Source organism: Neolamprologus brichardi, chromosome 14, assembly GCF_056152115.1.
Source record: "Neolamprologus brichardi isolate AB-2024 chromosome 14, ASM5615211v1, whole genome shotgun sequence".
NCBI classification, from domain to species: domain Eukaryota; kingdom Metazoa; phylum Chordata; class Actinopteri; order Cichliformes; family Cichlidae; genus Neolamprologus; species Neolamprologus brichardi.
Window position 1 is genome coordinate 13,273,467 of NC_142117.1, and position 288,358 is coordinate 13,561,824.

The 288,358-nt window shown below is 41.2% G+C and overlaps 9 protein-coding genes across 16 annotated transcripts; 4 read left to right on the forward strand and 5 right to left on the reverse strand.

The window, feature by feature from the left end:
* Window positions 1-21,741: 21,741 nt before the first annotated feature.
* Window positions 21,742-28,215, reverse strand: grk7b (G protein-coupled receptor kinase 7b). Its single transcript, XM_006799915.2, has 4 exons — window positions 27,616-28,215; window positions 26,707-27,144; window positions 23,795-24,066; window positions 21,742-22,192 (listed from the first exon to the last, which is right to left on the reverse strand). The coding sequence occupies exons 1-4, from the start codon at window positions 28,213-28,215 to the stop codon at window positions 21,865-21,867; spliced, it is 1,638 nt and encodes a 545-aa protein (XP_006799978.2). The 3' UTR covers window positions 21,742-21,864.
* A 1,162-nt stretch (window positions 28,216-29,377) lies between these two features.
* On the reverse strand, window positions 29,378-30,688 carry rnf7 (ring finger protein 7). The gene is made up of 3 exons (XM_006799914.3): window positions 30,415-30,688; window positions 30,266-30,313; window positions 29,378-29,881 (listed from the first exon to the last, which is right to left on the reverse strand). The coding sequence occupies exons 1-3, from the start codon at window positions 30,578-30,580 to the stop codon at window positions 29,763-29,765; spliced, it is 333 nt and encodes a 110-aa protein (XP_006799977.1). The 5' UTR covers window positions 30,581-30,688; the 3' UTR covers window positions 29,378-29,762.
* Window positions 30,689-33,723: 3,035 nt separating this feature from the next.
* Window positions 33,724-48,773, forward strand: LOC102788543 (transmembrane protein 255B). Its single transcript, XM_087850857.1, has 10 exons — window positions 33,724-33,848; window positions 35,003-35,105; window positions 35,941-36,080; window positions 37,771-37,833; window positions 39,989-40,078; window positions 40,603-40,683; window positions 40,829-40,914; window positions 41,592-41,751; window positions 45,372-45,482; window positions 48,346-48,773. Exons 1-10 carry the CDS (start codon window positions 33,777-33,779, stop codon window positions 48,493-48,495), a joined length of 1,056 nt encoding a protein of 351 aa, XP_087706983.1. The 5' UTR covers window positions 33,724-33,776; the 3' UTR covers window positions 48,496-48,773.
* Window positions 48,774-50,376: 1,603 nt separating this feature from the next.
* rasa2 (RAS p21 protein activator 2) lies at window positions 50,377-82,932 on the reverse strand. Its single transcript, XM_006799912.3, has 24 exons — window positions 82,555-82,932; window positions 79,603-79,726; window positions 72,613-72,716; window positions 72,419-72,513; window positions 70,512-70,588; window positions 68,329-68,412; window positions 66,117-66,189; window positions 65,947-66,017; window positions 65,276-65,377; window positions 61,307-61,460; window positions 61,041-61,189; window positions 60,623-60,737; window positions 59,934-60,008; window positions 59,645-59,768; window positions 59,059-59,165; window positions 58,868-58,951; window positions 58,653-58,730; window positions 58,498-58,571; window positions 58,114-58,220; window positions 57,348-57,430; window positions 56,827-57,035; window positions 56,111-56,214; window positions 54,602-54,779; window positions 50,377-53,862 (listed from the first exon to the last, which is right to left on the reverse strand). Exons 1-24 carry the CDS (start codon window positions 82,610-82,612, stop codon window positions 53,832-53,834), a joined length of 2,460 nt encoding a protein of 819 aa, XP_006799975.2. The 5' UTR covers window positions 82,613-82,932; the 3' UTR covers window positions 50,377-53,831.
* A 1,887-nt stretch (window positions 82,933-84,819) lies between these two features.
* zbtb38 (zinc finger and BTB domain containing 38) lies at window positions 84,820-96,976 on the reverse strand. Of its 2 annotated transcripts, XM_006799903.2 has the most exons (3): window positions 96,227-96,976; window positions 95,421-95,686; window positions 84,820-89,165 (listed from the first exon to the last, which is right to left on the reverse strand). In XM_006799903.2, exon 3 carries the CDS (start codon window positions 89,163-89,165, stop codon window positions 85,506-85,508), a length of 3,660 nt encoding a protein of 1,219 aa, XP_006799966.2. In that variant the 5' UTR covers window positions 95,421-95,686; window positions 96,227-96,976; the 3' UTR covers window positions 84,820-85,505. The 2 variants fall into 2 exon arrangements, with proteins under 2 accessions (XP_006799966.2, XP_006799967.2); XM_006799904.3 differs by lacking the exons at window positions 95,421-95,686; window positions 96,227-96,976 and adding an exon at window positions 91,826-95,400.
* A 10-nt stretch (window positions 96,977-96,986) lies between these two features.
* Window positions 96,987-98,132, reverse strand: fbxo36a (F-box protein 36a). 2 transcript variants are annotated; one of them, XM_006799906.3, is made up of 4 exons: window positions 98,026-98,132; window positions 97,613-97,721; window positions 97,280-97,452; window positions 96,987-97,143 (listed from the first exon to the last, which is right to left on the reverse strand). In XM_006799906.3, the coding sequence occupies exons 1-4, from the start codon at window positions 98,119-98,121 to the stop codon at window positions 96,997-96,999; spliced, it is 525 nt and encodes a 174-aa protein (XP_006799969.1). In that variant the 5' UTR covers window positions 98,122-98,132; the 3' UTR covers window positions 96,987-96,996. The 2 variants fall into 2 exon arrangements, with proteins under 2 accessions (XP_006799969.1, XP_006799968.1); XM_006799905.3 differs by having other exon boundaries at window positions 97,268-97,452.
* A 40-nt stretch (window positions 98,133-98,172) lies between these two features.
* trip12 (thyroid hormone receptor interactor 12) lies at window positions 98,173-126,544 on the forward strand. Of its 6 annotated transcripts, none has more exons than XM_087850859.1 (42): window positions 98,173-98,674; window positions 101,740-101,886; window positions 102,300-102,425; window positions 102,615-103,399; window positions 108,519-108,624; window positions 110,676-110,812; window positions 111,227-111,310; window positions 111,395-111,490; window positions 111,582-111,733; window positions 111,947-111,982; window positions 112,110-112,205; window positions 112,298-112,390; window positions 112,487-112,648; window positions 112,797-112,865; window positions 112,990-113,155; window positions 113,674-113,791; window positions 114,032-114,188; window positions 114,429-114,582; window positions 115,300-115,528; window positions 115,691-115,809; window positions 116,247-116,454; window positions 116,787-116,887; window positions 118,698-118,872; window positions 118,994-119,135; window positions 119,327-119,518; window positions 119,710-119,861; window positions 119,960-120,117; window positions 120,275-120,348; window positions 120,457-120,656; window positions 121,288-121,415; window positions 121,676-121,827; window positions 122,018-122,160; window positions 122,271-122,427; window positions 122,547-122,645; window positions 122,731-122,845; window positions 123,134-123,288; window positions 123,401-123,565; window positions 123,782-123,946; window positions 124,040-124,153; window positions 124,393-124,487; window positions 124,762-124,865; window positions 124,995-126,544. In XM_087850859.1, exons 2-42 carry the CDS (start codon window positions 101,789-101,791, stop codon window positions 125,189-125,191), a joined length of 6,174 nt encoding a protein of 2,057 aa, XP_087706985.1. In that variant the 5' UTR covers window positions 98,173-98,674; window positions 101,740-101,788; the 3' UTR covers window positions 125,192-126,544. The 6 variants fall into 6 exon arrangements, with proteins under 6 accessions (XP_087706985.1, XP_087706988.1, XP_087706984.1 ...); XM_087850862.1 differs by having other exon boundaries at window positions 98,173-98,653; window positions 114,513-114,582; XM_087850858.1 differs by having other exon boundaries at window positions 98,174-98,653.
* A 3,173-nt stretch (window positions 126,545-129,717) lies between these two features.
* On the forward strand, window positions 129,718-206,400 carry dner (delta/notch-like EGF repeat containing). The gene is made up of 13 exons (XM_087850864.1): window positions 129,718-130,333; window positions 167,529-167,873; window positions 167,972-168,069; window positions 174,100-174,263; window positions 177,167-177,315; window positions 178,132-178,285; window positions 183,971-184,084; window positions 193,563-193,796; window positions 198,038-198,160; window positions 198,255-198,368; window positions 198,538-198,669; window positions 204,102-204,348; window positions 205,060-206,400. Exons 1-13 carry the CDS (start codon window positions 129,989-129,991, stop codon window positions 205,169-205,171), a joined length of 2,331 nt encoding a protein of 776 aa, XP_087706990.1. The 5' UTR covers window positions 129,718-129,988; the 3' UTR covers window positions 205,172-206,400.
* Window positions 206,401-209,960: 3,560 nt separating this feature from the next.
* pid1 (phosphotyrosine interaction domain containing 1) lies at window positions 209,961-240,947 on the forward strand. The gene is made up of 3 exons (XM_006799902.3): window positions 209,961-210,119; window positions 223,112-223,258; window positions 238,385-240,947. The coding sequence occupies exons 1-3, from the start codon at window positions 210,090-210,092 to the stop codon at window positions 238,883-238,885; spliced, it is 678 nt and encodes a 225-aa protein (XP_006799965.1). The 5' UTR covers window positions 209,961-210,089; the 3' UTR covers window positions 238,886-240,947.
* The last annotated feature ends 47,411 nt before the right edge of the window (window positions 240,948-288,358 follow it).

Genomic DNA, 288,358 nt, shown 5'->3' on the forward strand with positions numbered 1-288,358 from the left:
AGTGCTTTTTTTGAAGATGTTTTTTAAAAGTACCGCTTTTACAGCAGTGTCTGCAGTTTTGTTCTGCGATGATTGAAGAAAGCTGGCTCCAGTCACATCTGGGAAAACAGTAGTGGGAGTCCACAACACGACCTACATTTTTATCTCTTTTTCAGTGGTTGCCCTGAAGACGGGGACCAGATCTGCAACCAATCACAGTCAGTTGCTGTCTTCAGTGCAACTTTGGTGCGATGAGACAGTGACAAAAGCTGGATAAGACGGAGTCAGACTGCTGTCTGCTATCAGTTTGGGATTGAATGGGGTTAAGCTGGCAATTACATGCAACCTGTTTGTGATAAAGTGGCAATCACCTGTGATAGTTTTGAAAAAAAAAAACACACAAGTCTGTTGCCACTTGTTGCACGTCTGTTACCGTATATAACATTACAGTCAGAGTCCAAACAGAACCTCAGAGATTCCTCCACAAATCGTGACGTAGTTTCTAGGGGGCAACAATTACCTGCAAAAGGACATATACACTCAGCAGTCTCACGTTTATATAGGAATATAATGAGGATACAACCAGCTTAGACAAAGCCCTATTAGAAAGGGACAGGTTGCAGATGAGTTGCACTCATACGCACAGACTGATTGCAGTGTGTTGGCAAACTGCCTGCATTTAGAAATTAGACAGATGGTAATTATCTGCAAACCTTCGCCAAGGCAGATTGGCGAAGGTTTGCAGATAATCGCTGCTGGTGAAAGACGATTGTTTCGCCTTCGATCAGGCAACCGGTGCAGTCGCCTGGTTATCAAAAGCAGTCACAGCAACTACTTGCAATCATTTTGCGAATGCAGAAAATTGAAATGCAATGCCTGTGCAACCAACCAAATGTTTCCTAGTCGCAAGGAGGATCCCGTCCTATTTTTACTCCAGTGACTGAGCCATAAATAAAATCGTCTAGCAGTGTAGACGTGCCTGGATTAAATTCACTACTGATGAGTCACATTCATAACCTCCTCAGACAAGCCTGTGTGCGCTTGTGGTAAACGGTGTTTTTTACAGTCAGTGTACAGCGTAAATATCTAAATGTCTGGATTTGCTACCTTGTGTCAAACCTTGTTTTGGCAATGAAAGGGCCACGGGCTCTGCAAAATAACACTACTGATCAACATGCATACGAGAGAATTTGTGAATAATAATTTAACAATAAGCAAGTTCTATATGTCATTCAGTCATTCACCCTGCATGACCCTGCTGTCTCTGATCACTCACCATTGTCTAAATACAGTGAAGTATTGGTTAATGGTATGTCGCTTATTGAGCCCTCAGTATTCAGTGAGCATCCGGATGGACACCATAGTCTTAAGCCAGCAGCAAGTTTTAAAAGTACTATGAATGAAATCCTAACAAAGCAGAGAGCTTGAACGCTAACAGATCCATCTTAGAGTCACCTTAGCAACTCCATCCGCTGATAAGGCCACAGAGATAATGACAGGGTCATTTTGGTTGGCTCTCACGACCTGTTTTGTTGCGTACATACATTTAAAATTTGATGCTCATCAACAATGAAAATCAAGGAAGGCAGCAACTAAAACCATCAGATACGAGCTTTCTCCATTGCAGTGCGTTTCTTCTGATAAAGCGGGATCAGCAGGGTGAAGCAGGGAGCGTGACTCCAGGAGTCGGCGTAGTGTGGAAACGGCTGAATTCTCACTGAAAAAGTGAAAGAGACGTGATTTGATGGGAGATAAAATGAGGGCGGTGCGCTGTAAGGTCAAGATTATGAAATCCTGCCTGTGTTTGGGGCTTTTGTATCCATTGCAGGATCACTGTATGCAGTAAAGGTCATTATATTAAACACTGAATACCTGTTCAAATGGAAATATATATTTTAATACATTATACTCCATTTGTTTTTGCACTAGTGTGAGGGGATAGCCGCCGTATGATGATTGGCAGCCCTGCGCAGAGGTAATAAAGCAGCTCATTCTTCTGTCTGTCAGGACATAGAGCGCGCATTCACCGGCAGCCAACGGACACAGCTTACTCTGGTTTGCTGAAGAGGACGTATAAAAATCCTGTTTCTTTTGTAATGAGCCCAAAAGCCTATTTGATATTTTAATCCTGTCTCACCTTACCCCCGTCTCTCAAAATTCAAGCCTCAAGAAATCTGGAAAAACAACACATTAAGTTTACATTTGGCCATGTCCTTTCCATTTTGACCTGTTCCAGTCAGAAAGTTTGTATTTTTGTGGAATGGCTAAAAAGTCCACATCAAATGGTTATAATTACTCTTGCGTGGTTCAAAGGGAACTACTGACAGTCACAGTTGGATGATAAACTAGATTTCCAACCAGATAACTACAGAAAATCTTCATTCATGCATTTATTTTCTCTGGACTGTTAATGTTTGTATATTAAAAACTCACAAACTGGCTCAGGATCGTACCTTTTCACCCCGTGACCCCACACCCACATCTAAAGCGGAGGCTTGCTGTGAGATTAGGAGACTTGATCCGGTGAGGACGATGTGAGATAAAGTGCCTCTATGCCAAACTGTAGACTAGAAAACCGATCTCAGAGATAATAAAGATTTCAAACGCTGAAGTTTCGACCTGGTAATTCTGACTCATAACAGCCGCCTCACTGGAGCGGGCATGAAAGAAAAACCTTGAATGGATCTGACGTGTGGGGGAGTGAGAGATACGATTAGCAAAAAATAGCAGGAAGAAAAGCAGACAAGGCTTTTAGTGTTTCCACTGCAACTCGTCTGTAATCTTATGTTGTCTTTTTGATAGAGACAAATCTCTCTAAACAAATAGATACATGACTGTCTGAACAGCTTTTTAGCTACTAAAGTTTTATTTTTTGCCCATGTGATCACTTGATAGTTACAAAGGCCTTGTCATCCATAAAGAATGAACAAACATTTGATATAAGGCTTCTTTTTTTGCTGTTTTTTTTTATGTATGCTTAAATAAATCTCCTGCTGTTGGTGTTGGCTGTGCGATTGTATTATATTTATTTATATTATATTTAGGTTCACAGTAAGTCACTGCTTAGTAAATGTTAGGATGCTAAAACACTAAGTAGCATGCTAAGTACACACATTCATAACTTAAGCAGAAGTGCTGATACTTGTGTTAAAAGCACCTTGGTAAAAGTTGAAGTATTAATTCTTTACTTAATTAAAAGTAAAATGAAAAAAACATACAGACTCTGAAATGAATTTTAAAAAGTATGAAAGCAAAAAAAGGCTCTTTGAGATATCTTGTCAGATGTACAGTGACAAAGACGGAAATGCAATAGTCAATGGCATTAAAAGATTTGAATGGAATACAATCTTTAGTTAAATTATAATTATAATGAAAGTCTTCAGCTTGTTCATCGGTTTGCTAGAACATCTGCAGAGAAAAACAAAGCATTATTAGCTGTTGCCTACATTGTAGATAGGTAGAAAAAGGTGATTACTCAGGGGTTAAAATGGGACATTTGAACTTCATTTATGGGGGAACTCTAAGATTGGTTGTAGTGGTGCAGCGTGGGTGGAAAAAATCGGTCAGGAATAGTAACAAGATATAAGCAGCAACCCTTAGACATTATAAAACTAGCATCCAGTGTGTGACTCTAATCAGCATCATTAGCTAAAATTTAAAAGCTAACACTGACCATGAACGCCACAGCTTCTCTGCACCGGTGCATCGTAGTTGCAGTACTACAAACAAACCTGCACTAAAGTTCTTACTATTCATACAACCTTTGAATTCCACTAAATTATTATACTTGAATTTGTTTTTCAAGACTTTCCACAGTATGAAATCTTTCTGACATCTTTCTCAATTTCTGAGAGTGAATTTATCACACATTAACGTTTCTTTTGTCCTCAAGGTAAATACAGAAACTGTACCTTTAACACGCACCTTTACTGACAAACTGCACAGAAATAGTTTGTATGACTGCTCATATTAGCTTGGGTCATAAGGGAGGTTAGCCTCATAGCTAAATATATATTTTAAACCCAGCTAAGGCTACTGTTAGCCTGCTATACTCGGGTGGTCTTGTAGAAATAATATTTGGACGACTTGAGCAGTAGCTGTAGCCACAATCCAGAGGTTAGGAAGTGGATTAGTCACCTGAAAGTTGCCATTTTAAGACCAGAAACTTAGCAATTTGTTTCCGCTTTGATACCATAAAACACCAGATTTATTCCATGCAGAGTTTATATGTGTCTGAGTGTGTAGTGTTTCATTAGCGGTCGGACAGTTTGTGAGCCATTAAACATCATCCCGTTCAGTGGAAGTGTCTTTGAACACAGCAACAGAGCTCAGCAGTGACCGTGAATTTCCCATTCATTTTATCCACTGATGGTTCAGAGCATGTTATATGCGTGTGTTCTGAACCTTCAGTATAAAAAGAGTTTTAAGCTTTGAACCAGCTGCAGGATGAGTCCTGATCACAAAAAATATTTGACTTGGTTTAACAAAAATAAAAGAAACTGGAAAAAAGGGTTTATGATTGAGGATTGACGTGGAGGTTATGTTTTTGGTAGCGTTTGTGTGCATGTCCTTCTGCTTGTAAACACGATAGCTCAAAATGTCTCAAATGAATTCTGTGGAAACTTTGTAGAGTGGAGAGTGGGGTCGTTAAAAATCTGTTAAAATTGGGCTTACGTCCAGGTCTTCAAGGTGAACTCTGTAATTTATTAGTCAAAAATCGACAAAAAAGACTATGATTAATGGGTAAATGGGTCTTGTGAATTGTCAACATATAGAATTTATAGTATAATAAAGTATAAAACAATACAAGGTTGGTATCATACTGACTTGGAGTTCCAACAGGAGCAGCTGCCATCATTTCACCAGGTTGTAGCTCGTAGTAGGTCTACTTTCTATGGGTTTAACTCGATTACGACTCATTATCAAAATCCCTATGGAGAATATGAGAGTTTTACTTCATCATTGAGCTCTTTAAGAGGGGAAGGGCAGTGGGCGATATTGGCTAATCAGATGTTAGGAATCGTTCCAGTATTTCTTCTGATATTTTTCCTTTGGGTAGAGAAATTTATTTTTTGTCATGGTCATCGGCCAGTTGACCCAGTTTTATGGAGACTTTCTAGATCCCAGTGTTGTGTTATGTTTATGTTATTTCTTATATTCATTATCTTTGTGTATTTACTCTCAGTCTCTCGTATTAAATTAATTCATGTCTTTGTCTTCCTGATTTAATGATCACTTCCTGTTTTCTGAGTTTGCAGTCCCGATGCTTTGCTTTTAGTTTTACGTCGTTGGTCTCGTCGCTGTGATTTGGTTCACCTGTGTCTTTTTCTCTGTCTCCAGCTGTCTCTCCTCCCCTAATCACCCTTTTGTGTGCATATAGTTGCTGTCTTCCTCTTTGCCTTTGTCACAGTGTCTGTTCACCTTCCCCTTGTGTTGCATAGCTTCAGTGCTCCTGGTTGCTAGCGCTTTTCCTTAGTCTAGGTTTCTGTTAGTTGATGTTTTTTAGTTACCCTTGTTAGTTTTTGTTTAATCTGGGTTCCCCTCTTCACTAAATATGACATTCTTTTGATTGGGTGGGCAAGATGCACATCCAGGTGGCCTGAGTCTCCTCCATCCATGGTTACCACTATGCCAGGCTAAGTGTGAATAACCAAACAAATGGTACCAATGAGAGTTTTGTGAAGGTTGTGATAAGCAGGCACCCGATCGGTCTGTTGACTATGTGCACAGGGAGTCTGGTTGTGATTGATGAATGTGGCTTCTCGTGAAATACGGCAGAACTTATTGGCTCATTAATGTCAGATCTGCAGTCAGTTTCCCGTGCTACAATACTGGGATTTAAAGAGTTATCAGAGTGGTTCCAGATCAGTTCCATTTTCCAGCTTTTTGATCCAACTGAAACAAATAGGATCATAAATAGGGAATAGGCAATAAATAATTTATAGATACATTTGTGCCAGTTAAACAACATCTCCTACAAGCATGCATGTAAATGTGCATATATACTCTGTCCTCTTCATCGTGTTTGTTTTGTACAAATACGCCAGTGTACCTATTTGATTTTAGGAGAGCTGCCACTGTGCAGGTCATTCATCAAGCAGAGCTTAGCCTGTAAACATTCAACAATGTACTTTACTGATCCCTGATCTTACAAAGCTCCAGCCAGCATAGAAAACTGTCTATTTTCCACAACCGGCTACACGATGGGCTGAAATATTGATTGCACTCACGTCTCCTCATAAATCCCGTTAAAAGAACGCTTCATCTATCACAGCTGCTGGATGGAGAACCTTGTGTGTTCAGGAGAAAAAAAACATGAATATTGCATGTGAATCTCAGCCATAAATTCTGAATGCAACATATTTCACACTGCCGATGAGATACTGAGGCCATAACAGGCTTAGTTAGTTAGTGCATATAAGGTAATGAAACTTCTCAGCTTGGCTCAGGCGTTCACTCCCGTTCGGATCAGCACCTCGTGTCTTCCCAGGTTAAGCAGGTGTGAGTTATGGTGCGCGTTCACCATCAGGAGAGTTTAGCTTCCTCAGGTGTTATTGTTCTGGCCTGCTGATTTACAGCACATGCCTCAACTGTTTCCCCTGAACTAAGAGAGTCCCGACCCAGGGCTTTTAAGCCAATCATGTAGTGGAGCGATCCAGGTCAGGCTGGGCAATGTGGTCCAGAGGGAGTCTAATAAAGCATGTCAGGGAGCGGAGAGGCCCCAGTCCATAGGGGGGACTCAATCTGTCATGGCCCGTCAGCACAGCCTTAAAGCACAGCGATGGCTGTGTTGCTAACAGTAATGAAGTTTCCTGAGTTTATTACTGGGCAGGCCAGAAGTGCTACTGCCTGGATAATACTGGATGAAGTCTGTCTCATGAAGGTGGCTGTAGGTGGCTGACTGTGCACTGCAGGTCACATGAATGGACTGGTACTAACATTGTGCTTTCCTGCTCCATTTGAGTACTCAAAGTACTTTCTTACTACAACCCTCATTCACACAACCATCCTTCTGGTTGAAGTTCTTGCAACCTATGTAACACACGCAGCCCGACGGATGCATCGGAGTTTAGTATCTTTCCTAATGATACTTGGACATGTAGACTACAGAAGCACCAACTTTCCAATGTTTGTATTTATCAACCACTTTGCATGCAATCATAATCCTCCCCTCGCCCCCAACCGGTCACAGCAGATGGCTGCCTCTCCCTGGGCCATGATTTGCCAGAGATTTCCTTCTTGAAGGAAAAAAGAGACTTCTTCCCACCGTCGCCAAGTGCTCCCTCATAGGGGGGCGTTTAATTGTTGTGGTTTTCTCTATATAGTTGCAGGGTATTTACCTTAAAATATAAAGCACTCTATCTTCTGAGCCACAGCCCCACACCAGGCCGAATGGAGATACAACGCATAACAACATATTCAATTTTTGTGTGATTTTAGCAATTTCTTTTCTTTTTTTGTATATCTAATGTTGTAAATTATGGTTTTTGAAACTTTTTAAACAGGTTGGAGTTAGCTGACCCATTTAAAAAGTTTCAAAAACTTTATAAATGGGCATTTGGGTTTAGTCCAAATGCCCTCCAGTCCAAGGACAGTATTAAAAGTGAAGGCAGTGAAGGGTACAAACAGTATGAACACAATCAGTTACAGACATCAGGTAGTTTGCACAAGAGTTTTCCTGTTTGAAAAGTACAGAGAGACTTCAGGAAACCAAATCCTCAAACGTAATTCTTCATTTTTTTAATTGTATAAACACAGAGTGACCGTCTGCTGTCCAGAAAAATTTAAAATGAATTTCAGAGACTTAGTGAGATGTTAGTTCATTTAAAGCTTTAATCATAGTTACAGGTAGCGGTGGGGAATAACACATAATTGGTCTTTTCTGCGTTTAATGGATCCGTGTGCTACACTGTATGATTTACACACAAGTGCTGAGGAAATGCAAAGCAGAGACTCAGACAGCTTTTTCCAGGACACTGCATCACATGTAAGCCTCCACAAATGGACAGGTAGTGTTTTTACTCCAGCTGCTCTCATATGCCAAAACAAACCAAGACTCTACACTGCAGGTTTAGAGGAACAGAAACAAGAGGCCAGCTAGTTCAGTTTAAGTGTTTCTGTTGAAAACTCCTTTTTAAAACTCTTTATAACATCTCAGACTATCTGCTAAAATCTGCCAGTGTGTGTGTTTTACCCTCTCCTCCCTGGTCACAGTAAACTTATTGTTCAGTTACATGTAGCCTGCACTGTGCACGCCACGCTTGACTTGTTTGCACTGTGTCAGGTGAACGGAAACGCTTTTTTTTTTTTTAGCACGTCTGATAAGACACTTGTGCAAACAGCAGACCACCTGTGAACTGTGACTGGATTTCATGTTAACAGCTCTAAACACCATCTCTCTCCCACACATGGAAGAGATTATCTCTTCATTAAGTAAAATTTAGTATTATTTGCGTGAATATCCATGATTCTGCATGCTACCGCTGGTATCACCTGACTTTCTTTTTATGCTGTATTTGGGAATAAAGCTAGCAGTGGACATCCCAGTAAATTCACCCCGAGATCAAACCCTGCAATGCTCAGATAAACTGCAACAAAACAGAAAGAGCTTCATCTCAGACTCTACAGGCCTACAGGATAAAGTTCATGACATAATAATTAGAAAACAATTGAACAAATATGACTTGTTCAGAAAGGTTTTCATTACAAAGCTCTTCTCTCTAAAAAGAACATGACAGGATGACTTAGACTCGCATTGCTGGATATGAACACAAGACCAAAGTGGAGATGTTTTGACCACAATGCATGGCAACACATATTGAAAACACCATACCAGCACAAACAGCTCATGAAAAGCCCGTCGGTGAGGGGGTGGTGATTTGGACCTGTTTTAGGCTCCTTGCAGTCATTGAATCAACCATGAACCAAACAGCACAATGACTCCGAATGACTGGAAAAGAATCAATTTGTTGCAACGGCCCAGTCAGACCTCACCCTGATCCTTAAGAGAGCTGTGCACAAATGAACGCCCACAAACCTAAGCACGTTGTGTAAAGATTGCAGCAATTTCTGTTGTTTTCTTTTTTTTTTAATCTGATATCATTGTGTTTACATATTATATTTGGCAAATTAAAAGAATTTCACATGCCAGTTTTTTTTTCCTGCATTTTTTTGCTCTTACTAAACTTTGGTATAGTTTTGTATTTGCTTAAAGTGGGGGAGAAAGTTGTTTTCCTATTTTAGCACAGCTGATAGCGAGCAAGCACAGACTTTTGCTCTTTGCACCTCTCCTACCACTACACTGCTGTCCACTATGTTTTCAGCATACTGAGGAATGCTAGCTCGGGTCACTCGATGTGAGATCTTCCCCTCTGGCTATAAAGCCCACTTTATACTGCTGCACATCTGTGACCCCGCTCGTGGAAATATCACATTTGGCTGTTTGTGACTTGTGTGCTCTTGCTGGCGTGAGGGACACATGCACAGCTCACTTACACCCTTTTACCCGTGGATGCCAGGCCAGGCTTCTCTAATACATGCTAATGCATTCGGGGTGGAACATGTGCTGTATTTCCTAAGGTTTAATCCAAGCTAATGTTTAAAACATTTGACCTTCGTGTGTTGATATCACTGCACAGTCAAATGAGTTAATTCCAGCTTCAGTCACTGCGACTGCTTCAGCGACCTTGCGCAGCATACTTGCGAGGGATTACATCGATGATCTGTGATAAAGTGCTCGACTGTTTTCCACACGCTGCTCTCATGGGCACAAGGGCATTAGAGATGGATAGAGACACAGAGAGCGCAAGAGAGAATGAGGGAGGGAGACGGAAATAGCAAGCGAGTTAAAAGGACACAAAGAGGGACAGAGAGATACTGAGAGTGAGAAACACAGGAAGACAGAAGGCCGGGTTAGAGGGAGGAATGAGCAGAAGCAACGGACTGCGAGCATGAGAGGGAGAGGGAGCGAAAGAGGGGAACAAAGAGCATATTGTCAGTGCTGGGCGCTAATCGTCTCCTCTTAGGCTGCCAGAGACAACAGGTGAGAGCAGTTTGACTCCCTGCAGGCTCCATGAGGCCTTCATGGCTCTCTGTGTGTGTCAGTGTGTGTGTGTGTGTGTGTGCCGTGGCCAGGGGACCACGGGAGAACTCACTCAATGCCAACTCAAACGGCAAATGAGGGCCGCACCATCAAAGTGTTCTTTTCAGACATGCCAGGGCCTCGGCCGTTTGTGTTTGTGTGTACGGGCGAGTATGCACATTGTGCGAACGTCCCCATTTGCATCATGTGCAGTATCTCCTCCCACCAGCCGTAATAATTGTATATGTGTTCAAAGCGACAACGGAAAAGGACATTGCACCGGCTGGAAAAAAAAATATATATATGAAAGAGGAGTGCCTTTGATGTTTACAAGAGTGCGTGGGCTTATTATGTGTTAACAATCTGACAAAGCATGCGACCCAGAGCAGCTGTTTGAAAAAGTCTCACCTTCAGGAGGATGGAAGTGACTGCAGAATATCAAGCAGGAGTGATTAAGCAAGGAGAGCAGCTGTAAGTGATGCGGGTTTAAAAGCAAAATACATTTCTCAGGAAGGGGAGATCTCATGTTAGTGTTGCATTTCAGTGAAGTGACTAGCAGACCTCACCGCGTAGATGCTTCTCGGAGGTGAAAATTTGATGGTGAGGACTAGACCTGGAGTTAAAGCACATGAAGAGGAACAGATCACAGGGGAGGGGGGACACTGATGTAGAAGTCTCAAAAATGTTCATTTTGTTTTCTAAATTCACAAAATTGTTTTCCTTTCTCCTCCAAAAGTCTAGTTTTTAGGTTAGTTTTAGTTTACTATAATAACCTTGGTATGGACTTTGTGACAGTAGGAAGGAAAAACTCGCTTTTAGCAGGAAGAAAAGTCTGGCAGAACCAGGCTCACGCCCACACATGTGGCCCACACATGGGCCAGCACAAGGCCAGTTGCAGACACACTGGTGGTCCTGTGCTGGCCCATGTGTGGATTACCTCTGGCAAACCAGATCTGGGTCACCAAACGGCCGTCATTCTTTGCGGTATGTGGGCCACATGTAAGTTGTGTGCAGCCACGGGCCAGTTGCAGACACACTGCTGGCCCGGTGCTGGCACAGATGTCAGCAAAGTGAAGCCATGTAATAACAACATGTACCGGAACATGTTAGCGCAAAAGAAACATGACAAAACTCTGTTCAGACAGTGAACAGACTGATTCTTATATAGCACTTTTCTACTCTCCCAGATTACTCAAAGTGCTCCATACAACATGACACATTCACACACTTTCTCTAAACTGAGAACTTCCTAACTACATTCGTACACATCAACATAGTTGACATGCAGACGGGAGGAGCCAGGGATCGAACCACCAACCTTTCGATCAGTAGATGACCCACACTACCTCCTGAGCTACAGCCACCGGGTGGTAACCATAAGTAAACCGTTACTAGGTTTTGGATAAAGTGTACACTCACAAACCTGTCAAACCTGCTTTTGAAGCGTTGGCTACTATAGCAGTATAGTATTGTAACATAGCATTTGGGTCTTCTAACTAAAACAGGAAAATAAATAGCACCATTATTGCCAGACGTGGCCCACATCTGGTTGACATACACCCCGCCATGACACCGGTCAGTCAGAAGTGCCAGATTGATGCTGGACCCGGGCCAGACCTGTTTTCTATGAGCCTGGGCCACATGCACCCCAAACTACAATCTGCCCAGATATGGCATGCCATCACATAAACAGTGCCATCTACACCAGGCCTGGCCCATATCTTGATGACAAACCACTTACCATGCCAGGAGTCAGCCAGCAGTGCCGGCTTGACACCAGATCCGGGCCAGACCTGTCTGCTATGTGGGTAGGATTGGGCAATTGGGTAAACATATCCAATTTTGGGGGAAGTGATTGGGGTATTTTTCTACTTCAAACCATTAACTTAGTAAAAAATGAACTTGTAAAGCACAAAAGCTGAAGAGTGTACAGACGTGCATCTCTCCTTTTCACTGTGTTGTACAGATGTTGAAAGATCTGGTAAGACCTGGTATTGTATGCGGACTGCAGACTTACACGAGTCGTTAAAAAAAGTCGCAATAAACCAGAATTTTCCATTAAAATGAATAATTTCTGTGTCCTGAGAATTCACTGGTGTTGCGGCTGGCGTGACCTGTCTAGTTTGGCATGCAACAGGTAAAACTCTGACTTCCAGAAAGCTTCAAAATGATGTAACATTTCTGAATGCTTATTTGGCCCTTTAGCCACAGCACTTTTGATAATGCAGTTATGGAAATATAAGCACAGTGACAAGTTCTGGCAATACACAGGCATCCGAGATGACGTCACTTGTTTCAGTCTCATTTGAAGCCCTTTGTGATAAAATCATTTGACTTCCAAATAGAAGAAAAACAGCCATCAGTACCATTTTAGGTGTTCCTGCCATTGTGTTGGTCACTCTGAGAGTGGAAAAGACCTGCAGTGGAAAACAAAAAGCAGTGTAAGCTCTGTTGTGCAGGGCATGTAGCATTAACTATGCATGCAGGGATAAACAAATGTACCGGAGTCACAGCAGACCATGTCGGGAAACATCTGGGGGGAGTGTGTGCGTGTATTTATGCTGGCATATTTATGTGTGGGTGTGCGTGTGTGTGTGTGTGTGTGTGTGTGTGTGTGGGAGTCGGCAGACCGCAACCTCCTGATCATCACAAGATAAAGCCCGGCCCTTTAATCCATCGAACATGCGACTACAAAACGTCATTCACTGAAGATAAAAATAAGCACGATAAGGTTACAGTGTGGAGTTTTTAGATTTGAGGCGTGTCACCACTGAAAGCACTCTCAGCAGAAGTTGTGGTCGGCGTTAGTGAACCTGCAACTCGAGCTCAGTTTTCTTTTAAATGCCAAAAAGATTGCCGGCAAACAAGAAAGAGCCAAAAGTAGAACCTCCTAAATTAGCCCATCAGTCAAAACAAGTGGTAGAACCTCCGAGGACGCCAGCGTCCAGAGAGTGTTTAAAACTGGATGTTTCATGTGGGAACTAAGATCAATCTTTTTTTTATTTTTATTTTTATCACACACAGTTTTCAGTTTTCAGGATAAATAAATATATAGTTTTTCTGGTACTGTTGGACTGTAGTCCTTTATGTGGAAGACACCGCTACAATATAGTTGTAACATTTTGATCATTCCTGAATCCTGATTTATCTTTTTTTAACTATTTCTTTTGCATGCAAACAGCTTCTTTTTTTTTTTTGTCAGTTTAAGGGGAATTTTTCCAAGAGTTGACTGATTTTAGCTACCCTAACATAACACGGCTTCAATAAATCTGTACTAAAGGCTGCAAACTCCTTTGTGGTTGTCTGGCCTGTAGCATTTAGCCCGGAATGAATGTCACACACACCTTCTGTGGGTCAGCAGTGTATTTTAGTACAGATATCCCCTTTTCTATTTGTAGCTAAAAAAAAAAGTAAGGTGTGGTTTACAACCGCTCCGTCTGTCTCAACAAACTTTAAGCTAAGAAACAAGGCTGGAATAAACTAAACAGTGTGGGCACAATGGCCTTATTCAGGCCTGCAAGTCTTGGTTAATTGATTGATTAGAGCATATAAAATACGTGTGACTCTTCACATGCATTTTAAACTTAATGCATTTTTTCAAAAATATAAACTAGAACACAAACATATTATATTTGCATTTATTACAAATGTTACCAGCCAGTTTATCAGGTACAGCTGTGGTCACAACTGTGCCACTCTGGTCAGCTAAGAGCAGGAAACTGAGATACAGTTTTGCACAGGCCCTTTAGTACCAACATTTAAACACCACAGTCTATCTGAGCATATTGCTGCCCCTTCAATGCCTTTATCACCACAGTGTACCCACCTACCGATGGCTGCTTCCAGCAGGATAAAATGCACCGTGTCACAAAGCTTAAATCATCTCAAATGCTTTCTTGAACTTGACAATGAGTTCAGTGTACTTAAAAGGCCTCCACGGTCACCAGATCTCACTCCAACAGAGCACCTTCAAGATGTGGTGCAACGGGAAATTCTCATTATGGATGTGGATCCGACAAATCTGCAGCAACTGTTTGATGCTGTCATGTCAACGTGGACCAAAAACTCTGAGGAAAGTTTCCAGCACCTTGTTGGATCAGTTGGATCAACAATTAAAGCATCTCTGAAGGCAAAAAGATGTCCAACCAAGTACTACCCTAATAAAATGGCCACTGAACTATTTTTGTGCACCAAGATTGAATGTGAATCTGAATACTTTCTAAAGCAACTGCCTAATGAGAAGGCCTGAGGAAGTTAGGCCTCGTTCTCTGGCCTAACTTCTTGAGGCCAGAGAACAAGTTCTTGATGTAGATAAGCTCAAAGTGGACAATCCCCAGACCTCGCCTGCTCAGCGACATCTCCAGTCAGTACAAAGTGCATTCCTGTAAGAGTCTAAACAGTTCACCAAATATCTGAGTGTACCTCATCTTCTTTCTTTCCTGCTTGTGTGGAGTCACTGTGTGAGAAGTACCTGTGAGGAAATTCCACAGAGTTTGGTCATAATAGTATGGGAGCAGTTTAATTATCTTTTTTTTTTTTTTTTCAGCTCTGTACTTTATATAAACAGACTTCATATTTCAACAGAATCCACACATCGGCCTCTTTCTTTGTTACAGTCGCAGTATCCATTAGCAGCATCAACACACCCCAGATGTCCAAGGACGGCCGCAGAGGAGCGAATTTAGCCACACACACACACATGCCAAGTGATATTGACAGACTGGAAGAGGTAGATTAGAGAGTCTGGGAACACACATACACACACACACACACTTAAAGCAGAAAAAGACTTGGACTGATTCCAGACTGTCTGTCGCGCCAACTGTCAGTCATATTACACTGCTAACAAAGAATGCAAGAAATACCAGCAAATTAAATCAAACTGGATACACTCTTAGAAACTAACACCGCCTCACAGATTACATTTCTGGTTCTCTGTCACCATTACCCAACGCCGTGATGACTTTTGTACCTGCTCCTGAGCACACACACATACACACGAGCAGCATATCTGTCCACACAAACACAGATGCCAGCAGTCCCCCCACAGTCGGTGACCCCTGAGGCAGCACGGTGCACTGCAATTAAAGTACATTAACACATGCACCACAACTGTTTCTTTCCTTCACTGTTTAAGATTTGGAGTTGTAAAGTGTTTCCCTGATACAGTATTCTGTATCATTATATCCCTCTCCCTTCGTTTGATGTGCTGATCTTCAATCACCCTGCACTGGAGGGGTGAAGGAACATCAGAAAGCTTAACGCTCCGGCCAACTCCGGTTTCAGGATGCTATAACTTTTTGAACTTTAAGCTGTTTCCTTGGGATTTTCTACTTGTGGGAGAGAACTTTATTTCTAGTGACAGGTGACCGGAGAGATGTGGCAGACTGCTGATCAAGGAAATGGCTGAACTGTGAAAGTTAAGAAGCAGGATAACAGCTTAAAAATCTACTGAGGCCAACATTAAAAGTAAAGGATTTATGATAGAAACAGCTAAGAGTGCTGTATGAAGTGGTGAAAAAATGCACTGTTTACTAATTTGTTCACTTTAAATAGATGTAGATGCAGGTCCTCTTTGAGAGGACCCAGAAATAATGAAGGACACCTTTTGATTGTCAACAATCCTGAAATTAATAAATTTATGGAGAATATAATGTATTCAGTAGCCTAAACTAGGGGATTCCTGCTGTGTCACTGATGTTGTTTTGTCCTGCCTTCCTCCCCTCACCCCCAGCTGGTCGCAGCAGATTGCTGCCCCTCTCTGAGCCTGGTTCTGCCTGAGATTCCTTCCTGTTAAAAGGGAGTTTTTCATTCCCACTGTCGCCAAGTGCTTGTTGTACACTGAACATGCAAGCATGTTGGATTTACTTAATTCAATAGTGGAATTTTTTTGCACACAATTGTTTTGCTTTGGAAGAAACTTAAACAACTGAGTTAAATCAACACAACTTATTCATATTCACTAAAGCTGTGCATTTTGTGTTGATGAAGTGTGATTGAAACATGTTTAAATGAAGTAAGTTGTCACTTTATTCCAACACTATTCAATAACTTTTACCCAAATACTACTTGGTCATGTAAATACTACATGTTGTCTTCATATTACATAATGTTCAACAAAGTCTAGATAACATGAAAAGTTAATGGATTCACAACAACTTCCACTGTATCCATCCTACTATCTTTATCCGGGTTGCAGAGGAGCTGGGGCATAACCCAGAAGTGATAGGGTAAGAGGCAGGGTACACCCTGGACAGGTCACCAGTCTCTCACAGAGAGACAACAACTATTTGCACTCACATTCACACTTATAGGTTATTTTGAATCACCAATTAACCTAACTCGAATAACTGCATGACTTTTAACTGTGGGAGGAAACCAGATTACCCAGAGAGAACCCACTGCAAACTATCTAGATTGGGGATTTGAACGGCTTAACAAAAGTAGGAAAGCTATGATTACAAGGCTTCATGCAGAATTTTCTTTATGTTTTTGTCCTTGACAGGTTAAACCACAATAAATAGCGATAACGTACATGTGGTGTGTGTGTGTAGTTGTCCGCCTCTTATAAACCCAGTCCAGCAACTAACCACTCTTGCTAGATCCTATCATGTCATTTCAACAAGAACAAATTAAGTTGTTGAATATTATGCAGATCCTACATGATTTAATTACGTTCACCATAGAAACATGAAATAATTTGTTCAAATTACAAGTTATACTTTTCTAAATGCAACAACCGCCCAATTTCCTTTTTATGAATGCAGGGAACTGTCTGATTGTTGAGGTTTGCTCTGTATTATTGTAGATTCTTTACATTATAAAGTGCCTTAAGGCAGCTGTTATTGTCAATTAGCATTATATAAATAAAATGAAATTAATTGTTGGCGTTTATTTAAAAAAAAAACCAAACCCTTTGTTGTCAAATAGGCAGCCAATGGTAAATGGACTACTCTACCTGAGCACTCTTTACAACATGCTCCATTCACACAAGCAGGTTTTTGTTTTTTTTACTATACTTTAGTAGCAGTCTGGGATCAAACCATCAACCTTACAATTAATAGATGACTTGCTCTGCCTCCTGAGCTACAGCCATTAAAGAAAACCATTAAAATCACCTTTGGAAGTCCTCCTGCCTTTATGCCACCACCACTATCATGGCAAAAAGATGGTTGTTGGATAATTTCTGTGCTGTTGCAATGACACGAAGACTCAGTACATCCATCTGTTCCTCCGTCCATCCATCCATCAATCCACCTGGATGGGCTTGCAGAGGTAGTAGTGCAAATCTCTTGATCCTCTAGTTCTTCTGGAGGGGACACACTTGCTCTTGCTGCTTGCTCTAATGTCTACGTATCACCGATATGTCAGAAGGTAAGGATGATTGCTGGATGATTTCTGTGCTGTAGCAATAACACAAAGACTCAGTCCGTCCATCTTTCCATCCATTTATCTGCCGATATAACATTAGGTAAGACTTACATACTATACCGAAGCTTAGGATCCAGACACATCAACAAGTGAGTAAAGTCTTCTACATATGTGCTCCTGTAAGTAATTTTTATCCACTTCTAAGCCTTAAGTGGTCGTTTTTCCAATCACCTGACACTGATATGTTAACCCTTTGAGGTCAGAACCTTAACCCTAGCTCTATGTGTTGGGGAAAAGCAAAAAGAACTTTTGCGGACAATATTTAAATAGCGTTTGATGAGTCAGAATAATTATTTGTTTTGTCCTCTAGTTGACAAGATTTTGGAATAATCACATGGGCTTGACAGGGTTGATGTCTTGGGGTAATTTTCGCTGCTTTCGATATAGCTGTGCAGTCATGGTTCAAGTCATGAGTTTGGAAACCGGTGCCATCATTTGATCTCACTGGCAGCTTTTTTTGTTTGTTGTTGGAGAAAAACATCAGAACATGAGATTAAATCACATAAACAGATGATTCTTGCAGTAAAGGGACCAAACATGGTGCAGAGATAGGATGACGGCTAAGACTGTTTATAAATGTGTGTGTGTGTGTGTGTGTGTGTGTGTGTGCCTGCCTTGTCCATGACGTTGTCCACCCCCCCGGCACTGGAAGGGGTCTGAGGTCTGGGCACCATGGAAACTACCCACTGGGCCTCAGTGGGGAAGAACATCATGCACACACACGCTCTGTTTCTGTTGGACCGCCAAGCACGAATTCACTTATTTGTGGAAATGTTAAGAATTCAAGCAATGAAGCTTAGAAAATTGAACGTGAACCAAAAGAGCAAAGCACTTTCTGGGCTGTAGCAGTGAGGCTCACACTGGCAGCTCAGCAGGATGAGGATCTCGGTCCTGATCTGGTGCTTGATTCTCGGTTCAAATTTTTCTATATTTTTGTTACGCTGAATGGCGTGAAATTTGCCTAGAAGGGAGAAAAAGAAAAGATTTCAACCATTTAAAAACAGACTTTAATCCTAAAAATATAGACCTCACACCAGCTTTGAGTACGAGACAGCGTGCAACAGCTCTCTTCCTCCTTCATTCTCTCCCTCATGGCTGGCTCTCGCTTTCCTCCAGCAGACAATGGCCTCTCTGTCTCTGCTATTTAACCATTTTCTCACCTATCCTGAACACTCACACGCACACACACATAGAAGTGCGTATATAAACATCGCTCGGTGTAATTTTCATGTTTACGCCTTTTGAAGAACACGCACACATACGCACGCAGAGCCAAAAAAGGGGAAAAAGCAGCGATATCAGTGGTGTGATACCATCCCGAGGATGCCAGGGCAGAACTGAAGTGTGGCACATGCCTTTGATGTGAATCCAGAGCATGGGCATGTAACAAACGCAGATACCAAATTACACCCTGTCCTGCTTTGATCTCTAAAACCCCACGCCTGCTTCTACAGAGGTAATAAGATTGTGTGTGTGTGTGTGTGTATGTGTGTGTGGATCAGAGAGAGAGTACGTGAAAGTCTTCTGTGGGATCTGTGCACATCTTCTTCTGCACAATCGGTGCTACAGATGCAGAAAGGTGCGTGCACCAGTGTGTATTTGCATGCCTGAGTGCAAATGTTTTATAGTACATGTCGTGTGTGCGTATGTGTTGCGGAGTTGTTTGTGCTGTTTGTGAATTGGAGGGCAGCATTACAGCGCTGGGCCGTGGGGAACTAAACCCTGGCAGCAGCTTGTACGCGCCTGGTAAAAACATGTTCCTGGCGACCTTCTGCCGAGTTTGCCTTGTCGTCACGTCGTCCACAGTGGACTCCCCACTCTGCCTTCACAGCCACGATGATCAGGTTGCGTCTTGGATTTCCATCTTGAAGCACCCTCTAATCTCGTGACAGTGGAGCGTGAAGGGGGGCCACTTCTCTGCCCTGTAAGGTCGCCTCTCCCCTGCCCGCGCAGGAATTAGCGCAACACATGTTTATGTGTCCCTCATTACCTAAACGTGCTGAGGGGTTTGTTTTTTGTTTTGGAGGGTTACACTGACAGTGACAGATGAAGCAATCCGAATCAAATATTGAAGCAACATGATGTAACTGAAGACACAAGCGCCTCTCTGTTTTTCAGATCGACACCGGGCTGCTTGGATAAATGATGACAGATGAGATCTGCAACCGTGAGATGAGCAACAAGAGGATAATCACAATAACTGCGTAGCTTTCGACCTGTAACTTCACATGTCATCGCTCTTGTGACTCACTTGTTTGCAGAAATCATCAGCGGCAGGAGAACAGGGAAATAACTTTATTTCACTCGAGCTTTTTGGAAATTTGCTTTTATTTTCTTTCATCACAGGTTGTTAAAAAAAGGTTTGCCAGCATCAGTAGCAAAAAAGATGATCCATAAAATCCTTGCAAACCAAAATATGTTGTTGAAAGTATAAGAGCATATCATCTAAACTGCAAGAAAAGCACATTTCTGTGTTCAGAAATGCATTACAAAACATGATTGGCATTGTTTGGCACTAAGGTACGGTGGCCCTGAGAGGTCAAATGCACTGCAACTTAAGAAAACAGAAGCAGATAGAAAAACACAATGGAAATGTTTTCGGGGACAGAATAATGTGACAGATGAGCTGTGATGCATGTCAGTTTTAGTCACATGATTCATGTAATACTGTAGAAACATGTTTGGTATTAGCTATTTACTGTTAGCTTGTCACATCCGCGTCTGGTCCGTCACCTTATTGTCTCCCCAAAAACTGTTCCGTTGTGCTTTGTGAAACTTTTTGTTTTGTTTTTGTTTAGTTATTGTGATGTTTTTTCTATTTGCTGGTGTGTGATACTGCAGTAGTAGTATGTACTGATCCAATACTAAATATATATCAATACCAAGTACCAATACTTCTAACCTATAAACCCAGCTTCTGTAGGGGAGCAGCGTGCCATTATTAATGAGAACAATCAGCATCAATTTGGAAATTCTGAGCACATTTTAATGACCACTAAATCACTGTGATTTTTACTTTCCACAATAATTATTTTACACAACAAAACACAACTTTTAGCTTTTTATGTATTTTAAATCTGAATGTTTTTGGAGACTGTCTTGTGCCTGTCTTTAAAGCAGTTTGGGTCAACTTCGGTTGGTTATTACATTCACAGACATTTTTGGAATTTATTTTTTCATTTTCAAAAACTAAAGTATCGATTCTATAGCGCCAGTATCGGTCGGATACCAATACCAGCGTTGGTATCTAGAATATCGATATCTGGATCGATCTGCCCACCACTTTTCTTAAGTTGCAGTTGTTTAAAAGTTTATAAGTAAAAATAAGTCAAAAATAAGACACCTAGGGGATTCTGGTAGCCTAAAGGCCAAACCTGCCCCCCTGAAATCTGCTGTTTTCCAAGCAGAAGCTACAGTAGAGTCTGCAACGATTGATTAGCAGCAACAGTCCGTTGATTTACTGTAACCTGAGTCTTCAGTCATGAATCAGGAGAAACTATGGATCCTTAAAGGCAACTTGTGTGTGAAAGGTTTTCTCAAACAGCCTACTTTTTGTTGTTGTTGTTGCTGTGCACTGAGCACAGCAACAAGGGGTTTGTGCATAAACAAAGGGTGATTTGAGGGGGCTGTAAAGGGGTTTGGCGTTGGCTCGATGGTGCCAGAAAATCTATGTTAACATGTTCTCAAGTGGAAAAAACTTTGTGCATGTACGACAATTTGTCTCCCTCGGTCGTTAAAATTAGTGAACGAGTCATCCAGTGCTTGTAAATACCAGAGCAGCGCGGGATAATGGGGATGATGATGATGAGTGCCGCGGGAGGTTGAGCGAGCTCCGTGAGCGTCTGGCGGCGCTCAGTGGTGCGCTGAGAGACTTCATCAGCGCGACCCTGAGCAGGAGCTCATCAGAGGGGGAAAGAAGATGGGCTCTTCAGAGGGCTCGCGTGAAACGTGGGCCACCAATAGAAAGGTGGCGCATTAGTGTGATGACACGCAGCCATTATGGAGCTTGTTTACAAACACACGTAAACAGCTGCCTGCCAAAAATTGCCGAGTGATGTAATGGAAACTATGAAGGCGCTGGGATCTGCTGTCTCACCGGGAACAGAGGGCAAAGTATAAAGCCGCAGCTGCAGTACAATGTCAGCATGTTTTCCATCTGGGCATTAATACTGCGAGTTTATTTTACTGCAGCTACTAATGTCCTATTATGTTTGGCTGTGGCTGCATAATGAAATTATTTATGTGGGGAAATGTACTGAGGTTAAGGAAAAAGGGCACGCATAAAAAGGTTTCCGAGGCACATAATTGAAGGCACTTCGATTTAAGGACATCTGTGCATATTCAAGTGTCCAAAATTCCTCCTGTTTGTGTGCTTAGAAAAGGACGCACAGCCTGGTTTTCCACGCAGTCTCTCGGTCGCATTGGATGACCGTGGCGCTGTTCAGCTCGTCAAACACGCCGCTGTCAATCATCTCCTTCTGCCACTGCATGGACACCGCGCCCGTGCTGAACTCCCTGAAGAACTTCTCATCCTTGGTGTCAAACGTGACGTCCTTGATGTCAGAGTTGTCCTTGAACTCGTCCGCGTCTTTGGCGTAGACCACGTTGGGCTTTGGCACCCAGGGGGCCTCCAGCAGGCCCGCCTCCAGGCGGTGGAAGTTGATGCTGTTGAAGAACTCGTGGCTTCGTGGGTCATCACCTCTAAAGGTGATGGATTAAGAGGAAGTGTTACTTTGAGGCATTCAGAGAAAGGCCTTGTCCATTAACACAAAACATGTCAGAAATATGTGTCGAGAAGTTATTGCCACACATTCAGAATCATCTGTCTCGCTTCCCCTTCTGTTGATTTTTTATTTTTACACCCAAACACTACTCCATCCAGCTTCAACCTTTCTGCACTTATCTTGACTCAGAGGTTATAATGAAGGTGAGACATTACTAAGGAGTTTAAATAATTGAAATTATTGAAAACACGTAACTCCAGTGACCTAAAGTTTCACTGTCAATACAATAAACACATGTTCTTCTTGCATTTATGTAATTACAGAGCCGCTATGAAGCTATACCTATAAGCGGCTCTGTAAGTTTGTGCAAATGAAGCGAATTAAAAATAGCCTTCTTTGCTAACAAATAAAACTCAGAGCAGCCGAATGGCTTTAAAAATAGTAAAAGTAGAAAAATAAATGAGTCCAGCTGCAGATCAGCCAGCTGTGTTGGCAGGAAAAGCAAACAAATCTGTTCGTGCTCTGTTGTTAACTTTTCTCATTGGCTCCTTGGGAAACTCAGGACTGACCATGAATGTTTATGCATCCAATATATAAATGTAAACATATGAAATTTGTTTCATAGGCTACAAATTTTTATAATTGGAGAATGTAAAGAATCACACAAAGTACATTTTTGTCACATGGAGCTGCTGGAGAGGACCAAAAGCAGAGCTGATGGTCACAAAGTTCCTCTGAAAGGCTTCGAGGACACACCCTCACTTTGTTGTGATGCTTGGAGAGAACTTAAGACGACAAGTTAAAAATATAAAAATAAACTGAAGCATTCCTCAGAGAAGTTTGAAAGTCGCAAAATAAAAATCACAGCACATTCAAGTCGATGCCTTCGTTTTCTCTCAGGTAATAATTTACTTTTTGAACAAATCTAGCGCCCCCTTGTGTTGGTGTGGTTGTAGTACTTCATCAGTGTTCATGTTGATGCTTTTTTCTATCATTTGTGGTCGAAATCGAGCAATCTCTACTCGAGATTGTCTTAAGTGCTTCTTATGAAGGCCCTTTTGCTTCGTGGAGATGTTTCACCTTTCATTCAAGAGACTTCCTCAGTTCTGTAAACTGACTGGATTTGGGGTTGGATAAGCGGGCGCAGGAAAATCCACAAGCAGGGGTTAAATATGTCAGACAGTTTTTAGAACTGAGGAAGCCTGTTTGATGAGAGGGGACAAAGCAAAAAGAAATCCAGCTGCCTTCGTTTCAAGCGCTTAAAACTAACATGAGCTGAGAACCTACACTGAGATGTTTCTCCTCGGGACTGCGTGTTACAAACATGGGAATGAATTTTGCTTCTATATCACAGGAAAAAAGGAAGTAAAAAACTATTTTGTGTGGCTGAATTTGCGAATGCTGAAATATTTATTTCTGTTTATTAAAGACTTCCTGGTCCCATTTCTTGTAAAAAACCACACCAAGAGCCACGGCATGTTTTCATAAGTAAAAAAAAAAGGAAGTGAGACTTTTTCTGCTGCCGGGCGACTTTGCTCCGTTACATCTAAACCATTCAAACTTTTAGTGTTTTTCTTACTGGCACCCAAAGCGACGCGCCACCCTCTTCTTGAGGAAGCGGCTGATAATATCTTTGGTGGGAGCATCGAAGGATTTGTGTTCAAACTTGCACTCGTCCTCCAGGGTGCGGCGAGTCACCTCATCGTTCTGCACCTTCTCCCTGAAGTCTCTGAAAGGCAAGCGGGCGGCCACCATCTCATAAATGCTGCATCCCAGGGACCACCAGTCCACAGAGTAGCGGTAGTACTCCTGCTTCAGAACTTCAGGGGCCATGTAGCCAGTCGTACCAGCCTGACCACACACAGAGGGCACAAGAAGAGAATTTAGGTTTTCATTGTTTACAGGTTTTTGGGTTATTTTTTTGTGGCATTCAACTAAATTAAGCTCCAAAGAATTGTCAGTCATTTGCTGAGGTGTGTAAATGTAGTATGGGGTGGGAGAAATGGGGGGAAATGGATAATCACGGTAGGAAATTAACAAAAGGCGACAAAACATTGCTGCTTCCTTAGCAATTTATGATGCTCAGTAGGCACCTAAAGGCCCAAAGTGTGCAAGCTGTTCAACAGTGATTCAATATCAAAACATGACGTTGTTTCAATATTAAAAAAGGGTGCAAGAGTGACGTTAGGTCAACGTCAGATTTCAACGTTGATTCAATGGAATCACCTGATATTGACTAAACATTGAAACCACGTCTCCCTGCTATCTGGGTTGATACAAGCCAGGATGGATCCAGGCTTCATGTCCTTTACACCAAAGTCTGTCGCAGCAGAAATCCACACTCATCAGACCAGGAAATGTTTTTTCGTCTGATGCAAATTGTAGCCCCAGTTTCCTGGTCTCAGCTGACAGGAGGGGCACTCTGACATCATCAAGGTATTTTCACCTAGAGAACTGAGAACAGGATGTTTTCTCTTTTCAGACCATGCTCTGCAAACCCTGCAGATGTTTGTGTGAGGGAAATCCCAGCAGATCCAACAGGCTTTGAAACACTCAGACCAGCCTGTTTGGCACCAACAACCACACCACATTCAAATTTATTTACATCACCTTTCTTGCTCATTCTGGTGCTCAGTTTGAACTTCACTAGGTCACATTGACTCTCTCTCTGTATCTAAATACATTAAGTTTGTGCCATGTGATCGGCTAATGAGATATTTGCATCACTGACGGTCTTGTCAGGTGTTACAATTTTGTCAAAGGCTTCTGTGGGTCTGACTACCTTTGCATACAGAGGAGTTGCCCCCTGCTGGCCATCGAACAGAATGCAGGTTTAGGGCACTTCAGTATTTATTATTTTGCTCAACAGCTGATTATGTGGAGCTGACAGACAACAGTCTCTGATAGCCAGAAATACTAAAGACCAAGATTCAAAAGGCACAACTGTAAAAAAGACCTTTTTCTGAAACCATTATCGAGCAGAGAATGAACGTTTTTGAGACCCAACATGATAATCTACTCCAACAAATCATTTATAGTTTGAATAATTATTTCAGTTATCTGCAACAAGAAGAGGCTGGATAAGATATACAGCTTCTGTTTAATATAATATTACAAAAAACAATAAAACCTCAAGATAAAAATGAAGATGCTAGAATGCACCAAAACAAGATAAAGAGAAAATGATGATCCTTTAAAGCGGGGGTGTCAAATGTAAGGCCCAAGGACCGGAATCGGCCTGGCAAACACTACAATCTGGCCCACTGGATGGCTTTGGAAAATTTGAAGGGTATAAATTTGCGATCTTTACTGCAGAAATGTAATTAAATAATCGATAAATAATTAAATGACAGCTGATTTTCAGTATCTGCTCTATAGATTTTAGTTTTTTTAAACTTTTTTTCAAACACAGTAAACAAAGAAAGAAAATGAGATTTTTTTTTTGTAAATTAACTAAAGCTTTGAATTTTAAAATTACAAGACTGTCTGAAAAATTAAACAACCACAAAGTTTTCTGTAATCTTACACATTTCTTACAAATCTAAGCCCAAAGAGAGATTTCATTTCCTACAGCAGCGTTTCTTTTTCAGGTAGAAAAACCAAGACATGTGGTTGAAGGTAAACTTCTTTACTTTTATTGAAACTAAATAAATAAACGAGTAGTTAAACTCTCTGGTCAGCAAATCGAATGCTTCTGATCAGACGACCCCACTCAGACGAGACCGGGTGTTCTCTTTGGTTGCTCCCAAACTGTGGAACAGCGTTCCCCTCACAGTCAAATCTTCTCCCTCCACTCAGTCCTTTAAAACTAGACCTAAAACCTTTTTTTACACACTGGCATTTGAGTCCTCCTGTACCTGCCAACATATATTTCTTGCTTATTACTTTCCCTTTTTTTTTCATTTTACATTTTGTACAACACAAGTTGTACACCTCAGATCAAAATGGGCTGTATGTGACCATGCCTGCTTTAAAAGGCACTTGTGAGACTCATCCAGTGAGTGGAGGCCTGCTGTGAATCCTCTGACTGTGTTCCTGGACAGACACCTGTAAGCCATATCTGGCAAAGCAAAGATTAGCCAGTGAATGCTAACAGGCTCTGGTCAATCTACCTTACATTTCTCAGGCTACGCAGCGTCCACCCGGGGATGAGGTCAGGCACCTTTTAATGAGATTCATTTGGGTTACACAGGGCTGTGCACTTATTCGTTGTTGGCCTTAGCAGGACTGGGAGTCACTATATCTATTCCTGGTAAGCTCCTTGGAATGGCAGGTGAACACACTGTGAGAGAATTCAGCGTTAATGTCAGTGAGGATTTCCTTAGTGAAGCAGAAAAATAATACAAAGCATTGGGTGGCCATGCAGGACAATAAAACAAGAGATTCTCTGGTATGGAGAGTAGAATTTCTTACTCTTGCACAAACCACAGAGATCCTCTGATCCTGCACATATCTGACACTGAAAGTCAAGGCTAATCTAGAGACACTCACCTTCTGGCAGATTATTTTGCCCTTGGACAGCTCCACAGCCAATCCGAGGTCTGACAGGCGACATTGTCCTTTACCATCCAGCAGCACATTTTCAGGCTTCATATCACGGTAGACGATGCCCATGTTGTGCAAGTGCAGGAGGCCACTGGTTATCTGGGCTGTGTAGTAAACCACACGCTCCATCCGTATGCCTCTCTTCCCTAAGTCGTATATGTGGAACCTGAGGTCTCCTCCAGTCATCAGGTCCATTACCAGGCACAGGTGGTGTCTGCTGTTGTAAGCGTAAGCCAGGTTTACGATAAAAAGGCTGTTGACCTTTTCCAGAATCTGCTTCTCCACGAGAGCCATTCTCTCACCGCCTTTCTTCTTCAAACGCCTCTTATCCAGCTTCTTGCAGGCGTACATCTGGCCCGTGTGCTTCACCTGCACAGCGCACACCTGACGGACAAATTCATGACAAATCAATATGAAACATGTTTGAGCTACTTTCTGCTCTAAAGGACAAACTAGCCATGTTGCTATCACAACAGCCTAAAGGTGCTTTATGTTGTAAGATAAAGACAATATCATAGAGAAAACCAACAATCAGATGATTCCCTATGAGTAAGCACTTGGAGACAGTGGGAAGGAAAAACTCCCTCTTAACAGGAAGAAACCTCCAGAACAAGCCTCAGGGAGCGGCGGCCACCATTTAGGATTAAAGTGAGGAAGACAAGACAAAGGATACAATATAATACACAATAATAAATTGTACAACATAACATTATTCTGTAGAGGTGATTTAGGGGAATTATTTAAGTTAGTAGCCTGCCTCACCAATGTCACACAGTCGTGCTATTGGGCTGTAGCAGGAAAATCCGTTGACTGTCCAAACACTTTTATTCTGACGTTAATGTTTTTGGCACTCACCTCACCAAAGCCACCTTTTCCAAGAGTCCTGAACTCATAAAAGTATTTGTCAGTGATCTTCTGCCTCTCGTACTCCTTCCACTGCAGAAACCTGTAGAAGAACTGGCTTTTCAGGTACTCCGAGAAAGGTCTTCCCTTCAGGAACTCTCTAGTGGCTTCTCTCAGCTGGTCCAAAATCACCTCATCAAAGTTACTGTCTGATAAGCCCTTGCATGTTTCAGCATCCTCTTCGGTGAAGTAGGACAGGAATCCCGTAGACTGAGACTGGCAGAACTTGGCGAGGATTGTCTGTTTGGCTTTTTCTCTTTTTTCATCTTCGGCAAAGCTCCACTTGCTCAGCTCATCCAGAAACTCAGCAGCAGCCGCGTACTGGTCGTTAGAGGCCAGGAGAAACTGCTGGAACAGCTTGCTCCCGATAGGCTGTTGCTCGCAGAGTGACTCGTACATCTCTCCCTCTGCTGCCTGGAGAGCAGAGGTCTTCTTCAGCTTGGGAAGCGTCAGAGAGAGTCTCCGTTTTCTCAGCTCGTTGCGATTGATCTGCTGGGCATTCAGGTAGGTGGTGTTGGGAACCAAGTTGTCCAATCCTAGCAGGTCACCCATGCTGGATGGATCCTGTGGCACACCAGCGGGCAGCGGATGAACTTAAAACGCTGACGTTAACCCATCTGCAAGTTCTACGCTTAACTGAGCACCTGCATCCTGAGCATCCCTCACTTCTTGGGCCATGCATGTTTGAGTCCTTAAAAGCACCACCGTCCTTAGGGATTTGTTGGTGGCTAAGGGTTTATTCGTATGTGGCACACGGGGAAAGCAACTTATGTGGTTTGAACTTAAGAGGCTTTAGCCTGGTCTATTCTTAGAAGTTACAAAGTGACTGTGTGCAGTAATTGGGCTGCCAGTATGACACGATGAGGTGGCTGATAAAGACCCTAACAAGTTATTGTAGGGTTGATGAACTCTTCATGAGAGTATAATGCCACTGACAAGGCTATATGTGCATGCAATTTGGTATGCACACTTGGTTTATTATAACTTTATTATAGTCTTCACTAAACGAGTCATAATTGGCTCAGTAGCAGCTCAGGAATTGATTTTTCCCAAGAGCTAACAAAGCGTCTGAAGACTTAAACGCCACCTTGGCTCACTTTAATATCTTTGCTTGTTTCAAAACAACCAACGTGTGTACTAATTCTGAATATAATTTTTTTTAAAACCTCAGATAAATGACTGGATTTTCTGTTTCCTCTTTTACTTTATGGACAGAATAGCATGAAAAAAATGGATGAATACAGTTTATAATTTATACCAAATTCTGACCCTGCCATCTGAATGTTGTAGCAGAATTTGAGACTCATCTGAACAGGGGACTTGTATTTCCCAACATTTTGTCATCACCCAGTTTGAACCGGAGCCTCAGCTTCCTGTTCTTAGCTGACAGAAGGTGGTGGTCTTCTGCCGCTGTAGCCCATCTGCTTCAAGGTTCAGCACCTGCATTCAGAGATGCTCTTCTGCATACTGCATACTTCTGCATACTACATACCAAACTCCTCTGACATCAAGAAATCTTCCCAGAATATTAGCATTTTGTGAAATACTCAGATTACCTTGTTTGCCACCAATAATCATGAGACATTCAAAATCACTTCACCTTTCCTCCTCATTCTGATGCTGTTTGAATTTCTGTAGATCACAGATTACACCTACATGCCTAGATATGATGATAACAAGCATCTAAACCCAATAAAGTGTTCAGTGAGTCATATCATATCATACAGAGTTTATTCAAACTTCTTACTGAAAACCCCCACATATTACAGATCTTCAGTTTTTATTTAAAAAAAAAAAGAAGAGAAAAGGGTCACATATTCAGGGTGTGCCAAACACCACCACAGACACCAATGTAAAGCTAACAAGTGACCAAACAATTCAACATATTTCATCCATCTTCTTCAGGACTCCATGAGTAACCAGTCTGTGCAGCTTTCATTTTGTCCTTCCTCTGGTACCGGGACTACTGAAAACATGCAATCAATAAGCAGGAGGACAACTGCGGTGTCAGCGGCTCCGCACAAGGCTCTGCAGTGATCACTGCCAAGTCTGTCACCGCTTTGGGGTGCACGCAGGTGTAATCCACCTGGATGTGCAGCTTATTTGCCGATTCTCTGAACCACCCAGTCCTGCTGGCAGAGGGGGCAGCGGTTGTTCTGCTTCACCCACAAGGACATGCAGCAGTTATGGAAGGAGTGGTTGCATTCTCCCCAAACAACTGAAACACAAAGGCAGAGCATGAGTGGCACATATTGAGAAACCATTTACAATAAGCTAAAAACAAAACACGACAGTCCTATTCATTAAAGGAATTTACCATGCAAAATAGCACCCCCAAGGATTAGATTAGGTGCCCTTTGATACCTTATATTTATATCAAAATGCTAATAAATGGTCATATAAACTCTCTGCTTTATATCTTAAAAGAAAGAACAAAGTAAAAGGTTATTATCTTGTATTTTGCCTGGCTCAGCGAGTTTCTCTAACAGCTCCAACTAGCTACTGTTAGCTTCTACCTTTTTTTTTTCTTTCTTTTTTTTGTGGATTAACCTGCCGAGTGTCTGTGCTGCTAATAAATATGTCAGTGCTGGCAGGGTCTTACCAACACAGTCCTCCTGTTTATTTTCCGCCTGGCATCGTAGACACGCATCTGAAAATGAAGAACAATGTTAGAGTACCTCCACACGCCGGGCCGTTCGGGTTTTAAAGGTACAAGTAGCTAAGTTAGCTCCGTTAGCTCCTCGGACTCACCCATTACTTGTACTCGGCAAATGGCACAAGTGTCACACTCAACGTCCCAGCTCCACATAGCTACAGCATTCCACTTCTTCAGGGAAAACATCTTGTCCCCACCCGACTTGGAGCCCGACGAAGTATTGTGAGAGAGGACTAAACCTGGCTCGTCGCCGTCATCCATCTCTGCCGCACTGTAAATACACGCAGCTTAGCTAGGCTAAACAAAATGGATGAAACAGCTGGGTAATGCTAGCGCCAATGCTAGCAGGTTTAGCGTGTGTCTTGTCTCCATAGAGACAGAAGAGGGCACTGTTTACCAGGAATTATCCACGTCCCAAAGGAACCGCACACCGACTAGTCTCTGCTTCAGTTTCTCATTTTGCAGGAAAAAGTTTAATCTTTAAAATACTGAATGTCCTCAATACTTTATGGTAACATAACATAATTAAATCTTAAGAAGTATATTTAAAGTACTGTGTAAAAGTCTTGAGGCTCTCCCATTTTTTATATTTCTCTAAGAAAATACATTTGAAAAGACAGCATATAAGACAAAAACAGAATTAGTACAGTTCTAGAGAGTTTAAAAGTCAACCTTTATTTCTCAACACAGTCTGAACTCTCTCAGGTAAACTTTCTTTTAATTTCTTTAGGCAGTCTTCAGGAATAGTTCTGCAGGCTTCTTGAAGGACATTCAAATCTCTTCTTTGGATGTTGGCTGCCTTTGTGTAGTGTTCTCGGTTAAAATGATCCCACATTGCCTCAATAATGTTGAGGTTCGGGCTCTGGGGAGGCCCATCCATGACTGATGGTCTTACAATGAGTGAGTCCAATATGTTTTTTGTCAATTAGATGTTTTCCATGTGGTACTGAATGGTGGATCAAAACATGATGGTACTTTTCCGAGTTCATAATTACACCTATTTTGGTGAGATTATCAACACTACTGGCTGAAATGCAACCCCAAACCACGACAGAGCCTCTTCAACAGTTGTAAACACTCACTGTTATACCTCTCTCCTGACCTCCCTGTTTCACTTCCTTAACAATGGCTTCCTGGCAGCCACACTTCAACTGAGACCATTCCTGATTAGGCTTCAGTGAACAGTAGGATCAGCTGAAGGGCCAGTTGTCAGGTCTTGGTTGAATTTCATTGTTTATACATTTAACTAAAGACAGTCACAGCCAGTGTCCCATGAAATGTTGACAGACCCACAGAAAACCTGGAAAACTATTGCTCAAGACCATTTTGAAAAATATAAACAACCAAGAGTAAAGACTTTTGCACATCACTGAACATAAATCATCTTGTTAGTAATATTTTACAAATGTATTGCCTTGACACTGTTTGGCAAATGTTTACTAAAAAACAGAAAATTGCTGAAATAAACTCTTAATGTACTCTTTCTCTCAAAAAATGTGTTTATATGTATTTGTTGGAGAAAGAGATTTAATAAATAATGGAGTCAAAGAGTTCTGCCAGCAATTCCAAAACATTGAATCATCCTGAGTTTCAGTCAACTCAGACTGGCATAAAAGGGAAAAGGGAAATAAGGGACAAGCAAAAAGCTGTTTGATATTTTTGCTAAACTGTGTTTGTGATTGGGTTTTTTTTGGGTTTTTTTTTTATAGATCTCTGCAATAACCAAGAAGAAACTATAAAAATCTGTAGCCTACATATTCAGGGAGCTTTGAACCTTCCATTTAGACCCATATACTGATCAGTAAAGTGTATACTTGGGTCACAGAGCAACAATTTCAAGGATCATTTTGTGCAGCAAGGTGTGCAGAAACGGTCATTATGACCACTGTCATGAATTACACTAATCATCTCTTCAACACGGCACCTGCCAGTGGTTGGGATAGATTAGTGAGTAAACACTTTGTCTTCAAAGTTGATGTGTTGGAAGAAGGAAAAATGGGCGAGTGTAAGGATTTGAGCAAGTTTGACAAGGGCCAAATTGTGGGAGCTAGACAACTACGTGAGAGCATCCCCAAAACTGCAGCTCTTGTGGGGTGTTCCCGGTCTGCAGTGCTAAGTATCCTTCAAAAGTGGTCCGGACAGTGGTGAACCAGCGACAGGGTCGTCCAACTCAACAGATAACCTACTGCTAAACTGCTGAAAAAGTTAATGCTGGTTTTGATGGAATACAGTCAGAATACACATTTTTTTTGTGTAGTGGGCTGTGTAGCTGCAGACCGGTCAGGATGCCCATACTGACTCCTTTCTACTGCCGAAAGCATGGACAATGAGCCTGTGAGAATCAGAACTGGACCAAGGAGGAGTGGAAGAAGGTGGTCTGGTCTGATGAATCACGTTTTCTTTTACTTTACGTGGATGGCTGGTGCGTGTGTTGCTCACCTGGAGATCACCTGGCACCAGGATGCGTTATGGGAAAAAAGCAAGAGCCAGTGTGATGCTTCAAGCACAGTTTTGCTAGGAAACCTCAGGACCTGCCATCCATGTGGATGATAACTTGACACATACCACCAACATTGTTGCAGACTGCGTACACTGATTCATGGAAACGGTACTCCCTGATTGCTGTGGCCTCTAGAAGCACAACAATGAGTTTGAGGTGTTGACTTGGCTCAGTGCTGTTTTGGCAGCAAAATGGGGGCTGCCACAATATTAGGCAGGCGCTTATAATGCTATAAATGATTGGTGTATATAACTCTGTCAGAAAGATTTTTCTGTGTTCTGAATGCATGTTTTACAGCTGCAAACACCTTTCACAAGCCTCCAACAACTAAACGCAGATAACGTTTACCAAACAAAGATGGACTATGTTTAACATATGACTATACAACCTCTAATACACCAGTGCAAACACGCAAATGAAGAGAAGCAGTGAAATCATATAGTTCCTTTCCCATCCTCTTCTCAACTCAAAATTTAAAAGCAAGCAGACAAATGCTCCTGAATGATTAAATGTTTAAAGAATTTGAGGGGAAGCTGGAGCTTTGTCTGATGTCAACACTAGAAGGTCTTTAAATCACTTAAGATACTGCTTTTACCTCCTTATGTCACCTCATGTGACATCTCCATAAAATACGTTTGTTTCCTATATCCAGCAAACTGCTGGGATTTGTTTAACAACTGCTAATCAAACTCAGGTCGGTGGGGGACTGGAGCCTATCCCAGGTGTTACTAGGTGAGAGGCGGGGTACATTCTGGACAAAGTCTATTATGAGCTAACAAGGAGAGGCAATCAGTCATGCTCACACTTACAAGTATGACTAACTTATAATCAGCAATTAACCTAACATGCATTTCTTTAGACTGTGGCAGGAAGTCGGGGTACTCGGGGAGAACCTGTGCAGACACAGAGGGAAGTATCCAAACTCCACACAGAAGTATCTGAACTGAAGACATCATAATGAGGTCAAGGAAGAGTGTGATATCTGTGAGGTTCAATAGGACCCCAAGTATGAGACTGCTGCTCATCAGAGTGAGCAAAAACTCTGCAATCACAATTAGTGCATATACATACAGAGATTCCTTGATTTGTCAGTCAGATGTCACCTTGTTTGTGATAAATTTTTTGAAAGTTACTTTAGGATTATGAACCTGAAAGGACCCCATCAGCAGACAGGTCAGGCTCTTTATTGCTGCTGGCTCAGCAGCAAATCTACTGTCCTGTCTTGAAGAGGAATCTCCAGTTAAAATCTAGTATTAAAAGCTTATTGGCCTAATTAAAAGACAAACTGTTGTTCATTGAAGTAATCTTTCCTCCAGGGCTATGACTCAAAACGGGTAACTTCTGATTTTAAGTAGAACTTTTTTATATATATATTTTAAGATACAGAGATCAATAAATTTAGAAATACGAATTAATTACCTTGTATTTAAACCATGAATTTTAAACACTGATTCCACACTCTGTGGTTGCATTTAAATGGCTGTATGATTGATATGATTAAAAAAGACCATAAGTCCCCCACATCTTTTAAAAGACCCGCAGTCTTTCTGTGCAAGGTTTTCCAACAGGTACCCTGCGCAATAGTGAGCACGCCACTGTAAACGTGAGAACAAAACTGAACCACACCGATATCAAACTCACTCTGAACTGCTCTTCATTTTAAATCCTGACGCATGCTCGATCATCCATCCAGCGCCAAGCTAGCCAGCGCATGGCTTTAGCTTGCTATTTAAAAGCAGATGATCTAGATTTTAAAGGACTAATAATGTGTGACTTTTTAATACAACAACACATATAATTGTTCTGATCTATAAAAATGACAAAATACCTCCTCACCTCAAAGTTTTGTATGAGCGCAAAATGTACACATAGTTAATAAAACCACGCCCACGCGTGCAAAGAAAATATGTGACATTAATACATTAGACATGCACCAGCTCTCGGGCAGCCACGTGCTTTTATTTGATTTACAACTCGGTGTTGTAAAGTAAAGGGTCCCAGTGTTATTACCTGATTTAACTGTCGAGTGATTTTCCAGCTGAAGTTCACGGTTCCGACCGTGCTTGAACGCATCGGACGCAGGAGCTCTCCTCTCTCACTGAAGTTGAGCTGCTACATTCATGCAGCTGATGCTTGTGCAGCTCAAACGACTGTTCAAGTGAACTGCTGTTTGCATTCATCAGAAGCTGTCGGAGGGAAATCTGTGTTTCAAAGGAGGATTTATGGTCCGGATCCAGGGAACAGCACCGGGTCGGGGCAAACGGAGCCCACAGAGCCAAGCAACAGGTAAGAGAGCGGTGGTGGCATCACAGCTGGATGGGACAGGAGTATTAAACTTGACTGATCATAATAACACAAATCTCTTTGGATCCAGTTTACTTAATTGTATTGTTGCTTTTAATCCAATCAAGTTTTTGATAAGGTGAAGTGTTATTTGTTGCAGCACAGTTTGGGGTTTTCACAGAAGCTCAGTGATAAAGGCTGTCAGTAAAACTGATGTGGTGTTGTAATCATGTCCAAAAAGTCTGAAGGTCACGGGAGGAGATGAATCTCACTGCTCCTGTGCTTTTAATGTCACATAAACAAGGAAAGAGACAGGACGCTACATGAACCCTTTCTGCTGTGTTTGTGTGAGCTTTAACTTTTGTCAGTAAACTTCACTAAAGTTTATCTTTCCTGCTTCCTTATAAGAGCTAAAAGATGCTGAATTTTGCATTGTTACACCATCTAATGTTGTGCTCCAGTGTAACCCTGATATTGTTCTCTAAATTGTGTTTTAAAGTGCACAGCCAACCAAGGAAACCAAGTTTCCTTGGTTGGCTGCCACTGATATTTTGTTTCTTTGCATAACGCTTTCATGGTTTCTTTGTCCAGTGTTCAGAAACGATGGATTCAAGTCCATTTCCATGCCTCATTTTATTGAGCTGTAAATATTTCATGGCATGTGAACTAAACAAGATGGGTGCCTGTGGTTGGGTAATAGTTTTCACAATAAAGTCAAATAAATGAAATCCAGATAAACAAAATAAACTAAGTTGGGCAGCTGTCGGGATTTGAACCGGCACTGTAACGTTTTAATATGACTGAAAATGTGTTTATTTCTTTGTTTGCTGGGTGACAGACATCATGGTGAAGGTCAGGCGAGCTCTACGGCTGGTGCTGGGCATGCTCAGTCTGTCCCTGCTGGTGGTGGTGCTGGGGGTCTACACAACGACTCGAACAGAGAGCCTGAACGTGACTGGCTACGCATCTGGAGTTATTGTAAGCTGTTTTTTAAAAAAAAATCATATTTGATTTTATTTAGTGAGACATCTGGTTGATACTAGAGATGGCACGATACCACTTTTTTATGTCCGATACCGATACCGATATCATAAATTTGGATATCTGCCGATACCGATATGAATCCGATATAGTGTATTTTTTAATCAATAAAACTGTTTTTTAATATCTTGCTTTTGGATAAGTTCATACTCAAGTTAAAAAACAACAACAACACTAAAGCTATTCTGTTATACCTGTATGTAAAAAAAACACACTGCACCCAAAATATTTCATAGTTCAGCAACACTGATCAATCTAATAAGGTTAAACCTACTCCATCCTCCCTATTCTGGCATTTTAAAGAGTACTTAGCAGAAATATTAAGCAACCTAACTAATAGGGTTGCAAACTCCCAGCAAAAGAAAATAGGGAACCACCCCCCACCCTCTTCCTCATGATGCTTAATCAATGTAATCAACTTTAATTTGATGCAGGGTGAAAAAAAATTCACAGAAATAAATTATTTTTCAAGAATAATTAAATAGATTCAACATCTTTCTTCAACAGAATTGCAGACTGCATAGATGGTACTTTCCCAAAGGAAAAAGTACTATAGCTTACTAGGGTATATTAGACTTAACAGTTACTATATACAGTAATGGACTTCTATACATTTTACATCAGATTAAAACTTTGGGTGTAGGGGTCAGATAATTATTTATTAAAAGCTCGACATTTTAAATGAGAATAAGAAAGAAAAGTATATCTTTGTGCCCCCTTTTCCCTGTTCATGCCCTATCGGCCCCCCTGGCTAAACTTTGCTAGATCCGCCCCTGCACAGTTACCAGCTGTCAGCTGCTTAGAAAAGGATCCTGGTGTAGAAAGTAATATTAAATAAATTCTAACAACAGCTGATCAAGTTTAAACGTGCTGCTGTTGTTCAGCCGCTGTTTTCCTCTTTCTGGTGCAAAGTGGGCCAAAAACAAAGAAGAGAGACGGACTCGCGACATAAAAGCCGATCAGCTGATCATTAAGCAGTTTCACGATTGAAGTAGCAGCAGGAGAGAGAGAGAAGAGGCAGTTGCTCCATATATCGGTTGTTAAGCTTAACGCGGGAATGCTTTACAAACATTCAGAGATGAACTTACACACTTGCTTTACTTCTCTCTGAGATAACTTCCTCAGAGATGAAATATTTGCTAGCAGGCTACAAATACACACAGCCGCTCTATCACGTGACCACACTGCTCCAACGTGCTACGGTTATGAGCCGAGTTACGCCGTGTCGCAAGTTTTGTGAGGTGCTTTTTTGATATTTAATGGATCGGATTACATTTTTTATTTCTCTCCGATATCCGATCCAGTAATTTAGGTCAGTATCGACCGATACCGATACGTAATATCGGATCGGTCCATCTCTAGTTGATACGACTAAAAAAATTTAAAAAGTTGTCAGGAGGAACAGGAAAGCATCTCATGGGATTTCCATCATAAAGCTGAAGCTGCAGAAGCCAAAGGTTTTGCCTCACTCTGTGCAGATTTGGTAACCTTCACCTGAGCGTGAAATTAATTATGGACGGCTGTATTGATTTATATTGATTGATTGATCATTTTAAACTCTTAGCATCTGTTTGGTTTGTAACAAACCGTATGCTTATAAATTTGGTCCTTTGGATGATTTCTTCAGCTCACCCTTGGATCCTTCCTGGGACTTCTGGGACTCTGGCTGGAAGAAAACCGCAGGCAGCTGGTATGTTCAGCCCTCCCTGCGTCTCTTTAAAAGAAATAGATTTAGAAATAAATGCAACACGTACATTAAAACAAAAAGCTCTGAAGACGTCTCACTAGTGACAGCACATTATTTTACAGTAACAATGTAACCAATTATAAGACATTGACATTGGGCTGTTTTCAGTAAGTAAAAAGAAAAAAATGTATTTTTTTTAGGAAAGCGGCACCGATCTGCCTTTATCCAATGGGTGTAGAGTGAGCTAATCCTGGTTTTGTCTGCAGTTATTTGAACTCGTGTGTGTGTTTCTCTGATAGAAATTCTAATATAAAAAATCCTAAACTGTGACCGATCAGAAGTTTTGAGCCACCACATCATTCTGGTGACGGCACAGACAATTTTCACATTTTCCCACTCACGCGCTACTTTGCCCCCTTTTTGTAAATCTGGCCCGTGAGGTGGATATTTCCACTCAGCATTGGTCCCAAAATTCATCTCACGCACTACACCATTAAAAAAACTGAGTGTAGCACAAAAGTTGGTTTAAAAAAAGGCAAAAAAATGTGAATATCGTCACATGACCTAGACTTTACTAGTCAAATGAGGAGAAATAATGTGAAATAATGTGAAACAGACAATAGATGTTTTTCTGGATTCTTTCAATTTAAGTATTCATCGCCCACACTTTACGATATTTCAAAGGAAGCTTTCAAAACACTTCTAGGTTATGTGAAATCCAGCAGCTTATCCTGTCAACAAAGAGAAAAAAGGCGTTGATGACTTTTGCTCTGCTTGGATTTGGTCCAGTTTGGATTTTGATTATATCATCTTAGCTGGTGAGATAAGTTTACTGATGAGACCTTAACAGGTCAGATAGGACAGGAAACTCACTACACCAAATTTTTTCATGGTGTAGTGAGTTTAGAGTATGATGAATAGTTGGAATAAGGAGGGCTATACTGCAGAGTTACAGGCTCTGTTTGCTTATACTTGAAAGTGCTATATATTGTTAAATGCACAGTACTGTGCAGAAGTTTTGAGCCACCTCACATTTCTTTGTCGTGTTTTTTGTTATTACCAGCAGACCGCCACAGAAACAGAAACATCATTTGATCCTATTTTGAGTTGAATCGGTGAAAAATGCCAAAGATAAACACAGTTTGACAGGCATAAAATAGACAAGTGGAGGACAAAAGAAGAAATGCCAGGTCTAAAAACAACTATTGACAGTATCTGAAAATCGTGTTTTTAAGAAATACGGAAAAGAAAATCCAGCATGGAGCTGACACGTGACCTGAGAGACCTTAAGCTGATCCGTCCACTGTTCACTGAAGCCTTGGCAGGAATGATCTCAGTGGAAGTTTGAAATTTCTGGTCCAAATCATCTTCAAGAAAAAGTCAGAAGACATACAAAAGTCTATAGCCATCTGTTAAACATGGCGGAGAAAATAGTAAAATCATACTTGGATAGAAAAAGCACACAGTGGAACACCATCAGTCATGGACTGGCCTCCACAGAACCCGCAGCTCAACATCATTGAAGCAGAGTGGGATCATCTTGACAGATAACAGAACAAAAGGCAGAAACATCCAAAGAAGAGCTTAGAATGTCCTTCAACAAGCCTGGAGAACTATTCCTGAAGACTACTGAATGACAAGAAAGCTGCCTGAGAGAGTTCAGCCTGTGTTAAGAATAAAGGTGGTCATACCAAAGACTGACTTCAAAAGCTCATTGGAATTATCCACATGATGTTTTTGCCTCATATGCTGTATTTCCACGTCTGTTTCCAAATGTTTCAGTAAACCGATGCACCTATTTCCCATTTTCCTGGCAAAATATAAAGAAATTAAGTTTGGCTCAAGACTTTTGCACAGTACTGTTTATATAATTAACAGGTTCCACCTTTAAAAAAATGTCTTTCATAATATTTTACGCCTCTCAAAGTTTGTTTTTTCAAAAAACACGGTTTTAAGTGCTTTGTGAGGAAACCTAATAGCTTCACACCTACGATACATGATCCACATGAAAAAACGCTTATCTGTTGGAGAGAAAGGAAAAAAACGTTTACTCAGCTTTTCCCTGCATTCCTGTCAGGCTTCCCTCTAGCCTTTCATCTGGCACAAATCTCACATTAAAGCTCTCTCATTTGTGCTTTCACCTTTGCTTCTCCTCCAGCTGACCGCTGCCATCGTCTTTCTCAGTTTCGGGATCGTCGTCTCTTCTGTGTGCTTGGTGATCGACGGCGTCTGCATTGCCTTAAATATGGTGAGATACCTACACTTGCTTGTAACCTCAGCAGATGGCTGCACAGTTAACCGAAGACTGTGAAGCAAAGCAATAATAAAGGACCATGCTGACCAGCCGTTTGGACTGCCGTGTTTGCCGGCATCATTCTGGTGACGGCACAGACAATTTTCACATTTTCCCACTCACGCGCTACTTTGCCCCCTTTTTGTAAATCTGGCCCATGAGGTGGATATTTCCACTCAGCATTGGTCCCAAAATTCATCTCACGCACTACACCAAAGTCAGTGCTGGGAATAAGTCTACAACTTTATTTTCCCTTCCTGACCATGTGATTTGTTCCTTTCCACTAACCATAATGAACCGAATCCGTCCACGATGACTCTGAACTGAACCTCGTGTTAGTTTCAAATTGGACTGAGTGAATTTTGGAAAAGACAGTTTTATTCAACGTCAAACTTACCACTGTTTGCACCGAATAAAGATCGATTTGAATGGTTCTGGGTGAAATGTTGTGGATTGTTTCTCATGTTAACTTTTGCCAGGACATGCGGCCACTGAAAGCAGGGAGATGTCAGTATTACAGCAGCGGCAACTGCTACATCTATGAGAATTTCTACACTTCTGTGAGTAGAGACACGCTGAAGGAAAACATTATCCTGTGACTAATTCGGATACATAGTCACAACCAGTCCGGATAGATTTGAATGTGCAGGATAAACCTCCAGTTGTGTTGTCTGTATGTTTGTGAGCTTGTGGTTCGCTGCCCAGGTGTCGTGTTGGAGTCTAAAGGAGTCTTGCACCATGACGGTAAGAAGTGGAACCTGTTACTGCTGCGACCTGTATGACTGCGCCAAGTGAGACATTTAATCATTAGTATACAGTAATCTATGTCACATGTGATCACAGATTGAACAAAATGATAGACACGTTCATATACATCCATACGTTTTGGGGCAAAAACACCTTTTTTTGAGGTTTCTCTGCAAACAAACAGTGGACTTTAAATCAAACTATTAAAGTTTAAATTTGCAACTTTAATTCAAGGGGTTTAACCAAAGTACTGCATTAACTCTTTATGCATTATAGTCGATTTTATACAATCCCCATTGTGAAATGCCCAAAAGTAATCACATAGTTGTCAGACGAGCAGGTTTATGGTCAGGTAAAGCCTGTTTCCTTATTACTCCATGACAAAATCAGCAAACATCTGAAGTTGATTCAAATTCTTGAAATTGCATTTGGTTGCTGTTCAGTGGAGAGCTCGACATCCAATGAGTTGTCAGCAGAGATAAGTTAGGTCATCATTAAAAAACTAAATAAACCTACAAGACAGAGAGATGGGAGTGACCAAATCATTGTTAAAATGAATTAATGGATTGAGCAGCTCAGCAACACCATAAGGCTTTAACCCCTTCAGTTAAAGCTGAAAGTCTGAACTTCAGTCACAAATATCCTGATAATCTGTTTGACTTTTATGTGTTATGTTTTACAAATCATTGGAACTAACCTGCTCTGTGGCTTTGTTATGCAGTGGAGGCTACCTCAGCAACTACTATGAATTTGTTGGAGTAGAAAGCTGTGAGGAAGTCTTTACAGTGTACATTTTAATTTGGACCCTCGCCAGCCTCAACCTCGTGGCCTTCTTCACAGGAATACTCACCACAGCAGTGCTGGGCAGCATTAGAGAGTTGGTAAGACATTCACAGCAACCTGTGTGTCATCTACATAGCAGTGAACCTAAATGTTATATTTCCTGAAAATACTGCAGAGAGGAAGGAGAAAAAAAATAAAGAGCAGAGGTCCCGGGACTGAACCCTGTGGCACACCACAATTAATTGTAGTAGATTGTGATCCGTGTGCATGTATTTACACAAACTACCTTGAACAAAAAAGTGCAACAACACAAAATGTGGTGGATTTTAAAGCTGCACTAGTTGATTTATGACCTGTAGAGCAGGTAGCAAACTGACATCAGACATCAAACTCACCTTTTTTGCACTACAGACCGGTTTATGTCCGACATGACCGGCCTTTAAGGTGTCACAGATAAATACAACAAAATAAAGCCAGTACCGGTAGCCAAAACATTAAGATTTATTCATCACACACGGGAAAAGACCCAGGGAAACCAAGTTAATGATAAAAACGATTAAAAAAAAAAAAAAACAACTGTGAAAATTTCACACCCGAGCCTCAGCTCTCGTGGCCTGGTACCAAACAACTCACGGACCAGTCCGTGGCCTGGGGGTTGGGGCCACTGCTGTAGAAAACAGAGGAGCTGCAGCAGAAGAGATAATGACAAAATTTATGCCATCTAACCTGAACCTGTTGTTATACACTGATGACTTCCTGCTTCTACTATTTATTTTATACAGTCTTTTATTTTAGTTTTAATGCAGGTTTATGCTGTCGTTTCATCAGAATTGGCAGCTATTTTCTCACAGATTGTTGTTTCAACTACAGGTGGACACATAATGACATCTACATTCATTGAGGAGACCTTGATTCAAATAAAACGTCTAAAAAAAAAAGTGTTGCCTGCAAGGTGTGGGGAAGGGTGTCTAAATAAAGTTAAGTTGTGTCCACACAGGGAGAAATTTGCCCATTATGTCCTCCTTTGAAGATGGCGGTTGATTGCTAGCAGATATTTCAGGCTAAGGTAACCCTCTAATGTGTTTATTACTCTGTCATATCTCAGCCAATGTTGTCCTGTCGCTTCAGTTGCTCTGCTCAAATTTTTAAAAATGTTTAATTTTTAAATTTTCCATTTGGAAACATAAAACAGCCAGCAACAGTTGCAAGACTTTAGTGTAAATAGCACGATAGCAGGCGGTGGATTTAGAATGACTGCGGAGCCGGGGCGTGTATACTGCAGGGGAGAGATTAATGTTTCGTCTTTACCCCTCACCAGTGCAGAGAGAGCAAAACAGAAAGGAAAAAGGATAGCAGGAGAAGGAAAACACTGGAAAGCAAGAGTGGATCATGGCACCATCTGCTCTCACGTTCCTGCTGCACAGTATGCAGTAGCCTAGTGCAGTTGTTCAAAAGGCCAAAAATGATTCCTTCCCAAATATAAAATAAGATGGTCTTACTTTTACAAATTCCCTAGATACTGGTCATTCAACACTGAGTCAGATTAAACTCAACACTGTGAAAATGGAAAAATAATTCTGACTGCATGAAGTGCAGCATCTTAAAGCCAAGCCAAACAGCCATAAAGTCTGACTCTCATCTCTTTGCGTGCCTTGACTGAAGTGATTACATCCACCCACAGAATACAGCCTTCCCACTCCTGACCTCCCTACCTCACTTTCTGTACACGGATAAAAAGATCCCAATAAAATAAATAAGTGTCAAAAAGTATGTTTCTAATGATGAAAGGTGGTTTGATATTATGGTATTTCTAATATTAAAAAAAGAAAATCACACAAATCATGCAGACTCCATCACATTTTGAATCACGGGCAGCACATTGTAATACTCACATGTGCTCCTCGCTTCAAGATCATTCTCTCCTGTTTAAAAGAGAAAAACTCTCACACTGGCTTTACTCATTCATAAGTAGTTTCCTAATCTTATTGTAGCTGCATTTCTTTTTCTTTGTTGAAGTTTCCACTGGAGCGTGCCAGCTTTGTGGTGACTCATGCTCTTCCCTGTTGTGTGGGCAGTGAGATCAGGCTGACCCCAGATGACAGCCTAACAACCTCTGGATTAAAGCAAAACCTTAGGAAATGTGTCTGAATTGCAGCGCTAACTGTTGAAAACTAGAACCAATCAAAATTTGGGACGTGCGGGATGAGAGGCAAGAAATAAAAGTGCTGAGTCCCACATGAAGGGGACACCTGATTGCTGTGCAGCCAGAAAAAAAGAAAAAAAAAGAAAAAATCAGACCACGTGTTGCATTGACACTGTGGTGTACAAGAGCACTGATTTGTCTGCATAATAAACTCTCCCTTACCTCTCATGGATGTCTTGAATGGTCTCTCATAAAAGTTAAATACAAGGAGAGTGATGCAATAACAATGTTCCTGAGACTGTTTGGCAGGCGGTTCTATCAGCAGAGGCTAACAGAGCTGTCTCTGATCCGCTAAACCTCAGTCCATTGGTAACATTTATCAGAAACATACCTTCACTTTTCCTCCTGCTGCTTCCACTCAAACTGTCACAGACGCAGAGTTCAAAAGACTTTTCCCACCAAACTAAAATCAAAGCTTAGAAAAAAACAATTTTCAGAAGTGTTATGTTGCAGCTTCATCACATCAGTGTTGTTTTCACTTTGAGAGATAAGAACAAGAACAAATCAAAGACAAACGTTTTTCACTTCCTTTAATATATCATGTTCAGTGACAGTTTCCACAGAAGACATTGTTGATGCATAAGATAAGATGCAGTCAGTCTGATGTCAGTTTGCTAATGAATGGGGTCAAGTTGGCAATTATATGCAATCTGTAATAATAATAATACAACAGTTCCCTGAGATAAATCATCAAAAATCACATATCCGCTGCTGTCCTGCTTCCCTGAAACCAGAATACGGCCGCTGAGTCAAGCAACCTTGAGTTGCGCTCACTGATAAAGACTCATTTACACTGTTCAGAAGAGACAATCTGTCTGCATTTATAAATCACACAGCAGTTATTTGCAAACCTTTAGCAATCTGAGGGTGATTGTAGTCGGTGCAAGTCAGACTGCAACTGTCTGGAGAAATGTTGCCTCCTACCAGGCGACCGGTGCAATCACCTTCCAGTCAAAAGTTGCAATCAGACACAGAATGGGAAAAACATTCAATAGAGTCACCAGACAGCCAGAGATAGAGATTTTGTAGAGACCCGACACACTGTTCCCGTGTTGCTTAATGGTTTTTATTGATTTTGCACACAAACACTGTTTCCCTGGTTCGGCACAAGCATCCGCTAGTGTTCCAGCTGTCTCGCACTATCCCGTCTCTGATCTCCAACCTCACTATAAAAAGGGAGAAACCTGATTAGCTAGATCATGTCCACCTGTCGCTCCAATCTCCCTGGCACTGATCCTTGAGCTCACTGTACCACCCCTCCCCTGCAGCTGACCCAGGGACCACACCTCCGCCACAGTCAAGATAAGTGTGCCCAGTGTTGGATGGTTTATCAGTTTAGTGGATTTACTGTAAGTTATCTCAGGATGGTGCACGTGTTCATACTATTCCCAGTATATTTTAATTTATTTCATAAAATATCAATATTTGGTGTCCCAATATCAACTGATTTTTTTCCCCTTCTTTGCACTTACATAATATCATGTGTGTGTGTGTGTTTCCCTTTCTTTGCCTCAGTGGAGCAGCAGCCCTGTGGCTGATCCCTCTGAGAAAACAGCATCTTCCCCAACAGCTCCTCTGCTGATGGACGCCAATATACACACAGCACACCAGCTCCACCCAGTCAATGTGAGGTCAACACCGTCTCTCTCACACACACACACACGCCAACACACACAGATACAATTACAAATATATAGTGGCTGTGTGAAGTCTAAACTGTTTCTCGTGTAAACTTCTCGACTAACCAGCAAACCTCTCTGTTTCCTCCCTATATTAAAAATCCTTTAAAGCTAATTGTGGTTTCAAAGTGTCAGACAAAATGATTTCATGCAGACATTTTCAGTGTTTCTTTATGATGGACTTCGGGGACCATGATGTAACTTATCAGCCACAATACTAAAACACTCATAGGTGAAGTGATTTTCTTGTCATGATAGTACCTGTTAGGGGGTGAGATATACATCGGTCAGCAAAGGAAGAAATTTAGAAGGTGAGGTGATAGAAGCTGGAAAATTGGGAAAATGTAAGGATCTAAGAGACTTTTCCAGGGGGAGTCAGAGGACGTCAAAAATGGCAGGCCTTGTGGAGTATTGTGGATATGATGAGCAAAAGTGGATCCAGAAGGACAGCCGGTGAACCAACGAGGGCATCAGAGGAAGTGTGATGATCTGGGCAAACAGATTCTGCCGGGAAACCATGCTTGTCCTGGCCTTCATGTGGATGTTACACTATATTTCCAAAAGTATTTGCTTATCTGCCTTCAAACGCATATGAACTCGAGTGACGTCTATAACAGCTTCAACTCTTCTGGGAAGACTTTCCACAAGGTTTCAGAGTGTGTTTGTGGGAGTTTTTGACCATTTGAGGTCAGACACTGATGTTGGAGGCCGGATCGCAGTCTAAGCTCTAATTCATCCCAAAGGTGCTCTACTGGGTTGAGGTCAGGACTCTGTGCATGTTCTTCCACACCAAACTCGCTCATCCACGTCTTTATAGACCTTGCTTTGCGCACTGGTGTGCAGTCATATTGGAACAGGAAGGGACCATCCCCAAACTTTTCTCACAAACTTGGGAAAATGAAATTCTCCAAAATGTCTTGGACCATTCTCATGGCAACTGCCAAAGCCAGGCTCATCCATCAGATTGCCAGGCAGAGAAGCACGAATTGTCACTCAGAGAACACATCTCCACTGCTCTGGAGTCCAGTGGTAGCGTTCTTTACACTTCTGCATCTTTGGCTTTGTAATGTGATTGGCGATGTGAGGCTTGGATGCGGCTGCTCGGCCATGGAAACCCATTCCATGAAGCTCTCTACACACTGTTCCTGTGCTAATCTGAACACACGTGAAGTTTGGAGGTTTGCAGAAAGGTGTCAAGTTCGGTGTACTCGGCATCTGCTTGACCACGCTCTTTGATTTTACATGGTCTAACACTTCATAGCTGAGTTGCTGTCATTCCCAGTCACTTCCACTTTGTTATAATACCACTAATTGAGGAAATACCAAGACTGGACTTGTTGCACAGGTGGGATGATGTCATGGTACCTTGTTGGAATTCACTAAGCTCCTGAGAGCGATGCATCCTTTCACAAATGTTTGTAGAAGCATTCTGCATGCCTTGGTGCTGACCACTCACCTAAACACTTCTGCAGACCGTGCCTATCATAGCAATGGTGTTGCTTGCTTTGAGGAAAAAAGGAAAATTCTTTACATCTCAATCCAACCAAACATCTGACAGATGTGTCACAAAAACAAGTTGAAGACTTTAAGGATCGGCTGCTGAGATATCAAAGACCGCTTTTAAACTTTTACCTGAAAAACTATTCTTACAGTCATTCACAGATCTGCATCCTTCACTGAGGCCCAGTGCAGGCAGTAGTGTTTCTTGGACTTGCTTACATATTTTTTTTCCTTGCATGTTGGCATTCGTTCATTGTGGATACAGCAATAAATTCCTGTTCAGTATGAATGTTTTTTAAAGGTCATGCTGTGATTTTCACTACAGATACAAGTTTGTTTTGAATGTAGTGTACCCCGAAAGAGCTCAAAGATCATGACTAAGATGATGTAATAATAGCATCTAGTAACGATTTGATTTCAGCCATAATAATGACGTCACACAGACAACAAGGATTTAGAGATTTTAAATTTGGAATAAGAGGCAGGCGCAGAAAAGACACGAGGGCAGCTGGTTCTGATAGGAACACACTCAGAGGTGAACCTGCAAGTGTTTAGTGACAACCACAGTAATGTCACATCGTTTCCAGCAGCACATTTCAAAAAGAAGTGTGCTTTGATTTGCATGATTTGTGGTTCTGATTGATCCAAATCCAGCTGCAAATCTTGTTTGTTCACATTTAAAACACAGCACTGCGTTCAGTTTTTTTTAGTATCGTGGAGTTTCGGTCTATTAATTGTGCTTGGAGAAGTGTTAGTTAGCTAGTATGAAGGAGATTATAAGTTTAAAATAAATGAGGAAATTCATTATTTTTCTTTTTTTGAGAAGGCCACACACAAGTGTTTAGGTGGAAAACAATCAGGGGAAGCCAAAGCTCTGTTTTAAATCTTCACGGGCCCTTTCTAATCCAGAAACCTAGTGTTTTCCATGAACCGCAGCTCTGTTGACCACCCACATCAGAGCAATTTATTGGCTGCATCTTAATAAAATAAACCCACGTGTTTACAACCAATAATGCTGAATGTTCCATCGGAACAATTAACAAGGCTTCTGCAGGTTTGATCTTAAACAACAGTTCGACTGAAACAACGAGCTGTCTGTGAAGGCCCGTGAAAAAGGGGGCCTCGAGTCGGGGTTTTTAAACTCAAATGCATCAAAAGGGACCGGGTAGGCTCTACAATGCTTCAGCTGGTTTCTTTTTTATAACATAACAGGTTATAAAACTAATAATTTATTTGAAAAGTGTGAGTATTCACTCAGAAGCCATGAAGTCTGTGGTTAATGTCTCTTTTCCCTTGTCCTGCTCTCCCAGGGAGGATCGTCGTTTTGCTCTTCAGCAGAGAAGGCCAACCCGCCTCCCTTCGCCCCACTGGCCGGCGTGCCGCCTTGCAGATCCCACGGCATGTCTGTGTGGGCAGCAGATTCACGGGAAGATGCTTCGTTATTGTTGGGTGCATTTTAAACAGCAAATGCAGCTTAAAGCGGACATGCAGAAGTTTAATGGAAAGCGTCTGCAGCTACTTTACATTATATCCAAAGAAGAAAACAGCTTACTTAAAGCCCTTGAGTGTCAAACGTTTGCAAATGCAGTGCTTTGTCCTATAAATCTTTTCATTGTGGACTTTGTGCGTAAAAGGCTTCTTTTTTTCCCCAGACACCAGGCAGTTAAAACTTTGCGTGACCTAAATGTCTCATAGAAGATATATTGCTGATATTACTCGATGATGAATAAACAGATTGAAACAGATCAGTGTGGTTTATTTAAATTACAACAGACAGTTTTACTCGCCGCAGCTCGGTTTAACAGGAGGACAAAGCGAGAGGGTGGAGTGTTTGTGACAGATTGTAATAATCGTATATTCTATTTAACTGTCTGTGAGGTTTTTATAGCCAATAGCAGCTTCACTATTACACTCAGTGGTCTGATATTTGTGTTAACTGCCTTTTATAACACTGTTCAAATCTCTGAGGAATGTTTCCAGCAGTTGAGTCTGTGCCATGAAGAATTACAGCAGCTCTGAAGTAAAAAAGGGGGATGCGAGAGTTAGGGAGACGTTATTTGGGTGTTTTCACCCTCTCTGTGGTGTAGCTGGAGCAGGAGATGCACACGTAAGAAGTGCAACACATAGAAAGACTGCACACGCACTTCAGGGACCACAAAGCAGCATCCTGTATGATCTGTGTATTTAACCTTAAACTCCTGTCTGAGTGTGCGTCTACCTTTACAGATGGAGCTCTTTGTAAGGTGAGGACATCTCACGCTGTGGTATAAATTCAATCCTCTAAACCCAAATATTTTTCCACCCAGAGACATTCAAAACTTGCCCCCTCCCCACCAGAGGAGCGAAAACATGTCTTTCATGTTTGATGTTTATTATCTTTTACTGGTTATTAGCTCTTACCCTTAGCAACCTTGGCAAAATCACACCAGCTTATCAGGATCTCGCAGATGTGCGCTGAGCACAGGCAGTTAAAGCGTGCCTTACTTGTATGGTAAACAGGTTAAACAGGTATCTGGACTCAGACCAAAGTAATAAAAGTCCTGCTACCAACACTTTTAAAGTGTTTCCTGGCAGCCAAGCTAGTTTCCATCTTTTATGCTAAGCTAAGATCAACATTTCCAACTGTACAAACGTCAAGCTCGGTCATCACAATTTGCCACAAAGCCAGCTTAGCCTCGGTCTAAAAACTAACTTTCTACAGTTAGAGGGCATGAGATGATACCTGCAGCCTATTCAGGTTGCACAGGTAGTCCAAGAAGAAGGTTTTTGCTGCATCTTCCTCAAAGTCTCAAGAGTGTGGAGGACACAAGGGCGCAAGCTGTGGCATAGGGCTTTAGACGGGTATCAACCCAGCAGCAGGACAGGTAAACGCTCCTTTGTGAGAGGAAAAACAGCAGGAGCACGCTGTTAGAAACAGGGTGGCGAGAGGGTCCAACATATTTTAAGGTCGGGATGAGAAATTAATTCAGCAGAATTTGTCTTATTGGTGCAGCCCATCTATGCAATCCCTCCTTGCTAGCCAACAGTATCCTGACGCTGTTATTATGGAGATAATAATCTCGACTGTCAGACTTTAAGTTGGCACAGTGAGCCCTGGGTCGCTCCTGGTGCCCGGCCTAACGAGCCCATAGACCGTTGGTGGTTCCTTCACGTTGAAAACATTGGTGCCATTGGCTGGCCCTCAATTTGCTATAGACCTGAATCCAATTGCAAACCTTTAGCAAGTTATACGCAAAATTACACAACTTGTTTCTTTGTCTGAATCATGGAGGACACTGTACGCAGGTCACATCAGCGCAGTAGGAAAACAGACACCTAACAAACAGAAGAGGCACTGGCAAAGTGTTTTTATTATGAAGAGACACAGAATAGACCATTTATGGAAAAATAAAATGTTTAATGTGTATAAAAATAACAGACATTCAGAAGAAACGAGCTGGAGATGTGACGATAACATCGAACCGCTCACCGTTTACTGGACAAGAAGAGGCAAGAAGAGACTTTAGCTTAAAAAAAAATAAAAAAGAAAGAAAGAAAAATTCTACAAAGCCTTCAGACAATCATCTGCACTCACACTCTGCTTTGACACAGAACAATCTGATTGGCAGGAGAAAAAAATATGATTGTTTCAGATACACCTGCAAAAACAAACTGCAGTGATATCAGATTTTGGTCCTTCTTATGAGCTCGGAAACTCATATCAGATCTGCATGTTGGCTAATACTTTAATTTCCCCTGTGTTCACCTGATAGATCAAAGCACATATGGACATTTCCCTTCCTGTTTGGTAATTATGAAATGAAGCTGGCTGTAGTCCAACAGGAAAGTCACATGTTTCCACATAGAGACCGTTTATGACAACAAACAAATGAAGAAACTTCCCTTATTAAAATCAGATAGATTAAAACAACCCCTCCCTGTTCACGTTTTATGAAAATAAGCACACATACACCACCACACCACCCTCTAGTTTACTGGCCTTATTAAAACTAGCAATGGAGTTAGCATGCAAGCTTATGCGATACAACAAGAATTGATTCTACGCTAGCTTTCCGATTCAGATCCAGATGTCGAAGTTTGTACCAGAGATTTGTTTTTATTCAGCGTCACTCAAATCATAAGCAAAGTCCATCAACCGAATCGGCGTGAAATCACTTTACAGTTTTATTTTGGCTCCGATCAGGCACGTTGTTCACTACTGACGTGCACGTGAACACGCGACATTCACCGCAGTAACACTGTGTTAATCAGCTTCAACGAGAGGGAGTTATGGCCGCGAGGAGCCAATAAGGAGTGCGCACGGGGATAGAAAACACACACAAAACAAAAAAAACAGAAAGCATCCAGCCTTGACGAAGTCGACAGACTGAGAACAAAAGTACCAGCTGAGTAATACATTAAAATCAGTGTTTAAAAGAGAGAAAAAAAAGGTACAAAACATTTTCCTAGAAAAATATATTGTTAAATGTACAAGACATGCAAGTTAGAAATAGATAATGGACCAAAGACACAACTCATGAAAACAATCACAGACAAATAAAAGAAAAGACACAGTTAACCCTGTAATATCAGCATTCAATGTTTAAACTTTAGATGTTCAAAGGGGACCCGTTATGCTCTTTCACTGCTCCATGTTTGTATTTCTTCTCATTTGATCGTCTACCTAAAATAACCTGTTTGAGCGCTTGTCTCTTTAAGGCTTTGTGAAATCCTTCCTTCTGATTGGATGCCCTAGATATCCCCCTATATGGAGCTGAGATGACCATATAAGGGGATATCCACTCTCTGACATCATTACCATGCATGAGTAGAAAAAACACAACAAAACAACCTCTGAAAAAGTGAATGTAGAGCAGTGTGAACTTTTAACTCTGCATACACTTGTTTATATGAGCACCCACAATTAAACCTGTAAGTATATGAGAGAATTTAGAAGCATAACAGGTCCACTTTAAGTAATTTTGTCTCTATTCAACACTTCATCGTTCAAATGGGAAGCAGACTCAAAACCACAGGAAGGAACAAAAAAAGAAGTCAAAAATCAAGACTGAATCAAAGTGATTGTTCACTGGTTCTTTCAGAGGGAAAAAAATGAACAAAACAACAACAACAAAAAAAAACAATCCACCAACTGATAATCAAAATCAGCCTAACTGGGGGGAAATTTTGCTGGTTACCGCTTAAAAAATAAAATTGAGTAGCTGGTTTGTGTCAGTTACAAACAATAAACTGAATTAAATTAAAATGGAGTAAGACCCACAAAGTAAATTTGATAATCTCTATTTTACGCAATCAATCTTGATTATTTGCTATTGCTTTGTTCATCTGATGCAACCCTACTCCTGCAGGACATGCATGCTAGAATATGAGTAACTTTAAGAGTCTGACAGTTTGTAAAAACATCATTTTTTTCCCTTTACTACACAGACGTTTCTCTACTGGTCATTGCAGCAGAGCGCTGTGGCAAACAGCTGTGCCACATTTCAAGCAAATTCCCTACAGACGATGAAACAGAACAGCTGGAGCCGCGATAGTAAAGAAGGAGGACATAACGTGCGCACTGGCGGAGATTGTCTGGACTAAAGCGTGAAAGACAGGGGCGATTTTGTTATTCCAATTGGTTCCTCTCTGCAGGTCGAACATCATTTCTTACATAAGCCACTGTTAATTAGGTTTCAAGGCTCTCAACACGACAGCACAGATCTGACGCACACCGTACCGATACGATTCACAATCACAGGGAAATACAACTCTTCACTACAGTCGTGCTATCAGGATTCAAAACTGAACGCATGCAAACTGCTTGCCTTAAGTCACTAAAAAGTAAAGGATATGTTAGCAAAAACGTACACATAAACCAAACACATATATATTTATATTTATATATATATTCATCTTATTTATCTCCATTTTTAAACCATTTGTATTCAAAATACATTAATTTCTTCAAGTTCATGTTCAAACCTATGAAATCGTCTTTGGTCAAGAAAAATATCTTAAAATCTACAGGCTATAAATGTTATTGTACAGGAATGAAACAAAGGATCATGTAACTGATCAAAATGGGGAAAGCTGATACCAAGTATCCAATCATTTTCTATTTGGAGTGCTCCAAATATTTAAAGTGCTTCTGCATTATTCCCTCAGCATTTGATGTGAAAGAAACATCCATCAAAGTAAGGCAGACTGGTTCAAATGTTCTTTGAAAATATACATTTACATTTGTTCAGGAGGAGGAGAAAAGACTGAAGTTTACAGGGGGGAGGGGCCTCCAGATTGGTGATTAGGAATCAACTGTAAAGACAGATGTTCACAGATGAGAGGAGAGCATCATTACAGCTGTTCGTATAAAACTCGGTGAATAAAAGAAAAAATTAGCAGCCTATTCACACACCATCTAATGATGCCCATTTCACACAGCTGTACGTAAAAAGGGGGACATAAGTTAAGACACGGATAGAATCTGTGACCTTCACTGCAGAGGACGGGGAGGAGATGAGGCAACATACTTCCAAAAAAAGGAAAGAAAAAAAAAAGACAAAAGAAAACACCTAAGGGTTCATTCCTTTCGAGGATGAAGGTGCGATCCTGGTCAAGCTCACAAGCTTGTTCTGGCTCCCCTTCTCGGGCTGTCACTGCTGTAGTGGACTCATGACATGTGGAGGTCAGGTGGTGTATCATTCACCTGGTCGCACCTTTTCTCACTGGCACAGCTTCTGGGGCTTCTAATGGACAACGTAGGCGCTTTGTTGTGATGCAGGCGTGGCTGCTTTTGGACCACATCGCCCCAGCCAAGTTATGAGGTTTTTCCCACTATGGGGTTGTCACTGAAACGGGAAGGAAGACAAAGATAATGAGTAAGTGATCTTTCTGAGAGTCCTGTGCCACAGCTGTAATAAAACATTAAAGTTAGGGCGTTAGTCCCTTTAAGTCAAACTTTCTTTTGTTATTTCTGCAAGCTTCCCAGCTTTACTTTTAGTGTCCAAAACTTTTGAACTGATCCTCAGGTGTAGCTGAGATCCAGGTGTTCATCCTGGATCATCATTATCATTATAGGGCAGGGATAGAGGGGCCATAGTCAGAGTTAGGATTAAGGTTAGGGTTTGCTGTGTGACGTGATGGTGTTTCCATGTCGAAAAACTATGACATCACAACAGTATTAATGGTCCCTTGCAGTATTAAAACCTGGACCAACATCGATGATGATGATGATCCAGGGACAACAACAACATGGGGAAATCAGATGTTGCCCTGTGCACCTGTGATGTCCATTGCAGGGCTTTAGATCACAACTTTAGCGTCTTATTTTGAAAATTTCCCAGTTTTCTTTGCCATCGTGTTCTGCACTTCCTCTACCAATTTAGATCACATAGTCCTACTTTCAGCATCCACACTGCAGAATGTGTTTTAGTATTATTAATAAGATTTCCACATCATTTACCATGCATATCGTACTGTGTATGACTGTGTATGTGACAAATAAAATTTGAATTTGAACCGTCACTGCATTATATACTCATACTGCATAAAAGTGGTGTATCGTAATAATGTAACATTGAGACTTACAGGCTGCCGTACTGCCGTACGTCATTCCTGATATTGTGCTGCCGCTGCAGCTCCTCCATGATGTTTCGGAGCTGTTTCAGTGTGTGAAAGGTCTCTTTGGGTTCCTGAATGGTGAACTTTGAGTATTCCTCCGGCTCTCGCTGGGGGCCCTGATACACTGCCAAACTGGCACAGGCATCTGTGGAGAGGACAAACATTACAAAGTGCAACTTCAAGTGCTCGGAAGTGAGATGGTTAACACGAAGACGGCAGGAAACAAGTTTTTATCTACGTGACGATATAGTGAAGTAACAGCTTCATTAGCAGTATGTGCAAAACAGTTTACCCTCGCTCTTTTACACAGACACCAGAGTGAAAGTAGAAAAACTGAGATGGCAGACTGGGTGTCCGAGGTGTTCAGCCCAATGGGGAAAACCATGTGACACAAACAAAGGAGGCGTGTTTAATAGTTTGTATGAAACGTGGATGCAAACGGTGGCCCTGAGAGGTCAAACTGCAAGAAAACACCAGTACATAGAAAAACTCCTGCAAAAGCACATGAAACACAAGAAAAATAATAATAATAAAATTACAGTGTTTTCCTCCTTTAAGCGCGTCCCAGTGCAGTCCCATGCATGTTTTGGTTTCTGTCACTTCCACAGCTCGTCTGTCCTGTTATTGTCTCCCTAGAAACACTTTGTTGTGTTTTGTGAGATTTTCCTGCTGCTTTCTTATCTTGCAATCTGTTTGTCCTCTCAGAGCCGCCGTAGATTTAGCTTTAAGGTCAGACAAATAAAGCCGGTGCTAAAGTGCCCTAAATTGGCCACCAGATGGCGATAGCTGTGTCTGCAAAAGGACTTCTGTTACTATACAAGTCTGTGGGAAAATGTTTATTGAGATATCCAAACAGATTCCCGATGACTTTATGGGCTCAGTCACTCATTTTGGGTCACACTGAATAATAAATTAAATCTATGTTGTAAAGTTCGGCGATACTGTGTTTGAGGAGGATTATCTGTGGGATGGTTACCAAATGCTCATCAACAGATGATGTCACAGGAGCTACGTGACCATTTATACTGTCTGTGGTTTTGATTTAAGATGTTGGTGCTCTAGTGGTCCTGAATTGGACCAACTTCACCTTTAAATCACCAAACGAAGGCTGAAAAATGAGTTGTCCCGCCACACTGGAAATTAAAAGTTTTGCCCTCAGTCGTTCGTGTGAAACACACCATAGTGAGGAGAATGAATGAATTTAAAACCTGACATCTTCATACGTTGATTGCTTTGATGGCTGATCCCACAAGGTACAGCTGCTGGTGATTAAAAAAAAAAGCTCGCAAATGTCTGAGAGACAAACACCAGCTGATCCGACCTCACTCTGCACAACACTGGGCCTAATGTATACATAAGGCTTGTAGTCTTATACGATTAAACACCCTAAACTGAACATCATATCATGAGTCAGCTGCATTTATATGAACCATACCCTGCTCTCTCTAATGAAGCATTTCTGAAAACAATACTGACCCTCCATGCTCTGAAGCTTTGTATCGTTTGCTGAGAGGAGTGAGAAAATTCTCTCTGCTTCTCGGTCACAGTCTATATCCAGCTGCAGGTTGGCCAGCATGGTGCTGAAACAGGAGAGAACAAAAGTGTAGAGAAATCAGGAAAAAGCAGCAAAAAAGGAAACTCACAAACTAAGAAAAAAAACTTAAATACATGCATCTCTCCACTCACACACATCACTTACACTACAGACGTTAGCATGAAAGTGCACCATCTGACTCATCTTTGTAAACTTGCTAAACATCTACAGAGGTGGTGAAGAAGATCGACAACATCAGAGCAGCTAAATGACGGTCCTCAAAGTCAGTAGCTGATAAATGAAATCAAACACTTCTCAATTAAAGCTCAGTTTAGTCCCTACAAAGCCTCTTCCTTATTGAAAACTTCAAACTTAACCTGCTTTGATGCCACGCTGAAAAATCAGCACACCTGAAAAATCCTGCTTTAGAAGTTTTCTATTTTCCATTTGAAATGTCCTCATAACATGAGATAATGATTAAAAGGTTAAGGTTTGCTTGTGAGCACCTACACAGTCAGTCAAACTTAAGACCAGCAGGCAGTTTTATTAAGCGTTTATTGTGATCTGCAACACACGCCCCACAGATGGCAGCGAGGATACTAAACCATTCCCCCCGCTCCGCCCCTCGCTGTGGTGTTGATGTGGAGGAAAAACTCACGTTGTGCAGGGCTTGCAGCCTGGAGCGTTGCTACTCAGGCTTTGGCAGCACTGCCAGGCCCCGCTGGTGTAGTTTGACGGGTGGAAAGTGGCCAGGCGTCCCTCGTTGCAACGACTGACCTGGCTCAGGACCTCCAGCCACTCGCTGGCTTCCACGCAGTTTCCAGCCTGGACGTAAAGAGGCTTCTCAGAGTGGACCACCTGAAACATCTGACGCAAGACAAACAAAGTAGTTAAACTAGGATGTGACCGTTTCATTCCCATAAAGGTCATTCTGAGCGCAAGAAACAAAGCGCCCCTCTTCGCCAAGACAGAAAGGACTGAGGCATGCGATGCCAGCAACAACAATATTGTCATTTCTGTACTTCATTTGAAAGTTAACGTGCCCATGAGACCAACAATGCGCCGTTTTTACTGTTAATAATAACAGGAGGAAGTGACACTGGCACTGACGTTTCCATTTTAAACGGGTAATACATGAGAAGTGATGACGGGGCCATGTGAGAGGGGGAACTGGCTTACATTTTTGCGGTTAAAGGCACTTTCATCCACTTTCTCCACCGCCCGGATATTTTTGACATTAATGGTGCGGTCGGCATCTTTCCCTGGGGAGAACAAGTCATTCTGTTAGGTTTACGCACAAACAGCCTCCAGTCTCCACAACATTACCGTTTAGGTTAAATAATGAGCAGAAGAAAATAAAACATTCAAACTTCTCCCTTGAAAGTAAAAGCTGCAGTTTTTGAACATATTTTTTGGGAAATTCCTTGAAGACAGTTTTATATTCCTATCAACTGGCTCCAATGATTGATGATCAATCTTATTATCACACCCTCTCTTTCTGACAATTTACTGAGCACTCGAAACTTTCCTTAAGTATCACAGAAAGGCAGTATTTAATCTGCAAAGCCCTCAAAAGATGCATTTCATTAATCAGCTGATGCAAAGTCAACACACAAGTAATCAACACAGGAAACTACAAAAACAAATCAGGTCATTGTATATGCTTATTGTCCAGTACTTTAAAAGGCATAAACAGAAAAAAAGTGCTTGTATGAATGGGTGAATGAGGCAAGTATAAAGTGCTTTGAATACTCAGTAGAAATGCACTATATAAAAGAACCAGTCCATTTAATCTCTTAATTTTATAAGTAATATATAAGCAATTACTTTAGCTCCATCTAGTGCTAGTATCGGGAACTTAGCATTGCGTGTAACCCGTGCATACGTGTTTGTCTCATTCGTTTTCATCATATTCGAGTATGAGATTACAGTAAACTGGTCTCACCTTTATGTTTGTGGTAGGAGAGCTCCCTGTTGGTCAGTCTGAGCCATCTCTTCTTAAACGTTTTCATTCCAGGGGGTTTTCTCCCCTGAGCACGTTTCTGTACTTCCCTATAAAAGGACAGGCTAAAGGTTCAAATCTGAGCTGAACTACTTGAGGCAAAAAAACATAAGTACAATTTATTACTTCAGAGTAATCTTTATGCTCAAATAATGTAATTTGATTCTTCTAACAGGACATAGTGAACGCCCTCAAACGGTTATTGTGTCAGAAAATTCACTTGTTGTTTTATGCCTAGTGCAGAACTGATGCCAAAGCTCCCCTCAAGGCTTCTTTATTACCAAGTGAGAGTTCTCAATTCTGCCCAGACTTGAACTGAACACTCACCCCTCCTTGAGAACGACAGCGTCTTCCAGCCCACTGGACTCTTTACTGACGTTGGAGGAGATTTCATCCAGAAACTGGAAACAAAATGATAACAGCCATTAGAAATGATGAATCCTTTTATAGACCTTTGAGTATGTGAGGGGGGAAAAAAATACCTTTTTAACTTTTTCGATACACTTCTCTTCCTGGAATGATTTGAAGAAGTCATACATATAGGTTTCTTTAAAACTGGACTAGAAAGAGAAAAAACAAAGTGGGTTTAATTAGCATAACAGGAAGAAAATGCATTTGGAAAGTGCCTCTGTTTGCCAATTACTATAAAGTGGACAACACGTAGCTCACACTAGAATTTCAGCAATATAAATCTTACCAGCTTTTTTGACAAGCTACCCCAGCTCCCGAGAGTCTGAATGGTTTTTGAGATGAGTGTGAGCGTCCGGGAAATCTCAGGATCCTGCAGTTACAGAAAATGTACAACGGCACCGAGGTTTAACCGACTGAGAACGTAAACTGCATACGCTCACTGGTCATTAGCGCTGAGAGTGGGTGACGTGTACTTACAGGATGATGGGAACGCAGTTGAAAGGAGTGAGGAGAGAGAACAGCAACAGCAAAAAAGCGCAGAAACACAAAGCTGCTGACGGCTGAGTACTGAACATGTGGGTCGCCTGTGGAGAGGAGAAAGAAACAACTGAGAAACCAGCAAATTCAATTCAATCGGCAAAAAAATGGCATATAAAATAGAGATATTCTATATGAGAAAAGCTCAAAACTGTCAAAATAGACCAAAACCTCAGAGGAATGTATCGAGCACCTTGCTGAATCTATGCCATGAAGAATTAAGTTAGCTCATAAGGCAAAGCAAAGGTCCAACCCAGTAAAATCAAGGTGTAAGCAATGAAAAGACTGGTGAGTGTATATATAAATATATAAATATGCCAAATATCATTTGGTTTAATATACTGCTGTGGACTACTAAGGCATTTAGCCAGCAGCAACATCGCAATCTGCTAAAAGCCCTGCATAATTTTACAGCAGTTTCTGGAGTAAAATGACATTTACGTCACAATTTACACACCTGCTGTGGGTGTGCATATAACCTTTTGTCACAGCAGTTTTGCTTTTTAACACTGGCTCTATGTTTTACCTGGAAAGCGTTTGCAGGCCAAATGCCTCAGAGACCTGAAGACGTCACACATTAGTGGTGGGCAGTTAGAACTTGACTGGGTGATGGAGGAGAAGACTTTCTGGACGTAAACTTGCAGGTTTTCCTGCACAGGTAAAGTAAAAAACACACAACAACTTAGCATCACTTTAAAATGTTTTAAACAGAAGCTAAAAAGTGGATAAACACTTTTTTCGCAGTTTTACGACAAGCAAAGCTTCAATTAATCCTGTTACAAGACTGATAAATCTAGTGAGATGGGTGCACTTACCTTGTTGACCTCTACATTGTCACCTTCTTTTAGTTTAATAGGGTCTATCTCACAGGTTTTGTTGGATTCACAAATCTGTTAAAGATACGAGGGGAAAAAACAAAAATCAAGCAAGCAAACAAAAAACAATTAGCTCAAACCAAATCTTTAAATTACAAGTGAACAAGAACTGAGATTTCCTGCTGTGTGGAGCTGCACATTTATTCAGATTTTCTTGAAATTGGAGGGACACCAGCTGGACACGGTGAGTGAGAGGAGGGACTGAAGGCATTTTCAACCCCAGCTGTGTCTTTTTGCTTTATGTTGAAGAACTCAAATTAACTAGCAATTGTAAGTCACAGATAAAAGAAAAGACCAAGTACACAATAATGCACACTCTCTAGATACAGTTGCAAGAAACTGTGGTAATTACAGTGGCCTTCAACCTGTACATCTAGACCAGTGTCAACAAGCCAGACAGGATTAAAAAAAATTACAGTTTTAAAACCGTTTAAAGGAAAATACCCTGCGCCTATCCAAACCCTCCAATTACATCTGCACATCTGCAGACTGAGGCTGAAGGGCAGATGTTTAAGTGGATTTTTCCATTCTAACCCCAGTGATTCATGACTATTCTGGCATCGACACAGGATGCGTGTGTGGGCGTGTGTGTGTGTGTGTGTGTGTATGCACCTCCTTTTTACTCATACCTCATCTATTACAGGCTTCAAGGTGACAGATAGGTAATTCTTTCCCACAATCTTCATCATGTCATCGATGCAGCGCGTTGCCAGCGAGTTGCCACGGAATATAGTGTTAGCCTCCCTGTATGGACACAGATATTCCACAGACACCAATTAGACTTTATTTTATGACTAGAATTTTTAGGAAGTTTCAGAATCAAACCGTCTGAGTCAAGACGAGTAATTAAAACCACATTCACTCTTGAAGCTCTATTGTATTTTAGAGCTGCTTCCTGTTTTATTGCATTAGTCATAGCCAGAAAGTTGAACTGTTTATTAGGGAAAACACAGCGTGACTGCAGTGCAGTAACATCTGTTTGCATGTTTCTATCCGGTATATCTACTTGGCTTGGTGTAAAAAGGTATGTGCCAGAGGAGTACTCACTGAGTGTTGTCCAGCTCCAGTGCTGCCACAGCAGAGACAAAAGGCACGAAGCGATTGTTGTGGAGCAGCAGTCGGACCATCGGCAGAACGACCTCGTATCGCTCTCTGCAAATGTCCCCCAGGATGTGTGCTGCTGATGCTGAGATGGGCTGAAGAAGGGTGAGAAAAAAAGTGAAAAGAGAAAAGACAACAATATCAATCTCTGCATCGTCTCAGTGTGGAATTTTCTCATCAGGATTTGCTTCGACTTAAAGCGTCTGTCTCACCTTCACATCTGGGGATTTGAGCAGCAGGGTGCAGAGTGGCGTGTAGCAGGCAGATGGCAGCACTGTGTCTTCTATGTAGGTCAGCTTCAAACGCAAGGATCCTAAATCATCAGACTTGGATTTGTTGCCGTTCCCTTTTGGCTGAAGGAGATACCTTATGGGTCACAATAAGAGAAACAACACATTACTGTGCTGTGACTAATGAGTCATCCTCTGAACACATGGAACCTGCGACTTATCACATAACCGAAACAGAAACCAGATAACTGAGTACATGTGTGTCAGTCACAGACAGCCTGGACACTTTCCATAAAATATTAACTCTACAACACAACCCACCTAAGATTACACATAATTTAAAAAAAAAAAAAAGCTGATCCTGCTTGTTTGATACCAACTGTTTAACACATTACAGACCAACTGTACCAGAAAAAAGCAGCAAAACGAACACTGAAGCTTCCAAAAACACTTTACAGGACAGAAGAAAGCATCTTCATTTGTCAAAATGTGCTTTTATCCAATGTCTTATCTAAATATATGATGAGTTGTGCATATATACTCACGCAGAATACAGTTGTTGGAAAAGGTTAGAGTCAAACACAGAGTTTAAACCTGCAATATTTTTTTCACCCCTCCACAGCCAATTGAGGAAAGTGGAAACAGATTTTGAACAAAACAGCTGACATGTTATTATCTTCGATGCAGATAAAGATCGAGAGCTGCTTATTTGAGCACGCAGCAGTTTGCATCTGGTGTGCATCCATCCAGTTAACTTAAGACTTCCTAGCTCTTTGTTTGAATGCACAAACTTCTAGTAGAGATGCCAGATTGTTGTACATGTACTACAAAATTGTGGGAGCTCCACACCATCTGAGCATGGTACGAAAATATAACTAGCAGGACAGCAGGAATAAATAACAGACATGAGGAGTATATAGACAAAACAGGAGGAAGGGGCACAATACAAAGTCACACATTAGAGGACAGGGTTGAGAAATTGATGAGGGTTACATAGGCCATGACTGATATTGGTGGGTGCGTGGGTGGCAGGGATAGGGTGCGGTGTGGTGGAGGTGGGAGTGCTTGTTTATAGTGGGGGTGGTCCAGGCAAAGAAGCAGTTTATGACCACTAATAATTAATAATTAACACCTAACACACTCTCCCATTTTCATAAATTAGTAACAGCCACTTTAAAGAGCAGATGAAGTAACAACAGAGATGCATGAGATCCTCAAAGTGGGAAAATATTAGAAAGACAAAAACAAAAAAACGCAACACTGAATCAACCAGGAACTGCAATCAGCCGATTCCCAGTGTACTCAGCTCGCACCAGTGACCCTCTGACAGCCTCACGTCTGATTACAAGCCACTATATCTCATAAATACATAACATGTGCACAGTGGCATATTCACAGCCACAAGCTTACACGGTGTTAGCACAGATGGTCTCAGCTCTGAGTTCGGCAACAAAGTTCTCCAAAGTAAACTGCGGGGGGACCACCACAAAAACGATCCTAACAACAAACCTAATCAGACACTTAAATCAACCTAACTTAAGTGAACAAGGACAAGTTTAAGAAGGTAACAAAAGAAAAGTGGTTGAACCTATCCAGAGGTCAGAGCCAGCCAAGAGCCGGCAGCTTCAGTATGAGCAGAACGATTAAAGCAGTTAGGAGAAACATTATGGAGACGGGAGAAAAAGAGAAGAGAGTTGATCTCCGGTTATCTAGTGAAGTTATAAATATATTGGAAAGTTATGGAAGTACCTGACATTTATTTTGTTCTATAAATCTACTAGACCCTGCTTTTGTCTAGAAAGATTATACATGTCAGGTACAGAAACTTATTTTCATTTCTTTGCAGTAGCACAAAACTTTATACTCAGTTGTTTCAGCAAAAGAAGATCCTGTAACTGCAGAAACTGTAAAGGTTTTACAATTTCTTTTACTATTTAAGAAAAAAACAAAATCAGTGGATAAAAGCTGATTAGCTTGTATGTGCTGGTTTTAGAAAGAAAATCGAAAGTGGCAAATGCCGGTATCAGAAAAAGGGAAATTTGAAATAAGCCAAAAAAGTTCAATGGGTGCATCTTTAGAAAATATATATACTATAAACATGAAATAGAGTAAGTATCAGGAATAGTGCAGTAAATATGCAGCATCACAAAGGATTTAAGTCCACTTTACAAAGGTTTTAAGCAATGAGCATAAAATCTTGAAATGGAAAACAAAACCATGATAAATAGATTGCAAAGCAAGACGATAAACTGGAGGATATTTTACAGCAACAACTGAGAAAAACCAAAAAAAGAGGTTTCTAAATGCTGCTAAGTACAGATATACCCACCTGTTTATCACACTATATAAACTAAACAGCCGTCTTTGCTACACTGCCAATTCTTTCCTGCTGGTCTAACAGCTTTCACTTAAAATAAGAGCAATTCAATCATTAGGCTTGTTTAACAGCATATAGGGGTGTAAACCAAAGCACACAAATATTTCAGCTTTATCTCGACATAGGCATTTAAAATGTTAAGAAAATGCTTCTGTCTTTATTACAGGTATGTGCCTAAACGAGGGATGATTTAACTTTGAACCCCTTTTTCAAAACAAGGGGAAAGAAAATCTTAATTTGTGAGGCTGTTCAACCGCTAATCGACGGTTTTGGACATTTAAATTAAGAAAGAAAAGATCAAAATGACCAAAAATCTGGACTTGGGAGGAAAAGTCTTTTTATAATATCCATTTAGACGAGGGGTGGGGGAACTCCAGGCCTCAAAGGCTGGTGTCCTGCAGGTTTTAGAGGAGTCCTTGATCCAAAACAGCTTTTAAATTACTTCCTCAACATGTGTTGAAGTTCTCCAGAGGCCTGGTAATGAACTAATTCAGGTTCATTCATTTGATTCAGGTGTGTTGACCCAGGGCGATATCTAAAACCTGCAGGACACGGCCCTTAAGGCTTGGAGTTCCCCCACCCTTGATTCAGAACATATTAGTCAGCCTAGTGATCAATAAATCTTCCTCCCATAGTGCCTGCACATCTCTCCATAAGCCAACAGGTGGGGTAAAACAACATTATACATGTCGAGTTGGCCTGCAGTCACTGCAGGTTTGCCCGTAATCCCCTTGATCTGTAATCACTGCACACAGACAGAGACACTTTAACAGATCACCTGTACCCAACACTTTTTATGAATGCAACATGGACGACTTCCAGCATAAACACAGGACATGAGGCACTGCCACCATGCATAAGCCACCCACGCACTCGACTCAAAGCCCTCATCTACTGACAAACTGCTATCTGGCGTAATCCCACATCTCCTACTCTGACGCAAAGCAAGGAAAACACCCACACAGTGGAAAAACTGCTGAACTATGAGAAATCTAGGAAGAGTTTTAAGATCACCTTGTAAAAGCAAGAAAATGCAACAGACATGCAAGACTGGGTTCCTGAACAGTGAAATACCAAAGGCAGCGGCTCCACCTTCCAGTGTTTAAATAAATAAAACAAACAAAAAAAAAAAAAACCCTGTTTGGTAAAGAGGAAGGTAATCAGGCCATGACAGATTAATGATCACGTTTTTGTTTTTTGTTTTTTTTCCCCCTAGTAAATTTTTAAAGGCACAGACGCACCAGACTGTGCTGGATTTAGTCAAGCACATATAGGTAAAACTGACCCTTCTGAATCTATTTTGGAAAATCTTTTAGGAGTTATGTAAACAGGAGGTAATAGGGGTGTAAACCAAAGCTCATGAACATTTCAGTTTTATCTCAGTATTGCCATTTAAAATGGGAAGAAAATGCTCTGACTTTATTACAGGCATGTGCCTGAAGGGGGGGGGGTGATTCCACTTTAAACCCATTTTCAAAACAAGGGGACAGAAAATCTAAATTTGTCAGCCTAATGCTCAATAAGTATGCATAAATATGTTTAAAGATAGCGAGATACTTCCGTCTGCTCCTTACCAGGCTTTGTGAATGTGGTCGCTTTGTAGGATCTTGACAGGGACCCGTGTTTCCCCCAGAAAAACATCCTGAGCCAGATTCTCATTGTTCCACAAATCAACTCTGCAAAAAAGGGGAAAGGATGTGGACTGAAAGAATGTTTTTCATCTGCAAATATACAACTGTTACTACAAACTACATGTACAAGTAGCAAGGCAAAATAAATGTTGCTCTTTGTGTCTGTGTGTTCAGCACAAAACAACCACCCACTTCAAATATGGCAAAAAGGGCTTAAAAGAAAAATCGCTACCAAGCGGTGCTTACCTGCTTGGTGCATAAAAACCAATACAATGTGTGCAATGACACCACCTCAAATCCAAACCGCAACACCATGCACGAGTGTTTACCTTCAGCTCTGACTAGTCTTACCCAGTGAGCTATGAATCCACTGTGATGGAAGCCCCACATTTCCTTAACCAGAAATCAAAGGCTCTCCATCAGTAGTCAGAATACACCAAATAAAAATAGTTTTTTGTTTGGGTTTTTTTTAAACCTGAAGTCGTTAAGAAATTCTTCTTCTTTTGTCAAGACTATAAAGGGGAAGCATGTACATGTATGTGTGTGTGTCTGTTAGACAGCGAGAGAGTGTAAAGCGCACACAAAAGGGGGGGGAAAAAACCTTCAAAACGCACTTGATCTCAAGTTTTTCGATGTCCTCCTCCTCCACGTTGAATTGAGTCCTCCTAGAGTAGGACCGTGTGACCTGCAGATGAACATGTCACGGTTAATATATACAATTATCAGCTGTAACCAACAGACCATTTGAAACCTATGATGTGGTAACATGTGTTACAAGATTTACCTCAAAGAAGAAGGTCTCTTCAAAATGAGGGTTGCTGGTTTTCTTCTTTACCTTTGTTTTCTTCTGATCAGACCTTAGGGGAGACATTACAGAAACTGAATGCCATTTTCTCCGATAATTTAAGGATTCAGCTATGGATATATTGAGAAGAAAAGGGGAAGAGAAGCATGTGACTCCTATCGCACTGTCAGGGAGTGACTTAAGATGACTAAAATGTAATCTTGCCATCTGTAACAAGGTTCACGACGGTGGCAAGCTGTAAGTGGATGCTCATAGTTGAGCTCATAGTCTTCGTATTCTTGGAAAGTTTAGTCAGCTCACTCATGACATTCATTAAAAAAATAAAATAAAATAAACATTTGTTTAAACCAGAGTCTAGTTCAGAGTCTTTGATTTTGATATTGTATTCGTTTCAAGAGAGGTGTGGTTTGTTTCAGAGAGTTTTAATTTGTTTCAGTCTTTCTAATCTTACAATAGCACAAAATCTCTGTCTCATGTTTGCTCTTTGTCTGCGAGCTCCTCCTACACGATCAGGTGTTGAGCAACTAAACCTGGCACGCAGGTACAGCTCACGCTGCTCGAGGTTCCTAACTATATCAGAAATCATGTCATCATGCCTAGCAACTAAAAAGACCTGCTTTTAGCATCTATAACATGCATCCTGTTACTTTCATTCATGACAAAAACAACTCAATAAAACAACTTTAAATTCACAAAAGTTGAATTATAGATGCCTAATAACAACCTTGAAAGCATCTATCTAAAAACACCCCATTTCCAGCATGTAAAACAACATCTACCACCCCATCTTGGTGGTTCGATTCCTGTCTGCTCCAGTCAACATGCCAAATATCCTTGAGCGAAATGCTAACCCTAAGTTGCTCTCCGATGCATCTACAGGAGCATGAATGTGTGTGAATGTTAGATAGAAAGCACTTACTTAGAAAAAGCATAGAAAAAGGTGTTTGTATGAATGGGTGAATGAGGAAAGCTGTTTAAAGAGCCTGGAGTGCTCAGGTAGTAGAAAAGCACTACATAAGAACCAGTCTATTTACCATCTACTGGGAAAAAAAATCTCAATGAGATTAAATATACCAGTTTGCCAACAGCACAAATACACCATACAATGCTGTAGCATGGGCATGTGCTAGTCTTTATAATGGAACGGTCAATGGATTGGTTCCTTTAAAGTGCTTTTCTATTCTACTTAAGCACTTTATGCTTTACGATTAGCAGATGATCCGCTTTAGCTTCAGAGCCAAACTGACCCCAATAATATGGAGGGTACTTGCTAGGAGCAAGATTTAAGAAAGTCCAAACAGATATTACTTGTAAACGCTGAAAATGCCCCACAGAAGGTTATTAGAATTACCTAAAATTAAATGAAACGATTTTGTGAACTTTCAATAACAAAAGAATATTTAGAGGAAAGATCCTTAGTCTTAGTATTTTTTAGTTTGGCTCAAAAAAAAATAAATAAAATTTACAATTTCCCAAGGAGGCTTTGATGGATGTGTTGTTGTTTTTGTTGTTTTAGTTCTAATACCTGCACCGATTTTCCTAAATCTTACTAAATATTTCCTCCATACAAGGATAGTTTAAAAACAAACAAACAAACAAACAAACAAACAAACAAACAAACAAACAAAAAACAGACTAATACAGTGAAACCAATAAAAACGTTCAAACAATAAAAACTAAACTGAAAAGAAATCCACTCTGGAAATGAACTGAAACAAAAAAAAAAAACAAAAAACATAATAACTCCCACATCTCAAATATGTGTGACAAAGCCTCTTCAGGCAGGCTGAGAAAGACTAAAACTAACAACATTTGTTGTCTGTTTGTACTTTATTTTAAGTCAGCTGTGCAAGTTCACGATGTTCTTACAGTTAGTTAAAAAGAAAAACTACTTCAAACTTTTTCCACAATTAGCTTTAACCATAACAACCTTGGTTTAGACCGGGTGTGCTCCTAAAGATGAGAATATATGTAGGGACCTTACGCTTCAAGTCACACTGCACAATATTTCTGCACATATTCCTCAGTAGTTTTAAAGGCAGTGTGGAAAACCCGTGCACTGTTTATTTCAGGAAATTGGTCATTACTTATGTGATTACACAAAGCTAAAAAAAAGGAACAAACAAGCTACTTCTATATTCTGTAACACACTAAGAACTTATTTTGTTATCTGCGCGAAATTCAGAGTTACCTGGCAGGTCCGACAAGTGACACGGTAGCATAGGGGTCACAGTTCTGCCCACTGATCAAAGGCAGCTCCTTGCACTCAATTATCCTGAATAAAAACACAAGAAAAGAGAAATAAAATAAAATAAAGGCAACTATATTATACCGTTATAGCATTCTTGTTACATCTTGTGATTCCACCTTTCTAAACACTGAGGAGCTGCTCACCTTGGACCAAAACCGTCAATATTTCACACAGTAACACTTTGACAGGCCCTAAAGTGACCCAGACCTTGGGAGAGATTAGCTTTTAATGCCGTGCCGCGGGTGCGTGAATGGTAAATAATTTCTTGTTGGTTCAACAGACGCCTCAGTGGAAATGCTTTTAGTGTTAAACCTTGTATGGTTTGCACTACCGGAACAATAAGAAAAACACCCCGTCTTCAAAACAGAAACCATAAATGCTTTTGCACATTAAGCTTAAAGACATAATCATTAAAAATGTCATTGCATCACCTCATTTATTGTTCACGAACCTGCTTAGTTATGTTAGATCTCAATGACTTTGCACCAAAAGAGGAATCAGGCTCAACTTCAAGCATACACTACAAACCAAGTTTATATAGTATTGTATTGGAAAAAACAAAAACAACATGGAGCGTGAACTATATTTAAATGTAGCACTGGATTCTAAACTAGATTACAGTAGATCATTAGAAACTCTGACCTCATGTTTGACTGGCGTCACACAAGGATCTTTTTAAAAAAAACAAAACAGGTGTTTCAGGTGACAACAGGCACTGTGAGCAGTCTAAACAGGATGTGGCTGCTAAGCACAAGTCAGCAGAGAATAAGAATGAATTCAGCCTGCTATGCTAAGCGGGGCCGGAGGGAGAAGCCAAGCAGCTGAATGCAAAGATGTTTGTGTATCATCTTCAAGGTTGTCATAACAATATTCCCTAAAGCCTCACTCTTACATCATTTTTAACTCGACGCGATGCAACTTTGCTCCGATTATCTTCTTGCAACGGGACGATGAGCCTCACGCCCTTCGTGGACTTGTCTGGTTGACCCGATGGAGAAAAACAAGAGCAATTACGCACAGGTGACAGTGAGCAGGCCGACGGTTTAAGCAAACAATCCGATTCGAACACTGAATGACAGCAGCAGAAAACCACAGCGGTTGCAGAGTGAGAAGCGCACGCTTCCTGCTCAGATGCCATCACTTCCTTCTCATTACCCTGCTCTCCAAGCATGAATGGTGGGGGTGCAAAACAACATACGTAAACAGCAAGAGGTCTGGCATACACATGCACATACGTGTGTGTAAATTTACATGCTCAGCCTAATCTGTCAATGGGCGCTTTCTTTTTTTTCCCCCTCTCTCTCTCTCAACATCCTCCCACGTCATTATCTGCCCTTATATCGGTTTGTGCTTGTGAAAACTGTGTGATGTGAAATGTACAGCTCGGAAGTAAAGGTGAATGATAAAGGAATATTGTGACACACTTAAAACCACACAAAAAACAAGCTACCGAGACCCAAGATTAGCAAGCAATACTGAAACTTTTATCAATGATGACTTTTTTTAAACACCTTTAAACATATTTCTTTCTCAAACAAGTTGTTGCTCAGAATGAGAAGTGTGGACAGTCAGTTTAGGATTGTATGCTGTGCGCTATTACTCAAACTTTTACCGTGCATGTGAATATACATACGGGTGGCTGTAGCTCAGGTGGCAGAGCAGGTCAGCCACTAACCAGAAGGTCGGTGGTTCGATCCTAGGCTGCTCCAGTCTGCATGCCAAATATCCTTGGGCAAGATACTAACCCCATGTTGCTCTCCGATGCATCCATCGGAGTGTGAATGTGTATGAATGGTAGACTACTTAGCACTTAGGTCAGAAAAAAGTGCTTGTGTGAATGGGTATGATTGGGTGAATGAATTAGTTGTATAAAGCGCTTTGAGTGCTCAGACAGAGTAGAAAAGCGCTATATAAGAACAAGTCCATTTACCATTTACATACACGTAACACCTTTTATGTTGGAGACTTGTTTGGCTGGGCTTAATGTGAAGGTTTGATCTTTAGCCAGTGAAAATACTCACTTGACTCAAGCTTTGGAGTTCTGTCATGATTTCCCTGCAAAGTTTCAAACTAACTGTACTCACAGCACACTTGACAGGAAACAAGTGACTCGTAGAACTCACCGGACTGATATGTGTTGGCCTGTTGATCCGTTCTCTGTGATCACTTCACTCAATCGCATCTCCAGGTGAACCTTGCCCTGTTGACCATGAGGAGAGGAGACGTTCTAAGAAGTTACACATTACTCAGGCCATGAGTCTACAGTCTTTAGTGAAGGCACAAGTCAAAAGTTATGTAGGCCGTAAACAAGATAAAAATGTGGCTTGCAGTACTGATATGCAATACTTTTGCACACCATGTTTATTTGTTACCAAGTTGCACATTTCTCTAGCTGTCATATTTCAAAATGGGTTCTGCTTATTCTCCAAGACCTGCAGTCCTGCTCCACCTCATACTCTGTCTTGATTTAGGTTAATGGGAGAACCAGGAGAGTGACAAGAGCCACAACAGCTGTGAATTTTAAAAATGTAAAGGAGAAAAAAAATAAAGATAAAGATCTTTAGGGGGGTCGGATGTGGTGAAGGCTGCCGGTCTTGCCTTCGGAAGTGTCAGAGAGAACGAGAGAGAGAGATACAGAGTGAGAGAGTGAGCAACAGAGGGTGAGCTAAACAAAACGCCCCCACACTTGCACTCCGTCTCTGCAATTCAGCACTTGGCTGAGATGGCAAGTACTCCTTTCTCATGCAGCACAGGCCTTTAAGCCAATATACGTCCAAATGAACCAGCATCCTCACCAAATTAACGCTCACGTTCCAGCCGTGACCCCTATTAACTGAGCTGGTTACCTAAAATTAATACTGCTCGCAGGGTGTTCACACAGCCCCCCGTTTGGCTGCAAATCAAACCAGAGAGGTACTGAAACAACACCTCCATCGCTCACTGATGTAACTTTGCTGTTGAAAGTGTCTACTTGTGAGTGAATCAGTGTAGCGGCACATACCCAGAATAGTCTTGGCGTGGGCTAATGGCAGCTAGAGTCAACATGTTAGCTGCAGCAGCACAGAAGTGGTAGTGTGCTATAGTTTCACCCAATACAAGCACGCCACAAAAACTATCTGATCAAAGATAGTGATGTACAGTTGAAACAGAGCAGCCCACATATATGCCCTATATGTGACAGAAACTAGAACTGCACTCATGACAAAAAAAATGATAAAAATAAAATGCTGGAAAACAAAAAATGTAAGACGATGGACCGAAAACACCTGATAAGTCGATAAAGTATTTTAGTCCAGGATCATTTTTAGCAACAGCTTTCTCCTCGTGTGCATGCATTCTTAATTATACATCATATAAATGTGCAGGAGAAAAGACTTGAAATTACTCTTTTCAAATTGTGCTTACATTTCAAATACAAATTTTAAGACTTTTGGTCTAAATCATAAAGATGGCTAGAACAAAACAAGTGGGGGGAATAGTATCAGTTATGGAAGCAATTATATTTTTCTGGTGGTGTTGGTTAAAAAGCTATTTGCTGTCTATTATACAGGTTAAATGTGCAGTTAGACAAATGTTTTTACTTCTGTGTCACAAACATTGTCTTTTTTCAGCCACCATCGTGCGATGACATTAAGAGTCTGCCACTAATAAAATTGACACTTGCGTATTGCTTTTCTATTTCCATGCAAAAAGACTCGGACAGTGTGTTCTTTGAGCAGGGGATGGTGACATCCGTAGGACTGTTAGTGAGAAGAGTTGAGTTTGTAAGGTTATTAAGCCTTATTTTGACATGGAAATGATCTTATCTGCATGCAAATTTCTGACTACGTGCGAGCAGATTTCCTGCTTGCTAGGTTGGGGTACTGTGAGCTGTAAAAGACTATCATCATTAACTGTGCTGTGCTGATGACCAAGCGAGTGGAACTTTATGCAGTACGAGTAACCTTGCAGTAAAAAAACAGGGCGAGATGTACAGCAGGGTCAAATTTTTACAAGACATTTGTGAGTCATCAGCTTTCCTAGAAATTACCTGGACTTCTGAATTAGGATCTACTGTTTGAAGGCTAAACCAGTGCTCCTTCCCACTGTATTTACATAGGTCATCCTTCCGGATGGACACCTTGCCTAAAAGAGAAAGCAACACAAACCCACACACACGTTAGAAATCAACACATTCATCGAGATGAGAAAATATACTTGCTTGCCCTCTTAAATGTTACTTACCAACAGGTAGGTCCCTTTGGAAAACACTCTTGGCATAAACATAGAAGGATAAACACTGAAATGGGCGTGGGATCTCAAAGTAGAAGTCCTCTCCGTAGAAAGGGCTGTAAAAGGGAGAGGTCTAAATTAGCTAACAAGGTTATCTCTTTTGGTAGAAAAGGGAACAAGCGAGAATGAGTATAGTCAGTGGTCAAAGGTTCTACTGTGAGGTAAACTGACCTGCAATGCACCATTTCAATATTTATTTGACAGGAATTACAAAACGCAGAAGTATTTTGTAACAAATAAATAAAATTAAGTACTGTTTCTATGCAAGTAGCAGCTTGATGATCATTTAATCAAATGCACTTGATTAAATGATCATCAGCAAGTGTGAGCACCTCTATGTAAGAAGGAGAGACATCAGCAACTGTCTTCAAAGCAACTGTTACTTCTCTTCCACAATCTGGGAAGGGTTACAAGACCATCATTCTGCCATTTAAAAGATCATTTCTCAATGTGGAAACCATAAAAGGCAGTTGCCAGTCTTCCTAGGAGTGGACATTTGGGCAAATTCACCTTAAGAACAGACTGTGCGATGCTCAGAGACTGCAAAAAAACCCAAAGAGCTACATGTCAGACTCTACAGTTCTTAGGCAGCAGGACAAATGCTACAGTTTGTGACAGTACAATTTGGAAAAAGAATGAACAAGTATAGCTTATTTGGAAAGATTTTCCGGGGAAAGACTCCTCTTTCTAAAAAGAAGATGGTGGCAAGGCAAAACTACATTGGCACGCAAGGTGAAAACACAGCATATCAGCGTTAACACCTCACAACAACTGTCAAGCATGGTGGAGGAGGGCTAATGATTGCAGCTTGTTTTACAGCTACAGGTCACTGGGTCAACCATGAACTCCTCTGTATACTAAAGTATTCCAGAGTCAAATGTGAGACCATCAGACAGCGAGAGCTTGGTTGATTCGGATTCAGACTTCTTGATTAATCCCAGATGAAATAATGTCGTGAAACTGGGTTGTGCAACAGGACAATGATCCAAGCACAGCAGCAGATGCACAGTAAAAAGGCTGAAAAAGAAAAGAATCGAGGTGTTGCAATGGCCCAGTCAGAGTCCAGACCTCAACCCGGATGAAACAGAGAGCTGTGCATAAACGAATGCCCACAAACCTCAATGAACTGAAGCAACAGCGTAAAGAGAGGGTGCGATCGTTTTCTGTAAGACAGATAAAGTCATACAGAAAATGATGACTTCAAGTTACTGCTAAAAGTGGTTCTAGAAGCTACTGAATCATAGAGTGTACTTAGTGTTTTTCCCACACACACTGTTTCTGCATTTTAGCTTAGGTTTTGTTAGGTATTTGTTTGTGTAACATGTCATGTTTTCTAGTTGACTTTAGGTTGCATTTACCCAATTTGAAGACCTGCCAAGCACCAGATTATTTTTATTATGCCCTGATATGCAAAATCTAAGAATTTAAAGAGGATGCATTTTCTTTTTTCTATGGCTGAAACTGTTTGTGTTTCACTTTTCAGTCTAAAAATCTCTCACTTATGCAATTCTTGCCATTATGGGTGTCAACTCAAAATAACTAAAGATAAACTTTGATATCACTGTGAATGCAGAAATGTTACACATTAAAACAAGACCAAACATTCAAAACCTGACAGTTGCTATAGGACCAAAGCTGACTTGCACAGCTGCACTGGTATATGTGACAACAGGCTGATCTATTGAGTTCTGGGTATTGTTAATGTTTACTACGTCACACATCAGTGGCAATGCATTAGTAAACCCAGAGGGTATACTTTGATCGACAAAGAGTTAGCGGCATGAATGGACATAAGAATAACGAGTCAGTACTTTGGAACAATTTCAAATCTGCTAACTGCTGTAGTAGCTTGTATTTTACTTATGATTTATTGACAAACAGCAGTCAACTACAGTTGACGACTTTCCCTTTTTTCCATTTCCTGTTTGTTAAGTTGGTTTTAAAGCTTTTATTGCACATTATCATTGCATCAGCATCATTTTATAAATCTCTCATCTGCTCGGTGGCTGTGGGGAGGGGGACGCTGAAATAGAACAGAGGATGAGATAAAGAAAAATAAATACTGTCACCATGAATGACAGACAAAAAAGCGGTAGAGACTTTTATGCTGAGCTTTTATTAAATGGGCACCAATAGGTTGGTTAATAATGTAAAAACCAGTTTTTACTTGCATCCATTTGTCACATACAGTCTAAAAATTGCAGCTTTATTGATTTTATACTGTATTGGATTCATACTTCATACAATCATGGAGTAAAAAATAAAATAAAAATGGCAAATTGGTGCATTCCTAGTTATTAATATTATATTTTGCTCACCAACAATGCAAAAAAAACATGCATGTAGATGTGTTGATTATTAAGTTTATTCCTCCATAGAATAAATCTCTTTATCTAGCAAGTGTGCATGTGTGTGCCGTGGAAACATGGTTGGGGTTATTTTTCTAGGTTAAGTAGCAATTTTAATAATGGGCAATTATTGAGTACATGTAACATGGTGTTGTGTTAGGACATAAGCGTAATAATAATATCACATGACTGTCATAAACACCGCCAGGATTTGTTAAAATACTGGGAAATGAACTGGTTGAGCAGAAGGTGGACGACACAGGGTGCCCTTATGACTCATCGTGGCTGAGGGGAATGTTCTTGATATCTTGTAGGTTTAAATCTGTCACTTTTACCAGTTTTCTTCTGATTTCCTGAACATACAGTGTAACTTTATTAAGAAAAATCTAAAGCTATGTATTTTTTTCCCCTCTTGCATTATATTCCTGTGTCTTCCATGAATTACATTTTAAAAATTAATGCAAAAACTGTGACACAAGTAAGCTATAAGAGTAAAATGCAAAGAGCTAAAATGCAAAAATGCAAATAGCTGAGATCACTGAACAATGCGTTACATTGTCAACTGAGTATTTTAGATACAATTCTGCATGTATGCCCAATGCTGCAACCAGAGAAATGCAGTACTGTGCAAAAGTCTTGAGCCAGCCCTCATTTCTTTTAAATTTCTGTTTCCAAGCTGCCAGACTTTCTCAAATTTTTTTTTAATTTTTTTAAAATGGTCTTGAGAATGAATTTTCCAGGTTCTCTGATGATGTTTCAGAGCTTTTCTTTGGACATTAGCTGCTTTTTCAAAAATTCTCAGTCTAGTCCTCCTTCCTGATGACTTTCAGAGTAATGTTTGTAAACCTACTTAGCACTGACCTATGAATCATAACCTACTCACGACTTATATAAAAAGGCACCTAACTCGAGGAATGAACCAGTGTTGTGTCTACACATAACAGACAACTTGAACAAACCAGTTTTAAATTGTATCTTTAGGCACTCTGTTACAAAATAAATAATTTGTTCTCATTTCTTTAGCTGTGTCTACAGAAAAATACCAAAAGACAACACAGTTTAACACACTTAAAAGGTATTTTTGAATCAAAAAGGTGATTCCCACAGAGCTATTAGCTGAAAATTTAGCACATCAGTGTCCTTAAAAAAATTTGAGGAATCTCAACAAGTGGAAGACAAAAGAAGTGGCACGCCTTAAACTAAACAAAAACAAAAAACAACATCTAGAACAGACAACCAGTATCTTAAATTCATGTCAGAATTAGGAAGGGACCATGTCAAAATTGATGGAATTATGAACTTAGCAAAGTTCCATCAAATGTAAACCACCATTCAATACCATCTACAAAGCATCTCATTGACACCAGTTTTATCAGTTTTCATCATGACAATGATCCCAAACGCCCTGGCAATGCAGTAATAGCATACCTGGACAGAAAAAAAACAAAAACAAAAAAAACCCAACAACACACAGTGGGACACTATCAGTCATGGATTGGCCTCCAAAGAGCAAAGTGGGATCGTCTTGACAGAACAGAGCAAGTCAGCCAATATCCAAAGAAGAGCTTTGAATGTCCTTCAGGAAGCCTGGAAAACTATTCCTGAAGACTACTTAAATTATAAGAAAGCTGCCTAAGAGAGTTCAGACTGTGTTGAAAAATAAAGGTGGTCATAACAAAGATTGACTTTCAAGCTTGTTAGAATTGTACAAACATTTTTTTTTTTTTTTGCCTTATTGTATTTCAATGCATGTTTGCACATTTCAGTAAAACGCTGCACCCATTTCCTATTTTCCTAGCAAAATATAAAGAAATGAAGGGTGGCTCCGGACCTCTGCACAATACTGTATTCTGCAATAGTCATCCCATTACAAAATGCCAAGTACACCCTGTAGATCCTTGTAGCACACTACTGGGATATCACACAGACAACATATTCACTCTTACAGTCAAATGCCTTATTCACCACAGGATTGACTGCCCCTTAGAAACTGGGGGATGGAGAGAAGGTCAGAATATCTCTGCCACTCAGCTGCCTCGTGACCAAGACTTTGAGCCAAACAGCTAGCAGACTGTAGGTTAAATGCTACCTTAACATGTGCTGCCTGCCCACCTGTCCCTAAACAGACTGAACAGTACTTGGCTAGATAAACTGTCCACATGTTCAAGTAAAAATGCAGTCCTTCTCTTTTAGATTTACTGAGATTGAAGCTGACAACGCTTTGAGAAAAAACAAAACAAACATAATAGCGCACTAATTGACAGCCGGCATTTAGTGTATTCAGTAGATATACACTTGCTTTAGGTATAGATAGGCCAATTATAAACACATTGTAAATAAGTAGATCTCAGAAGTGTGTGTAGAGCTTGTTGGTGTATTTATGGCTTAATAAATTAAATTTACAATGATATTTCCTCATTAAAAAAAGGAACTGAAAATAAGACTTGTAAACAATCACATATGTATCAATATTTATTCATGTGTAGCTCTTTAATCTGTCTGATGCCTCTATAAAGTAGGAATCTTTTCACCTACCCATACCAGCTGTCATAGGACTTACACGCAGGATACACAATGGACACGTTGCCAGTCTTTCATAGGGCTAGCATGGGCTTACATTCTCAGTCACTTTAGCCACTTTCAAAATTGGACTGTGGAAGGAAGTCGGAGTACCAAGAAAAGCCAGGCACACACAAGGAGAACATGCAAATGCCACACAGTCCATTAATGCATCTTGAATGATGTAATCTTTCTCAACACTTCCACCTTAGGCTTGGCCAGCCAATCCAATTTACACCCACATATCTTCTTTAACATCAGAGAACTATTTACCGTAACCCACCCATACACCCACTTGTCTCTGCTGTCATCCTAGTTTCCAAGTAAAGTGAGAAAGCCACTTGACCACAAAAGGGAGCAATCATAGTTATTAAAACCCGAAGGCTGGAGCACATACACACCAGGCATGAATCAAACAGAGCGCATACCCATATAGATTAAGATGTGATAAATAGTGGACTCGTGCAGCTGAGAGTGACAGAGGAAGAAGCCTCTAAAACTGTTGTTGAACTGCACTAAAAAAACCAGGAGAAAGAGGAAAAAAAAAAAAAAGAACAGTTATGAAATGCTTAAAGAGGGCAGGACTATGTTTAAAGTTAAATGTGCAGCAATATAGAAAAAAACCCTTAAAGGTTTCGTAATATCCACACCTTTCTCTGAACTGGCTGTGAACATGTAACTATGGCATAATGTCTCATTTCACTCAGAATCACACAACATTTCCCAGCTTAAAGGGAACCGAACACACACACACACACACACAGCTCTGAGTCATGTTTCAACAGCTTCTAAGTATTCGAAAGACTGCATTTCATCCATGAAAGACAGTATGACTCTGTCCATATAAAATCTGATCAAAAGGAGATTTTTTATTTTATGAAATTATTTTTTTTTAAAACAAACAAACAAACAAACAAAAAAAAAAAAACTTAAAATATGAAAACACAAGTAACAGCAGCAAGATGTAATGTTCTTAATGACTCTAGACATGCAAGGTAAGCAGTCTAAACTTTTACCCCACAAATAAATGCCTAGTATTTGTAAACGTGGCTCATACTCACCAATAAATTCAAGAAAGCATAGCTGAATAATTAAAATTGGCTCCAAAACATAAGTCTCCATATTATCTTAATAATCATTTTAAGGACAAATATCATGGTGTAAAACACTGACTTAAAACAAAGACATTTACCAGACTGAAAAAGATGAAAAGTCAACCAGGACGTATTCAATATCTAATGATACACAGTAGCTGGAGAAGAGCTTTTTTTATTTGATGGAAAGGAATTTTATACTGCACATAACGAACCAAAGAAAGATTTTTTTCTATGTTAAAATGTTTACAGTGAGGCGGAAACACCAGAACTAAAATACTAAACCCGAAACAGATAATGTTTGGATTTCTTGAATAGCCAGCATTACTTGTAAAAGAAAGGCATTGTTTTCTCAAGAAAAAGTTGACATTTTGAAGTGTTGCAATGATCAGGAAACATAACCTTCTTTTATAGGTGACAAGTCTATCAATGTGTGTGAGTCAGAATAGATTTTTCACATCTACCATTTCACATATTTTTATTGGCCTTCCACAAAATCTGTGATGCAGCTACTGTGATCTCTTTCAATTCTACGTTTATATTAATAAAGGTTTAATAAATATCTATAATGATTTAATGGCACCACGGACTAGAAAAAAAAGCTAATCTGTACTCTACATCAGTGCAAAGACAAAAAATCTGCACAGTCTATCCGAAAAAAGTCTCCTAAGTTCCTTTAGCTGCATCTAGTCAACTTAATGTTTAGCCATCTCCCCACCTCGGCGTTCACACAGCCATAATGATTATGTAGTTGCATTTAACTGAAGCCTACATGTGTAACTAATATTTATGAAACTAATACAAGTAATGTTTAAACTAATCACAACATGATAGCACAGTAACAGGTGCCAAACTGCAACCCTAACTGAAAAAGAGAAGACAAAAAAGCATTGGGATTTGCAGCTGTAATCAGCATATTAGTACAAGATTATCCTGCTTACCAGACGCTCTTGTCAAACACCTTCGTGCGGAACACCTCCTCTTGATCCAGACTTATGGTGCAAAAAGTACAGAGATCCCTTTGTCGATTTGGACCCGAGACAGAACCCAGGTTTTTAGCTTCACCTGCAGCAAACAGAACATCATTAGCATCCTAGCATTATAACAAAAATTAAAAAAAAAAAAAATCAATTAATTAAAAAAAGCTGCCTTCAACACAAGTAGCAATATCAGTAATATTTCTTCACCTCTGTAGCTCTTTTGGTTTACAATTCTATATCAGAATTTTAGTGATAAGTCCATGTATGTGATAATATAATTAAGCTTAAGGTTTGGACCTCTAAATAATACATCTTCAGTCTGATAATTAATAATAAGCTTTTAATTTTGCAGCTACTTCTAATAAACAAGCAAAAAAATCGTTATGTTTACATTAAAGTGATTTGATTTGCTCGACTTAGCACACAGGAATCCTAAATTAATAGAAGATTTATGATTGCAGTCGTTTTCAGCACACTTTTAAAATTCTGCTTTGATGTTCATCATCCCCTGTTCATTCGGGGGACACAGACTCCTGCCAGTTGCCAGGGTAGGCTGCAGAGCGGATGTAGCTGAAGTAGACTTGACGCTCAAATGTGGTTAAAAACATGAAACATCGACTTCCTCAGCAGAACCAATGGTGACAGCACAGCGCTGATTCACAAATGACAAACACCTTTGTAACACACTACTTCCATATCATTGCAGGCAGGCTCAGATTACATATCATGGACTTTTAGTACAACATATCTAAACAATTCACAAAAGCTGCGCCACATAGGGTAAAGCTGATTTTCAGTACAGCTAATTGTTACCAAAAATAAAGCACTATAAATAACTTCACAATGTAACATATTTAGACTATTTATTGGATTAGAGGGGTCATGATGGTCTAAATTAGCCCTCTAGCTGCTGACCGGTACCCTAAGCCCAGGTAGGGACCTAATTAAGAAAAGCTGCCAATGAGATCAGCTTTTTAACAAGTTATTAATAGCAGTTTGTGTCTAATCTTAGGAATGGCCAGTGAAAAGGGTCAAGCTGTCACTAAACTTGGACCAGGATGTCGTGGTGGGAGTAGGGCACAGAAGCACATATGCAAAAGAAGAAAAAAAAAAAAAAAGACAAACACATAAGGCATCACTTGATCTATCTTTGCCCTTTCATAGCATTTTCACAACAACGTGTCTCCCTGTGAAAAGAAACCACGACCTAAAGGGTGAGTAAGCCCTAGGACCTTTAATATGAGAATCAAACAAACAAGGACACAGATGAAAGTACACTGGAAATTTTTTTGTCACAATAAACACATCTTCACACAATGCCACCTCCACTGAAGTAGGCTAAAGGAAAAAGGACAAAGTGTGAACGAGGAAGAATGGAGTTTCGCAAGACTGCAAAGTGAGTTACATGCCATGATAGTTCCTCTATTTTGTTCTGCTTACTGTTTTTTCATTAATTCATAGTAGTGAAACTGACATTTGTCTTCCTATTGTGTTCCTAGCAATACAAGCATTACATGGTAGCTGGCCTATACTCGTCTTACAGTAAATACACACCATTTCACCCATTACTCATGAGTGCCTACTATCAATTTGGAAACTGAAAATGCATCTCGAGTGGCTATTAAAAAGAATGAACACACGACATAATTTCAGTAATACAGCAGTAATAAATATTGCTCTCATTAAATACAAATACATTCATTTAACCAGTCAGTTAAATTTCATGTGATTAATAGAAGCAGTGCCACACACAAACCGAAACCTGAAGACGGAGACAGGATGGTGGGGAAGCGGATGAAGGCTAATGAATGGGTATTAACACTGAAAATAAGCGAATCTACTGGGCCATATGCAGTACCCTGTTATCTAAAACCAAAAACTTGCGATGAAGGAATCTACTTGCGTAACGTTTAAAACATTAAAAAGGTGGTTAAAACGCTCGTAGAGAGAAGCCGTAGAAAACAAAACGATAAATCCATCAGGCAGATACCCCCACACAGGAGCTGACCCGCGAGGAGAGGACACCGAGGCTCTGCTGAGGTATTTTACTTTAAAGTCGGGATTTCCAGTTTGGACGTTTGACAAAAACGGGATGATTGTGGCATTTAAGTAACTACGATGTTATTTGTATTTATTTTTTAAGGAACAAGCATCTGTTTTTCAATCAGTAATTTATCGTGTCATCAAGTGCCACTAATCTTTTTTATGACGATAGCCTCCACATGCATTTCAAACCGCAGAAATGGCTTCAAGAAACCGGTTATTTTTATTTTAACGCCAATAAACAATACTGAATTTATTAGCAAAAATAAGTTAGTGGTTCCCAGTTAAGTTACGGTTGGTGTCTGGCTAAAAATGAGCAACTAACGTGAAACTTTAAAGGGTTGATCAGCCACTGCTTTGCTGCCTTTCAATCCGATGTGCGTTTAAAGTCTGTGCTGTAGCTGGAAATAACGTTATTGCCGTCTAATATTTAGCATTAGAGTTGCCTGACTGGTAGATGCCTGCAGTGAGAATAGCTGAATGGGCTCCTAGCTTGGTGACGACTGACTGAAGAGGCTGGTGGTAGTAGCTAACCCGACGCTGATTTAACTTGGCTTCAAGCTGACAAAAAAATAATACGAATAAAAATAAGAGTCACAGTTTCAAAATAGACTCAGCGGTATTAAATGGTGGCGGCGAGGCTCTGCGCGATGAATGAATGCATTCACAACAAGCTAGTAGCCTCTACTAGCATGCTAGGCTAGCTTGACGTTAGGCACCAGCCAGCAGACGAACCAGCTCGCCTGTCTCTGCCTTCACTCTGTCGACTGTTGATAGCACACCGCACCCCTCCCGGTCTCCGTCTCACAGCTCTCGACCTCCTTCCCCCCCTCACACTGTGCGAGACTCTCAAAACGTCGGTTCACTTACATATTTTACCCCGCAGGCTCTGTAAAATCCGTATCTTAGCGTCGTCGTCTTCCGCCATGGTCAGAGCTGACTTTTGTCGCTGCTCCGGTGCATTCAGAGCTGGTTTATCATATCCGTTTATGAATGCAGGCAGAGTGGAGAAAAAGCCAGTCCCACTATAGCGTCACGTCAAGTCCCGCACACGCTCCAGCCTTGAAATGTTTGGAGCTTCCTCTAAAGTCGAGCTTCCTTTGGCTGGCGCAGCAGTGTGATTAGTAGGAGTTTTAAAAGGAATTTAAGGTCCCCCTCTCTCTCTGTGAGTGTATGGTGTCATTCATTATGCAACCATAACGCTTTCGGATAACACGATAATAGTTTGACTTGTGGCACTAGCTTAGCTTAGCTTGGCTAATCTCGGACGCCAGCGCTTTAAGTTAACCCTGTACGCTTTATGCACGCTTTTAGATTTCAGATAGATAAAGGTGTCACCGGGTATGAATGAGTTAGCTACCTCTGCCCCGGATAAAAACTCATTTCTCGGGGCCACACACTGACTAAAACACTTTATTTTGAAAGCATTAACCAGAGGAAAGCTGCACTAAATGATTCCACCAAAACATAAAAATGTCCGCGAACGTCACAGCTGCTTTATGAGTGTGTTACTGAGCAAATATTTATTCGAGTTTGTGGGTGTGTCATACCTGGTTTGCATTTATTTATTTTCAGCAAAACAGGTAGATGAAAAAAATGTAATATTATACACTCTGGTTTTATTATCTTCTGTGTGGATTACAAGATACTGTAAGATACACAGTTCAGTGTGCATTTCACATCTGTTTTTTTGTCGTTTTATTCTCTTCCCCTTTCAAGGTGGTGTAGCTTTTTTGGTTGGGTGTCATCGTCAGATGGTAGTAGCATGGAGCCTGAAAAGCTGTCAGGTATGCGGTTTCTAAACAGCACATGCTGCATATGCTCACTACACATTATATTATTATTATTATTATATTAGTTATTATAACATCTGAGCCTAAGTGTTTTCCTTTGTTAATTTTGCACATGGAGTTCAACTCAGAGGGGTGTGGCAGTAGTTTCCCAGCTGCACAGGAGATTAAGATTCAAAGTAAAAATACTTTGTGTATTTTTTAATATAATAATTCAGGAGTGGCCATGTATGGGAATTTTTTGTCTCCAAATAACATAAAAATGCATTTGTGATGTATGATACTCAAACAGAAAATATATAAGATTACTAATGATCATATTTAGTATATACTAGATTTAGCTCATATTTATTTTAATGACCACAGTACTCAGTGTAGCTTTTGCACAATATAGTGAGCCCTCTTCACCTGAACACTGGAGGTATTCCTAGATATAATCTTTCTTTCTTTCCTTTCATAGTATAGTGGTTTACACATTTGCTAGGCAGATCCCTGGTTCTGTCCCGAGGGGAGACACAAGTCCCTGTGGGGTTCTGCCAGGAAGGGCATCCGGTGTAAGAAAAAAATAAAACAAATTGCCAAATCAAACATGCTGAGCTACCAGCTGTAGCGACCCCTTGTGAACAAGGGAGCAGCTGAAGGTAGCTCACATACTTTGTCTTTCTTGCATCTTAATTTATAAATGTAAATACTTCTAACTTACGTTTGTAATCCCTATTCAGGACACATAACTCCACAATATTTAGTTATGCTCTTATATAATATGATGTTATAATTTGACCCTGCATGAGTAAAATCCGGTCTATTTCCAAAGCCGTATGCAGCAATACTTACAGATTTAAAAATGAAAAGAAAAATCTGATCTGATCTGGAGTCACATCGCTGCCATCACATGATTTGCTGCTTTTCCCTCATTAAAGTTTACGGCAGGACAGGCTGCCTCAATGTTACTATTGGTGTGTTCAACAGTGCCTTATACCTGAAAATGAAGAAAGGAATTTCTTTTACACATCTGGAAATTGTGTCTTGAGCCTAAACTCTTAAAAACAGATGCAGTTTGTGTGGAAGAAAACAGGGAATTAACTTTTCAGATGGTGTGCAGGTCCCCGAGGACCCATCAGGAGTGCACAACCATCTCGTGGCTTGATGGAAGGAGGCTTTGCACCAATAAGCCAGCTTAAATCCTTCTGCCTAAAAACACCCACCACACTTAAACACTATGTTTTTCTAGCTCCTCAGTTATAATTAGTTTCACCAAGTTTTAGCATTTAGGCGTAGATTATACTATGAAACAATGGTGAAGCCTTTATCATACTTTTGGCCAAAGCAGGACAGGATGTAACGGTTTAGAATATCCAACAGTATTTATTTAAATAATTTTACATGTTTTATACATATTAAACACACAAAAGTATTAAGTTTAATCTCAGTGGTGCAATGAGTTAATTCAAAAATTGAAATTACATCAGTGGTGCTTCAAATTGAAATCGACTTATCCAAAGTATTAAATGAACAAATTAGCATAGTCTACCTATAAAGTGCAACTCGCCATGTCCAGCTAGCTGACAGGGAGATTCAGAAAGGTGACAGTCAGAAAATTCATATGGTTGAGTGAAGACTAGACGGATTTTAGATATTTTCCAACACTTTGTCTCTCTGCTTTGATATTGCACATCGTTTTGAAGAAATATCACCAGTAGTTGTATTTATTTATTTTTGTTTCCGTGAGCTTTCTGTCATGTTACTGAGTCTACCTTACATGCATAGACAATGGACAAAATACAGTCTGTGTCAAGAGGTCCTATATTATGCAAGAAACAAAAGAAACGTGAACAAAAGCTTACTGAGTCTGGTTTAGGAGGGAAGAGATTACATGGATAATTAGATCATCATGTTTACTGTTTGCTGTCCCTTCAAACACTCTAAGCTGCAAATACAACATTGCAAATCCTATGTTCCCTAACCAAATTGCTTTTTTTTCTTCTTTTCTCCTTAATCTTCCCTGTAGCTGGTTGCAGTCCTCATGGACCTTTAAAAAAACGGCTCCTCTTTGCACACCCATTTCTCTGGCTTGTGCATGGAAATGTGGGCACCTCTAGAATCAGAGTCATTTCTTCTAAAGAGTTCACTGTGACTGTTCGTTCTTGGTCCCATCGCAGCGTCCGTGTTGCTGTCATTGTCTCTGTCGCACGCTTGCCTTTTTGAAACCAGGTGACTTGAATGCTGTGTGTTTAACCTCTTTTTTGGTATTTTGTGTTTCAGCTTTGAGGCTGCAAGGGAAAACAGTGGGTCAGTGCAAGGTGATAACGGGCTTTTAATGCTGGAATATGACACATCTTGATAGAGAGTTGTTAAGTTTTCAGTTTTCTCCTCAGTTTTAGGCTGATTCTCATCAACGGAAAAATGTTCCCCTTCCACTCTTTCGTGTTTTATGTTCGTCGCCCCGTGATTGTCACTGTCCTCTGTTTTGACGGTTGCCTGTCTGTTGGCTTCGCTCTGGTGTGCAGAGTATTTCGAACACGGTGCGAAGTCGTCAAAAGTGTAGCCCTCCTCGTTCGCTTCCTTGTGTTTTTTCTCGTGGCTTCTCTTCGTGGCGAGGTAGAGAAAGCGCTGGGGACAGAAGGAGCAGCGGTACCTTTTCTCTCGGTTGGGGCTCTGGGGTGTGTTATCGAAGCAGGAGCCATTTTCCATACAGCTGCTGCAGATGTAATCGCGGCCGGCGGGCGCCTCACTGGGGGGGCCTTGTTTACCGCAGGTTCGACAGAAACAGGGGTGAGAGCCAATGACATGAGCCCTCAGACCGGTCTCCGTGATAAAAGAGCTGTCACAGATCTCACAGTTGTACGTGGCCCTCGGGCTGCAGTTCTTGCCAACGCTGTGCTTCCCCCTCGTGCTGCTCACCGACACGCTCTCTTCTCTCAGCCAACTGCTTCTTTCCAGGTGGGCCTCGCTAGCAGCAGTTCTATCTACGGATGTTTCAGAAAAATGGTGAAACATGGCTTTTCTGTGCTTATATCTGAGCTTCTTGCTTTTCTTTTTAGCTTTATAGGAATAGTAGGGGCGCCAGAGCTTATCTGCTCCCTCGCAATCAGACGGGTCATCGCATGTCTCTGTCTCTCTGGTGCCAGCAACTTCTGGTCTGAAGCGGAGCCTGGGACTCTCTGAGTCTTCCCTTGTTAGAGGGCACTGGCTTGGGTTCTGCTCCACACTCAGTTCTCGAATTCTCCTTTTTTTCCTGGGAAATAGTTTTGATCCTTTGATTTGGCGTCGGATAATGGCTTCGTTGCCAATTTTGACTGTTATCTGACACAGTGGCATGGCATCGCTGTCAAAAGATGGACCTGGGCATGCGGGTTTGGCGATGTATGTTTCTGTTTTTGCCCCCAATGTTTTATCACACAACAAATTCTCTGTGTGCGATTGAAGGATCTCCTTGGTCATGTCCTCGACTCTTTTGGCAGAAGCTGACAGCTCACCTAGCTTTTTAACAGTGTTCAAGGACTTTAAGAAGGGCATATTATGACTCATGTGCTCTGAGTTAATTAACGGAGATGGATTATCTTTGTGACCTGCAGGAGATTCTGCATGGGGTTGCACAGAAAAGGAACCGTCATAGCTAAAGAAGGGTGGACCTCTGTTTTCTGCCTCTTTTCTTGTGGCCCCTCGAATTTCCACCTCACTGTTTAGATTTTGGTCGCCATCTTGGTCACATGGCTTGTCAAAGCTGATGCGAGGCATGACAGGTGAAATCATCTTTGTCGTTGCCATGAACGTCAGAGGGAATGAAGCAGTGTCAGGGTGGCTGTTGAGACCATTTTCTTCAATTTGAGGGATAACAGAGTTACTGTCTGTTGCAGACTGATCACCTCCTTCAGCTCTCTCTGAATATGTGTGACTGTACGTCTTGTATTGTCTTTTTCTAAACTTCATGGGTAGAAGCCTGTAGAGTTTGAGAGGATAAATGTTGGATTTTAGCCCGCCGTTTGCAGACTTTTTCTTAACAGACAGACTGGGATCAATGCCATGAAAGGACTTCTGATGGTTCTTCAGGATATAGTATGTCATGAATGTCTCCAGGCAGAAAATGCACTGGTAGCGGCGTTCACCTGTGTGCCAGATTTCATGCTTAGTGCGATACTCTGCCAGGGCAAATACTTTGTTACAGTAATGACAGGGGTAGGCCCTCTGCCAGGAATGTACATTCTCATGCCGCTTTAGACTGGATAGGGTGACATAAACCCGTTTACACACACTACAGTTATATCTCCTCTGACCACCATATATCTTCATTGGCTTCTCATTGTGTGGAGGCTCTGATTGGTCCACTTGAAGGGGCTCTGGGGTGTGAGGGCTTGGTAGGTCGGTGGGAGGAGGCTGGGATGTGTTGGTTTCCATTTCTGATCCGTCATCGGAATGGTGATCCACCTCTTTGGTTGAGCTATCCCTGGCATCTAGTTTAGGTGGGCCTCTCAAAGCCTTAGGACAGACCTGCTCGTGGTTGCGCAGACGTTTGAGGTGTATAAACTTCCTGTGGCAAAACTTGCAAAACAAATGACTAACGAAACGCTTTTTATGTACCTCTGAGTGAATGGTGAGAAGAGCTTTATTTGTGAATATCTCCGGACAGTGCTCACAGCCATAGATTGATATACTGTCCTCTGTCTGAGGGGAAAGTGTTGGCGGACCTAGCTCCATTGGAGCATTGTCTGTGGCCATAGGTGGCCCTGTGTCTATGCTTTTTTCTGCCTCAGAAAAAAGCGGAGGCGGAGTCATAACTGTGGCAGGTGTTGCAGTAGCACCGTCAGTAAATGTGGGGGTCACTGTATTTGGTTTGTCGGTTTCTGGTTCGGCTGGTGTCGGAAGCATGCTTTTACCCAAAATGCTTCTCAGCTTGTGCCGCTTTTTAAGCGGTCCTATATTCCTGTAAATGAGTTGCTTTGGCTGTGGTACAGCTGGCTTACAGACCTTCTTGCTGTCACACTGACTGCTATCTTTGCCTTCAGTGGATTTGCATACTGCATATGAGTGCTCGGAGAGGGCGTGGGTAGTCTCATTGTTCCCGCTGAAGCAGGATGTTGTAGAACAACTTGATGGGAGCTGACCCAAGTCGGGTGACTGCCTCTCTCTGTTTGCTTGATCCAGAGGGGTGAAAGGATTGTTTCCAGGACACACTTCAGTGATTGAGAAGGCATTGGTGATGCGTGGTCCACTGGTGCTGTCTACCTCCTCAAGCCCAAGAGGTGCCTTCTTTATTTTTTCAGACACCGGGGCAGTGCAAGAATCTGCTGGTTTAACACATTCATCCTGTCTCTCTTGTTCTGCGAGCTTCTCCAAAAAAGGAATTCCGAGTCTTTTTCCAGCTGCTACTACACCCTTTGAGTCCTCTACATCAGATGATGTCACCTTCGAGCAGTATATGAAGTTGAGGATACAGGCAAACACTTCAGACTTAAGGTCCATCAGCTCCAGCACTTGGCTGGAGTTCCATGGCTCAGAAGTCGTCAGAGCGTTCCTGAAGTACCCACTGCAGGCTGCCAGTATGTTCTTGTGGGCCCGAAACTTTACATCCTCCACCACAATGGTAACATCACAGAAGAGGCCCTGTAAACGCTGTTCATTAAGCTTGCTAAGCACAGTTTGAGGGTGAGCGTTATCCATCAGGTTGTGAGGGCATGGAGACACCACAGTCATCTAAACATAGGACGAGAAATAATCACATTAGAGTTTTGCGAAACAGAGAATCTGAATTCCAAAAGAAGACTCAGGAGTGAAGTGTGTACATGTAATATTTGAAGCTATCAAGCTCTTTGTGTGATTTAACACTAGATGGCAGTAATGTTCTGGCACATGAGCTCTAATGTCAACAAGCTGGTGAACACTTCTGACTCAAGAAACTATATTTTCACTTGCATTTTTAACAATTAAAAAATGGCTTACACAATGACTTTAATGCAAACTGTAGGCTCATTGAAATATCAGACCTATAAACTGTGGCTGAACTGTCTTAAGACTGTGTTGCTCTCTGAAATCACTTCTGCTTAATCCCAGATGTGCTTCTCGTCTGTAGAAGAGCTCTTTAATCTCACATTTTTAAAAGTTAATCTCCCTTTTTATGTCGGGCACACGTAACTGTTAATGCACTTTGATATTTCAGGCTGTGAATCATTAGACGGTGCAGCAATAGGGAGGGTGTGAGTAATTACATTAAGGAATGGAAATTTGAGCTTTAAGTGACAACTGTAAGCTACTACAGCAAAGGCTGCAGAGTAGCTGCGTTGTGGCTTATAGTTTGTACTAGAAAGTGCTCTGGTGGGAGTGTGTCACGCAACCGTGTAGAAGTACTGTGAGCGAGCATTTTTATTCAAAGGCTGCGTTTAAATATGAGCTAAAACCAAAGAGACCGGCTTAAAAATTTACCGGAATGGCTGCAGTTAAAAAAAATCCTGAATTTATAGTGACCTAATGGTTGACAGCTGGTGCACCTGGCATTCTCAAACAGTCGCCCCTTTTTGTTTTTAGTTGTAATTAACGATGAATAAATTGAATGGTAATCCAGTCAGTGTGATGCCACAGGGTGCACAACACAAAGACCAGTTGTACAGTCATCATGACTGCCTGTTGTTTTTGGTTTGTTTTGCTTTGGTTTTAAAGTTAATATATGAATGTTACCCATAGAGTTATGAGTCATATGCTCCCATTTTGTTTTTCAGTTTGTCGTGCAGGCACCAAAGGTTGCTTTTAATTCCTAACTATTCATCAATACCTCGTTTAAGAGCAACTAACATAAACAATGCTATGAAAAGCTTATTTATTGCATGTGTTAGTATATAAAATTGATAATGCATTGATAATAGTAATGCGGTAGTTACTCTTGAGGAAATGCCTTTCAGTTTCCGCATACTGGAGCTAATGGCGGCCTTGATTGTACAGACTGGTATTTTTGAATGCTGGCAATCCAGCGTTTATGGATTCATTTGATTCTGATAATGACTTAACGCGATCTGCAATCTGCAAACCCTAGATGAAGCTAATTCTGACTTTGAAAGAGGATGACGGGTTAACTGTGGCCTACTCATATAGAGTCAGTTAGGGATGAGTCGTTACTGAGGCATTTAGCATGTGTTACACAGGGCGCTGACTGTATCTGCTAAAACACACTCAGCTTACACTTGCCAGTGCTGAATCATCACGCCTTTATCAGTTCTTTTGCAAGTCAAGCTCAGAGGTCACCACTTTACATTGTTGCTATTTTCATCTTCGTGGCTGCATTGAAAGTCGCACAGTGATGATTGTACAAATTAGCATTAGATCCTTTTTTTTTAGGAGTTTAATATGTTTTTATCTACACGCCAGTCATCTTTATCGGTTATCTCTGTTTTATATTCACAGTTCAGTTTGATATCTGATATTGTGTCACGTTTTGTTAATGTCTGCCAGTGGTGCGCGCCATTTGGCAGCCTGCTGTTGTGAACGACCGGTATTCTTTACTCCCGGGACTGCAGGTGATTTATCACCGAAGGTATTTTGTGTTTACGTTTTGTTTTGTTTTTGAATTCTCGTGCAACAAATATGGCCGCCAGTCTTTAAAGCATCCCAGACTGATGAAACACAGCCACCCTGCTGCCGTCTTTCTCAGACAGGCCTCTGTTGTCATGGCAACATGCTATGGCGCAGCTCTTATTGGGATTCAGCTGGATGGCAAGTGACTGTATTAGCCGTCCGAGTATTCGGTCCCCTCTCTCTCCCACAAACAAGCTGCCCTCTCTGAGAACCTGCACCGCGCAGCAGTCTGCAGAGCAATCGAGGTTTGCCTTTGTCTCGGCTTGAATGTACTTTGTGTCTGTGTATTGGTCTGTGTGTCTTTGTCTGCAGCAAAAAAATGGACTTTCTCACCTAGCGCAAGTGATGTGCCACGCATTTGTTTTAATTTCATACTTTGTGCTTCATCAGAAGCATTTCATCCTTTCCTCTGCATCGTTATTCTACTTCACCGCATTCATTTTTTCCACATTTTCTATCAGTTTTCTCGGATTTATTCCCACCACATGCTGAGCGGAAATTAGAATTTCTCATCAGGGCTTATGAATTTGCCACACCCCAACTTTAGTTTACCTTCAAAGACAAAGTGAAATTATTTTTGTTACATCTGTAATGAAAAAGTCCCCACACACTAAACCACAAACCAAGAAATGACAGCACAGCATACAGACAGCATTGTCAATCAAAGAGCGAAATATCAAAGCAAAAGACACTTCACTCATCTGTGCGAAGCGAACTTCCGCAAATAAAAAATAAAAACCCCAAACAAAAAAAGAGAAAGAAAAACGGTTAAAAAATCATGCAAAACATACCTTAGTAAATCAGAGAAAGTGATGCAGGGCGAACAGGAAGCAGTGTCATGCAGTATCCCTTTTCTACAGCCCCGTGTATACCAAACTATACATGAAAAACAGTTTCGTGAGACCAAGGCGAAAGTAGTTTTCTTTTTCTATGATGGTCGCTGAACAGTGGTGTTGTCAGAAGCAGAGCTTTTTCTGACGTCTTTCTTCCTCTCCCTCCCTCTCTGTATGAAGATGACTCCGGCTCCAACGTCCTTCGCCTCTATCCATGCAGCCCAAGTCCTGGGCTAGATCTGCCCTGCCCTCCTCTGGCTGTCCCTCTTCTGTCCTGCTACAAGCTATAGGAATAACTCACGGTTTAAGCAGCGTGTAGCTAAATCGGAGTATTGGTCTGCTTTTGTGCTGGCTGGGCAACTGAAGCTTTCGTTCTGGAGCCACTGAGCAGGAAGCGGCAACTTTTATTAAGCATGGCAGAGGGTTGTAGGGAGAGCGGAGAGATGCAGGGTGCTACATCACACACCAGCTCTGTACTCGAATGCACCGCCAGAGAAAACGCTGAGCTGCATTGCTATTAGCAGCATAGAGTGAAGGGTTCCTCTGCTGTACAGCAGACGATCTATTAAATCTCCCCAGCACCGCACCAGCGGGATCTCGATGCAGCTCGATGTTGACCAAAAATGCATGACATAAAATCATCTCCAGCCCACTTAGAAAGAGCATGCACCTTAAATGCATGACGCTACACTATCTGTCTGTCTTTGCCAGTGCAGCAATACATTACACCAAAGGTTTTCGTCTGTGCTTACGCAGTCACTGTGGTTAGGTAATGCACAAGCTAAGAGAAGATGGCACTGTCCTATTTGTGTAGCTTTGTTAGTCAGCGGACAGATGTTCATCAATGCTTTTTCTCATAGTTGCATCGAGCATGCAAACCGGATGCAAAGCTAAGAGAGAGTCCCGCTTTCAGCGGAGACTCTGCTTATACCTACATAGAAGCTGCTGATTGATGCACCGGCAGCAGATGCGTCAGCAATGCAGACGAGGAGGGGGAGGGGAGGAAGCTAAACACGACATGGCTCTGTGAGCTTCTCACTAGCCTCTAAGGACGGAAGCACTGTTTTATTTACGCGGCTGAGAGTGGAGTCATATGACTGTGCCCTCCTCATCCTGACTGAGATCCACTTTAACAAACAGCAAGCATCAAAGCTTTCATTTTTATGGCACTATTTAGTTCAAAAGACAGAAATGAGGCAGGTGCTGTATCACTATGCATGCACTTACTCATCGCCCTGAAGGGGGGAATGTTTTCTTCATTAAGTGTTTGTGCTTTCCACACTTAAAAGACCCAACTTTAAAATCTTAACAGCTGTGACTGCTGCCCCCTTTTTTGTGTTTGCTGTATGACATTAATTTGGTTTGATGAATGCACACAATAGCCACCATTTCTGGGTGGCGTGGCACGCAGCCCTCCGCTCATCGCTGTTCAGTTTTCTTTTCAAATATCATCATCTACATATCTGCTTGTGTGAACTTACAGTGTAAAGCAACAAAAAGACAGATTAAACATATTTTTACTGTAGCAGCAAACATTAAAACTTGGATTAGTTGTTTGATTCAGAGTAAAAATGAGAAAAGCAGTCAGTTTGAGAGTGACAGCGGAATGATGATGTTTTCTTTTAACCTTTGTAAAGCAAAGAAAGTAAAGTTTATGTATATAAAGACACAAACTGCCTGACACCAAAAGGAAAAAAAACCCCTACATGACAGTGGTATTGGTTGGACACTTTTTAGTTCATGCTTGGATCAGACTGATCCTTTAAGGCTTTTGAACAATGCTTTGTGGTGAAAACGCCATAATTACAGCGTGTGTTACTATAAAGTTTACTTTGTATTCTCTGGTCTGACTCTCAGCAGAGTCAGCCTACAGGTTCGTTTGACCTTCATCATGCTGCGTCGAAATATCCGCCCATTCTGTGAGAAGTCCTTATCTACTCGCTCTCACGCATGTGAATGAGAGAACCCTGCTTTGGTTGGAAGAAGTTAATTTGTGTGCATGGATGCATTTAAATAAGTCTGCACAGTAACCTTGTTTTGCTTTGATTGTCTGCGCCTTACACCGTACAGTAAAACTACTACATGTCAAAGTAACATTTAAACAGAATAAGGTGGTCACAAAAACACGTGTACAAAAAATGAAAATGAAATAAAGTTAACGGTTTGCGGAGGCTGCTCTTGGAAAGCACCAGAGTGCAATGAAAATGCAGTGAAAATGATTTCACTTTCATTTGGCATCATTTCTGGGAGGGAAGGTGGTTTAATACATTTGTTTTTAGACTCTCACCACTACTTAAGCCTTCTTCTGGACTAAGAAAGCTAGGAGCATTTAATCCGGCCCATAACGTGCTAAAACTGGAGTAATGATCGCTGCCATGAAGGCATTTTTTGCATCACTGTAGTGTATCAGTAAGTCCCCATACTGAGAGTAAGAAATAACTTGATGATAAAAAGATGGAGATTAGAATGGCTAGACATTTATTGCTTTATAAAACATTAAACCTAATCCATGTAGACCATTTAGGTTGTTGTTTGCCACCATCTTTTTTAAAAAATACATGTGTGATTCCACTGTGTGCAGAAACCATTAAGAGCTCTTTTTCAGTAAGCTGCATTTAATTAATATTTATAGACTGCAAGATATTGAAAAGAGGAAGAACAGCATCATTTTTTTACTAGTCAGACAAGTTTATAAGCTTTTTTAATAAGCTTATCGAGATTTGCACGTCACAAAGTGGGCGGTACATCAAACAGATCATTCTTGATCACGATTGCCTTGAACTTTCAAGACATATATACATATATGTATTTATATTTTCCTTCCTGGTATGACAGCTCTGTCCAATCATAGCAGCCACCTGTTGTTTTAGTTAGCGCCTGTGTGGTTCTCGAATTCACAGCAAAGAGATATTAGAAGTCAAATTAAAACCCTGGTTTCAGTATATATTAGTAGTCTGTGTCTAATTTCAGGTTTTCTCCTCCGTAAAAACCTGACAGCAGATTCTGATGCTGGAAAAACGAATTATTTCTTATTTATGAGAAAAAGCCCATTTTGTGGTCTTCTTATTGTTTTAACCTAAATAATAACTCATCTGTATGAACAGCCTAGATACCCTAATAAGGGTATCTAGGCTCATCTAGGCTGATTTTTTTTATTGCTTGGCACAGTTGCTTTGGGATTTACAAGGTCAGGTCTCAAGCTAAAGCTTAAAGAGGCCTGCAAATGATAAGAAAGAAAATAACTGTCCTAACTGGAGGTTTTGTGCTCATATTGGTATTTTGTAAACATAACCCTGACATTACAGCTAGGATGTGTTTAAAACCATAGGACAAAGTTAACAGGCCTCTTCGCCTCTGATGCTCAGTGAGCTCAGCTGCGGCCTGCAGGGACGCTCTTCGGGGAAAAGGCTGAGAGGAAAAGACTGCAGCAGAAGGCTGAGTAGGCCTCATTCTCATTCTCAAAGCATTCACACTCTTTAGCATACAAAGACATTCATCCCTTGGACAACTTATGTTGCTGCCGCAACAAGCACTCGTACTTTGAGATGCCTACCAAAATGTTTGTGTGGAAGGTCTTGCCGGGCCTGTCCCTTCGCTGTGGAAGCCTCTCTGGTGTTTGTTTAGAAGGAGGAGAGCGACTACCCGGCTCCCATTCTTCCTCTAGCCCGGATCAGGCCATTACCACTTTCCCTTCGTCACTGCCGTCTGTGGACTATGGCTCTGGCAGAGGTTCCCGGTTCCTGCTGTGCGAAGTTGCCTTCTGGAGGCTGCTGCTACTGCTGCGTCACTCCCGCTGCATCACTGACCCACAAAGAGGAACTGAGAAGGAGGGGTGGTGTTGTGAATGTGTGCAGTAAATGGATAAGCATGAAAAAACCCACACAGCCCTACACCACGTCAGTAATCAAATGGATGTGGCTGATGCCTCAGAGTGAGGCCTAGCTGTTGCTGTGGTATTCGGGAAGTGGGTCTGGGAGACAGATTCTTTATTGTTACGTAATGAATATTTTTCCTAGACCAGACTCAGCTGAGAAGGCGGTGTCAGGGGCTAATAATAGGTCATGGTACCCACCATTCAGGGCTGTATGCTGTCATGTCAGATCACTCCGGCACACAGCTATCATTTGGCCACAGAAATATTTGATATTGCAGGGAGGCACGATCATTTATGTTAAACTACCTGCAGTTTAACACGTGTTCTTCTTTTTGTTATAACACAAGGGCTTACTTAGGTTTTGTTTCTTTTTTTTGGCATTCTTACATGACAGTAGGACTGTATTATGTTATTCTTTTAACATTTACTATAACATGCCAGCTCTAATTCTAAAGTACCTGTAAACAGAGAAAAACAGTGCATACCTTTGTCTTATGTTACTGTAGCTTGCTGGTACAGGTTTCAGGAGAGGTAGGTAGGACTGCTGTGTCAGATGTCCTTACACACGTATATGCACAAGCTTTTAATCCAGAATAAGTTAGTTGGAGTCTTTTAGGCCTTGATATGGTAACCAGAACTACAGCACTTGTTTTGCACACGTTACCTTTACATACTTGATTTCCCTCCTCCTCCTCCTCCTCCTCCTGTCATCTGACTCATTTTGACGTTTTCATTGTGACATTGCTCCCTCTGCTGGCTGCTTCAGTGATCCCACAGAAAGCCAGGCTGCCTTGTGTATGCAAAGACAGCGGAGGCCGGTTGAGGGCTTTCAGCAGAGGGCGCAGCCAGCAGTTCACCAGCAAATGTAAACAGGAAGTATGACATGATGTCAGCAGGACTTCAGTTGCTTATGTATTTTTCTGTAAGTTTGTTTATGTTTTAATTTCACCAGGTTGTCATCCAGACACAAAGTGCCAATTTAATGTCATTTACAAGGAATCTTACACAACGCACACTCTTTGAAACAAAACAAAACTTGCGAGCAAGATTTTCCTTTGTAATGCAAAAGTACTGATTTGCTTTGGAGAATATTCACAACATTTTTTACACACACACACACATGCGCGCACACAAAAAGCCCTCATCATTCATTATTGAAGTCTTTTTTAGTTTGCTAATGAGCCAGTGTGATTTTACTTGTTTTGGAACAATAATAAAAGGGTTTGTTTTTAAATATATATATATAATATATATTTTACTGCTGTTTTTTATCATCACTGTTGTGGAAAAAAGTTAGAAAGGTGCGCTTCCAGCCCATGGCATTGGCTATGTCCTCAATGTCCCTGTTAAACCCAGCGCAGTTCCTCACAGTCTGCTCCCAAAACTTCTCAGAGCTGAAGAGCTGGTACAATCCGGTTAGAGCACAGCACAACATACACATGAATACAAATGAATTTGAACACAAGAAAAGCACAATAGACACTAAAGCATTATTTCTGTATCATCGAACAAATCCAGTACTTTACCGTTGTCCTCACCGTTTTGAATCTGCGTGACGTCTGTGCCAGCAGTGCCATGTCTTTCAGCTCGAGGCAGTACATGATTCGGAGCATGATGTCATCAGGTAAACGCTCCAGGTAATCAAACTTTCCTTGACACAGTGCTGCTGTGTAATCCAGGATCCTTTGCCCAAAAACAGCACCGACTTCATCTGCAGATGATAAGTCAACAAACACAGCCCTGCGGTTAGATCCTTGAAAAGTTTCTATGTCAAATTATAAACCCAAACAAGATTCAGAAATAGGTTAGAAAAGAATATTATCAAGAACTTCATGGAAGTGGGAGTGATAATTTCGATGAAGAAAACTTACACTGTAGAGTTTTATCATTTTGGAAGTCCTGATGAGATATCTTCTGCTGATTTGGGGGAAGACCTCTGCATTCAAGTCGCAAAGAAATCCTCCATGAGGTTAGTATTACCTAAATTTAGAGGGAAAAAACAAAGATGGGACTTCAAGACTTTAATCCAGGAGACTCTCTTGAAGTAGTGGCTACAAGATGCCGATATGCTACTGGAACAGGGCGAATGATTTTACTAAAACATCTTGCTATTAGCTTGTTATTTGTTAAGCATAAATATTAGAAAATAGTAGCAAAGCCATATTTAAAGCTAAACGACGTGAAAATTAAGCTAGCCTCAAATAGAGGGATTGTTGTTATAAGCACGCTTTATACAGTTACTCCTCGAAAGTCGGTTATATAAAAAGACGACCTAATACATAACCTCGTTTTTGGTAATGACAAGTTGAAAAAAATCCTTTTGAGGCGGCGGACCCTGACCACTAATTTCAAACAGTCTCTCCCCAAGCAAAGACGCCATTTTGGACGCAAATATGTTGCCATGACAACTAAAAAGCAACTAAAACTGTCTTTGCACAACGACTCACGAAACGGACCGATTGCTTTATCATTGATGTTGGGTAATAACAAAAAGTTATCCGGGGCATATTAATTTTACAGATATGCTTGTTTCATGTATGTCTGTTGAAGGGGGGAGGAGGGGGGGTCACGACCCAGCGGATTGATACTTAATATTTGTGACAAGCTAATGTTACCAATGACTTCAGTGATTCAGCGACTGTCTCTGGATGCCTACAAAAATAGTTGAATTGTCTTCATTAGAAACCCGTAGCTTTGTTTCGAAAGAGCAGCCGATCCAGTGCTCGCGCTCGCTTTGTTGACCCAAAGCAAGCAGATACAGAAAATAAGGAGCAAACTAGTCCCGGAGCGGATGAATCACGCGGAGGTATATTGCGGTTGTAGGCCCCTCAGCTGATGTGAAACTAGCAGTGGTAGAGAGAAAAGAGGAGCTGGTGCACTGTCTGTTACAACTACAACACTGGAACAAATAGGTAACAACATTATACCAAAAGGTAGACATTTTCACTGACATTTAAACCTGTAGTCTTTTGGGATTTTAACAGTATTCAACCTCGAAATACATCGGAAGAATGGGTGTTGCGAAAATAACTCGAATCCCGGTCCTGCTTTCCTGTTTTTTTGTGTCTAAAGGTATCAGGGGCCATTTCTTTTTGCTAGTTAGCGTTTACTTGCTAACTGCTAGCTAGACAACTTGTTAATGTTTGGGAAATTTTGATCAAAACTTTATCATAAACACTGAATTGGTGCGGTGTTGGCAAAAACGCTGTTTTCAACACAAATCCTTTTAACCATCCTGTCGAGCTGGCAAAATGTTAGCCATCGACAACAAGGCTCGCTAACGTCAATTAGCTGGCATGCCAAGGTTAGCTGGTAACAGCTATAACGCTCTTGTTTGATTAAACATCGTAAGCTGCGCGACAGTCCTGTAGCTGCTAATTCGGTCTCGACGGGGTTAGTAATGTGGTGTTATCTCGGCTCCCAGCTTAATTGAAAACAGCGAGGTATTTGAAAGCCAATAGCCGGCTGTTTATTTATTTTTTTGTCAGCTTACTGTTTGCGAGAGAACGGTCATTGAAGAAACCCTCGCTGTGGCTAGGCTAGTATTAGCTTGCTAATGATAACCTAGCCGTGACGCTTTGAATTCTGAGCAAGGTACTTTAACGGTAGTTGAATGAGATGTTTGGCGTTATGTGTCCCATTTACCCAAGTCTTAACAAGAACCATGCGCTGTGTTGGCACGCTGTTTGTTAGTGGTCAACTTGTCTTCCTGGCTAACAGTAGCTAAAAGGCTAGCCAGCGCTGTAGTAGTGAGAGGGAGGCACTGGCCTTAAGTCAGCTCAGAAAATATTGTTAGCCATCCTTATAGCTTACCAACATTAGTTAGGAGTCTATCTGTACATAACAATTCGCGCTGACAATTGCAAGGAGAGTGTAGAACTGTATCAGCGTCGTTACCTGTCTAGGTGACAGTTGTGTATTTTGGATTTATTTACCCCCATCAATCGTAGACGGTGAGCTTGCTTACGAAACACAAACGTATTTCTCTTTTCTCTAAACTTGATTGTCAGCCCCCCCACCACACGCACACAGAACTGTGTGTCCTGGCAATCCGACTGCAAACTTAGCTTGCGTTAGTTTACTTGTAGCCTGCTAGCTTTATTACATTAAACCGCTGTCGAAAGACGGGTCTTGTCGATGTTGCCTTTTTTCGACGGGAAGCTAATCTCGGATGAACCCGATCGTTATTCGCCAGTTGGAGGGGCGTATTTGCCATTTAGTAAGCATTATGTCGTTTCGTAACACAAACAAGCTAGCTTCTCAAATGTGACAATTTGTTTGGCTAGGGTACTAGCTGAATAGGTTGACACACCGGCACGCCAACTACGCATTTCAGTGTAACCGTTGCTGCCTTAGCCAGCGTAACTTTAACTAACTGCTGGTCTGCAGTTAGCAAGTCTTCTAGCGTTTTCTCTTTTGTAGATTCAAGATGTAAACGCCACAAGCTTCGCTTTTGGATGTGTGAAGCTTTTCTGTATAAATAAACCGATACGATGGAGGTATTGTTAAAATGTATAGGGCTTGCTAGGATATTAAGTGGCTAAACATGCTAGCGTTAGTCGGTGGTGGTGGACAACTACGTCAGAAATATAGGCCTCTGTAAATCATGGGTATAAAAAAAATCGGACACTTCAGTTCTTGTTTTAGTTATGTGGTAAAATAAACTGGGTCGATGGTCTATGTGAGGCTGTAAATCATTTGATGAGCTTAACTAATACCATTATACTCTAGTGGGGAACACCAGTTGTCAGAATGGACGAATAACAAAGACTAGGATGCACTGTCAGTGCAGGCCTAACATGGCCCAGTGAGCTTGGCAAGTGTGGCGTATTTTTATCATCAGTATCCGTGATATCATAGTTAAACTTGTGACTTAAATAGTCAGATGCTTTTGAAAAAAATTTAAAAAAAAATTTATTTAGGGATTCAATGGTTTTTTGTCTAGCAAATAATGAAATCATCTTCCTGTATGTGTTTAGATCAAGTTAATCAATTGTCTTATCAGTATTGTCACTTTATTGACTCCTGTGAGTTAGATACATGCATTCACTTCTGATGTTAAAAAGAAAACTTCTGTACTATTCTGATCAATTAAACTGTTAAGATTGTACTGCACCCCTAACACTAAGCACACTGGATCAGATATATAAATTTTATACAATGCTGTAGTCATTTTGAAGCATAATTGCTGTTGGCAGTTAGTTTAGGACTTAAACTGAAACCAAAAAAGAATTAATTTGTAGTCTACCGTATTGTATGTTTATTTTAATTAGGCTGTGACCTTGGTTAATAATACACAAAGGAATCTTTCGCTGTTGTAAGAAAATTGTAAAATGATCCTTTTGATGATTTTAATTATGTGAAAAGGTTCCAGTAGTGCTTTCTGACAAAGATTTGAAGGTACTAATGTGTAAAAATGTATTATACTGTGCGTAAGTAGGGTACTTGGTGATAGCTTTATATTCATGGTGCACAGGGAGGGGGAAAAACTAAAACATTTCAGTAAAATTTGATATTGGCAGTAAGGTTTAATATTAACAGCACTGCTGTATTTTACTGAATGTTATTCAGAGAAGTATACATTTTGTTGTGACTGTTATTGAGAGATTAGGAACACGAACTGTGCTCTGCTATGATTTAGTTATTTTTAACGGGTCATATTGGGCCATAATAATATAGTTAGCATAAAGTCTTTAAAAGTTCTTAGTTCCCCGTTTTTGATTTTCAGCTATGAGGGGATGTACTTACTAGCATGTTTTGTTGCTGCCAACCCCCACCCAGATGTTGCATCTTCATCTACACTCTTGAGAAACTTTTGCCACTGATCATCTCAAAGGGGCCAGAGCGGTGAACCTGTAGTTCAATGATACGCAATCTCAATAGACAGCAGCTTATTTTAAACCACAGACAACTTGGTGGTGGTGAGAGGGTGCAGGTTTAAGGGTGGTCTTTGTATTTTGTTAATGTTCTTTTGTGGTCTCTTTTTCCTTTATTACAGTGAATGGTAGTGTCTAGAAAGGGTATGTCCCTTCAGGAGAGAGGTGCCAATGTCCAACCGGCCTAATTCCAATCCAGGGGGGTCACTGCGCCGTTCACAGAGGAACACTGCTGCGGCCCAGCCACAAGACCACACAGTCGCTGGAAGGTGAGTGTATCTGCATCCTTACTGTCCAGTTAAAATCAGAATATTTAAAAGGCAGCCGTAGTTTGTGGGCAGCAGTTGTTGAACCTTTCTTGAAAGAGCAATAGATGAAATGTTTCGTAGAGGGGAATTTGTATTTGGGTTGTGTCTCTTTGTAGTTAATTGGTATTTTAACTTGCTGAATGGTAAAATTGTCCTATGTAATCAAAGGAGAAGCTTATCTTTGTTCTTTTGTCATAGTCGGTGATTAACCCTCTTTTAGCTTTATTTTTCATGAATCTCCAGACGTGATAATGGCCAGATTATATGCAGATGGAGATAGGCAAAATGATTTGGAGATTGATCAAGTCTCTTTATAAGTAACTTAATCACAGACACCCACACTGTTACGTGCTCTTTAATTTCCAACCTTACAGGTTGCAGTCAGAGCAGGTAAAACATAAAGCAAATTCCCCACCTGAAAGTAGAAGACCTAATTCTAAGGCTCCCAAAGCCACAGCCAGCTCAGCCACTGGCCAGTCCAGAGGGCACAGCTCAAGAAGGTACCCGTGTTTTCTACTTGGTGCTTAGTGTGTATGTGTGTGTAAATAGGGTCATGCATTTTTTTTGTCCTTTTGGACTTTGATCAAAATCTGAAAAAAAAGGGCAGTGAATGTGGCATTACAATGCTCTGCTTTTTAGGATTCATAAATCTTCTAAGATGGACTTCTGTGTCTTTTCCACCCTAACAGAAGCGGTCTTACTCTGTCCGTGGCTTCATTTGTATTGCAAGACGACCCAGAGGCTGCAGGAACATCTGAACAAGAGCGACCAGGCCACCAATCTAAGAGTGAAGGCAACCGAGGGCTGAAGCGAAGTGAAGCTCCTGACCAAATAAGTACCTTTGGCCCAACCCCTGCCAAGAAGCCGAAATCGCTCCCGTCACCCCGAGACAATACCTCAGAGACCAAGAAAGGCCCAGTTAAGTCCAAGAAGAGATCACTTACTTCAGAATTGCCTGCATCGTCAGGTCGAGGCCAGAGCAAGAAGAGTGTGGCCACTGGGGCCTCGCCAATCCAAAAACGGAAAAAAGCAGACTCTCTCCCCGGTCTTAGTAGCACCGCTGGGTCCCTCCCCAATCGTACCGAGGGCAGAACTGCAAAACCCACCAAGCTGGCGTCTAAATCGGCCGCCTCAGCCAAAGCTGGGTGTAGCAACGTGACAGACTCCTCCTCCTCCTCTGCCTCCACCTCTTCCTCTACCACAGGCACCAACAGCACCACCACCCAAGGCGCCCGAGTCAAACAAGGAAAAGACCAGTCCAAGGCACGTCGCTCCCGCTCAGCATCTAGCCCCTCTCCACGCCGTAGTACACGTGACAAAGAGCAGGCCAAAGCTGCCAGCTCTTCAAAATTTGAGTGGGCAGCACGCTTCAACCCCAAAGTCAATTTGCCAAAACCCAAACTGTCCTTGCCTGGATCATCCAAAACTGAGACCTCCAAACCTGGGCCATCAGGATTACAAGCTAAGCTAGCAAGTAAGTTACATTTACTGTGCACGTCTGCAATATTAGCTCTATGAGGACAGCACTTGTACTTCAGAAATTTTTCTTCCATATTTGTTTTTATATTTTTTCTGTTGTTCAGAATAGTTGACTATCACGGAGGGAAGGTTTTTTTTTTTATAGAGCTCTCCTTTAATTTTTCTTTCCATTGAACTTAATACTATAAAGAGGGTTAGGATTTGGCTTGTGGGTTTATTTTTCTTATTTGTTTGTTTTTATCTTTTGGCACATTGGTCTTTGATATTTGAATTGAGGTGTTATATTCCAGGGATTAAGTGTTACATCATGAGATACAAAACCTTATTCTGAACTGCTTGGAATAAATGTATTTGTTTTTGTATTAGACATATTCCAGCATAACTGGTAAAGCATACACATGATTTTAACTTCAGATAAAATTGTGCAGAGAAAACATTCAAAAAGGCCCATATGCAAACATTAGTGTAATTCATATATTTATGATTTATAAGTACAGTTGGTGACACTGTAACACAGTGTGTATAAAAAAGTTTGTGTCTTGACTAGGATGTCTCATGTACACATGTTGTGTGTGGACTGCACAGAGCTGGTTCATATTTCAGGCATAAGTACCAGTAGCCTGAAACCGGAGATGTATAAATACTGCTGGTCATTCAGTTGTCAGTGATTTCACAGGTATGGCAGGCTCAATCAGCAGTAAACAAGACTTTATGTAACATGGTCTATATCGTGGTTGTCCTGTGACTTTAGTATAGTCAGTTACTGCTCTGTAAATTACTATGAATGCAGATGTTTTGAGTTTTAGCACAGTACACTAAAGCTGGTTGGTAGCATACTGAATATATTTTCTGCTTTTGTAGGGAATACTAGTCACCAGATCGTAAGGCTTATTTTGCCTATTTGCTTTTAATTGTGTTGAAACTTAAGCATTTATTGTTTTTCTGTTTAGTGTAGTAGAAATGGAGCAGAGCCTGGGCAAATGCAACACCTGCTACACATTTTGAGCCAATTACTGTTGTTGTGTTGTAAGGAAATCTATATTTTTTTTCTGATAGGCAAAGCATTTAAATATTGTTTCTAAATGTCAGAATATCTGTTAGAAACTAAAACCAGACAGAAATCTCTTCTATAATCTTTTTTCTTTAATATAATTTTTAATTCTTTTAAATTTAATGTTAATTCTTTTAAGAAAGCTATGTAGGAATTTTGTAACTGTAGAGATGGTGGTTCTCTTGCCCCTCCCCCAAAAGAGCAAGTATCTGAAATGGGAAACACATTGCTCCACCTTTGCATGTGTACTGCAGAAGTTCACAACAGTTTCAGCTATACTGTGGCAAACATGTCTTTAGTTATCATAGAAGAGAGAGATAGGTCAGTGTATTATTTTTTTTTTTTTTTTTTACTTTTTGTGGCTTATCATATCTATAACATGAATTTGCATGAAGTTTTTTCTCCTCAATTGACATTCACAACACAGAACAGCACTTCAAGAGGTCAGTAGTTTTAACAACAGTATTAAAAACGGTTATCATGAATATTGGAGCTAACGTTGGCGCACACATTAATGTTAGGTAGACACAAAGAGTCGAGTTGCACAAGGCCAGATAAAGAAGGGCACAACGGATGCCCTTCTTGCTGCATTTTATTTCAAGTGGGAAGTCAAAAATCCCGTATTCCAAATTTGAATTTTCAGCTGGAATACTGCCTCAGTTTGGATTTATATTTCTGAAACTTGGAACAGGCCTGTCAATCCTGACTTAACAATTCAACATGGCAGCAGTGTAGTAAAACTGTAAAACATGTACTCTGTCCTGAACCAGGGCTCTAGACTAATGTTTTGCCACAGTTGCACTGGTGCGCCTTAATTTTTTTTCTTAGGCGCACCCAAATTTTTCAACCGCATCGCTTAACACCGCAGTTTTACATGTGCACTTTTTTGGGGGTAAATTGCTGTCCATAGAGACAATATTCATTTGTAAATGATTAAATAACAATCTTGTGCTTGTGCTTGAAGTGCTTTGGCACTCTTTGGCAATATTGTAGACAATGTTAAACTTGATGATCACAGCTGCCTCCTCTGACGACCTGTTTGCTGCTGCCTGCCGCTGAAAGGCAGTGGGGAGAGGGGACACTTGGGCAGTGCATTTATCATGACATATAATGTATTTTCTGGATACACTGTGCTTTTTCAGCGTTCAGAGATTGATGACACCGTGTCAGAGCACTGGCTATGAATTTCAGACGGATCAGGCTTTAACTTAACTTAAAAAGTTATCAATAGTTCTTTTCATCTTTTCTTATTACCCATAGCTCTACATCCACTTCTGTCGGGCCTAGGCTACTCACTAGGGCTGGGTATCATCACTGATTTCTATAATCCATTCGATTCCGATTCACAAGGTTTCGATTCGATTCAATTTTGCCTTAGATAGTCAGAAATATTATATCAGTACTGATGCATGTGAGACTTCATCAGAATTGTGAGCATCACAGCAGATGCCTTTGTGTCAAAGTAACTGAGAATAAAACTCAGAAAAACATGAAGGAGATTTTTCTGGCCTGGCTTTTTATAGCAGATAATCTTAAAAATATTCTGCAATTTTGCATAATTTCTTTAAATTTCTTCAGTATTGGGCAGCAGAAATTAGGCTTTCCTGTCCGAGGACATGTAAGCAAAAAAAATAAATAAACCACAGCGGCCGACAGTGCTGTAAACAACGGTAGACTGGTGGGTAATAAGCGAATGAATAATGCCAAAAACAGAGATTTGAGAAGGAAACTGTTCTTAAAAGAGAGAGCTGTGCATGAAGTGTTTTTGTTTTGTTTTTTTTTTTAAATCATGGTGGAAACAAAATGGCAAAAGTCAGAGAGAGTCCATGATGATGTTTATCAAATGTGAATTGTAGTTTGGATCTTCTTTTGCTGTTGGCTCGGTGAACTTTGGTTGGAGAGAGATAAAACCTGCAGCTCAGAATCTAGTGCAAAAAACACGTAAACACAGCACAGACCCGACGCATCAGACTCAGTGAGCTGTCGGCTTTCAGCCCCGATGCCGTGTACGTGTCGTCGGGTGAGAAAGCCAAGAAAGAGAAAGCTGATTCTGATGCGTCGGGTCCGCGCTCTGTGTTTACGTCTTTGCGTGGAATCCGTTTACCTGCTCTCATTTGCTTGTGGTTGTTGAAATAGTTTTGTGAGCCTTAACCTGAGATTCTGGCAAAATACATTTATATTTAAAAGTCGATTCAGGATTTAATTAATCAATATCGTTAAATTCAAGCTACTCACATCAATCTATCTCCCTGCACTTTCAAACGTACACACGAAGGACTACATGAATATCTGGACCACAACCAATCAGAGAGGTACCGCCCCTAACTATCTCTGATTGGTTTAGACCACGATAGGGGCATAATGTGTGTCTGCTGTTGACCACACGGAGACTTTCAGAGTTGCGAAGACTTTTCTTTCTTTTTTTTCTTTTTTTTTTGTTACTTGAACAGTTGGTCGCACTATTTTTTTTTAGTTGCACCATTGACAAATTTGGTTTCATTCTAGAGCCCTGTGAACTGTTGTGTATTTGTGACTCGATTAATAAGTCACATACAGTACTGACAAAACTACCTGTAAGTGCTGCAGGAGTGGTTCAAAGCTAAAGAAAAATGGGCCTTGCATATTATTGCTGCTGGTGTGGTATAGTTTTACCTTGTTAGCAAACCAAAGGCATCTAACTTCCTTGATAAAGTGAACGCAGCTAGTAGCTATGGCTACTAGTACTTAGATACAGGAGCAGCCCCCGCGCCCATGGCACCAAAAATGGCTTTGCGTATCTTCCTGGGTATTGACAAGTTTGAAATTCCAGTATCGTGACAACCATGTTGTGTATATGTAGTAAAAGTACTACTTAAATGAGGTTTAGCTAGTAATTATATTTGGTGAGTTTTTGTGTCCCGGTGACCATCAAAATTTATACTGAGGCTTTCTCTCCAATCATTTATATAAGGACTTCATTTAACTGCCTCGAGGTGTTGCCAAAATGGCCACAGAGTTGCAAGAGTTGCTTCTAGGAAGACATTGGCTCTAGTATCCAGCTTGTCTGATAGCCTATATAGACCATTTGCACAAATGTATTAGTGAAAATCTGGTACGTCTGGTGAAGTGAGTTTGAACTCAGAGGGGTCAGTGTGGGGTCAGTCTGTTCTAGATGGGTGAAAGGATAGTAACTGAAGTCAGCTCTGTTCCATGGGCTATGACCCAAATAGAGACCCCTCCTTCGTAGGCTTTGGTGTGTTGGCCCACCAGCTGACCAGAGTTATGTTTGAGGGCAGGGAAGGAATCATGAGCTGGTTCTGTCAAAAGGAAAGTACTTCATCTCTCCTGCCATATCCATATCTGTCTGCCTCTGCCTTTTAATACGCAGATTCTGTTACTTTATGCTGTAATGGTGAGTAAGCATGTACAGTGCTGCAGCATGTTTTTGTGTGCTTGTCAGTGCAAAAGAACATTTTGATCATATTAAATTAGTCACGTTACAGCAGCCTGTGTCATAGGACAAGTATGTGCTTTTAGTGAATTACCCATCTGGAAGACTTTTACTGAAATAAGTCTGATGGACCTTTTTGTTTGACATGTTGTAAATCAGTAGCAAGTGGGACATGAAGATGAGGTCAAATGAAGTCCAGAAGTCAATTTTTAATGTTTAATTCATTTGGTTTTAACTCTGTTAATATTTATTTTTATGGTACTGAATTATGAGTCACAGACCTAGCATGAAGGTTGTCTTGTCATAGTGCCATAGGTGTTGCTATTAATACTCACTGGTCTGTGGTGCAGGGCTCTACACAGGCAACACCAGTGGGCCTTTACCATAGCATCAGTCTTTGCTTTTACGTGTTGACTGTGTTTTCACAGATTTTTTTTTTTTTTTTTACCATAAACATAATGTAGTGGCATGTTTTCTGTTTTCTTCCACAGCCCAAACTTCTTACATGTTTTACTATGGAATAATTAATTAAAAATTTGATTCACCTTCTGTAGAAGATGTTTTTAATTGAAAGAATTTGATGCCACAGTTGCGGTCCAGCCCAAAAGTTATAATCACTGTTTTCTATTTTAGGTTTGAGAAAATCCACTAAGAAGCGCAGCGAGTCTCCTCCAGCAGAGCTCCCCAACTTTCGGCGGAGCACACGCCAGAAGACCACGGGCTCCTGTGCCAGCACCAGGTACACTACAGTGACAAAAAACAAAAATGCATGTTACTTCTGGATATTTATTTTTGAGGAATGTGGACATCATTGAAGCTATACTAAAGTTAAGAAATGCATATTCATGATTTATTCAGCATCTAAAATGATTGCAGTCTAACTTTAATAATGAGACCTAGTGCTGTGCTGTCAGTCTTTTCTCTTAAGCCAGAATGATGAAAAGAGACTTTTGGTCAGGAATATCTGTCTAGAAGTTGGTCTATAAAGGTTATCTGTAGACAGATCATTAGTGGTGGCCTTTATGTGCCTTTGTCTCTGAGGGTCCCTCACCTGGTCCACTTATGGTCAAGTGTTGGTTGGTACCTTTGGTCCTTCACAGCTTCACAGAAAGTTCTTCCTGTAGATCGCCCAAAGCAGACCAAGGATTGTGTTGCTACTTGGACCTCTTTGTGCCTCTGTCTGCACCTGCAGAACTCTCACAGAGGCTAAGGTGCCAAACGCCAACAGTAGTTGGCATTTCAGAATAGGCTTTACTAAAAAAAAACCAAAAAAAAAAAATACACATCTGCTAGTTTATGCCATTTCTCCTACCGCCTGTTTCTTTTCTATTTCCCCAATAGGACATTAAACTCTTAAAAATTATAAAAGCTAATTTACATCCTGGAGTCCTGCTCTCAAAAATTGACAAATGTGATGCTGTCTGTGATGCTGGATTTAAGAAATAAGCGCTTAAAGATTTGAGAACACGTGTAGTGCCATGTTCTGTCAGGACAGAACGTTAAGTCATGTGGTTGGTTGGCTGGTTTGCGGCTAATAGACTTCTATTAGTTTATGTTAGCTAACCAGAGACAGAAACTTAGTGAGAATAAGGACACTAAAACTAAAAAAAAAAAATCACTTGTACAGCCCCTAGATGATGCAATCAGTTCTATGGTAAGAAATCCAGCTTCACAGACAGTGTATCTATGTTATGTTATATCTAGGTCTACATTGTATCTATTTCAGTTTTTGAGAGCAGGGCTCCATGATGTAAATTAGCCTTTATATGTGTAGTGTTTCATGTCCTCTTTAAGGTTGGAACGTTTACTATATTACTGTAATGAATAATCATGGTAAGTAGTTGCTAAACAATTTTTTCATTCATTGGACTCAACGCACCCAAACACCTTAGCTTACATATATTAAACTCTTAGTTGTAGTCTACTGTGACCTAACTGATGCCTTGTTGCTAGTGTGACTGCTTTATTCAGATGGATGGCCAAAGGGTTGAGTTTAAACTTTTTATCAGTTTGCATATTAAAACTTTTAAATAACAAAAGATGAAAACTTAAAGATCACTTGCTTTATTTCATGATGTTACACCAATGTTGCCATTTTAAAATCTGCTTGGTCTAATGATATTTTATTTTAAAGCACACGCCTCATCAGCTCCAGTGTCTGTCAGTAGCAGAGCTCCACCCAGACTGAACTGGATGTGAAGCCACTTCTCATCAAAACAGAAAAAACTACTCAAAGTCTGTTACGGTTTCAGTAAAAAAAAACAAAACAACAACAAACATCAAGGCTGAAACGATTTTGTACAAATGCTATCATTGTCTTTGTTTACAGTTCATTTAAGCTGAGCGGGTTAGCAGCTTGTATCAGCTGAGTGACCTTAAATAATCAATATTTAGGTCTGCAAATTGGCATTTTGGAGAAAAATGTCTCCATCACAGAAGGTACAAACTGGTATTTTATTGTGTTTATAGGTCAGACCAACTGACCCCAATTGATTTTACCACCCTTTACAACATGAGGTGGCACAACAACCCTGCACAATGTACATGGTTGGCAGTATGCCCATGAGTTTAACTTGAAAACTTCTAACGTGCATTTGATAAAAGGGCAATAACTATGCATGGAAGCCTCTGTTTCCATTTATATTCTCCTGCTTTTGCATGATCCAAATTTACCATAGTAGAATCACTAGCCAAGGGAACCACTGCTGTGTATTCGTATGATACTGAATGCATTGCAGTTTGACACTATAAAAGTATAATAATCAGAGTCTCTTTGTACACATGTAACAGTCGGCGGGGCTCAGGCCTGGGCAAGCGCGGGGCAGCCGACGCTCGCCGACAGGAGAAAATGGCCGACTCCGACAACAACCAAGATGGGGCCAACTCATCAGCCGCTCGCACTGATGATGCGTCACAAGGGGCTTCAGGTACTTTCGCTAACAAATTAAGATTACTTATTGCAACCAGAAATAACTCAAATGTTGGAATGATGTGTGATTGGGGTGTAGATAAACATGTACTAAGAGGTTTTTCTAAAGTAAAAGGTGAACTACTAAGATTTCTGCTCCGATCTTTCTCATAATTATAGACTAGAAAAGTCGGACTAACAACACAAATGTATACTCATCATGTTTTTATAATAACTCACATTGCAGTTTGAAAATGTCAGTTAATTATTCACTTCATTATTCAAATAAGCTTCCTAACTTTATTAGGAAGATGATTCCGATTTCGATTTCATTTATGTGAAGATGGAAAAGTTAACAGAATTATGGCCATTTGATAGATTGTTTTCACTTCAATAAAAAAATTAAAAAATGAATTTTTCGGTTTATTTCCAGCGTCAAGCTCGGTTGCTGGAGCAGTGGGCATGACCACCTCTGGTGAGAGTGAGTCTGATGATTCTGAAATGGGAAGGCTTCAAGGTATGTTAAAACCACCTTAGAGATTTCTCATATTACCAAAAAGTATTTGACCTTTTAATACATAAAGCTTTGTATGTCCTTTAGCTCTACTAGAGGCCAGAGGTCTCCCTCCACATCTTTTTGGGCCCCTGGGACCCCGCATGTCTCAACTCTTTCACAGGACCATAGGCAGTGGAGCCAGTGAGTAATGTCTTCTAACATTGACATCAGCGTTCTTGTTACACTCAAAATATTTTAATAAAAAATAAATAAATCCCTCCCTTGTTTTCAGGTTCCAAGGCTCAACAGCTTCTGCAAGGCCTCCAGGCCACAGGTGACGAGTCTCAGCAACTCCAAGCCGCAATAGAAATGTGCCAGTTGCTGGTGATGGGCAATGAGGAAACACTTGGTGGATTTCCTGTGAAAAGTGTGGTGCCTGCCTTGGTAAGTCCTATTTTCTTTGGCTGTTTACCTTCCTGTACTGCACAGCCCTGTTTCCTGGTTTTGAAGCAGTGTCACACCTATTCATTATTTTACAGGGAAAAATTCCTCCCACAGTTATGGGCAATGTAAATATTGGTTGACAGAAAATCAGTTACTTTTTGTTTTTTAACATGTATGCTATTTAATTCCATGTAACTGCTTGCTCTTTCGCAGATTACACTGTTACAAATGGAGCATAACTTTGATATTGTGAGTATGACTGGCTTCTGTTATTTTAAATGTCATTGGTTTTACTTTTTGTTTGGCTGGGTGGGCTCATGGTGGGAAGGGGGGGCATGCAACTGATTATATTCACATCCTTGCTCTGCGCACACAGATGAACCATGCCTCGCGTGCACTCACTTACATGATGGAGGCACTCCCTCGATCTTCTGCTGTGGTGGTCGATGCCATTCCTGTCTTCCTGGAGAAGGTAAAGCTTGGCACTTTGTCAGTAATCACTTGTTAATTCATAACGGTGACCTTCTCATATGCTAATGGATTGTTCGGCTTTCTTGTCTGCAGCTTCAGGTGATTCAGTTCATTGACGTAGCAGAGCAGGCCCTGACTGCCTTGGAGATGTTGTCAAGGCGACACAGCAAAGCCATTTTGCAGGCCGTAAGTGATACGCTGTCTTTTTGTTGTGCCATTAATTTGTCTTTTCTCTGCAAGCCGCATTTAGTCGTAATGATCCTCACCTGTCATCCCTTATAGGGTGGGCTTGCTGACTGCCTCCTGTACCTGGAGTTCTTTAGCATTAATGCTCAGAGGAATGCCTTGGCTATTGCAGCCAACTGCTGCCAGAGCATTACTCCAGATGAGTTCCACTTTGTTGCTGACTCTCTGCCACTGTTGACTCAGAGACTTACTCATCAGGTACAGTTTTCATATAAAGGATACTGATCTGACATTAGCAACAACGGTACATTACGTCTGTGATTTGGGTCAAGCAGTGAGGTCATTTATTTAGTTTAATGTGGTAAATCTGTTACTTATCCACCGTTTATTCCCTTGCCTTTCTTAGGATAAGAAGTCAGTTGAAAGTACTTGTCTCTGTTTCGCCAGACTGGTGGACAACTTTCAGCACGAAGAGGTCTGTACCTCAGTTTGTTTTTGGTAGACCATGTTTGCTGTTTCAGTTGTTTCTTGCCATTTAGAGATTTGTAGTCCACATGCCCACTTAATGTACATTTATGCATCTCCGTTCAAATCAACAGAACCTGTTGCAGGAGGTGGCATCAAGGGACCTGTTGACAAACATCCAGCAGCTGTTGGTAGTGACTCCTCCTGTGCTCAGCTCGGGGATGTTCATCATGGTTGTGCGCATGTTTTCACTTATGTGCTCCAACTGTCCATGCCTGGCAGTCCAGCTTATGAAACAGAGTGAGTAACATTTGCACATAGGTCACACATTAGTAGGCCCTCTGACAGTATTGGCTTTTTCCTTTTTGGTTTTACAGTGTATTTACTTTACGGGATAGGATATTTTTAATAGATTTAAGAGTTGCTAGTTACTAGATACAGTCTGGTAACTTGTCCCCCCCCCCCCCCCCCCCCCACCAAATTACTGAAATCCAAATTATGACTGCCTGTCAATAGTGATCCTGCTAACAGCTGCATCAACCTACATGATAAAGCTTTTTGCTGTTTCTCATCTTGTGAACTTGCAGTCTTTATTTGCCAGCAAACCAAACAGATGTGACACTAAACATGTACTTAATGCTATTTTTGTGAATGTTTGCAGTAAATGATTTACAAAGAATTGCCATGTCTTGAAATTAATTTATTTTATTCATTGCGCAACCCATTGATTTATTTTTATCAGTAGTGTTATTATGGTTTGTATGAATTTGAAACATAACACTTAACACTTGTTTTTATCTTTTTTTTCTTCTAATTAGACATAGCAGAAACTCTGCGTTTCCTTTTGTGTGGAGCGTCAAATGGCAGCTGCCAGGAACAGATTGAACTGGTACCCCGGAGCCCCCAGGAGCTCTACGAGCTGACCTCACTCATATGGTATTGTTAAGGTCACACTGGGCAGTGTGGCAAAAATTAAAGACTAGCAGACATACAGACACCTGTGTGTGTGTGTGTGTGTGTGTGTGTGTGTGTGTGTGTGTGTGTGTGTTACTAAACGTGCATATCTTTCTCATGTAATTTAAGGAATCTTCCTTAAAACAACAGCTTATTACTTTGTGGCATTTTTGTCTATAACAGTTTTGTAGCATTGGGTAACCTCTGTATTTTCCCTTTCAGTGAGCTGATGCCCTGCTTGCCCAGAGAAGGCATCTTTGCAGTTGATGTAATGCTTAAGAAGGGCAGTGTCCAGACAACAGAGGGAGCAATCTGGCAGTGGAGGGATGACCGCGGACTGTGGCATCCTTACAACCGCATTGACAGCCGCATTATTGAGGTACACATTACTGTGTTATTATTATGTTATGTCATATCAGTTTAGTCATTGTTGAAATTTTCTTTATTTTGTAATATATTATAATGATCTAGTAGGATGCTACAATAAAGGATAACTAAAGAATGAATAATGGATCGATTTTTAAACCTTGTGTCAGAATATTTAGTGTGTTAGGATCATGTGTGGGTATAGATCTGTATATCTCTCACTGATATTGGGTGTGGTTGTCTTGCTCTGCAGACAGCCCACCAGAACGGGGAAGATGAGATCAGCTTGTCAACCCTCGGCCGCGTATACACAATTGACTTCAACTCTATGCAGCAGATCAATGAAGACACAGGAACAGCACGTGGTATCCAGAGGAAACCTAACCCTCTTGCTAACCCCAACACAGGTATTTTACTAATGATATGTGACGAAGATATGTGTGAAGAGGAGTGTATTTTAGCAGAGAATGGAATGGGAACAAACTCCTTGGGTTGACTTATTTTAGGCTTGTAAAAGGAAAAGTCCTTTGAAAATCTAAATAAGCTCTCAGTGCCTAATGAATGAAGATTTATTTTCGTTTTTTCTTGTGAGGGTGGTAGCTATAATCAGCTTGGAGTCACACAGCTATATTTCTAACAGTGACAGGTTAACGGCCCCAAAAAATAAAAGCAAAAAATCCCCTGAAACAATTCCTTCGTTGTTAAATGCAATGTTTTAGTGGTGCAGCAGCACGAGCATTTGCCCCAGATTGTTTGGTATGCTTCATTGAAATTGAATTTGTTTGCTTCAGTACACACAGTAAGCTTAACAGTTACTCAAAAAAAAGGCAATAACAATAGTTCAGCCAGTGCTAGTATGGTCGGACACATTAGCTAAACTTAAATTTTGTAGCTACTGCTGTTATTATAGCTTAAGGATAGTGTGTGTGTGGTGGGGAGCTTTACAGCTTCCTAATTGGCCACAGCAAAAAGAGAACTAAACTATGACCCAAATAGTGAGGTATATACTAAACAACTACTATTCTCTACTACAGACTCCTGAAATATTTCATTTTATTATTATGCAGTTACTGAGTGCATATGGTTAATGGCATTAATCTGACCCGTTCCATGTCTATCATTAGGCAGCCACCAAGAGGTCCGTCGTGAAGATGCACGAGCCCAGTTGATGAAGGAGGACCCTGAGCTGGCAAAGTGCTTTATCAAAACTCTGTTCGGGGTCTTGTATGAGGTGTACAGCTCATCAGCTGGCCCAGCTGTCAGACACAAGTGCCTTAGAGCCATCCTCAGGATCATCTACTTTGCTGATGCAGAGCTGCTGAAGGATGTGCTGAGGAACCATGCTGTGTCCAGGTAAGAGTCCAGGCTACTGGCTCCTGTTAGCACTGATATTAAATCTGGTTGTGGTCTTACAGTAGGTTAAAGATGTTGGAAAGGAAGAATTTTAAAGCAACAACAGGGCCAGTGTTGGGATTTTAAATTAAAATGACCTTTGTCTTGTGTTTATTTCTACAGTCACATTGCCTCCATGCTATCTAGTCAGGACTTGAAGATTGTAGTGGGTTCACTGCAGATGGCTGAGATCCTCATGCAGAAGCTCCCAGATGTTTTCAGTGTTTATTTCAGAAGAGAAGGTAGTGTATGATCCCATGGAGAACTGTGGATTCTTATCTGTTCATCACAGCATTAAGACAGTATAAGCATTTTGTAAAAGAAGTATGCTCTGAAGCTGTCACTTTGTGTTAGTTTTTTGTATGATGTCATAGCTAAATTAATGTTTGTGAATGCAAATTGTTAAAGCTTTAAATGCAAAGATGTTTTTAATAAGATAGTAAAATGTGACAGTTAAGGCTGACTTTACCTAAAACCTTACTATATTGCAAGTGTGGCAATGATGCATTAATGCTAATGGTTTCCTTTGCATTTTTTTCCCTGATGCATTATTCGTTGAATTGCCTGAAATGTGAATTGAGTTACAGTCCTCAGCCAGAGCTCTGTGCTGGCATGGAGCTCTGTATTGTGCTTCTTTTAAGGTTGCTTTTTTTTACTATACTTTATTTTTGTCTTCAAGGTGTCATGCACCAAGTGAAGAATTTGGCAGAGTCTGAGAGCTTTTTGGTCACTAGTCCTCCAAAGGCTTGCCCTAGTGGCACCGCCAGTCTCTGCACTACCACCATCAGCACTGCATCCACCACATCTGCTAATAATACAACTCCTGACCTGGGCTCACCCAGCTTCCAGCACAGCATGGACGACTCACTGGACCTCAGCCCTCAAGGGTGAGTTTGAGGCCATATGTGGCTTTGGTTTGGTTATCTAAGGAAACGATATAATTTTTTTTTTTAGCAAAGCCAAACATCCAGTGTGTATTTGGAAGAAAAACTCATAAACAAAGTAATTAAGTCATTAAGAGCAAATGTTGTTGTCAAATAGTTGTTCAACTACTTAAAAAATGTAAACGGAGCACAGATAATGTACATTGTCTGCAATTAATACATGCTACTATTTATCAAAGCTTTATAGGGTATGTATGTCTGTAGTTAATGGAAGAGCAAATATCTTCATAAATAACCACAAGAGCATGAAATGAATAACTTTCTCTTGCACATAGGCGGTTAAGTGATGTCTTAAAAAGGAAACGACTACCTAAAAGAGGACCTAGAAGGCCCAAGTACTCGCCACCAAGAGATGATGATAAAGTAGACAATCAGGGTGAGTGTCCCAGACACACTTTGAGACACAAATGTGTTATAATAATTTTGTTGAAAAAGTTCTGAACCATACTCTTGAACTCAAATCAGTATGAGACTAATTATATTATACAGATTAACAACTGATTGACAATATTATTTGAATGTGTTTTTTGCACATTTGTTACTGTTTTGATGCATATGTTAAAGCAGGGGTGTCAAACATTTGCAGGCCACATGCAGCTCACTTTGATCTTAGGTGCTGTCAACACTGTGCACAATGCAGAATGGTGCGTAACAAGCAAGCAAATAGGCAGAAAAATATCATCAATTTTTGATGGGAAACTGATCTGGAAGCACACTGAGAGCAAGAGAGCTGTGCAGGAAGTGTGGTGTGGATTTTTCTTTTGTTTGTTTTGGTTGGTTGTTTTTGTGTTTGTTTGTTTTTTCCCCCTGTTAATACAAGGGTAAGATAAAGTCTTCTTCTGCTGCTGGTTCAGTGAATTTTTGTCAGAGGGTGCGAAACTTGCGGTTTCAGGATCTCTGAAATGTCGGTTTTCAGCTCCTGGGGGCACATCCGTGTACGTGCCGTCGGGTGAACGAGCCCACTTTGTGTTTGCATCTTTTTGTGGAATCAGTTTACCTGCTCTTTGATCATTTGGTTTTTTAGCTGTTTAGTGGTTTTGAATCCGTTTTGTGGGCTTTTATCTGAGATTTTGACCTTTCTGTGGCTACCACACATGTCTGTATTAAATTACAGATCTGGGAGTAAAACCAGATGTTCTCCCTTTCACCTCTGGGGGCATTGGGGTTCAACAGGTTAATTGTTTATTGCTTAATTACTTTTATATAGTATGAATAGCCATGAGGGAGGTTTTTTATCAGTAGGAAAAGTTGTAAAACTTTTGAAAATAAAGTCAAGTCTAGAACTTCTGCTTGTGCTTGCTTGTGGTGAGCAGCAGATCAAAGAAGTTAAGAATTAAAAAACTTCCTTGGCTGTGAGACTCATTTAAACACTGAGCCATGGCTCTGTGCCACATGCAGACATTTCTACATCTCATCCATTCAAAGACACTTTATATAATTTATTTTATGTAATTAACACTGAACTGTAAATGTAATACTTTTTAAGGAAGCAAAGTTTTTTTCGTTCCATGTTTTCAAAAAGCCTTATTTTTATGGATTTTTCTTCTGCAAATGAGGTTTAAGGCCTGGAGAGTTGAAACCTTTTGTCCTCCACAATGGAAAATGGCAGAAAATAAAAGCGTGTATCACTTTATCCAGCGCCTAATGTCCTGCAGCCTGTGCTCGTTTCTTCATTTCCTGACACGCTGGCATTTAAATTGGGCTCCCCTGTCTCTCTGTGTACCTGGTCTGTACCACTACACTTGCTGTCTTGGAACATCTACCTCCCTTCCTCCTTTTCACACAATGGGATGATCCCAGTCTGTCTTTGCATTTGATTGGCTGGATTGCCCATCAAAATAAAGTCCCACCCCCTGCCTGCATGGATTCTCAGCAGGGCTGAAGTTTCGGCTCCTACGTACAAACGGACCATTAATAACTGACACATGAAATTATCTAGCGGGTCGGATATAATTGTAGGGCTGTACGTTTGACATCCCTGTGTTTAAGTAATACCTGCCAGCTAATATTTACAGTGTTGATCAGAACCTGTTGGTGTACAGTAACTTGTGGTACACTGAATTGTTTAGTCATAATTTTTTTTGTATTAAAAAAAAAACCCAAAACCAACCCCAAATGATCTAAATCTATAATAATCAAATATTTTTTATGTTATTAGTTGATAATTCTCCTGTTCTTCCTTTCAGCTAAGAGCCCTACCAGTACTCAGTCACCCAAATCATCCTTCTTGGCCAGTCTCAATCCCAAGACATGGGGCAAGCTGGGTGCTCAGACCAACAATGCCAACTCTGAGCCCTCGCGCACAGCAGGAGTGAGTGGCCTCGCAAGGGCCCCTCCCAAGGACTCAATTTCAAATAACCGGTACGGTTGTGAGTTAACGAAGACAGCTTAGCATTGTCTTTACTCCTATATTATCCAAATCTCCCGTCGTGGGCTGAACCATCGTCCTTAACAAGTGAATTATTTATTTTGTCATTTGTAGAGACAAAATTAAGGCCTGGATCAAAGACCAAGCGACTAAGTTTGTGGAGCGCTACTTCAACTCTGAAAATGTGGATGGTAGCAACCCTGCACTGAATGTCCTCCAGAGACTTTGCACAGCCACCGAGCAACTCAACCTCCAGGTAAAACATGAGCGCTACCTCGAAAAAGAAGTTATTGAACAGCTAGCAACACCTTGTACAGGGTTTGTTTGTTTGAGGTTTTAAAGTTATAAGATGTATTCCAAGAAGAAGATGGTAGTTGTACTTGTTGAGTAACTATCAGTAGTTACACCCCATACCTGAAATATTTTATCATCTGATGCATTTCACAGGTGGACGGTGGTATGGAGTGCTTAGTGGAGATCTCCAGTATTGTGTCAGAATCTGATGTGTCGTCTTTTGAGATCCAGCACAGTGGGCTGGTGAAGCAGCTGTTGGTCTACCTGACCGCCAACACAGACAGAGAATTGCTGAGTCGTGATGTGCGGCTCAAAAGGTTCCTCCATGTGTTCGGTGGCTGTCCGGTGAGAGACTAAAACCTATATTATTGTTAAATTATCTTATTCTGCTCAAGTCTGAAAGTTCTGCAGTGATCTGTTTTTACAATCAACAGTTTCCTCTAATAAATGCGTTTTACAGGAAGATGGTGGAAGCATGTTTACTGGGTTTGTTTCTAACTTCTTTTTTTTTTTTAAATTCCCTCATTTTGTCTCAGCCTCCAGGAATGGAGCCCATAGGTCGCCTGGATCTAGCTGAGAATGCACCTTACTTGGCCATGGTGCACAAGATGAACAGCTGTCTGAGCCAAATGGAGCAATTTCCTGTCAAGGTGCACGATTTCCCCAGTGGCAACGGCAATGGCAGCAGGTCTGTGGCTTCACATACATTTTGTTTCCAGCTGTTTGTGCACATTTTGGTGTGGTGTACTCGTTTTAATTGATATGAATCTCTCACTCTCTCCTCAGGGGATCTCAGGCACTCAAGTTCTTCAACACACATCAGCTTAAGTGTCAGCTGCAGAGACACCCAGATTGCACTAATGTTAAACAGTGGAAAGGGGGACCTGTAAAGATCGACCCTCTGGCTCTGGTGCAAGCCATTGAGCGGTATCTTGTCGTCAGAGGTGAGAGACATTTGCAGAATGTTTACGTCAACTTGTGCTTCAACCCCACTGCAGGGCCGTTTGCATTGTCCAAGAGACCAAACTTTTTTCAGCTGTTAGCCATTTTTCAGAACTCGCTGTTAGGTTGCATTGTAAATTTAAAATCTCGTCTCTACAGGATACGGCCGAATCAGGGAAGAAGACGAAGACAGTGATGATGATGGCTCAGATGATGAAATAGACGAATCACTGGTATGCGATTCCATTCATGCCAAATAATGGTTGTGCGTGTGCTTCTATATAATCCTCTGTAGATATGCATCTTTTTAATCCCTCCTATGTGATTTCTTGATTACTCAGGCGGCTCAGTTTTTGAATTCAGGCAGCGTACGTCACAGACTGCAGTTCTACATTGGTGACCACCTGCTACCGTACAACATGACGGTGTACCAGGCTGTGCGGCAGTACAGTCTGCAGGCAGAAGAAGAACGGGAGTCAACAGATGATGAGGCAAACCCACTTGGCCGAGCTGGCATCTGGACCAAAACGCACACAATATGGTATAAATAACCACTTTTTATACCAACTTAATATCTCATGACAATCAAGATTCAAAGTCTCTTAAAGGGTTTGGGGGGTGACCATGGCTCAGGGGGTTGAGAAGCGCATCTGTAACTGGAACGTCGCTGGTTCAATCCCCGGGCTCTCTGTCCTGGTCGTTGTGTCCTTGGGCAAGACACTTTACTCTACCGCCTACTGGTGTTGGCCAGAGGAGCCGATGGCGCGATATGGCAGCCTCGCTTCTGTCAGTCTGCCCCAGGCCAGCTGTGGCTACAACCGTAGCTTGCCTCCACCAGTGTGTGAATGTGAGAGTGAATGAATAGTGGCATTGTAAAGCACTTTGGGTGCCTTGAAAAGCGCTTGTTGTTTTAAATATTGGAGTATATTGCTTTAGTTGCTCTAGGATCTTCTAGGTCAGAGTAACAGGGAAAAGGCATGAAACAGCCACTTAAAACCATTGAAGATCCTTTACAGAGACTTGCAACACACCAGGATGCCCCGCTTTTCAAAGACGTATTCTTCTCTATTATTCAATATGTGGCCTTTTAGAAGTAAAACTGGGACTGTACATGTTTTTGTTTTGTTTTTCTTAAAGCATGGAGACCATTTTCTCTTTTATCCTGTAAACAGGTATAAGCCTGTGAGGGAGGACGAGGATGGAAGCAAAGATGCTGTGGGTGGCAAGAGAGGCCGAGCCCAGACTGCTCCCACCAAAACCTCACCCCGCAACGCCAAGAAGCAGGATGAGCTGTGGCATGGTGAGAATTTTGGATATCTCAGGAGTAAGGCTTTGTTCGTTTTACATTAAAACTTCACCTGCTGGCTATGAAATACTTGATGTCACTGACATTGAAATGTCAAGCAGGCCACACACTTGTACATCTGATGTTTGATGTCACCTTTGCAAAGTTTAACTGTGAAATCAAAAAGCGAGTGAGCGGATCGGTGGCCTTATTGTTCAGTTTCTACTGAATCTAAATGTGTATGTTTTGATTAAAACTATTCCCATTGCTTCCAGATGGTGTATGTCCCAGCGTCATCAATCCCTTAGAGACATACCTCACTTCGGAGCCACCAGAGACCATAACTTTTGATGACCCTTCTTTAGAGGTCATCCTGCTGCTGAGGGTCCTGCACTCCATCAGTAGATACTGGTTCTACCTGTATGATGTAAGTCTCCTTTGGACAGGATTCTGACAGTGAGGAAGTTAGTGTGTGTTTGTTTCTGATAGTTTTGAACACCAAATATCGTCCTTCGGAAAAAATTTTCACAGGCCTTTACACAATTAGGATTGTTCATTGTGTTGTGACATAAAATATTCCAGTAACATTGACTTTAATATTTTATTTTGTTGTACAGAACGCTGCGTGTAAGGAAATTATCTCTACCAATGAGTTCATTAACAGTAAACTGACAGCCAAAGCCAATCGTCAGCTGCAAGACCCTCTGGTCATCATGACTGGGAACATCCCCACGTGGCTCATTGAGCTTGGAAAGTCCTGGTAAGTTTCACAAGAATAGTCTGTGATCTGTTTTACAACGCCAAGATTACATTTGTTGGGGTTGTTGCCTGGCTGTAGTAACACACATTTCTCTCTCTTTTCCTCTGCAGCCCCTTCTTCTTCCCCTTTGACACTCGGCAGATGTTATTCTATGTAACCGCCTTTGACCGTGACAGAGCAATGCAGCGCTTGTTGGACACAAACCCTGAGATCAACCAGTCAGATTCTCAGGACAGCAGAGTTGCACCACGTCTCGACAGGAAAAAGGTGCAGTGTGTTACTTCGAAGCATTGTGATGTACTTTTTCTATCTTGGAATCCACATCTTGTGTCGTGTGACCTGCTAAATGTGATCATGTGATTCCTTCTATTATGCTGTGTTTGCAGAGGACAATAAACCGCGACGAGCTCCTAAAACAGGCAGAGTCTGTGATGCAGGATCTCGGCAGCTCCAGGGCAATGCTCGAGATTCAGTATGAGAATGAGGTATTTAAGTTTCTCGTATCTGAATGCTCAAACTCTGAAAGAAAATAGGAGGAACGTTTGGACTTTGTTTTCCCTCTCATTTCAGGTGGGCACAGGTCTCGGTCCCACTCAGGAGTTCTACGCTCTGGTGTCTCAGGAGCTTCAGCGCGCCGATCTTGGTCTTTGGAGAGGCGAAGAGGTTACTCTGGCCAATCCTAAAGGTACCAGCTTATATCCTGCAACTGTGAACAGACGTGCGGGAAATGATGAAAAGTGTTGTTAAATGACGCGAGTCTGTTAATACAAAACTCATTATCGAGGTAGTCTTCATCTCATTAGTCAGGCGTTAATGAAAGTGCTTAAGTTTGGTTTTTGAAGGATGTCGTTATTTAGGGGCCACTGATTTTAATTGATCAGTTTTCCCAAGAAGACATGTCTGGAATTCATATTCATATTTAATGTTACAGTATCTTGTATTAACTTTCAGTGACCGCCTTCTTGTTTTGCAGGAAACCAAGAGGGAACAAAGTACATGTTCAGCTCCAGAGGACTGTTTGCCGTTCCCTTCGGCAGGACGACCAAACCAGCGCACATAGCCAAAATCAAAATGAAGTTCCGTTTCTTAGGAAAGCTAATGGCTAAAGCCATAATGGACTTCAGACTGGTAACGGCCTCCATTTTCATCTCTTACACACCGTTTAGCATGCGGAGGCTGTAAACATTTACATGTTAAAACAAACTTTCTGACCTGATCCTGTCCTCCTCCTCGTCTTTAGCTGGATCTGCCCTTGGGGCTGCCATTTTATAAGTGGATGCTACGGCATGAGATGTCTATAAGCTCCCACGACCTGGTGAACATTGATCCCGGTGTTGCCAAGTCAATCCAGCACTTGGAGGATATTATCCGCCAAAAGAAGAGGCTGGAGCAAGACCGATCACAGGTAGAGCGCAGAGAGCTTGTGTTTAATGAAATTAGCCCAGAGTATTGTTCTGTGGAACGATGCCTCTAAACTTACTTTGAGATACTGCTGTTGGTAGTGCTCCCCCTTCTTTGTACATATATTGGTGTCTCTTACCTTTAGGTCATACTTTATACCCAGAGCAGTTCTCCCTCACTTTTCTCTGCTAACCTGTTTGTCCTCGTTCGTTTCCATCAGACGAGGGAGACGCTACAGCAGGCTCTCGAGAGCCTGAACATGAATGGCTGCTCAGTGGAGGACCTGGGTTTGGACTTCACCCTTCCAGGATTCCCAAATATTGAGCTGAAAAAGGGCGGCAAAGATGTCCCAGTCACAATCTACAACCTGGAGGAGTACCTCAGGGTATTTGAGTTTTTCTAACAACCCACGCTTTTATCAATCCCCCCAACCCCCCCGTGTCCCCACTGTTCTTAATGTTTTGCTTTGTCCCTGTAGTTGGTGGTGTACTGGACTCTAAATGAAGGAGTGTCCAGACAATTTGAATCGTTTAGGGAAGGGTTTGAGTCGGTCTTCCCCTTACATCACCTGCAGTATTTCTACCCAGAGGAGGTAAGAAACTTTGTTTTGTTTACTGCCTGGTAGTCATTTTAAATCTATCTGTAATGATGAAATTCAGCAGTTTTCAACAGTGTGTCAGCATTGCTTACAGCAGCACTCGGTGTGTTTTTAGGAATGCAGGGTAGACAAAAATGGGTCAAATATAGACATGAGTTGTTTACACTTTTGGTAAAGTAAATCCTGTGCTCATAGTTTGGATTTTCTCCTTCCATTCTCACTTTAACATTTAGCTTGACCAGTTGCTGTGTGGCAGTAAATCAGAGACGTGGGATGTCAAGACGCTGATGGAGTGTTGTCGACCGGATCACGGATACACACATGACAGGTGAGACCGTCTGTGGCTCTTAAGTTTTAGATCGTTGTAAATCTCAGCATTCTTCAGTATTTATGCGAAGAATTTGGCTGACGGTGGCAAAGCATGATCAATTCCACATTCCTGGCTCTTACTGGAAATATCGTGACTCTCGTTTCTAGTAAACAGAACCCACAGTGCAGTCAGCTGGTTGCACCAGTTTTACCATCATTGCAAAGCAGAGGAGTATTTTTGATCATTTTACTAACACAGTAACGTTTCTCAACCATTTCATCCCGTTTTGCAGCCGTGCAGTTCGGTTCCTGTTTGAGGTGTTGAGCAGCTTCGATGCCGAGCAGCAAAGACTGTTTCTGCAGTTTGTCACAGGAAGCCCAAGACTGCCCGTCGGAGGTGAGGCGCATCATACACACACGCACACCATTTAATGAGCCTGACATGTGACTCTTAATCAAATAAACTCGGATGTGTTTGTACTGCAAGTCTGCCTCGCGCTCACCCGCTGTTGCCCTTGCACGCCAGGTTTCCGGAGCCTGAACCCACCTCTGACGATTGTGAGGAAGACGTTTGAGTCGACGGAGAATCCAGACGACTTCCTCCCCTCAGTCATGACATGCGTCAACTACCTGAAGCTGCCTGACTACTCCAGCATAGAGATCATGCGAGAGAAACTGTTGATTGCGGCTCGCGAGGGCCAGCAGTCTTTCCACCTTTCCTGATCTCGCCACATCTCAACATTCAAATGCCTTCTACAGCAACCGATGAAATCATGACTTCCTTCTTAGTTTTTTTGTAATCACACACATTAAGGCTACATGTACAGCCTTCTTGTTAGAGAAAGCAGCTTGCAGAAAAATTAAGACTCTAAATATATATTTGCTGCCCCTGTCTCTCAAAAAAAGGAGGGAAAAAAAAAGAAAAATGGAAGGGTGTTCCATGACGCAGAACTTAAAATATAAAGAGAGTAAAATCTTATATCAGTAGTTGAGTAATGTTAAAAAAGATGAAAACATCTGGGTGACATTTTAAATTGCTATGTGATATTTAAACAAGACAAAAAAGAAAAAAAAAGGGATGTCTCCTCTCCAGAGTGGTGGACAGCATCACTGGGTGACGGGGGAGGAAGGGGAGCGGGGAGGGCGGGTTCCATTGAGCAAGCTAGGTTTACTTTAGCTCCAAAGATCATTTGTACAGACAAATTTGCAGACTTTGCTCATTCTACACATTTGATAGAATAGCTCTTTGTTTTCACGTCTCCCCCTCAGTTCGACTGTTCGCATTCTGTTCTGTATTATATTCGCCCCCAGTTCGTGTGTTGCATTATTGTTATTATTATTTTTTATTTTGATTTGGTTCGGCTTCCCCCTCCCCCCAGTGTGTCTTTGCTTCAAGTTGTGGAAATGAAAGTTGCAGTTGGTTGAATGCGGGTAGTGATGAGCTCATATTATCTTTTTTTTTTTTTTTTCTCCTCTCGCTCTCTCTCCCTCTGCTCCTTCTGAGATTGTGTTCTGGCCTCATTTCCGAGAGCTTCAGCTCAAATGAAGAGTTGTAACTAATGTGTTGACCAGGTAAATTTTTTTTGCTCTTATTTTAATAGAGTTGGCGTCTTTCTGTTGGATCCTACCGGACGCGTAGGGTTATCTTGGTAGACCAAGCTCTGAGCAACCCTCAACACATAATGTAGCTGGGCACAAAGTTTGGCTGGTCTCATTTTTATCGTTTCATAGCCAGATTAGCATTTCAAGTTCATTTTCTGGAATAAAATATATATGCAGTTTCACACCCCGTTTGAAGTGGGAATGTCTGCTTTACCTCTTTTTTTTTTTCTCTTTTTTTTAATTTTCTATATTGTCTTTATTTCTTGCTGTAGTTTTTTTTTTTTTTTTTTTTCTTTGCACTGCTGGCTTGGAACAAACTGTGGTGTGCACCTGCAGTCTGTTGCCAGGGGAGGGCGCCACTGTATGCTCTCCTGGCCCCAACGTTCATGTGCTGGTTTCTAAGATCTGCAATAATTTACTGCATCAGGTTCATGTTTTTACCTGAACATAAATAAAGTAACTGTTTGACTCATATTACCGTTTGACTAATGCTCTTTGCCATTGCTTTGGCATGTTGGAACCAGCTGGGTTATTTCATAGTTCTTGAACAGTTTTCAGAGGTTCCCCCAAAGCTCGAAATGTTTTTCAACACCTGTCATTCTGGATCACAGGACTCCACGGTGTCCTGGTGGAAATGATTTGCTGTGGAGACGGTAACCATTTACAGGCCGCCCGTTGGGCATGGTTTGACAACAAAAGAGCTTAGCTTTAGATTTAACATTGCATAAGATGTGTGTTTGGAACACAAAGCCATTTTCCATTTTGGACCTCTGTTTGTAGAAAATGGTTTCATTGATTAAAAATGTAAAAACAAAACATGTTGGTTTCATCTGACGAACATCTCCATGGACTGATGTTTAAACGTCAACCTCGCTTCACGAGCTCTGTCTGCAGCAATGCCAGTGTTCAGAGCCACTCGGTGCAGTGTGAGGTGAAAATATTCACTTCACACTGCACCAAGTGGCACCAGTGGACATTCATTATGGAAATGGGGAAGGTTGAGGCCAGGATGACATAGACAGCAGAAAGGTTTTGTATTGATCACAATGAGCATGCTGCAACAACCTGCAGCTGTTTTAAATGACTGAGGGCATCAATCTTATATTATGGACAAGGTCAAGGACTGTTACAACTTTTGATTTCACGGCATAGGAAACGGATGTGTGCTTTAATATTTCTCCTGAATTACACTTTCCATGTTATTAGTTTTGCTGACTAAAAAATATTTATATTTGTAATAAATAAAAGAGATCTGCTCAAATTTAAAGGTAACCCTGACACTTAGGATATTTGTCTCTTTCAAAGCCTGACTTGAGTTGCCAGTATAGTTGCAGGGGTGGGCAATTCCAGGCCCCAAGGGCCGGTGTCCTGCAGGTCTTAGATCTCACCTTGGGTCAACACACCTGAATCACATGATTAGTTCCTTACCAGGCCTCTGGAGAACTTCAGGACATGTTGAGGAGCTAATTTAGCCATTTAAATCAGCTGTGTTGGTTCAAGGACACATCTAAAACCTGCAGGGACACCGGCCCTCGAGGCCTGGAGTTGCCCACCCCTGGTAAGGTCTAGAGTTTGAGTACATGGTATCGATCTCTTGTTCCTCATACTAAAGTTTTGGATGTACAGTGCATCAATACTTCATTTGTTCCATATTCTGTCATGTTAGAGTCTTATTCCAAAATAGATGAAACTTGTTTTTCACTTCAAACTTTGACACTTGAGCCCGTAATAACAAAGTAGAAATAAGTTTGCTTAACATTCTTGCAAATTTATAAAAAAATATAACATGTACATAAGTATTCACAGCCTTTGTCATGACACTCAAAATGGATCTCTGGAGCATCCCCATAAGAGCACAAGAGGACCAATGAATTGTGTGTAAACCTCAGAGACAGGATTGTACCGAGGCACAGATCTGGGGAATAGTACAGAAAAGTTTTTGCACCACTGAAGGTGCCGATAAGCACGGTGGCAACATCATCCATAAATTAAAGTTTATGTAACCACCAGGATTCTTCAAACAGAAGCCGCCACATGGCAGCCTGCAGGGAGTTTACCGAAAGGTACCTGAAGGACTCTCAGACCATTAGAAACAAAAACTCTTTAGCCTGAATGCCAAGTGTCAGGTCTGGAGGAAACCAGGCACCAATCGTCACCTGACCATTACCATCCCTACAGTGTGGCATGGTGATGGCAGAGAAACTGAGAGACTAGACTGGGTCGAGGGACGGATGAATGCAATATTATACAGAGACATCCTTGACGATAACTTGCTCCAGAGTGCTCTCGACCTCTGGACTGGGGCAAACGTTCATATTCTAACAGCACACTGACTCTAAGCACGCAGCGTCCAGCCTGTAGATTATTGCCATCTTGTGGTCGCAGTCAGCTATTGTCTCTGAAGACTGCAGTCTCTTATTTTAGTCTCATAAGAGACTGCAGCTCCCCATGTCCTGTAAACCTTGACTGGACCTGAGCAAATTGAGAGGTATTCGGGACACTGAATTGAATTGAAGACCGCCTCGCTTCCACGTGATTGATGACCTCGGTAAACTTTTCCTTTTTTCGAGTTTACATTTGAAGTCTTATTTTTAAAGCAGGTGCTTCAGATTCTGCGATTTATAATTTAATTTAAAGTGAAACGAATGGTCCCAGTGAGACCCGCCGATGTCTGTCTTCAAAGAGATGGAAACAGCTGGACTGTGATGTCATTGAGGTGCTGTCCGTTTTTTATTTACAGTCTATGTCCTGACCCTAACTATAGCTCGCTCAGGTGCGGTCACGTGGGTAATCTTTTCGTTATGTCCACAGCTGTCAGGTTGTCATACTTCCTGTAATCAATATATTGGCTTTGACATCGACTGCTACATGAACGTGATCAACTGTAATCGCCTACTGCAGGATTTTGAACAACAAAGAACTGCATCGTATTAAAAACCATGTCTGCTCAAAGGAAAATCTACCCCAAAAGAGAACTGATGGCAACATTTTAAACACATTTCTTGGCATAATTCACTGATGCTCTTAAAGCTAAAAAAGCAAGGGATTTGAATTCATTTTAAAACAGCTCGAAACATGTCTGTGCTGTTGTGATTTGGGAGGCCTAAGTAACCCTTGCTTTCAGTTTTATCTATGCACACTTTTTTGTTACAGAACTTTATGGATTAAGTTTTCGGAGCATGCCAGCCAAACTCGATCAGCATGATTTTGCAGTATTCAAGCCCAGAGTGCATTATCTCCCTTATGGTAATGCCGCCTGTTATCACTCGAAAGCAGCCAATCTTTTGGCAAAGCTGATGAGAGTTTTCTCACCAACCCCTCCTTCTCTGCTTTCCCTGTATAATGGCCTCCTCCCTGCCTCCTTGGAGGCCAAACTCCAAGAAGAGGATATGGATGATGAGACTCTAAATGAGGAAGGTGCAGTGCTCCTCTTCACTGTTTCTCTGCACAGTGAAGGCAAGCCAGGAGAGAGAGTGTGCATGAAGTTGGTGATGAGGAGGAGGAGGAGGAGGGGGTAGCGGAGGATGGTGTGTGTGTTTGTGTGTGTGAGAGAGAGAGTGTCGTCAGCAATCATCGTCACTGTGACTCGGAGGCAGAAAAAAGCAGAGAGCCCTCCCCTTCTCCTCTCGCATCCCTACTTTCTCTCCATCAGCCAGTCTCCTCTCAGTCATTCTACCCGCGCACAGCTGAGCCTCAGCATCCAACCAGCCTGCCTCCTCCTCCGCCCCTCTCTCGCTCTCTCCTCCTTTCACACACACACACACATTTGTCATACACCTCTCAGTTGCTGCTGAGCCCGGTCAACAGGAGCAGCAGCTCTGAGCAAAGACGCAAAAGAAACACACAACCTTTTCCCCCGCACCCCCAACCCCCCCACAAACAAAGAAAAGAAAAGAAAACCAGACTAAGAGGATCAGGATGAGGATGAGTGTGTTCAGTGTGCCGGCAGTTCCTTGCTGCCGTCCCACAAAGAACGCAGGGAGCTTCACGTCCCCCCTGCTTCTCACCGTCCTGCTCCTGACCAGCGGCAGCAACAGCAGCAGCATCGGGGCCGTCCCCTCTCCGTTCCAGCTGGCCCCGGACACCCCGGCACCGGCCGAGCCCACCCCGACCCAGGCGACACCTCGTCCGGACCCCTGCGAAGGCAGACCCTGCCTCAACGGGGGATTCTGCTTGGCCCTCCTCCCCTCGGCAGGCAGGCCAGAGGACATCTGGGAGTACGCGTGTACGTGTAACCAGGGCTTCACTGGACGCAACTGTGAGGTATTTAATTTTTGAACCTTTTGCTACCTGTGTTGTCACACGATGGACTGTGAGCAGTCCCTGTAAGCGATGCTTTTGCTGGAGAAGATTTCACATACTTAGTGAGCAGGAAGTGGAGGTCAGGAGTAGCCGGTGCAAGTTTGGCAATTTTGTCGGTCATGTGGAGAAAATTGGCACCAGTTGTGTCACTTTCTGTAAAAGCACGGTGGGAAAATGTAGTTTAGTTTGGTTTAGTGCGCATTTATGTTATTATCACAGAGACCCATAATTGTTTTCGGTTGTGGGAACTTTCACTGCTATTTTAGGATCATAATCGAGGCTTCACCAAAGATGACGTCAATGACAAACCTGCATCATGTGTCCGTGTTATTTCTACGTGCGCCTTTACACTAGATTAGGCTGAGGGTACACTGCGTTGTAGTGCTCCCCGCCGTTTACCAACGGTGATTTAATCAAAGCATGTGCTATCGCCGAGACATGGAGACGAGTGCTGCGTTGCTGTGGCAACAGGAGGGAAGAGCGGCAGCAGTGCGATGCAAGCGAAAACTATAAATGTGTGTATTTTTATCTGTACCATATATAAAGCGTATATAAGTAGTTTATTATATGTTATAAAACATTATTTTGATGTTATTTATGTGAACTGCAAAGTTACAGTTAACATTTATCTGCTGCACACTAGTGAGCACGTTCACTGGGGTGTAAACTCAAGTATGGATGAATTTATTAACACCAGGGATGCAGAGCCACACTGAATTCATTAACTACATCTGGATGGTGATGAATAAGAGAAGTGCTGTTTTTTTTTTTTCACATATTCCTGAAGATGCTCACGTCTGTCTTTTAAACCAGCACAGAGCTTTTATTAAGGTAAACTGAGAGCCCACTGGAGAAAGTGTCAGGAGCAAGGTTTTGTTAACATGGCATATTTAAAGAGTTGTTTTACTCCACTGGAATACAGTTTTGATGAGTGACAAGCTGTTCGCTAGCAGACTTTAACAGAAGCAGATGCTCCTGCCTGAGCCTGGTCTGCTGAAGGTTTCTTCCTGTTTAAAGGGAGTTTTTCCTTCCTACTGTCGCCAAATGCTTGCTCATAGTGTTTCTGTATTATTGTAGGGTCTTTACCTTACAATATAAAGTGTTTTGTGGCGACTGTTGTTATGTTTGGGGCTGTAAAAGTAAAACTGAATTGAATTTAAATGAACAGGACAGAAATTTTCCTCTATTTTGCTTTTCCTTGACGTTAACCTACACTTCAGCTCCACCTGTGTACTCCTGACTAAGCCCTCGTTCTTTTATTCAGTTTGGCACATTTCTGATTTTCGCAAAAATCACATCTGCTGCTGGATTACACGAGCTTCATTTCGAAGCTTAAAATGAGCGAACTGTAGCTGAGCATCTGCAGCATTAGGCTCAATAGGCAGCCAGGCTTCTGAGTCATGCTGGGGTGAAAGAGAGCATCCGCCAGCGGCAGAGAGGATAAATGAGTCTGCCGCAGCATCACGGAGGGGAAACAGCAAGGTGACTGGGTGAACCTCAGCAGAATCACCAACAGGTGGCAGCCATATCCTCCCCCTACTGTTAGCACCTTTGCATGCTGAGTGCTTCCTTACAAAGCATATGTATCCATGTATGTACGATAGAAGACAGGCGCTAGCAGGATCTAAATAATTTAGTGGAGTGTTTAGCAAGGGACACGATCACTGTCTCCTTGGCTGTCCTGGTTTTAACTCTCAGAATAGAAAGCATTTTTTATTTTTACCTCTGCAGCCTGCTTAACTGTTACTCTGGCCCACACAAACCGCAGACGCCGGTGTCATCGCACCACCTGAGCTGAGGCTGGACATTACACCCACTGTGGGGTGACAATTTAATGCAAAGAGGAGAACGCACGACTGCCCGAGCACTCTGCACAGTGTTTTGTTGTGCAGGACAACAACATCCTCTTATGCGCCACAGCTCAGGCCCGGCACAAGACCCGAGCCGGGCCCAGTGGGGAATCATTGATTTTTGCGCTCCCCTGTTGCTTGTTTCTTCTCCATGGAAACTGGAGCAGCAGTCAATTGAGATTTAGTAAATGACCTGACTGGCTGAGCACAAAGCTGGTTTGCATCTCACGTCCTGTGCATGCGTCAAACCGCAGATGGTCGAGTGAGAGAGGGGGAGGAGAGGCTGAAGAAAAGAGACAGGGCAAAGCAGGAGGAGGACAAGTCATATGGTGGGAAGACGTAGTGGCCTACGGTAGCGCTGTGCCATACTGCAAATTTTGGTATCGATCCAATACCGAGCATACAGGGCCAATATTGCCAACACCAATGCAGAGACTGATGCTTTTAACTTTTAAAGGCAGCTTAAGTAGGGAACAGCGGTGTGTCATGATTTATGAGATGATGAACGATCATCAATCTGCCAAATCTGCACATATTTTAATGACCAGTAGCACAAGTCGATGGTGTTCCACAGTACACGCATAACTGTTTCCAGTGTTTTAATTCACAGCTGTAAAGAACTTCTACACAATGCTATACTTCCTCATTCACTGCAACACGTTGCTGTTGTGCACAGCAGGGCATGGAGGAGGGGGCGGAGCAAAGTGTGCCTGCATGAGAGGAGCGGTGTTTGTCTACTTTCTGATGAACGGGTGCAACGCACTGAACTTAGGCGAGTGAAACACAGCAAAATATCGATCCCGTCACGCTAGTATCGATCTGATATCTGTAGCAGCATTGGTATCGATCCTATCGATATTTGGATCGATCCGCCTACTCCTAGCTTAAGAAATGAGAATGAAGAAAGGAGAAACAGTGACAGAAAGCTATGAAAACTCCACACTTTCCTCCTCTTTTAATCGAAATTCTACCTCCAGCCTGTGACGCTGCTCACAAAGCTGAATCTGTGAAACAAAACTTGCACAGTGTGCTTACTTTTAAGTCTTTGTTGTGCCTCGGGATATTTTGCGACATATTTTAAGTTCTGCGGCTAATCCTGCTTTGTTACTTACCTCCCTGGCAGTGTGTATACTGCTCTAATCAAAGCAGACTAATGCAAACCACAGCAGTGGGCAACATGGGAAAAATAAACCCTCTACGTGTTTAACTCTCTGGGTTTAATATTTGCCTGTACCTTTTTTTTTCTTGGATAGCGGCCTGTAAGCTATCCTGATGGAATTTACTGCCACTGGCCTTTCTGCGAGTTATTAGCCGCTCAGCCGCTCACTTATTCATTACTGAAGGGCCTGTTGTGCACCCTGATGGATTTGCTAGCTTGCTCTACAACACAGTAGGGCTGTTACAGCACCAAACAACCATCCGTCATGAAGCAAATTCACGGAGCGCTTGCTGCATGGGTTACTAAGCCAGTCAGCTACTGCATATTAAAGCAGTGGATCATGGCAGAATTTGCAGACTAAACTACAGCCCTGGCATTATAAACACAGAATTCATTTTTATTTGCTGCTATTCAGAGAGGTGATATATGGCACATGAGTTATTAGCCTCTACAGCAGGCAGGTCTGCCCCAGCTTAATAAGCTCATATGAGCATGTCAGCGCTGCGAAGAACTAGCGGCGTTTCAAGTCTTTTGATGATGATCTTTTTAGATCTCAGCTGGAAGATTTGCCAATCATTATTCTCTCTCATTACCCACTCATGCTTTCTCTGTTGTGCTGTTACGTAAGCATAGTTGAAATCTTCAGGCTTCTTGCACCCTTTTCTAACATCTGTGGCGTCGTGGGCAGATCTAACCAGTGGAAGGTTAGCTTAACTTAGCATGCAAGACTCGAAACATGAGTGAGAGCCTAAGCTGCACCTATTCTTTATGCTGGCTCACTACATCCATGTACCTTCTAATCTTGTCCATCCTGGTCAGTCCCAGTGAAAATCTTAACACCTTCAGCTCTGCCTCCTGTCTGTATTCTATCTAGTTTCTACTACTCTCTCCAGAGCATACCTCCACCTCTCCAGGCTGTCCTCCACCTGCTCCCTACTGTCACTACAGATCATAATGTTGTCAGTTTATGGACTCAGTCACTCATTTTGGTTCAATTAAATATATGATCCAGGTTGTATATTTCAGAAAAGAGCTATACTTATTGGCTCATGACTTGTGATTGACCAATGAGCCCGCAGTTTCTCTTCTCACAAAGATGACAAGGCTGAAAATGCTCATCTCGAGGCCTCACATGTCAGTAGGTGACGTCATGCTAGCTACAGCTGAGTCTGTGTCTGTCATTAGGTCAAAAACTTTTACTAAATGTTCAAAAACCAGCGTATGAACATAACAAGTAACAATTTTACTAATGTGATTGTTACATATAGCGTCTTTCTGTGCTAGAAGACAAATAAAGCACTTCTCTGGTGCTCTGCTCCGTGTGTCATAAAGGAACAGACACGTGGAGCAGAGCTGACACCTGCACAGTGGGACAGGTAAGACAGGTAAGTAAAAAGAGAACTCATTTTGTTACTGTCAGTGCAATAAAAATGCAATAATCAGCTGTCACTCTGACGAACAATGTGAAATAACCTGCTGTTATATCATTCAGGTCATATGCACATATGCAGTTATACTACTCAGTTTTGCATTTATAGTTTGTATAGTTGTTTGCATAGTGAATTGCGGTCACATTCCTTGTTTTTGTGCACAAACTTGGCCAAATAAAGATGATTCTGATCCACACAGTGGGGTTGCAGGCAAAATAAATACATTTCCATATTCATAGAATGAAAAATATCGCCTAAATATATGTAGAATCAGAAGCTTTTCTAATTCGCAAACAGATTATTTTCAGATATTACCTCTAGAGAGAACATAAGAAAACAAAAATCAAAAGAAGAAAGCACAAAAGCAGTCCAAAGAAGTAACTAAACTGTACAAACAGTACGTTACTGGTATAAATAAAAGTATTCAAAGCTAATAAGAACTATTTCTTGTTAATTCTGTTTTGTTCTACAAATTATTCTACTGGAATAAGTCTTTCTTCATTCACCCTAATGTAATTTTTCCTCAGTCTTTTTGAAAGCTCTGGTTGATGGTTGAACAGTGTTGGACTTGCCCTGCGGTATTTGTGGTTGGTAGGAAAGGGAGAACCATCCCTATCACATTTTTATAGACGGTATAAGAAGACAATTGAATTGTGCAGCACCAACACATAATAATAATGTAAAAAGGCGAGGTTAACCCACTACATAATAAAACCCACGCTGCTGAAAGTAGAAAGCATTTACAGGACCTGGAAATGTTCCCTCCAATACAGGAATCACATACCACTTAACATTACTTACAATATTATTTGTATCTCCTTTCTGTAAAATACCTGACATTACACACTATTTAAAATTTACATACACACTTAGTCGCTTAGCCAATTTACTTAGACGCTACAAAAATTACTCACAGTATAATTTGTGCCTCTTTTCCCATAAAGTACCTGCATTTAAGCACCACTTAAACTGTACTTATGAACTATTTAAAATTACTTACAGTATAATTTGTGTCTACTTTTTGTTTTGGGTTTTTTTTCCCTACATTTTTCTAAGATCCAGAAGCAGGCTGAAGACGTTTATTAGACTTTAAACCACAAACACAGCGAGAGTCACCAGCAATTTTTTCAAAAAGTTTCGAGCAGGAAGCAAAATTAATGTTCTAATGACAGACGGTGTATTTTCTTTTCCAGCTGCATGTGCCAACTCTTCAATGAAAAGATCGTTCTCCTGACAGGACTCTGCGAAAGTAAACAAAACCAAGTCCTGAAGCTCTTTTTAATTGGAAGAGAAGGGAGTCTGTGTGTGGGTGTGTGGCGGTCAGCTCTTGTCTCCCAGGACCATTCACTCTGCTGCTACAGATACAGCCTGAGCTACATCCAATTAAGCGGAGCTCAGAGCTCATCACCAGCCTTTGGTCTCTTTGATATCCCTGGCTTGTTAGTCAGCGGGAAGACAGCAAGCATAAAGAATACATTTCTATTTATATATGCTGTATACTGTGCATCAGTAAGTTTGCTTATCCTCTTTATTTTGTAAAGAATGTGGTTGTCAGTGAATCGTTGTTTGTTTAGAAGATTTTCCACATGGCAAAGCTGGTGATTCTGAATCATACAAGACTGCAAAGTAACATTCATGTGCATCACATCACAGTCTCTATGAACTGCCCTGACTGATGATCATAACTGGGACTGAAATGGTCAGAAAAACCTACTTTAGTGTTAGCTGACTGCCGATTCTAATTGCTTGAATAAATACGATTTCTTGGTGGGTAATATCAGCGAATTTCTAACTGGATATTACACCACGTAGCACTTAAATGCAGGTTCAGACCAGGCACAAGGATCAGCAGAACAAGATGCAAGGCTTTAATCTTTGCTTTACCGACCAGTCGTTATGTGAAGATCTCAGGTCACGCCGATGCCACAATGTTGAAAGTCGAATTTCCCATTAAAGGAGTCCACGGTTACTTTTAAAACTGTTTTATGTCCAGCTTCTTTGCCTCACTCTAATTACGAATAAAGACACATTTTAAGGCTGATTAAATAGTTTTTCTTTCTTTCATTGGAAGAGAGATTCTTCTCATATTCTCAAAAGGTGTTGAATAGATGGATGCTGAAGTTGCTGTTACTAAAACCTTCACTGGCAAAAACTAGAAGCTTCAGTGCTCATTACACCTTAGTGAAGGCAAAACTTGAATAAAGCAGCGGGCAGTGCAATGGAAATGTGTCAAAATCTTTTTGTGACAAAGACAAAAATAGGTTCTGATTCTAGTAAGCGGATAAACTGTTAGCAAAGAGAAACATGGCTGCTTGTTTAATTAGGTACAGATGAATGAAGGGATGCTAGCAGGATGTGAATGCCCCCACTGATACCTTTGATTTGGTATCTACCCTTCAGCAAAAAGAGCCTTCTTTGAGCTATTATCACTGAGGTGTTGGTGGTGTTCATGTAGATGTCCCGAGGCATACATGTGCCGCCTTTGAACAGGAAGGCTTGAGGCCAAAGACTCTGGTCATTTCCATATCACACATCACCTGCTCTTTTGATCTGGGGAAAGAGTACGAGGAGACGCTGGTGTGAGGATTAGTGAAGTCTAATACAAATGCGGTGGATATGAGCTGCTCAAAAGCAAGTGCACATGCTGCCGTGATTTCAATCACATTGGTTGTTTCGAATGTGTTTTTTTAGACAGACTGAAAGTAGTAGTGTTGTTCTAGGTGGTGACTTCAATCTTCTGAGTCAAAAAGTCCACTGCTGATTGAACCATATCTACAGCTGCTGCACTGGATGATCTGGAGACAGATATCTGTATGTCTGTTGTTTGGTCAGTTCTCAATATACACACAGTCTCAGAACTGTTGCCTATCCTCCGGTGAAGGTTTTATCAGCTATTTTAAAACATAACCTCAATCTACTCACACTGTTAATCAATGAATGGTGCGCTGAGCAGAAGGTCTTGTACAGATATTAGATTACTGTCTGGATATTCATTATCTACACTCGAAGCCCCAAAATACTGGCAGCTGTATCCAGAGGTTGAGTCAAAAAAACAATAACCAGTGAGTTTCCAGGTTGTTTGAAGTATTGCAGTTAAAATTTGCATAAAGATTCACAGTGCCCTGAAGATTGATCCTACAGGCTCTATTGACCCTCTGACTTTTCCTTTAATGCCACCATCAGGTTCAGTTATGTGGTTCAGAGTGAAATATCTCCTCTATTGGATAAAATCCCTTTAGCATTTCATCAAATTTAAATGTGCAGGCTTGTAAGGTTTTGGGTCATCAGGATTAAATACCTCTGTGATAGGTTTACTAGCATGGTAACACGTTAATTTAAAGGGGCGGTGCACATTGCTGGGCAGTCAAGGTTCTGGTTGCCTAGGTAACCGAACTATTTGCCACTTTGTCATATTGTGACTGTAACCTGGTAGTTTAATAATAAATGACGACCAAAAGTGTTTTATTATAGTCAAACCAACCAGTTATCATTCCTCATGAGTGATCAACCAAGACCCCCAATCACAACCCACTCAGAGACACAGCAGAGTGGAGTCTTAACTAGGCAGAAATCACTGTCATAAAGTACAGACTGCAGGCTCAAATGGAGACTTTTGAGACCAATTTCTTAAACAGAAAAATAAACTTTTACTGAGGTAATCTGAAAAGGGGCAAAAAATAAAACAACAGAGCAAGCACATGAAGGAGGGCAACAGCGACAAATAGAATAGAATAGATGAAAACTGAGGATTTAAATAGATAAAGGAAGATAATCAAGGAGAGCGGAAACGCCGGGTTAACAGGGCTCAGCTGAAACTAATTAAGACAATGACAAGAGAAGTAAAACTGACAACAAAGCACAAGAGACAGAGGACCAAATGGGGAATCATGCAGCAGAGATAAAGTCTCAATGGCAAGATCAAAGAAGAGACCAGGGAGGCCAGGCTAAACTAAAATAGAAGAATTAAAAAATATAATATTCCAATATTCTTGTTTACCTTTTGTGCTCTCTGTCTTTGCTCTCTTCCCTTTCCCCTCACCCCCTTATCGGTTGTGGCAGTTGGCTGCTGCTACCTGAATCTGGCTCTTTTGGAAGTTTCTTAAAGTTTCACCCAATGCTTGCCCAAAGGGGTTGGTGTGATTATTGGGGTATCTATATATAATATTGTGGGCTCTTTACCTTCAAATAAAAAGTGGCTTAAATGTGATAGTTTATGTAAATTCCACTGTATATAAGATTGAAACTTAATTGAAGTAGCAAAGAATGGAAAATCTAAGTACAGACTCTAGAGATTAAACATAAACTAGAAACCAGAAACCCAACCTTAAGAATCATTGGTATAATTACATTAAAGAAAAAACCCAACTATAAACCTAGAAATCTCCCCCCCAAAACTCAAAACAACCCAACAGAAAAAGACAGTCCTGTACAGTCTTTTAAATTAAAATAGATCCAGAGCATCAGGCATTGAGTAGGGCCAATTTTTATTCTCTTGGTTACCGAGGTCCAGACCTCAGCGACCTCTTAGCTGGTTATGGCCAGCAGCCACATGTCAATCAAAAGTATCCTTCACTCTCACTGGTAGTCACTTTAACTGCTTGCCCTGAAGTTAACTCCACGTCCCGAGCGGTTATTTCTCCGATCATCGCTTGAAGTTATCGAATGTCACTGACTTTTAGTGACCTCTGGTTGCCATGTTGCTGTTAGGTGCTTCTTGTGTGGATGCTAAACAGGGTAAATATCATAAGCAATGTGATTAGAAACAACATTAAACAAATAGCACTGTCATTGACTACATATCAATATACTGATGTTAGCATTTAGCTCAATTAAACCACCACTAAGCAGTAGAGAAATTTTACATACCCCCCTAAAATTTTTTGAAAGTGTTTCAATTGGTGGTTACAGAACAGCGCAGAATTCATTATTAAAGCAAGTCATCCACCGCACTAGTCAGCTAACAACAAGCAAAATATAATACCGCTGTTCAACCTCAATCATTTCTTTTCTTTTCTTGTTCTTTTTCATACAGCCCTGGCCACTCGAGTATCTGCAGCCGCCCCCCCGGCGCGCTCATCGTGAATGGGACTTTTGTGTCTGTGTCATTTGCTCTTTAATTCTTCTTTTGCCTGGCAGCAAAACTTCCACCTCCTGTCCTGGATAGAAAAGTCATTACAATTCTCCCTGTGGTTTCTATTGCGTTTCATCTGCCCTCTTTTCTATTTATATATTTAATGGAGCAGCAGCCAGTTTCATCGCTAGTCACTGTATGATATAAAAATGGCTGTGCAGCTCTTACTCAGCACTAATTCCCCCCGATTATAACCCTCACTGTGACACCATCATTTTACTGTCGCTTGTAATGATTAGTCTTGTTGTTGCTCCTGTCAACATAATCAGTGTCTGTATCAGGGGTGTGGAAGGTTTGAGTATGTGTTTCATGAGTGTGGCGTGTTTTTAAAAAAAAAATCGTTATTTGCAAGCTACTAGCTACTCCAGCTTTAAAGTGTATAAATGATTTCTGCTGTATTTCGTTCCTTCTTGATTCTGGATGATGTAAGCAGGAGGGGTTTTCCTTATATGGCCATCTCAGAAACACACAGAGCCCAGTACAGCACCCCCACCCACCACGGAGAAAGCACAAGACAGGAGAGCTCTGTATGAAGTCTTTCTAGCAGCAAAGAAAACCTCTAGCAGCTAAATACATGCAGACAAAGCCATAACTTTACTTTGAGTGGTCACTAGGACATACAAACTCCATATACAGAATCACCAGTCTGTAGCCCATCTCTCTTTCTTGTCCTCTCTATGAATGGAAGATGCAAAAAAATGATAGCCATGCTAACCAGCATCGTTCTGCATTACTTTGATATTTGAAAAACATCCAACAGATTTCTGTGACAGACTCAGATTTTCATCATTGCGCACAGAGATTTCTCCAGATTTTGAAACCTTTTTGATGATATTATGCTTTATAGACAGGGTGCACAGAAGTCGTCCGCAGGTGCGCATTCACTGTCAAAATAAAAGACGCGCACCAGATAAGAAGTTTCAACGCGTGTTTGTGTACATAAGATGTTCTGGAGGAGGACAGACATTTGTTTAGAACTCTTAAAGATGTCAAAGAAGCTCCTTTAAGCAATTACTTTGATGTTTCTCCACCTCCAAAGAAATGTCAGGAGTCCAAACCACAAAAGAAGCGCATATTCTCAGAAAAGTGGTTGCGGGAGGTGAGCTGGCTTCAAACAAATGATGAATGCCGAGAAAATCCCACTCTAGCGGACAAAAACAGTGCCTTTTATATGTACGCAAATGTGAGCATGTGCGTGTTGGAACTTCTTATCTGGTGCGCGTCTTCTATTTTGACAGCGAATGCGCACCTGCGGACCACTTATGTGCACCCCTGTCGATGATGAGCTATTCAAAGTCTTTGCTGTTTAATGTAAACAAACATTATGTTGAAATTGGTCCACAATTTGTATGCAGAGCCATTTGCAGGTTGGTGAAGTTCTGTCAGTCTTTACTTCTGATAAGCTCTGCCTCTCTGAATGCTATTTTTGTATTCAATCATGTTACTGACCTGTTGCCAAAAAACCTAATGAGCTTCAAAATCTTCCTCCGGCTGTTTCTTTTTAGTATCACTTGCTTTTCCAGTTTTCTGCTGCCCTCGTCCCAACTGTTCTTAGATACTGCTACTGTTCATTCAATCCCTGCACTCCTGGCTCAGACATCAACACACACCCAGTATTAAAAATGTATCTTTTTTTAATCTAACCTGTTGTTATTTGTTCATAAATTTGCTGGGTTGGACTCTATTTATATCTTATAAATGAAACTGTGACTAATGGCCTGTTTACTTCTGCAGCAGCTGCCTGTGACGTCTTTGTTATTTTCGTTTTCACGCTGACTGTTTTTCAGTCTCACTTTGGCCACATTTTAATGATAGTGTTAATAACCACGTGTAAACAGTTAACGCTTACAGTGACAATATAGGAGCAAGATGCATTTGAAAACTGCTTGCCCTCCATGGTTTAGGGTAGTTTGGGCTTGCAGAGACGTGTCCTGAGTTCTGATCCATACAAATGCCTTCGAAGAGAGACCGGCAGCAGAGCGAGCGCGCGAATCATCCTCTGCTCTGTTGCCCTCTATCTTCCAAAACATGGTGACTCAGTGACAGATGCAGAACTGACTCCTGCCATCTCTTTCTCAAACACAACTTGTCAGTCAGGTTTATACGACAATATGTCATTTAATGAGGCCAGCTGGGAGACACGCCACCACGCTGTGGCAAGTGTCTGTGTACTGGTGTGTGTCATGAACGTCTTCTCTCAGTTGCAGACAATCAATGCCAGCTTAATCCAAAAAAAATCCCTTCAGGACCAGTCGAGCACCTCCGACAGAGAGACGAGCGAGGCGCAGTCACCAGCCTGAGGCGTTAGACACAGAGATTAGCTTGTATTAACAGCTGGGCCCGTCTTTCAGTTGATAGGAGAGGCGCTGTGGAAAATTTGGCTGTCTGTTGGGGATTGTGGTAGAAATGTATTCATCAGGAAGTACACAGATGACAATAAAGAAGTTCCACTTGTTTTTGTAGTGGAAGGGAGAGCTCTGACTCGAGCACATGCATCCAAATCAGTGTTCAAACAGACTGAAATCATTGTAACCAACTGATAATGGTATTATAGTAATAATAGTATCATATTATTGTTATTACTACTACTACTTACTACTAATAAAAATAATGTATGTGATGCTAAATTGGCTGTGAGCATGAATGTTGTATTGGTTGGACTGTATCAAAAGTCTCATTTTAGTTTAAGCCACTTTTAACAGTATTTTCTAGGTAATTTAGAAACATGACTGTTTCTAAATTACCTAGAAAATGCTTTCTGGTTGTTATTACTATAGTTACACCATTAGAGTTGGATGTCCCGAGACCGGTCTCGAGACCACTTTTACGTGGTCTTGGTCTTGTCTTGATCTTGCTGTCTCAGATTGACATAGTGGTCGGGAGATTTGGAGTCAACAGCATCCATGACACACAACGTAACGTTCAATAATGTGTCATGTGCGAAAGCATCAGCTCTAAGAGCCGTGCTTTGTAGTGAATCAGAAGAGTCGACTCCCATTGAGCGAGAGCCGGCTCCTCACTTAATTTCCTTTCGCTGCTCAGCTCTCACACAGTGGCTCAGCTATGCCCCAATCCCTCCATATTGTGGCCAATCACATGCGAGGATATAGGATAATATCATTATGTGAAAAACAGAGAGGGTGAGAGACGCGACGGTCAAGTGGAGCGTGCGTCTGTCCTCTCAGTAAGTGAGTGAGACAGTAGACAGCGGTGAGGAGGGCTGTGCGAGAGCATAACACATAAATATGCCTGACACCTGTAAACGAAGCAGCATCTGGCTGCAGTTTAAAGACTTTTTTGTCTCGGTCTCGATCTTGGTCTCGTCTCGACATTATCTTGGTCTTGACTCTGTTTGTCTTGGTCTTGGTATTGTCTTGGTCTTGGTTTAGGCGGTCTTGACTACAAGTCTATATACCATACATCTTAGGACTAAGCTGTTATTTATGCTCTAATTTACAGTTTTGATATTTCATAAATAAATATGTAATCAATTTAGGATTCTTGTTCAGTAAAAGTGATAAAGAAACTTTTTGTCTTTAAAATTCCCCCAAAGATCGCAGGGCCGTTAATCTCGGAGGTGTTTCACATATTATTATATAAAACCTGTGAAACATAACAGAAACATCATAACAGAGTTACTGTGTTCAGCTACTTTGTGCAATCTGTTTGACAGAAGTGTTGATTATTTTAACAGCTACTGTGAAAGCTATAATTTATGATGCTGTAAATCTTCTATTTCCGACTTTGACCAGCACCTCTGATTCTAACCTCGATTCTGCAAAACCTCAACCTAACAGATCCAATGTGCCTAAATCAGGGACGCTATACTTATTTCACATTGTGGGCCACATACTGACGACTTTGATAGCAAGTGAGCCCGAACCAGTGAAACTACATGAAAAATGTGCAGAATTATAGAAAAAGCTAGTTTATTGCCCAGAATTGGCTATAAAATATTAAAATATACATTTTTTTAGGACTTTTCTGTAGACTTAATTACTTTTTGTGTAAAATGGATTGCAAATAGTGGTGCACTCCTTCATATTTGGTGAACTCCTTTCATATTTTCAAAAGCCATCCAAAGGGCCGGATTGGAGTCATTGCCTGGGCGATTCTGGACCCCAGGCCTTATGTTTGAGAACAATAGGACAATAGCAACAAGGAGATGGAACTGTGCGATACACCGTGGACAGACTTGTCACGGGGGATAGTTTTCTTATATTTTCTCCTCTTCCATCACTTTTCACTGAAAACCCTTTCATACGTTTAATTTTACTTTCTTAGGGCCCGAGCACTAGTGTGCAAGGGAGCCTAAACAAGCTCAAAAACTCATGAAATTTTGCACACGTGTCAGGTCAAATTCCTATTTGGTAAGATCAATTACACACCTGGGCCATATTAAATCGCTGAGCTTTTGAGTTTACGTCATAGACGCCCTATGACGTAAACTCAAAAGCTCAGCGATTTATAATACGCTCACGCTCAGCGTGGCGCCACTGCGAATTTCAATCATTCGACATGTAATCCCAATTTGCACCGTTGGCTATAATCCTCATTGATCTAGATGAGATTTTAACTGGTGGTTCCACACATTATATGCATCAGTGTGACATTACATCAGATGGTAATCTCTATCGCCACCTGCTGGGTGTAGGTGTTGGGCGTGGCTCAATGCGCTGGGATGCGAGGGCCCTCTCAACGCTGCTTGCAGCTATAATTTAATTTGTGATTGTTGCTGTTTAATCAGTGCTTACATACACACAAAAAAGATTTTTCACCAAAAGATTTTTCCTTAATGATAATTAATCATTAAGGAAAATTTGCCTTGTAAAAAATGAATGTGTACCAGCAGAGTACATTTCATTTGACCAGATTTCATTAAATGTAACATTTTAGATTAAAATGTTCAATTTTTACATAATTAATTTTGCATAAATTGGTAAAAATCATGGTTTTGTATTGTGTTCCTCTTCCTGTACCAAGAAACAATATGGTTTACAGAGCCTGAGTGTTTTTTCAGTTTCTGACTAAATAAATTGAGTGTTTATTTGAAGCCTCGTATCGAGTGTTGGGTAACCAGTGAGCTGTAGGGGGTGGAGGAGGAGGGTGTTAGTGGATGAAGCTCTCTGCCAGGAGGAATTGATCCAGTCTGGAGCTTCGTCTCCTGCTGATTCATCCGCCTCTAACATCTGCTCCGCTCACATCAAACGTCACTGATCAGCAGTCAATCGCTGTTCATCAGCAGGGTGCTTACGCACACCTATCAGGCGTGTGTATGTGTGTATGCTTGCAACATTTCATGAAATAGTGAAACAAGCAGAACAACTTGTTACTTGTTTGTTTGCAACAGTTATTGAACCCAAAAGAAGCACGTGTATCCTCACGTAGTTTTTAAATGCACAATCCATCATAAAGTAAATTAGACGAGACTCCTGTGACAGTTTAAAGACGTTCAGCTGCAAACATTTCCGCTGTGACATTAAACGGTCTTTAACCTGCCAGCTTCCCCCGTGTGATGAGATCCTGTGTGACGTCTGAATGCACCCATGTGAGAATACGGTGCAGATGATTATCCGCTAAACATCACAGACAGCACATGGGCCTTGTGTTGTGCCTCTTGCCTACCAGCATCAAAAACTGAATACTGCAATGACAACACGTCTGGAGCAGATGAATCCCTCGTGTCTATGTGAAAACTTCAAAAAATGTCCTGAACTGATTCTTCCAACATTATTCAGCTACTTCTTATGAAAAAATGACTTCACATTCCTGTCTGGCATTCTCAGCATTTTGTATTTTTGGTTACTTATGAGATAGTGTTGTTCTGGGGTTATTATTAGTTAGTCTTAGTTGAAGTTTAGTCTAGTTTATGTTATCGTCCATCGTCTCTTTGTTTATGAGTCTTTTGCTGTTTATCACGTGTTATCTCCTTGCCTATGTAGGCTACCCTTGTGTCTCTCTCCTCTGTGTCCCTCCTCCTCTCTCACTCACTCGCTCACTCTCTTGTGTGCCAGTTCATGTCTCAACATGTTTCCTGTTTTATATTGAAAGTCTTGTTTCCATGTTCAGCGTGTTTACTTTTGTTTTCCCTGTGGTGATGTGTTAATTCGTGTCAGCTGTGTTTCCCCAGGTGTTTCCACTTCCCTCATTACCCTTCTGTGTATTTAAATCCTCTGTCTCCCTTTGCTCAGTATCAGGTCATCTGTATTGCTTCATGTCTTGTCTCATGGTTTTTCAGGTTTCTGTTTTCTCTGCCTCAAGTCTTGTTTTTTTTTTTGTCTTGTTTAGTTTAGTTTCTAGTTTAGTTTTATCCCAGTTAATCTTGCCTTTGTTTTGTGTTTTTTTTTCTTCTCTTCCCCCTATCAGCCAAATAAACAGCTCGCTTTTTGTTATACCTTAGTTTTCTCTTTCCTGTGTCTGCTTTTGAGTCTGCTCTGCAAACAGGCCGGCCATCCCGGCTTGCCTATGATCCCGTTTGTCAATTCCACTTGTACTCCTACAATCAACTGATTTCACTTTGTGTGCTGGAGGAGTACAAGTGGCACAGTCTACAGCGTAGTTCTGGACACTACTTTTACTTTTATTGCACATAAGAGGACAATGGTAGAGTAGAAACTGCAACCAGGTCAGAAACAACTGCATTTTGCTGCTAACACAACTTCTGGTCTTTTCAAGCACTTGCACAGAAAGCATGCTAAGGCTAAGCTAGCTAAATAGCGTGCTAATACTAAGCTAGCCAAGAGCCCAGGATGTTGTTAAAGCCGTGTAAATGCTGACCCTAGCCCAGCAGCCAGACCCTAAAGTCAACAGGTAAAAACTCGTAAGCTGTGTCCTGCATTTCTGCCTGTTCATGTTTCTAAAGCAGAGTCACTGTGGTGACCACTTTAAAGTATCTTTGGGCTGGTTATCATCTAAGAGATAAGAGATACTAAGAGAAGGATCATACTTAGTATAGTGACTTGTATCGATGTGTGGGCCTGTAACCTAAAGGTTTATATATTTTATGGATCAACGCAAAAGTAATGTAACGAGTAGTATTATAAATTGCTTACTGCATTACTTTTTTGAGTAAGGACTTAATTCTTAATGATGGTGGCTGCTCTCAAAGCAGAGCCAATGAGAACCCAATGATATCAATAATGGAATCATTGCTAAATCTTTTTTTTTTTACTTCTAAGTATATCAGCTGCACAAACAGAGCAAACAACACTGTGGCATGGACTTATACTAGTTAAAAAGACACTATCTGTAACAGTAGATTTTTTCTTTGAGGAACAATGCCACTCTCTTCCTGTGTTTTTTTAAATATTTAACTCTGTTCTTTTTTGCACAAACTGAACAGTCGGGCTTCCTCACTTCCTTTGTAACGTCAGCCAAAGCCGGCTGAAGACCAGACTCCCCTGAATCATATTTGGTACTGTCACTTCAGAACATCCTCCCTGTCATCCTCCTCTCTCCCCCTGTCATGATTCAAGCGTGCTTTGTAGGTGTGTGTTCAGATGGTCCGGAGCTGCTCCAACAGAATCTCATTATTGTGGCTTCTAAAAGCGTTTGACAAAGCCAGTGGGAGGAGAGCGCTGATGCATGTCCGGTGTTGCCTCCTACTACGAGGCCCAGTTTCATTTTCGGTGCCCTCGTTCCTCTCCGAGGGTTTCTATGGCAACAGAGCAACGAGGGGGAGCCAAAAAGATCAACAGGTGGAGAGGCCGTAACATCGTGCAGAAAATGTCAAAGCCGGCGCTCGGTCTTTGTTATTCATGAAAGGGGGAACGTAACAAATGATTTGTGCCACACTAAGAGAGCACAGAGCAATCTGCACAAGGCACGAATGCTTCCTCTTGTGCTCTTCTGTAACATCCAATTTCCTACAGAAGTATTTCCTGCGCGCAACAGCTTCCCCGCGGTTACACCGACTTCCTGAGAGGCAGGTGAATGGAACGCTGATCATTTACGTCTCATATTTTCATGACAATGAGAGCAGGATGTTCCACTTCCAGTGTTTCAGGGACTAATTCCCAGTGGCAGCAAGACCAGCTCCAGACCCATTTTTAGCTTCACACGAAACCACAAGGGATTTGGGCTATTTTAACATCTGCTACATACCTATTTAAAAACAATAAGATGTGACCTGAAAAATCATTTGCCCAGCTTTCAAAAGCTTGCAAGACATCTTGTGCCTTTTGATTTAGCTCCAGAATCTGCTTTGCTTTCATGCCACCGCCTGCTTAATCATGTCAGCGGTAGACGTCACCTTTCTTTTTCTTCTCTTTTTCGCAGAGTGGGTATCTTGTTCTGCAAGGAGCCCTCTGTGTATGTAGGTCACAGTGAACAGCGAGCTCGTAGATCACCACGCAGAACGGCATCCATCTCAAACAGCTGCGGCCTGAAAAAAGGCAGAGACAAAGAGTTTTACGTCGATATCTTGATAATCGCTCACCATTTTCACTCCAGGCGCAATCTACTGCATCCAAACCAGTTTCGACTAATTTGCTGTAAAGTGTTATAAGTAACGTTCCCACTCAGTGGGAGCGTCACAGCGGGTAGTCATTTTTTTTCTTTTTACGCAGACGGTAGTGATGAAACAGTGTGTCATACAGATATGCAGCTTAAAAAGCCAGAAGGTGGGCTTCTGTTCAAATCCAACAGTTTTCCATGTTGAGTCCGTATCTGATTTGGTGAAACTTGCAGAGATAGAAAACAGGGAGTATCAGCTTCTAATCCAGCGCTGTTATTGGTAAAATACTGGTGATGTACACACATGTCCATCTGCTGTCAGACCACAGCTGCCCGCAGCTTTGACAGCTTGTCGTTTTTCATTCTGAGCAAACACGTCCGTGGTGAACCATCAGCCTAAATGCAGTTTTGTCTCATAATAAAACTTGCCAACAGCATGCATAGATTTGTCTTCATGCCATTCTTACTTGGAGAACAAAACATTTATGTCAGCTGACGTTACAAGTTTTGTCTTCCTCCATCAGATAATGCAGCATGTCGATCAAAAGCCCGCATGATTCACAAGGGCCGCACATTACAGGACATGATTGTGCAAGATCTTTGTGAGGGCTGGAGGGGCAGCACAACCGGCTTTGATGTCTGAGCTGCGGAGCTGCTGTCAGATACAGAAGTGTAAACAAGTGCCAGAATACTAAATGTAACTGCAAGTGTGTCTGTTGTTGTTTTTGACGAACGTTGGAAGGAAGGAAAACGATGGGCCCAGTGCCATAAAGCCAACATTATGCATAATATCTTAAAGTGTAATGAACCGGGTGACGTGTAGCTGCTCTGCTGCGTCTATCAGTGTGTTCAATCAAAGAGCTAAGCTTGAAAAATTAACAAGAAATGACGCAACACGTGCAATCACTGCGATCAGTCACACTGAACATAGATAATGTACTTTGCAAACTGCCATCTTTCTTCCGTCGCACCACAGTGTGAGCTACGCTCTGAGCCGCCGCGATTATTTGACTGATTTTTACAAATGAAACTTGATTCACCGCTCAGTTAACTCAGTGAAAGACGTGAAAAGATGCGAGCTTCTGCCAGTCCAATCGGTCTAATGATAGACGCTGCGGCTCAGGAGGTAGAAAGCTTCATGACTGTGGAAATAAATGAGTTTACGTGGGTGTAAAGTATTGCTAAAAAAGTGCTATATAAATGCAGTCCTTTTATAAGCCATGTGATGCATATTACGGAGTAAAAGACAGGATATCACATAAATATGCACACTTGTTTCATTCTGTTATAATTATAGTAACTGCTTTTCCACCATGATCACACAACGTACTAAAAATCTGTTTTTAATTAGTAGATATGAAAATTGAACTATTACTTTTTTATTCTTCATTAGATGTGTGCTTTTATTTTGCTTAGAGTCTACTATAAATCTTAATGTCACAGTAGGCTTCTTAGGATGACTGCACAGCTTCAAAAACCCTGCATCTTCTGACATTCTGACTCTGGATTAAGCTGCCACTGACACCAAGCATGCGACAAGCAAGAGGTCCGCCTGAGATATTTTCCCCCGAGTCAAAAAAGCTGAACTCTGTAAAATGAGGTCCAGTAACCCTGTTCAAATGGATGAATCTTCATCCATCCATTCATCTTCTTCGCTTATCTAATTCAGGGAGGAAGGATACACCCTGGTCAGGCTACCAGTGTGTCACAGGGCTAACACAGAAAGACAGACAACCATTCGCATTCACACCAACGGCCAATTAAGAATCGCCGACCTCATCGACCTCACAAGAAGCGCCGAGAGTGCAAACATTCACCAAAGTAGCTCTCTGTGTGGGTGCTATTCACTTTAAGGCAATTGTATTGTATTTTGTATTTTAAGAAGTTTGCAGTGCAGTAAAAACAAGTTATTTGAATATACTTGACATATTAACACATTCATTGTAATGTTTAGTAAATTCATTTAAATGTTTACTGATAAATATCAAGTGAATACATTTTTTGATCAAAGGTGAAGATTTTGCATTTATTCAGACTTTATGTATTGTTATAAAGGAGGGGTCAAAGGTCACATGCAACCTGACATTTTTAATCTTTACACAGTAACAATGTTCCCTCTAAGCAATCATGCACTGCTGGCACGGTCTCTGCACACAGAAAATCTGCGTTGGGCACAAAAAAAAATCTAACCTGAATTGAAATTAAAATTAAAACTTTAACAATTCTGTTTTGCAGTGTTAGTCAGTAAGTGACTGGCTGCTCCCGTATGGGATTAGAATGATGCCGCCTTATCTCATACTCCAGCCAATAATGCGATTCACATTCGTATATACGCAGCTAATCAACGTCGACAGGTTGTGACAGCGTCCTTATGTACAGACACCGTCTGTTTTAGCTGGCAAAGCAGCGTGGCTGATGTGGAGTGAAGCCACAATAATGACAACGTGTACAACCATTGGAGATGTGAGCAGGACAGACGGAAACAGTGTGGACTTTATATCAGTTTTTAAATTGTGTTGATAGGCCACGTAAAACCAGAGTTGTGATAAAAATATGTGCAATGTTTGGTTTTCTTCCTGAACACTATCGTTGTTTATATTTACTGCGGGGAGAAACGGTAAAAACGGCGTTTTATAAGGAAAATGCTCAAACGCACAAAACAAAACCAAAAAAACCCCCCACCCTTTCCTATTGGTCGAAAAATGTACCATGTCGACCAATCAAAAAATGAAATGGCAACATGGCATTTAGTTGTTTAGGGAGGGGGGAAGTTTTAGGAGTGACGGCGGTGTTTTGAGATGTGAGAGATTTGCAACGTTTAGCGCAAATCTTGTGTCGTTAGTGTGTAGTGTAGTCAATAGTTTAGTTGTGTGTGTCAGAACAATGAGGTGACTGCTGAATGTTACAGGTGTTACAGCAGTGATACATCTGCTGTTGTCAGGCCTGCAGGTATCAGGCTGTTGTTCTCCTTTATCTCATAGTGGACAGAAATTTTTTTTTGGAGTGACACAAATAATTTGTGTGGCATCAAATTTGATGCAGAACAGCTGATTGTTCTGTAAATAGTTTGAAATGTTTATTTTTAAAAACGCCTTGGCTGCATTTTTAGGTAAACAGCTGCAAAAAACTTTGTTGTTTGCATAACTCAGTTACTTTTTTGAAGAAGTAACTATATAATTAATTGCCCAACATTGGTCATTATATACTGTATTTTGCAGACAGAGAGTTACAGGACTCTCTCCCAGACCACAGACTCATAATACAAGTCAGAGCTTTATTAAAAAAAAAAAAAAGTTTTGTTTTCAAAATTGGAGTTCAAGTTATTTTTTACCACCAATAGTGTTAACATACTACACAGGTCATGAACTAGATTTTTTTTTTTAAATTTTGATTGTAAGTGGGCTAAAGCAGTTAATTAAAAGTAGTCTAACATAAATGTAAACGCTGTAATTTGATTATTTTAATAAACCATGTAACTTGGATGGATTCGATGCTGGCGTGACAGTGCACACGTCTGCTGTTGCTCACAGTGGTCCAAGGCATCACTCAGGAAGTTAGTGTGTTCGCTCAGACACATGAAAAATTAGAGGGAACATTGCACAGTACTTTGTATATTTTGACAATACACAGAACATATAGTTCCTAAGTTATAAGGTTCTTGTCCATTTCTGACCACTAAATAGGTAAATTGATCCCTACAAGGTTCTATCAGAATTCCTTCAAAATGATCTGAGCTATCATGTTTACAGACATTCAAACACCGCCGAATACATAACGTCTTTGGCGGAGACCACCAAGACTGATCAAAACTAAGCAGTGCTAATGCAAGGACTGCATGGTAACATCAGGTGGTGCATAATAAGTTTGGAAAAGGCGGATGTGGTAAAAGGGCTGGCGTTGGATCAGACATCGTGAGGAGCGTCACAACCGCCTATTCTTTAACCTTTCTGAAAAAGATAACCCAACGTTCAGGCCGAGGCTCAGACTTCTGCCTCCTTTCTCACTCTTCTTTCTTATTTGAACAAACACTGTGAACGCTTTCTCGGAGACAGTGTCAGATTAAATGATTATCACGTCTCAGCTCTCTCTCACTCTCAGTGATGCTCGGCTTTTCTCTCTCTGCCGACATCCTCCCCCTGCGCTCGATTTAGTTCTGTTTGAGCATGACCCAACCCCGTGTCCTCGATCCTCGGTCGCTGCTAGGTTTACATGAACACACAGCTGCATGTGCTTCCAGATGCCTAAAATAAAAATCACTGCAAGACTGATTTAGCTTTCGCTTTTAGACAAAATCTCCAAATGAAAACATTTTTATTCTGTCTTTCACAAAGGAACTATTTCTAGACCGTCTGCTCTGGTTGTGGCTTAAAACAGTGCCGTCTCAACACAGACACGGGGCTCATATTAAAGTCTCAGCTCATCCACTACAACTGTTGCATTGCGAAGTGTCCTCACCGGAGAACTTATCTATCAAGCAGACAGATTGTCGCTGTAATGTGAAAAAGCTGCATATGGGAGACGTAACACCAAACAACAAAACGCCGTCAGTGCATCTGCAGCAAGAGATGTTTCGGATCATTTCACAATGAGCCCGAGAGCTCCTGATCCATTTTAGTTCCTGTCTGGTAGCATAAGAAGACAGACAACTGTGTCCTCAAGGAGAAACGTCTGAATCCCCTGCAGCCCCGGCTCTACTTGGATAGGTATAAATAGAGCCATGCAGCACCTCCTCTCTTAAATCATTCTCTTTCCACTTAGTATTCTCCTTACTCCTCTCCTCCTCCTCCTCTTCTCGGTCTCATTTTCTTGCATCAATCCCTCTCTATCACTCTCTCTGTTTTGGCTTTTGGGAAAGTTGAGTGGTAATTGTCTTTTGAGGGATGATGTCGGGCAATCATGGCAGGTTATTTAATGTCATTTGCATAGGGAGCCTGGTGGAGTAAAGTAAGCGTCGTCCTGCTGTGGGCTGCTTTTTGAGTGACACATTTCAGAGAGGGGGAAAAACAACTCCAGAAAATATGACAAGCAAAGATGTGTAGAGATAGAAGAGAGACAAAGTGTGATGGAAATGGAAATTTATGGGCGTTGATGGCAGTTTCACCTCATTAGCATTTCCTCCTTCTCATCTTTCCTCTGCATTTACATCTAGTTATGCATCAAGGCGAGATTGAAATTTATCAAGGTGCTCGGCCATGTTTGTGTAGGCCTCATAGATTCAGATTTTGAAAGAAGGATTGCTCTTTGAAGCCACGGCGGCCAGGAAGTGATAGGGGAAGTTTGACGGAGAGGGGAGGGATGGAAGGCGCTTTGATGTGCAGAAATAGACAACATTAAAAAGCCCGCTCACTAAAACACAACGTGGGCAGTGTCCTGCGTCTCCGGACATCAGCTTAGGTAAGTATAAAGTGCAGATAGTTGCACGTGGTTTTTATGGCAGATATGATTTTAGAAACTGTGAGCCTATTGTGCGAGGACTGCACAATCCAGGGTGCCATTATTTTTGTTTTTTTTTACTCAGTGAACATCCATTGCGTCCATGCATGTTTCTCTCCTCCTGTTAGAGATGGCACTTCATCAATAAGCGTGCTAATTAAGATGCATCACATGGCTCAGCCTGATATACACAGATATAGCCAGAATATAAAACAAGAAAAAAAAAATCAGTTTCAGGCCCTTGAATGCCTCCCATAGATGGAGTAATGTCTATTTTGAGCACTGAAGGGCTTTAGTGGTATCAACAAACAGCTGTGAGTGAATGAGTGTAATTTATCTTTCTTGTGCTACACTCCCCCAGGCTTTACTGTGAATAGTAATATTGTTTGGGTTTTTTTTTCGGAGGCTGTACAGGATGTTTGTTTGTAACATGATTGTGTCCCCTAATGGATTTTGATCTCGTCATCACACGGGGCCGATGACCTAAGTGTACAGCAGCTATGATCAGGGGTTAATGTGGGCCGGAAAGACGTTCCTGCCCTTCGATTAATCAGCAGTTAAATCTGATATATTATTGTTGATCCTGGCGTTGCTTCCAGTGACGCCGTATTAGGTTTTTGATTCATACCTAATAGGAAAATAATGCCATCTCGCAGTCCGGTAACATCCAGTTTACCTCCCCTTTTTCTTCCTTTCTTTCCTTTTTTCCTTCTCATCCCTTTGATGCGTTCACAGAGTGATATCGATACAGATGTGGCTGCGGTATATAGGTATTGAATCCATATTTAACTGGTTACTGGATTATATTTGTGTGAAACATGGTGTTATATGTATATTAATTTTGTGTTATTCAACATTTCTAAATAGCTCTTTTCCTCACACTGCAGCATTACACCTGATCTTATTGTCCTCCCACCTGCCAAATCCCACTTTATCTCCTGGCTGTAATCAATATTCTCATATGAACAGTGCCTCATATGATTACAAACTCTACAACTTTAAACTGAATACTGAAACCACTAAGACCGTTTCTGCTGGACAGAAACAGTTTATTTCACATGTCAAAATCTTTCTCTTTATTGTTGAGTTCAAATTTCATTGGTCCTTGAGGGAAATATATGGAGATAGGTGCTGTTTCCACTGCAAATTGAGAATCCAGTCCTAAATAGCAGTAAGGAAGCTACTGGTAAACAAATAAATAAACAAACAAACACATAAATAAATATAAGTAAAAATTAAAAAATTGTTTTGCATTGTATGACTGAAATGATTTACTTGAGGAATCTTTACTTAAGGGTTAGCAACATATGTGATAGGGAAATCACATTTTGGGAGGGGCTTTTGCCACCCAGTGCCCTCCCTCTGGATGCACCCCTGACTTTGAGGTCAGGGGTGAAGACATTAACAGTGGAAGTGAATGATTCAGGATTACAGGGTCTGACTGCATCTAACTGCGATAGATGAAGAGTGGATCACCTCATATGTGGGCGGAGCTTTACAATTCATACACATTCATCTCCTTTGTCAGGCACAGTGGAAACAGAAGCAACAGGTGGAGACAAAAGCAGAGCTACAGAGAAAGAATTTTGTAGAGTTTTGTGTTGTACAGTTATCCAACTCAAAATGAACCATAAAATAATGGTTTTGAAACACCCGAGGACAGTGACACAAGCTGTAAAAAACTCTGACATATCATCATCTTATTGAATTGTTATGACAGCCATTCTAAGAACCGCTTTCCCTAAAAATGAACTACATCTTACTGCTTTCATAGTAATTAAGAGAGCCAGTAGCAGCCAGTTGATGCTAAGCACCTGATCATCAATAATTGTGTGCAGCTCTGTAAAAACAGAGGTTTTGGTAGTTTGCAGGTTAACACACAAGAAGAAAGACATCAGAAATTGGGACACTTGATTGCACAGCTTAAGTTCACAAAGTTTTACCTGAACAAAGCACAGAAAGACTTCTGGATCACTAACCTTTAGACGGATGATACTAAAGTGGAGATGTTTGGGCTTAACACACACCACTACATTTGGAGAAGATACATCATGCAACAGGACAATGATCTCCAGCACAGCAGGAAGAATCAAGGTGCTGCTATGGCCCGGTCAATGTTTAGACCTCAACTCAACTAAAGTGCTTTGGCAGGACCCTGAGAGAGCTCTGCATAAACCTCAATGCACTGAAGCAATGTTGCACAGGACAGACAGACACATTGATATTAGAGTGACACAGAAAACAATAATTTCAAGTTTTTGCTGCTAAAAGTGGTTCTACAAGCTAACGAATCCTGTTTTTCACAGGACTGTACGTAATCTGCAACATTAGTAACTACCAGGTGTGCTGACTTGTGGAAAAAATAGATAACATACCTCTGACATATGTGTATCTCATATATTACTGTACCTTTAACTTCTCTCATACAGTAAAAGCTGAAGCTGCCCATGGTGTCAGTGAGATCACCACCTGTTCCTGCTTTAGCTCTGTCTGAGGCTCTTCAATCATCCCACAGATAGCAGAGCTGACAGCTGACATTTTTAATTTCAGTTTAACTTCATAGCTAAAATGACTCATGAGATAAAAGCTTGTCGGAACAAGCAGGCAAACACAGCACCCTCTTGGAAGTGCATGCAAATGAAGATGAATACTCTTTCTGACCAAAGAGAGGGAGGTGCTGGAGCTGAAGGTTTTTACCGCTGGAGCTCTGAAGCTCACACGGACTGCAAGAAGCACATATGGGTATTGATTAGGCTGTGTTTGGGAGCAGATGAACAGCCTTCATTTGCAGCTAAGCTCTCGTTCTCTTCCCAGACGATAATTTGATTCATGTTGTTGTTGTTTTTTATGCTGCTTTGCATCTTAAGCCAACACAAAGTTCCTGAATTAGGTCACTGATATATTTTCTTTGGCGCTGCAGGTCTTCTTTTTCTAGTATGGAAACATCCGACCAGTCACCCCCCCCCCCCCCCCCCCCCCCCCCCCCCCCCCTCTGTTCAAGACTGTCGCAGGAAGGGAAAAAAGTCTCCAGGTGTGAATCTGAAAAGTGTCTGTGCTGACAGCAGAAGTGATGAGGCTGGATCATGAGGGGGTTTCATGCTGGGTGGTTTTCTGACTGATGGGTGTAATAAATCATAACAGCAATAAAGTCTGCCTGGAATACTGACAGGAAATCGCTGAACTCCTAAGGCAGAAGCTCAAAACAGCGCATTATAGCGTCTTTGAATATTGTTAAATTGATATTGTTGACAGGGCGGGACAAGGGTGGCGGAGTGATTACTTTTTCATTTGGAAAAGTGGCGAATAAATTTGTCATTTCTTCCGAAAAATAATCTCACTCGTCAACTTTTCGGTATCCTCTTACTCTAGTCAGACAGAGCAGCGCCGGACACTTGACAGCTTGTCAGTGCATAACATGACTTATATACAAAGACACACTTATTAAAGACTAACACTGACACTGAAGAGGAGATAGCTGGGGTTTCACCTGACCTGATCAGTTTATGAACTGCGGGAAGAATCCAATTTGTTTGGCATGCCAGCATGGCATGATGTGAGGTGAACATTGTTATGTTAAACAGTGAGGTAGTCTTAAAGGAAATGATTTACTCTCATATTTGAATTTGTGACAGTGTAAAACTGAAGAACTGAATCCTCGGAGAAAACTGACACATTACATCATTTAACACGAAGTATGTAGTGTGCAAATCTCTATGTACATACTGATATTAATCTTTAATTGGGGTGTCGAAATTGAGAGCAAACAAAACAACTGCTGTATAATGCCCTCCGCTATCTTAGTTTAATTGGTCACATGACTGCATCACATGACTAACATGCATCATCGTTTTAGAAAAGTCTCCGTTTCGCTGTCCACACTGCGACGCAAAAGCACCGTTTTCAAATGTATGCGTTTTCGAGAGTGTTTTCAAAACGCTGCGTTTTCCATGAGTGAAAATGCTGTCTCAGTGTGGACAAAAGGCCAAAACGGAGAGAAAACAATGTGTGAAAACGTGTGGACGTAGCCTTAGCTAGGGAAAAAAGTACACTCTCTTTGAGGGTGAGGGGTTGCTGGAGGTTGCTTGGTGTTGATAAGTGAACCTGGTCGTGCAGAGGTGTAAGGTACTGCACTGAAAATCTCCTTACAATCCGGTCTCTAAGTCTGATGTCATTGGCCGTTTATGGGTCCAAACTCTTCTTCAGTTCCCAAACTCAAACAAACACTGCGGCATCACTGCGAGTTACAGTTCTTTCATCTTTAATAAAATGATCAGTGTGGCTGCTCTACCAGGTGTAACAATTAAGTTTAACATTCAGGAATCCATGAAAACATAATTTGTGAAGTTTAACGGAGTTAAAAGGGAGCAGGGAGTTAGCTCACTAGTTTCCATCTAAAGATGTTATGGCTGACTGACTGAGGGATTTCTGAAAATTCAAAATGTACAGCTTTGCTATCAGTTATAATAGCAGACATAAATGAAGACAGAAAACTAAACAGTAGTAACATTTGTAGGGTTACTGAAGTTGGGCTAGCTGGTGTATCAAAGTGTTTCGTGGTGGCTAGCTACACAGCTATGGTTAGCATAATATAAACACATTAGCAAAATGAGGCTGGAGGATGAACGCTAACTTTTTTCCACTCGATAAAAGTTAAAGTGAGGTTTCCCAATGGTTAGGGACAAATGTAATCACATGGCAGGATGCTGTAAACGGACCAAACTTAAGTCAGGAGAACAACTGAGATAATCCATCTACAATACGAGGTTAGTCATTAATATATTGCTGCATGGGCTGTGGTTACATTGCAAGGTTTTAAAAACTGAGCTTTAAAACGTGCTGCCGAATAGTGGTAATAAAAGCCCAGAGAGGCCGACAGCGACACTGACTTTTTTAGGGGCTTGTTCAGATTAAATAGAACAATATACAAAGCATTAAAACATGTTAAAAACACAACAGCCTTAATAAATGCAGAGTAGTTTGGATCCAGAAGCAAGGTTCATACGTCATCACTTAACAACCAGATTGTTTTGGTTGCTAACAGGTTTTCACGGTTTCCCATAGTTTGCATGGAGGACCCCAACTTGTCTGCATACAACTGCTCCCCAGGTGGTAGTGAAACTGAAAAGTGTGATGCAAACAGGAAACAGAGAACGTTCACCTTCAAAGTTAAAGTTGCGCTTCTAAAACATGTTGGTAAGGCAAAACCTTTACTTTGATAGCAAACGTTATTAAATCTTTTCAAGTTTCATGAGTGTTGGGGAATTCGCTGACGAGTACTTAAAAAACAAGTCTGTGTCTGCCATGCAAACTACAGCAAGCTCTGGCAATGCACTAGTAACCAAAGCAATCACAGTGGGGGCTTTGGTGCAGCACCCGGTTGTTTGCAGTTGATATCATGCAGTTATGTCCAACAATCACCAGCCAACCAGTCAGGGAATACAAATTTTTCTTAGCTGCAAGATGTTGTCAAGTCCTTAGCAACCAGTTTCTAGGCATGCGTGACTGAGGCATCAGTTTGCATTGTTAAAATTCAGCAGGAATTACAATTACAGGCACCTGAGTCAAACTCTTAATCTTAAACTTAAGCTGGATTCTGTCTTTACAACTCTACAAAACACGTGTCTAGTTTAAGCCTTTTCATCTTCATCATTCAGTCTCTTTATCAGAGATATTTTGCTTTGTGATTTCACACAGTGAGACTAGATTTTCATACAACTAGAACATTTTATCTTCCTCTTTAGCTTTTAAAGTAAAGCAGAGGATTTACTGTGCTTAGTCATATTAGCATTTTACCACAGTGTGCTTGTTTCATGGATATCTAGCCTCACATTGCCTTCATATCACCAGCAGAGTTTATTTAGCAAATATCACGGCACCATTTTTATATTTCTTTTCAGGTTTTTACCAAATATAGACTTAAAAACAAGGCAAACATGTTATTCACAGGATTAGAAATTAACACCAGCTAAAGGCCCAGATCCTAAAATATACAGTGTAGCTGTGACTCATCGAGTCTTTCACTTTTTCGACAGTTTCTCTGCAGCATTTCCATCAGTTTATTGTGTTACAAAATGGGCGAGTGAGTAGACTTTCTTCCAGAGATGTGGATCCTCTTGCTAACGTGGCCTGTTATAATAAAAATCACCACTTTTCTGCCAAGGACAGGAGAATTTAATGCAGTTTTGCGTCATGAGAGAAATAGCTAAAAAGACTCAAACCGAGCTTAAACATTTGAATTGTCTGCAAGACCCCACATGCTTCCTTTTCATATATTCTGATTAGGAGGTTCGTTCTTTCTCGTCTATCTTTTATTAGAAGACTCCTTCTTGTGTCCAAGCCATTATCCTGAGAGGTATTCAGTATGGGCTCAAGAAGTCCTGTGTCTTCATAACATATTTGTCTGAACTGCTTTCCTGCTCCCTCGTTTCTCGGTTTGCTTATTTTATTTTATGCCTCATTTGGTCTGTTTTTGCTTCTCAGCTATATTCCCTCAGTCACTTGGCTCATAAAGCAGGAGTTCACCGAAGAAGACATTTCGAGGCTTTCTGTCTGGACAGCGGATCCAAAGCATCCAAGCCAGAAGAGTCGTGTGAAGTGAATTTTTCACTTGATTAGGCCGATTCAGCGTGTATTGGCTTCATGGATTTCAGCCTTTTTTGTGCCGTGTGTACTGCGTACATTGAAAAACACTTTGGGCCCAAACCTCAGAAGAGAAGACTTCAGAAAGTACCGCAGGGAGAAATGGGTCCATTGAGGGATGATTTCCAAGTATTATTTTGTCACTATCATGAATTAAATATTTTGTTTTAGCTGACTTGCGGGTGCTCATTATGCACCGCACATTTCATATAAAAATGACTGCTGGCTACATGAAAGTTTAATTTGGTTCATCCAGCTAATTGCTGTGTGATTGATTATATAATTACAGACTGTTTGTTGGCTGTTGCAGTCACAAAGCTCTGGTTTTAATTCCCCGAACTGCGGTGATGCCGTGTGTTTCACAGCTGTCCGTCTGCAGCGTATAGTGCCGTAAAAGCTCTGTCTGCGTTTGCGGTGCTAAGTACACGGCCTGAATGTTGCAGGGTTGTATTTTCTCCTCAGCCTCATATTCCCTGATATTTGTACTGCTCCTCTGAGACTACACAATGCAGAGAGAGCGAGCGAGAGCCAAAGACACTCTAGTTTTCTCTCTGTAGCCTTAAATTCAGCTAACAGCAAATGCTCGACAAATAACGCGCCCGGTCTCGGAAAGAAGATGGATCTAGTTCAGGTGCATCAATTTTTAACTTTATCGCTCATTAGTAAAACATTAAATGAGAAGAATCGTGCAGACACATCATGCCGTCATCTCTGCTGATATTCCTTCAGATCAGATTGCAGCGAGAACAAATGTATCCAACGAGATCCTGATTCTGCTATTTGTGAACAAATGTTTTCATGAGAGAGAGAGAGCTGAAGAGAAACTGGATCTATTCTCCCTCTACGGAGGCCACGGGAGGCTGCTGACACCCTGACTGAGGGTTGTAAAATGGTGATAAACAGTCCAGGTGAGGAACTAAGTGGATTATAAGATGGATCATCTCTCTGCAGCATGATGGGACACTCTGGGCAAAAGAACCGATGAAGCACACTTACAGTACTGCCAAAAAACAAACACACAAAAATCTATCTATCTATCTATCTATCTGGCGCAGCACTGAGGCGCTTCTGTGTTACTATCTTACATTACAAATAAGGTACGGAAGTCTACATAAATGAAACTTATTTCCTTTTTGTGATAAGTGGTTCACTTGCTCCGTTGGTTGATAATATTCTTCACATACGCGTTTCAGTCGTCCTTTTCGGTGTGATTTGCGGAACAAAGTGAACCCTTAAAGTGAACCCCTGCAGTATTGTCATCACCAGCCACTCGAATGAGTCACACTTAAAGAACAAGTGGCCGATAATAATGGTGAAATGGAGCACTCGGTCAGTTGTTGGCATTACAATTGGAGGCTCACATTAACTTGTCGAACTCTGTTTAGTTAAATTACATTTTTGAACTTAAACCCTTGAAAAGAGTGATTAAAACCACGAGGAAGCACAAATATTCCCCTCAAACCTGAATGAGATTAATAGTCTACTAAAATTCTGCTTCACATTATAAACTCGTCAGACACTTTATTAGGTACACCTTGCTAGTACCAGGTTGGATCCCCCTTTTATCTTCAGAGCTGCCTTCATTTTTTTGTGCCATAGATTCAAAAAGGTGCTGGAAACTTTGGTCAATGCTGACATGATAACATCACACCTGCTTCACCTTCCACCACATCCTAAAGATGGTGACCGTTGGGGTCATTTGAGTACACTGCAGTCACGGTCACGTTCAAGAAACCAGTTTGTAACACAATGTTCAGTTCAGCCTCTATGTTGCTACACTGACTTGAAGGATTACGTACTACTCGGTTATTGCACAAAATAATATGTTAAAATCCTGAAAGCTTTGCACTTTTCGTCCAAAACCACTTTGCAGCATCACTTGTAATAGAGTAGCTGTTGAGTTATTATGCTTGATTCTTCCTTATTGCATCACCTTTTCAAATAACACCTGTTGCCCTTAAACACGGCAAGCTGCAAAACAACTCAGCGACCCAGCTCGGCCCCCTGGTTAGAGCGAAATAACAAAAGCTTTGGAACATTTATTAATCTGTGTTGAGTCTTTTCATACTCTCTGAGGTCAGAAGGTACAGTAGCTTCATATTGTGCAACTTCTTGCTCAAGTGCACTTCTGCCGTTCACTCTGAGCTTCTTAAAAACCCGAAATGTTCGAGAACCCATTTCACAGCCTTTACAGTTCATTTTTCATGGCAAGTAGCATCAATATTGTCAATATACACTACGCTGACTTCTACATTCTTTACACTGAGAGTTACCAAATGTTACTTCCTGAGGATGTTTCACAGCCCACACAAAGCCAATAAAGAGTACAATGAATATAGACATCGGCTTTAACAAACATGCAGTTTCATGTCTTCCTAACAGCTACAGCTCACTGACGCAGCTCGTCAAGTCATCGCAGCATCAACGTTTGCTTCCTGGTCAGGGTGTCAGAAGAAGCCGTTAGCAATGTAACACTCCCTCGTCACACCTCTGTTAATTATCATGTTAAGTTGTGGCGATACACAGATGAACTGCCACTGTAAAGCATGCAGACAGACCGTGCATACTTCCCAGGTTTAGTTAACTACTTGTGTCAGCTTCTGCGAATACTGATGCATCACAGCAGTGACATGCTTACTCTTAAATAAAACTTTTGCTCACTTTCCTCATGCTTTTACTTTCTTTCACCTCTTTGAATCTCCAATTAAACAATAATGTTCAGAAATATATAATGTATGTATGTACATGTAAATGTGTCCCCCCCACCACGGTTGGAACAACATGCATTACATTCCAAAAGTATTCACTCGTCTGCGTTCACACGCATATGAACTTGAGTGACAGCCCATTCTTAATACAGATATAACAGCTTCAACTCTTCTTGGAAGGCTTTCCACGAGGTTCGGTGTGTTTATGGGAATTTTTGACCATTATTCCAGAAGCATATTTATGAGGTCAGACACTAATGTTGGATCAGAAGGTCTGGCTCACAGTATCCACTCTAATTCATCCCAAAGGTGTTCAGGTTGAGGTCAGGACTCTGTGCAGGCCAGTCAAGTTCTTCCACACCAAACTCCCTCATCCATGTTTTTATGGACTTTGCTATGTGCACTGGTGTGTGCAGTCTCGTTGGAACAGGAAGGGACCATCCCCAAAGTGTTCCCACAAAATTGAGGAGCTGAAATCGTCCAAAATGTCTTGTTATGCTGAAACATTAAGAGTTCCTTCTACTGGAACTAAGAGGCCAAGCCAAACTCCAGAAAAACAACCCCTCACCATAATCCCCCCTTCACCAAACCTTATAGTTGGCACAGTGCAGTCAGACAAGTACTGTTCTCCTGGCAACCACCATACCCAGGCTCGTCCGTCAGACTGCCAGACGGAGAGGCGTGATTCATCACATCTCCACAGCTCTAGAGTCCACTGGTGGTGTGCTTTATACCACCGCATCTGACATCTGATTTTATACTCCTGTGGCCATCAACGTGATTGAAACACGTGAACTCAGTGATTTGGATGACTGAGTAAAAAATGTTGGCAACGTAGTGTGTCTTCATGTGTGTGTGTGGCATGTCTTTAAAAACAGACTCATCCAGCACCTCCACCAGGTTAAATTGTGGCTGTCAGTGCTTAAGTATTGTGGTTGTTTCCCTCCATCCAGCTGTATTGATCTTTTCTCCTCAGGGCGGCTATCTCAAATTAGCAAATAGATCACAGCACCTTGAGAAGCAATTCATTTGGCCTCGGAGGATCTCTTTGTACTGTGTGTTGGAGCATGTGGGGATATAGATAAAGGAGCTAATGTGGGTTATTATCAGCTGCTTAGAAGAAATTGATTCACATGGTTAGCCAGACCCCAGGCATATGAGCGGTCTGGTGCAGCAGAACAATCAGAAAAATGATGCAGGAAGACACGTAAAACACGAATAGCTAATACACCAAGCATGTCAGGACATCATGATCAATCTGATATAATTCTGCAAACCTGTTTTCAGTTAATGCAGCTGATAAGAGTGATACTGGGCAGAACTGTGCCCACAGGGTCACCAGCATCTACGTACTGAAGTGATAAGAGTTACTGCACACACCTCCCCTGTCCTGGTAAAAGATCTGATCAGGCAGATAGGTGGTCTGTTTGAAATGCTTGTGAATCTATTCCAAGGCTAACTTACACGTGACAAAAACAGACTAAGGACATTTTTATTGAATTACTCAACTGCAGCTCTACACCTGTACAGCTTCCATAGGAATTAAGAGTGTAAGCAGCAGCCAGGTGCTGCTGATCAAATGCACTTGAGTAAATGATCATCAGCAAGTGTGAGCACCTCCATGAAAGCAGATGTTCTGGCGGTGTGCAGGTCTGGAGCGTTCAGGTGTGTGTAAACACAATGCTAAGAAGGAAAAGCATCAGCAACATGCTCAAAGCAGCAACTGTTACCTCCCTTTAACAGTCTGGGAAGGGTTATAAGTCCATCATTCTACCATGAGAAACATCATTTGTCAATGTGGAAGCCATAGATGTCCCAGGAGTGGACATCTGGGTAAATTCACCCTAACAACAGACTGTAAAATGCTCAGAGACTGCAAAAACCCAAGAGCTACATGTCAGACTCTACAGGCCACAATTAGCTAATTAAATGTTAAAGTTCTGACAGCACAATTTTAAAAAGACTTAATCAGTATAACTTATTTGGAAAGGTTTAGACTTAGATTTTCAAAATTGGATTTGAAGAACCACAAGACTTCTGAAAGACTATCTTTTGGACGGATGACATAAAACTGGAGATGTCTGGTTATAATGCACGGGGACACATCTGGTGAAGTCCAAAGACCATCATACCAACTGTTCAGCACGGCGTTGGAGGCGTGGTGATTTGGTCTTGTTTTGAGATCCTTGCAGCAATTGAGACTACTATGAACTCTTCTGTATACCAAAATATTCTAGAGTCAAATGCAAGGCCATCCGTCTGCTTGGCCTAAAGCTTGGCTTAAATTGGGTCATGCGATAGGACAATGATCCCAAGCACTGCCGCAAATCTACAACAAAATGGCAGAATAGCAAAAGAATCAAGGTGTTGTAATGGTCCAAAGTCCAGACCTCAATCGAAATGCTGTGGAAAAACTTAATGAACTGAAGCAATATTGTAAAGAAAAATGGGCCAAAATTCCTGCACAATGGTGTGACAGACGAATACAGTAATACAGAAAATGATAACTGCAAGTTATTGATTCTACGAGGTACTGAATCCTAAGTGTGTTTAGTTTCTCTTCTTTGAAAAACTAAGAACATCCAAATATTGTCTTTTTGTAAGTGAATGAACAGTTTTGGAACTTTTGTTTTCCAGATGATCTACTCAGCATCAGAAATTTTCAGAGAAAAATGACCAAATCTCCACAGCTGAGGAGCTGGAGGCCTTCACTGCAATATTTCTGTAGATTATTATCAATCAAAAAAACATTGAATAAATTCTGTTGGCGCTAACGCAGTCGTACAAATGTAGGCAAACATCTAAACCTGACAGTTTTTTAAAGAAAGTTCAAACACGAACTTAACTTTATAAAGATAATAATGTTCACTTTGATCAACCCTGTCAGAGAAGCATTGCTATAACTATCTCTATACTGAGGGTTTAGCTCGAGGTGCTTCATGCTACTAGAATACTAGAAGACGAGGCAGCGCAGGATTGTATCACCTCTACTTTCAGCCTTGGAAAGTCTTCACAATAAAGCGACAGGGATTTTTTTTGTCATGCAGATTTTACCTCATTGGGTCTGGTCCTGTTGTGCTGTGCTTGAGCACATTTCGTGCAGCCTGGATGGAGACATTTAGGATGGAGGGGGGAAAAAAAAATCAGGAGTGACACACGAAAAAGGTCATGAGCCGGACTCTAATGCTTCCTGCAATAAGGCAGCATTGCTGTTCTCTAAAGGTTGATAAACTCAATCCCCGGTGCCATCTGAGTGCAGATAAGAGCAGCAGACTGTGCAACCACTGCTGAGCAGCTCGCTGGGACTGCTGGGACTCTCTGAGCTTCGGAGCAGGGAAAGTTTGATAGAAGCATTGCTTGTAAAAACCTGAGAGAGATTAGCACTAATGAGCTGTGACTTGCTTGCGGAGAGAGTGGACTGTTAATGATGCCTTGTTGTTCTGCTGCTTCTCACACATACTTAATGCTCACATCTTCATGCACTGACGGTTTTTGGGTTTTTTTTTTTGGTGTGAGCATCATTCCCCTGCCTCTGTTCACCCTGACTTTCTGTTTTCAGCTGCCTTTAATAAAACTGCATCTACATTCATTCATATTAGACAGCTGGAGTCACAGATACCTGAGGATGTTGCAGGGAAATTGCTTTAAAAAAGAAAAAGAGGCAGCGGGATTAGAGAAGGCTCTGAAAGCCAAACACAGTGTGAGACAGCGAGCTTCATAAACGCGGCTTTGTCCCTTTTCACCTTCAACATCCACGCCTCAGTGTTTTCTCCAAATATGATCAATTATTGATGGGGGAAACCAGCATGAAGGAGGCTGTCAGGGTGCATTTTTCTCTTTGCTGCATGATGAGGGGGAAACCGTATTTTGGGACAAAGTGTAAGTGGGTCCATGCTGTGAGAGTGGAAGAATAAAATTATATATGCATAAGAAGGGATGGAAGAAATGCCGTCCCTCGACAATTTACCGGAAACAAAGAGTCCAAAATTTAATAAAAGGTAAAAGCAGAGATGAGGATATAAACAGGGAAGCTGAGTCAGAGAGCAATAAAAGAAGACGCTGAGCACCGAGGGAAAGGGAAATGATGAGTGCGAGCTTGGACTACTTATAAAATGTCTTGTCCTCCACATCGTTCAAGGGCCCGCTCCGAGAGCCCATTAAAACAGAAGCTGACTACTCTGTTGACATTTTGTGATTTGGATGTAAAAAATGATGTAGAGGCAAAAAAAAGAAAAAAACGAAAGGTGCTCAGGCAGTTGCAAAAGGACAGCAGTGAGAAGCATCTGAGTGTTTTTCGTTCTGTTTCTTCCTCTTGATGTTTTGTCGGTTATTTATTTTCTCCATTATCTCAGTTTTTCACAGACCCCTGTGCCAGCAGCCCCTGTCTCCATGGAAACTGCAGCCAGCGCAACGGCAGCGAGGAGGGGGAGCAGGCCTACACCTGCGAGTGCGCCGAGGGCTACGAGGGGGAGAGGTGCGATCAGATCCTGCTGGACCTGCCGGCCGCAGACTGGGACCCCGCCACCCCCTCCGCTCCTGAGCTGGCCACCCCGGTCGCCTCCACGACCACAGCCGCCACTCAGCCGCCACAACCGACCACCGTCCCCACCACCACAACGCCGCCTCCTCCCACCCTGCAGCCATGGCAACCCAAACCTGGGCAGAGGTTGCTGGTAGTGCCGTGGGAGGCAGACAGGGTGAGATAACCTCTACAGTAAATTTAAGCTGCTGTAGAGCTTAAATTTAAAAAAAGTACAAAGATTTCACGCTGTGTGGCGATGCGTGTGTGTTTCAGGTGACCGAGGGTCTGCACTGTGTGAGTCCTGAGCTTTGTGAGCTGACATCAGGAACTCTGACTCTGTCTCTGGAGGTGCCTGAAGAGACGGCTGTAAAGTAAGAGTACCATCAAGTACCTTTTATAACTCACTGCCGTCCCCTTTGAGCAAGCTCTGATTAACCAGAACCACAGCCCGCAGGGCAGGCTCTACCTGTGGGGCCTTATTTATTCATCTCGCTCTGTTTCCGCTGTATCTGTCTGGTTTCTTTAAACTACTCGAGAGATGCCGTTTGCTCAGCAGACAGAATGACAGCTTAATTAAATTTTCCCAATAGAGATTCAGAGACCAAATAAATCTGCTTGGGAATATGAACCCGGAACATGTTTGTGTACATGAGAGCTTCTATAAATTCAATAAACGCACACATTCATCCAACTGAAATAAAATAGATAGCAAAAAGACAGTTTGACACCAGCATTGTGTTTTAATCATGTGTTGTTGCTGCTAAATTACTCCAAACTAATATTAACACAGGGACTACGGTTTCTTTTCACTCTGCCATTTCGGTAAACCAGATTTTAAAGGGCTTTGAGGTTAGCCCTTTAAAGTCTGAGCTGTAAAATAATTGCCAGAAAATTCAGATTTTTTTGAAAATGGAGTGTTTATTGAACCTTCTGCCTTTTTTTCATACCTTGGTTCATGTGATGAGTGGGTATAAGTGGTTCAAAACCCTGTTAAGGGATTACCACTAGGGTTTAAATACCTGGGACTCTCCATCTTTCAGTTTTAGAGGTGACGAAACTTCTCGGATAAGATGAGAAACGTCTTCCTGAAACTTAAAGAAGTCCAGTGCTTTCTTTCCAAGCTCATTAGACTCCCATAACATGGACAACTGAGAACCTACACAGACGAAATAGCGCCGAGTTTTCAACTAATCGTGAAGACACTGCTTCTGTCTGCTCAGCTGTGGCATGCACTACACTGCATGTGATACACACATGAGAGTACGAGAGTGTTGCGAACACTGGAGCTGGAGATGCTCTGCTCGACAAACCATGTGATGACATAATTTCAGAGTTCCCTAAGGATAGTCTTTTGCTTTTTATGCTGTGAAAAAAGTCTGTTTCATATCAGTGCTCTATCTGTGATAGGCCACTGTCAGCCAATAATATTGACAAATGTCTCAGACATGCTCTGATGGAAACACCTGTTTGTGTGCAGTGCTTTGGAATTATTAGTCTTCTTCGATCCGTCCATCGTGGGGGAGGGCTTCAGCATATCCCAGCTATCACAGGCTGTGTAGACCCTGGACAGGTGATCAAAGTATTTTTGTAGTGGTGCTATAATGGAAAAAAAAAACTCCTGATAAAGGGGTTTGAGCTGTATTCACACCATGTGTATCCTAAATCAGCTATTTTCCTGCCCTCATAATTCAGAGTGCTTGCTTAGCAGTCTAGTTGTAGCAGCAGCAATTTTTATTTATTTTTCTGATACTTACAACTCTTTCATTTACAACCAGGAAAATTTCCCATCTCAGCTTTTGTAATTACCGCGTGAACAACATGACATGAACTTGTGGCATTAGCTCAGTGATGTGGAAATGCCCTCAGGAGAGGGTGTTGTGGGGAAAACTTTCACCTACATGTGGCCAGCGATTGCTTTTCAGCTCTGTGTTATGGGAGCACACAAACACCAGAATCGAGCTTAAAAAACCATCTCAGCAAAATTAGCTCAGCTCTTTGGCTCCTAATCAGCAAGAGGAACAACAAAGCACGCTGTCCAGTATATCGGGTGCATAATTATCATCAAGATACATTAAAATAGATTCTGCTTTGTGCAGCCTTTCATGTGCATACTTGCATGCAGAAACTTTCCTTGGAAACAGAACACAGCTCAAAGATTTTTAAGCTAATTGCCTCCCACTTGAATCCCCTCGTGACTCGGCTCTTGCACGTAAGACTTTGGCGTTACGTGACTGAAAGCTCACAAACTCGCAAACTTTCTTCCTCTTGCTCAGTAAATAAGGGTCAGTGAATTATGCTGAAGGAATGGTCAAGGTGAATGCTGGGCGTCCTTCATGTAGAACCTCCTTACATATTGCAGGCACGACTCGGGCCCCTCATCACGACCGCAGACCGAGAGCTGCGAGTTAATCAACTGCTGCTGCTTTGTTTTCATACTGTATAATTGCACATGACATCTGAACGCACGCCCAGATGCAGGCAGTGAAGGGCACTCTTACAAACCTGACGCACCGCACTTAGGAATGAAGCAGCAATTCAAAAGTGGCATCGATTTAGAGATGCTGATAGTATGATGATGAAGCTTCAGATCCCAGAGAGGCCGGAGAGAGTAGCTGTCATGTCTCTAAACAGACGTACGTATGCTGAACCTGAGTATCACTCGCAAGACTATGAACTCTTTTAATGCAAGAGCTTTGAATTAATAATAATCACTCTAGGTCACAATTATTCACTGGCCACGAAAAATGAGACAAATGCCAACATGAAGTCGAACAAAGCCTTACACACTCCCAACACGCATGAGTGTAGAGCATTCAAATGCAGGACTAGCTGTCAGATATCACCCGGTACATTTTCATTTGAAGATCCCCGGATATCTCGGCTCCTCATGTTGCGCCTCAGGCTGAAGCGAAGGAAAAGTCATTTCAGCTACAAGCAGCCCGTCCACCATCTTATTACTGCAGTCACTGCTCGTAGCTTCACCTCCAGACTCAGCCCCCCTCTTTGCCGCAGCGCTGTGGGACAGCCATCGTATTGATTCATCCAACCTGCCCTCGCTCCTCAGCTCAAACCTACAATATATCCTTATGGACCACAAAGTGTGCCCGGCAGATTTCTTTTTAAAAGCAAAATTGGCTCACTTAAGTAGTTCTGTCCTCTTTTGAATAATAAATTTAGTGCTGTGTAAAAGTCTTAGTCTTTAGTGATGTTTAAAAGTAGTTTTCCAGGTTTTCTGAAGGTCCTTCTTTGGGCATTGTACGGTGGCCCTGAGAGGCCAAACAGACAGCAACTTAAGAAAACACCAGCAATAAGAAAGCACACAAAACACAACAGAAACAGGAAAAAAGAAAACAGAAATAGGAAAAAACAGATCTCTAAAAGCACAAGGGAAGTGTTTCTGGGGAGACAATAACCCGACGGACCAGTTGCAGGAACCAAAATATGCTAAGAATTTTGCTGGGAGACGCTTAAAAGAAGTGGAGGATCTATCGTTTTTGTGAGGAAAGAAAAGATGAGATGTAAGTGTATTAGCCTAACTATTAGCCTAAAAATCTGTCATCAGTATTATATGAGTCATGATAAAACACGCCTACCATGTTTGGGTTCCTGCAACTGGTCCGTCGAGTTATTGTCTCCCCAGAAACATTTCCCTTTTTTTTTTTGTTGTTGAACTATTTCTGTTTTCGTTTTTTCTATTTCCGTTTTGTTTTGTATGCTTTGGCAGCATTTTTCTTATTGCTGGTGTAGAATTGGCTGCTTTTTTACTAGATTTCAGTCCACTTTATGTACCTGACCGTTTTCAGAGGAGTGTTAAGCCACTTAAAACTCACTTATGAATCATTCAAGCCCCAAAAGGCACCTAATTCGAGGTATATCTTGTGTCTACAAAGAACCAGTTTTTAATTGTGTCTTTAAGTGCTTTGTTACTAGCAGCCTGTCACAAAACACGCAGCAAAAAATGCCAAATACAGCATAGTTTGACAGGCATAAGATAAAATATTTGCACCGGTAAGGTGAGAGTTGTTAGCTGGATACCTGGCATAGTATGGCGTCTATCCTTAAGAAATCTGAGGAAACTAGAGAGTGGAAGACAAAAGAAAAGGTATCTACAGCAGGTGAACAGAATGTGAAAGTCATGTCCTTAAGACAGGAAAAAATTCAGCAAAGCGACCAACAAGACCCGAGAGATGCATCTGAGCCTTCAGTTGATCATCTACTGTTCACTGAAGCCTCATCAGAAATGGTCTCAGTGGAATATTGGCTGTCAAGAAGTTATTCTTAAGGAAGGGAAACAGGGAGAAAAGACTGACGCATGCCAAATTACACAAGAACTGGACTGAAAATTAGTGACAAGAAGTCTGATGGAGCGACGAATCCAAATGAGCAATCATAAGGATGTATGGAGGAGATCAGGAGACAGGTACAGCAGTGAGTGTCTGCAACCATCTGTCAGTTTCAGCCTGTGGTGTTGTGGATCTTGTCAAAATGATGGAAATACAGAATAAACACAGAAAAGTAGCATCACTTGCAGCAATTTCTCTTTTTCTTCATAACAATGATCCCAGACATGCTGCCAAAGCACACCTGGATAGAAAAACACTGAATGAAACACTGCGTGTCATGGATTGGTCTCCCCAGAGCCCGGACATCAACATTAGTGAAGCAGTGTGGGGTCATCTTGACAGAGAACAGAACAAAAGGCAGAAACATCCAAAGAAGAGCTTTGAATGTCCTTCAGGAAGCCTGGAGAACTATTCCTGAAGACTACTTCAAGACATTATAAGGAAGTTGGACTAAGAGAGTTCAGACTGGTTATTAAATATTGAGCTGATTAGAATTGTATAAACTCTGTTTATGCCTCATATACTGTATTGCCAAGTACACTTACACATGTTATAATAAGTCCCTGCACCTATTTCCCATGACGGGCTGGCTCAGTACGTTTACACAGCACTACAAATATCAGTCTTTAATTCTGAATAATTTATTACCATTTTATATTTTTTCACGCCAGCAAAGTTGACTCTGATTTTTTTATGTTTTAGTAATGAATCAAACAGCTTGTTACTAACACTCGTGTGTGCTTATTTGTCAAGCCAGGCACATCCCATATCTGTCATTTTTTATCCTAATTTCTCTGTAAATCTGTTTCATTTGTGGCTGAGTGTATGAAAAGCACACAGAGGTAATAATAATAATTACTGCTCCTATAAGTAACAAGCGTTCATTAGAACAGATACGTGACGGCGGGAGCTGATGCATAATCAGATTGATTTTTGTTTTTGTTAATATTGGATGGATTAGGTGTGGGAGTGGGGTTAGAGGGCTTCTCAATTGCATTTAAACAAGAGGAGGCTCATTGAAGCTGCTGCCTCTCACAACCCCCAGTGACAGATTTCACTCTGCTCTGCGTGGTGATCCAGCTCAGCTCAGCTCGGCTTGGCTCTGCTCTTTACTGTCTCTTCAGCAAGCAGCTGGTGGAGCTCGGCGTCTCTGGCAGGAAACATGGCGCGCATTGTTCTTCTCGCTCTGCCCAGAGGGATTAGATCATCCTGCTGGCAGCACGATCCCCAGAACAGTAGGCCTCCAGATACGGGATTTACCCTCATGGTTGGCTGTGGCTTTGGTAGCAGAGAGAGATGGACTGAGCTCTGTAAATAATACTTTGTCTCATCGATATCATTTGGGTTGCTGATCTTGGCCTCTGCATAGACATTAATTTGGAATTGCTCAATAGTAGGTTTGTTTAAATAAAAGACAAAAGAGATCATTTTGGTGTCACTGGTATTTTTATGTGACTCATGTTTGAATTATGTGGTCTGCAGAGACCTCCGTGTCCCCGGGGGTCTATTTAATGGCTCAGTGTGAATGATGGATGCCAGCAACACTGGCTGTATTTCACAACTCTATTCACAAGATTCACAGTGTTTCCACAAGAAGCATCAACCTCTCTGGCAGTCATTACTCACAGACCTGACTATGATCCCAGCTTGGACTCACCAACAGGAGGACAGTACTTTAATCATCGGGTACGCCGCACAAAATGTCCTTCGGTACAAAAACTGACTGACTGTTGAGCTGCTGTCGACCATGACGTGTGCACACGGGATGATATTTCACCAAACTTCTTCTTTTGAATAAAATAACCATTAGCAGAAGCAGGCAGCTTCACATAGAAGATTCATTCATGTGTCTAATATTTCAAGCTGACATGCTGACATTTTAAAAAGGTTCATGGCTGGCAAGATGGATTAAGCCCTCACTTGGTATACAGTAGCAAAAGCGTGCACTACGTGGATTGTGTTTGAGCACTGAGTCTTGAATTTTCTTGTGCGACCTATGATTTACACACTGAAGGCTGTAAGCGTTCGTCACGAGCTTCCTGTCTCTGCTCCAAACAGGGTCGTGGTGAATGCCAGTGGAGCTCCCGTGCTGTGGCGAGTGAACGAAGAAGGTTTCCTCCGTTCGTCCATTTTGAACGGCACCACCATGTGGTTCCTGCAGGCCCCGGATGGACTGGTGGTGCCAGACCACTTGCTTCCCCTGGGACAGAACTACTTCCTGAGTAAGCCTCCGGTGTCTTGGTACTTTTTAATAATGCCTTTTGGGAAATATTAGTATGCAAACACAGGAAACTACAATAGTGGACATGTGCCAAACATCAGCATGTTAGCATTTAGCTCTTTGAGGCAACCAGCCCTGAGCTGTATTTCTGGACACAGAAGCCAAGAATCTGGATTTGTCTTTACTTAAAGGCATCAAAATTAAACAGCCTTGAGAAGAACAGAGGATTTACTTTGTTATGAATAATTTCTTTTAAAAAGCTGGTAAATCCGGACGTTTGGCTCATAGATTGTATAGAAAATATAGGCATACAGTGCTTAACAAATTTATTCGACCAGCTGCCATAAAATCAAGAAAACACTTTTTTAAAATTGAAAATTATGTTTTTTATTTTTTTAAGCAAATACTAAACTGAATTCATGTTTTCATATCCAAATTTGAGCAGAAACACTGCAAATGAATTAGGCGCAACACTCGACCACTAAAAATAAATGTTCAGGAACGCAAGTAAACGGATGCAGTTTGGCATCTTAATCAAAAATAATAACGCACTTGTACTATTTTTCTGCTTTTTTTGGTAAAAACATTTATAGATATTATAGATTAAACAGCTTGTGCTTATTGGCGGATTAACCATAAAAAAACATAACAAACAAGAGCTCAACTCCCCCTGAAGGACAGGGCCTATATCAAATCTGTGATGTCAGCATTGGTAATATAAAAATCTTGTAGCGAATTAATTAATGTCAAAATATAAAGTTAAAGAGCTCAATGCCCCCCTAGTGACTAATATATTGGTTCAAAGTTCGGAGATGATCCAATAGAAACTAAGATTCTTTCCTAATTCGTGTGACTCTGACCCTTGACCCATAACCTTGAAGCACTACATACTAAAACTGCCTATTTTATTAACTTTGCCGATATGATTGCAGCAAAATTAGTTGAAATCTTTAGCTTCTATAGGCTGTAAAGATTTTAAGATTTGAGTGTGTTGTACAGCGGTCTCCGTGCCCTGTCATATGATACATTAGTTGATATGGTTTCTGGAATTTTGTTTTCAAGGTCAACTTTGACCTTGCTGCCTGAGAATGAAGGCCAAGGTCAAATGTTTAGCCCACCTAGGTACTCGTGTCCCCCAAGGCTTGGTGTATTGTTGTGAAGTTTGAGGATGATCTATAAAAAAATTGTGGGAAATATAAATAGATAGTCCCTCGATGACTCCAAACCAGCCATAACTTTATTAAAACTAGATACATATTTACAGAGAATCTGGTTTTTTTTAAATTATTTAATGTGTATGGCAGTTCATCCAACAACCACAGAAAAGCTGAATTTGAAACATTGTCAAGAAGCTCCAAATAGATCATTTACAGCCGAGCCAAAAACATCAGAGGATTAATGAATTTAAATAAGTTGTAATTGCGGCGTTTATTCTTCAGTGTCATCGGGGGAAAATAACATAACATTTGCATATGTGAGTCAGAATGTTTTATTTGCATACCGAACAGACATTTATGCTGATATTCCATCTGTGTTTTAATACCGAGCTTCACACGGGCAGTTTTTGAGTATTCACAGAGTGGTGCCAAAAAACGATGGTGTGAGCTGCAGCGGGTGCCGCCGGGGGTTAATTGGAGCCTCGCTCCTTTGACTGAAGGGCTGGCTGACCCCTGCGTGTGCTCTACATACCTGATGCTGTTTTGCTACTCTTCCCGGCTGCTGACCTTGACACGTCTGGTAACTCGGTGGCAGCTTCACCGGAGAGAGACGGAGGGAGGGAGAAAGAGAAGGACACGGTGGCGGCGGCAATGACACTGGGGAGTTAAATCAGAGAGAAGAGAGGATGAGGAAGGATGGAAGAAGGAGAAAGAAGAGTTAGATAAGGAGGGAGCAAGGGAGGAAAGGAGACAACAAAGAAAGGGATTAGAGGAAAGGATAAAGGGGCGTGAAGGAGGCGTGAATGAAGGACAATTTGTGGGAGAAGGATGAAGACGCAGGCGGTATCGCATTTATTGAATAAAAATGCTTGCAACAAAACCAAACTCACATCTACGCAGGATTTTAAGCGTGCTGCATGTTTCCCTGCAACATGCAGGGGAAAGGAGGAAAGACACAGGCACCCATCTACACATGGGATGGAAACGCCATGATGTTTGTGGCCATGTGCTTTCCTCGCAGTTTAAAAGCGCAATGACTGTGCAGGTCCGACTTTCAGTGTCATTGTGCTGACGATGATTCGGTCGGGGATGACGGAGGAACACGCGTCGTTTTATCAGGGCTCCGATTGGCCGAGGAGCTTGCATCATCGCTGTCGTCACCGGTGTTGCTCCAAAAGAATGGCAGGTGATATCCACTACGAAGCTATTTTTATCCAAGTGCCCGTGAAGCTGTCAGCTTTGATTGAACCTATAATACGAGATGTTCTACATTTATAGATCCAGAGATGGGGAGAGACAAAGACAGAGAGGCACAGTCTCTATTTTGGTCACTGTAATGAACTGAATCCATCAATTCTTTTATTACCACTTAAGTTTTATGCAGTTTTGGGGCAGCGGTGTGTACTTTTCCTAAAGCATTGTTAAATGAAAGCTGTGTGCGGCTGCTGCAGGCCGATGTTTGATGATTCACTCAACATGCTAAAAGGCTAAAAATACAGCTGAGCGCTAGGCGAGAAAAGAGAAGGGTTTGCCAAGAATTCATCCTCTGGGGACCAGGAATCCTTTTAAAAACTCTCCAAAAGGTGTTGCGATATTTATAAATGAAGAGCCGTGTCTGAAAATAGAAAAAGAAAGTACATCTTCAGACTGCTGTATGGTTAAAAACTCCACCACCGAGTCCAATTATCCATCACATATTACTGCACTTGTTGTATACATGAGCAGATTACACACTCTCTTGTGGCAGGTGTGATTCGCGTTGGCGCTCCCACGGCCCCGGAGGTCACGCTCCGTCTCAACCTGACGGTGAAGGCCAGCAGCTGTGTGGAGCCCGGCAGCAGCTTCAGTGACCCTCAGTGCTCCGGAAAAGGCAAATGCATCACCCAACCCTCTGAGGTGAGAACTCCGGGAAATAAAAGCTGAAAACATAGAAACGTTTCTTTTCTTCACCCGAGAACACGTTTCAGTGCTCGCTGATACAAGAAGCTACTTTCAGCAGTCAGTATGTGACTAAAATGAAGAGTCCTTGCTTTAATTCAAAGGGTTTTACAAATTAAAGCCTTTTTTATGCACAGCCCTCCAGTAGGTTCACGTTTTATGGGACAAACTAGCATAAATTAGTGAAATAAAAAAAGGTAGCACCGCTGAATGGGCACGCTCATTGCTTTAGTTTTAGCAATCTCTTTATTGCTTTCTAACATCTAAAACATGCAACTTCCATAAAAGCTGAATTCCCATTATCATCATCATCAGAGATGCATTATTGCGCTCTGTTTTGATCACTGATCACAAATTTAATAGCTGGAAGAACAAACACTGCGGTGCTATTTTTAATTTATGCTGGCCTGTTTTAATTATCCGTTGCTCATAGTTAAAAATGGATCCACTGAGCCCCAACTTTCACGTACCGAACCAAAAAAGATGTAGCGGTTGGTTGTGCCTCTTAAGTGTGAATGAAAGTGTAGAGAGGGAGGTGTTGGAGAGGTCATCTCACCGTGTCTGGTTTTGTGCCGTTTCTTCTGTTTTCCCTTGTTAGCTGAGAAAACCAAACTGTGTCACCGCTGCTCATAATTGCATTGTTGTGTCGCTGAATTATTTCCCAATCTGCGATCTCATTATTACTGTTTCACAAGTTTTTCTCCCTCCCGCCGTTTCGCCGTTAGGGATCCCTGATTTGACACAGGAAATCTGTGTGCGTTCGCTTTTTTGCAGAGCACCTTCTTCTGCGAGTGCGAAGACGGCTACACCGGGATTTTTTGTGAGGAATATGACGCCTGCCACCACCGACCTTGTCGCAACAACGGCACCTGCACTGACATCAGGCAGGGGGGTGAAGGACGCAACTTCACGTGCACCTGTCAACCAGGTGTGTGTGTTGAACTTGTTCTCATTCCAGAGCGTCAGATATTGCTGCTCCTGTAGTGCCTGCTGTGGTATTATTAGTTACAGAGTCATTTTAAGAAGAGTGAAAAAGCCTGAGTTAGGAGTGGTGGCAGTGGATGACATCATACTTTTACCAGCTTGGAGGCGGATGCTTGTGCTCGTGATTTTCACTCACTGAGTTGTTCACCAAAACTGACTTTGTAAGGTTAAGAAAAGATTGTGTTTTAGGTTAAAACTCACAGCATTAACTCTTTTGTGTGTGGCCTATCACACTATCAGTGTTTTTATGTCATATCGTGTGGTTTTAATTTCAGTGCTATTTTTGAGATAGACTGTTTGAACATCTCAATTCAGGTTTATTTATATAGTGCCAAATTACAACACCATTTGTCTCAAGGTGCTTTATATTGTAGTGTCAAGATACAGTATTCTGAAGAAAGCTCAAACAATGAGCAACACTAAAGTAAAGATGTTGGTAAGGAAGAACTCCCCGAAAAGAGAAAAAGGAGAAAATAGAGAGATGGGACAAAAGGGAGGGAGAAGGTAAAATGAATGATCTGTTCAAATGGTACATAAAGGTGGTAAATGGAAAGAAGTGCTCAGTGCATCACATGAAGTCCTGCATCATTCTGAGCCTATAGCAGCATACCAAGAGGGTTCAGGGTCACCTGATCCAGCACTAACTATAAGCTTTATCAAACAGGAAAGTTTTAAGGATAATTTTAGAGAGGGTGTCTGTCTCCCGAATCCAAACTGGGAACTGGTGCTACAAAATACCCGTCTCCCATTCTACTTATAGAAACTCTACACAACAGTCTGAGAGTGCAGTGCTTTATTTGGACAATATGGCACTATGAAAATCTGTAAGATATAATAGGGCCAGAATATTCAAGATCTTGTATGTGAGGAGAAGGATTTTAAATTCAATTCTGGATTTTGCAGGGAGTCAATTAAGACTCTCTCTTTTTAGACCCTGTCAGGACTCTTGCTGCAGCATTTTGCATTAACTGAAGGCAGTGGCGTGTCTAGAAAATTTTTGTTGGGGGGGCCAGGTAGGGGCACAGATTTGGAGAAGGGTGGCAGATGTAATTGGCAGATAATGTTTAAAAAAAATTCTACCAACCGTTAACCATAATTCAATAACCCTATAAACCTAATAACCGAATGCGCTTTTTAACTCTTATTAGAATGAGATTTTAACCACTACAGTGCAAAGTTTTTAGATACTGCGTTGATAAAGTACAAGAGATACAATCAGTGCTTTGTCAGTGTTTACTCAGCATTCAAGGACAGCAATATTTGCATAGTATTTTTACTGACATATAGTGCACATATGTTTTGGGCAAAAACATTTTTGAATATTAAAATACGAACATTTGTAACAAACAATTGACAAATTAGCCAATGTAAAACTTTATCTGCCTATTAAAAAAAGAAAATAATCTTCTCACAAACTGGTGTTTGATTTTGAAACAGGAAAAAAGTGGGAAAACAACTGAAAAGACTAACATTTGAATAAAACCTGAAAGCAAGTAAATACTTTCTATGCTGCCTTATGGTAAACTTTGGTAATATTGATAAAGAACAACACTGGCTGATGATGAAATACAGTCAGCTGGCATGGTAACACTGCCAGTATTAACCTGCAGGGCTGGACTGGGACAGAAAATCGGGCATTTTGACTAGAGACCGGCCCACCAGGTATTAAAGCCATAAAGCCTTTGAATGAAAACAAACGCTGTTGTGACAGTGATGTACACTGTCTTGTTGGTATATGTATGATTTCTATACATTTTACGTCAGATAAAAACTTTGGTTGTAAGATTTAGATAGTTATTTAATAAAAGCTAGATATTTTAAATGAGAATAAGAAAGAAAAGTATTTCTTTGTGCCCACCTCTTCCTGTTAATGCCCTACCTGGCCCCCTGGCAAAACTTTCCTAGACCCGCCCCTGCAGTTACCAGCTGTCAGCTGCTTAGAAAAGGATGCTGGTGTTATTTGTCTCTCAGAAACAGTTCATAACTTCTCTTCAACTTATTCATGTGACCTAAAAGGTAAACCTGTTTCTCCATCACCTGTTCAGCTCTGATGATCCAGTAAGGACATCTCCTGGTTTCATCTTCATGTTTCCCTCTCACCACATATCCATTACCAGCAGCTTTTACAGCTGTGGCTCCAGCAAACATCAGCTGATACTAGAAATTAATATTAAATAAATTCTAACAACAGTTGATCAAGCTTAAACGTGCTGCTGTTGTTTAGCTCGACATCTGGCGGTTTCTTCTTTCTGGCGCAAAGTGGGCGATAAACAAACAAGAGAGAAAAGCCGATCAGCTGATCATTGATCAGTTTCACGATTGAAGTAGCAACGGGAGAGGCAGGGGGAGAGAATGAGAGAAGAAGAGGCAGCTGTGCAGTGTAACGACAGAATAACTCCAGCTTTGTGTCTTTTTGTCATTATAGCGAAAGTACAGGACAAACTGCGTCTCTTCTCAGCTCAATACGAAACGCGTAATATTTTCTCTGAATGAGGGACCATTCCATTTTTTTAAGGAGCTGTTGGCAACTCTACTAACTAACCTTATAAATAAAATAAAGTACTCTATCAGTAACATCATAGTAACCAAACAGCTGTATAGAAACTCCATCATGGTATGCCCGATGGCCAGTCCAGCTATGTTAACCTGCAACCAAATCTGCAGCTCCATACAGCAATGTTACGACTTAGATTATATCTTATAACTCATAACTCTTATGTTAGCTCCCCTCAGTAGCATACTGTCTGAAATATTCGACGGCTGCAATAATTCTTTAAGTGTTATTTTTTCCTTGGTATTCTAATTTCACCGAAGTTTACTAAACTCAACAAACTTAATATTACTTCCCGGGATATTTATTCTGTCCTCATTTTCTTTCACCGAAAAATTGTTTCCTGCGTGCTGTCTTTGGTGCTTGGCTCTCTTACCTTTGTTGTTTGCTAATGTGATGCACATAGTGCAGAAGCCGATGCTGCATTCACTTACACTCGGGATATCTGAGCTTCACCGTGAAAACATAATCGTACATTTGATATTTGATTGAATTTTATTGTTTTACCTTTGGGGTGGCACCTGGGGTGGCCAGTCTGGTTGTGGGGGTGGCCTGTGCCCCCCCAGGCCACCCCGCTGGACACGCCACTGACTGAAGGCTGTAATAAACAGTGTTGGGAAGGTTACTTTTAAAATGTATTTCATTACAGAATACAGAATACATGCCCCAAAATGTATTCTGTAACGTATTCCGTTACGTTACTCAATGAGAGTAACGTATTCTGAATACTTTGGATTACTTAATATATTATCATGCTGTTTACAACTACATGAATGTACTATTGCTGTGATTTATTACTGTTACTGAAGGTCCGCGGCTCCCAACCATAGTAAAGGACCTCTGGCTAATACGTTGGGTTCTGTGTCGGGCTCTTAGCTGAAAACTAGCTTTACTTTGTTGTCTGGGTCAACTTTGCTAGCGAGAGACAGAGAGAGGCGTTGAAAGGCTGCTCCAACGGAACCTATTGTTTTTGGAGGAAAACACGAACACGGTGTACAGTCGAGTCTTAATAGCTTACTTACAACTGGGCTCGTCAGGCACTCTTCTTGGCTGCAGTGGTTATTAATATATTTACATACTTCCAGCTCCCGTTTTTGCTCCTGACAGCTCGTACTTTTCCTTTTTCTCCCTCCTCGCGCTCACAGACACATAACGGGTATGGCAGTCCATTCTCCCTGCAGCACGGACTACACTGCCCATGAGGCTACATTCTTTAGAGCTATACCTGTAGCATTCTGCCTATTAGCTTAGCACAACAACAACAAAAAGGCCTCTCTCACCCAGGAAACACGCAGAGAGAGAGCGTCACCCTGTAACCATGGCAACCGTAACGCTGCTGCCTGGAACAACAGAACGTAGCTGTCAAACAAAACCCAAACAGGCCTGACCCGCCACAATATAAAAGAGGGAAGTACCGCCGTGTAATCCATTTATTTCAACAAAGTAACTGTATTCTAAATACCACCTTTTTAAACGGTAACTGTAACGGAATACAGTTACTCATATTTTGTATTTTAAATACGTAACGGCGGTACATGTATTCCGTTACTCCCCAACACTGGTAATAAATTACAGTTGTCCAGCCAATGAGTGATAAATGCATGAAGTAGCTTTTCAGCAAACAGGATGTTTCTAATTTTAGAGATGGAAAAAGAAAAGCACACCCACATATTTCTTTAAAATGCTAATTAAAGGATGTACATTCCTCACAGTGTTACTGGAGGCCAAGCTAATGCAATCCAAAGTAAGTATCAGCTAGACACCATGTTTCTAAGAGTTTTTGGGCCGAGTGCAATAACCTCAGTTTTATTTGAATTTAGAAACAGAAAATTTCATCTGGCATCTGGCTTGATGGATAAATATAGCAGGGTGTCATCTGCATAGCAATGGAAACGTATGCAATGCTTTCTTGTAATGTATAAAAAGTAGAAATTTAAAAAGTAGTGGTCCCAGTATGCTTTTGTATTTGAAGAAGATTCCCCATTCACATATTTTGGAACCTGACTGTGTTGTCTTGGCTGGGAGGTGAGAGCCTCTTTCATTAAGAAAATGTCTGAATAAAACGAGCAGCAGAGAGTAGCCTGAACTTTTGATCTTGTCAGATTTATTTTGAGACGGGAACTGGAAACAAAGACCCTGTGGTAGGAACGTAAATGTCACAGGTGATTACTGATTGCCAGTCACTTCTCATTAGCATGTTGTGCTAACGAGCCCTCTGTGAGCGTCTGTTTGGAAAAAATTAAAAACGCGGAGACAGACAGCAAACACCACCGTCTTTACTCGGTGGCTCAGGTGGTCTTGCTGACATTATTTTTTAATTAGAAACCAAATTAGGTACAACTCTGAGCAGCTACTCTTAATAATATTAAATATTACTACAATCATGCTGTAGTTAGGCGTTGTTAGGTGGTTGCTAGACAATGTGATGACATCATAATATAACATGCCTAAATCGCGTTTACATTAGGTGTCATTACAGTAAAATTAATATCACGTTTTTTTTAATAATGTGTTGTAAGTGCACAAAGGCTACAAATGTGTCAATTTAGCCAACTGGTAGGTTGTTGCTAGGCAACATGATAACATCTTACTGTATCATGCATCCCTCAAGTTACGTGGATATTCATTATTTAGTTATTGCCCTAAAGTGAAAATCATACTATGGATATTAAATGTTATAGATGGCATTACAGCCTGTTGTTAGGTGGTTGTCAGGCTGGTAACATAATATTCATGATATCTGATGTAGATAAAGACTCTCAGGGGTGTAAGGTGTACCTGTGTGCCATTTTAGGCTGTTGAACTGATTGTGTGGGAGCAATTTGCAGGCAAACAGAGATTTCATGTATTGGAATAAAACAGCTAACAGGTCAAGAGTAATAACACAAATGTAATAACACAGTACTTAATTAGCAATCCAACATTGAAAGCAAATCATTTCTAGCTTTTCCATGTATTCCATCACTTTAGTCTTCTGCAGATGTATAAATATTAATATATCACATCCTTGTATGATAACAGTGCACAGAATGTTAACTCCAGCAAAAGCAGTGTGATCATAAACCTCATGTCTCTCAGGTTATGAAGGAGAGCGTTGCCAGTTGTTGGTCGATCACTGCGTGTCCCAGCCCTGCAAGAATGGAGCCACTTGTTTCAGCAGCCTGGCCGGGCCCAGGTGTTACTGTCCCGAAGGTAGGAAGCCCGTTATCGCATGCTAGAACCAATCGTGTGCCATAAGTGAATCAGAAGGAATGAGTGAAGCTGCCAGAAATGAGTGGTCTGTGTGCTTGAGATTGCCACGAAACCTCACAGCTTATGGTGTTTGTGTGCCTTTGTGAAAAAGAAGGAAAAACAAAGAGAAATCTGTAGAAATACGTTTGCCGCAGTAGTGTGTGCAGCTTTTAGCTGTTATCATAGACGCTGTGTGTGTGCGCGTGTGCATGTATGAGAGTATCTGTGCCACTGACATGCTTAATTTGAGCCCTCCTTCTCTATTTTAATTAGTCTTCATAGCCCGAGTGACCTAAAACCTGTGGCCACAAAGCAGTTGTCAAAACAGCATTTCTCAACACTGCGGTCTCCAGTATGTACACAGACTGTGAAAATATTAGCCGACCGTGGACATCAACATGTGAATAAAGAAAGCCTTGAGTGAAAATTGTTTTGTTGTTCCAGGGATAAATCCCAGCAGTCAGTTCATTCTCAGTCTGGAGGAGGCCTCGCACACATTATCAGTCTACAGCTGCCTAAGGAGCAAGGTCTCCAGAGAGGAAAGGAATTCATAATCCACTGCTTTTATGAATGTTGTTTTAAGATTAAAGCAATATTGGTGAAAGCTCAGTCAAGAACTGTGCCAAAGCAGTCACTGTGCTGAGACTTTGTGAAGGGAGAGGTTTGAAAAAACTTCATGCTGCATCTGAATTTTGACTTGTAGACAAGTTTGTTGCCACATGTTGTGTAACCTTAGAAACTAATTCAATGTAGCGACAAAGGAAAAACTGCACATTTTACACACAAATCTCAGTTCAGGAAAGGTGATACATTTCACACTGCAACAGCACCTGGTTGTTGGAACAAATGCAAAAATAATGGCAGAGAAAATCAGTAACAGCCTGGGAAAAAAAATGTTCCACCCACACAAACTCAAAATGACAAATCCATAGAAAAGGGTGTTTCATTATTTCTAACAAGGGATTAATCAGTATCTCAGTAATCATTCAGAACTACAACACCTGCTCACACACTGCATGAGCAAATATTCTGCTTTTCATGAAGTAGCAGGTGGGGGTCAAATTGAGAAGTGCTTGCAGGGCTCAAAGATGACCCCACGATGTCTTATTATCTGTATGTCAGAAACTGTAATATCTTTTGTTTTTTTTTAAGTGTGTTTGAAAACTAGGGAAGACTTCAATTCAAAGAATTCAGTTCAAATGTATTTATACAGCAACAAATTACAACAACAGTTGCCTCGAGGCTTAAGGAAGGAGATCCTTAATAACAGTGTTAAACAGCGGTGTCAAACATAAGGCCCAAGGGCCAAAATCGGCCCAGCAGAGACTATAATCCAGCCCACTCGACAGCTTTGCAACAAGTGAAGGACGGCATGAGTTTTGAATATTTAACTATATTTATTACATATTATTCAATATTATTACCTTCCTGTTTTATAGGTATTTAAAATAAAAATTTCTGTAAATGACCAAAAACGATCTGTTTTAAAGTTAAATGACATTCTGGGCAATGAGTTACCAGAACTTGTTCCAAAATTTTATACATTTATTTTTTACAGTTTATGCCCAAAGAGTCATTGGGACAGACTTCATTCTTTTACTATCACAGCATTTCTTTGTTATGCTGAAATTGCACTTTATTTTCTAATACCAACATATCTCAGGGATTAAGTGTGCAGTTAAACTTCTTCATACCGATAGACCGGGGGGATTCACTGGTCTGGCTCACTCGAGATCAAAGTGGGCTGTATGTGGACCACGATGTGAGTGAGTTCGACATTCTCAGGTGTAAAACCTCTGAGTAAGAAACCAACAAAAAACATGTATTCCACCTGTTTCAAATTGTTATGAACCCAACAAACGGCTGTTACTGGCTTCCTATGACAGCCAGCTGGTGCCGTCTTGCACCTTCTAGCAGGCATCACTAAGATGAAAAACAGAGCAAGTCAGAATGGCACTACATGCAAAGAGTCCATACAAACCTACATTTCCTTGGTGAAAGTTATCTGATTTTTGCCAACTCCACCATTCTCACACAGATTTTAGTTGCTCTTTCAAACTGGAAACACACCACCTATGTCTATGCAGTAACACTGCACAGTTAAATGAACTGACAACAGCCTACTGCGCCTTGTAGCTGGGGGAAAAGTTTGCCTACTGGTAATATCAATGGGAGTGATAACAGCTGATAACAACCATTTAATGGACCGATAACACTGGCTTTCCAGCTTTTCTTCTCTCTCTCTCTCTCTTTGGGAGCCAGTAGTGCAGAAACGCTCTGCAATCCATGATAAATGAGACACTCTGTATTTATTACTTTTCTCCACTGGCAAAGAAGTACAAGCAAAATTAAACAGCCAAATTGGCACATGCAGAGGATGGGTGTTCATGTTTTTAAATGCTGCTTAGAGCACAGATACGTTTTCTTTCAGTGTCTGCACAGACACAAGCAATAAGTAAAAGGATGGGAGGCATGACAACTCCAGTAGCTGTCATCAGAGATGCATCAGCTTTGGGATCAATAGGGCAAATACGACAACATGAGCTGCATTTTGATTTGCTCGATTCACCTCACAGGGAAACAAAATATTCTCATCCCTGTTTGTTTTTCCTACCGGCAGCATTTGACGAAAACAAATTTTCAGAGAGAATTTGAGTCAAGAAACAGCCAAACTGGTGTTTGAGATCTCTATCCACTGGTTTTTATTGGTTTTAACCCACAGTTTTTACTGCAATCAGCATCATGTTATCAAAAATATCTCTACATTTTTCCAATCTATATCTGCTTTTTGACTCATAATAATACAAAGTATGTACTTAGTTCCAGCTGCAGCACTTTCTCTGATGTAGAAGTCATAGGGGTTCACTTGCAATTTTCAGTTTTAAGTGTAGCACCAAATTGCAATAATACTTGCCGCAAGCAGGGGCGGATCTACTGTGATGGCATGGGGTGGCATGTCCCAACCTAAAAATAATCTGTTGCCACCCCTAGTGCCACTCTAGCTTTGCATATGACAATATTGTTTATTAAAATAACCTAGCATTAAGAGTTTGAGCCTCGCTACAGTTAACATTGAATACATGAAAACATGGTTGACATAGATTTTTTTTTTGTTTTAAGCAGCAATCCACCCTTGATTGTGCCAGAGTACATTTTAAATCAACACCATGGGCATTTCAGATCAACACAGGTGGTTGATTGTTACAGTCTGGAAATGAATGAACGTGTGTGTAATAACCCAATAACTCATGTTTACATTTTTGGAGAAAATGTTTTCATGATAGTGCAGGTTTCTGACATTTTGTGTAAATTTAAGCACGTGACATTTTAATTATTTGTAATAAAAAGAGCGTTAGATGTGTTAGAAGAGTTAGACTTGTGTTTCTAACACGAGTTGTAACACAAGTTGTGTAGCTTTCTGGATTTGAAACTTACTGGGCTACACACTTATTTATTATATAGGCTAGGACAGTACATAAAATCAAAAAATATTACATTATTCATGTAACTGAAATGTTTAATTATTTGGGTTAAAGTCAATAAGAAAGTTACAGACTATGTTTATATGAAACATGTGTACATGCTGCATTTAATGTATTTTAACCACATATACATATACAGTCTGAAAGAAGGCCTCACACACATTATCAGTCTACAGCTGCCTAAGGAGCAAGGTCACCAGTGAGGAAAGGAATTCATAATCCACTGCTTTTATGAATGTTTTCTTAAGATTAAAGCATATGCGTGAAGTAATGGCTTTGATTTCCATGCCACCCTCAGATCTGCCCCTGGCCTCAAGGTACCTTATATTGTAGGTAAAGATTAATACAGAAAAAAACAACAATTGACAAGCATTTGACAACAGTGTGAAAGAAAAACTCCCTTCTAAGAGGAAGAAGCTGAACCATAATTTCTCCTGAAAACAGAGACTTCCAAAAAATCTATCGTCCCTATTTTATTGCTATATTTTAGTGTGTATAAATGTGTGTGGTCAGAAGCAGAGAGTTTAATAAACAATAAACCAGGTGTCCAGGTTTGCAGCCTGACTGGGTCTTACTAAGTGTCCTTACCTACCTGCTTCATCATTTCCCTGTCACATGACCAGAAAGAAAAAACAAATCTTCAATCCTGACTGGCAGATAACAAACTGTAGACTGTTTATCGTGACAGCAATCATGCCTAATTTACAGGGAATGTCTTGGGTTGTTTTTTGTGCATGTTAGTATCAGTTGGAGATTTATTATCTGGACAGAAATTGCAAACTTTTCAAATGTTTTGAAATGAAAACCTAATTGTTTGGACGTAGCCTTGTTTTAAGACAGACTTTGAGAAGAAGAATGCAGGAAATTTAACTTTTTTAATCCAAAGTGCTGGAAAAGTCAAACCTGTAGGTCTCATGTTTAATCTGAATTTCATGTGTAAGTAGGCCATGTTTTGCACTCTGAATCCTCAACAGAGACAACCACCATCATATTAACTTCTTCTCACTTACACACACCGACAGAAAAGTGTGAAGTGTGAACGCCAGCGCTGTGGCTGCCTCCAGCCAAAAGTAGAAGGGTGGAGGAGTGAGCAGGCTAGCTAAATTTATACTGTTAACTCCTGGCAGTTTGAATGCTGGCAGCAGGAATGAACAGACTCCTCTCTGTCAGCTGGGACCTATGTCACAGTGTGGTTGTGCCTCTTTAGATAAATGTACGTGTTACCGAAAAAATAAAAGCTGAACCAGACAAAGAGAGAAATGAAGCTCAAGTTCTTAAATGGAGCTAATATGTTAAATACGAAGGAAAGCGGGGGATTAAACCACAGCGGAACAAATGCAAATCAGGAAATTAAATTTATGTGTGTGTTCGGTATCAGCGGCGCTTTTGGAACTGTATGAGAGAAACGGGGAAAGGAAGATGAGATGAGGGGGCTTGGAAGAAGTCAGAGGACCAAAGAAAGGAAGGGATGAAGCAGAAAGAGAAGGAGGCAGCAAAGGGAAGAAGAGCTGTGGTGATAGTTTCCCTGCCTGCTCCTGATTGCTCCTGTCCTCTCTGCTGAATGATAAATGTCCTGCTCACACGGTAAAATAAAGTCTTGCAGATCAATGGATGCTTCAGAGAGATCTCTTCATTAGTTCAATTGAGTGTGCACTCTGGTGCAGTCAGCACAGGGAGTTACTACGCTGTGAATCAGAGGACTAAGACATACAAAGAAAAGGTATGTGCGTGGAGACTGTGTCTTTCTGCTCTCTGCAGCACAATGGTGGTTCTCATGGGAGGTGAACATGGAGGAGGAGGAGGAGGAGAAGGGGTGACGGGAGGAGGTTATTTTTAGAATCGGAAGATAGGTGAAAGAGGCAGAGGCTCACAAGATAATGAGAGGAGGCGAAGAAGAAACACGTGAGGCACATCAGCAAATGAGATCATGGATGTGCACAGGACAGAGCCCCCATACAAACACGGAGGAGCATGACGGAAACAGACTCAGAGATGCTGGTGTAGCATTATAGATGTCCCTGTCAGCACAATATTTCGGTGTGTGTTAAGGTGCTGTCACTCACTAACAACAAAGTGAAACCATTTGCTCTCTCTTTCTTTCTGAGGATATTATAGAAAACAAGCCATTAATCAGGCTTTAAGGTGTAATTTAACATTTTTCTGAATATGCTGAATTGCTTCTTTGAGGACCACTGTGGGCAAGTTACTTTGAAAAAGTAATTAATTATAGTTACTAGTTACTTCTTCAAAAAAGTAACTGAGTTAGTAACTGAGTTACAAGATTCTAAAAGTAATTAATTACTTGAAAGAGTAACTATTGCGTTACTTAAAAAAAAAAGTTTAACCCTCTGGGGTCCAGGGTATAATTGGCCATTTTTAACTACTTTTGATGTTTCCTCTACATTTCACCTTTAAAAACGATTTACTTTGCCTTGTTTGGTATCATCCTTTACAGTTTACAGTTGTGTTTTCATTTTAACATATTGTATTAACACAATTGATCTAAAATCAGACAAAAAACATAAAATCCGAGTAAAGGTTATATTTTTTTACTGTAACAACCACAAACATGATAATGATCATATTTCATAACTTTAAATGCAAATATAAATTGTAAATTTTAAAATCCTATGCACAAGTTTTGCAAACAACAAAGTTATTTGCAGCCATTTACCTTTTACCCATTTTTAATTACCATTTCAAACTATTTACAGAACAATCAGCTGTTCTGCATTCAATAAGATGCCACACAAATTATTTGTGCCACTCCAAAAAATAATTTCTGTCCACTTTAAAGGAGAAAATCACAGCCTGATACCTTCAGGTCTGACAGCAGCAGGTGTGTCACTCCTGTTTCTACCTGGAGACAGCAGTCGCCTCATTGTTCTGACACACAACACAAAACTATCCACAACACTACACACTAACTACACAAGACAACACATTAACTACACACTCCAAACATGCTGAATGTCACAAATTTCTCAAAACTAGCTCTCTTTCTTTCTGCTGTCTTTCTCTCTCTCTCTCGCGCGCGCCATCACTCCTAAAACTTCCCCCTCTTCCTAAACAACCAAATGTCATGTCGCCATATCATTTTTTGATTGGTTGACATGGTGCATTTTTCCACAAACACAAACGGGCTGTTTTTTGTTTTGTTTTATTATTTTTTGCTCATAAGCAGAGAGTGCTTGCTGCGCTGTCCTTAGACAGTAAACGTGACGAAACTATTGAGGAAAAAACGCAGCGTATATATTGTTTATCATGACTCTGGTTTTACGTGGCCTATCAGCACAATTTAAAAACTGGTATATATCACCTTGTTGCTTTGTCTTTAAGTGGTCATGTGATTGGCTTACCACAACTACTTTATTCTTCCTCAGTCAAACAGCAGCACACATGCGATTGTTTTGCCCCCTTAGCTCCAGGTGTTGTGCCAGAAAGTGATACTTACATAGACAGCTACTTCCATGCAACTGATATAAGGTGCAGCAAGCTAAAGACAGCTTCAACCGTCTGTTTGTTGAAAAATAGTAGTGCAACCGCACCACATTTTCTTGTTAGTAACTGTAACGGCGTTGTAATTAGTAATTAGTTAGATTACTCGTTACTGAAAAAAGTAACGCCGTTAGTAACGCCATTATTCCCATCACTGTTGAGGACTGATTCTGCAGCATCAAAACTGTTTTCTATTGATTGGTACGTACAGGTGCTGTTTCTTTTTTCAGTCACATTGAGTAGATACAGTTAAATTATTGCATTCTAATTTACACTCACTGGTCACTTTATTAGGTGCACATTTTCAGGTGGTCATTAATGCAAATACCTAATCATGAAATCACATTGCACCAGCTCAATGTGTTTAGGCATTTAGACATGGTCGAGACGACCTGCTGGAGTTCAAACTGCTGATCTACTGGGATTTTCACACGCAACCATTTACAGTTCACAATGAGAGAAAAAAAGAGACATAAAAGAAAAAATATCTATTTAGCAGCATCTATTCTCTGGAAGAAAAGGTCAGAGGCCAGGAGAGTGGCCATACTGCTATAAGTTGATAGGAAGGCAACATTAGCTCAAAGAACCAATCACTACAACCAGCGTATGCAGAAGAGCGTCTTTGAATGTGCATCATGTCAAACCTTGAAGCGGTTGACCTGCACCAGTAGAAGACCACACCAGCTAACAGCTAACAACAGGAAACTGAGGCTACAATTCACACAGGCTGAGAACATTGGAAAAATGTTGGTGTGATAATGAGTCTTAATTTCTGCTTTAACCCTCAAAGTGTAGGGTCAGAATTTAGCATACACAACATTAACGCATAGATCCTGCCTTGTATCAAAGGTTCAGGTGTAATAGTGTGCTGGATACTTTCTTGGCACAGTTTGGACCCCTTTGTTCCAACTGACCATGGTTTAAATATCACAGTCAGTTTTGTTGCTGACCATGTCCATTCCTTTATAACGACAGTATACCCATCTACTGATGGCTGCTTCCAGCAGGATAGTTCACCATGTCAGAAAGCTCAAATAATCTCAGTCTGGTTTCTTGAACATGACAATGAGTTCACTGTACTTAGATGGTCTCTACAGTCACCAGATCTCAATCCAATAGAGCACCCATGGGGTGTGGTGGAATGGGAGATTAGCATCATGGATATGCAACCGAAAAATCAGCATCAAGCGTGTGATGCTGTCATGTCAATATAAAATACACTGAAGGCACAATGGGCTCTTGTCAGGTACTAGCAAAGTGTACCAAACAAAGTGGGCAGTGGGTATATAAAGTCTGAAATAGTTTAACTTTCTCTTTAGCGTTTTCTCTATTAGACCTACCACATATCATACAAATACTGCCTTTGTTTGTTCTGTTTGAGGAGTGTTAGCTTAGCTTAGCAGAAAGCTAGCACTGGAAAACGGCTAGCATAAATCCCTCCAACCACTGCGACACACTGCCATTCCCCATTTTTACTGAAATATTAAAAACATAGTTTTAGTTGTGTTACAAAAGAATTCGACTTTAAAACATTAAAAGCACATATAGAATTCAAACTAGTTTTTCTACATATGTAATGTTTAATGTGTTCTTAATTTATGATGTATTCAGTGACGCAAATAAACAGGACCTGGCTTTGTGTTTCCTCCGTGTGTAGTTTTAAAGGTAAATTGACTGTTTACTGACTTTAGCTTCACTCCCTCTTTTGTCAAAAAAGTAATCCAATGTGTTTTCTTACATACGAAACTTTTCTTTTGCGTGCACTTAAATTATATGGTATGGTATTATAACCATACGTACCAAATGCACAATTTAAGAAGTGAAATAACTGCATCAGAAAAATGCTTTTAAGTCTAAAACATTACAGGAGTATAATATAACCAGGACTGTTTAATGCACTCCTGCATTACTTACTGTGGTTTTCTTGCATGATAAATGTCTTTATTTATTTATTTATTGCTTTAGGGAAAGCATTTGACTTCATCCTATTGTCCTGCTCTGTACATATTTTTGGTTGCTGGTGCTTTGTCATCATTTTTAATACACCGTATGCAGCATGAATAACTGAAGCACATCCCTTTTAGTTAGTGGTTATAAATGCAATAAAGTTCACTCAAAGAAAATAAAAACAAAACTTATGATCCCCTTTAACTCTAGAGGACTTTCTTTTATGCCATTAACATTTTTCTGCAAAGTTCCATTTGCATTAAGAAGCGGCTTCAGTGGGCAGTTGAGTGGGTGCAATTTTATGCCAAAGTACATGCCACATATTAGATTGCACCACCTGCCTTGCATAAACACAACTCCTGCTGTGTCACCCACTGTTGAAAGCAGGTTCATCTGAATCCCAAATCTTTCCCTTCAAAACTAACAATTTACCAGTAATAGCGCAGCTGTATGCTTTAAGCCTCTCCTTCCAGCAAATTAAGGATATTTGCTCCCTCTCTGCCCTCTTACAGGTTACCAGGGTGCTACATGTGAGCAGAAGGTGGACCCGTGTGCCTCCAGCCCCTGTCACAATAACGGGACATGCTACGCCCAGGGCCCCGGCCCCCTGGGGTTTGGATGTAGCTGCACAGCAGGGTTCACAGGGCCCACCTGCGCCCAGCTGGTGGACTTCTGTGCCCTAAACCCCTGCGCTCACGGGGTCTGCCGCAGCGTGGGAAACAGCTACAGGTGTCTTTGTGTGCCAGGTAAGCTTATAGTTAACGTAAAAGGGCTCGGTCTACTTAACTTAAAAAAGTTTGGAAATGACATCTATGAATCCTCAGATAGTTTTACTTGTTATGTGAGGAGTGGAGGTAATTCTTTTAAATGATCTGATTAAAAATTAAACCAAATCAGCTACAAAGGCTGAATTAAACTGCACTAGAAATATAATAGGCTGATTCATACAAGTTGAAAAGTTGAAACTCTGTTTACTTAAAAGCCTGAAACCTCTGAGAGTAGAGTGGGGAGTAGAGTGAAGCTGGATTTTTTATTTTTAAATAAAACTACATGTCCACTGTGTTCCTGGACCGATGAGATTTTGACTGATGTCACTGAGAAATTCACATTTTAAGAGCCTTCACGAAACCTCTTGAATCCTTACTTTGATCAATCTCTGCTCTGTATCTGGATTTACCACCAGCACATTAAACTTTGTAATAAGTAAAAGGATGGTGACTTGCAGTTCTGGCTTAGACTCAGGTGTGTTTAAATGTCATCTGGCCCAACGATGAGTGTTTTTTTTAGACGATAGCACGGCGCTGCTGGCGCTGAGGCCTCAGTGATTAAATCAATTGAGTGGAATGATGACTTGTCATTATCTATTGTCTTGCAATTACCTTGCTAGGATGGAGAAAATGATGACTCTCCCAATGGCCCATCAACATAATTTGACACTTTGCCCCTGCTTCTCACTGTTTATACACACTGTCAGTCAAATGTACAGAGGAGTAACCATCTCAGTGTCATAATTTAAGCTCCCATTCACGCTCCTTTCACACGGCTAATCTAGTTCCTGTCTCTTTGGAAGAATGGCAGAAAGCAATTAGAGCTTAAAGTGGATCTATTTGGAGCTGATTTCCTGCTTCGTATATGTGATTCACAGACCTAAACTGTGACTAGGAGCAGCTCGTCGCTCTGTCTGAAACACGCTGTTTTAGCTCTTCTTCCTTTAAGTTTACTTTATTCTGATTGGCTGCCCCTCACTAATAAAAGGTTTAAACAGCAGGTAGGTGGGGCTTCTGTATCTGAGACGACCATTTTAACTATATCACCTCTGTGTGATTCACACTGAGTCAAGAGTAGAAAAATAAAACGGTTGAAAACAAGAGTTTAGGTAGTCTGGAGATTTCTGCCTGTACACACGCTGACCTCAATATTTGAGATTTTAGCCCTACTAATATTAGAATCCATTGTTGTAACAAAATATGTCTGCCACAAAATAAGGAAGAGCAAATGGTCCACTCTGACCCTTTAAAGTCTAAAAACTGAAATAATCGCCAGAAAATTGGATTTTGTGACACTGAATCTTCTGACATGTTTTTTCATTAATTTAATATGAATTTGAATATATAACTTTTCATTCCTATTATATTTGCCACATTCATTTTTGCAGCATATTTATTGCTTAAAAATGTAGTGTGGAATTTATTTATTTTAATAAATACATATAAATCACACTGATAATGTAGAAGTCTGGAAAACTCACAGAAACTGTATGCGTGCATCAAATATGATGCATTAGGCATAAGGGGCTAAGATTATGTTTGTTATGTTAATGTCATTTTTTGTGAAAGCGCCTGACATTTCAGTACAAAGAGTTTTAAAATGTACATTTTGGTGTCTTTTTTTAAATTCCTGAAACGAAGCAGTATCGTGTTTGAGCAGCAAGACCATGATAATAATGCCTTCTTATTTCATGTTCTTCCTTTTTATTCAAACGGCTCTTACTGTGTTCTGAGGCAGAGCGGGCGCCCACTTCTTTTCAATTATTGCGACACCACCTGCATATTTTTCTATTTTTCATAACGTTGCGTTACTTTCACGTGTTCTTTTCTTCTGCTTGTCCTTTTGTCCTTTCTCATCTTCATCCTGTAACATTTACCGCACCTCATTTGCCTCTTATCCTCTGTTGTCTGGTTGCCATGGAGAAGCTGTGTGTGTGTGTGTGCGTGTGTGTGTGTGTGTGTGTGTGTGTGTGTGTGTGTGGCTCCCAGTCTGTCGTCTGTGTTTGTGTTTTGTAGCTGAACAGATGCTGCCATCCAATCAAATGCCTCTGCCCCCTCTGTAATGGGACTGGTGAAATTGGTAATTTGTAATTAGCATCCCAAGCATCACACACAAACACACACACACACATGTGCGCGCACACACACAAATACACACACATTGCAGTGTTTTGGGCCAAAACGATCTTTTCTCCCCCTCATCAGAATGTCAGTTGCTTGCGGCATGTTTATGTGACTGCATTAAAGTTTTAATTTCAGTGTGTGTGTCTGTGTGTGTGAGTCCACAAATGCAGCAGTGTGACCGTCTCCATGGTGTCGGTGTGCGGATGTGTGGGGTTGTGTAAATGCCTGCTGGCTGTTTGAAAGAAAGCTTCTGGGGAGCTGATATGTTGAAGGATCTGTCCTCCTGTTTCCTGTAATCCTGCTCACATGAGAGGCTGCCAGCCCACAGAAAGCAGGCAGAGTCTTGGAAAGGCACTTGACATTTCCCTGACATTTCACAGAGAGGGCCCTGGAGGTTCTAACTGGGCTCCTCATTAATTGCTCTTCTCTCTTTTCCCCAAACACACGTTAGCTGTAGCCCGAGGAGGGCTTGTTGATGCTTCAGTCAGTACTTGCACCCAGCCGAGAGATGCAGTCAAAGTTGGAGACGAGATAATGAAAACACTCGATCTGCATCTGCTGTAGCCACAAAATCGAAGTGCAAGTTACACACGACCAATAACGGCACGCCATCCTATATGAAAAGCGCAAAACACACAGCCGAAGAGGCACTGATGCTCTGATGCGCTGACCATGTTAATGCTGGTCTCAGTACACAGCTGCCATCCTATGGAAAACACGGTGCACTGCATGTCATTTGACATTGATTTAATATGCGCTCATACCCCTGTTGGCTAATTTATAAATCTCTGTAAAGGAATACAGAGCCACATACGGTGGTCCAGTTGTTATTGTGTATGCTGTAGTGTGCGGTTCAGTCAGGTAAACATGTAAAATGTTGAGCTTCTAGCATTGATGGCAGTAGGTTTCAATGCTGGTGTCAAGTGCGACTTAAAAGGTCACAGATTGAAATATTTTTAATCTGCCCAGAGCGCTGAGAGCAAGAACAGTGACCGAGGAAGGGCGCGTGAGGAAATTGCTTCATAGTGCCACAAGATGAATGTTACGGGTTGTTTGATAGGCTGTCGCTGTGTGAACTGTTTTTGAGGTGCTATTACAAGGACCCTCTGCTCAGCTTTAACTCGTGCTGGGGTCGTTACTGAAAGAAAATCACGTGTTACATATTACGTGCTACTATAATGAAATGTAATGCATCACTTGGCATAACTACTCCCTGAAGAAATTAATTTGTTACAATAGAGCCCGACTGATGTGGGATTTATAAGGCCAATAAGGATACCAATATTAAGCAATTTTAAAATCCAATACGTCAGCCAATATTTTTTTTTATAATTTTTAGGCACACAAAACATCTATGATGGAAGAAATTCCAGGAGAGTGAAAAAATGGTCTAATTTGAGCTTTCTACTACTATTCATTTCCATATTTTTGTGAAGTGTGGGGGTTTCGAGCCTTTTGCGATCAGTTTCCTGTGGAATTGAAATGGCCGTATCTAGAGATCTACTTAAGATGTCATTCAATATTTCTAATCCGAACATCTGCTACTATGAAATTTCTAAAGTGTTGCTCAAGTTCAAAATAAAACTTTGAGAGCTTGGAAAATTTTGTAGTGTGACCCACAATACCATATTTGAAGGCTTTTAGAAAAAACATGAAGCTGAAGCTACTCAAATGTACATGTATGGTCTTAAAGATATTAGAGCCTGAAAACTAAATAAAAAATATCTTCATGCATGTTCACAGTGATGCTACAAAGAAAATCAGGAAAATCAATTTGTAGATATTTGAAGAGCCTTTTCGATGTAACTGTAGTAATGTAGTAGCTATAATGTAATTGCTTGACTTAGTATAGTAATGTGTTAATGTGCTTTACAGCCAGCTCTGGTTATAATGATCTTCATCGAGTCTCCTGCTTCCACCTCCTGCAATAATGATCATGTTTTACCATTACTGTGTTTCACTGCAGAAGGATACACACTTTCTGTCTCTGTGTCTCACATAAACACTCACCTTTCAACAAAACCCTTTGTTATTACACAATCATTCATAAACACTGTGATTTTAGTCTGAACTGTATGAATCTGTGTCCTGTTAAGGCTACCATGGCTTGTACTGTGAGGAGGAGTACAATGAGTGTCTGTCTGCCCCTTGCCAAAACTACGCCACCTGTAGGGATCTCATCAATGCCTATGAGTGTGTCTGCACACCCCAGTTTGAAGGTATGTGTGTGTGAGTGTATCCGAATATGTTTTAAAGTGCTAAAAGTGCTGCCCGGTGAATTATTTAAAGCTCTTTTTGTATGTGTGCATGCAGGCAGGCACTGTGAAATCTACAAGGACCCATGTCTGAAGATGCGCTGCCAGAACGGAGGCCGCTGTGAAAGCGCGGGACTTAATGCTTCCTGTTCCTGCCCGCCTGGTTACCTGGGTGAGCACAGCCTGACGACCAGCTGCGTGTTTCTGTGATTATGGCTGGTGATGAAGATGAATGAAGCTGCGTGGAAAATGAAGTCAGGCTGTGATCCATCAGCCTCACTTTGAGCTGTTGACGTTATTGCTATAAAAGTCATTTAATGCCACCTTACCTGTCTGCTCAGGGGAAAAATGTGAGGTCGACGTCAATGAGTGCGACAGCAACCCTTGTCACCACGGAGGCACGTGCATTGACCAATCAAATGGCTTCACCTGTCACTGTCCACCTGGGTGGGTGGGCCCCAGCTGCGAGATCCGTAAGTCACCCTGTCAGAAAATATCTCATCAGATATTATTCTAAATAATGAAAAATGATTGAATGATTGAATCTAGTACACACACACACACACAGGCGGAATCTTATTGTCTTTAGTGGTCCTCTGACTTTCCACTGTGAGGTTGAAATTTGAATGTAGTTCCTGGTTCCTGATAACTTACCCTTTGACCCCTTGACTTTTCAGTGGGCACCATCATCTGTGATATGATTTTCACACCTAAATGCAGGATGTGGGCAGGGGGAATAAAACAAGAGATTTTAATCTTTTTTAAAACTTCAAAAAAGAAACAAAAAAACATTCTAAAGATTTTAGAAACTAATGATACTCTTCAGTGTCCGTATATTTTCACATCTATGTGGTAATGCTGGCATCACCTCTGTCAGAATAGCAGAAAATTCTGCTGAAAAACCATAGATACAATCTGCCTTGCAAAGCCATCTATTGTGCCAAAGTGCATGGACACAGACCACATGTTTGACACCCCTGGACCCATGCAGTAAACTCTTAAATATCCCGTGTAGAAGCAGATATACTGCTTGATAATGAGCCAAATGCTTCAAAGTTTTCCCTGATGACGTGATAAAGAAGTGACCTTCCTCCTCCAACCACAAACAGGAAGCTTACAGGCAGCATCAGTGTTTGTATGACACTCACGAGGAGACCTCTGAGCAGTCACACAGCTCTGCTTCTCCCTGCTGTTCACTCTCACCAGCAACATGCACTCAGAAGAATTTATCATCGCAAGAAGAAGGAGGCTCTTTTGAATTCAAGCTCCCAGATCAAAACAGCTCCTGCAGAACCTCCAAACTTATTGGTGAAGATACTCTTGTCCTGTAGAACATCTCTGACCCCTGGAACAGAAACAGCGATGAAGAAAATCAGTGTTTTATTACAATTAACTGTGCATCATTTTTCTTAGATTCCTTACCTTTCACGATGACCAAAATGAAGCTGTTGGGACATGATCATCTGAGCTCCTCACACCGCCAAACCCACCATACCTTCCCCCTCCTACTGACCCCCCTCAATTCCTCACATTTTCTATTTGTATTTCTTTCAAGTCTTGCTGTAAGAAAGATGAAATTAATGTAAGAAATCATTATTGGATATGTTTTTAACTCAAGTATAGGATACCAGATTTCAGTATAAAAATGAAAATTGTACACTTAATTAAACTAAAAACATGAGCTTTGAAGAAAACCTGACGTGATGGAATATTTTTCCAAGTTTCAGTGAGGAAAAATAAGAAACAGTCAAAAAATCCTCTGCAGTTTTTTGGTTGCAGACCTGTGTTATTGTCTGATGCAGCATACACTTCATAATATGGACTTTACTGCTTTGATTGTGCTTTTATATTCTCAGGTTTTGTTAGGAATCATTTCTGAAATAAATATATCAAAATCTAATTTTTAAGGCTGTATCTCGAAAAGTTGATTCTGTTCATCTGGACGTAGCGTTTTGTGGGAGAAACGTTTCGTCAGTCATCCAAGTGACTTCTTCAGTCTCAGCTGACTGCAGGTTTCCCCAATCTTATAAACAGACCCACTTTGGCAAGGACGTTAACATAAGGCAACATAAATCCTCCAGAAGGCACAGCATCAGTTGCTTAATGAACGGGTGAGGCAAACAAATTTTACCATCGACATGCTAAAATCTCAAGAGGAACAGATCCGACAGAGACTGATAATGCTTTTAGATGAGAATAGTCTAAAAAAGGTGTTTGACTTTACTGAGAAGGCTCGTCTAGCACAGCACAAGAAGTCTAAGACCAGGCAACAAAGGAAGTTTGACTTACTTGTTGTACGTCGGAAACCACCGCAAAATACGGAGAGTGTCCTCAGTGACCAGAGGAGACAAGGATGCGACACCGAGGATGTGGATAAGTGGGTGAAGAATTTGTCTGTCAGACAGCTCACCCAAACAGAGAAAAACATCCTTGCTAAAGGGCTGAATTTTGCTGTCACACCGAGACAAATCCCGCTAGCGGAGCTGATCACAGCCACAGAAACAGCAATTTGTAACAACAATATTGCAGAAGTGTAAGCAGAGTAACTACGGACGAACGTTTCGGCCTGTCTCAGCAATGCAAAGCCCCCAGCATCCAACATCACCATGGAGGAGAGGAGGCACTCACATCACTTAGTGATGACAACAATATTATCATCCTTCTGGCAGACAAGGGTAGGTGCACAGTACTGCTAAACCAGAAGGTCTATCATGAGAAAATTTTGTCACTACTCAGTGATGAAAATACATATGAGCCCCTGAAACGAGACCAGGAAGTGGCTACAGGAAGAGGGTGACTGACTGTCTGAACCAGTTAGAACAAGACAAGGCTATTGACCGGACCTCATACCACAGGCTGTACCCAGGGGAGTCTACACCAAGTCTGTATGGTTTACCAAAAATACATAAACAGGGTGCCCCTTTAAGACCGATTGTCTGCATGATCAACTCTGTAACCTATAACATCTCCAAGTTTCTGGCTTCGATCCTCAACCCGCTGGTGGGCAGCTCTGAACACCACATCCAGAACACCCTGGATTTTGTTGAGAAGGTGAGAGATGTCATTATGGAGGCAGATGAAACCATGGTCTCTTACGACGTTACATCTCTCTTCACTTGCATCCCAGTCACGGAAGCGTTGGAGGTAGTCCGTAAGAGATTACAGGATGACACCAACCTCAGCAACAGGACCACTCTCAGCATCGACCAAGTGTGTTTGCTTTTGGACCTGTGTCTTCATTCCACCTACTTCACATACAAGGGTCAGTTCTACAGGCAGAAACATGGGTGTGCCATGGGCTCCCCAGTTTCACCCATCGTGGCCAATTTGTACATGGAAGAAGTGGAAAAGAGGGCTTTGCTATCCTACCCTGGAACACCACCAAGCCATTGGTTCAGATATGTGGATGACACCTGGGTGAAAATCAAATCTCAGGACGTACCACAAGCCACGGATCACATCAACTCGGTGGACCGACACATCAAATTCACCAGGGAGGATATGAATGGCAGATTAGCCTTCTTAGACTGTGAGATTGCCATCAGTAATGGGGGACATCTAAAAGCTGACGTGTACCGTAAACCTACACATACGGATCAGTATCTAAGGTCTGACTCTCATCATCCACTGGAGCACAAACTGGGTGTCATCAGGACGCTACAACACAGAGCGAACACCATCCCCACAGACACAGCGGCCAGGGAGGCAAAAGAACGGCACATCAAGAAGGCCCTGACTAAATGTGGTTTCCCAGCTGGACTTTTGTCAAAGCTGCAAAGGCACCTAAAGAAAGCTCCAGCCGATCCAGGAGAGAAAGACAACCGCTGCCCAAGCGAAAATCGGGTCCCCCGACACAAACAGAGTAACATAGTGTACGCTGTTAAGTGCAGGAGGATTGCCAGGATTTATACATCGGGGAAACCAAACAACCTCTGGCGAAGTGGATGGCACAACACAGAAGAGCTACCTCGTCAGGCCAGGACTCTGCAGTCTATTTACACCTACAGGCCAGTGGACACTCTTTCAAGGATGAGGATGTACACATCGCGGACAGGGAGGAACGCTGGTTTGAGCGCGGAGTCAAGGAGGCCATTTACGTGAAAAGGGAAAGACCATCTCTGAATCGAGGAGGGGGCCTAAGGGTACATCTTTCGCCATCTTACAATGCTGTGATTGCAGCCATTCCCCAACTCTCTGTGAATGGTACTCATGGCCATTGATCAGTGGGCTTTGATCAGTGGTTGTTGATCAATGGTCATGAGAATTTGCATAATTAAGATTAAGAAACTGACCTCCCAGCCCATTGTTCCTTCAGTGGGCTGGTTTCAGTCATTATGCAAATGTACTGTTTATAAGATTGGGGAAACCTGCAGTCAGCTGAGACTGAAGAAGTCACTTGGATGAGTGATGAAACGTTTCTCCCACAAAACGCTACGTCCAGATGAACAGAATCAACTTTTGGAGATTTACTTTCCTGATGTATCAAGACGATATAAAGCTGTATGTTGACGCGCTTCTGTCAGTGACTCCATGCTGATTTTTAGGTTTAATAAACAAACAATCCTCATATTTCAATGCAGGATTTACAGCAGAGTATATTGGCAAACTGGATGGGAGTGCCTAAACTTTGATTTCAAATGATTAATCAGCATTTTGGCCTAAACATGCAGCCAAAAACACAATGCAGGTCAGCAGACTTTAGCACGTCTCTGACGTAGAGCAAAACATTTTACAGAAACGTGGAAGAAAAGGCAAACTTCACATGGTCATCATCATTTCATCACTGGAATAAGAGTTATTATAACAGACACAATTTGCTAATAAATATTAATATCATTGAAGACATTAAGTTCATAGAAACATAGAAATCATTGTATACAGTTTACATGAAACGTGTTTGGCAGAATTAAAAAAAGATGCCTGCCAGCAGATTTGGATGCAACACAAACTTCTGACTACACACAAATTCTACTGACGACACGATGCACAGTTTGCACTGCTGTAACTTCACAGCTGGGCTTCATTCAGTGTTGAGCTCCAGAAGTGGCTTACTCTGTCAGGCAAGACAGACAACTTTTGGGGCTCCAGGCAAGTGAGGGTCCCCTTCAGGGCTGACAAACTTGAGACTCCAGCAGTGGTAATGTGCAGAGTCTGCAGTGACAGTATGCTAAACCTGACCTCATATGACTCCACTCACCTCTGGCGAGCAGAAACATGTTTTCTTCAGTGGTTTGACCTCCATTTCCTCCCCATGTTTACTACAAATGAAAAAGCATTTTCCCTGCTTGTGCAGGTACATATCTACATAAGCAATCATATCAAAAAACCTTTTGATATTTCAGTGTTTTTCCTGGGGGGTGAATGGCACATGAGCAGAACATGGTCGTTAAGACACGTTTGCAAAAGAGATTTATCTCAAGAGTCATATTTTTCTGATTCAGTGAAGGTTAAACAGTTTAAAAAATTAAATTTGTGACTGATCTTTATTAACTTATACACACACACAAATTTACAGTAACAGATTTTTATATATATATATATATATATATATATATATATATATATATATATATATATATATATATATATATATATATATATATATATTTATTTATTTTTTATTTTTTTTACCACTTTTTGTGTGTTTCTGTAATGGGTAAACCAAGTTTTTAATGCTAAAATATAATTAATGCTGTTATCTTTCAACTTACAAATTTTTAAGTTTATAGCAACCCTGAAAGAAATAGTAAATCACATTATTCTGAGATTAAGATGCACTATTACAGCTTTACCTGCATTTCTGAATATAATTTTTGTTTTTTTGAGAGGTTGAATCTTATGCATGAATAATAAAACACAAAGATCTATCCCTGTGTGTGTGTGTGGGTGTGTGTGTGTGTGTTAGACCTGCAGTGGAAGCCTGCACACACTGAGGACACCTTGACCAACATGCCTCGCCACTCCCTCTATATCATAATTGGAGCTCTGTGCGTGGCCTTCGTGCTCATGCTCATCATCCTCATTGTGGGAATCTGCCGCATCAGCCGCATCGAGTATCAAGGTTCCTCCCGCCACGCCTACCAGGAGTTCTACAACTGCCGCAGCATTGACAGCGAGTTCAGCAACGCCATCGCCTCCATCCGCCATGCCAGGTCAGTGACAGGATTTGTGTGTCAGCGTTCAGCTGCTGTGATTAATGAGTTTTTATGAGTGCTTTGCATTTTACATTTCTTGGATGTTAGTTTTACCATCCACCCACGCGGCCCCCCTTTTTTTTAGAAATCCAAAATTGACCAAGTTAACTCAGAAATATTCTTTTTAATTGGCGGCAACACAACTTTTTGATGCGTTTTTGCCGTGTTTGTATATCTTAAAGAAGAAACGGGTACGGTAACCTTCAGTCATAACAGTTTTTCTCGATTGCTGCTGCCAAGGTCAGGAGTGATCTGTCAAAGCCATTTTACCGGTCACCAGCAACTCTGTGACAGCACTTAATCTGAAATCCTGCTCTGCACACTGTGCATGTTCAGTTTAGGACACAGTGACATTTAACAGGCAGGCAGAGTCTAACTGAAGACAGCACTGAGTCGACTTTTGGGATCTTTTAATTAAAGCTAGAGCATCTTGGATTCTTCCACTTGTGCTTTTTTAAAAACATTTTTCAGTATTATCTGTCTTTTGTTTGTCTTTCTTGAACAATAATTAACTAACTCTTTAAAGTAGGGGGGTAGTCGGGATGTTTTGTACTTTTTTTTGGTACTTCTGGGTTATTACCTCCTTTAGCTTTAAAAGCACTTGTCATTCTCTCAAAACACCTTCTTACGCTGCAATATTTGATAAACATTCGGCTTTTTTAAAATTAGATTTGGGAAAAAGTCCAGACCTGCGATGTATGACGCCACCCCCATCGCCTATGAAGACTACAGTCCTGATGACAAGCCACTGGTTACCCTCATCAAGACAAAGGATTTGTAAAACACGACTGCGTTTCACCATTACAGGCTGTACACACACACACACACACACACACACACACACACACACACACACATACATAATGCCAGTTCAAATCTAAAATAAGAGCAAAAGAAAACTGAATGTAAAGTGGAAAAAGAAAATAATGCAAAACATAGACTGTAGATTAAAAAGAGCAAATCTGGAATTTGATACATCTATTTTCCTGTCCAAGTTCACAATAAGGCTTTATTGTAGCGTAAGAGCATTCTTTGCATCACTTAAGTTATTAATGATGACAGGCAACACTACCAGTAATCTCTGCTGTACAATAGAGTGATGACTTTAGTCTGCACCAGACTGTCTGTCTGCAGGTGGGGCCAGCATCCCGGGAGCCCACATTTCTAAGCGTAAACTTAGCAGACAGCGCTGACAACAGTCCTTACAGGTGTTGTAGAAATAGGTGCACTTGTCACTGTATCTTTTTCTATATTAAAAAACATGAAAGAATCTGCAGTAGGTTGCCTTACTTTGTGCATGGTTAGATTTGATGTTCTCTCTGCAAATATTTTAAAACCTTTGTACTCAGTTGTTGGTTGTTCTTTTCTTCCCATTGCACTTGTATTTCTCTCTGTCAAGATTGTGCCAAATGTTTTCTTTAGGGAATTTTGTGGTTAGTAGATAAAATACATAAATGTATAAAATACTAGTCACAGCCTTTCCCCCTCCCCCCCTTTATATTATATTGTCCTGTTCTTTACATGCAAGTTTCTAAGTGGTGTTTGAATAGTACAGAAAGTCGGTTTGCTGGAGTACTGTGACCCTACCATCCTACTGTATGTTTTTAAGTGATATTTAGGATCATAGGTAGGTATACTTCTCACTGCACAGAAAAATAGTTGGTTCTACTCAGTGTACCTGTTCCTCCCAGTGTACAAATTCACCTCTAGTGTTGGCAGCATCGATTAGTTTCTGGATGTGAGTTTCTTTGCTAGAGTGGCCTCTTGTTGGCTTTAGTTTGGAGAAGACGGAGGAGATGTTATCTAGTCCAGAATATATGTGCTTCTGTGTTCTGCCAGTGGAAAACTTTCTGTCTGTGCAGCTCTGTTGTTCCTCTCGAGGTCAAGCAATGTTTTACCAATAGGCTCAGCTAATCCTACCATTTTTTTCTCTCGTTTTAAACCGCAGCAACATGATAAACTATTATCTCTGTTGAATTATGTAAACAATAAAGATTCAAGTGAACATAAGCGACTTCTTTATGTGTGTCTCATGTGTACTGTACCACATGCATCATATTTGGGGCAGGATGCTTGTTTGAAAGCGTTTGATTTATTGACCTTTATTTAACCAGGAAGTCCCACTGAGATCAAGTCTCTTCTCTCTAAAGGAGGCCTGGCCGTGAAAACTCAAGCAATACTGAAAATGAAAGAAATATAATGAAAAAATGGGAATTATGTGCAGCGATTTATTAAAACGTGCAAGCCTGACCTTTCTCAGTAAGTAGTCTTCAGGAATAGTTCTCCAGGCTTCTTGACGGACATTCAAAGCTCTTCTTCGGATTTCGATTGTCTTTTGTTTTGTTCTCAGTCAACATGATCTCACATGATCTCAATAGAGGGGAGGCCAGTCCATGACTGATAGAGTTCTGCTGTGTGGTTTTTCTACCCAGGTTTGCTTTTACTGAATTTGCAGTGTGTTTTACTATCACTGTCATACTGAAAAATGAAGATGTTGCCGATCAAATGCTTTCCAGATGGTGTTGCATGGTGGCTCAAAATCTGATGGTACTTGTCTGCATTCATAATTCCATCAAATGTAAAAATTTTAGGCCTTCACTCACCCAGTTTCCTCTTTGTTTTTGCATACACTGCACACCATGCTGAGATATACCAAGTTTTTACCTGATAACTCATCGGGAACCATCTTGTTGGTGTGAGAATACAAATTAATGAATGTCAAAACTGTAATATTTCTGGCATTTTTAAAAATAGATTCAGTTAAATGATGGGGTAAGAAACAGGGTACTAGTAACAAAGTTTTTTTGTTATGTGTAAACGCAATGCTGGTTGATCACTTGAGCTAGGTGCCTTTTTTTAAATGCTTGAATGATTCATAGGTCACAGTTTAGTGCAAGTACACCAAACAAACAGTTAAAATTGTTTTAAAAAACATCCAACCTCAAAGAAAAACTTTGAAAGATCTTCAGAAAGCCTGGAGAACTTTTGTTCAAGACAACATTGAAACATTAATAGAAAGTCTGGATCCTTGGAAGCAAAATATCAAGAAATAAGCACTGGCTCAAGATTTTTGCACAGTACCATAGGTTTCGAAAAGGGAACTCTGCAGGACACTTCTCATTAAAGAGGGAGAGAGATTTTGGGCCCTCTACACAAACACCCTGAGTTTGATTTTGAAACCAGTCAGCCTTAGGATCAAATCCAGCGATAATAAGTTTGCTCACCTGCAAATCACGATCAAGTGAATCAAAACGCCTTAAACAGATCCACCGATGAGGAAGTGTACTCTTCTGTCCAGGGCACCTATGAACCTATGAGCTCATTTGTCACAGCTGTAGCAGCAGTAATGGTACTGTGCCCTTTTCTACAGGCAGTGTAAAGATTTATTATCAGATTGAAAAAGTGTTGTGCTACTAGTACCAGTGCTATACCTGAGGCCTGAGGCGCTTTAGAACTCATACCAAAACAATACTGAGAAACACGAACATGGTTTTCTACCAAATAGCGTTCTATACATACAAAAAGGACTTTGTTTATGTTTTTTAACAGAGCACCTCCAGTTCATCAGTTTGCATCTCACCCAAACACAACATAAAAAAAAGTGGCAGCATCAGAATTTTGAGGTGTGATTACTGAGCGAGCGATGCTGCTGCTGTTCTGCTAATAATCCAGCTGTGACGGGCGGACACATGGAGCTACAACGATTAAACTGTTTTCTGAAAATGTGGATTCTAGCTATTTACAGCGTCTGTTTTTCTGTTCCCAAGGTCATACCCACCAGACTGAACCGTAAGCCGTGCGACAGACCTTTTATGGAGTGTTGGTAATGCGAACACCCTCAGTGACCTCAGGCTTTATCCAGATGTTTCCCCGTGTAAACATCTCTAAATACAGACTGCGATTGCGGAGTCATGTCGTTCCTCACACCTACGTGGATTGTGTGTGTCGACCCACATACACACACACATTGCAGGAGGACCAGATGCGATTGCTGGCTCTTGTCTTTTCCTGCAGTCTGTTTCTGTGACTTTGTGAGGTTGACCTCTGCCCTTTGAGTGGTTTGGAGGGTCAAGCTGTTTCACATGGCGTCGTCTACTGCTAAAAGTTTCATTTTAACACGACAGCAGATTAAAAGCAGATTATCCAACTTTTGGCGGCAGTAAAATGAATTGATCAATTTTCGAGACAATAACAGATGATGTTTTTCACGAATATCTCTTCCAGACTGAGCTCGTAGAGTAACAAGGTCATTCCGAGCCGATACAGTCAGCCTTTGTTTTTTAGGCGCTTAAGGGGATCAAAATGTGTGGGCAGCATAACATTCTTTGTCCTTAGCTGCCTTTGTTCAACTTGGGATTTATGAGACCGGAAGACTTAAACTAACCACGTTTTCATTGCTGCTAGCCGCTGAAATAATGCTGTTTTTGTTGGGTTTACATAACGTTTCTTTTGATTTGACTGCATTCTTCCACTTCTGGCTGTTTTGGTCCAGATGACTAATCTTCGAGGGCCTTTAATTCGTTTTTGTAATGAGGCTAAATTTCATTATGGGCGCCTTTTGATGTTCGTGTTGCTTCACAGAGCTGGGTGGAAAAAATAAGGCCTTGGAAAAAGGATGTATGTGTAAATGGGAAATGCAGGACTTTGGGAGTATAGAATTTACTTTACTGAGGCCTGCAGTGACGGGATCTCCAGGAAGAAGAATGATGTTGCACAATGAACCAAAGAAAATGGACCTGGAGATCAGGAAACCAGAGTGATTATAGTTCCAGAGTCAGTTTAGTCAGTTTAGCTTTTATTGCCCAAAAATGTTTAGTTTTGATTGAATTTTTATTAGTTTCAGTCTTTTTAATTATTACTGTAAGAAGGGAATATGTCAGAAGCGAGATTTAGGATAATACAAGTATTACAATAAAACATACATCTTTTTGAAAGCAGTTAAGTCACAGTCTTGTCTCAATAAACACATCCATCAATGCCTCGTCAGGTAAGCTGTAATAAATGTTATGTAAATGTAAATAAACTAACAGGTGCTAAAGGGCGTTTCTTCTATATTTTTATTTTAGTTTTCCAAGTTCACAAAATGTATTCGGTTATCTTTTCCTCACAAAAGTCTGGTTTTTATTTTAATTTTGTTTGAGTTATTTGAGTTTATTTAGTTTTAAGTTATAGTTTCATTTTGGTTAACTACAATAACCTTGCATGAAACCAGATTAATAACTTGGAAGATGCTCCAAATGGAAGAGGAGAATCCAGGGACGAATAGTGTATAATCTGATATGTGCAATGTTAATATTTAAGGTGATGGATTTTTCAAAGGAAATTACAAAGTGAGAAGTGTTAAAAATGTGTATAAAAGAAACAAAAAAACAAACTAAAGCAGCATTTATACTCTCAGATTAAACCAACAAAAAGTCCCCCTCAGGCTGCAGATTTAAAGCATCAGCTTAACCGTATCGATCCTCGATTTCCCACCGCACCTGAAAGCAGCACGAAGCGCCCCATTGTGGATAGCAGGTACCTCCACCTGGTGGCCACTGCGTTAACTACAGCCAGGCGGAGCAACCTATCCTTCATTATCGACCAGTCCAGAGAGAAGGAGGACGGAGAGGCGAGCAGTGAAGGCGAACAGATGTGAGCCGGACTACGGGAGGAGAACAAGCTGTAGTAAGAGACGGAGAACCTCTGATTCTGCGAACATGTGGCAACCCGCGTCGGAGCGACTGCAGGTAAGGATGTGAGCGCCTTATGGTCGGTGGGGTGGCAGAAATAAACGGCTCACAGCAGCTACCGAGACCCGCCGTGCTGGTGCCGTGTGCGTGTGTGTCTGCAGCCCAGGCAGAAACGCTCCGTTACAGATGTTCCCTGTGCGCCGTGACGCTTCACCGGGGTGCCAGCAGACTTCAGAAAATGACAGAGACGAGCGTTAAAGCGAGCATTTTTTCTGCTCCTGTCTCTGTGTGGTTACCTTTTGCTGCTACGTTTCACGTTACGCAAGCCAGTGGGGTGGCTGGGAAGAGGGGGGGGGGGGGGGGGGAGAAGCGTGCAACAATTTGTGTCTCCACTGCATTCCTGTGCAAACCCACCGCTGGAGAGCCTTTTTTTTTTTTACCCCCTCCGTACAAAGTCACAGACACGCACTTTGCAGCTGTGTTTGAAATATCCACACGTTGGCCCAGAGGCCAGCTCGATCCAAAATCCACCTTCATTGAACGCGGGCCTCCTCATCTTCCTGCTGTTGTCACTTTTTTCCGTTCATGCTGCCACATCAGGATGCTTACCCTCTGTCTGAAAGCATCCCGTGATCTGTTAGGGTAAAAAAGAAAAAGCGACGTGGTTAATGACACGTAGTGTGATATCCACGGGTAAGTCGTGCACCGACCCTGGTTTCACGTCTCCTGCAGACGTAATGCTCTCCAGATGTGGGCCCGTGGACTGCCTGCCAAGTGAACTTGCACAATCCCCTCTCCTGCCCAGGCGTCAAGAAGATGGAATCGCGAATTATTAAAACCGAGAGTTCCGGTGTTTGTAGGGAGTCAAATGTAAATTATCCCCTTAACACACATCTGCCCTCTAGGTGATCCAAACAGGCTGCAGCAGGACGCGGTTTATAAACTGCTATTGATCCGGGCTGAGCACACTGCGCTGTGGCTTTCGGATAAACTCAGATGTGGTCATGCTCAACAAGTGTCGTAAAGTCAATCTCATACTTTCCATGGCTGGTTGCTCCAGTACGTTTTGGTAGTGTTGCAGCAAGTGAATCATCATTCAGGTCCCTGCCAAATGCAGTAAAAAAAGGGGAAAAAACAAAAAAACGGCCACATCAACAGCCCGGATTACAACCAGCAGGTTGTAATCCTTTTAGGTCAAGTTATTTTGTTCATTAATTTCTCAAACTGCTGGCCTACTCCTGGTTTATAGAGTAGAGTGGGCCCCTCCTCAGTTTGGATTCATGGGACAGACACCCTTTAGGCTTAAAGCTCTCCTTTTTGACCGTGAATCCTCCCGTAGTTATGCATTTCTTCTTCTCTTGTCTCTTTTCAGTCCATGTTTGTTTATACACCACTTTGCATTTAATCATTAGCGATCATTAAACTCTGGTTCGCTCTCTTCTAGTGTGTCTTTTGTCCAGTCTTCCTTTCTTTGCTCACTCCTCTTTCCCCTCACCCGCAGCACATGGCCACTCCTCCCTGAACCTGATTCTGCTGGAAGTTTCTTCCTGTTAAAAGGGAGTTCTTTCCTCCCACTGTCTCCAAGTCCTTGCTCATGGGGGTGGGGGGGATTGGATAAGGCTCACAAGATCCCCAGTCATTTTATGAGATGTTGTATAGGGGGAAATAAAGAGAAGAGCGCTTCAATTTGCAGTGTATTGTTGTTGTGTTGGGAAGTGTGTTTTATCAGTTATATTATATCAGGTAAAATATACTCAATGTTAGTGATAGCATTATAAAGTGTTCTAGGGCTAAAACTCTCCACGTCTACTATATGGTCAAAAGTACTGGTTCAGCAACAGGTTACACCTGCAGAAACTGCTTGGCCTTGGAAACCCATGCCATGAAGCTCCTCACCAGTTTTTGAGCTGATGTTACTGAGCCAGACCCCCAGGGTTATGTAGTTCCTATGTAGGAACTGTAATTACAAATGGGAAATGGAAAATCAGATAAATCCAACTTGGAGCCTTTTAATGTGAAAGTAGCTGTGCCACTTTCACATTAGAGGCTTCATGCCAGCCTCATGCCAGCTAACTGAGCCTTGTTTTCTGGGAAATGTAGACTCCAGGGATGTAATACTGAACTGCTTCAGGGAACAGGTGTAATTAAGGAAATCTTAACTTTGATAAACTGGACTTAGTCCACATCAGCTTACCGCCTGGAAACCAGCTGTGGCTGGATGCTGATAAAAGAGTAAGGCATGTCTGAAAACTATCAAACACTCCACGTTTCAGTCGACGACTTTATGAGGAGACTATTGTTGAGCACAGCAGCCAGGCTGTTCTCTCCTTATGCTAAATAGCAGAAACCTTGCTGTGTATATTAATAAAAAAAAAGATATAAAAAAATAATGAATGACCCATACACCAAAAAGTGGTTACTGAACGATAGCAAATACCCACCCATTGCCTGCTTTGTTACCATAGCAACACCATCCTGTAGGCTGGTATCCTTCAGCGCTTTTGAGTCGGGCATGGTGGGGTTTGTAGAGTTTAATGTCTCTCTTAGCTGATTTACCGTTGCTTATTATGTCCTGTTTTGTTGTTTTTGTTATTCACATCTGTCCATATTATTCGCACTTGTGCCGTCCTCTGTTGCCATAGCAACGTCTGATGTCTTGCTGCATTTTTTTTTTTTTTTACGTCTTGCGCCCAGTCGAGTAGAGGAAAAGGGAGAAAAAGAGATGCGTTTATGCGTGTGGTGAGAGATACGGGGTCGTGTTGCCACGCTGTGTGCTGATGCTGCATCATGCCTCCCTGTTTTTCTCTCTGTTTGCCCTTTCTACCCCTCGCTGACCACATCCCTCGGTCATTTTCGACAGGCCCTTCCTCCCTAGCCAGAGGCCATGTTGGTTCACCGACAGATTGCACAATATGCAGTGGGCTGGGAACAGCTATGCGTGTGGATGTACGCTCATTTGCAGCTTAGGAGGCAGGTTACAAGGCTGTACACATGCACAGCAGCATGCTTCCTTTGTGAAAATCCCTAAGCCTTCCAGACACGCTGTTGTCAGCAGCTCTTTCTTTAGCCACGGTTTCAACTTTTGACGCTTTCAAACTTCAGCGTGTGCGACTCTGACAAACAGGGCTGAGCAGATGCAAAGATGTTGACCTGACAGTGCAACAGACTGAGGTCAAAAAGAGTCAGAGTCATCCTCTGCATGTCTGTCTCTTTGTCTGAGGTTGCTTTGTAGCCACAGTTAAGTTATAGTTGATGGCACAAGGAGACTGCCCAAAAATTCCCCATAATCCCCGAAACCATTTTGTTATCCAGCAGACATTTCCTCAGTGTGCACATTTCGCCTATTTGTGTTTTCTTTGTTTAAAGATTTTAAATCCAATAGAGTTGAATACTTTGTACTGGTCAAAGTGCATTTGTCGCACTGTGTTTAATGTTTCTTTACTTTTACTCATATTTTTGTCTGTTTGAATGCTAACAGACTAGATTAGTAGTTCCCAACATATTTCAGGTGGCGTCTCTGTTTTTAGACCTCTCACGTGAACATCTTAATCAGGACAAAATAATGTTCAAATATAGTAATTTGAAGTTGTGTTAATGGGATCTGGGCTGTTTTTAACAGTAATTTACTTTTAGCTTAGCAGTTGTTAGCCATGTTTGGCTAACTGCTTAAAACAACCATGAATGCTAGCTTACCATTTCATTCACCTGCTATTTTTTGCTGTTGCTCCCGTTAACAAACGTCATTAGCTTTATTAGCCACGCTTAGCTGTTTATTGAGGTTTTGCACATACATGATCACTTTAACCACCTGACATTAACTTGTCTACCATTTTAGATATGTGACCGTTATGGTGACAGTGTAGGGCCCAATCAAGGACCTAGTCACACAGGCCTAGAGACCAGTCTGTGGCTGGTTGCGACTGGTTGCTGGAGGTTGATGGCAGAACCAGGGAAAATTATTGCTAAAGCGCCCAGTTACACAGGCATGCAGACCTGACATCATGTGAGAACAGTTTTCCTTTACATTTAGCAAGTCATTTTATCAGCACAGGGATGTTAAATGCGTAGCCGGGCCCTTCTGTGTAAAGTTCTGTGTATGTTCTCCCTGAGCCTCTGTGGGTTCTCTCTGTGTAATTTGGCTTCGTCCCACAGTCCAAAGACATACATATTAACGGTAATTTATACTTTGGCAATGAATTTAGGTAGAGCCTAAGTTGTAGTTTATGCAAGTGGCCGATGTGGGAATTTATGCCTGTGGGGGCTGTGTCGATGGCGGTGTGTAGCTACATTTCTAGGGGGGTGCATGGCAGGTTACGGTGGAGGGAGTCAGAAGGCTGTGCTGTTACAATGTGCCTATGTTGTGGATTTATCACAGTGGAATAAAACCTCTGTTAGGGTGTTCTGGTGATTCTCACTTGGCTGTGGGTGTGAATGTGAGCTATAGCTTTTCTCTCCCCGGCTCCCTCTCTACCCCCTGGCTACAGTAGAAGTGCTCCCCTGCCAAGTTGTCATTTCTGTCCTTTCTTTTACTTTCTATGTCTCGTTTCACCTGGAAGTAGATCTCCATGGGATTAGGCCTTGAAATGATGTTAAACCAAGACAATAAATATGTATTTTATATAAGCTCCACAGTGATAGAGGTGAAAAGATTCTGGATGAATTTCTTGATGTCATTAAACTTGTCAAGTTAGCAAGTGTTTCTGAAACAATCTCATTGTTAATGATCTGCTGAATTACTGTTACATGTATCTGTTACTATGTTTTAGAATTTTATTAAAAAAATAATGAGAAAGTGAACTGATGATAATCAAGTGCATCCCTACGTATTGCTTTAAATAAATAAATAAAAAGCATTGGGTCAGCAGTGTCTGAGTCTGCTTATTAGCTTTAGCTTGCATGAACCAAAGATGTAGTGCATACATGTAATATACAGCTCTGTAACGGCTATTGTGACTTATCAAAAGGCAGTTAGCGCCCGTGATGGTAGACCTGTAGCCGAACAACGCACCATGCAGATATTCTTGGCAGCGAGGAGTGTTTTTTATCATTAGCACGTCCCGTTTATGTCCTCTGGCTCTAGACTCTTTAAGATGTCGTAGTGGGTTCGCTGTTTATGTCAAACAGTCGTTGATGTTTTTACTGCCAGCCAGAGAGTCTCCTTCAGGCCTTGAGGTTAGAGTGCTATAATGCCCACTTCCTCCTACAGAAGTAACAGACCAATTGCAACCTTCCGATCACTGACTTTCTCCCTCCTACACGCCTCGGCGCTCCAATCGTGATTGAGAAAAACAGGTTTTCGTCCATGGGCAGACCTCCCACAGTCTACTCGAGGTTGAGCTCATTCGGGCAAATTTCCTCTCATAAACTGCCCCAGGATCAGTGGAGGAGGCTGTAAACACACAGAGAGACAGTTTTTTGAATTCTTACCATGCAGGAACTGGAGAAACGCATCCTACGTTTGGCTTTAGGAAGTAACCGCCACATGCTGGCCTACCTGTAGACCACAGCATTGTCCTTTAATAGGTTTGCTGGGAAGGCATGTGTTTGTGTGTATAAAAGGTGTCTGAGGGACAAACGGGCTGGATGGAGGTGGTTTCCAACTCAAGAGTTGCTTAAGGTATAAGCCGCAAGGTTTAAGTGTTTGTGAAAGACTCGCTTAATTGGCTGAGCCTGTTTTGGGAGTAAATTCATTTAATGTGCAACTTTAGCTCATTTCCTGTCTGCTCACAAGAGAAAGACATTTATATAGGTTTTTGTGTCATAAATGATTCTGTCATCAGGAAAAGCACCTGTTGGTCTTGAGAACACGCTGTTTTTGCCTCACCTGGCTCCCGGTCGATATACGTAGAGTAGGACTAGGTACTGAAACCCGGTAAAATTGGTAGGATTAAGAAATAAGATTTATTATTGGTACTTAAAGGTCATTTTCTCACATTTTATCTGACCAGATTTCATCATTTTTTGATATTCCTTATCCAAAATAAAGTTCTCGCTGGGCTTTGTGAAGATGGTGTCGAGAATTAAATGCTCCGAAGTGTGGGGCCACTTTGTTAGAGTCAGTGCTGACAGTGCTCATTGCCACAAATGCAACAAGTCTTTGGCTTGTAAAGGTGGAAACACGAGAAATCTAGCTTGTAGTTCATCTGTCATTGCTCCACGTATGTTATGCTAGCAGCGCGGAACACACGTAAGCGTTGTAGTTCTTTTTTTTCTCAAATATGAATGTTGGTTAATGATTAAAAGTGAATGTTAGCAAGAGGACTGTTACCAGTGAGTGTATTCAGTCTGAATACATGGTTTAAATGTCCGAGTTCCAGCTTCAGATCACTCGTTGAGGTGAAAGTGAGGATATGACACAGTAAATGTTGTCAGAAAAGGTCCTTAACATCTGTTCAAGGTGAAGGTTTTAGTTCTTACACACTGGATACATATGGATTTCATTCATATTGGATGATTTAATAAATATTAATGCATTATATTTTATTTTTTATATTTCATCATTAACCAGACCAGTAAGAAGCATAGCTAACAGCTTTGCTGTTAATGCTAAGTGGCTAGCTAGCATTACCTAGCATGCCTTTCCTTTATCATGGTTTTTTAAATTTCATAAGTTGAGTGCTATAATTTTGAATGTTTGGATTGTTAATAGTTACCTTGGTTAGCTACATTAGGACTGTAGGACAGATGCACAGTTAATACAGGTTCTCCCTATAAATACTCCGCTGTGCTCCCAGAGGCCACAAACTTAACTTTAGCCTCCTTAAAAAGCCACAGTGATGTTTTTGTCTGTTTACAAGTACAACATCTTAAAAATACAGCTACGATTTGAAAAAAACTCTTATGGTTAGGAACAAATTAGCCGACTTTGGCAACAATAACTGGCAGACAAAATACATGTTCCTGCCAGTGTTTCTTACTGTGCACCGGTCATAGGTTACGGGTAAAAAAAATAATTAAAAAATGATGTGACAGCAAGCAATCGTAGATGTAAATGATCAAAGTTAAGAAATAAATAAACATCATAAATGGGATTTTCAAAGATTTTGTGGCGAATAAAAGCATGTGCCTTTGTTGCTGCTAACATACTTGTGATTCATTTTTAGGTTATACTAAATACTATCTATTTGTACAACAAGCTTTGTCACCTAGTATACGAGGACCAGACATCAGTGCGACCCTTGCTATCTTTCCAGTTTTCTACAGTTTGATGGTGCTTTCCTAATTGGTTCATGGCCAGAAGTGTTTCTAATTCTGGATTGTGTCAGGCTTAATGATCACATGCGGAGCTGTGTATTCGCTTTAAAAATAAAAGTTCTGCAACAGAACAGTTTAACAAACAATGATGGCCTCCTCTCTTGTTCTTTATCAGCACCACACACATGTTGAGCAGCTGGCGCACTTCTGTCTGCGCTTTTTTTTCTTCAGGCTCTCCACATGTGTGTCTGTGTTTGTGGATGCCGATGCCGATGCGTATGACACAGACTGATGTTGTTGACTCATATTATTTTGAGGTCTTGTGTTACAAGACTTCTAACCATACTTAACATAACTAACCAGTCTCGGTTGATTTCTTGGGATGAGCCAGTAGCCATTTGTGTATCTGGGGGTTAGGTGGATTTTTATCAGTGCCTTTTGGACAAGGACATCTGTCTGCAGGGCTTAACATTATTTCCAGCTGTTTCGTAAACTTTTGTCATAATCCCATCCCCGTAACCCTGACTTTATGCGTCTCAGTGGGTGTGCCCGAGTCCCTGTTTTCACCCTGTTATGCAGTGACTCACCATGATATTGACCTGAGAGCCTCTTTTCTCTAAGAATGCTCCCTCAGAGGGCCAAAAGTTGAACTTACCATCTGTGATCTGTTAAACTCATCACTGTAGGAGGCAAACTGCACTCCCCAAAACTCCCTGTGACTTAATGTCTTGTGGTTGTGATTGTTCAAGTGATGTCTTGAATTTGCATATTTTAAATGCACAATTCCAAATCATTTAGTATTAGAGACTCTTTAAGAAATTAGCACATGCACTCGTCTAGATAGCACTTGTGATTTCCAGCAGTAATCAGAGTCGTTGTTGGAGAGCAGCCATTCAGAATTTCTTGGCTGCACTGGGTCAGTTTGACTAAGATCCAGATCTTAATATTCAAGATTAATTTTAGTGTCATTCAAAACTATTCACAGGAGAGGTCCACAGCAGAACAGCGTGATTTTGTAATAGGGAAAAATACTACAAAAACTCACAAACTGACATAATAATAATTATGTAAACAGTCTCTAAATGACCATGAATACATTCTCATAAGACACTTCATTAGGTACACCTTGCTAGTACTAGGTTGGACCTACTTTTGCCTTCAGAACAGTTTCTAGGTGAACTGTAGGAATGTTAAATTGGTGTTTTTTAGAAAGTCACATGTAACATAATTTGATGGGACGGATTCTGTTGTTTCAACCATTTGACTATTCCACAATCTGATTAGATCACTGAAAGAAAGGAGGGCAAGATCCTCAGAGCCAGTCAACTCTAGTACCAGGTAGGACCCACTTTTACCTTCACAACTGCCTTCAGTGCCATTGATTCAAGAAGGTGCTGGAGACCTTAGAGATTTTGGTCCATATTAACATGAGAGCATCACACAGTTGTGCAGTTTTGTTGGCGACACATCCATGATGTGAATCTCCTGTTCACACATCCCAAAGGTGCTCAATTAGATGGAGACCTGGTGAATGTGGAGGCCATCTGAGTACAGTGTGAAATAGTGCTCAGCTGGCACTAAGGGCCCACAGTGTGCCAAGAAAATATCCCCCACACAGGGCAGGATTCACCCATGCTTTCATTATGTTTATGTCAAATTCTGACCCTACCATCCGAATGTCACAGCATAAATCGAGACTCATCAGACTAGACAACATTTTTCCAATCTTCTCAGTTCTCATAGGTGAGCCTATGTGAATTGTAGGCAGTTCACACTGACTCACCAAGATTGTCGCGTCAGTTTCCTGTTCTTACCCGACAGCAGTGGCGCCCAGTATGGTCCTCTGCTGCTATAGCTCATCTGCGTCAAAGTTGGATGTGCTATGTGTTCAGGGATACTTTTCTGCACATCTTTACTGTAGTGAGTTGTTATTAGAGTTACTAACTGCAGGTCTGGCCATTCTGCTCTGACCTTTGGCATCAACGAGGCATTTTCACCCAGAGAACTGCTGCTCTTTGGTTGTTTTCGCTTTTCTGGACTATTCTCCGTCAACCCTAAAGATGCTTGTGTGGGGAAATCTCAGTAGATCATCAGCCTGTTTGGTACCAGCAACCACGCCACGTTCAAGTCACTTAAATCACCTTTCTTTCCCATTCTGATGCTCATTTTGAACCTTAGCAGGTCATCTTGATTATGTCTACAGGCCTAAATACATTGAGTTGCTGCCACATGGAAATTAGATATTAGTTGAACAGGTGAATCTAACAAAGTGGCTGGTGAGTATATTGCTCACACTCTGATAGTATAAAAACTAACACTCTCTTATTGGGAGTGTAAATGAGCGGATGCATTGCTCGCCATCAACTACTTATTGTTGCTTTTAGCATTAAAGTAATAACGCTAAACATGAACATTTCCAGCCATGAAGGCAACTATCACAACTTGCATGCAAAAGTCCAAATCATTTCACAAGATTAACGATTAGAACGAGCATTTAATAAGTCATGAACTAGAAATGCCAACTGAAAACCTGAAGTTATCCATCATATGATAAATCCTTTATAAATTTATGTGCACACTTTCATTTAACATTAATGCTTTAAATCTGGTGCTCCGGGGATGCACTCTGCTAACAAGTTTCATACCGGGCTGTCACACCATCTTCATCATATGGCACATCATAGCACAATGACAAGTACAAATGTGTTTCTTCTCCCGAAACGACGAAATAAGAAGCGGTAAAGTTGCTGTGTAGTTGCATTAACTAGTATTTTCGAAGTTTTAGAAGTTATGGCTCCTTTATACTCCAGAACAAACCTTTGGAGTGAATGTCAGAAACAAGGCAGACTCATGCTGGACATTTATCCAAGTGTCTTGAATGATGGCACAGGGTATCGTAACTATTCAACTGTTAGATTCTTTTGGGGTCTTTGGCGACTTGCAGCAATATACTGATTATCACTAAATGCTTAAATTAGAACTATCCCGATGGCAGAGCATCGCTAGTATATTAGGAGCCTGCTAAAATTAATTTAGGGTGGAAAAAAAAACAGATCGATATTCAGCATGCGGAGGCTTTCGCTGAAGCCAAACATTTAAACACTAAGTATGGAGGTCAGGCACTTTGGTGATTGCTCAAGTGTTTACAGGATCCTCGCCTTATCCCAAGTCACAACTGACTGTGCCCACACTCGTCTGGCGCTGGAGGCCGAACACTTTTGTGGCTCCGAGTTAAAGTCAGAAATAGAATCAATAACTTGATGAGGAGACAGTTGGGACTTGAGAAATAACAAAAACATTAAGATACTGTGAAAATATTGTGAATAGAATTCCAGCATTGCTCCACAAGCAGCCCGCCGCATGTGGAAAAGTAATGGAGGAAAAAAAGCTTTCCCGTTTCCTCCAGTAGTACGAAGCACCTCGCTGTGAACTGATAAGTATAAAACATGTACGTACATGTATAAAGCAAAGTTTTTTTGTTTTTTTTCGCTTCTTTTATATACCTGCTTAAGCCTTGTGCACTTGGTGGGGGTGCAGGAGTCATGGCACCCCCTCATCTCACTCCGTACGGAGGCCAACCACCCACAGGAATGCAAGTCACCGTCAGGAAGCTGTAAAGTGCTGACGCGGAGGTCAGCGAGCGTTTACACACATGTGGCTTTACTTTCACAACTCCACCATTTTTCTTCTCCTTCATCTCCACACCATATCTTTCTCCTTACCCCCATCCCGCCTGCCGCTTCCTTCTCTTTATTATTCCTTTTCTCAGCATGAAGGTCCACTACGGTGAGTTAGAGGTTGGGGGTTACACTGTAGGGCGTCAGCACAGGATTAGGCGTTTCATAACAGAATGCTATAACAAGTCACAGACAGATATATTTTAAAACCCTTAAAACGATGGCAGCAGAAGACCCACTCAGGCGGGAAAGTGTTAATATAACCATAAACACTAACAATCAGACAGCGAAGCAGTGTTTAAATTCAAACGTTGATTCAGGATGTTCTGCTTGGCCTTATAAAGGCAACAGTGAAGATTGATGATAGATCGTATTGGCAGCATCGGCTGTTTTCATCGCTTGAAAATGTTGACCATCTGTTGCAGGAGAAAATGGCTTTCATGCAGTCCAACGTGGAAAACAGCTTTCAGCGCCACTGAATGCAAGACAAAGTATTGGAGAGCATTTGTTAAAGTAATCTGTACTTAACAAGAAACTCCAGTTTGTTTTTGGTGGTGCGCTCACAATAGCATCGATTGTATTGTGTAACCTAGAAGATTTGAGATGTCGGTTAAATGAAATTCTGAAGTACCGCTCGACTGTGACGCAACAGTCACAATTCTGAGAAATGTTTTATTCATGGACGTATTGCTGTAAATCAAGTGCAGACATTCAGGGTCCCCACATACTGAATTCCAGTGTCCGACCTGTTGATTGTGATTTTCATTCAGCTGCTGCCATGGTGGTTGGGATTTCTAGTGTAGGAAATGCAGGATCTGTCTCTGGAATCACAGTCAATCTTCTATACATAGTTTTTGCAAAGTAATGGATAGTTTTTCTAATAGGATCCACTACAGAACCACTTAGTTTGTTAAAACTGTTACCAAAGCGTAGAGTATGGCAGTGCACCAATTGGTCCTTCTCTACAGCAACCCAGGCGGTCGATGGCAGGTTATGCAAACTTAGAACAGAGGTAAATTTTAATTATGAAACAAACTAACTAGCTAATCTAAGCTAACTACCCCTAATTAGTTAATTAGCTAATGAGCCCTTCTTGCGTGTAGTTAGCAGTCCTTAGCAGGGATATCACAACCTTAACACCGCTACGCAGGAAAACACTTAATGTAATTTTCGATATCATCCTCCAACAACAGAAGTAACAGCAAAGTCATGTCTCGAAAAAGTGAACTTTTCCACTAATTCTCCCAATTTAATGAGATTTTACAAAATAAGCATTAAAGATTAAAGAGGTTTTACTCATTTTACCAATGCTTTAGCTGTTTTCTTTACAGATCATGAAGGTAAAATGTTTCAATGCAGTGGATGAACATGCTAAGCGCCCAGCTTCGTGTTGTAGCTAGCAGTTTCGTTTAAGTTGTGTATAACTGCTTATCGCAAAACACTACCTTGTTAGTCCCTGACAAGATCGATTTATATGAAGCCTGTTAATATGGATTTGGCAAGAAATGTCATTTTCAGGCCTTAATTCACCGATTGATGGAGCCAGAAAAATAATTGAGGTCAGGCTGCAGACACCGTTGCCCAGCAGGTGTGCCGTTTTCCCCTTAGTTCAGAAAATCTTGATTTAATTAGCTGCTCAGTTTTGTTTTGATGGTGTCTAAAAATACCAGAAATTCTAGCAGGCACGCTGCACATGGCCAGACAGGCCGTGTGGTTCTGCACGGCTTCAGGAAACACTTGCCGTGCACTGTAGTATGAGAGCAGGCAGCCCCTCTTGTTTTGACGGGGACAGAGAGGGCAGGGCTTCCTTCGTCTGCTCCTCACGTTCCTCTCGGAGCAGACTAAATCTCTCATAGCCATCTCACTTCGAGCCTTCATCTTCCCTTTTCACCACCGAGATGTGTTTTCTATCAGTTGGAGTGGGCTCCTGTGTAAATATAAAAGCCTTGAAAGTCCTTTGACCCCTTGAGCCTGTTCCATACTTTCCTTTGCAGGACATGAGGTACACCTCTGCACACAAAATGCTGAAGTTTCTGGGGGTTGTTTTTTCTTCATACAGCAGTGTTGACAAGGAAACTTAATGTTGAACCACAGCCATAATTAGCTTTTTGCTGTTTGGTACAGATTGTATATTTGCCTAAAGCACAGTGTGTATATATATCTTTCTTTCTCCATCAGCACTTTCAGACCATGCTGAAGACCAAGCTGAATGTGCTGACGCTGAGAAAGGAGCCGCTGCCCACGGTGATCTTCCACGAGCCCGAGGCCATTGAGCTCTGCTCTACCACACCGCATGCAAAGAGCAGGACCCACGCTGGATACAAGGTAGGGGGTCACATGAACCTAATAATCCTCAAATCCAGTCCTGAACACTAAATCTGTAATAGCATTATTAGAGCCTTAATCCAAATGTTTTTCCTTTTCTTTTCGGTCACAAGTTTAATTAACTTGCACCGTGGATTTCCCAGCACAGAGTTTTTAAAGTTTTAACTTTCCTGTCTGAGCCACATACTTGAGAAATATTGAATGTCTGTGTGGGCACACACATACGTGCGTCCTGGCATGAATGTGTCCCCCCCCCTCCCGGCTCTACTAAGTGTTAGATGTAGGGTTTCAAACTGTGATCCAACTCACAGCCCATATTCTCTTTTCTCTGTCCTGAAAACAGAAAGCAAACAGGGCTACAGATTAAAATAGCAGCCAGGCTCTGTTATTACACACAACACTTCTAACCCACTAACTGTGTCTTTGTGTATTTGCCTCCCTTGTGCCACAGCAGTGTAAGCCTAACAAATAAACTGAAATCATCGCGGAAGGCAACTTCAAGTGGTGGTGGTGGGGCATTAGGGTTTTATTTTGCATGTCTGATGTTGTTTTTGGTCTCTAATGCTGTGTCATTAACAAGCATGTTGGAAACGGAGGTTTTTCTAACTTCGCTAAACTGAAATAAACCTTTCGTATCTGGCAGCTGACATTAAAGAACATTCCTGCCAAAAAACACCGATGTGGAACACACAGTCCCAGCTCTTGTTGATATTTGTATTTGTTGGATCAGCGTACAGAACAGCGAACATGAACACACGCAGACTCATGCAGACGCACTCGTACTAAATGCATATACGTCTGCGGGGGGAAAAACATCCCAAAAGCAGCTACGAGGGCCAAAAGTGCTGAGTCCTTTTTGGCACTTCCGAAAAGCTCCAGAAGTTGAAGTGAAAGTCAGTAAGAGGACCTTTGCTGGCAGAGCAGAGCAGTTTGGTCTAGCTAGAAGAGACACAAGTTACCCAGCAGCGTTTCCACTGGCTCATATTGAGGTACAGGTGGGAGAAGGCCTCTTATGTGACACAATATCATATGCTAGGAAGTTAATAAAATAAAACCTAATGCTGTGGAATTTACATAACTTTTATCCAGTAAATGACAATGAGAATAAAATAATATAGACATAGTTGTTTTTCACGATGAGGTCCAGTGAAATGTGTTTTACCTCTCACTGTGTTTCATTAACTTTAATATTTGTGGCCACTTAAAAGCCAGTAAACAAACAGTCTCATCCAGCTGTTTCTAAAGTAAAGTCTTTGTCTTGAATCAAAGATCAATTATAACACGAAGTGTAGAGGCTGTGTTTGGAAAGTCTGAGGTTTGCAAAATCACCTGTTATTTATCTTCATGGTAGACTTGCAAAGCTGTGACACCATGAGTGCAGTGGGTAGCTGATGTGGTGACTATCCCTATGAAATGCAAATGTGTGTGTAGTTTAAGGTGCTTCTGCTTTGGGCCCAGTCACCGGTCACTTGGTAAAAGTGAGTATTCCTCGACTGTTTGCAGGAGGTTACTGGGAGTCCATGTGAAGTGTTTTGCTAAAGCCTATCTCTCTGGTAACCACCGGTTGCTAGGTAAAAGTATATTATCCAGCTGGTTGCCAAGTGGTTGCTGGAGGTTGCTAGCTGTTGCTTGGTGAAATTGGCAGCAAAGAAGGGGCTGGACCAAAACCCTTCTTACAGTTACTTTGTTTGCCTACAGCTTGCTGCAGTTAGCTGCATTTTGAATTAAAAACATGCTGTTGTGTCTGCAAACTCCTTTTGAACATGTTGGTCTAGATTGCATTCAACTTTTCAAGTTTCAAGTTACTGCTTGGTGGCTAGTTAGCAATTGTTTGCAAACAAATTGGCAACTTCAGTGCAAACTACAGGTGAACATGGCAAATTGCTAGAAACCAAACCAGTCATAAGGAAGTTTTGAGGGTGGCACCCTATTTGTGACAGTGGTGGTGCTTTACAAAAAGCAGGAGGCAGCTGGAGATGGCAGAATTGAAGATGCAAATTTTCATTGGGAGTAAACGCTATGGATGGAATGACAAATGAGCAGATCAGAGGGACAGATCAGGTTGGACAGTTTTGGACACAAAGTTAGAGAAGCAAGGCTGAGATTGCTGGTACATGTGCAGAGGAAGGACAGTGGATATGTTGGATAAAGGCAGGAGGAAAAGAGGAAGACCTCAGAGAAGATTCACGGATGTAGTGAAGAAGGGTTGTTGTGACAAATGCATTGTCACAAGTTACTGAGTCATCAGGATACTGGTGTTTCGCATGTTACAGTTAATTTCCACTCACTTATTGTTTGTAATTACCAGTACACACACACATAAATAATTTCCTTCATCTGTCTGTCTGAGACTTCTTCAGATGTGAGTCTGCCTCGCTGCCTGCATCTGTTGGCTTCCGTAACTTCCTGTCTGAGTCACTACCTGCCTGTCTGCATATCTGTCTGCCCACCTCTGCTTTTTGGATTCCTTGCCATCCTTCCTGCAGAATATTATAGCATTTATTATCCCCACGGAGTGTTTTACGTTGCCTTCCGTGAACGTCTTATTTCACCCTCACTCTCTCCTCTCACATTCTCCGGTCGTGCACCCAATTTACAGACAGACAGGCAGGAAGGCTGGCTGAGGACTGCTGTTCCTCTGCCAAAGCTAGCAGCTAGCGAGCATGAAAGGCCACCTCTCATTGCCCCGCTTTCCCCGCTGCTGTCAAAGCGCTCCACTTCACATCCACTGACAACGTGTGCAATGTACTTTGCAGCCATGCCAGCTTCATCACCACATTTCATGGCAATTGTGAAATTACTCTGGAGTCCGCTTAAAAAAACAATATAATTTTGTTATGTTTGAACTTAATTTGTTCTCTTCACCTAAGAGTAGAAAGTAGCTTTTGAGAGTTGCCTGGCCGGGACCCCGAGGAGTCAAACTGGCTTTTATAAAAAGTGGGATTTTGGATGTGGCTATGAGGCACGAGCACACAAGTCTCCAATTCAGACCCACCTTACGTATTTAACAGCCCAGCAGTGAGACAGACAGTGTGCAGTCTGTATAAGTGTTAACGTGAATGTCAGATGAAGGCTAATTACCCATCATTCACTGCTTTAAATTATATTTGTCCTGAAGACAAGAAGAGCAGAGCAGGAAAAAAATGAATCTGGGAACCTCTGGGAAATTTAACACTATATCAAGGAGCAAATTCATTCAGCTTATGTTAGCCTGTCTGTCCAAAGGCAACAAAATCCTGCTAACAATATATGTAAGGTTTGCAACTTACCATATTATATTTCATTTGTTGGGGGAAAAGTGCAGAAATGAGTTGTTTTGGATTTGCTTCTGTAGTGCACCAAAAGGCACGGGGCATTCATAATACCGTAACATTGTTCTGTATTGACATCACTATGCTCTGTTATCAGCTACTTCTGCTAGTCATAACTCCCCTCTGTCACTGACGTCATTCACGTCAGCAGCCTGTGCAATGCAGGCTGGTCCTACCATGCCTTTATCTAATCTGTTAGGCAGAGAGCCTTTTTGTCTGTCTCCGTACTTGATATTCTGATGTCAGATTGTGCGCTGGATGTGCTGTCACTCCTCGTCCCAGAACAGAACATGCAGTGATGACATTTAAATCGTTTTTGCCACGCAGTTGAGACGACTGGTGCTTCCAGCTGCCTGCGCCGTGGAATGTGCCAGCAGATTTGTATCAGCGTTTCTGGCATTTATGTGTATTTGTGTGTTTGTAGCTCGAAGCATCAGAATCGCTGATGTGCAAACATTCCCGGGTTGTTTCATCCTCATTTAAAAAATTCAGCGATTGGTTTTCAGACCTCACTGAAAGGACAAGAGATGTTGATGAGAGCAGTATTCATGCTTCTGTTTAAAATTGGGCTTTACTCTGACCACCGAGAAACTGGAACTGTTGTAGAGAATAAGCTGAATTCACTCAAGTCCATGTCTTTATAAACTGATAGTGGTGACAGTAGATGGTATAATTTGGCAATGAAATGAGAAGTTGCCAGCATTTTATCACCATTTAATGAACATTACCTAAAACAACTATTAACTAAATGTGTGTGTATGTATTTGCCAAGTTTCAAAGACCTTTAAATTTAGTGAAAGTCCTGTTACTACTAGTTTAATTACTTTTAAGTTCTTTATTGTTGTTCAGTGAGAGAAAGCTAGTCTGTATTTGGGCTAACCAGTGCATTAAAGTCTGGTTCAGTCTCCGAGGTGGAAACGTGGAGTACAACGGACCGGTCACGCTGGTCCACTGTGTGGAAAAAAAACCCCAACAACAGTGATTTGTACAAGGATCCATTGGAACACCTGCCTATAAAGGATCAGTTATCTGTGTCACACACGTGACAGCCAGATCCAGGAAGTTAAAATTAAAACTGTCATGACGCATGGCACACATCCATAGTTATAACTATAGTCATAACTAATCCTGTACTTTTGTTACCACGTCTGGAATTACTGCTGTTCTTATGCTACACACCAGCAAATAACTCACGAATTGCCGCTTTTTAACCGTATATGTTTCGATCGTTACCAGTGAAAGCGCTTTGAAATCAGATTGTGCTTTTTGATAAACCCTGTATATATTTCTTTATTTTTAATAAATAAAGAAATATAGACAAGCAGAATAAAGAATATTCTGTTTGTCGATTATTTTTATGTGAGAAGAAGTTAAGTTATTCAGGCGTGTTACCTCTACTAGCATCGCGACCAAATACTGTCTGTGGTCATGTTTTATTTTATTTGTTTCTCTGTGGAGGCGGGTTATTCATGTGTCAGGTAATGACTTTCTTGTCCTATTGTCAGTGTAGTTGTACATAGTTGAATGGTGAGAAGTATATGCATACAGTTTAAGTTCCACCTTGCTCCATCTTTGGACTATCAAGAGTCTTGTGCTGCAGTAGGCTGTATGTAAGTGAGAGTGAATGAAAAAGCTCCTTTCATTTACACCAAAGGGCTTCTGTCTTGGCACTGAACCAGTCAGAGTAATTTCCTTTTTTTCCTTTTTTTTTGGGCTGATACATACCACATCATCTCCCAACACAAACAAGAAAAAACACACAGCGCTTTGAATCGGGATAAAAAAAAAAGCTGATCCATCTTCGCGTGCCGTGACTAGCACAGCCAGCTGGACTGTGCTGATTCAATACGTTTAGAGGAATTTTAACAACCACTTCAGGAATGCTGAATTCCCAAGCAGTGGATTCCCAGTCTTGTTGGAGACACAGAGGCTTTACAGAGGGAGACACCTTCTACTGTCAACAGTTGCATAGTTGTGCAAAGCTAAAGGATATACAGTACGACTTTGGTGTCAGTAAATATCTTTATCATACTGATGTAAATATTTTGGGCCAGCACAGTACTGAATATTTGACAACAGTGTGTAACTGATATTATTTCCCTTAAATGCAAACCAATGTATGACTGCTGATGAAAACAAATGAAAGGACAAACCTGAACCTTTGAAAGAAGGAATGCTTTCGGGAACAATGGCATTCCATCTCTCAAGTAAAGATTAAAATATACTTACACTTTATGTTGGTTCGGGACATTTTCCCTGTCACAGTTCTTCACAAGTGTTGTTTTTTCTGCAGTTCTTTTTCAAATTACCTGCTAGTTTTCTTTCATCCATAGATAATAGCAGGTATTTTGCTAACTCTTGGCAGCCAACATTCAAACACCACCGCCAGAAACAAATCTGAAATGTTTCCAGATAGCCGGTGATTGTGGCGTGAACAAAAGCAATTACATTTTCATGCCGATATTCTATCTTTTATCATTTGGAAAAGATTGTAACATTTGGATGGAGCAAACTACAACCAGGTGGGTTGGTGGGGGGACTGTGTGTTTAGTCTGCACCACCTGTTTGCCCTTGGACCGGTTTCTGAGAAGGTGGCTTAAATGCAGAAATGACAAGCTCCAGAAGTGCTCCTGACCTGCCTTCACATCACAGTCTGTTCCTAAGCTGATCCATCAAGACCAAACAGCTACTCTCAACAACCGCGTCTGTGTTCTGGTCTCAAACTCGCTTCCTTGTCCTCTCAGCTTCTTCCTCTTTTTTCCTCCATGGTCCCAAAGGGACCGTCTGTAGGGACAGGTATCTCTTTATCGAGTCCTCCCTCATCTTTCTCTCATACTACCCGCTCTTCTCTTTTCATCCTTTTAGATCCTTTCTCTAGTGATGGCCGAACCGGCTGTGGCTCCAGCGGCACTAGCTCTACACCTTTCATCCACACAGACATGCGTGTGTGCTTACACACGAATAACGACTCACACTGAGATAGACAGGCACAGACAGGATGTTCCTGTCTCTTCCCACCGGCTCACTTGCTGGGCTGCGGATGTTTTTTCAGTCCCCCTCTGTGTGTCCCCTGCTTTCTTCTACCCTTTTTTGCATTCACTCAGCTGTTATTAATAAACTTCTCTTTTCTGTCTTTGCATGTCTGTTTGTTCTTTACCCTACCACAGTTGTGGCTTTCATTGCATTGTTGTGCTTGGATCCACTGATTCATTCAAAATGGGAAATGTCAGAAACAGTTTGTGGTGCTGTGCTACACGATTTAATGTGTTTGCATGCATGTTCTCCACAGTGCTCTGTGATTTTAATTAGTAAGAGATGCTGAGTCCTTTGTAGTGTTGTAAACACAATAAGGTAACACCTCATTGTCCGATTTATTAAGTCTACCTCAACCAGTCCTCAGAAATTTTGCTCCATTGACGAGAATCACCCGTTCCACCACATCCCAAAGGTGCTCTGTTGGACTGATATCTGGTGACTGTGGAGGACATCTCTCCAGTGAACTCTGAGGGCGTTAGTGTTGTCCTCAGTGATAGGTGGCACCACTTGGACAAAACCTCCACATCGGCGCTGGTATGGGAGGAGAAGAAGTCAACACTAGAACTAGTCTAGTCTCAGAAGTTTTTTTTATAAAGTTCTGGAAAGAACAGCGATTGGCTTATTATGATGTATTCCGTTGCAAGTCAGAACTTCCGAGTTTCCTGTTGGAATTTGTCAACTGGAATGTTCCCTCAAGTCAGACATCCCGCTAGAAAAGCCCCATCAACTCCTGCGTAACCGTCCAGGCTGGCGTTAGTGGACATAAGCAGTAGTACAACAGCAAAAATTGTAACAATATACTGTATTGATACAGCAAATAACCACTGCAAATATTTGTGTGTGATGATGCTTTATGAATACAGGAGTACCTACTTTTGATATTAAATAAATTCAAATACTCTGAAGACGGGGGCTCATCTCATTCGTCACCATTCTGAGATAACATTGGTCGATTGTTATCTCGAATCAGCTCAACTGAAAAACAAAAAAACAGCTATTGTGCTAGTTTGCTAGAGATCCATGAATGGGTCAAACTTGCTATCGATCAAAACAAGTCTGACTTTACTGGAATGTGCTCAGCGTGCTAGCTCTGACTTCCAAGGCAAATGAAATGCAGTATTGGTTAGGACTGACCTTATGTTTCTTACTAGAATTGTTTTGCTGTACCATTTTAGCTCTTTTTCTTTTGTCAGTTTAACACCTAGCTTACAAGCTAAATGGGGGTGTCCAAATTCATAGGCTGCATCCTCCTGAGGCCGCATTTGTAGTCCGATTACGTCACAGCAACGTGATGAAGGCTGTCCAAATTCATAGGCTGCATTTACTTATTACTGTTATTACTCTTTCCAGGTCGCAAAATAAACTTTTAACGTACTTTCAGGCAAGAAAGTACTGGCTGTGTAAACTTCAAATATCTGCCCGGTTTATCAAGATATAACATATTTGCAAAAGTGCTCCAACGTTTTTGGAGACGTCTGTTACCCACCAGCTCGATAGCTAGCCGGGACGAGAACAGCAAACTCCCGGCAAACCCCCCGTGGTCTTTCGCTACTCAGGTTAAACATCATATATAGGTCACTTAGATAACTTAAAAATGTTATTGTTTGGCTTTTTTCAGTGTGTTATTTGTTCGTGAGTAAATCGGTTTGGGTGAGATTACAGCTGAATACACAGAAGTGTGAGATGATCGAGAATTTACGCCAGTGTCCTGTTATATTTTACATAGCAAGGAGCAGACGGCTGAGTTTATTAAACTCCACCGAGACAGCTGGTGAGACAAATCTGAAGGCTAGACTGTCCAATGTCACAGCTGCTCACTTCTGGCCTACCCGGCCTGTGGAGGACCCGGCCCATGTAGGCCGCGAAGGCCGGGTCCTCAGGAGGATGCAGCCTATGAATTTGGACACCCCCATGTGCGCATTTGAGCAAAGCTAGCTGTTCCCCTGTTTTCAGTGTTTGAGTCATTCAAAGTTACCCATCTGGTGGCAGGAGCTTCAAGCATAAAGTACAGTCGTCTGAGTGGTGTCAGTCTAATTTAACTCTTTGACCTAATGTGGATTCTACCTCGAGTTTTTTACACTAGAAGCAACCAAGCTAGCAGTGCTACCAGAAACTAGCCAACGAACACTCCAACTTCCTCAGATGATCATGAGGCCCATCAGTGCTGCCATTATCTTCACCATTCTTCGAACAAAGCCGGACAATAAAGTGACATCATATCTTCTGGTGCAAGTTGTTGCTGTGCACCTCTCGATTTAGATTTTTATGACCTTGCACGTTGCACCTTGAATGATAACAACAGAAGCACTGAGATTCAGCTATTTTGCAGAGGGAGACTTTCTGGGGAAAAGAATAAAAAAATCTGTGATTTCTTTGTTTTTGGTTTTGCACTGATGTGCAAGATTTTGTCTCAGTGGCGCCACCTATGGTTCAGGAGAATACTGCAACAGGAACTCGAACCCTCTGCGCTAACATAAATGGTATGAAACTGTGCAAAGCAACGACTCAGGCTCTTGCAGTCTTGCAGGTGGCAGAAGGCATTTGAGCTTCTCGCAGTGTACAGTAAGAGAAATGGAGAGTGAGAGAATAGAAAAGGACAATGGGTTAAACCAGAGTTGGTAATAGCAGCCACATGTCGGCACACATGCAAATGTTTAACCACGCTCCCTCCCCTCTCTGTCACAATCTCAAACATTCCCACTGCTTCTCTTTGTTTTTGTGTCTCGTTGACAAAGCAGGTATGCTTTTGTCTAACCAGAATTCCAGCAGATAGTTTAAATTTCAGTTTCACATAAGCTTGTTTTCTAAACCTCACTCTGTCTGTTTTTTCTGTCCACATTTGCTTTATTTATCTTTACAACATCCTTTCTTTGCAGCCCCCAAGGCCTTTGTTCCTGTAACTGATCCTTATTTCTGTCTCCATATTGCTTCACATGCAATCAGCATTTCCACTCTGGTGGGATAGAAATAACGGCGAGGCTTTGAAGAAGTGCAGAATAGTAGAGGGGAGGTGAAGCGGGTGAAGGAGTTCACTGAAGAAACAGGTGAAAGAGAGAGGACAGAGTGGAGGGGAAAAGATACAACGAGTGGAGGAATGAAGGAGAAACTCATGGAAAGTTGAAACAAGGTTGCCAGGACGTAGCCAGACTGCCAGATTAGAGCACAGCACACGTGTTGCTGTCTGGGATTTATGGATTGATGTATCAGTTTTATCAAGAACCTGATGTGGAGATAGCTACAGCCTCAATGGTTTGCTTCATTCACTGCACAAACTCCGACAGAGCCCTGTGGCGAGCATCCACGTTTGGCTTGGAGATCTTGAAGGTTCTCATAACCTGTGCTGAGACCGAGTCCAACCTGAATCACATCTCTCCTGTCTGCAGAACTGATTATGATCTGAGTCCGTCTGGTCATTGTGAATGCGCGTCCCAATGCGCGCACGCACACACGCACACACGCACACACACACACAAACACACACACACACACACACACACACACTATGGCTGTAAAAAGTCAACCACTAACCTCTCGTGCCTCTTCAGCTGGATTCCAGACACAGATTGTGTGCAGAGCCATCTAAACACTGCTGCTTTAAAGTGTCAGTCATTTAGCTGGTGTCAGATGTTGGGAAAGAATGCGTGCTTTCAATTATAATGTGATCAGTCACGTCTTTTTCTGCTCTTTTCAATTAAATAAAAAAAAAAAAACTAATTTAAAGAGCAAAACAAATGTTTTTTTAAGCATCAGGGTGTTTGGTTTAATACTTTGACAATATTTCTAAAAAAGAGGAATAGATTCAAGAAGGAACTGCAACAGCTTCTCTATCAAAAATCGTAATTCCTCATATCCGCGTTGTTTTGTTTTTCTATTTTCTATTAAAAAATATAGTAGGCAGAGCTCTCAACAACTTCCTGGTTTTATCCTAAAGAGCAATTAAATTGACCCAATACCATGGCTTTTGGAAACATTGGACTCTGAGTGAATCATTACCATAAAATGAACAGAACTCACAGTATCACATCGCTTATAAGATGCTGTATACACTTTAGTGACATACATGATCAGTTGCTTGTTGTCTAATCATCGAATCACATGGCACCAACTCAATGCACATGTAGGCACGGTCAAGACGACATTGAAGCTCAAACTGAGCATCAGAATGAGGAAAGAAGCACGGTTGTTGATGCCCTGGGCTGGTCAGAGTATTTCACAAACTGCTGATCTACTGGGATTTTCCCACACAGCAATCTATGGGGTTTACAGAGAATGATCTGAAAAACAGAAAAACATCCAGTGCGTTACTCTGGCTTTCAGGATGGTGGTGTAATGATCTTGACACACTTTGTGCCCCACTTAGTGCTAAATGTGCATCATTTAAACCACAGTGTGCCCATGTTTTGCTTCCAGTGGGGTAAAACGCCACAAAGTTCATGTAAATCATCTAAAGCAGGTTTCTTCTTCTGTACTCAGAAGAAGTCACCAGATCTGAGCAGAGCACTTTTGGGATGTGGTCCAATGAGAGGTTTACATCATGGAGCCAACAAATCTGCAGCAATTGTTTGATTGTGTATCATATCAATATGATCCAAAATCTCGGAGGAATGTTTCCGCCCACGTTTCGATTCTGCGCCACAAAGAATTGACGCAGTTCTGAAGGCAAAATTGGTCCAACCTGATACTAGCAAGGCACACACAATAAAGTATGTGTGTCAGTAAGTGTATATGTCTGTGCTGTTTTTATTTCCATTTTCTCTCCTCAAGGCACTTGACCTGAAATCTTTTCACCTGCAGTGATTGCTGACACTTGCAGAATAACTCTGCTTTCAAAGTTAAAATCTACACTTTAATAGGGGAGAAACCAGAAGAGGAACTGGTCCTCTTTCGATTGGTCACTTTCATAGTATCCTAGCAACAATGTGGATGTTATTTTATACCGGAAATGTATTTTGGAAAATTAAGTTCCCCAAATGTATTATTAACAGTTCCTGTTTCCTGTGTACCACTGGATGCACTCACACGTATCTCTGGGTAGCTTTGACACTGAAGAAACGATGGCTCAGTTCTTTGTTCACATATTAAAATATAACCTAATAATATAAAAGCTGGATCTATGCTGCCTTTAATCAGCAGCCAAGCCTAATAATAATCTCCAGATTTAGTTTCACATTTAGTTTGTCTGGAGTTCATACAGTAGATGCACATTTATCACCTAGAGAGCACATTTTTAAAACCAGGTGTAAATGGGCTCAGTGTCTCAGGAAAAAAATACCAGTGCAGATGAAATGGGTGATTCATGCACCGCAAACCAGAACATCATGCACTTCCAGAGTTTTACTTGTCTATTTTCCTCTTTTTCTTCACATGCACACTGCCTCATTGAGCAATATTTTTTTCTATTTCTAGCTGTCTCTCATCTTTCTTCTTGAGCAATCTTAACAGTTTCCTCTTCAGCTGCATGTTTGGTTTGGACTTTAAAGAAATAAACTAATGTTTGCTCAGTCTGCTGACCTCCTCACTTCACACATTCCTCACTTATCTTTCTGTGTGCGCTGCACACACATGCACAAACCTGTATAGCTGTTAGTCTCCGCTTTCCTACAAAGTTAAGAAATTTACCACGACCAGCTCGGACTTGCCAAAATTAAATAGCAAAGGTTTGCTTTGAAAATCAAACATGTTTGTATCCTCTTGACCTCCTGGCTGGTCCCCTCTGAAAGCATCCCGAGAATGGATTTATTTGCTTTGAATAGCAGGCTGCTGCGGCTCTTTTTGAACAAGGCAGATCAACTAGATTATATCCTGATTTTCAAACACAGCAGCAGAACAGAGCCAGCGGAGCAGACATGTGGATGTAAGAGAAAACATTTAACTGTCTTTTTTTTGGCCTTGAATACAACCTGGCAAAGCAGCCAGCCTTCATTTAACTAGGAAGCAAGCAATCAGTAAAAACAACGGCAGATTAAACAAGTAACTCAATATCAAAATGGGAGACGCAGTGAAAAGCAACCATAATGACTCTTTATTTCTATTTGACGTACAAAAGGCACATTGTGGATAGTTGATGTATCTTGGCGTAGTCTTTGGATCTGTTGGCTGACTGAGTGACCGCCGTTTGGCTGCGAGAGGGTGTTGGGGCGGTTGGCTATCAAAACCACCCAGCCTCCAGGCTGCTCCTGCAGACCTGTGGTGCTCAGCTGAATGATGGATCCAGTGTGAAGCCTGCATGTCTCACATTAGTGCCCACCACTAATGAAAACCAGGCACGAGGCGGCAGCTGCATTTGCTGCCTGGATCTCTTCCCGTGTTTTAAATTGGGAATCCACATTTTCTTGTACTGTAATCAGGGTATTGTGATATTATGGGGGCTCATACACCATAGAGGGAGGATGGAGTTTGTTTATATATATGGAACAAATACAGATGCTACTTTTAAACAAGCTTTCCAGAGGATTCTTTGACCTACTTTTATGTGAGTTTATTCATCGGTCCACCTTATACTGGCAAAATATTCTAAACACTGTCGGTCCGGTTTGCAGCGTCATGTTGAATTCTGTCTGTAAAAAAAATCGGAGATGCCTTTTCTGTGCTTTACTGTTTTAAACTTTTTACAAGATTAAAAGAATGGTACTACTGCACTTCTACATCTATGTGTACACATTCTTTAGACCACTAAAGCAAATAATACTTTAAATTTCACATTTTAGAATTCTGAGAATTCAGAAATGAATCAAGCATAATGTTCAACCACTGAAACTTAATTTTTCTGGTCAGGAATGTTTCATATGGCAGTGAATCAAAGTCACAAAATGAGTCTGAATGTTGAACAAACATTTTCAGCATTTTAAGTACAGATCTAAGGCTGCTGTAAACACATCAACTACAACTCTCTGTTGTAATTACTACATTTCTGTTTATACATGAATTAAACAAAACAAAGGGTCTCGTGGCATTGGCCTTTGTAAAATCCACTAAATATAAATTTAAAAAGGAAAGAGGAGACGGGAGAAACACCCTTCAAGCAAGTTATAATTGTCGAAGTCGCATAGTTGGTCCACCAGAGGGCAATCTGCAACTTCCTTGCTGGCAACAGTGTTTGGAATGCCACAAACACAACCAGCTGATCTGAGTGGAGTCAGACAGACTCAAAAAAGTTAAATAACGGCACCTAAAATGTGTTTTGTGTTGAATATATGTCCATATCTGACCTTTTTTATCACCAGATATCGTATCAGTCGAAAACTCCTGTGTCGTTTGGGCTCAATTAATGATACATAAATTTCATAATTGTGTCCCCCAAGCTTTTTGGTCCAGGTCCAGCTTTTCAGTTTTCCAGCTTTATGGTAATTGCCCTAAGCTTGGCCTGTCTATCCTCAACGCTTACGCTGAAGAGTCCCATGCAGTCAAAAGTAGCAGTGAACCAGCGCAGGTAGACTCGACTGGTCCAGACTAAACAAAATGGAAGCAGTTAAATTATATGATTAAATAAACCATGGCCCGGGCCTCTGCTTTGTGTCATTTTCTGTGTTTTTGTCAGTCTGGCATGGATATCTGTTGGATGACTTTTTTGTTATCAGAATAGATCTGAGGATGGATATTTGACTGGAATTTCTTTGGGAATAGTTTTATCAAGATCACTGTCTGGTTTGACATTCGAGTGTTGTGCATTGTGCCAGAAATGTTCACATTCAACACACATTACAATTCATAAATTCATAAATGTTGATATGATTGATACACTTTCCTTTCCTTTAGAATTTGCTTTTATTGTTGCTCACATGCTATCTGGAGCTATATTTTAAATATGCACTGCATGCAAGCCAGCCTCAGCGAACTCTTAAAGGGTTCAGAGAATTCCCCTGCCCCCGAATAAACAGGCAGGGGGGAAAACTCTTTGAGTGTTTGACTCATAGCAGGCATCTCCTCTGTGTATTTTTGTAAAGCCATAAAGAACAGCATGTAGAGAAGTGCACAAGTCAGCCATTATTTCTGGGCTGCTCTTGAACTGGCCACACTCCCCCCAAAAAACTCCAGCTTTGTTCGCTTCTTACCTCTCCCACCTTATCTCTCTCCATCTCCTCAGTCTATCACTCTCCCGGTATGCAGTGTCATTACTATGGTATTCCATAATACATGTTGCAGCCACAGTTAAATGTAGTGTTTTTTGTCATTGGTACAACAGATAACACATCAAACACCATTCAGTACCATCAAAAAACCTTATCACTTTGATCTGATCGTAAAGAGCGTCATTCTCTGCACAGATAGACGTGAAGCACCCTGGTTTTGAAGCATATCAATCCTTAAAATGTAAAGGCATATTTTCTTCTACGTTAGCTCCCTTTCAGCAATGATAGTATTGAAATTGTGTGAGGTGACTAACAAATCAAAATGAACTGGAGCTTTTCACAGTGATTATTTTGACGACGACGAAGGCTCGTTTTGCTGTGATCATTCAGATCACATTCAGTTACAGAGTGACTCAGCAGTGACTTGCAGATGTTTACATGAGCTGAATGGGTGGATGCTCTTTTATAGATACTGAAATATGATGTAATTATAACATGAAAAAAGATTATCCTATGCCCACTTATTTGTGGTGTTCCTCAGGGATCCAACCTTGTCCCACTGTTGCTTAGTTTACACCTTTTATGTTTAACTAAAGATTAAAGCACAGCGGTTCATTAGTAACCAATTTCATATTTAGATTTGTTAAGCATTGCATTGTAAATTAAAAAAAAGAGTCTCACTGTAGATTTATGTATCTTGTTTGCTACAGGTGACCTATCTGGGCAAGGTGACAATCTCTGGGACGCAGTTCCTGTCTGGCTGCACAGAGTCGGCGGTGGTCGGTCTGGTGGAGCGTCGCGCCCTGGCTCAGCAGCAGGGCACTTGCCCGGCTAGCGGCTCTCTGCTGGAGATCCGGCCCTTTCAGGTGCGTCTTCACCACATGGACGAGCGCGGAGAGGCATCAGTAACCATGGACACCTACCAGGTGGCGCGCATCGCCTACTGCACAGCTGACCACAGCGTCAAACCCAACATATTTGCCTGGATCTACCGGGAGATCAACGACGACCTGTCCTTCCAGATGGACTGCCACGCTGTGGAGTGCGAGAGCAAGCTGGAGGCCAAGAAGCTGGCGCACTCGATGATGGAGGCTTTCCGCAAGACTTTCCACAGCATGCGTAGCGACGGCCGCATCCACAAGAGCGGGTCGACGGACGACTTTGCGGAGGACTCGTCCACCCCCGAAGACTCTACCCCAGACGATGGTTGAACTAAAACACAATACAATAAACACAAGATCCCCATCCTAACAAAGTGAGGGCTGACTGGAAGGATGGACAGATTACCTGCTCTCTCTCATTCTCCCTTACTATTTTTCTGTTATCTATATGAAATAAAATGAACTGACCATATGAACCAATACACCCAAGACAGTGAAGTAGCTTTTAACTATCGTAAAGGAAGTTACGAAACAATATTTACATAGAGGAATAGCAAAGTGCTGCCCCATTTTGAGTAAATACTCAGCAAACAGGCACCTTTGTAGTTGTTCTCAGTTGAATCTCTCAACGTTTCCGTTTGCAACCCCTATCAGCGCCTATCGTTCCTTAACCTTTAGATCAAGGAAACAAAGAAAACAAAGTTAAGTCCATATTCTCCTAGCACCAGGTCAGAATAATCTACTGCCACTCTTGCCATGTAGGGACTCAGCAGAAAGATGTCTCGTCCCAACTCAGAGTTTATATGAGACTGTTGGAGCACATACATTCTTGAAATGTTTGATTATGTGGAACGTAATGCCTTCAGCCTTGGCAACAACAAACGAGAACGTGAAAGTAAAGCTAGGCCTTTACGCACTGCTCATATCTTTGCTATCGTACCTTAGTCCGAACCCTCAATATTATTCACAGAGCATAGCTGTTGATTCATTTAGACGATAGAGCTACTGCCTCTGTCTCTTAAAAAAGATTCAGAGTACGCGTACGGCACCTGGGAGAACATAGGTGCTAAATGTCTTTTAGAAGTTCTCACTGGAGTGAAAGCCCAGCCCCGTCCGAGACACCTTAACCACCCACATCCGACTTCTGTTTTAAGTATACCAAAATTCAGGCTCTCTTTTGCCTGTCACATTATGTGCCTCACTTTCCTCTCACATAAGTTTGGTCTCTTACCCAGGTCCCAGTGTGTATGCGTGGCCGCGTGTCTGCTCGCAAGGTTTTATCCTACTCTTTGTCGGTGTAATTCCCAATTCTGTACTTTGTGTATATGGGGTGTACATGCGAGTGCTTGCAACTGTGTGTGTGTGCGTGAAAAAGAAAAGGTAAGAGACGAGGAAGTACAATTCGTATTGTACGATTAGCTGGAAGTGAAGAGAGCATCTGCTTTTAAAATCAGATGTGGTACTACGACCATTTGCCAAGTTTACTCAACTCTGTCTTGTACCAATCAAAAAGATAAGAGCGAGTGATTGAATGTGCCAGTCACACTGAGGTTGTAAGACCCCTAAAACACAGCCATTCGAGATATAACGACTTACACCTCCTGGCCTCTGCTGAATGTATGAGTCCGACATACTGTGAGCACCTCACAGCATCTCCAGTCACGTCCAGTCTCCCGTAATCTCCTCGTGCTCTCAGACAGCTCTAAGGGGGGGTGCTGCTCTGGCCCCGCAGGCAGTCGGCCAGTGACCAGCTGTCTCCGCTGCTCTGTGTCATCTCTCCGAGTGACTGAGGCGCCGTTGTGCAGGAGGAAAAAAAAAAAAACCCAAACTCTTTCTTCTTTTCTAACTGAACTGTCCTGAACAGACTGGAAACCATCGGTTGGAAATGGTCTTCAGTCGGCGACTCCAGCAGAATATTCAAACTTGCGTAAAGCTATACAAATGTTACACACATGTTGTATTTGATTCTTGCCTGATAAGCTTATGTAAATACAAATGTATCACTTCCCAAATATTACAGTATAAATGTCGATAGCTATTTTAAGTAATAAAGAAAAAATGTTGAGAACCATCATACAATACAGAAACAGTATTATAAAGCTTACTGTGAATAATAAGTGGAGAGCCTGATAGTGGTGGCTGTGAGTATGTGTGTGTGCACGCGCGTGTGTGTGTGTGAGGAAGAGATTTTATGTGTTTGGGGGAGTGCTGAGTATGGACAAGGCCAGAGGACGAGAACGGGAGAGAGCGTTTCTAAAGCTGTAGATTATACTGTGCCATGTCTGTCTGGAAACTCAGACGCGCTTTAAATGTTTAAAAAAATGTTACCGTAAGTGTTTTCTATACAGTGTTTGCAAAAATCAAAAACAATTGCATATAAAGTATTTACCAAGACTGAGCGTACGACAGTGTGGTCTGTTCTCTCTCAGTTTTCACTTCTGTCTCATGTGTTCCCCCCTTTCGCCCAGATCTCAGCTAAAAGACGTTTTTTTGTTCTCCAGACTCTGCTGTATTGTAACCTGATGGATTCCCCGCTGAGGCCGCATGTGGGAGGATAAATACAAGGCATGCTCAGTTTCAGAGCAAACAGAATGGGTAACCAGATGATGTTCTGACGAGGTGCCAGGACAGATGTACACCATAACCTCAAGTGTCTGCTTATCCTCCATATGTGCAATGTTTCCACGCTTGATTGGGATTTTTCCTGAAACCTAAAATGTATAAAAATCTCTTTTGTGGTGCATAATGTGCTGAGCAATTCCAGCATCTCCCACAATGCTCTAAACATACTCCTAAAAATAGCTTTATGGCGTGTTTCAGGTTTAAGTGTGTCACAGCCACAGCCTTGTCCATCCTGTGAGGAGGTTTTTTTACTCTCCCCATTCTTCACATTCCTCAGACTTCCTCAGATCTTCCCTTTTATTGTGTTGTGTTGCTGTCCTCTCTGACAGAATGTGGCAGCTCCCTTTTCTCTACAAAGTGCCCACATCAATAACAAGATAACTGCTTGCTCTCAGCTTCTGTGGCAGGCGATCATTTTGGTTCTTAAAAGCTGCAAAGAATTGGATGGAAAATGGATGCTGTGAAGAATGTAAAAGCATGTGCAATGTGAACACTGCCTCCCTCTGGCAGGCAGAGCGATTGCTTCTGCTCTGAAGGTTTTTTGTTCAAACAGGCCTTTTGCTCTTCTGATAAACTCCCCGTGATGATAATCGTTTCTTTCATTTTGGTTACAGAGAAACAGATCGTTCTTGCCATGAAAATCACAGCCTCATTTAAAAACAAAACAGTGGTGCATTTTAAGGGGAAATAAATGCACAGTCTTTATCTCCAAATCTAAGCCATGGTTTTGTTGGTGTTTTCCTCTGTTAATAAACTGAGTTTTGCAGCATCAGATTCACCCACAATGCTGATAATCATTGCTTTAATGGAAGTTTTAGAACAGTGTCAACAAAGCCTTCTGCCCCTCTTCTCTTCCAGCTCACTGTACACAAGCGTCCCTGTTTGGATGCTTCTTTGTCTTCGATCTGTGCTGAGCACACACCCACCCAATTGCTCTTGACTGTGCTCTTGTGTCTGACTGGCCCACTTCGAGCAGTGCATCAGTGCGCTGGGGCCCTGTGAGGCCCAGAAAGAGGCCACCCCGGCAGCTTGCTTTTCTGCTCCTCTCAGGCGTCAGTCAGTCAGTCAGCTCACAATACCACACTGTTACCACTCCAGCTGGCCGCTCTTCCTTCTCCGAGTCCCAGAACCGCCTGTCTATCCACCCGCCAAGGTCCTACACGCTTGAGGTCCGGCTGGGGAAGGGAGCCAATCTGGCTTCTGATCAGATTCCTCTATCTCCGCCTTACTTTGCTTATTCTCTCGGCTCCTGCCACCCAAGCAGGGGGCCTGGGCCTCTTAGAGAGAGAGAGAGAGATTGTGTGGTGCAGTACAGTAAACACATGTGTGTAACGTGTATGTGTGAAGTGGAACTGTGCACATTCTTTCGGCCTCTGGCTTGACTTTATAAGGCACATTTTCATTGCATGAGACGCAAAACCTTGAGTGGTTAAATATGGTGAAAGAATTTTAAAACCTTTTTAGAATTTAAAAACCATCTGTGGTGAGAGTAGGAATACATTTCCTGTAGGAGCCAAAAGAAAAGAGCTGACATGTATAGGTTCAATTTTACACAAGCAAAACTAAAACTGTGTTTTCCTAATCATGCACCATTACCACCTTCATGCTTTGCTTTAGCTTCTACAGTTGCCACACATCTGCAGCCTGCTTTGCAACCCGTGTCAAGCCGTGCTGCTCCCGTGCATGCTGTCTTGCAGCTGCTCTCCCACTTGGAAGGTCATAGAAGTCCCAGAAAAAAACTAATTAGTGTATGGAAATGATGATCTTCTTTTGGACTATAGTGGTCTTAACTGAATTAGTGTGTCTCTGTTTTTCTGTAGCACCAATAAATTAAAAAAAAAAACCCACATAGCTGTTCCAGGAAACTTCAGTGCAAACTACTGGGAAATTATCAGGAAAATATTAGATCTGGAAAAGAAACCATGACAATGCTACAAATCGCAAGACTAGTTTAAGTACTAGTAATGTATCCCCCAGACCTGAGCGTAAATTATTTCTTTCAGACATACAAAGCATTTCCTCTGATCATATCCAGATCCCCCCACCACCACCACTCATCCCTCCTGTTGGATAGTCCCTGAAGTCTTCATGTGATTTAAGATTCCTGTCATAATGAAATGTGGACTGGAATGAAGAGGGGGTGCCTGCGCCTGTCTGTCGCAAGCTAAGACTCCAAACTCTCTCTTAACCTAAACCCAGAGGATTCAGCACACATTGCTGTTGCTTTTGCTGCTGTAATACACGTAAGTCACATACAAATGAGATGCTGCCCTGAATCCCTCGGGGAAATGTCTGGACTAAGATCCAGGGGTAGCTGGTTTCTCAGGAACAAGGGATAAAGCTCTGAAAGAACAATAAGCTAAAACAGATCCCGAAGGAATGTTAGTGGCTCTGTCTGTAAAATCCCACTGTGTACTGTTTTTCTTATTATTGCAGGCCGTTACATACCTACTGTTATATAGAGGTTTCATAGAAGTACTGTTGCAAAGGCACTTGCCCGAGATTTATAGTTTTCTGAACAGGACAAGCGGGCTGTTTTAGGTAACATGTAAGATATTCCAGCGTTCAAACCTCTGACACAGCAGCGCACTGTGATTGGACAGCAACCACGTGTCTGGCAAGATGTGGCTGTGATTTAATGGTAGGTGTTGTGCTTGCTTGATTTCTGGAGTAAGATTGGCAGTGTAAGCAGCCTTAATGTAGCTCAGCACACACAGTTGGAAACAAGGGAAAGCTATACTGTCATTTAAAGCAGAGACCAAACGTTTGTCTACCAGCAGAGATGACAAAAGTGCAGACATTCTTTACTTATGTAGAAGTACAAATACTTGTGTTAAAAATACTATGGTAAAAGTTGAAGTACGGACTCATCTTCTTTACTCGAGTAAAAGTGAAAAAGTCTGGCGTGCACGCAAAGTAAGAAGGTAGGTCTTTGAAATATGCATCTCTTAGCTATTTTTGTGCAAAGCTAACTGAACCTGGTGCTACATTAATGTAATAATAAAATAATATTAGTACACAGGAACTCTGATCGGCTGATCTATGCTAAGCGCTGCTGCTCTGAGCTTTACTGCTCTTTGTAGTTATACACAACGAGATGCAAGCACATGTCTCGTGAGCTATCTGGCTAAATTCTATTCCCTTCACTGACAGTATACTGTTTATACTGTCTCTACACTAGACGGTTATTCCTTTGGTATAAAGGTTGAATAGATCTAAACATCATAACTGACCATGAACGCCACAGCTGCTCTGCAGCAGTCCAAAACACTGTTCTTTACTTAAATTAACCAAATTACTGTAAGCTAAGCTGTTAATCAAGCACTAAACTGCTGGGCGTTTTCATGCAACCTTTGAATAACACATAAAATATAAAGTTCCAGTTTATCAAATGCCACGAGCAGCCCTTACCTTTGAAAGCAACCTCTCTTCTTCTTATCTTCTCCTGTCTTTCTCTTATCGTTGTCCATCTCTGAGTGAAGTTATCTCACACTCTTTTCTTTCTTTTCATTCCCCAAACAGTTTCAACACTAGTTTGTATATAAATATGTAGTTTAGCCCATGTTCAGAAAACATGCTTCTGCTTTATGATTTCTTTCTTTATAACTTCAGACAAAAAGAGATTTGGACTGCTCTAAGCCAGAGGTAGTAAAAGGAAAGAAGGGGTAAGGAGACACAGATGAGAGCATAGAAAGTGGAAAAGAATGCGTGAGGACAGTAGGGGAAAGGGGGGGGAAAGAAAAACGATGAATAGGTGACAGGAGTCGAGATGGCTCATCTGGCTAGGCATGTTGCACCCAGATGTTGTGGGAGGAGTTTGGGCAATCCAACTCTGTCTGAACCAAACAGCTCACCAAATAAACAACATATGCATTGGTCTTGTAAATGAGGCCAATGACGCAAATATATCAATGCTTTAAAAGGAAGAGAAAAACTTCCCTCTTTGCAGCTATGTTAACTGAGCCTCTACCAAACCACAAATACTGTATCCAGCTGGTGTTAACAACTTTGTCCACTTGGTGTCATCATAGCTCAGCCTTTGAAAGCAAGTCACAGACTTGCAGCTTGTTTGAAGCAGGACCACTAAAGGTACACCACAAAGTCCTTCCACACCTCTCGCTCTTTAATTTTTAAACAGAGTGAAAGGTGATTGGATCGATGACTTAACAGCTATTTTATGAAAATATGTGGGCCAGTTCTTTTTTATTTGCTTATAACAAAGCAAATTTTATTTGCTTAGGCAGATATTCCTGGCATTTGAATTTGGAAGCTCTTGCTCTGAACCCACAACATGCTAACAAAAGTGCTCTAACTGTGGGTCAGGCTGCAAAAACCAAACAAATTCTCTAAAAAAAAATATTGCAATATTAGTCTAAATCAACAGTTTGGTACATTCGAAACAAAAAACAAAATGCACAACAACATGAAAGATCTCAAGGACCTCTTCAGAATATCCTGCCAACTCTCCAAGTCTATGAAAATTGAAGCGGTCACAGAAAAAACCTCACTCCAGATGAATGACACAAACATAAATCTGTTTGAGTATTACTTTAAGTAAGGATAAAGCTCTGAAGCACATAACATAATTTGCAAGACATGTTGGAGCCAGAAGCAGCAGGAAGAATTCTGAGTGCTCAACTTTATGCTGAGATTCAGCCAAATGCTGGAAAGTTTAAAGGGAGATCTCTTCAGTACAGCTGGACAAAGAACCGCAGGACACCTTGAAAGCAGTGCAGGACTCTTTGAAGGTAGAGGTGGAATATTCAGCAAAAGGCTCTCTCAGTCACCTCCAACCCAAAGGAGCATACAGGAAAAAACTAACTGGAGGAAGGAATACCTGAGAACAGCTGCAGTGGAGGTCTGGCAAAGAAAGGTGTTATTTGGTGATGGTCCACATGTTCCAGACATACAACACACAACACACACACACACACACACACTACTGAAATAAATTAATTTATAATGTGTAACCCTAACCTTTTTACTGGGTATAACAATGTCCAAAAATTTCCCAACATAATTGTAATTTGCTGAGGCTGTAAGATGGGAAACGGTGTGAACCGTAGCATTAAATATGGCATCAGCAAATATCCGGAAATGACCGAAGCAAGACAAACACAGTCCATTTCAACAGCAGCCTCCTCAAATTAATCTAAATGTTAGAGGTGCCAAAAGGACATGTGAGCTATTCTCCCTCTTCAGAGTCACTGAAGGGTCTCTTTATTGAAATGTCACGATGTCTTCTGGTTGAATAGACTTTCACCTTTGCTGCCCTCCCCGCACGTCAGAATCTTTGAGATGAGCGTCAAGACGAGATCACTGAGCATTGAAGACATATCATGGTAACAGGTCATGTGGCCACAGATGATCCTGTATTCAGTCCAGAATTCAGCAAACAACCACATCTGACCAACAACCACTCACTTGCAGAGAATTTCTGTCCTAGCATCGTGCCTCACGATTCAAACCCAGCCTCTGCTGACCCCTTAACAGCAGCTGAATGTGTGTCTCGGCTAATCCTGAAGCCAGAGGATCTGCAGGGTGTTGTGAAGATGGACCTTATTTCATCTGATGTTGTGTTTGTTTGGAAAGCCAAGACTTCTAAACAGCGTGTGACAAAGACAGGCAAGCTTAGAGTAGAGCTGTCCTCACCACCAGCCAGATAACGTAGCTTTATGATATCCTTTATGTATCGTTATTATTTATAAAGCAAATAATCAAGAAGATTCTAACCTTGGTTGCCAACCTTCACCCAAATGAGCCGAAGCAAAGGCAAAGAAAATCCTGAAGAACATCTTTAAAATGCTTTGAATTGCTCAGCCTGTTAATTAAAGCAAATAACTAAGTTCACAATGAGAAACTCAGATTTTCTCTTGTATTATATGCATGTGTCCTAGCTGATGTGGTCTTAGAGTTGGCTACTATCACAATAACTGAAAATGAAAATATAACCTCACCATATGTGCAACAGAAATCATGGAAATCTGATAGCAGATTGAAGCAAACAAAATACTCTTTGCAAACTGTCAGGTTTTCTTTATCGGTACAGAGGAAAAAGGGTTTACAAATTCCTGCCAGTCTGGTTCTGCCTCAGCTGCCAACTGTTTGAAATTGCTGTGATTACATTTCGTACGCCAAAGCTTTTATTACACAGAATGTTTGAGTTTCTTTTAGCTGCGGATGCTAACAAAATATTTTCATCTGGATTAAACTGGCAAGCTGCTCGAAGGGTAGTGAGCAGCAGATAGTGGTTAACCTTGGAATATGATGAATGTGACACAGATTGGAACCAAAATAGCAGAAGACACCAAACTTTGCATACAACTTTTTTTTTAAATGGAACTACTTTTTTGTGATATAAGCCTTTTTTTTAAAAATACACTCACGGGCCACTTTATTAGGCACTGTATTTATTATTGGTGGGTCTGCTCCTGTGTCATAATTTAAAAGCTCTTTGATATATGCTGGTAAAAAATGCAAAAAATGTCAAAGAAATTTTATTTTGCATCTTTTTATCCGTTATATCTGCCTATGCTTGTCTGCACTACGTTCACAAGACTAGACATATCTTATTAGAAATAACTGATGACTGCATTACAATACAGACACCTGCCACTTTATTAGGTACACGCCGCTAGTACTGGGTTGGTGGAAACGTTCCTCCTTTCAGTCCATATTGACATGACAGTGTCACACACTTGCTGCAGATTTGTCGGCTGCACATCCATGGTGAATTTTCCGTTGCACCACATCCCAAAGGTGCTCTGTTGGATTGAGATCTGGTGACGGTCGAGCTGAGTTCATTTGAGTACGGTGAACTCAGTGTCACGTTCAAGAAACCAGTTTGAGATGATCTGAGCTTTGTGACATGGTGTGTTAACCTGCTTGGAAGCAGCCATCAGTAGATGGGCACACAACAAAAGGAAGGACACGGCCAGCAACAATACTCAGGTAGGCTGTGGTGTTTAAACGAGTTGATACTAAGGGTCCGAAAGTGTGCAAAGAAAGCATCCCCTGTGCCATTACACTACTATCACCAGCAACATGAACCGTTGATAAAAGACAAAATGTGTCCAAGTTGTTCACTCCAAATTCTGATCCTACCATCTGAATGTAGAAATCAAGACTCATCAAACCAGGCAACATTTTTCAATCTCCAGTTCTCCTCTGTGAATTGTAACCTCAGTTTCCAGGAAGTAAGCTCCCAGCAGCTTCCTTCCCCTACCAATCATATTTATTTAAAACGACTTAAAGTAAGATAATGCTGCGTCTATGTCTATTCTCAGCTACTAACAAGATCATATCATTAGCTCTGCCACTAAACTATTTCATCTAACCCCCTGAGAATATGTTTTCCAGTAGCAGAGCATAGTGACAGTTGACAAATTAAAGGAAAGAATACAAGCGAGAAAACATAAAGAATGCAAATATTTCCACGGAGGACAAAAAGGACTAGCCAAGAATAGCCATTTTTCACAGCAGGCATCTAAAGTGGTCAATGGCAGTAAAAAACAAAGAAACTGTTCTGTTCTATATGTGTGCCACTGCAAGACATGCACCATACCAGAAAGCTGAAAAGCTTAAAAGCAGCTAAAAACCAAATCATCATTATTTATTATTATCATCATTATTATTATTTCCCAGTGAGACAGTTAGTGAATTAGGAAGTAAAGGGATTATTAAGGAGGAAGAGAGGGCAGCTATGAAGAGGATGAAGACTGGAAAGGTGATGGTCAGAGGCATAAAGCCTATGAGCCATGACATAGATCTACAGGAAAAAAAAAAGAGTTGGTGAAGCTAGGCGATGATCAGTGAGCGTCAGTGTGGCTTCATGCTGAGTAAGAGTACTACAGATGTGACGTTTGCTTTGACAGTGTTGATGGAGAAGAATAGAGACGATCAGAAGCAGTTGCACTGTGTCTCCATGGATCTAGAGAAAGTATATGATAGTGTGCCATGGAACTGTGATACTGCATGAAGAAGTCAGGAGTGTCAGTGAAGATGCACAGGAGGGGGATTACATCTGGGATGAGCTCTAAACCTTTTATGGTTTACGATGGTGATAAATAGGCCGACAAATGAAGCCAGACAGGAGTCTATGTGGACTATGATGTCTGCGGATGACACTGTGATTTGTACTGAGATCAGGGTTTAGGCAGATAAGAACAGAGCGTCAACCATCCCAAGCAATGATGCACAAGAGAGTCTATCTGCAGTGGGTGGAGATGAGTGTTAGGGGTGATTTGAAACAGAAGGATAGCAGCAAGCTTGAAAGGAAAGACCTGCTGCGATGTATGATTATGAGGCAGTGGCAGTGACACAAAAGGAGGTGGCAGTAGAGTTGCAGATGTCATTATTAGTCATTGGGAGTGACCACAACGGACAGGATTAGAAATGAATGCATTAGAGGGACAGCTCAGTTTCAGATGGAAGACTGAGATGATTTGGACATGTACAGGATGTAGTGAAGGAGGACATGCAGAGGGTTGTAGTGACAGAGGAGGACGCTAGAGGTATGATGATCCACTGGAGTGACACACAAAAAGAGCACCTGAAAGAAGAAGATAAACGAGATTGATTATAATCACTAAAGGACTTGATGATGTTTTCCCTTAGGAGTTGCTTTTATTGTCAGGAAACACTGGTTATCTTTGTAGACATTAGTTTTTGGTGAAGTTATGATTCTGTAATTGGACACTTGAGAAAATAACTGATTGCCAATATTGGAGGGTTCTCCTTCATGTTTCTCATTGCCAGTGTTGCGGCTGAAATTTAATTATCTGAGTGACTAACTTGTCATTTTCAATTACGATGACAGCTCAGAGGTCTCAGGAGCAGTGAGAATACAAGGTGCTGCACAGATTCAGAGCTGATGGTAACCATAACACTGATGAGCACTTTTTACCGTTCTCATTCACTATAGCTGTTATTTGTTGGACTACCTTCAGAGCTTTACTTCATCTTCAAATTGTGAACATGCGATCGTGGCCACACAAAATCCTCTGTGGGAATTTCAGCTCCTCAGAGGGTGTCCTGAATACGCTTGAGGACAACAAACCGTGTACTAACGCCTCTGTTAATGAGGTGCAGGACATCTGCTGTCAGAACATGCTGCTGAGCAACCGAGCAATGTCAGATGTAATAATGTTGCTCATCATCTTGTCAGCACACTTCATTGGAGATAATCACCCCATCTCTTCTCTTCACTGCACGGGGACCGAAAAGGTCGCAGGTCAGCCTATCTAGCTGAGTGGAGAGGCTCGCGCTGTGCTACTGAAATACGACGCAGCCTGAATTTTAAACCTTGGGATCCTCCCTCTGGTCATTCACAGTCTGGTCCCTGCTCTTTGCTGTAGATGATGGACTGTAAGGTTTCAATCTTAGGCATGCAAATTTTTATTAAGTACTAAATAGCATTTAAATGTGAAGTTGTTTAAATCTTGTATCCTGGACAAAACTACTCACATTTTCATGCAACATTTGAAGAACACAAGTTTGTATATCTTAGTTTTTTGCAGGACATTTCATAAAATGAAAATACATCATTTATCAAAACACATCACATACAAATCCAATATGTCATTAAAATGATGACATCACGTGTAAAATTTAAATTCGCAGTTTATCAAGCATCACTGAGCAATCCTTACCATTAAATCTAACCTTTCTTCCTACATCCTTCTCTATTGCTGAGTGAAGATGGCTCTCTTTCATATCTCTTACTGTGAACTACAGAAAGAAAAAGAAATACTCAAGTAAAGTACAGATACCAGAATAACTACAGTAACTAAGTGTTTGTACTTTGTTACTTCCTACCTCTGCTGATGAGACAGTGCTGCAAAAGTCCTTTAAACAAACTGAATGGGAGGTATTGAAAATGTGAGACATTTGAGCTACGTACCAATTTCCTGCATAGTAACAGTCATCCTATTAAACATCACCTCTGGATAGATGTGTTAAATAGACTAGAAAAATATCTATTATGATTGTATAGCCTTACAATTGCATGTGATGAGTTTTAACCTCTCATTGATCAGGTTAAGTCTATACTGGCACTTGTTTTTTCTTCCTGAAGCAACATATAATGAATCACACATCTTTTTCTGGGTACTGACTTCTACACTAACTCACGAACAGAAGGTCAACTGAATAGTTGACCTTCTGTTCGCGAGACACACCATGTAACAACCTCTCTTCTTGAAGAGAGGTTGTTACATGGACCACATTTCTCTGGTCCACCTTTGCCTACTTGAGCAGATCGATAAGCTTTATAGCCATAAAGCCCCAGACTGTGGTCATCACAAACCTTCAGACTCTCTGGTGTAGACTTGCTCTGACACTAAGATTAAAAACATGCTCAGCAATGTTTGCTTAGGAGAGTTCCTCCACAGTCACAGAGCTAAAACCTGCATTACATCACTGCACAGCAGTGTTGATCAAGTTACTTGAAAAAGTAATTAGTAACTAATTACTGATTACTTCTCAAAAAAAGTAATCCAGTTACTTAACTGATTACTTATTTTGAAAAGTAATTAGTTACTTAGTTACTTTTTCAAAAAACATGATACACAACCTGAATAGGTAATAAAGCAATCGAGCTTTCAGCCCAATTCTACTTTTTCTGCATAATCCATCATATAAAATGTAATCAAGTCTCTTCTTGAAGCTTTTGTTAATCTTTTAACTTTATGCATTGCATCAAGCAAAAATTAAATTATAACAGTCTTTGACCTGAAGAAATTTGTTTAACATTTATACATATTTTCTCCATATTCCAGCATATAGAATATTTTTTGTGTTTACACTCACGCTTTCAAATAGATGCAAGTAAAACACAGCAGAAAATAAATAAAATCAAAGACTCAGTGGCACTATCGTTTTTAAATCCACTTGGTGTTCGCTCGCTCTGTGGTATAGTATCGCTTCCTGTTCCTGCTCAAACACAGTGGTGTTTCTGAGTAGCTTATTTGCTTAGCAGTTTAATTAACAACTTTTAAATACATTCTTTTTTTTCACAGTATAATAATCTTCACGTGCTTCATCCGAAGCACACTTTCTGTGTACTCACTACCTAATTTATAGCCAAAGTATTCACTCACTGTCTCTGTACTGTTTCGCTAGCTTAGCTCGTAGCCGACCCGTTAGCACCATGGCTACTTCACCTGTCCCTTCTGCACTTTCTTGCTCATTGTGTCAGATGTTTAGTTACTCCTCGGCCTCCTTTAGCAGTAATGATATCTGTAACAAATGTAGCATATTTGCAGCTCTGGAGGCCAGGATTACTGATCTGGAGACTCGGCTTTGCACCCTGCTCTCACCCTTAGCTAGCCAGGCCCCTGTAGCTGGTGCAGCCGAAGATAGCGTAGACCCCGCTAGCTGTTCCCCGGCAGACCCCAAGCAGCTGGGGAAAGAGGGCTGGGTAACGGTGAGGAGGAAGCGTAGTCCTAAACAGAAGCCCCAGGTACACCACCAACCCGTTCATGTGTCTAACCGTTTTTCCCCACTCGGCGACACACCCGCCGGGGGTCAAACTCTGGTAATTGGTGATTCTGTTCTCAGACATGTGAAGCTAGAGACACCGGCAACCATAGTCAATTGTCTTCCAGGGGCCAGAGCAGGCGACATTGAAGGAAATTTAAAACTGCTGGCTAAGGGTAAACGTAAATTCAATAAAATCATAATTCACGTCGGCAGTAATGACACCCGGTTACGCCAATCGGAGGTCACTAAAATCAATATTGAATCGGTGTGCAACTTTGCCAAAACAATGTCGGACTCTGTAGTTTTCTCTGGTCCCCTCCCCAATCAGACCAGGAGTGACATGTTTAGCCGCATGTTCTCCTTAAATTGCTGGCTGTCTGAGTGGTGTCCCAGAAACGATGTGGGCTTCATAGATAATTGGCAAACCTTCTGGAGGAAACCTGGTCTTGTTAGGAGAGATGGCATCCATCCCACTTTGGATGGAGCAGCTCTCATTTCTAGAAATATCAACAAATTTATTAAACCCCTCAAAACATGACTATCCAGAGTTGGGACCAGGAAGCAGAGTTGCAGTCTTACACGCCTCTCTGCAGCTTCTCTCCTCCTGCTACCCCCCCAAAAACCCATCTCCATAGAGACTGTGTCTGCTTCCAAAAAGACAAAAAACAAACTAAAAACCAGCAACAAACAACTTAAACATTTACAAAGAAAGAACAATACAGTATCCACATCTGAACCAAAGAGTAAAACAGTGAAATGTGGATTATTAAATATTAGGTCTCTCTCCTCCAAGTCTCTGTTAGTACATGACTTAATAATTGATCAACAAATTGATTTACTCTGCCTTACAGAAACCTGGTTGCAGCAGGATGATTATGTTAGTTTAAATGAATCAACACCCCCGAGTCATTCTAACTACCAGAAATCTCGAAGCACAGGTCGAGGGGGCGGTGTGGCTGCAATTTTTCACACCTGTCTATTAATTAATGAAAGACCAAGACAGACTTTTAATTCATTTGAAAGCCTGATGCTTAGCATTGTCCACCCCAGCTGTGAAACTCAGAAACCAGTCTTACTTGTTATCATCTATCGTCCACCTGGGCCTTACACAGAGTTTCTGTCTGATTTCTCAGACTTTATATCTAATTTAGTTCTGAGCTCAGATAAAATAATTATTGTGGGTGATTTTAACATCCATGTTGATGCTAAAAATGACAGCCTCAACATGGCATTTAATCTGTTGTTAGACTCAATTGGTTTCTCTCAAAATGTAAAAGAACCCACCCACCACTTTAATCACACTCTAGATCTTGTTTTAACATACGGCATAGAAACTGAACATTTAACAGTGTTTCCTGAAAACCCTCTCCTGTCTGATCATTTCTTGATAACATTTACATTTACAATAATTGATTACGCAGCAGTGGAGAGTGGACTTTATCAAAGTAGATGTCTTTCTGAAAGCGCTGTAACTAAGTTTAAGAATATAATCCAGCCACTGTTATCATCGTCAATGCCCTGTACCAACACAGAGCAGAGCAGCTATCTGAACGTTACCCCAACAGAGGTCGATTATCTTGTTAATAATTTCACCTCCTCACTACGTACGACTCTGGATACTGTAGCTCCAGTGAAAACTAAGGTCTCTAATCAGAAGTACCTGACCCCGTGGTATAATTCTCAAACACGTACCCTAAAGCAGATGACTCGTAATCTGGAGAGGAAATGGCGTGTCACAAATTTAGAGGATCATCATTTAGCCTGGAGAAATAGTTTGTTGCTTTATAAGAAAGCCCTCCGCAAAGCCAGAACAGCTTACTACTCATCACTAATTGAAGAAAATAAGAACAACCCCAGGTTTCTCTTCAGCACTGTAGCCAGGCTGACAAAAAGTCAGAGCTCTTTTGAGCCAACCATCCCTTTAACGTTAACTAGTGATGACTTCATGAACTTCTTCACAAATAAAATTTTTATCATTAGAGAAAAAATTACCAATAATCATCCCACAGATGTAATATTATCTACAGCTACTCTTAGTTCCATTGATGTTAAGTTAGACTCTTTTTTTCCAATCGATCTTTCTGAGTTAACTTCAATAATTACTTCCTCCAAACCATCAACGTGTCTTTTAGACCCCATTCCTACAAAACTGCTCAAAGAAGTCCTGCCATTGATTAATTCTTCGATCTTATATATGATCAACCTATCTCTAATAATCGGCTATGTACCACAGGCCTTCAAGGTGGCTGCAGTTAAACCTTTACTCAAAAAGCCATCTCTAGACCCAGCAGTCTTAGCTAATTATAGGCCAATCTCCAACCTTCCTTTCATATCAAAAATCCTTGAAAGAGTAGTTGTCAAACAGCTAACAGATCATCTGCAGAGGAATGGTTTATTTGAAGAGTTTCAGTCAGGTTTCAGAGTTCATCACAGCACAGAAACAGCTTTAGTGAAGGTTACAAATGATCTTCTTATGGCCTCTGACAGTGGACTCATCTCTGTGCTTGTCCTTCTTGACCTTAGTGCAGCATTCGATACTGTTGACCATAATATCCTATTAGAGCGATTAGAACATGCTGTGGGTATTACAGGTATTGCACTGCAGTGGTTTGTATCATATCTATCTAATAGACTCCAGTTTGTGCATGTAAATGGAGAGTCCTCTTCACACACTGAGGTTAATTATGGAGTTCCACAGGGTTCAGTGCTAGGACCAATTCTGTTTACATTATACATGCTTCCCCTAGGCAGCATCATTAGAAGACATAGCATACATTTTCACTGCTATGCAGATGACACCCAGCTCTATCTGTCCATGAAGCCAGATAACACACACCAATTAGTTAAACTGCAGGAATGTCTTAAAGACATAAAGACTTGGATGGCCACTAACTTTCTGCTTCTTAACTCAGATAAAACTGAGGTCATTGTACTCGGCGCTGAAAAGCTTAGAAATATGGTATCTAACCAGATTCTTACTCTGGATGGCATTACCTTGGCCTCCAGTAACACTGTGAGGAACCTTGGAGTCATTTTTGACCAGGATATGTCCTTCAACGCACATATTAAACAAATATGTAAGACTGCGTTCTTCCATTTGCGCAACATCTCTAAAATTAGAAATATCCTGTCTCAGAGTGATGCTGAAAAACTAGTTCATGCATTTATTACTTCCAGGCTGGACTACTGCAATTCATTATTATCAGGATGTCCAAAAAACTCACTGAAAAACCTTCAGTTAATCCAAAATGCTGCAGCAAGAGTACTGACAGGGACTAGAAAGAGAGAGCATATTTCTCCTGTTTTGGCTTCCCTTCATTGGCTTCCTGTTAAATCCAGAATTGAATTCAAAATCCTGCTCCTCACATACAAGGTCTTAAATAATCAGGCCCCATCTTATCTTAATGACCTTGTAGTACCATATCACCCTATTAGAGCACTTCGCTCCCGCTCTGCAGGCCTACTTGTTGTTCCTAGAGTATTTAAAAGTAGAATGGGAGGGAGAGCCTTCAGTTTTCAGGCCCCTCTTCTGTGGAACCAGCTTCCAGTTTGGATTCGGGAGACAGACACTATCTCTACTTTTAAGATTAGGCTTAAAACTTTCCTTTTTGCTAAGGCATATAGTTAGGGCTGGACCAGGTGACCCTGAATCCTCCCTTAGTTATGCTGCAATAGATGTAGGCTGCCGGGGGATTCCCATGATGCATTGAGTTTTTCCTTTCCAGTCACCTTTCTCACTCACTATGTGTTAATAGACCTCTCTGTATTGAATCATATCTGTTATTAACCTCTGTCTCTCTTCCACAGCATGTCTTTCATCCTGTCTTCCTTCTCTCACCCCAACCGGTCGCAGCAGATGGCCGCCCCTCCCTGAGCCTGGTTCTGCCGGAGGTTTCTTCCTGTTAAAAGGGAGTTTTTCCTTCCCACTGTCGCCAAAGTGCTTGCTCATAGGGGGTCATATGATTGTTGGGTTTTTCTCTGTATCTATGAAGCGCCTTGAGGCGACTTTTGTTGTGATTTGGCGCTATATAAATAAAATTGAATTGAATTGAATTGAATTGAAATCTATTTTCCCCTGTTTAGCAGGAGTGGGGCCAGTGGAGGTGAACCTCAGCGGTGATGTCAGTGGGGGGATCTCTGTGAATTTCACATACCTGTGGAAGCGTGCTTGGTACTTGCTCAGAAGTTTAGGTTTTTTTGCTGTAAAAATTAGTTTTCTTCCCATGCAGTGTACAGTGGATACTAATGTTTTTGTCACTTTTTACAGAATCAAACTCAAAGTAAGGTCAGTACTTTCAGGCTTTAAACGCTACATGGTCGTACTCTCTCCCGCACTCGGTATATTATCCATTGATGATCTGCACACGTCTGTTACCACGAACGCCACACGCACTTACGTCGTTTTTCATGAGACACTCACAAACAAAATCACGGTTTAGTAACGCAGTAACGCAGCGTGCTTACGGGAAAGTAACAGTAGTCTAATTACTTTTGTTGCAATAGTAATCCCTTACTTTACTTGTTACTTGAAAAAAGTAATCGGATTACGCGTTACTGCCCATCTCTGCTGCACAGTGATTAATAAAAACAAAGATCATGGCATTTGCCTGAGAGTTTAAATTCCCAAATCCCCCTGATTTTTAAAAAAAAGAACTTTAACAGGTCGCTCTCAAATGTCCGAGAGGTTTTAACTACATGTCACTGAGGGGGTGAGGGGAGCTTCTTTTTCTGTTGTGAACAAACATATTAACAGCTGTCTTTATTCCCTTTTTTCATATATATATATAAAGTGTGTGTGTGTGTGTGTGTATTTCTATTGTCCCTTCTGTTGTGTTCTGTAATTTTAGACGGCCTCCCTCTACATTATCTAGATTTGCCTGTCAATGTGTCACATCGCTCCACAGGGCTCCAGATCCAGGACTGATGACTGCTGAGTTAAGCTGCAAAGAATCAAGGTTTCTAAAACTGGGAATGATATTAGAATCAATAGATACTCATTGCATTATAGAAATGTGCCAGTTTCTCCAAGCAGTTTCCCCCCAAACAATAAAAATGCATGTGTCCTTAGCCACACCAACATGGTGATGCTGGTTAAGGCAGTAATGGTAGATGCTGTTCCTTGACCCGCTTTGACACCACCACATACCTCAAACTAGGTCAGAACTCTGTGTTAACTGCATGTATAAACACTAACACACATCCCAAAACACACAATTTCACACTTTCTACTCACATTCCATGGACCAGCACATATTTGTATTGACATATTAGACTCATGACCTGAAAGTGAGTGTCCTTTAAAAGATGTGACATGTCCTCTTAAGGTTACATACCAATGACTGTTTAATGAGATGATGTCTTTGGGCTTGTCTCCTGGTGTCACAGCTGGCTCGGTTCATGAAAAGAATAAGCACGGAAGCTGCTTTAGGGGAGCAGACAATAACAGGAAATATACAGACTTCAGCACTTGATATGATTGGACTTTTTCCATGAATAATAATATATCTTTTGTGAATAACTGAGGGCATACAAGCATCACATCTCAGGGCAATGAGAGGCCTCAGCAGTTTGAGCAAAAAGGTTTGTTGTCCAATCCCCCCTGGGCTCCTTCTGTGCAGAGTCTGTGTGGTGCTCGGTTTCCTCGGTTCAAAGACTTGATGTGAATAGTTATCTGTCTCTCTTTGTTAGGCTGTGATAGACTGGCAACCTGTCCTGGGTGTACCCCACCAATGTCAGCTGAAACAGGCTCTAGCACCCTCTGCAGCCTTAGTCGTACAAGTATTTAAAACAGATCAATTTTTGTTGACTGTTCCTTTAATTTGTCATAAAAACAATCCATCTTAGCAAATAATCAAAATGAAAGAATATTTAGGGTCTAACCATGTCAGTCCAAATGTACACATGCCAATATGTGTTGTTTGTACAGCGGTTTCACAGGTTGAAATATGGACAGGCTGTAAATATAGCCACATAACCTTTAACTAGAAAATCTGTGATTTTCCCACTTCGATTTGCTTTGGTTGACAGGCAATCTCCATCCTTCAGTCTCTCTGTGCTTGTTTGATAATCCCGGTTTCCTTCCCAACCTACTCCTGACCTTTCTGTGAATACATCACAATTCTCCGTCAGTGCTCTGACATTTCCCTGCTGACCCTCAACGTTCACTATGGGCCTCGGGATAGCAAACAACAAGGCCAGGTGGTTCAGACGTCAAAGCGGGATTTTTTTCGTGTTTGAATGGTGACGGTACTGTTTTACAGAAAGATGGAGATGCAATTGTTTAGCTGCCTGGGTCGAAGAAACTCTCTGATGTTGGTATTCTCAGTGTCTGAAGGACAACAGCCTGCACAGAGTTTATCTGATGTTTTGCTGTCAGAATGATTCAGTCCACAATACTGTAGAGTACAAATGGTCTGTTTACAGAATGAAGATTACTCTCAGTGAGCTGTGAGGTCCAAAGGAAGCAGTGTCACTACTGATCCGCTGGTTTATGTTCATGCGTGAAAATGGAAACACGGTGTGAAATGAGTTTCTTCCTGTGCGCAGGCTCTGCATTTGCTTTGTCAAAAAGGACAGTGTAAACCTAACGAGCCGTAGGAAACCAATCCTTTTCATTAGCAGGGTAAATTACGGCTTAAAACTATGCTGCACACAGGTGGATATACTACACGGGTTTAAATCAGGCCAGCGATCTTCATAGTCATTAGGGGATGCTCACAGTCCATCGGTTTCCAAGTGAAGTATGATTTTACCTTCACCAGTCTTGAATAAATACCGTATATAAATATAAAACACTTTTACTTGTCTTTTTGTCATTCAGGCACACATATATCATGAGTGAATGTTACGGAGAGAAGCAGGAAAGAAACATAAATGTAACATGTTGATTTTTCACTAAGTGGTGCAAGCCATGCATCCAGTGGCGGTCCTAGCCTGTTTGGCGCCCTGGGCGAACACTCCCTCTGGCGCCGCCCCCCCCCCCCCCCCACACACACACACAACATATTAAGGATTGTACATTAACATAAAACTGTTGTACACACACACACATATGAAGAGAGAGAGTATGCATTGTATGCAAACGGCTACCAAACAGCCATCATAATTCGTCATACAATGAGAACAGGACAAATCAACAATTGACAATGACTAATTAATATTAAAATCTGTAACATTGTATTGTTTGGAGTTTAGTCTGTTACTGTTGCTATTTTTACCATTTCTTCTTGGAGCAACTGTAACTCACATAATTTCCTTAGGGATTAATAAAGTATTCTGACTCTGATTGTTTCAGGATGACCTGCCATTATTCAATGACACACCTGCTTACCTGCATCTTTTGCCCGTTTCTCCTCCTCTTCTTTTCTCTTTTTTCTAAACTGAGGACCAGATGGCTTTGAACTTTTCTTGTCCATCTTCCATTGGTTTTAATTTTGCACTCCAGTATGAACACAAATCCCCCAACCCGAGGATCATCACAACATGATCTAACACACCTACACCTTAGTTCACAGATTCACTTTGTCTAGGGCTTATTTCTGAGATTTCACACAACCCAGGATTCAAATCATGAATACATAATGGGCTTGGATTTACAACATTATAAATGAAATGTGCTCTATTTTGAAGCAGCCGGCCCCTCCCCTTTCGACGGGTTGTGTGTGAGACTTTAAATCATCAAACTGTAAATTTTAAATTGTTATTGATCCCTTTACCCCTGGTCCTAAAGTGTATATTTATTTTCTTACTCTTCTTATATTTATTGTTTGTTTACTTGCACTGCTGTAACTGGAGCCTCGTCGTCTCGTCTCTATATACTGGACTGTATGTAGCGGAGATGACAATAAAGTTTACTTTGACTTCAGCAGCAAGCAGGCGCACCGAGGGCTCTCGCGCTCACTTTTCGTGTATAGAATTTCGAAAAAACATCGGTGCAAATTATAAGTCTGCATTATAATGTCTGGTGTTTTCATGTTTGAAAACATGTTCATGTTTTACGAGTTGGTTTTTAGACGCTGCTCCAGCCAGCCAGAGAATCCCCCGCCACCCGCCCTCTCCTCCCTGTGTCGCAAGCAGCAGGTGCACCTCGCAAACGAAGGGCGTCCTTACTCCCAGCAAATGGGCGATAGAAAACCGATCGGTGCCTGTACCATTCCCAATATGCGCTGGCTGACGTCGGGGCAGCATGAGTACGAGCATTTTTTTTTTGGTTTTTTTTTTGCCGATGCCCGTGATGCCGCCCCCCACCACGATGCCGCCCCGGGCAACTGCCCGTGTCGCCCGTATCTAAAACCGCTACTGCATGCATCTATTGAAAAAAGCTAACTATTAGCTTAGGTTAACAAACAATGTCAAATTCAGGCTAAACCGCTCAGCTAGTTAGCATATCTTTAGCAAAGTATCAAATCAGTGGATATTGCAAGCCAGTTACTGTATCTGTAACCACAGCACAACGTAAATTAGTAGCCCTTTAGCATAACCAGCCTAATAAAGATTAGTCCATGCATCTGAATTCATTCATATTAATACTCTTTTCTCTGTTAGCCGCAGCTTAACATAGCTTAACATAGGACACAGATCTTCTCAAACAGAATTGCTCAAACTGTTGAGGCTTCTCAATACCCTGATTCAATATGACTATAATGTTTTCTGCTGTCATTGATTCTTACATGTAATAGTAATATGACTGGTCAAGAAAAAATATTTTTTGTTTTCCCCTGGGGACTTCAGACCAGCCATTTATTTAGTTTTCTACACGGATGCAAACAGATTTAAACTTGCACATCAGGTTTTCGAGGTCAACGTCAGCGATGTGTTGAGACTGTAGAATATCATTCTATCAACACAATGTCTGGAATTTCAACTGGTTTCCAACAAAATTGTTTTAATGTGTTTATTCTGTTGACAAACCAGAAGGTGATACCAGAAACATCCATCCCATCCATCCATCCATCCATCCATTTGCTTCCGCTTATCCTTTTCAGGGTCGCGGGGAGCGCTGGAGCCTATCCCAGCTGTCATAGGGCGAGAGGCGGGGTACACCCTGGACAGGTCGCCAGTCTGTCGCGGGGCCAACACACAGGGACAGACAACCAGAACATGTTAAAGCATATTTCTGTTAATTTAGCTAAAAATAAAACAAGGTCAGTGTGCTCAAAAATCTTCAAGTCATTTGCTTTTGTAATTGTTCCACACATCCATCTCTTTTTGCAAGAACCAAAGGTAAACACCCATAATGCTCAAATGATTTTTTTTTTCATTTGCAACATTTTTATATCTTGATAAAACATTTCCTCATCCCTCACCCAGAAAAAAATCAATGTAAGAATGCAAAACGTGAATCTTCAGTAAAATTCTGGCACTCATTAGCTGATATGCTTCCAGCAGGTTATCCACAACCTCAGCATCTTTGTGATTGCCAAGAATATTCTGAACAACCTGCATGAATGGTTCCCATTGCTGCTGATTCAGTCGGCTTCAGTTCCCTGTTGAACTCATGGTCAAGCATCAGTTCCTTTATTTTGGCTTCACTTTTTTGGAGACTAAACTTATTTCATAAATGTTGAAAAGCATTGCTGTTCCTATCCAGACATCCTAGTTGTCCAATACTTGAGACATCATATTTAAAAAGGGGCATAGATTTGACGTTAACAAGTAAAACTTGTTATAGTACAGGTGAAAGAATCCCAGTAACAAAATGCTTGTTGACCAGCATAAACACGAGCACAAAGATTTCCGCGGGTCCCTTTGTGAATGTCAGACATCATTTTTGTCTATGTGCAGTCTGCCAAGTGATTTCTACAAAGCTACTCTTTAATTTTGATTCAGATGTCAGCCTCTGTATGCTTATCTACATCTCTGATCTCCCTCGGAAATATTCTAGTCATTGTCTGACCACTCATAATGTTCTAGTGTAACTGATGGCTTTACGATGGTCATCTAAAGTGAAACAGAGAGGGAAACAGTCTAAGTCTACAATTCGACCTCTGTGTCAGTGTGACATTCAGTTGTCTGCTAATGAATCTATTTTGTTCAACACGTGGGAATGACCGTACAGGCTGTGCCGTTTCTCTCTCTCAGAGCTTTTACGGTCGACCTCTTCTTCTTCCTCGTCTTCCAAATTCAGCTCTAAGACACTGAAACATCACATGTTAATGTTCACCGTTTGATGAGTTTTTTTTGATACAAGAGGGCCGGCTCCTCAGCTGAAATGCAAATATATTTTTCATTACATGCTCGTCTTTTGCAATTATTTTTTCCCTTTGCTCGTTTTGATCACTCACATCAAAGAAATTCACACAAATGATCTTTAAAAACATAAATGTATTCCTGCAGTCTGTTCTTGAGGCATGTATGACTCTGTCATAACGTTTAGGATTATTTTTTTAGTTTTAATTATTTTTCTTTTGATTACTTCATAGTTTACTTTGAAGGTTAGTTTTCTTTCATTTCAGTCCTTTTTGATTGTCCAACCCACCCTCATTAGTCTCACTTGTGTTGATTGTCTTCACCTGTGTTTCATCATCAATCACAATTTTTGGGTTCTTCTTGTTGCAGTTATGAATGATATTATTATTATTGTATGTATATTTGGTGTTGCTGTCCTTCTCCCTGTTTGCGTGTGTGTGTGTGTGTGTGTGTGTGTGTATATGTATATGTGTTTCTGCGGGCGCCTTCAGGCCTGGTGGGTGCGGCCCTGCTGACGGTCTGGCCACACCCGGAGCCACACACTTGCTGCTGATCAGGCCTCGTCAGGGGAACTACTTAGGAGAGTCTTGGAGCTCCCACCGACGCGGGATCATTGCTTGAGACTCCACATTAGTCACCCAGTTGTGCTTGGTTAGTGTGTGTGTGTATGCCCGCGGTTGTATGTGTCCTGACGGCTGCTTCTATTGTGTCCCCAGGAGAGGGACACAATAGAAGCAGCAGGGGTGGACAGCAGCCAGCACGGTGAGTGCTGAAACACGGGAGCAGAGAGCACAAACACTGGGAGAAGACACGACATGGAAGTCTGGGGAAAGCACGGGGATTTATTGTTGTTTAGTTTCATACACTGTAAATAAACGCACTGTTTACACACAGAGCACCGCGCCTGGGTCCTCCTTCCCTACACCCTCACGGTCTGCCAGCCAGACCGTGACATGTTGTTTAATCCGCACGTGTCCTTATTGTGCACGATAAGGGCGTGTGCGGATTAAACAACAAGAAGAACCCCAAAATCTCTTCTCTCCTGCAGATCCTTACTGGATAAAAGATCACTGAACTATGCTTTTCACTTTACCTCGAGTCAATCACAAAGTGATTTGAATTTTAGGGTCCTAATCTCGATGAATGAGTTCAAAGCAATGGGAAGCGGACACACTAAGATGCACATGCATTTACAACATTGCCCATGGATGATCATTAATACTGATGTCTTTTTGGGACCTGCGATATTTTGTAACTCATTTTGATGTACATTTGATTTGATCTCTTTTAAATTTAGACTTCTTCGTGCATGTGCATGTGCATATGACCTTTGATACCCCAAATAACGGGGACATCACCTATAAACCTGGACCTGAAGTAAGAACGTAACCTTAGTGTTGATCTGAACTTTCATAACTTTAATGAATTAATAATAACCACATGGTGTCATTTGATCAGATTAGTAAAAAGTACCTGCGATTTAGAGATCGGTGAAACACTTCAGCGCGTGAAGCAGCTGCTGAACGGATTAGGTATCTGGATAAAGGTGAATTTATGTGGAAGAAATCAGAAATAACACTTACAAACATAACGGAAGTTTAAAATCAGTATACGCATGCAAATGAATGCACCGATGATTGCACTTAAATGCAAATGGAAATAGGGAGGCGAGTATTTTATTTAATGGTTCCTCAGGCTGTCACCGTCCTCACATGCACTTTTATTCATGGATGAACAAACAGCCCTCTGTTTGTTTCTAATACTAAGTGGTTTGGTGCATTGACTTCTTACTAACGCTACTGCACCAGAAGCCAGGCGTATAGACTGTGCCCTATGCAGCCCTGATGAGAGTAAGAAACAGAAGAATGGATGGGGATGTGAGGCATGTCTTTGTTCTTGAGCTAAAAAAAAAACAACAACCAAAAAAACAATAAAACCCTTCTTCTCTTCGTCTCTGTCCTTCACTTGCACAAATTCAAATGCATACTTGAGCGAAGACGTGCTATCTTGAGAAAGTCAGACTTTGTATTGTCTGATTTGCCTCCAGTCTTTGGTGTCTTGGTGTTAGGGGTCACTCACTCATTCGCTATGATATACCAGAGAGAAATCATGCATAGCCACAGGCTTATAATCACAAGATTGGTAGGCTTAGCGAAAAGGTGGCGATATGCTGAAAGATCAAAAGAGCATGAAGCTACTTTAGGTAAGAGCATGAGTAAGTATTCACAGAACATAATTAATAAGGATATTTTCATGTGATGATAGTAGCTGGTTGATTTCATGCCTGGGGTATATAGAGAAGAAAAAGAAACGCCGGCAAAGTCATTCCAGATAAATGTCTTATGAAGAATTATTTTTTCCCTCATAAAGTTGTAAAATGTAAACATTAGTGCAATCTTTGCACTGTCTATACCCTCTAAGGATGCCGACCATGGCGAATACACCACATGAAAAGCCATTAATTTTCCAGCTGAGTGCTCTGGTTAGCCTTCCAACAGGCAGTGTTGGGAAGGTTACTTTTAAAATGTATTCCATTACAGATTACAGAATACATGCCCCAAAATGTATTCTGTAACGTATTCCGTTACGTTACTCAATGAGAGTAACGTATTCTGAATACTTTGGATTACTTAATATATTATCATGCTGTTTACAACTACATGAATGTACTATTGCTGTGATTTATTACTGTTACTGAAGGTCCGCGGCTCCGAACCGTAGTAAAGGGACCTCTGGCTAATACGGTGGGTTCTGTGTCGGGCTCGTAGCCGAAAACTAGCTTTACTTTGTTGTCTGGGTCAACTTTGCTAGCGAGAGACAGAGAGAGGCGTTGAAAGGCTGCTCCAACGGAACTTATTGTTTCAGAGGAAAACACGAACACGGTGTACAGTCGAGTCTTAATAGCTTACTTACAACTGGGCTCGTCAGGCACTCTTCTTGGCTGCAGTGGTTATTATTATATTTACATGCTTCCAGCTCCCGTTTTTGCTCGATGACAGCTCGTACTTTTCCTTTTTCTCCCTCCCTCGCTCACAGACACATAACGTGTATGGCAGTCCATTCTCCCTGCAGCACGGACTACACTGCCTATGATGCTACATTCTTTAGAGCTATACCTGTAGCATTCTGCCTATTAGCTTAGCACAACAACAACAGGCGCTCTCTCACCCAGGAAACACGCAGAGAGAGAGCGTAACCCTGTAACCATGGCAACCGTAACGCTGCCGCCTGGAACAACAGAACGTAGCTGTCAAACAAAACCCAAACAGTCCTGACCCGCCACAATATGAAACAGGGAAGTACCGCCGTGTAATCCATTTATTTCAACAAAGTAACTGTATTCTAAATACCACCTTTTTAAACGGTAACTGTAACGGAATACAGTTACTCATATTTTGTATTTTAAATACGTAACGGCGGTACATGTATTCCGTTACTCCCCAACACTGCCAACAGGGAAGTCATCCACAAGGGTTTGGGAGAGGGTGAGAGTTCAGTGGGCACAGGGAGAAGGTAAGTGAAGGGTTAATGAAGTCCAATTCTGAATGAAGCATTTCTCGAGGGCAGATTACTCACTTTTTAACGAGCTTGCTCCGTCACCCTCATCACCCCTCCATCGCCACCACCAACCCCTCCTGTTGACTCGCTACCAACAATCACAACTGATTACTGTTTGTGAGTTCACAGCCCCAGGTACTCAGTCTTTCCGCATTTTGTCAAACTCCACACGCATAAGAAAAGTCTGCAGAGTCACACCGCCGGTGAGGATTCAGCAAAAACTCTAAACCATGAGGCGAGAATGTGCAGAAAAGCTTGATTTAAGGGAGTTAAATAAGGTCACACTTCCTTTAGGTATAACAGAGCTTTAACTTAACTTTTAAGGAGGTGGAAAAAAATTTCATCTCCTCTTGAGATGGTTTCTTTCTCCTTCAACAAATCGGGTAAAGTTACTTTTTAAAGAGTGATTGCCGAGTTAAAACGGTGATTTCATATTAGATATGTATTGTTACTTAAAAATGTACATAATATTGCTCTAGCCAAATTGGGCTTTTTTTAATACATTGACTTGTAACTATGGGAGAGCCATAATAAAGTTGTGTGTGCACCTTCTCATGCCAAACTGTATTGTACATGAAGTTTTTAGTAACTTTACTCTTGATGTGACACAAGAAAAAAACGATACACACAAGATAAACATTCTGAATATTTTATTGATCTAACATTGCAGATGAGTTACTGATGCCTTCTTATCAGCTTAAAGCAGTCTCAGACCTTTCATATCAGCAAATCATTTTCATTCAGCGAAGCCTAGAAATGGTTGTGAGGGAAAATCCCAGTAGATCAGCAGCTGCTGAAATACTCAGACCAGCACATCTCATGCCAACAACCATGACACGCTCACTTAAACCACCTTTCTTCCCACCTCGGATGCTCCGTTTGAGCTTTAGCAGGTCATCTTTAGCGTGCCTATGTGCTAAATGCACTGAGTTCCTGTCATGTGACTGGCAGATTAGGTATTTGCCTTAGTGAGCAGTTGAAAAAGTATTTCTTCCTTATGCTTTTTCTTCAGATCTGTTACCCATGAAGGCACTGAACATAAATACAATCAGAACATCTCGTTAATTGCTATCGTATGATGTATTTGTCAGATTTCTCTATAGTGTTTGTTGTAGTGGTTGCTGGTGGCAAGTAATCTGCATAGAGAAATCCATCTTTCATTTTAAACGACACAGAGTTAGAACTATTATAATTTTAGCAACATATTGTCAACACTTGTTTTTGTCACTAAACTGAGCTGAGGGGCAGGTCGTCAGCCAGATAGCTGATTGCATGTAAACTGATTCTGCAGTGATACTGATGCGCTGCATTTCATATAAAGTATAGGCTCATTGGACATTCCTTCTATCTGTGTCATATCGCAGGCCATGTGGTGTCTTTTTTTGGTTTAAATCAAAATTGTTTAAAGCAAGAAATGCCACATCATCTCCTACTATGTGTACTAAGCTTGAGCAAATCTCTCTAAAGGGTTTGCTGCAGATGATCATTCATTAATCTCTCCAGATAAAATGCTTTTATGAATATACACATCTCAGCAGGTTTCTCTCACAAAGTCAGAGCAGCATGTTTGGGCAGTGATCGTAAAATCTGTTATTTATTCTTATTTACAGTGAATAAAATAAAATCTGTTTTTTCTTAATTACTAAGGATACATTTCTGTGACAACCAATCCAAACAACTGTTCTAAACAACTGAAAAACCTGATAATGTCAACCGATTAAGTTCATCCAGCTAAAATGTTAATCCATGCCAAAGGGGTGGAGGTGGCTTCATGAAAAATTGTAGAGCACCCGAAAGGCATAAAGTCTGCCACCTTTAGGTTCTTAATAAACTTTGGCTGTAGCTGCGATCTGCAAGCTAAATAGAGGAGCACACATACTTAGCACCTGCAAGCCAGCAATGTAACAAGAAAGGAAAACTGATGTTGAAGGCAGATGATCTCCTCAGAGAGGGAGCTGAGGGAACCCATGTCTTTACCGAGCAGAAAGGGAGGCCTGTGTATCTGTTTGCAGTGATTTATTTTTGAGAAAACAAAATGGGCAGTTTGATGTTTGGATCCATATTTAAAAAGCTGATAAAAAAAGAGGTTAGCAACCCCGGCAAACTGTTTCTCTGTGGCGAATCTCAAAGTGATGGATCTCTAATGGCAATTTTACTGTTTCTGTGTTAGGCTTTTTTATGTAGCCTGTAAGGTACGAGTGAGCTACATGATCAAAGACCTTTTACCTTTCTTTTCTTTTAATCAAACTTCCTATAAATCGAGTGAGTTGTCATGTTTAAGCCTGTGAAACAGAGTAGGTAAGACCTGTTGAAACATGTCCAAGAAGAAGAATAAAAATGATGACTTTTACCTCAGGATTTATTCGGTTTTAAGAAATGTCCCATCCTGCCAGACGATGTCAAATTAAGCCTTGGCTCACTGTGATTGGGCCTCCCTGTACCACACTATGTCATTGCTTAACAACCGGATAATCAGAATTTAATATTTCACTTGACGTAAAGACTGAGCGGGTTTTTCACTGACTGCTGGACGGGTTTATGTGGACCAAACTGTGCACTAAATAGCTTATACACATATACATATATAATGTTTCAATTTCCTCTTATGGCTCTTAGTAAAACTGAGTTTAAACACTGAAGACACTGTGTTGTTGAGTCTTTCTGGTTTGATTCACATGTATCATCTCAGCTTTGCTTTGAAAGTTTGATTAGTTTTAATTATTTCTTTAAGTTCTTGAAAACAAGACTGCATTTCTGTCTGTGCAAACTTTAAAAAGCAATAATCTGAGTGGGCACATCTGTTTGTCACTTGCAGCGATGCCACTCCGCGTTTGAGTATAAAAAGAAGCTAAAAGGACAAAAACAGCAGGGCCTGTCCCGCCCGCCCTGCCGTGCACATCAGTGGTTTGTCTAAGCTGATGATATAAAACTTTATTGGTTGGGCTCTACGCTGAGACCAGTGAGGGCTTGCTGTGAAAAAGCCTGCGAACTGAAGACCCACAGGGAGTGCTGACAGTAAGGTCAAGAGGACCCCCACAAGGTCCAAGGACAGCTCACAATGGTTACAGAATACTGGAAAAAAAAAAAATCGATATATATTGTTGTGTAAAATCCTCCTAAATATTTCTCATGTGGTTTTTTTGAAGGAGATGTAGGTCCACTGGCTATGTATGTCTTTGAAGATTGACTATATATAGTTTTCTAATACGATATCCACCATGATCCCATTACCATGTTAACTACCTCAGTTTCCTCAGGGCTGTTGCACATCATTGCGTGCTTGAGACCTCAAATAGACATGCATGAACTCACTCAGGGCCATCGCCAAGGTCAAACACCACCGTATGGAGAACTGGCAACGACTGTTAGTGTATGAGTGAGAAAGCACAGAGGATTTGTGTGTCTGTACTGTTCTGTTTACTTAATACAGAAATAGTAAATAGTAATGCAGCTATGTTATAATTTCAGTACATTTCTGCAAGACACTTTCATCATTAGTATATTTTACCTAATGTATGTTTTTTTTAAGTGCACAGTGGGTTGTAACATCTATTGTGTGATATCATCAGCAGCTTTTACATGACCTTTTTATCCTAGCAGTTTGCAGTAAATCACCTGTTGCTGTTCTCTCACGCTGAGGGAAATTGTCAGGCTACTTAAAAGCTCCCCCGATAATAATGCCTTCTGTATTCACAGAGGTTTGGAAAAGTATTTACTGCGCCAGCTTGCAAATATCTTATTCTTTTGCATAGCTGTCATTCTGAAATGTTTCAGATCATCAACCAAATGTTAAAGTTAGTAAATACAAAATGTAGTTTTTAAAAGAGGATTTCATTTATTAAGGGAAAAAGTGACCAAACCTTCGTGGCCTCATGTGAAAAAGTAATCAGCCCCTAAATCCAATAACTGGTTGGACCACCCTTGCAAACAATTGCAGTCAAGCATTTGCAATAACTGGCAACAGACAATTATATGCAGAAATGTCTTGAAAGGATCAGGATCGGGAAATCGGGACAGCAGCAAATATGTTTTCTCAGTACTTTATGGTGTTGACTAACATATGATGGTTAGAAAGACACAGAGAAAAACACCATGAACAGATTTCCTAAGCACTTGTTATGTGTAGCAATAAGTAAGCCTTTACTAAGATGATATGACAATGCACTTTAAAAATAACCTTGTTTTATGATTTAAGCCATAAATTTATGACTTATTGGCCTTCTGTGACGTTTACAGAAAGGCAAGCACAGCCACACTCCCTCCAATGTTTAACAAGTGAAATTGGAAGAGCAGATTAAAACAGAGATTAAAACAGACCGTCATGTGCTGCCTACAGAAATTACTTTTTGGTATTTTTTCTGTCACCTTGTGTGTTTTTTTCCTGTTCTGTTTTCTCTTCACTCTTTCCATCTTCAAAGCAAAACTCCTGGTGCCTTGAAGTTGTACAAGAAAAGGAAAGAGAGATCACACGTATAATTTAATGTTAGTTCACAAAATCTGTTTGTTTTTCATCTTTTTTCTTTCTTCTTTACAGCCTTCCTCTGCAGGTTGGCTGCTGATAAAGGTCGACAATAAAAGTTGATGCTTAATTAATTTCTACCTTTTAAAAAATGACTGGACTGCACCCCGATTGAAACATTTCTATCTGCTGCATTTAAAACTGCAGACCACCACCGTTCATAATGTGATTTTCATACTTTTCATAATGTTAATAAGATGTCCGTACTGTGAGAATGCAGTTTTATGCAGCAGAAATGGACAGAAGCTGTTTGGTGACTGGTCTCCCTCCAGACAGTCTTATCAACAACCACTGGATGGATGGATGGCACATAACACCTACTCCTAAAACTGTCCCATGATGAATGGTCCCAATTATTGCCATGACCTTTCTCTCTTTGTTATTCACTCTTTCTTTCCAATTCCTTTCAAAGACTTTCCGTTGCTCTGTTTACCTGTCAGTGTCTTTCACCCTCCCTCTTTCTGTAAAATTGTTGCTTTCTTTCTCCGTTGCACTTTTTCTTTTTCTTCACGTGGGTATTTCTTCTTTTCTTTCTTTCTTTCACCCTGTCTTTCTTAGTGTACCCAAACCCCTATGAGCCTTGTTTTGCCAAAATCAGTGTATAAGTTCTACTTCAATTTTCCTTCAATAGAGATTAAATTTGCACTTCACATGATTCATTTGAAATAACAGCAATCAATCATGCCGCTTGCCTAATGCCTCTTAAAATCCAGCGGAAATTGTTGCTGTGTTCAAACAGACTTACTGTGCATAAAAATAATATAATATTACCTTTGTTTTCTTGGTAAAGACGGTTATCCAGATTTAAACAATAAACTCTGATGTCTGAGTGTCTTTTTTTCAGATTTAACAAGTATATGGCTTTGACTACTGTTATGTTGTTGAGACACAGGTAAAAAAGTAATGTTCTGCATATTAAAACCCACTCTGGAGCAGGTTGATATTTAGATAGTTAAAAAATATTACAGTATGGGGCAGAAGTCTTGATCCACTCCTAATTTCTTTATATTTTGCTGGGAAAATGAGAAATGGGTGCAGCGACTGAAATGTGTGCAAACATACATGGAAATACAGTATTCAATTCAATTCAATTTTATTTATATAGCGCCAAATCACAACAACAGTCGCCTCAAGGTGCTTTATATTGTACAGTAGATCGTACAATAATAGATACAGAGAAAAACCCAACAATCATATGACCCCCTATGAGCAAGCACTTTGGCAACAATGGGAAGGAAAAACTCCCTTTTAACAGGAAGAAACCTTCAGCGACCGGTTGGGATGAGAGAAGGAAAACAGGATAAAGACATGCTGTGGAAGAGAATCAGAGATTAATAGCAGGTATGAGTCAATGCAGAGAGGTCTATTAACACATAGTGAGTGAGAAAGATGAGTGAAAAGGAAAAACTCAATGCATCATGGGAATCCCCGGCAGCCTACGTCTATTGCAGCATAACTAAGGGAGGATTCGGGGTCAACTGGTACAGCCCTAACTATATGCTTTAGCAAAAAGGAAAGTTTTAAGCCTAATCTTAAAAGTAGAGATAGTGTCTGTCTCCCGAATCCAAACTGGAAGCTGGTTCCACAGAAGAGGGGCCTGAAAACTGAAGGCTCTCCCTCCCATTCTACTTTTAAATACCCTAGGAACAACAAGTAAGCCTGCAGAGCGAGAGCAAAGTGCTCTAATAGGGTGATATGGTACTACAAGGTCATTAAGATAAGATGGGGCCTGATTATTTAGGATTTTGAATTCATTTCTGGATTTAACAGAAAGCCAATGAAGGGAAGCCAAAACAGGAGAAATATGCTCTCTCTTTCTAGTCCCTGTCAGTACTCTTGCTGCAGCATTTTGGATTAGCTGAAGGCTTTTCAGGGAGTTTTTAGGACATCCTGATAATAATGAATTGCAGTAGTCCAGCCTGGAAGTAATAAATGCATGAACTAGTTTTTCAGCGTCACTCTGAGACAGGATATTTCTAACTTTAGAGATGTTGCACAAATGGAAGAACGCAGTCTTACATATTTGTTTAATATGTGCGTTGAAGGACATGTCCTGGTCAAAAATGACTCCAAGGTTCCTCACAGTATAACTGGAGGCCAAGGTAATGCCATCCAGAGTAAGAATCTGGTTAGATACCATATTTCTAAGATTTTCAGGGCCGAGTACAATAACCTCAGTTTGATCTGAATTAAGAAGCAGAAAGTTAGCAGAAAGTTAGCGGCCATCCAGGTCTTTATGTCTTTAAGACATTCCTGCAGTTTAACTAATTTGTGTGTGTTATCTGGCTTCATAGATAGATAGAGCTGGGTGTCATCTGCATAGCAGTGAAAATGTATGCTATGTCTTCTAATGATGCTGCCTAAGGGAAGCATGTATAGTGTAAACAGAATTGGTCCTAGCACTGAACCCTGTGGAACTCCATAATTAACCTCAGTGTGTGAAGAGGACTCTCCATTGACATGTACAAATTGGAGTCTAGATAGATAGATATGATACAAACCACTGCAGCGCAGTACCTGTAATACCTACAGCATGTTCTAATCGCTCTAATAGGATATTATGGTCAACAGTATTGAACGCTGCACTAAGGTCTAGCAGGACAAGCACAGAGATGAGTCCACTGTCAGAGGCCATAAGAAGATCATTTGTAACCTTCACTAAAGCTGTTTCTGTGCTGTGATGAGCTCTGAAACCTGACTGAAACTCTTCAAATAAGCCATTCCTCTGCAGATGATCTGCAACTACTCTTTCAAGGATTTTTGATATGAAAGGAAGGTTGGAGATTGGCCTATAATTAGCTAAGACTGCTGGGTCTAGAGATGCTTTTTGAGTAAAGGTTTAACTACTGCCAGCTTGAAGGCCTGTGGTACATAGCCGATTGTTAGAGATAGGTTGATCATATTTAAGATCGAAGAATTAATTAATGGCAGGACTTCTTTGAGCAGTTTTGTAGGAATGGGGTCTAAAAGACACGTTGATGGTTTGGAGGAAGTAATTATTGAAGTTAATTCAGAAAGATCAATTGGAGAAAAAGAGTCTAAATGAATATCAATGGTACTGAAAGCAGCTGTAGATAATATTACATCTGTGGGACTATTATTAGTCATTTTTTCTCTATTTTTTCTCTTTCAATTAAAATCCTTCACTTCTCAGCCTTCTCCTCTATCTACTGGAGTGCCCCAGGGATCTGTCCTCGGGCCCCTCCTTTTCATCATCTACCTTCTTCCACTCGGACATATTTTTTCGTAAATATAACATTCAATTCCACTGCTATGCCGATGACACCCAGCTTTACCTCTCTACCAAACCCGATTCTACTCTTCCTCCACTCTCCCTCACCCTCTGCTTAGCTGAAATCAATTCCTGGTTCTCCTCCAACTTCCTTAAACTCGGCACTAAACGATTGCTATCCAGAATTAACAATTTCTCTCTCACTATCAATAATTCGCCGGTCCCTATCTTTCCCTCTGTGAAAAGCTTGGGTGTCATTCTTGATAGCACATTATCCTTTAATTCACATATCAATAATGTCACACGTGCAGCATATTTTCAACTCTGTAATATCAATCGCCTCCGCCCTTTCCTCACTCCTCATGCCACTGCCATTCTCGTCCATAATCTTGTTATCTCTTGAATTGATTACTGTAACTCACTATTATTTGGCCTTACACAAAAATCCATTAACAAGCTCCAACGTGTCCAGAATTCTGCTGCCTGTATTATTACTAGGACTTTCTCTACCCACCACATCTCCCCAATCCTGAAGCAGTTACACTGGCTCCCGGTTAAATTTTGCATCCATTTTAAAATAATCCTTTATACATTTAAGGCTATTCATTCTCTCTCTCCACCATACCTCTCCGATTTAATACAGATGAACTTCCCATCCCGGTGCCTCAGATCTTCATCTTCTCTTTCTCTCTCTGTTCCTTCTGCTCGTCTGATTACAATGGGGGGCAGGGCTTTTAGTTGCTCTGCCCCTCGATTTTGGAATTCCTTATCCCCTCACCTCAGAAATATTAGTTCATTCCCTCTTTTCAGTCCACCCTCAAAACTCATCTATTTAAAATTGCTTATGTTTAAACCTCTGTATGCTCTTAACTTTCATCTGTTATTCTTATTATTGTGTATATTTCCAGTTTTTGTGTTTTTATCTGTTGTACAGTGTCCTTGGGTGCTTTGAAAGGCGCTATTTTTAGATAAAATGTATTATTATTATTATTATTATTAATGATTAAAATTTTATTTTTGAAGAAATTCATGAAGTTATTATACTAGTTAACGTTAAAGGGATGGTTGGCTCAACAGTGCTCTGACTTTTTGCCAGCCTGGCTACAGTGCTGAAGAGAAACCTGGGGTTGTTCTTATTTTCTTCAATTAGTGACGAATAGTAAGATGTTCTGGCTTTGTGGAGGGCTTTCTTATAAAGCAACAAACTATTTCTCCAGGCTAAATGATGATCTTCTAAATTTGTGACACGCCATTTCCTCTCCAGCTTACAAGTTATCTGCTTTAGGGTACGTGTTTGAGAATTATACCACGGAGTCAGGTACTTCTGATTTGAGGCCTTAGTTTTCACCGGAGCTACAGTATCCAGAGTCGTACATAGTGAGGAGGTAAAAATATTAACAAGATGATCAACCTCTGTTGGAGTAGTGTTCAGGTAGCTGTTCTGCTCTGTGTTGGTACAGGTCATTGAAGATGATAACAGTGGGTCGATTATATTCTTAAACTTAGTTACAGCGCTTTCAGAAAGACATCTACTGTGATAAAGTCTACTCTCCACTGCTGTGTAATCAATTATTGTAAATGTAAATGTTATCAGGAAATGATTAGACACGAGAAGGTTTTCAGGAAACACTGTTAAATGTTCAGTTTCTATTCCACATGTTAAAACAAGATCTAGAGTGTGACCTTAGTATACTGTGGGGACAAAGTTAGAAACTTGGCATGGCTAAACATACCACATAATACTTGGCGTGAACCTTAACGTGAAGGGGAGACTGGTGGCGTGGTGGTCACGGGGGTCACATTTGGCGAGTGAAGGCTATGCTTGGAGGGGGAGCCAAAGGTCCAGGTAGCTGGCTGGGATTACTGAGATGGGCTGACCTGTGTTTTAAAGAAGTGCACTGGTGACAGGAGGGCAAGCAGTTGAGTGATAAGTGTCCTGGAGAGTGGCAGAGATCCTGTGGAAATGGTGCCCAGTGTCTAAGAGGTGAGTCAGTTGTTGATGTGCTGTTGTGGCGAGTCAACGGAACTAGACAACATGGAAGACTAGGTAAGTAGACAAGAAGTTAGAATGCAAGCAAGAAGTTTGAGCCTGTTACCGACTTGGGTGAGTAGAGGAAACTGGCAGTGAGATGACAGTGAGGGTGGCCAAAAATACCCTCCATTGATTGACATGAATTAATTCCAGGTGGGCTGCCCCGGTGAGAGGATGGCCAGGCCTGCACAGAGGTGGACACAGGAAACAACGATCCACAAAGGCTACACCCAGCTGCTCACATGGACCATGACATATATAAGGTACAAAGAGTTTGTAAAATACTTTTTATTTATTTTTGTGCTTTTATCGGCTTTATTTTTGACAGAGACAGTGAAGAGATGACAGAAGGCAGAGTGAGAGAGAGAGAGAGGAAGACATGCTGCAAAGGGCCACAGGTCGGACTCGAGCCTGGGTCGGCCGCTCAGCCATACAGCATGTGGTCACCTGCTCAACACACCCCGAGTTTGTGCAGTTCTAACGAGCTTGAAAGGCAATATTTGGTATGATCAACTTTGTTCTTTAACACAGTCTGAACTCTCTTATTGAAGGTTTCTTTTCATTTTAGTTCTCCAGGTTTCTTGATGGACATTCAAAACTCTTCTTCAACCTCCCAGGACCCGGCGTCCACATATGGGGACATCACAGTTTGGGTTGTCTAGACTGCAACACTAAATGGTGCTCTTTCAAATGGATTTCAAACGAGCCATATTGCTCGAAGGGTCACAACTGTTGTTTCTCATTTTCTTTTTGTACTCAGGAAAAATGCTGCTGCGTTCAGACACCAAATTCAGACACCAAGTTTTGCACATCATTACTCAATTGTGACTTTATAGTGTTCTATTGAACACTATGAAGCCAAATAGCAAAGAGAAATTAAAATTGCATGCCATGAAAGAGTTTGGGTCTTAGGAGGTTAAACTGGTTTGTTGCTAAGTTGTTTTTTATGTATTCATTCCTTGACTTTAGTACCTTTTTATACTTGAATATTTTATAGGTCAGTGTTAAGTGACTTAACACATATTAACATAGCTTTGAAAATGTCAGGTGCAACAACTGGCCTGAAAATGAGTGAAAAAAGCAGCCAATGTCCTAAAGACTATCAGCCAGATCCCGAAGTCTGTATTATTGGGGGGAAAAGTGTAAAGAAAAGAAGGGGTGTCTCAAGACTTTTGCACAAAACCGTATATAGCAAAAAATTACCCTGTGGTAGTATTTTGTGCAACAGCCAATACTTTAGACACATGGAGCTTCTGAATTTCAAAATTGGAGTGGGTTAGCAAAGAAGGAAGAGGGAGTAATAGGCTGTAAGAGGTGAGGGGTTGCATTCGCTCAGGAATTTCAGGCCAGAGGCAAGCTGCTCTCAGTTTTTGGGTTAAATGGCAAAAAATTTAACCTACACAGTTTTCTTTTTTCACAAAAGCTTCAGTTACTTTTCCTAAGGTTTTTTAGAGATCTGAATGTTTGAGATGTCAACTTTGTATTTGTATCTATTTCTTCACCCCCACTTTCAACCTCTTGCTGTGGTTCTTTTTGGTTGGCTGGGTGGATTAATAGTGGCTCCCTAACTGCCTAAATACATCTACAAAAAAATTACAGTCATCTGCTCACCTATGTGCTTGTTTCACTTTATAAATCACCAAGTTTGCCTGGAAGTTTGTGATCTGATAAGTGACTCCTTCCTGGTTCACTGCATCCAAACAATTAAGCCTAAAGGCAATTTTTTTCCCCCCGTTTACCCTCAGAGGTACCGTTCACCAGCCAACATCTCATTTATCTATCCAATTAGCTTCACCTGTAACACACCTCTTTCATTTCCTAAATGATAATGCTCGGTGTCATTTGGGGGCAGAGCCAGTTCTGGAACCAAATTGTCCTCTTGGCAGCGATAGCTTTTCATAGTGCGAGAGCTGAGTGACAGCATGCGACAGCAGAAAGTGCACACTGACGAGCTGACGAGCACCCCGAGAGCCAAAACATTTTGTAAATTAGAAAAAAGTGCTGTGAGTATCAAAGGCAGTGACAAGAAACATGCTGTGGGCCAGAGGTCATTGGAGCTCGGGCTCAGATTTTCTGGTTCCAGTTGAGGGAAGAAAACAGACCAAACACAACCCCCACGAATGAAGGAGTAAAAATTGCACACTATACTGCATTTTTCCAGGTTAGTTGTAGTTCACCTGTTTCTTGAAAAGAACCTTGAAACCTTGAAAAGGTTTAAATGTATAGCAGCAGATATTTCCCTTATGAAAAATCATACATTTGTCTAAAGTCCTGTTTTTAATGTCTCAATAACGACAAAACAAGACAGTAAATGAGAGTTAACCTATAGCAACGAATAAACTCCCTTATGTAGCGTCAACATAAGTTAATTCTTTTGCATTGCACTGCATCCAATGACAGCATGGAGATACTGTATTTGTTCTGCACTAACAACATAATGCCATCCAACAGTCTGCTTCCATCCTCAACACATCCCACTTTCCTCTCTTCACTGTGATGTGTTCAGGGTACAGATATAAATAAAGTTCTGGAGGGAACTGAAGCGAAGACAAATGAAGGATGTTTTCTTCTTTTTCTTCATCTTTTTTTATGTGGCAGATCATTTCAAATGCAATTTTTTTAAAAAAAGACTCAACAAATTTTGTCAAAGTTTCAAACTGTTTTCTGTGCTGTTTGCCTCAAAATGTTACAAAAGAGAGGAGACGAGATGACGGTGAGAGATTAGTTTGAAAGGTACGGACACACTGCTGAGTAAGTGAAATTTGGTGAACTCGACATTTAAATCTTGCACGTAACATCCATCATAGTTTACAGACATCTATACATGATAAATTGCTGAATTTTGTATTGGAGATTTCAGGAGTGGGACCACGCCTCCAAACATGCTCCTTCCGACCATCATCTATATAGGTTTCCCCAGTTCTACAAGCTGTTCACTGTCATTTACGTTACGGTTACTTTTAAAATGTATTCCACTACAGATTACAGAATACATGCCCCAAAATGTATTTTGTAACGTATTCTGAATACTTTGGATTACTTAATATATTGTCATGCTTTAAACAACCACATGAATGTACTATTGCTGTTTGATTTATTACTATTACTGAAGGTTACTCGCCATACCAATATCAACTAGATTTTAAAATCTTAATATAAAATGAGTAACAGTAGGGTGGACATTACGTAAGGCTGCACTTTATGGAGCGATCTCGCATAGAAAACTATTCCCGAACCGATCCCGAATCTTCAATGCTTTACTCCGAACCGTAGTAAAGGGACCTCTGGCTAATACATTGAGTTCTGTATCGAGCCCGTTGCCGAAAACTAGCTTTACTTTGTTGTCTGGGTCAACTTTGCTAGCGAGAGACAGAGAGAGGCGTTGAAAGGCTGCTCCAACGGAACTTATTGTTTTGGAGGAAAACACAAACACAGTCGAGTCTTAATAGCTTACTTACAACTGGGCTCGTCAGGCACTCTGCAGTGGTTATTATTATATTTACATGCTTCCATCTCCACATGCTTTACATGCTTCTGGTCGGTCATTTTTTGAATAATAATTACAAAAAATATTTCTTCACGTCATTATGCGGGCCGCAAGTAGAGGTGACATAGGCCGCGAGATTTGCCCCATATATACTATATTCCCATGTATGTTTGCACACGTTTCAGTGAATTTCTGCACCTACTTTCCCATTTTCTAAGTAAAAAATTAAGGCTTTTTCCACAGCACATACCACCAAGTTTTCCGCTATCAGTTTTCCAAACATTTACTGCAAAGGAAGTGACAGAGAGGCACATTTTATGGGTCGTTATTTTGCTTCATAAAGTAAAAATCAGAGTTAAAATGCTGATTAGCAGATGGGAAATGCAGTGGAAAGCCACAAACATTCAGTCCCTTTTCCCTTTCAACCTCTTCCCCAGATATTCAATTGTCTCTCTCACTCTCTCTTAGCTCCTGTCCTTGTTTCTTCATTATCACTCATCTAACTTTCTTGCCGTCTCCGTGTGCCGGCCCTCCAGGCGGCCAAAGACAGATGTCTGATAGGTTTTCTTAGCAGCAAGACTGTGGGTGATGGCTGCTGCAGATGAAGCGGATGATGGGGTCTGGTTCCTTCTTCCCAAATCCCATTTATTTCACAGGAAAGAAAAGCCAAACTTGAATCTGTGTTGTGAACGGATCAATCACATATCAAAACAATCTTAATGGATCCGTCTGGTTAGATAAAGGCTGAATAACAGAGAAATGGCAGAACAACATGTCCTTTTTGTTGACACATGCTCCCATTTGGATTGTCAGATAAGAGTGGCCCAGAGATAAATTTACCTTTGAGAAGCATGGCTTTGTGGAACTCTGATGCCCGATTTTGGCCGAATGTGGTTGTAAAATATCATTTTGAAACTGCCGCAGAGAAGTGGTGCACAAATGAATGATGCACTGATTTTGTGTGAGTGTTTATATGCTGCAGCGTGTCAAATAAACCCCGGTGACTACAATATGGTAACTGAATTTTAATCGCTGAATACAGGGGCATGAAAAGCCTTCATAATTTCATCCTTTTCACAGTTTTTTGGTCACATTGTGAGTCAGGAAAGGGGTTGTTTGGGAGGTGGACAGAGCAGTCCCAGTGGTCAAACACGAAAGTGAAGGGTCAACAAGGGTTACTTACGCCCAATTAATCTCTGCACATCTGTGTGTATTTTAGCAGTTGCAGGGGAATTTAGCCTCTGAACTGAGCCACAGAAAACATGTTATTTATCCTCTGTGGCAAAGAAGCCGCAGAACAACATGTGACTCAACCATGACAGGAGAGTTTTTCTTTTTCTTTTCTTGTAAGCGTGTTGACATCAAAAACAACTGGCAGCTTATCTTTGGTTTTCTCCAATACACAGAGTGTTTACAGGATTACCCTCCTAAATTTATTCTTGTCCCTTTGCTCGCTGTTAAAGAAGCAAGAGGAACCTAATTTATCTTGTCCCTAGCCACTGGCTATTATCTAGTGGTGCTGTGTTTGTGTATGTGTGTGAGAGAGGGAGAGAGTGTCTTTGAATAAATCTTTATGAGGGATGAATATGCGCATACTTAACTGATAATGAAGACTAGACTCAGAGCAGAATGAATAAGTATTTAAATTCTGATTTTGAACTTTTGGTCATCTTGCAGTTGCAGAACAAATTCAGACTGATTGAGCCTGTAATAAGCATGCGTTGTAGCAGCTGTTGACTCTCCTTTTTGGAATCAATTATTTTGCACCTCTTGAATAAAATGTTTAAAACTTGGAAATACAAAAAGAAAAAAGTGCTTTTAAATGCATTGGTAAAATCTCGCAAATTAAGGCACGCTCTAGGGCAGCAGCTGAATTTGTGTGATACTCAAGAAACCCAGCTGCTCTTGGGCCAAGCATATGGTAGTGGTGGGTAGCCCCTGGGTATTTTTGTGTTTGTGTTTAACCTTCACTCACTGTAGCTGCTCTCACAGTCCTTTGGCTGTTTGTGCGAATGCACCATTAGCTAACAGACCTCACTGGGTTGGAAGTTCTGTGCTTCAGTTTCTTGGGAAATAAAAATGGTAAACATCACAACATCACTCAGATAACTTCCAACTACAGAGAAAATTTAACCAAACACTTCAAATTAATGAAAAGAAAACTAATCAGGTTTTATGTTATACTTTAAAAAAAAAAAAGGATGCTCTGTTAAGAAGGATTTTTAATGTGCATGCTTTCTTTTTCTAAACCAATGAATAAATGCCCTTTTTAAAAGACAGGCTGATTTTGTGAGAGCTCAGAGAGCAAATCTGGGTTTTTTTCAGCAAGCTAACCGTCTGCTCACAAGGTTGTCTCTACCCCCTTTAGGTTATTGCCATCCCTAACAGCATTAGTACTATTTGGCATCGCTTCAGAGTTGTGGCTTGCTGGTCCGTGTAGCTGGCCTCTCTGTCTAGGACTAGTACTGTTAAGGGCTCATCGTGAAACCCACTAATCTACTTAAACCTTCATGGTGCATCTGTGTGCGTGTGTGTGTTCATGTCCTGGAGTATCTCAGTGAGTTCATTAGGAATGTTTTGACCTGAAGAGCTGAACAAGGAACAAAATGTAAACACTTGTTTTTATCTTTTAATAATGAAGCCATTGTAAAAGCACTGTAGCAGGTAAAGTTGGACATTAATCAGTAGTCTGAGAGATCCATTACCACTGCCTTACTTTAATAATGTGTCTGATCTCATGGTGGCCGACTCATTTACCCGGCCATGTGTTAAGTAACACAACACTTTGCCAAAACGTTCTGTGTCACTAACTGAAGGTTGACTAAAAGCATGCAGCAGTATTTTTCAAAATCTGAAGCTTTGGAACAATTCAGATGTTTAAATTAAAGTGAAGACATAAAATATGTTCCAACAACAATTGTGCATCACACACAACTGTTGCACAAATACTTCTGTGTCCTCAAACACTGCGGCACGATTATGTGCTCAGCCCCAGCACATTAGGAGAAGCAAAATAATTACAAGGTAAGTGCAGACTTTCAGGCTTTATTTCAGAACTTCCTGCCAGCTATGATCGACTGTATATAAAAGACGGATGCAGCCAATGTGACTATAGTAGACTAGATACTAGAATATTAACCATGAAAACTGGAAAATGCAGTTACATTAATCACACAGCAAGACATATTATTTGCATTGCAGAATCTGCAAAAGCAACCAAAGCCACAGGCAAAGTTGACCCAGCCATTTTAGTGACTTAGTTTAGCTGAAGGCTAGCAAACATCTAGCAGCCTATTCAAAACCCACCTGTCATTCAAACTGACTTCACATGCACCACTTTAAGGTCTAATACAGTTGGAGTTATTAAAAAATGAGTCATGCTGCAAATGGTGTCATTTTGGGCTTTTTAACATATGTGTAGCAGTCCCCCAGACCAAGGAAGGAATAGAGAGAGCCTCGACGGGTGCAGTGTTTTTACTTCCATTCAGAATCTAACAGTGCTGAGGTGCACCGTAAAAACTAAAGAGAAAATATACAATATACAAAATACATCTTCTCAGATACTTATTATTAATATAAACTCAAATATAAATCAACAAAATATCAACTTAGCAATTAAAACATGTACCTTGTGCCACCTTCTAAGGGCTGCAATGTGTTAATTCAGTTAGAGTCTGGTATCACGCCGCTTTACGCTTCATTAAGAGCTGCATTATTCTGGCACACATGCGCCACAAGTCCTCGATTTTCCGGTCTGAGCTGGAAGTGCAGCCAGTGTTGCCAACTCCTCAGTAAGGAAAATCGCTATTGGCTGTCCTAAAAGTCGCTAGAAGTCGCTAAATGACGTCATCACCTAATTTGCATAATTGGTCATGCTAATGTAATTGTAACCTACGTTGTTGGAGAGAGAAATAACATCGTGGAAGAGACATAAAGTGAGTAAAAAAACGTCCTAAATGCATTTAGAGTTTATTTAGAACTACAAATTAAATTTATTTTAGCAATTATTGTTGTTTTTAATGTCACAATTCCAACCCTGCTCCTTTACCCGGGCTTGGACCGGCAAAAGTGACCCGAAATAGACACTCTGGTGGAGCTACTTTGTGTGTGTGAGTTTATAAGTAGTCTTAAACCTTGTGATCCACAAAACAGCATAAGAGTAAAAGAGTAAAAGAAGAACTGACTGCGTTACAGCACCCGCTGCTTGTTGAGAGTAAAAGCGATATGCGCTTTCACGTCTTTTTTTAGCGACTTTTCATAGAAAAAAAGTCGCTAGGGGGTCTGAAAACTCGCTAAATATAGCGACAAAGTCGCTAAGTTGGCAACACTGAGTGCAGCTTGTCGGTGACTAAGCGCCAGAGCCCTCTACTGGACACTACAAGTAATTATATAGGCTTATAGCAATAAACAAAACCAGATGTTTACAATATGAGTCTAATAGAGAATAACTTTTGGAGCCAGCCTCAAGTGGCCGTTTGCAGCACTGCAGTTTGCTCAGCCTTGAATGCTGTGATTCTGTTACTGCTCATCTAATTTAACGTGAAATAATCATCAGGCCTCGCCTCCCACACTGTTCAGTCACAGGAGAGAGTGAAGTGATCAATACATGTGGACATGAGTGGGCATGCAGTTGCAGCTTGAAAAAGTGTAAAAGTATGATTATTAATAAGTGAGCACTTGCATGCAGATGATGTGGTGATGATACTGTAGACTACCACTGTGGCTTAATCTGTATCACTGCAACTTAATAGTTTCACAATGCCAGACTGTGCAGTTTACAAGGAGCCTTGACAAAACCATAAGAAAACAGGCCATCGACACATATAAACTCATTTGAACCCCTGTTTTGTGCTTCCAACTCTCCAGTGAGCATTTGCTGCCTAGCACCCACTCTACTCAGCAGGGATTAGGCACACTAAGACACACTTGAGCTCACATACACACAAACCTACTACACTAACGAAATACCCTCTACCTGAGCCTCAACAAGAGGTTGTAGCGATACACACAGCATGAGCGTGGGGACCTTTTTTTTCTTTTTTAAAAAAAAATGTAACACAAAGGAAGAGAGAGAGAGAGAGGGCGAGAGAGCAGTCTAACCTCTGTACAAAGGAGATCTGATCGACCCTCATGAGTGTGGTAAGTGCATTTGGCCATATTCTAACAGTACTTGTTGTTGTTTGATGTTCCTCCACTGAGGATTCCAGCATTTGTGCGGCTGTGCTGTGGGTGTATGCGCCTGCTTGTATTTTTGTGTGTGTTTTGTTTGTGTATATATCAAAGCTTTGTGAACAATGCAGCAATCATTTGTTTTTTCCTTGCAGTAGTGACTCCCTGTGCCTCGCCGGTTAAATTGGAAACATTCAGGCAAACATGGTTACATTCAGCTTGGTTTTTATTCACATCCCTGTGTAGACTAGCATACGTTACACTGAACCACATGGTTGTGGTCACATGCATTGCTCAGTGTGCAGCATGCGAAACATAACAGAGGTTTAACACTGCACACTTAACCTGCTACTGTGTATCTCACTGACTCAGCAGTTATTTGTATTTCGGGCTCTTGGCTTTTTAATGTTAGAGAACAGTGCGCGGTGGTGTAGGGGAGAAACCCAGCCCTCATGGCATTCGTATTCATATTTACATTTATTCGTCTCTGCTGTGTGTTTTGCCATTAGCTGTCAGTTTTACATAAAGTAGTAAAGTCACTGTTACAGTGCAGGCCTTACATGTTTTTGACAGCTACACACTTTTTGGTCTTAAGGCTTTGTGACAAGGTTATTCGGTGACGTGTACTGAATCCCTGTCACAATACCAGAAATGTAGTAGTTGGTACCAATGGACCAGTTACGTGATTCTTGATACCCAATTTGATTCGATATGCAGGATACTTCCAAAGCAGACACGGTCTTAGTGAGTCAAAGCAGCGTTTTCACAGCACCTGCACTAATCGCCGTCTTCCACCTGTAGTTTTTCCTCTTATTATTGTTCTTGTATTTCTCATCATTTTCTTCTTGTTCTTTTTTCATGTTCTTATTCTTCATCTTGTGGCTTTTTCTCTTCCTCATCTTCTTCTTCCCAACCTTTTTGCTCTTCTTGTTGTTTTTCGTCTGAAGAATTGCCACCTCATTAGCTATGCTATGGACCAAACAAAAACAAGTACTCAGTATTTTGGTTTCAAAGCTGTCTGGTGACATCTCCACAAGTAACCTTTACACAACAGTGTAGTCTGTCATTTGTTTTGTGATGCACTTTTGAAACTAGATTGTGTGTCTGAAAAAAATGATAAAAGCGTGTTCCTGCTTCCGGAGCCTGTCCAGGTGATTGCACCCAATGTGACCGCCTCCCCAGTGTTAACAGTAGGGACGGTGTTATGCAGAGCAGAGTGCCAAGTTAAGTACATGCTGACTCTGAGCTTGCTGTGCAGGCGAGCAGTCACTCAAGCTGAAGATTCACTCTCCTTCTCACCTCACGTCGCCGTGATAAATGTGGGCATGTTGCAACTTGTGTGGCAGATATCGAAAGATGGATTAGTGCTTCTACTGACTGCACAGGAAGTATATGCATTTTTTTTTAAAGACGTTTGATTTGGCACATTAAAGACTGAAATGCCTGTCTCTTTAGCTCACAATTACATGCTTATATTAATTTTTTACAGAACAGACCTTTTTCTCAGTGCGGTCACAAGCCTAAAGTTTTCACTGGGATACTGGTTACAGTGCAGATTGTTGGTCATTAGCCTTTACTTTCTGTGTTTCAGCCCAAGTGGCAGGCTGTAGGGAATGTTTTCGCAGACATCGCACTGTTTGCAATGTTAGAGTCTGCTTGGATTTACACAAGGAAACAAGCAGATTGAGGCCAAGTGCAGACTTTGGGGAATGTTTTCTTTTTTTTCCATCTTTCACATTTGGTTTTTGTCACATGACATGTTGTTGCGGTGCCCTTCGCAGCTCCCTGCAGGCTATGAGTGTCAAAAATTTGATTACATAATAAATGTGCCCCAATTTCAAGCAACATATATAATAGAAAATTAGAAGCAGTTTTTGAAACTTTTCCACATTTAGTCTCAGAAGAAAATCAGTTTGTGGTAATAAAGAAATATTGAGCTTACATTATGAACCACATTGTAATTCAAACATTGTTAGAAACTGCAAAGATTTCATGTTTAATAAATGTAAGTATCATATACCAGACAAACAGCAAGCACTGCAATCTTTTGAACACAGGATGGATTATGCTCTTTGCTCTTTTCAGGGACCTTCACAGCATACATGTGTGACCTGTAAGGAGGCTGGATTGAGTGTTTGTATGGCTGATGACTGCGGTAACTGTTTAGCACAAAGAGGTATTATGAAGGATCTACCTGGATTAGTGTAAGGCGGTTTAGCTGGCTTTGTGCAGCTTCAAAGGTAGAACTGCAGATACGGTCTCTTCTATTTCCTTTTTTACTTACGAAAATATTTTATGAGTTGTGGAAAAAAAGATCTTCTGGGGGGCTTTTTTTAGTCAAAGAAGCTGCTCTCTTTCATCTCTGGCATCAATATATATGATCCAGTGAATGTAGCTTCAAAGAACAAGTCTATTTCAAAACAAGCTGCAAGACAATGACTTTAAAGGTTACAACATTTTGCAGTATTTTACAAATCTGAATATTTTTACTGTTCTTGTTGGGGAAACAATGCGTGGAAGTGATGAATTATAGTAATGTGCAAAAGTCTTGAGCCACGACTTCATTTCTTTATACATTTCTATGGAAAAGAGAAACTGGTGGAATGATTTATTGAAATATGTAAGGCATAAACAGAGTTTGTACAATTCTAATGAGCTTGAAAGTCAATATTTGGTATGACAATCTTTGTTCTTCAGCACAGCGTTAACTCTCTCAGGCAGCTTTCTTGTAATTTTTTTAAGTAGTCTTCAGGAATAGTTCTCCAGGCTTCTTGAAGGACATTCAAATCTCTTTGGATGTTTCTGCCTTTTGTTCTGTTCTCTGACAACATGATCCCACACTTCAATAATGTTGAGGTCTGGGCTCTGGGGAGGCCAATCCATGACTGATGGTGTTCCATCGTATGGTTTTCTATCCAGGTATGCTTTTACTGCATTGCCAGTGTTGTGCTGAAAAATGAAGGTGTTCCCAATCAGATACTTTCTAGATATTATTGTTTGGTGGCTGAAAATCTGATGTTCATAATTTGGACCGGTCTTCATATCTTTGTTTGTAATTCCATCAACTAGCGAACCCCTTTGTTCTGTAAGTCTTCTTTTGCTGATAAATTGAACTGTCCAATGATTGTGTGATTTGTATAAAGTATTTTATATGCCAAATAGATGTTGGCACTCATAGTGCCTTAGGGACAACCGTATTTTCTGCACTATAAGGCGCACTTAAAATCCTTTAATATTCCCAACAATCGACAGTGCACTTTATAATCCGGTGCGGCTTATGTATGAATTGTGGTTGTGCTTACTGACCTCGAACCGATTTTATGTGGTAAACGCCGCTCAAAAATCTGTCCAAAAATATTTTAGTACGACTTTGGTAAGCTACGAAGCCGCACCAGTTGATGGATTGTTGGAGCATTACGGCCAGTGTTGCCAACTTAGCGACTTTGTCGCTATATTTAGCGAGTTTTCAGGCCCCTTAGCGACTTTTTTTTCTAAAAAGCGACTAGCGACAAATC

Bases quoted from the DNA above. Each gene is read 5' to 3' on its own strand.
- grk7b (XM_006799915.2), bottom strand. From the start codon at position 28,215: ATGGGTGACCTGCTAGGATTGGACAACTTGGTTCCCAACACCACCTAC. The intron at 24,067-26,706 runs GTGAGTGTCTCT...GTGTGTGGTCAG, and splicing joins GCAAAATAATCTGCCAGAAG to GCTGGTACGACTGGCTACAT. The intron at 22,193-23,794 runs GTAAGAAAAACA...CATCACCTTTAG, and splicing joins GCGCGTCGCTTTGGGTGCCA to AGGTGATGACCCACGAAGCC.
- rnf7 (XM_006799914.3), bottom strand. From the start codon at position 30,580: ATGGATGACGGCGACGAGCCAGGTTTAGTCCTCTCTCACAATACTTCG. The intron at 30,314-30,414 runs GTGAGTCCGAGG...CTTCATTTTCAG, and splicing joins TTGCCGAGTACAAGTAATGG to ATGCGTGTCTACGATGCCAG. The intron at 29,882-30,265 runs GTAAGACCCTGC...TTTGTGTTTCAG, and splicing joins TAAACAGGAGGACTGTGTTG to TTGTTTGGGGAGAATGCAAC.
- LOC102788543 (XM_087850857.1), top strand. From the start codon at position 33,777: ATGAGGTCAAGGAAGAGTGTGATATCTGTGAGGTTCAATAGGACCCCA. The intron at 40,684-40,828 runs GTGAGTAGAGAC...TTCGCTGCCCAG, and splicing joins ATGAGAATTTCTACACTTCT to GTGTCGTGTTGGAGTCTAAA. The intron at 40,915-41,591 runs GTGAGACATTTA...TTTGTTATGCAG, and splicing joins GACCTGTATGACTGCGCCAA to TGGAGGCTACCTCAGCAACT.
- rasa2 (XM_006799912.3), bottom strand. From the start codon at position 82,612: ATGGCGGAAGACGACGACGCTAAGATACGGATTTTACAGAGCCTGCGG. The intron at 72,514-72,612 runs GTAAGTAACATT...TTTCTCTTTTAG, and splicing joins CCAAAGGGACCTACCTGTTG to GCAAGGTGTCCATCCGGAAG. The intron at 53,863-54,601 runs GTAAGTCTCAAT...TTCCCGTTTCAG, and splicing joins GTACGGCAGTACGGCAGCCT to TGACAACCCCATAGTGGGAA.
- zbtb38 (XM_006799903.2), bottom strand. From the start codon at position 89,165: ATGACTGTGGTGTCTCCATGCCCTCACAACCTGATGGATAACGCTCAC.
- fbxo36a (XM_006799905.3), bottom strand. From the start codon at position 98,121: ATGGCGTCTTTGCTTGGGGAGAGACTGTTTGAAATTAGTGGTCAGGGT. The intron at 97,722-98,025 runs GTTATGTATTAG...CTCTAAATTTAG, and splicing joins TTGTCATTACCAAAAACGAG to GTAATACTAACCTCATGGAG. The intron at 97,453-97,612 runs GTAAGTTTTCTT...TATCATCTGCAG, and splicing joins AAATGATAAAACTCTACAGT to ATGAAGTCGGTGCTGTTTTT.
- trip12 (XM_087850859.1), top strand. From the start codon at position 101,789: ATGTCCAACCGGCCTAATTCCAATCCAGGGGGGTCACTGCGCCGTTCA. The intron at 114,189-114,428 runs GTACACATTACT...CTTGCTCTGCAG, and splicing joins TTGACAGCCGCATTATTGAG to ACAGCCCACCAGAACGGGGA. The intron at 120,349-120,456 runs GTATGCGATTCC...TTGATTACTCAG, and splicing joins ATGAAATAGACGAATCACTG to GCGGCTCAGTTTTTGAATTC.
- dner (XM_087850864.1), top strand. From the start codon at position 129,989: ATGAGGATGAGTGTGTTCAGTGTGCCGGCAGTTCCTTGCTGCCGTCCC. The intron at 178,286-183,970 runs GTGTGTGTGTTG...CATGTCTCTCAG, and splicing joins CACGTGCACCTGTCAACCAG to GTTATGAAGGAGAGCGTTGC. The intron at 198,369-198,537 runs GTGAGCACAGCC...CTGTCTGCTCAG, and splicing joins CTGCCCGCCTGGTTACCTGG to GGGAAAAATGTGAGGTCGAC.
- pid1 (XM_006799902.3), top strand. From the start codon at position 210,090: ATGTGGCAACCCGCGTCGGAGCGACTGCAG. The intron at 210,120-223,111 runs GTAAGGATGTGA...TTTCTCCATCAG, and splicing joins CCGCGTCGGAGCGACTGCAG to CACTTTCAGACCATGCTGAA. The intron at 223,259-238,384 runs GTAGGGGGTCAC...TGTTTGCTACAG, and splicing joins GGACCCACGCTGGATACAAG to GTGACCTATCTGGGCAAGGT.